Source organism: Cebidichthys violaceus, unplaced genomic scaffold (genome assembly GCF_023349555.1).
Source record: "Cebidichthys violaceus isolate CVI_PGR_0920_01 unplaced genomic scaffold, fCebVio1.0.p SCAF_7, whole genome shotgun sequence".
Taxonomy (NCBI): Eukaryota; Metazoa; Chordata; class Actinopteri; order Perciformes; family Stichaeidae; genus Cebidichthys; species Cebidichthys violaceus.
The window spans coordinates 7,790,198-8,008,901 of NW_027176927.1; the positions used below are offsets into that span (position 1 = coordinate 7,790,198).

General features: G+C 42.2%; 5 protein-coding genes across 10 annotated transcripts; 3 read left to right on the plus strand and 2 right to left on the minus strand.

The window, feature by feature from the left end:
• The first annotated feature begins 5,362 nt into the window (after positions 1–5,362).
• Positions 5,363–29,567, plus strand: gask1a (golgi associated kinase 1A). The gene is made up of 5 exons (XM_068736396.1): positions 5,363–6,225; positions 7,060–7,491; positions 20,260–20,382; positions 24,096–24,199; positions 25,400–29,567. The coding sequence occupies exons 1-5, from the start codon at positions 5,698–5,700 to the stop codon at positions 25,602–25,604; spliced, it is 1,392 nt and encodes a 463-aa protein (XP_068592497.1). The 5' UTR covers positions 5,363–5,697; the 3' UTR covers positions 25,605–29,567.
• Positions 29,568–51,539: 21,972 nt separating this feature from the next.
• pomgnt2 (protein O-linked mannose N-acetylglucosaminyltransferase 2 (beta 1,4-)) lies at positions 51,540–72,808 on the minus strand. Its single transcript, XM_068736218.1, has 2 exons — positions 72,568–72,808; positions 51,540–56,271 (listed from the first exon to the last, which is right to left on the minus strand). The coding sequence occupies exon 2, from the start codon at positions 56,184–56,186 to the stop codon at positions 54,381–54,383; it is 1,806 nt and encodes a 601-aa protein (XP_068592319.1). The 5' UTR covers positions 56,187–56,271; positions 72,568–72,808; the 3' UTR covers positions 51,540–54,380.
• Positions 72,809–78,473: 5,665 nt separating this feature from the next.
• On the plus strand, positions 78,474–126,033 carry snrka (SNF related kinase a). Its single transcript, XM_068735947.1, is given in 9 exon segments — positions 78,474–78,685; positions 79,436–80,149; positions 103,541–103,682; positions 113,161–113,373; positions 117,432–117,566; positions 122,016–122,211; positions 122,364–122,467; positions 122,779–123,559; positions 123,561–126,033. Coding segments are annotated over 8 exon segments (2,550 nt in total). The 5' UTR covers positions 78,474–78,685; positions 79,436–79,560; the 3' UTR covers positions 123,951–126,033.
• Positions 126,034–130,408: 4,375 nt separating this feature from the next.
• On the minus strand, positions 130,409–166,896 carry ano10a (anoctamin 10a). 6 transcript variants are annotated; one of them, XM_068735274.1, is made up of 16 exons: positions 166,844–166,896; positions 166,011–166,064; positions 165,748–165,866; positions 165,231–165,399; positions 163,957–164,154; positions 161,694–161,828; positions 157,808–157,927; positions 157,436–157,620; positions 156,870–157,254; positions 155,100–155,155; positions 154,932–155,006; positions 154,329–154,517; positions 154,020–154,211; positions 153,563–153,691; positions 141,042–141,158; positions 130,409–131,797 (listed from the first exon to the last, which is right to left on the minus strand). In XM_068735274.1, the coding sequence occupies exons 4-16, from the start codon at positions 165,364–165,366 to the stop codon at positions 131,756–131,758; spliced, it is 1,959 nt and encodes a 652-aa protein (XP_068591375.1). In that variant the 5' UTR covers positions 165,367–165,399; positions 165,748–165,866; positions 166,011–166,064; positions 166,844–166,896; the 3' UTR covers positions 130,409–131,755. The 6 variants fall into 6 exon arrangements, with proteins under 6 accessions (XP_068591375.1, XP_068591372.1, XP_068591370.1 ...); XM_068735271.1 differs by having other exon boundaries at positions 165,748–165,889; positions 166,844–166,888; XM_068735269.1 differs by lacking the exon at positions 165,748–165,866.
• Positions 166,897–167,104: 208 nt separating this feature from the next.
• Positions 167,105–178,465, plus strand: abhd5a (abhydrolase domain containing 5a). Its single transcript, XM_068735984.1, has 8 exons — positions 167,105–167,163; positions 167,606–167,686; positions 169,062–169,147; positions 170,187–170,562; positions 173,093–173,247; positions 173,726–173,837; positions 173,962–174,148; positions 176,394–178,465. Exons 1-8 carry the CDS (start codon positions 167,129–167,131, stop codon positions 176,481–176,483), a joined length of 1,122 nt encoding a protein of 373 aa, XP_068592085.1. The 5' UTR covers positions 167,105–167,128; the 3' UTR covers positions 176,484–178,465.
• The last annotated feature ends 40,239 nt before the right edge of the window (positions 178,466–218,704 follow it).

Here is a 218,704-nt window from a genome sequence, read left to right on the forward strand (position 1 = left end):
GTGTTGAAATGGAACTTGGATTGCTTGACAGAGACATTGCTTTATGAAGACTGAAGCTAATAGCAGTAAAACTATATTCAAACATCCTTTATCAGTAGGGTAGGTTATTATAAAGTCACGGACAAGTATCAACACATTCATAACACATTTTCAATACTTCATTACTCTGATCCAATTATGTGGCGTACGCTGTAACCAGGAGACAACCTCCAGTTCTGACATGTGAAGCCAATGCTGGAGTGTCTTAAACTTGCATTCTCTCTACTGGCCATCAGGGGGCGACTCCTCTGGTTGCAAAAGTCAGACTGTATAGAAGTCTATGAGAAAATGACTCTACTTCTCACTTGATTTATTTCCTCAGTAAACATGAGTTTGTGGCCTGTAAGGAATGTTTTTGTACTGAGCTCCATCCTCCCGTGTCACTTCTGGTTGCAAAAACTAAAGATGGCGACACTTCTAACGGCCAAAAACCAAGATGGCAACGGCCAAAATGCTGAACTCGAGGCTACCCACAAACCAAAAGGTGGCGTCACGGTGACTATGTATTTCTTACATGCAGTCTATGGCTGTACCCTTTCAGCTGTCGAGGTTCTCCTGCATTCAACCTGTTCACTGCCCAAGGGGTCCCCACTCCCAACAGCCCTTGTCTGACATGGTTTCTCCTATGGTTGTTTGTCCTGCCTCTTTAAGCAGGCCGATAAAAAGTCTCAAATATGAGATGGTGTAAAGAGATGGTGTTCCTCCTTTTTCTCCCGAGGCTAGCTAGCTACCTGCAGCACCTGTTGCATGTCTCAACCCAATGCTGCATACCTCAACCTGCAGCCCTCAGCTGGGAGAGAAGGAAAGGGATGAAAAAAGAGAAAGGAAAGACAGAGCTGTCAGACAGATGTCGGAGTGTGCAGGGGGTTATCAGGGGAAGATGTGTGCCGTGTGTGTGTGTGTGTGTGTGTGTGTGTGTGTGTGTATGTGTGTGTGTGTGTGTCTGTGTGTGTGGAGGGGTTGAGCTGTTGTCAAAGCTGCACAGTGGAGCCAGACAAAGAGGGAGGAACAAATATACTGTCAGGAAGAAAAAGAACTTGGAGAGATAGCAAGTGGAAAATGTCTTTAGCTAGCCAGTAATAGTGTCATTTTTCTTTTTGAAGGAACAGAGAAAAATGTTCAAATAACTTAAAAGCAACTGAAAGCCGTGTGTGTGTGTGTGTGTGTGTGTGTGTGCGTGTGCGTGTGTGTACATTTTCCCACAGATCTCTGCTGTTTGCGGTTCCACAGTGTTTTCTTTCAAAGTATTTACTCTGCAGGTCAAAGTGCACGGCGACAGAGTCTAAACAGCCAACCACATCACATGAAAACATATAGAGCGTATCCTCCTGTGCGAGTGCGTCTCCAGCTGCGTGCGTCCATGACGTCTCTGCGTTGACTCTGGCCCCGGCTGCGTGCGCGTGTTAACTGCAGAGAGGTGTTGAAGGCGACGGGGGGGGGGGGGGGGGGTGAGAGTTGTTGCAGCAGCTTTAAAGGGGACATTTTCAGATGCATACTTGCATTTTGTGTTTCTACTAGAAAATGCTCACAAAACCCGTTATCTTTCCCAGACTGTCTGCCTCTATGTACCTGTATGCACTGTCAGTCCGAAAGGCTTCCTTTTAAGCGTTTAAGGCCCCCTCCAGAGAAAGCCCAGTCTGCTCCGATTGGTCAGTGCTTCCGGTCATTCACATTTATGCTGGAGTTTAAAGAGTTTTGCTGCACTTTTATTGTGAGTATCACCACAATAACAACTTCTAAACCAAAAACATCACCACCGCACACGTTCTAGAAGGAATCTGATCCTACAAAACCGCACCGCAAAGATTAAAGGGTTCCCCACCAACCCCACCGATGAGCACAAAAATAATAAAACTAATATAAAATACAGACAGATTTATCTACACAGACTTATATATGCATACAGACCTTCGGGTCTGAATTGTGAAGCTAATGCTGAAGTGTCTTAAACTTGCATTCTTCCTAATGGTCATCAGCAGCAACTCCTCTGGTTGCAAAAAAGAATTCAGATTGTATAGAAGTCTATGAGAAAATGACCCTACTTCTTTAGTTTATGGTCTCAATCTCTAGTTTCAAGTCTTCTTCAATACAGCATGATGTTCATTTAGTAAATTACGGTCCATCTAGAGTCAAATAGACCAGAAAGTAGAGTATGCTTTGGGGCGGGGCTACCTTGTAATTGACAGGTCGCAACCAGAGTCGTATACGGCATCCCTACGTCACTCTTCCTCTGTCCAAATATGGTCACTTCTGTTCACTGGTTGCAATAACCCAAGTGGCGATGGCAAAAATGCCAAACTCGATACTCCCAGTCCACCCCAGTACACAAACCAATGGGTGACATCACATCCACTTATTATATATATTATATTTCTTCTTATATACTTCTTATATTATATATACATCGCCACAATAACGCCATCTAAACTGAAAAATGTATCTACACACGCACACGCATACAGACATGCATGTGCCACGAAGTGCTGTGATATGCAGCCGTTCACACCACATTTCTCTACGCCGATCAACAAGCTCCTCTGCCCCGCTCTCCTTTTCTGTGTGTGTTCATTCCAAAGATAATGCGAACAAGTGTGCTCAAATATTCGTAAAGTCAATTCTGTCCTCCCAGAAAATTGGTAGGGGAATGTCCATAAGCAAATCCACACCCTTTTTGTTTGACTGTCTACAACCTTGAGATCTTGAGTCTATTAAATGTCATGTATAACAAAAAATGACAAATTTACATTACATTACGGTCATTTAGCAGACGCTTTTATCCAAAGCAACTTACAATTCAGTATCTATCTACACACTGTAGACGCAGCTACAAGAGCAATGTTTTGGGGTTAAGTGTCTTGCTCAAGGACACATTGACATGAGACTAGTAGAGCAGGAGCCGGGGATCGAACCGCCGACCCTCGGATTGAAAGGCAGCCCTGCTCTCCACCCCAAATCACCACATTTGAGAAGCTTGAACCTGCAAAGATTTGGCCTTTTTTGTTCGAAGCAATGATTTGATTATCAAAATAGCTGCCGATTAATTTTCTGTCCACCAACTAACTGAGCAATTGACTAATCGATCTTAAGTAGCAGGAGTGAGGCAGAGGCAGAGGCGGGCGGTCGTGCAGATCTGCTGTGAAACCCCGAAGTAAATAAATGGATAAGAAGCCTCTTGGAGGTCAGCAGAGGCTGCTAACCCTCCTCGGCGATGATCCCTCTCATTCAGTGTAATGCTCCAAAGCCCCGCACTAAACGCAGCAGTGATTCAGTGACGTCCAATTGCTCCGCGCAGCCCCTTTGATCGATCGCGGGCTGATTAGTATTCATTGTGATCCCTCACACAAAGCACTGCTAGCAGATGTCCGCCTTGTGCCATCCTTCGCCAGCACTGCGGCGCCATTTGCTGCAGCGTATATTAAAACTCGGTTAAATATATATACTTGACAGTGACACACATTGGGAACGTATAAGTGTTTGCGTGTCAGGCTCTCTCGGTGATTGAGCTGCCAGCTCAGGGAGCCTCCCGGTCCATGGGAGGAATAATGGGATCCTTTCACAGGTGGAGGAATCTGGGAATGTAGTTAAGATGGGGAAGACGTCTCAAGGGCCCGAAACATTCTTCCGCTCGGCGTTTGCCTAAATGGGGGAGGACAGAGAAGGTGAAGGGGGGGGGCAGTGAGTTATCTGGGTCCTCCTGGTGGGAAAAGAAGAACTTTTCACCTATGTGGCTTTTACTCATACGTGGCTTTAACACAGTGCTCTGTTCAGGGCCGCTCGTGTCATTTGGGCACCATTCAAAGTCGTCGGAATGAAAGGAAGCTTCTTTGTGAGGGCTGGGCGCTCTACGCCTCTTCTGTTACTGTTTATCTTTCCACTGAACATGAAGCGAGGGCCACCCTGTCTGCAGGGGAGCCGCCGGCCTTCCTCTGACAATTTGATGGGTGGTTTCTGCTCAGACGGTTGTCGTCACGTGGGACAAGTGTCGCCATAGACGCAAACACAAACCCTGGAACACCCCGACAATTAATCTTAGCGTTTTATTCTTTGGTCTCACAGAGCTGCAATGTTTGCTGCCTCTGTTCGAAGACGTACTACACAGCCTGACTCCACAGTAAATAAAAGGCCGGCGTTTTCAATTTCTGTAGCAAAAATCACTTTCATACAGCCTCCAGTGAGTGTACAGTAAGCAATATTAAGGTTGGTGACAGGCTTCTTTTTTTTCTCCTCTTGCTGCTGCAGCACTGAATTACGAGCATGCCACAATCGCATTGGTCTCAGCCGGATGAGTTCAATACTGCCACGAGCTACTGGAAACACAGAGCCGGCCGACACACGCTTAGTATTTCTACCGCTCCTGTATTCATATTTGCTGTTGTTGTTTTTATTTTATTTTATTCACCCTTCCCATCGCACATTTGCCTCCCACATGCCTCCCAGTCAAGAGATCTCAGTGCAGCCTCGGGTTAGTGTGGTGGAAAAAAAATCCTATACCCGCTTTGCATGAGTCTTCCAATGCTGAAATACATAATACCAAAAACCAGGTTGTCTTTTAAGTATTTATTCTCTGCGCAGAGAAGGTTCAATCATCACAACAGAATGCGTACAGTCTCAGTGAGGAAGAACCTCGAAAAAAGTGAACCAGCTTTCTTTATACAGAATGAGCAAAGGTGGGGGCCGATGGCCAATGTTACAGACGTTTCAGTCTCAAACTTTTGGTCTCAGACTGATAGGAACAACAAGTGAAAACAAACGGCCATCAACCAAAACAAGCAGCCCAAAGGCCTTGGCATGGAACATTCTCATACAACACTGTTGGTTATCTATGTGAACAGAGAGGGAGAATCCTTCTTCTGCACAAAGAGACACGGTGAAGTTCAACAAAGTTCAGAGCAAAATTACTTATGCATGAATACAATATACTGAGTAGAAATATATACTACGTAAAAAATTACCATTACATTAGTTAACCCCACAGGAATCTGAGCATTCCCATTCTGTTTAGCATCAAATGCTATCTTTGCAATTCATGGTACCACTCCATCATGATCATGGCTCTGTTGCTCTGTTTTTTCTTCCTCCCAGGCCTGGCGAGTGTGGTCGAAACTCTGCTGCGGTCAAAAGTGGCTGCTCCTCCTCTCCCCCCTCATCCTCCTCTTCCTCGCCATCTCCGTGATGACAACGACTCTCCCCCTCCCCTTGCACGACATCGATTGGCGGTCCTCAAGAGCCCTGAGCTCGGCCGGGGAATTCCGGCCCAGGCGCAGAGTCGCGGAGCCCCCTCCGGCCGCCGCCGCCGCCACCTTCAAGCGGCCGCTCGCTCATGTCCACAGCGGGGCCTGGAAATCTGGAGATCTGGGAGAGACATCTAAACGTTTGCCGCCACAAGAAGCTCTCGGGGAGGTCGCTGGCAATGAGAAAAACTTCATAAAAGAAAGGAGAAATAAACACAAAAACAAAGGCATCGCCTCAAAAAGAAAGGAAAAGGCGGGCGCCGTCCAGCACCCAACCAGTCATCAGCGTCTGCGTCTCCTGGAGATTACAGTCAACAACACCGGGCCAAAGCATAGAATCAAGCCAAGCAACACTGCACAGACCTACATTCATCTTGAAAGGGGCAAATCCACAGCAGCACGTGTTCCTGCTCCGGCACATGGCCTAATGAATGGCAGACGAGCTGCAGACAGACAGGCGGACAGACGGGACAAGAATGCGCACATGCAAATACATGGCGGCCCTGTAAGTACAAATCTAGCTGAGCACCGGGCTTTGGGAAAACACAGACAAGCAGCAAAGCCCTTTGGGAAATCTGACAAAGTGGGTAAGGAGCAGCGGGCTGTGAAAAAGCACTCCAGAGATCTAAAAAAACATCTTAATCTCTCAGAGGATCACCTCAAAGAGAGGGGGAATCCCGGGTCGTCGGACCGCAGGAAGGCTTTGTCTGAACCGGAGGCAGCTGCGAAGGAAGACGGTGGCGGCTGGTGTCGGAGCTTCAGAGACCAGGACTTCCCAGACGGCGACCGCAGAGGGATCAGGATTAGTCCTGATCTCCATCCTCTCCCCTGGCTCAGCCAGGACGACGTCCAGAAGATGGAGCTTCTAGCTGAGGGAGAGGTGATCAGCAAGGCCAGGGTGCCCGCACACGGACAGGTGCTCCGAGTGACCCTGGATCCTCCTGCACACCAACAGGTACGCACATTTTAATTACACGGACGAGAGGTGACTTTTAAATGTCACACAATTTAGATGAACTTTGTCCAATTTAGTGTCTTTTTTTAAACAATTTATCTCCATACCACATACATTGACCATATGTACTCAGTATCATATAGACCGCAAAACTGTGATGACACCGTCTGACTTCCGTTGATCCTTATGAGGGATTTTTATGGTAAGGATAGCCTCTGAGCGAGGTGAACGGTGTCACCGCGGAGTAGATTCTCGTAGCATCAAACATATTAGGTTCCTACCACTCCTGATGACAAACTTTTACAAGATATCACGTAAATGTGAGGACCTTAAAAGATAAACCTGGTGATATCCTATATTTTTTTTTATTAGATTATATTATAATCTAATAAAAAATAAAGTTATTTGTGATTGATTAGCAACTACTATTTGTGTGTCCAAAGCCTGATTCATGTTGTTCCTCTGTGTCAGTGAGCCATACTGTTGCACTGGGGGGTGACATGTTTCATTGCTGCGATCAACATGGGCTCTGTCGTTCATTATGACTCAATCCCACGTATACCGTCCTGCTGGCAGCAATTAATCTGCCAAACAGCTACCATGGTGTCAACATTGCAGCTATTTGGCGCCCGCGCAAGGTTGAGGGCAGACCAGGTGTTATGAATTGAACAGCTGGCTGAAAAGTTGTATCATTTGATTGTTTTATATACATTCATTTTATCATAAGTGGAGTCATTTTAACAATTATTCATGGCTGTAGCCTTTGGCACTAGATATTGGGTGATTTTATAGACTAAATGGAAACCATGATATAACTTTATTTCTCCATGACAGCAGCCTAATAGGGGTTCCCCTGAGCCTGGACCCGACCACAGAAATCCAGAAACCCACGGTGAGCGCTGCCAGCAGGGGCACTGCTCCCTGATCAAACGCACTGACGACTGGTTTGAAGTGTTGGCCTTCCACCTGGACAGGGTGCTGGGACTCAACAGGAGTCTCCCTGCAGTGCTGAGGACGTTCCGCAGTGAGATTCTGCCGTACCGATACACCAGCGGTACTCCCCGACCCGTGGTGTGGTGGGATCCGGATATTCAGCACCTCGCCGACAAGGACAACGACCAGAACTCGGTGCCGCTCAGCTGGGTCCAGTACCAGAAGCTGCTGCGGCTCCGCTGTGGGAGGGAGGCAGACCTGAGGTCAGCGCCGTGCGTGGGAGTTCACCACTCAGAGTGGGGGAGACTGGCTCTCTTTGACTTCTTATTGCAGGTAAGACGACTGCTTTTTATAATAAGCTGTGGCCAGAGGCATTGTGTTTTCAGGCTGTCCGTCCGTCCGTCCGATCCATTCTCTCAGACACAATACCTCAGGAATGCCGGGAGGCAATTTCTTAAAATTTGGCACAAACGTCCACTTTGGACTTAGATTTTTGAGGTCAAAGGTCAAGGCCACTGTGACCTCGCATTCTGTCCCATTCTCAGCAACGTCTTGAGGGAGTTCCTTTGAATTTGGGTACAAACATCCACCTGACCTTAAGGATGAAATGATTCGATTTTTGGAGTTCAAAGATCAAGGACACTGTGACCTCACATTCGGTCCATTCTCATGAAAGCAATGTCTCAGCAAAGCCTGGAGGGAAAGTCCTCAAATGTGGCACAAACGTCCACCTGGACTGAAGGATGAACTTTTTGGATGTCAGAGGTCAAAGTTCCCTGTGACCTCACAAAACACATGTTTGGTCCATAACTCAAGAATTCATATGCGAATTGTGACAATTTCCGACATTCATCTCATGGGATAAAATTATGAATTTTGGACTTACACTGCAACATGCTGGGCAGACTGAGGCACACAACCACTGCGTCGTCTTCCTGAGGAGACGACGCAGCGGTCGTAGTGGTCCGTGTTGTGTGTTGAGTGGGAAATTAATGTTTTCCATCCTAGAGAGGAGTCAGGACTGGTGAGATGGACGAACCCTACATGAAACAGGAAAGAGTGTGACACAGGCTGTTTTGTTCATTATAACGTTCTGTAAAATTGCATCACAGACGTTTTCCAGGCCGTTCACTCAGAGGTCCACGCAACAGCACAGCAGCAGTGCACCAGGTAAATATGGCGTTATAGTGGGAGTGGGAGTCTATAAAAGCCTGGTCAAACCATATAGGGAAACAGCAAAGTTAATCCCTGCAAAGCAGTGGGTGCTTGTTAATCGGTAACGTGGGGACTACATGCAGGGCTAGTTGGTGAGCTAACCCCTGACATGCTAGCCAGACAGGAACTTGCTAGTGCTGACAATTACTCTCCAACTTAGCCGGGAGACTTTTGACAGACCACTACGACCTGCAAGGCGAGGGTCATGTGACCAAACATGGTAGTTAAGCTATCGCTATCGCTGGCGATATCCCTATCTCCCGGCATGTTGCTGTGCTCTGACTACCATAGCTGTGTGGGCTGTTACTACACTGTTCTAATTAACTACACTGACAGAGTTTTAATGATGTTTTTGATGAGTTTTTATTTGGCACATTTTAGTGATACAATTGATTATAAAATATAAAATTTGCTGTCATCAAAAAAGCACACGGTTGGATAAACCTGTGTTTTGATTTGGTCAGTGATTTGGAAGAGAAGACACAGACTAAATGGAAATGACTCATGTCTGGTGTCACACACACACACACACACACACCAGATGTCCTCGCCGGCGGAGCCGTTAGATTTAGGGTGTGATGAAAGAATGAGCTTTAACTGTAATTGAGATAAGATGCCATCTGATCTCACACATCAGAAGCATAACGCTGTTTGTGGCAATCCTCCTTAAGAGTTACACAAGAGAGCAGCAACAGTTCAGCAGTAGATTACTATGCTGCTGCTACAGTCGGAAAAGCATCTAGTCGTTGTGACCGAACATATGATCAAATGTGTTTAATGGGCCATGCGGGGGTGTGGTGGTGCTCATGTAAAACATTGATTAGACCTGTGCACTGAAGCCTTCTTGCGAGTAGAAACGAGGTCTCCACTGGACAGGAGATTATGCGCCATGTGGTTTATTCTGACTTTACTGAATTTTTCCGAGTGTGGATTTCCTTCTTCTTGCTTAATTCCTCTCCTCTGATTACTCAGATGGCAGTCCAAGTATGCAACTCAGGTCAATACGAATGCCTCCACTAGTCTGATGAGACTATCAATGATCACAGGGTTTTCTACGGTTGCCCCGGTAAACCAATATTTGATGTAATTTTGTTGACTGGTGCGTCGTTGCATCCGTCAGTCCAAGTTCATGTGTTCTTGCTCAGCACACTTTGGGCCTCACAGCCCACTGTAGTGTAGTCTAGTGTATCCCATGTGATACACACAAGCAGCAGCCTAGGGTGAGTTACTATGGTTACGGGCATCGGTGTCGCCAGGCCATTTTGTCAGCGCTTGACCTAGAGCTTCTGAGTGCATGGCCGGGACTATTTTTAAGCCAATGTGAAGCTCGACAAAAAACATAATGTGTGTGAGATATGCTACTCCTGTTGACTCGAAAAAGATGCAGGTCTCTAACTCTTTATGTGTGTGTGTGTGTGTGTGTGTGTGTGTGTGTGTGGTCAGCACTGAGTGACTGTTGTGTTTCAATGAAGAACTCCCAGAGGAACAAAGGACGTCTTGGATCAAAAGTTATAATAAAGTGTATTTAATAAAGTAAACAAAAGCGTTGTGAATAGAGAGTACAAAAATCTCAGCTGAGGATCCGCTGGCTTCCGCAATCCACAAGCAGTGAGCAGTTAGACTGTCTCTTGCTCCACCGATGAATGTCGAACAAAGTATCAAACACAGGTATCCCATTGGAGCTCTTCTTGATGATGATAGGATAAAGTTGGTGCGGTGAGCAGTGTCCACGCCCCTGGGCACGTGACGTCTTCGGTGCGTTCAATGTAACTGGATATTTGGAGTTTTCCCTTAAACCATATGGCGGTACCATCAAGTACTACACTGCATGCATTTCTTTATTAATTACATAGTTTTAAATTCCTGGTGGTACAATGGAGTATTATACTGAATGCATTTCTTTATTAATTACATAGTTTCAAAATCATAGCGGTACACTGGTATTACACTAAATGCATTTTATTAATAGTAAGATTAATGAGCCGGGTTATAAGTTTGTTTATAAAATCCAACATGACACAAGTTACAGTAGAGCAAAAATGGCAGAGTGTACATAGAATTCAAATCGCAATTCCTAATCAATCTGAAAAGTAAACATTAGTTTTTGAGGTAGGCTACAGTTCTATTTATCTGTGATTAAGACGTGTGCTTTACATGTAAATATGGTGCCAGAGTGAATAAAAAAGCTGTTGGATGTTACAGTCACTGTTGTACTAAACTTAGTTGAAGAGGTGAATATAGTATAGAGAAATGTGGATTAACTACAAAAACTACAAAGTGCTGGTTCTATTATTTCAGACAAAGTTAGACAAACTCCCAAAACTGGAGCCAGCGTTTGATGCTCCAACATGGCCCCTTGCATTCAACTACAGTGTAAGGCCGGTCCAGAGGGCTCTTAACATTTATCATGCGCTGAAATGTAGGAAGAGCACATAAATGGTCAATCACATAGTTGACAATTTCAATGAACAAGCAAGAGGTGTAGCAGCCCAGTCACCTTCGGTCAAGGCGAAGTGACGTAGTGCAACGAGCAACGTGTTTTGGTTGTTCTCTCCGCAGCTTCCGGGGGGGGGGGCTGCTTTGCCAGGAGGACAGAGGGTGTAGCTCTCAAAGACAGACCTTCAGTTAGCAGTTAGCTCGAATTCAAACCCTAGCGTTCTGATTACAGTGAACCCGCCCCGTCTCCCTGCCGGATCACAATATTTTTTGTTGCTGCCGTTGTACAGGATGCACCCAGCAGGTCACCAGCCCGCTGTGACTCCTGAAGCTAGGGCTTTCAAGTTGCTCCGGCAGCTAACTGAAGGTCCGAGATTTCTTATTTCTGCCACTTTGGATTAAGTCTTGTAAACAAACCTTCAAAGCCTACATGAACGTACATGAACAGCTCTTTGTTTGGTTGAATTTTGCATGTTCTTACCTCGCTGTTACTTAGTAGTTAGCTTTTTTTTTTTTTTTTTGGTTCAACTGCAAATTCAGACTGTAGATGATATTACATTCAGATTGCATGGACTCAGTCGTAGAAGTGAAATGCTACCCTTTATTTCTTTGCATGTGGCCAGACATCACACACTGCCATGATTGTGGGTTTTACGGTGAATTGTGTGCTGGACTAATTCTTTGTCTGGGTGCAATGACATCTTGCTGTTTCCATGAGGTTGCCGGTGAACCAGTGAAGACTTCAGGAAGTCACTAGGCTACACCAATAAATCAACCGCTATAACCCCTCACTTAAATTCACAAACTCACTTTTACAGTTTGTTTTTTTGCATGAAACAAACTGTTTTTTTCTACCATATGACACCTTTATACATTCATGTTCCCCAGAGGATAAACCCTTTGATTTAAACAAGCCCACATTATTAGAATCAAACTATACTTTCTGCCCCATCCGGTGAAAATTATTTTGACGTATGTTCCGTCCAATACGATATGCTGAGTGTGCAGCACTGTGGTCAATTTTCCCCTCACAGCTGTAGCATTAGCTGCTAGGTAACAGTCTGCAGCTGTGCAAAATTTAATTTCTGGAAACCTGCACTGAAATTGTCACCTTATCCTGAGTTCCCCTATCCTCCCCAGGGTGTCCTCCACTTCCTGTGTGTATGTGTGTGTGTGTGTGTGTGTCACTGAGCGAAGGTATGTCCTTCACGCTGCTCTTCCTGCGCCTTCGGTGTCTGGTTCCCTGCTATCAGAGCCCAGGGAGGTGTTAAGGGAGCAGGTAGGAACAAGTGTTCAGAGGCGCGCTCATCTGCTCTCAGCAGATCAATACGAGGCTATTAGAGCTTGGCCCTGTTACAGGGATTGACTTCTAGCAGCGAGGGGGAGAGAGCTGCCTCATGGGTTATTCATATTCAACCCCCCACACACACACACACACACTGCAGACGGGTGTTAGAAACACATTCCATCTTAGTGTGCGGACAGAACAAAGCAGGACAGAATTACTTCTGCAGGTTGTAAAATCAGTGACAGGGTGCAGTGTGAGCGTGTCGGAGCAAACTCAACACTGAGGAGGCAAAATGTGAAAAAAAGAGTGAACTGTTCAACGGCACGCTGCATCTGAGAGACTGAGCCTAACAGAAATACATTTACAGTGTGTTCTCATACATGACAGCGGCACTGACTTCATGTTACTGACAGGCGGCGACCTCCGATTCTGAGAAGTACAGCCAATGCTGAAGTGCTTTGAACTTGCACTCTTTGTAATGGCCATTGGCTCCTCTCAGAGTAAAATTTGTTGTCAGATTGTGTAGAAGTCTATGAGAAAATGACTCTACTTCTCTCTTGATTTATTACCTCAGTAAACATTGTAAACATGAGTTTATGGTCTCAATTTCTAGTTTCAAGTCTTCTTCAATACAGCATGATGTTCAGTGAGTAAATTATGGTCCATTTAGAGTCAAATAGACCATAAAGCAGAGTATGCTTTAGGGCGGGGCTACAGGTTGCCACCAGAGCGGTATACGGCGTCCCTATGTCACTCCTCCACACTCCAAATATGGTCACTTCTCGTTTCCTGGTCGCAAAAATCAAAGATGGCGACAACCGTAATCTAAGATGGGGGTGGCGAAAATGCCAAACTCAATGCTTCTAAACAGCAGTCGCGATGACGACGTCCACTTATATACAGTCTACGGGTACTATGCAAAGTCACAGAAATAGAGTTAGCTGTTCAGAGAAGCAAGACAGTATCGGTATATTATCATTTAAGACACACAAAAATCTGCAAATCCTTAACTATCTAAATAATTCCAGATTCAGTTGCTGTCACCTTAATCAATCCAGTAATATAATGATCGTTTGGCTTGTTTTATAACACTATGAACAAAAGGCTTGGATTCTTTGTGCCATTCATCAGAGAAGACGTTTGGTATCATCGACTGACACTCATCACAGTTATCTTTTCTCCATTAGCACACATTGTAGCCATAGTGATAAAGATGGTAACGTTAGTCATCTTATTGTCACGTTTGTCACATGTTCCATACTAACCCCACATCATATACTACCAGGACCAGACCAGACTTTACATGCACCACTGCTCAGCACTGCTGGTACACACTACTGCCTGCTGAGCAATTTTCCAGGAAACAATAATGTTATATTGCCTTATTTTTCCTTTCCAGCAAGCACACACAAACACTAATACATACACAGAGAGCACTCTAACTCTTGGCATCTTTCTAACAAGCAGCTCAAAGTGGACTTTTGAATACCAAAAACAAGAGCGGTCTCTGTGTACGGGATAATGAGAGAACACAAAGCCAACAATGTTAGTCTGTCAATGCTTGTTTGTTTACATTCTTATTCCTGGAAGTTCAGGTCGCTAGCCCCTCCTTCCCGATGACATCACGCACGTCGTGAAAGACGGCACACGATGATTGGTCGGGGACCAACGCGTCGACTGTCAAGTCTCTCGGCCAAGTCCCTCCATAAGACTAAATTGCCTAAACAGTGACCACCATAACAGTATAGTGTAGTCTGAACTAGTCTGACTAAACAGAAACAAGAGGCTCTCTCAGACAATGTAGCGATCATATAGGTTTATGTTATGACCACAAGTTTCGATTATTCCAACTTTGTTTCTAAAAAATTCAAGTTGTGTGTACAACATTATGTTTCCTTACAACTAAACATCATTCTCAATCTCGAGGGAAACACATTTTCCCCATGGATTACGGCCGCATTGGTAGCGAATTCCGAATGCTTCAATGTTGAATTGACAAAACCAAATGTGGTGCCATATTTGATCCGGAAAAGAGTTGCAAACTGCATTGTCAGTTTAAAAAAAAAAATCTTTAGCTTCCACCTGCCGCTAGCGGTGCAGGTTTAAAGCTCGGTGATTGGACGATTCTTGACGAAACACACTTCGGGATCTGTCAAGAACTTCTCCACCAAAGTTTTTATGTCCACAGTTGCACCCATGACTTCATTTTGGAACAAAAGCCTGCAGCTGGAATCACATTGGCAGTGATTCGAATCACATTGGCAGTGATTCGAATCACATTGGCAGTGATTCGCAGTTGTGTGCTGTAACCATTTGGCTACCGAGGCACTCTAACCTTTTTCCTTTTCATCAAAGAACCAGATGCTCTCCAACACTGGTGTTCCTTGTTTTGTTCTGATGACTCAACCAGGAGAATTTCATGCCGATCCAAGCCGCAGAAGAAGGTGTCCAACTGTGAGGCACATAACATTGTCTGTGGGAAAAATGAAAGGGGACTTCTGCTTCTGCGGCCAGGGATGCCAGAAATAGCTCCTCCCATTTTGCATCATTGAACCCCTTTCATAAATGTTGATTTGTTTTGTGTCTTAATCTAGCACAGATACTGTATATAAATAAGTACTACGCCAATGATGTTATTCACGACTGCTTATAAAAAGGTGAAGATCCTTCCCTTCCAATTAATACAGAATTAACGTGTGTGTGTGTGTGTGTGTGTGTGTGTGTGTGTGTGTGTGTGTGTGTGTGTGTGTGTGTGTGTGTGTGTGCATACAGTCATTAATCTTCAGACATGGCACCACCAGGGTCTAACAAGCTGCTGCACGCATACAGATAACTGTCTGCTTTAAAACACATCAGACTGGGGAATAACTAAACACAGTTTCCACATTTATACAGTGAAATAATTTGAGTTCTGAGCTTCATTAAAGCTGCTGTAACTTTATTTTTTAATTTTTAAAAATACTTTTAGCAGAACTCAAACACCATTTTCCTCTGGATAATCACAGCAATATTTCCAGTGGAGTAAACAGGATTAGAGCGGGAAGCTTTGAGTTTACGCTCTAATGTAAGCCGCCCACCAGACTGGCTTTCCTCACTGTATTTGGGGCTCCGTAGCATGCGAGTAAACACAGCCAAATATGATTAACTGAACCTCTTTAATCCTGAGTAAACAAACATAAATATAGGCAACACATTGTAATAATGGAACGCAGCATACTGTGAGTTACTATATTTGAAGCCCAAAGATATCACTAAGTAGGCCTGCAGTGAGGATGCTCATTTGGTTTTGTTCTGAGCGGCCTCCCAATCGTTTTTTGTTCCTCTGCCGTGATCGTGTCACGTGATGCAGGGAAGGGCCTGGTTGTTCTGCAGTGTTGTCATGGCACTGTGCCTCTGTAGAGAGGTGCTAAATCATAGTGTAAGTGTGTGTTTGTGTGTGTGTGGGGGGGGGCATGTGAGACAAAGTCTGCCACTCAACCTCCCTGAAACTACCTGATTACAATCCATGGGCGGGATATTTCTTCTCAAATATAAAGTAGTCCCTAAATTCTACTACACACCTTCAGGGCTTAATGTTAGTCCGTCCTCAAGGCGCCTGAATCGCTCCAAACTGCTTAATCTCCACTCCAATGTTGTGAATCTTTTGCTCTGCTGTGTGTTCAGGAGATCATATATCGGCGGTGAATAAACAAATACATGTTATTATTGTAATGAACGGTTAAAACCTTGATGGGAGGGTCCTGCCTGAACTGCTGTTTAACGGCATGCCCGGTTATTGGCTCCTCGATTGATTTTGAACGCCACATGGCAACTGTGAATGATGAGAAACAAAATTCTCCTTGATGTCTTAGAATGTGGCATTAGGGGAGATTTGCCCGTTGTGGGGCGCAGTTCTGATGTTCTTGATGACCAGTGGGCGTCATCATCCAAAATATCACCTGGTAAGCTGATTCTCTCTTCATTTGTCTACCGGCACAAAGCACTTTACGACCAATGTATAATATATGAACTCAGAGAGAGATTGTGGCAGGTGATTACAGAACAGCTTGGGATCTGGGGCGGTCGCGAAACAGAGGATGCAGTAAAGACTAGACGGTAGTGATTGGGCTCTGGGCAGCTAAACGATAGCTTCTTGCTAATGTCATTCTTTTATTAGGGACTAGAGCTATCCATTGCACCCACGTCATCAATTCAGTTTTGTCTCCTTACATTACATTACATTACAGTCATTTAGCAGACGCTTTTATCCAAAGCGACTTACAATAAGTGCATTCAACATTGGTAATCAAAAGAACTACTAGTCACCAGAAGTCATAAGTACATTTCCTTTTCCAAACAAGCATCTAAGAGCATGAAGCAGAGCAAAACTCAGAGTCTCGCGTTGCGAATTTTCTGCAACGCATGAAAGAATGAAACGCTTTTGTACTCAGAGTGCGAAGTTTATCTGCGCAAAGGTTTTTATCAGATGATGGGTTTAAAAAATATGTCATTCTCTCAATAGCACTGTGCTGTTTTGTTTGTGTGTTCTTTTCAGGGCTTTTTTCAAGAGCTGACATAATTTACACCTGTCCTTCTCCTTTTATCTATCCATCCATCTACAGTGGATAGATGGCAGAATCATTAGGCGTTGATACCATTTGAACGACTCCACTCAAAATGTAAATCCAAATACACGCACACACATACACACACACTAATATCCAGACCAAGAGCTGTATTGGATTAATTGAAGGGACTGCTGAATCCATATCCACAGACACAGAGACATCAATACACTGGTCACACACAAAAACACACATATACACACCTTTAGTCTGTAGGTATTGCTCATGAAGTTGAACCATTGTGTAGAAATATGCCTGGTAATTTTGGCCTGCTGTGATCCCGGTACCTTTCATCAGTCAGAAGTGAATTGTCTGATATCTAATTACACTCTGAAAAGTCAGGCTTTCATTTCCACTGCACTCTGCACACTCTAGTTAACTCTTGTAGACAGTAGGAATATATATATATATATATATACAGTGCTATGAAAAAGTATTTGCCCCCTTCCTGGTTTCTTATTTTTTTGCATATTCGTCACACTTAAATGTTTCAGATCATCAAACAAATTTTAATATTAGACAAAGATAACCTGAGTAAATACAAAATGCAGTTTTCAAATGATGATTTCTTTTATTAAGGGAGAAAAGCTAAAAAAGCTAAAATATCTCTAAAAGCAACACATCATGCCGCGATGTAAAGAAATTCAAGAACAGATGAGAAACAAAGTAACTGACATGAATCAGTCTGGAAAGACCCCAGAACAACATCTAAAGAACTGCAGGCCTCACTCGCCTCAGTTAAGGTCAGTGTTCATGATTCAACAATAAGAAAGAGACTGGGCACAAATAGCACCCATGGGAGAGTTCCAAGGCGAAAGCCACTGCTGACCAAAAAGAACACAAAGGCTCGTCTCACATTTGCCAAAAAACATCTTGATGATCCCCGAGACTTTTGGGCAAATATTCTGGGGACTGACGAGACAAAAGTTGAACTTTTTGGAAGGTGTGCGTCCCGTTACATCTGGCGTAAAACTGACACAGCATTTCATAAAAACAACATCATACCAACAGTCACACATGGTGGTGGTGGTGTGATGGTCTGGGGCTGCTTTGCAGCTTCAGGACCTGGACAACATGCCATAATTTATGGAACCATGAATTCTGCTCTCTACCAGAAAATCCTGAAAGAGAACGTCGAGCTATCAGTTCGTGACCTCAAACTCAAGCGCACTTTGGTTATGCAGCAAGACAATGATCCGAAACACACCAGCAAGTCCACCTCTGAATGGCTCAAAAAAAGCAAAAAGAGGGTTTTGGAGTGGCCTAGTCAAAGTCTGGACTTAAATCTGATTGAGATGCTGTGGCATGACCTTCAACGAGCCGTTTCTGATCGAAAACCATCCAATGTGGCTGAATTAAAACAATTCTGCAAAGAAGAGTGGGCCAAAATTCTTCCACAGCGATGTGAAAGACTCATTGTCAGTTATCGCAAATGCTGGATTGCAATTGTTGCCGCCAAGGGTGACAAAACCAGTTATCAGGTTTAGGGGGCAATTACTTTTTCACACAGGGCCAAGTCGGTTTGGATAGCTTTTCTCCCTTAATAGATTAAATCATCATTTAAAAACAGCATTTTGTATTTACTCGGGTTATCTTTGTCTAATATAAAAATTTGTTTGATGATCTGAAACATTTAAGTGTGACAAATATGCAAAAAAATAAGAAACCAGGAAGGGGGCAAATACTTTTTCACAGCACTGTATATATATATATATATATATATATATCAATTTCTGCAATCCACAGGATACATTTAATAGATATGTTTCATATCAGCCAGTATCACGCTACCAAAAATGTGCAATGCCACGTGGCTAGGTTTAGGCAAAAACAACAAACTAATGTGAGAAAAAAATGTGTTCAAATGACAAACTAACATCGCAGCCTTACATCGCGGCCTAACCACCCTTAGAGGACTTTCTTACGTCACATAACAAGGGTAAAGTCTAGGTTTACTTTTGGTTTCACACGAGATACGAAGAGCTGTCTCCTGGGTGAGAGTCCTTTGTTCGTTTGAACCCTCCCACCTGCCCTTTGTGGACTTTCTCACTTGTCATACTGGTTATTGTACCACGTACCTTTCAATAAAGATCGCTCAATATTGTACAACATCACTTGTTGTGACCAAATGCAAAACAGTCTTTATTCAACGTATTCGTGGTTTGCAGAAACGTACAATTTTCTTTCTCACCGACTATGCTGAGAAAAAACAGCACCTACCCAAAGTCAAATTTCAAAGGAATAAAACCTCAAGAAGTAAAAGGCAGCATGTAGTCCACTGCCCATGTTGTTTGACTGACAAGCGAACACAGAGAAGTGGAATAAAGAAACAGCACGGTTCACAGCCACTTAAATATGGTGTCGACTCTGACCACAGCAGAGCACCGCATCTCGTCTTTCCCCGAGGCCTGCCGGTGGTTCAGTGGCAGTGTAAGTCAATATTGGCTCGGTCTCCACAAGGCCGTTAGACCGAACTCAGAATTAGTATTCAAGTGTGGGATGGAAATTTGGCGGCAGGGTGAGAAGGCTCCTAAAAGCACCAGACAAGTGAGACGAACCAGTGGAGGAGCAGCTTTACTGCGCAGTAAAAACACAAACCCCTTCTCTATCACACACTCACACACACACACACACACACACACACACACACACACACACACACACACACACACATTGCATGTACACAGAGGGAGAGCAAACACACAGACCCTCACAAAGAGCTGGACCCCGCAGGAGACCTGAGGGCAGATCTCATCAAGGTTGTGTCTATTTGCTTCTCGCTGTGTCGATCACTTTCAAAACTTTAATCACATGGATCTCACACTAACCGTGTTTCTGTACTTATAACTTTATGCGCATTTTGAATTATCGTATTAGAAAAATTCAATAAAACATCCTGAACTGGATCTATCTATCTATCTATCTATCTATCTATCTATCTATCTATCTATCTATCTATCTATCTATCTATCTATCTATCTATCTATCTATCTATCTGTCTATCTGTCTATACAGATAAATCTATACATCTATCGATCTCTCTCTCAGACTGGGAGAATCCCATCACACTGGCTGTTTATATCAAGATTCCGCTGTGAATCACTCACAGCGGACATCAGTGCAGATTAATCAAAAGCTGAAAGTCCAACGACACCTCATAACCTTTTTTTTTTTTTTCTCTGATCTTTGTTCCAAATCAAAGCGTCGCTTTGGTTTGATGGTGCCCAATGAACATCGCGGCCTAACATTCATTTCTACATTTCTATCACACCAACAAGTAACAGAATGTGATTGAACTGGTTATCGTGCTTCTTATAATAACTAATAAGTATTTTGTTACTGACCCGGCTTTAAAATACAGTTATCTCACTCGTACATAATGTATTTGCATCTTTACCAAGAAATACATCTTATTAATGTTCAATTCTAGTGTTTATTTCTGACGATATTAACTGTCAATAAAAACTATAGAAAAATAACAGACTAGCTTTTCATGAGACACCTCACAGCGTCACAGCTGAAGACCTTTTTGTCGTGTTCTGTGTCTGTTGGGTGCAGGTGAACGACCGGCTGGACCGGTACTGCTGCGGTTTCTCTCCCGATCCAGCAGAGCTCTGTGTGGAGAACCTGCTCCACACCAGGTGTGGCAACACCCAGGACCTGCTGCTGGTCCACATCCTGGTATGTGTCTCACAAACACCATGTTATTTTATCTCCCTGTGCCATTATTAAAAGTGGATTTATGTCCTGAAACATTACACGGTTTTCTCTTCATTCGCAGTAATTAATTATTTCTCAGTCAAGAGGATAAATTCGCCGCTCTTTGCTCTGATTGATGCGTTGGTACAAAATACAAAAACATAATTTATTTTTTTTCTCCCGCCTCGCCAAATGGTTGTGTGATTTCAGAGCGGGTTTCTGTTCATCACTCGTCGTGTCTGAAGAGAATGAAATCCAGCGCGGCTGCCCTGTTTGTTTCCCGCCGCTGCCATTCTTCCATGGCAACGCAGCAGAACGCACACAACAGTAACATCTATTAAACTCCCAGCAAGCTGATGAATGTGTTTTTCACAGCTACAGCCAACGAGTCTGGCAGATGTTTTTCTGCAGAGGAGCTTGTTAAGTCACATATGGTTTTGTATTGTTCGCTACCATATGTAAAAATAGATGAAGCTGTTTGTGTGATGGTTGTTTTTGTCACAGGGTGTTTTTTTTCATTTTGTAGCGACCTTTATGTTCAAACCACAGGGGAGCAGACGAAAATCACAGGTGTTCCTAATAACACTAACGAGATTCTATTCAATTGCTCCCGTAGCTGTGCCTATGGTGTATAGATAGATACTGAATTGTAAGTCGCTTTGGATAAAAGCGTCTGCTAAATGACTGTAATGTAATGTAATGTAAGTGTCCCAGAAAGCTGTGACAGAGCATTGACTACGTCTACAAGCACATAATATTCTGCTTTTTGCTCTCATTCTGAAAAAAGACAATAGGACCTCTCTCAAGAACCACCCAAACGAACAGATTCGTTCTCAACCCTCTGAAGCCCAAAAACCCGCCGGCGGGATGGAAAAGCATGTTTCCTTTAACCAATCCGGCCCGAGCGCCCCACCGGCGGGGGCGGAGCATGCATCCGAAAATTAATCCACTAATAACGTGCACTCATCAGTAACAAATATAATGATGCCGCATACCTGCTCAAACTGCAGCTCCTGCGCTACAAAGTCATCTCAGCTGTTTGTACACACTCCAAACACAACATATGACAAAGCTACGTATAATACCAAGTAACACAATCGATATAGCGCCCCCTAGGCCTCACTCGCCACATTTATGCCAATAACGTTTTGAAAAATGTATTCAATGCTAACACCCGTTAGCAGCCATTTTTTCACATTCCGCTACGACACAGCCTCGCAGTTTTACTTACAAAACAAAGCCATCCTCATAATCCGCATAATCGATCACATCATAAACCAGCTCCTTACTTTGAGATAAGCAAATCGGATTTGAGAAATTTGACACTCGGGTAGTTTTTATTTTATGATTGGCTAACGGATTCTGTCATTCAAAGTCACATTAGGTTGTTTCAACAGAGCAGGCTGTGACGCGTCTATGGAACGTTCATTGGGTCAAATCGGCCCTTCACACTGGCTTTAAGGCTCTGGAGGATAAAAAAACTGGAATTCAGACGATAAAATCCCATGGATGACAAACATTAACAGTCTCAGAGAGGATCCAGGCTCTCAAAATGATGCCAAACTGCTGCATATGGATAGATTGAACACTATTAGTGATAAAAGAAGTGAAATATATAATTATATAAAATTACAATGAAACAGCTGGAACAAAATTACATTTTGGTTGATCTCGTTTGACCTCTCCGTACTAGATCAAGATGTACTAGATAAAGCTTCACTTTATCAAAGTAAAAATTTGTTTAGAGACCCTCAACATATAGTTCTATGATCTGGGACAGCTGGAAAGATTGTAGCTACATGCTTTCTAATAAAGAAATATCCAGAAATTGCTTTTAATTCCATTCGAAAATTTAAATTTTCAATTTATGCTGTGTGCCATCTTAATCTACTCTTAACCAGTAACATATATACTGATATTTACACATATCAACACATCTCACAAGTGTTAGGGTTATTTTACTACCAAAAGTATTAAAATAGCCCTTACAGTTGCAACGCTACACTCATTATCGTATGGGTATGCTATTTTCGAGCTGAGGGCCTAAAAATCGGTCTAGGGTCCAAAAGGTTTTAAACAATAGACAAAACAACACCTTTTATCACAGCCAGAAGCTGTAAAAACTGCCATTATCGTCAGATTGTCATCTTTCCGACGGCCCTTGAACACGTCGTGTTAGGAACGCTTCCGTCAGAGAACGCAACTGGAACTAAGCTTACAATTGTGATAATACATGTTAGTATACATGTCTCATTTAAAATTGTATCCCAAATGAACCGTTTACTCGAAACAGATCCTGTAAAAAAATATAAAATTCACAGAGCATTGAGGAGAAGACAGGAGAGGCTGTAAGTAGAGGTTGTAAAAATGTGAATCAATGTATATAAAATGTGGAGCCTCCATTTCTTTTTCCAACACTTGTGGCCTATTTTTTGGTATAATAAATTATCAAAGGAATTCCTGTTCTTCTTTTTTTATGATTTATGGCATTGTAACTGTGTTCTACTGCACTAAAGACATTTTTGAGTTTTCTCTACTTCTAGCCATGGTCGTTCTGGTTCCATAGAGGTGCAGGACTTTTATATCACATTAAAAAATCAAGGCCACAGAGAGAAAAATGTGACCAGAGCAAAAAATGCCACAAATCAGCTTGAGGTTCAGAGGCTGAACAGACGAGTGATTCAGGAGGACTTGCCTCGTTCATCAGTTTTCCGACATTTAGTACAAACACAATGTACTCGTCAGAGGAGTCATGTGCAATACATCTGCTATCCAAGTTTTTCACTAATGGATTGTATATTTCATTACGATGTTGCATTAGAGATTATTTATTTGAGGCAACAAGATGCAAACACAAAGTTGATGAACGACCAGTTATGAAGTTGATGTGGGAAACAACAGTGAGGGCTGGGCTTCGACGCTCAATTTCAAGTTACTGTAGCTAGTACGTAGCTCTTGATACTCTGCTCAGTTGAAGAATGTTAGCGGCAAGCTAGGTTCTGTGTTTAGTAATCAGGTGTTATAACTGAGTCATTCTTTTCATATCACTACGGCTCTCTCTCTGTTGTGTCAGCAGTGCTGGAAAGTTAAAACACAAAACACAGCAAGGCAGCGGCAAAGTGCAGCTCGCCATAATAATCTGTTTTCTGCAGCCATGCAGTTCATGTGTTTTTGTCACATGACACATATCACAGGAGTCACAGGACTCTGTTTAGGGATTGGCTGCGGGTACCTCGCTAGCTGCAATTCCCCGCCAAAAGGTATACCATCCCCAACTTGTAGGTCAGCCGCACATTAATTCTGCAGTTAACAGTTAACTGAACATTTATCACGAGTCAATAAATACCGTTCAAAGTAAACAGAGAGATGCTTGGATTTAATGTGATTATTTTGTTGTGAGGTTGGACTGAAACACAAAGATATACTTCCAAATTTAGTGTATCCTGTTTAGCCTGTTGAACAACGCTGTGTTCATTTGACATCCTTTAAATATGTTCTATGTTGTTTTTGTAACTGCATGTTGCCCATAACGGGGAAACATGAGTGACAAAAAAAAATTCTCTTTATTCTTTAGAAACTAAAACTCACCCTTAAACCACATTTTTGAACAGTGCTGATGTGTCACCTGTGTTTCCTCCTGACAGTCAGTGTGTGTGTGTGTGTGTGTGTGTGTGTGTGTGTGTGTGTGCATTCAGGTGAGGAAGGCGGATCCCTCCAGACTGGTGTTCATAGACAACGCCGGCCGACCACAGCAGTCCACCAACAACCTCAACTTCCGGCTGGTTGAGGGCATTGATGAGTGAGTACAAAACGCTGCTTCAAAGCAGGAAAGATGCAATATATTTATATATTTTTTTGCTTTATTCCGTGCTCGATGTCCCACAGAGTCAGAAGCTCTTTTTGGGGCTCACAGCAGGCACAATCACTGACGGGAGGAAATTTGTTCAGGAGAAAAATAAAACACATCTAAACAACATATTTCCCCTGTGAACAGCTTTCAACTCAGCAGCGCAGAAATGTCCTCTGGAAGCTCGTTACAGTTTGTTCCAGTGTCTGTCTGATTAGATTAGTGAGCATTCAATTAGCCTGGTATTCAACATGCTGAAAGAATGGGGTCTGATACAATTTCCCCCTTTGTCTGTCACTTAGGATTACTGAGCCGCTCCATAAAATGCTCTTAGATATCTTAAGCCTGGACGTGAGACGGAATGGATATAGATTATTCAGGTCTTGTATTGTTTCCCCATCACTGCAAAATAAAAGGAAAAATTGGTTATTTTCCAGAGGTGGAGAGTGACTCATTTTCAAATGTACTTTTATCAAATTTGTTCAAGTATTTGTTTTAGATTTGATACGTTGCTGGCAATCCAGCCCTGGTCTCATTTCCATATTACAAAACTGGATCGTTAGCTAGGTTTTGATGGAGAACATAAATCTCCCAATTTACGTTTGGATGTGATGTATCACAAATTGTTTAATTAATCAAGGTCCGTGAAGGGAGGAGGAAGGGGTAAATAGTTGGGTCCAACATGGGACTTTCACCCAGGAGATGCTGTTCATGTCCTGTGTGAAACCAGTAGTGATGTATTTTTACTTATTTTACCTTATTATGACACAAAACATGAGCTTTTACTGAAACGCATTTTTTGATTAAAAAACATTCACTTTCTTTTTTTTGGAAACTTACGATGCCAAACAGTTTTTTCTGGAGACATGGTTGTGCATTCCCAGTCTCAGTGATACTCAACTTGCAGCAAGGTTACAGGGTGGGCACCGACCATTTTTTAATTCACAATGAAAAGTTAGTTGTGTGGGAATTTAATTTAGTAGGAAACAGGGTTGACTGGACATTGGATAAGGTTGCAAGAAAAACAATCGGTGCAATACTCTTATATTGAGGTGTAGAGAGAACATTACCGCCTCTAGAAACTTCCAGGAAGGGTTTACGCATTTGTGTTGAAGTTACAACACATCAGATACGATGCTGTTCTGTCGTCAGGTTTCCAGAGAGAGCGGTGTCGGTGCTCCAGTCAGGCTGTCTGGAGAGTCTTCTTCTACGCTCCCTTTACACGGACAGGGAATTCTGGGACAGCCAGGGCGGGGCCAGTGGTCTCAGGCCTCTCATCCGCACTCTGGAGCACAGAGGGAAGATTGTCCTCCGGCACATCAGAGACATGAAACTACAGCTCAAGAGGGACCTGTGACTGAGCTAGCTGAACCCAACAAGTTGATCACAAAATTCAGGTTAATAAGAGCTGCAATGGCTCAGCTAGTCTGGCAGCACTGCAGACACGCTGGATGTTCAAAACAAACACCCTTTTTTTTTTAACCCTCCTGTCGTGTTCGTTTCTCCCCCTTGCTTTAGTGTTCCCGGTCAAATTTGACCGGTCTGTTTTAACTGCTCTTACATTAACACAAAAACCATTAATCATCACCAAATTTTATTTAACATCTTTTTAAGCTGTAAACAATGTCTCAGACTAGTGGTTTACATGAATAACTGCTGGGAATATCCAAAGAATAGACACTGAAAATGTATCGCTAAATTAAATGAAACTGTTGTAAGGACATTGTTGACCAGAATATAGGCCTCCCGGACTCCGCATCCCACTGACTTTTTGTAGCCTCATTGTTTGACCGATATACTCCTGCTAGAATCAACAGACCCATGTAGGCTTGGAGGTCTACCTGGTCCAATGCTCTCCACGTGTTCAAAAATTAGGTCCAGAGCCTCTCTGACAGAAAATCTCCTCATCAGTCACCTATTCATTGTGCTCACAGTGTAAAATGAGAGCAAGGCACAAATAACAGTTTATATTGGGGGAAAGTGAGAAGGTATGAAACATTGTTTAGTCTGGAAGGTGTGGTTCGCGTGGGGGGATGGGCACATAAGCGCGGGATAGAGATGGGTTCATAACAAACACCTGATTTTTTTAATTTGAAGTTTGAAGTGTGTACAACTTTATATATGGGGCTGTGAACAGGTGTTCACACGTGTGTGTGTGTGTGTGTGTGTGTGTGTGTGTGTGTGTGTGTGTGGGAAGGAGGGGTTGTGGATGTGTGGGTGTGTATGGGGCTGTTTTCCATCTGATGAATGGACATAATCTAGTGTTTCCCATTCATTTCCTATGGCGGTCACTTTTGACTGGGAACACCATGGGTGTTACAAAGTTGACTAAATCACAAAAATTTCAATGAAAGTGGTCATCAGCAATTTTATATGTTCAAATGCCTAGTGTGGAGCATATCATAAGGCCTTGAGGCAATCAGATGTAAAACACAATATTTATGATTGATTAAAGTTGTAAATTGGTCAGATTTGACCCGAACACAACAGGAGGAGGGGTTACAATGAATACAACATCCACAACGGCATTCGGCATCCTCAGGGTCCATGGACCAATCTATTGAAACCAAACAGTGGGGATATTATATGTGAAAGTTCAACTTAAATCAAAAAAGTAATTCAGTTTGCAGTCAAACTTCACGTTACATGTGATTTTCAAAATAATTCTTAATATTTGGTTTACTTAAAAGTGATCAATTGGAAATTCCAAGCGGGTCCATGATTGAGAGATTGCTTCCACACCGCCCTCAACATGACGACAGCCGAGCCGACGGCTAGGAGCTAACGGTGCTTGAAGCTAACGGTGCTTACAGCGCGAACAGTGCGAACAAGGGCAACAGTGCATACAGAGCTAACAGTGTTTACCTGAGGGGGAGTTATACACAGTGTTCTGTTAGCAGAATGAGGACCAAACAGGCTGCTGTCAACTTGTGATGATTACTGTTCTATGCAAATATGTTTAAAATGAAGTGATTGTAATGAATATTCGCAAAGAATTCCAAGTTGACAGCAAAACCAAACGCCGTCATAAAACAAAAAAGATTTATATATTTATTCATATTAATCCTTTTGGGATGATTTTTTTCATTTTGTTCAAAAGAGAGAACAGGACTTAAAGACGTTCCACTGAGGTGCTCGTTATTACAAGTTTCTAAGTTGTAACATATGACTTTATTAACCATTCATTAATGATTTTATAGATCACTTCTAAGCCATTAATAATGGGTTGGAAAAAATCTCTCTGCTTGGTGTCATCAAGAGTCAAATAATTAATAAATGTTCATTTACCTCTGCAGTTGCTTTTATTATAGTCAAAGTTAAGTTATTAATAAGCAGCTTTAACAACAATGAAGATGCAGCTCTTTGGTCCATCACAGATGTCTTCATCATGAACCAGAGCGAGACAGAGACAAAGCAACTGTCCAATTGCAACCCAAACACTGTCCTTATTAAGGGCTCATATCTGATTTATGAGGCATTAATTAACCATTAATAAAGCATTTACTAACAACGTAATAAACTCCTCACAAAGGATGCTTTTAATAGAAAGCGATCTGATCCGTACTACCATCAAAGCGCACACAGAGGACAAAATGATTCTGCTCCTGGAGAAGAGTCAAACAAACCTTGAGGTAATCGCTGTGTCGATGCACAAAGCAACGGCAAACACACGCAGGCTCTCATGTCCAAAGTGTCTTACTCGTGCTAATTGTTTGATTATCAGCAGCACACAAATATGTCCCCGAAGCTCTGTCTGTTGACAGGGGATGCTTGTCACTCCAAATATATTCATGTTTTTTCATCCAGTCCGTCTGCGCTCTCTAATGTCTCTCCAAGTGTCCCCTCACGGGAGGTAAATGTGAGACAAATTATTCCCCCGCTCCTCCTCGCAGCCAAGTGAGATGATTTTTTTTCCCAAACAATTTAGTGGAAAGAAGCATAGTCTATATTTTTTTTCTATTTAAATATTTTACAGAGAGCAAGCGGCATATCAAGTGATTGATTCGGATGTCTGTTATTATGAGATAAGTTTCTCTGCTTCTAATCGAGGGATTAAAAATGTCTGTCAGCAAATAGCTTCTGGACTGGATCCTGGAAGCCTTTTGATGAAAATGGACCAAATATAGATGCATTATTTTTTATGGGTTTTTTCTAATTTTTTTCAAGTGCCTGTCGTTGCACATTGTTGAAATGCACAGCGGCGTACTGAAGCAAAAGATGAAAGAAAAGGGTACAATTTTTGGGATAAAAATCAAGTGTCATTAAGGAAGGACGAGAGCTGAGGCTCTTCACTCTGAGCGCCACGTTTCTAAAGCTAAGCTGTCATAAAACTGTCTTCTGGTATTTGGGTCTTGTGAAAAGCACAGATGATATCACTTGAAACTGTTTTATGCCTTACCCACTCTGAATTAAAATTCCAGTCGTAACTTTGTGGATTAATGCCATTTTCTATGGCTCGCTCTTTTCATCACTGAATAAATGTCTCTAATGAGAAATGGCTCAAATGTGTGATCCCGTCTTTATCCCCACTTGATCTCTCTTACATTGAATGTTTTGCTTTTTTTTCCCTCCATGCGTCAAACCACCAAAAGTGAGCTGGCTGCCATTGGTTTTTAGACAACATTCATTTCTTAACCATATTTTTTGGTCCAGCTCATTAAACCCCCATCTGGATTACAGTGGATTAAATGACAGCCATTCAAAGCCTGCATACTGCACTGCTACAGGATAGGGGTTCAAAACAGCAGGATTGTGTTTGGAACTCTAGAAAAGAAAGCAACCGAAGTCGGAGGGATTGATTGCAGCGTGGATGAGACGATGACAAATTACAAAGAAACACATGGATTCGCTGATTTGAAACATGACGCTGGACCTCAGGAAACCCATTCACAACCAGCGTGAACATAAATGATGACAGACACAGGATGGCAGCCAGGACGGTGCAATAACAAAAGGTCATAAATCATAGTTCCCCTACTGCAACTTCACCCTCCTCTCAAATATTTGTAATGATAACAAAATGCAACATGTAGTTCATTAAAAAAATTACGTCATTTCGATTCACCATCTTTGTTTTTGGCAAAAAAACAGCATTATTTGCAAGTCATACTTAAAATATTACTTTTAACGATTGGTCACTGGTCAAGATGGTTGCAAAATTATTTTTCTGTCAAATGACAAAGCAATTAGTCGGCTAATCATTGCAGCTCTATTGTAGGATGAGTGAAAAGTTGAATGTTATGGCCGTTACATCCCGGCTGCAATCAGTCTGTTTTTTTATTATTCTTTAATGCTTTGCTGTCTTTTGAATTTCTCTGTTGAATGTCTGTTTTGTATCATTTCAGAAAATGTGCAATAAAACTTAATTGAAAAATAAATATTTTGTATAGGATAATTTACAGTGGGTAAAAAACCTCTGTCTCTGCTACCGGTTACATCCAATGCTATCAATGAAATGAACTACATGCTGCAGGTTACTGTTATTCACCTTCAGGTATAGAAAGTAGAATGTAGCTCAAAATCAAATAAATGGTTTACAATGTAATGCCATTAAAGTTTAGCTAAAGAACATGGTTTATTGGCCCACACTTAAAAAGGCTGACGTTTCTCTGAATCCACGTTGGTTTTGACATGTTTGATCAGTGGTGGTCCTCCATTAACCATTTTCTGTGGTTGCCATGATCACACAGTAAGCCAGGGTGGCAAGTAAAAAAAAAGTCTATTGTTAACTCAGACAGCTGCAGAAAAATAATTGTGCACATGCACACCAGCTAACTGACAGAGTTAGGAGAAGAAGAAAAAAACACAAAACAAAAAAGAATGGGCTGTCATTCATTTGTATTTGATATTTTTGTGTAAAAATGAATGGAGATCCCTGAGCCACCAGGGAGGAAGAGGAGGAGAAAGAGGAAGAGGAGGATTAGAGCATTTCCAATGCAATTCAATTCTTCTACGAGCAATCAGGGATGCAAAAAGCTAAAGCATCAGCTGTTTATTTCCATATGGCCCAGGAGCTCAGAGCTAATTCCAAAAACAGCAATGAGAACGAACAAGAAAAGAACATGTGTCTGAGGGGGCTTAGAGATATTCTAAAAACCCCATATTCTCCCACCAATCACTGTCGGCTTCATTCCAAGCTGGATGGCGCCAGAACACCATGCAGAAGACAAGATAAGATTATATATCTTATATATATTATATATTATAAAACCCGATAAAAGCCTCCTCAGCGGGAGATGTAGCTGTTTTAAGATGACTGATTTTTCCGTGATAATTGCCATATAGTAGAAAACGGTTTGATCTGCAGAGATCATATGTGGGGGACGGGTCAGGTTGGCGAGCCAGAGTTTTAATAAGTGGTTAAACATAGCTGTTGAGTAAACTATCTGTCCTCCAGGTGCACTATTTTTGGTTCATTTTAATTTCAGTTATAGAGAATTAGTTACCTGCGTTAAGGGATTACAGAGGGAGCCATATTGCATTGAACCTAAGTGATCAGAAAATGTGTCTGAAGCCAGCACAAGGGCACATCGAGGCCTTCTTTACCTTTGGAAAAGATTTGGGTGTGTGCAAGGTGTGCACTTATTGCGAATGGTGGCGCAGATGTCATGATCTTGATTTTTGTGTAGTTTGTTTCCTGTTTTATTTTTGAAGTTCTCTGCTCTTGTGTCCTGTGTTTGTTTGACTTCCTGTCTTTGTGTTTTTTTCCCTCCTTTTTTCTGTGGATCACCTGCGTTGGATTAGTCTCGTCAGCCTCGCTCTGTTCCCTTTTCTTTCTTCCACCAATCAGCTTTCAGCCTGCCCTCGTGTCCCACCTGTGTCTTGTTGTCTGATTAGTTTCTTGTGTATTTATAGTCCCATCTTTTAACTGTGACTTGTCGGTTTGTCTGCTGTGTCTCCTGGCTATATTCCCCTTTGCCTTTGTTCTACTTATCCCGGTGTACCTGATCCTGTTTTATTTCATTTTGCAAATTTTTGGACTTTGGATTTTCTCTTAATTCACTTTTGCATTTTGGCAGCTTATGGCCTTTTTGTTTGATTGGTTCACTTGTGGTTCTTCTGACCTGTTGTGTAAGTTTCAATCTTAAAGTGGTCGACTGAGCAGACCCTGGCGTGCGTTCAATTTACTACATTGATCAACCAGGAGTCCCGGTTATGTCACAGCCCTCTTTTACTAAACCTAACCACATCGCTTCAATGCCGAAACCTAAGTGACGGCAAGTGGTTCTGACCAAGTGTCCGTATGTGATGAATTGGAATTGAGAGCGGGTTGGAAGTCCACAACCATCAGAATCTATTCAACCTTTGTTTCATGAACATGTTTGCATGTAATACTTGAATTATTTCTTTACAGGGCTTGTATAAAGACAATAAAGTAGTCCAGGAATATAAGATATGAGTTTACAGTTAACTACAATTCCTTCTCACTATTGTGGAGGTTGGTTTATGGCGTTTTTGTCCTTCACAGGATATTCTGTTTGTACGCCCTTGAAAACCGCAATGAACAGATAGAGCACCACTCACGAGCATAACGACATGCATTATGCTTGTGAGTGGTGCTCTACCTATCTTTTTATCTATCTGATAAACAACGCTTGAGAAGTCATACCCTGGGCTTTTGCCCTGTGTGTTAGTAAATAGTCTTTAAATTCTGTTTACATTGTGCTACTAGCGCTGCTACTGATGGCCAGTTGTTTGTTATTAGTGAAGCCAATACGGAAGTGTTTTAAAACATGCATTCTCTCTACTGACCAGCAGGGGGCGACTCTTCTGATTGCAAAAAGAAGTCTGATTGTATAGAAGTCTATGAGAAAATGACTCTACTTCTCTCGATTTATTCCCTCAGTAAACATTGTAAACATGAGTTTATGGTCTCAATCAAAGGTCATATGAGCGTGGAGGGCAGCACAGTCCTGTTGGTTTGATACATATACACAAAAACTATTAGTGAACTTTACACTGTATGCGACATAGAGACATAAATTAAGTCTATTTAAGTGTTCTTACAGAGAAATTGATGCACCTCAAATAAAATGATCCTCGTATTTACATACATTTCTCTATACATCCATGGCAACAAACTCATTGGTGTTTTCAGCCCAAAATGGCGGCAAACACTACCGCAGCACCATCTAGCAGTGGCTATCACAACAAGCACCAGAGTTTCTGTCTCTTTGTCCCTATACTCTGTGGTTCAAGTTCACCAAATAGTTAAAAATAGAAAGGGTGCATTTGATGGGTGACAGAGAGTGGGACATGTCATACCTGTGCGAATGTTGCGGTGCAGCTGGAGTTGGCTGGCTTGCAGACTTTGCTCTGTTTGTAGAACGTAGACCGGCCATTTCCTCTTTTTGTCTCCTCTAGGATTACACAAACTCAATATTGATATACAGGGACGGGCACATCATGCAATGGGTAAATCAATGGAAGTGCATGTAAAGCAGCTCCATTTTATATTACGTGGATTGTACACACACTCAACCAAGCGTGTACCGCTGTCGTAAATTTCAACTGAAGCGTCTCAGAGGGAAACGGTGTCTGATGTGCAGCACTGCGTCTACTGCTGAAAGAACACACTAGCCTTGTTCCTGTTTGCTCCCATTCAGGCTCAAAACACAATTTAATGTGTGTGTGTGTGTGTGTGTGTGTGTGTGTGTGTGTGTGTGAGAGAAGGACCGTCAGAGCGATGTGAACGTAAAAATGGCCGGTCATCCATGACTCATCAGTAATGGCTATCATCATGCAGCAGTATGGTGAAGGTCATTATCGGAGCAATGAAGATGGACAATAACAAGATGTATACCGGTCTGCTGTTGCTACCTTGAGGCCCATGACGTGGATATGTGAGTCACAGTCCTGCTCTCTGGGAGAAATAGGACAAACAGGAAACAAGTACATTTATTCCTCCTTTATTAGGGATATATCAGATTTTACATTAGCTTAATTATCTGCTGACTGTCTACAAGAAATGGACATGGTTTGTGGACTGCCGTTTTGAAGCCTTGAGTTTGACGCTTTCGTCGTCACCATCTTGGATTACGACTGTCCCAATGTTGTTTTTTTGCCGCCATTGAACAGAAGTGACCATATTTAGAATGCGGAGGAGTGACGTAGAGACGCCGTATATGTCTCTGGTAGCGGCAGCAACCTGTCAAACACAGTAAGCCCGCCCTAAAGCATACTCTGCGTTATGGTCTATTTGACTCTAAATCAGGGGTATTCAATTAACATTCCAAAAGGTCCAGATTGAGAAAACCTCCTCGGGCAAAGGTCCGGAACATTACAATAATATCTAACTTGCGCTATTTAGTGCCATATATATATATATATATATATATATATATTCAAGAAGCCTAGTATTAGTAACAATGTCTCTGTGTAGCCAACAACTTTCAAATCAAATAAAGAAAGTACACATCAATTATATTTTAACAATTATTATTCTCAGTTTTCAAATTTAAGTGGATGGACTATAAATAATACATAGAAATACATAAATAAATGTTCTTCTCATTTCAAGTAAAATAAGGGCTGGATAAAAGAATAACTAACATAACAGCAAGCTTTTGAAAAATGTGCATCATAAAATAAAGTACTTTAGTGACCCCTGCTCTAAATGGACCATCATTTACTAAATGAACATCATGCTGTATTGAATAAGACTTGAAACTAGAGATTGAGACCATAAACTCATGTTTACAATGTTTACTGAGGTAATAAATCAAGTGAGAAGTAGAGTCATTTTCTCATAGACTTCTATACAATCAGACTTATTTTTGCAACCGTAGGAGTCGCCCCCTGCTGGTCAGTAGAGAGAATGCAAGTTTTAAGAACCCGTGGTTGCTGCCTGATGCTATCACAGGACACACATTTATCTATAGTTCATGAGTGCTCAAGGCCCCATGTTTAAATCAAACAATGGTTGAAAGTAAATATTGTAATTGTTGTTGTATTATTATAATTGTATTACTCCTGTGTGATTACAGTTCCTGGGCGCCATCAGCTTGCTATCAGGGCTATGAGACAATTTTTTAATTGAATGGGCGAAAAATCTGAAAATGTGATTGCAATGGGAAATGCATTGGTTCTTGTACACGGTAGTTCCACAGTATGACACTATTACCACACTTTTATCATGTAAAAGAATGGAGTGGCTCAGTCCTCCTCTCCCTGATTGTTGCTGCAAGCCGCCGGCGATTAAAAGAATATTTACACATTCTCTGCTTGTGCCCATCAGCTAATAATGATGTTTTCACAGCAGGCGACGGCGAGCCATAAATAAAAGCTGTAAGCAGGGAGCTCAGCTGCTCTCCATATTTCTCACTATGGAGCAGGGAAAGTGGATCAGAGATAGGTCAAAGCCTCGAGCCTGTGCTGTTCTCTTTTTTTCTTTTACACACTGATTTCTGCTCCCTTTTTCTTCCCTTATCTGTTTCCCTTTCAGTCGTTCTGAGCTCGACATTTGCAGTGCTAAGCCCTGATTTTGAATGCGACAGCTCCTCTGTGATTTGATAGAACACTTGCTAACAAGTTTTGATTAACAGGCTTAAACAGGATGTGTCCTTATCTGTCTGTTCCAGTGCTATCAATGAAGAGGCTGATGAAGCCCTGTCGCCAGGAATCTTTTTTGCCATTGTACGTTTCTGGAAACCACGGAAACGTTGAGTTTTCTTCATTGTTATGTGCACATTTCTGCATTCGGCAGAGCAAAGTGATACATTACAATGAGCAATGTGAAGTAGTATATTTTTAGCAGCCATTATAGGAAGTTTTGTGGTAAAAAAACGAGTACAAAGAGCTAGACAGTCCACTCAGGGCAGGTGGATGGGTCAAACATCAAAAGTAAACATTGAGTTTACACTTGTGACATAATGTTACGTAAGAGAGTCTGCTCAGGGCGTATGTTGATTATTTATAATTGTTCTGCCCTGAATGTAGTATTTTGGATACTTCCGGTTCAGATAACCGTCATGTGGTGATGATGTCAGCAATGTGCGCCAAGGGAGTGTAGCATACGATAGGAATAAAGATGGACGCCCACCGCGCCATATGAAACAAACTGGTATCATTCTTTTTACTCAGACACTTACATGTCAGTAAAACACATAATATTACACTGAATATGTGTATAAGTGTTTAAGTTAACTGTTGAAATGTGTTTTTATTGTTTCATCTATAAATGGGTGTGGCGCTTTTATTTTGACACCTGTAATGAAGCATGAAGTGAGAAGCAGGAAGTAGGAAGTTGAGAGCTGTAAACTGCAGAGAGCATGGTCGCAGCTGTGTGGGATCCCAGGTTTAATCCACAGTAATCCTTTGTCTGTATTCCTCAGAAAGCAATGGCTGTAAGTGTTTTATGTTCTTCATGTGTTGAATGATTATGAATGGTGACTTTTGTTAGGTAAATGTGAACATAAGGTTGTTTATATTTATCAGTTATTCATATTGCAGTCAATTAAGATGTTTTGTATTTTCTTTTCTAATTTCACCCCGATTCAACGTTGTCAACCTGATTTAACCTGTATGAAATCAATAAAGGAGCAAGCACGCTCGCATTCCTGGCTCTTGAAAAGGAGTTTGGCTGGCTGTTTATCTATGTTAACACTTAGGAAGTAAAACACATAGAGAGAACAGTACAATAATATATTTATTGATTGTTGCATTACATTGCTTCGTTATGTTGTTTGGTTACGTCGTCTCGTTACGTCGTTGTAACACGTGAACCACGTTTAACCAATCTTTTTACAAAGTTATCCACGTGATGTTCGGTGTATCTTTAAGCGTGATACGAGACTCATATGAAACGTATTCATGAACATATTTTTGGCTCGGAAACACTGACATTCAAAGCATCCGCTGGTTTGCAAAAACATACGATGCCAACATTTTCTAAGTCAAATGGGTTGATGAAGCATGCTGAGATGTTGACAGATGTTGCTTGTATCTACTGACAATTCCTTTTTCATGTTCAAAACTGGTACACTTACAGTTTTGGCCTTCCATTATTTCAGCATAATTACATTAGCACATAGCTCAAAGACACACACACACACACACACACACACACACACACACACACACACACACACACACACACAGAGCCGCTAGTATGGCTGTTTACCAGTGTTTCGTGAACTCTCTTTCTGGCGACCCACTTTTAAAAAATGACAAACCATCGGGACCCAATTCACAATAGGCCTTATTTATAAATCCTGAGAGCGAATTTGAGCAGAATATGAGGCTCATATTGATCTAAATGGTTGTGATTTATGAGGGGGAGATTGTTCATGATCACTGTTGTTTTTTTGTGCATAGGTAACTTTTGGTATGGATCACACCCACATGTTTTATAAATGACAACCCTGATCATGACCATTATTCACGTCTTTATAGATTATAGCCGCCCGTATAGTAAGCCCTGACTAATGTCTACTAAAACAGATCCTCTGGCCTACACAGTCCAGTGGCCCCCTGGAGGTCAAGGACAAGTTCTATTGAAACCTCTCACTGGGAGGAAAACAGAACCCAATGGAGAAACATAGTCTTTGAAGGGGTCACACTTCATGAAGAGGATCTCCAACCCACAGCCTGTAACCTCTGCTCTTGAATCCCTCTGAAGAAAAGAGCAAATCTTTTTTCGCTCGGTATTCAATTTCCCAATAAAAGCATCGTATTAATAAAAGCATCGTATTAATAACAGCGTTAGTGCTTGGAAGGAGAATATAAGCACAGAGAGGACACAGAGTGTGTTAGAAAATGTTTCTCAGCCCAGACTCACTGCAAAGTATTAACTAATTGTAGTGGAGTTGCAGGCTGGTAGCCAGAGTTGATAGAAACCAGTTGGAGAAGTCTGCTGTTTCCTGTTCCAAAATTAGTAAGCCTCCACACAGGAGACTCTGTGAACCGTCTGCACCGTTGCCACATTTACAGTTAGAGCTATAAAAAGAATAGTGGTTCAAAAATGATGGCTACAAAAAAAAATGCTTGTGGTCATTGTTCTGTATATTTAACAAAAACAAAAACAATACACACTCCATTATTAATTCATGCAGCCTGCGTTCCCTCAGTAACAGCTTGAGTTCAACATAATGTTCTCCAACATTCATGTGAGCGCACCGTGTGGTCCTTTTGATATGACGCAGCTGCTGTGAAGATTTGCGTGGAGGGGGCTGCTGCTCTCTCTCTGCAGCGCTCTGTCAGATCTTTGCAGGTGAGCGATGTGACGGGAGTGCCTGCGGGGCAGACAGCCTGGATACCGGAGCTGCAGTGGCTGCTAATGGCGGTTTGCGTATGTCCAAAAGTCTGCCCTGAAAAATAATGTGATGTCATAGTTTAAATATGTGTTATGAATAAATACAACAATCTGGATCTCATTGGTTGTTCAGGCTTCAATTGAGGTGAAAATCAAGACCAAGACCAAGTCATGACCGAGACCAGAATGTATCAAGACCGAGACAAGACCAAGACTTTGAGGGGTTGAGACTGAGTCAAGTCCAACACATGACACATTTACGATACATTGTGGAACATGCAATCCAGAGGCACTTCTCAAACTGATCTGAAACACTAGTCTGGTCTTGGTCTTAACTGTGTGTGTATAAGTTTACCATGTGAAATATCAGAGGTAAATTTAAAAATTTTCCTTTGTTTTCAATGAGCCATCACAGTAATGACGCTAACAAATAAATCAGATAATGATAAAAGATAAATGAGAAATGGTAAAACAGTCGTCCGCATTTTTTGAATATGTTAGATAATGTTAGTCTGTGTTCTGAGCAGATCGGAGGGCATGAAGCCGATGATAAAACGCTCATTACAACCAGAAGAAACTGGGACTCTAGTTTAAAGACTTGAGACTTGACTTGGACGCTAGCTCAAAGACCTGAGACTTGACCTGGACTCTAGTTTAAAGACTTGAGTCTTGACTTGAAGACCTGAGACTTCACTTGGACTTGTGAGCATCTGTGCTTCAAGCCTGTGGATGTGCCATTTGCTCCCGCTACAAGATACTTTGATGGAAAGAGATCACAGGACTGAGTGGTATGAATAATGAAAATAAGCCTGTCTCTTCTCATGGAAAGCAGACTGCTGGGTGACATGAGATCGCCCTGGCCTGTCTGGTTTGGTCTCAGAGTCCTGGCTATTGTTGCCTGAAGAGCTGCCAACCAGGCTGGCACAGCTGATGCTCCTGACTCCTGCAATGATCCTGTGTCTCTAGCACGGCAGCATGGCAGCCGCTGACCTCACTGTTTCCTTTAAGATGCTAAACCCCGCCAAGGCAGCTGGTCATTATGCCAACTCCACCTTCAGTGCAGTTTAAATATTCCAAACGCTACGGTCGGCAAACATTGTCCTCATTCATGTGTTCCAGTACATTCGGTTGGGTCAACCTCTCATGGGATCAAGCAGGTTTCAAAATATGTGTTCAGTCAGGTGCTCACCTAAGAAGATTTAAAAACAATCTACCAGGAAGGGGTTCAAATCAAATCCTTCCATAGCCTTTTATTTAACATTTAAACCAGCAGTACAGCATTTGTTCTGATAATTGTAGGCTACTTTATAATACTGAACTCAGAAAAAAAGTTGTTACGGACAATATCTCTGTGTATTTATGAAAAAGAAAGGATCTCCAGCTTTGTTTGCTTGTACTTTGTGGTGGAACAAATCCTATACCCACTTTGTGTGAGTCTTTTAATGCTGAAATACATAATACCAAAAACCAGGTTGTCTTTTAAGTATTTATTCTCTGCACAGAGAAGGTTCAATCATCACAACAGAATGCGTACAGTCTCAGTGAGGAAGAACCAAGAAAAAAGTGAACCAGCTTTCTTTATACAGAATAAGCAAAGATGGGGGCCGATGGCCAATGTTAGACATTTTGGTCTCAGATATTTTGGTCTCAGACTGATAGGAACAACAGAGTAAAAACAAACGGCCAGCAGCCAAAACAAGCAGCCCAAAGGCCTTGGCGGTGGAACATTCTCATACAACACTGTTCATTATCTTTGTGAAAAGGCAAGAGAGAATTCTTCTTTAGCACAAAGAGACACGGTAAAGTTCAACAAAGTTCAGAGCAAAATTACTTATGAATGAATACAATATACTGAGTAGAAATGTTTACTAAGTAAGTAGAAATATATACTATGTAAAAACTTACCATTACAACTTCCATTAATATAAGTACACATATTTACACAACGGCATCTTAATGCTAATCCACAGTGATTGATAGTGACACTGGCTGCTAGGTAACACTCTTTATAAACAGGGATAGCCTTGTCCTTACAGAAGACAATGGATGGTTCAGCCTGTCTTAATAAAGGTCCATAAGTTTCAGCTTGGAAGATACAGCGTCAATAAAGACATTGGATGTTTACACGTTTCACTGTGCCACTCTCTAGCTACATTTCTAATTCCTCACCCTAGGACTTTCCCTCCTTTCCCCACCCATCACCTGACATTGCCCCGCCCACCTGCTCACCTGTCCCCACTCTCCTCGTCAGTCCTCCAGATGTTTAACTAGACCATTTTCCTTCCTGTCAGTTTGTCCTTGCTGCTTTGTTGCCATCTTGTTCTGCTATTTGAATGCTACTTGGAACCTAATTACAAATATAAACTAAGTAATAAGGAGATGCACCTTTGGCAGCAGTTACAGCTTTGAATCTGTGTGGACTGGTCTCTAATTAGCTTTGCACATCTGAACACTGCATTTGTCTTTCCTCCAATTCTTGTTAGTTTTTAGTAAGATACTTACTAGCGGTGAACTAGATTCCTTTTGCTTTAAACAGACAGGTTTTCCTGTGGGGGAAGCAAACTCATTGTTACAATGTCATGATAGCTTATATACAGACAGCATATAAACTGTATTTAGACATAAGACAACTTTATGGAAACCAATTATTGTTTAGAGGTAAATATGTTTGCAGTGCTCATTCATGGCATCTGCAATACTTTAACTCTGAACACCTGCTTGAAAGACAAAAAGTGAAACAACCTGGTGTTTTCTCTCATACTCAAACTCTAAAACACATGTCAGACTGATCAGCAAAGCACTGATCACAGAGCCTGACCGATGTTTGCACTCTTTGTCAAACAGCCGTAAAACACGGTAACAGCTGTCTCCCTTCCACAGACTTCATAAAATCTGAGCTAAACACGCCATCCATTATCTATAACTGCTTAGCCTCTCCAGGGTAGCAGGGGGACTGGAGCCGATCTCAGCAGACATTGGACAAACAACCATTCACACTCACATTCACATCTACGGGACATTTAGAGTCATTAATTAACCTAAGCTGTATGTCTTTGGACTGTGGGAGGAACCGGAGAACCCGGAGGGAATTCATAAATATTATAACATACATATATAATATAAAAGAGTGAAAGTGCACTGACCTGTCCTAAATGTCAGCATCATAGATAACGTAATTTGTGTCTCCCACTCCTCCCTATAGTGCTGACCAGGATATGAGCCAATTATATTTTAGAATGAATCAATTAATAAAATAAAATTCACTGGGGAGAAAAGAATCCTGCTTGACTCTGTGTTCTACTCCTGACTGAACAGGAACGAGACAGGAGGGCTGTGTGCTGCCGGGCGCACAATAGGATGCGTAAAAACACAACGGCAGCGGGGGTTTTTACTCCGACAACCTGCCACTGCAAGAGAGAAACCACTTCTTCTAGCAGCTCAACACCTGACTGAGATCTGTTGCTCTTACTGACTGAAGGACTGAGTAAAGGGTGAGAAGTTTCTCTCTCTCCCCGTGTGTGTGTAAGCACATATACGTGTGCATTATGAGTGCAACAGATGGATGTTGGCCTACAGTGAGTCCCTTTTGGTGACCTTGAAAAAGTCGTAGCCACAGGCCCAATGGTGTTTTATTGCGGCCTTGCTCGTGAGGATGCTTTTCCGCTGGCGCATACTGCCATTATGTTGCTGGTTTTGGGACTAATTTAACGTTATACAACAGTGCCATCACTACAGCAACGCCATTAGTCCGGCTAAAATGTCACAGCTACAATACATGAAAAAAAAAAAAAAGACATGCATCATTTGCAGATGATCAAGTGATTTATGCATGATTTATGAGGTAATAATGCTCTGGCCACCCAGGGGTGTGTGTGTGTGTACTCGGCAGTGTGATTCCTCCCTTTCTTTTATTCCCTTCTGCAGGTCATTTCAAACAAGCAATGACCTGCAGTGATAATCTGCAATGATATTCAATGGAGGTATTCAATCTTTCAGAGAATTACAACTGAGAGTGGTTAAAATCCACATCGTAAAATATTCACACAGAGCAGGCCATACTCATCCAGGGGTGAAATATTCATGGCTGCCTCACAGCTGGGCCAACAGTAAGCCATTGTAAATCCTGTATTTATTCCAATATTAATACCCAGACCACTAATTGTCCTATACATTTTTCAGCGGTCATCACTAGGAGTAGTTTCTGCAATATTGTTTCTCATTTATAGCCAGGGGTTTAAATATTTATTAACCATCATTGTGTTCTATTCATAAGTGTGTTTATATAGTTCTTCCCAGCCTCGCTAAATTCATTCCCCGTCTTCTCAATTGTTTTTCTGGGCTTCTTGGCGTCTCCCTCCTTCAAGGAAAACATGAACATCCTCCCCAGGGAACCCTTACCCTGCGCTCCCCTACTCCTGATGGAAGAGTGTGGAGATGCCAATGGTGTGTGTGTGTGTGTGTGTGTGTGTGTGTGTATGTGTTTGGGTATGTGGTAATGGTACACCACCTCATACCTTATTTATGCTGATGTCTCTGTACTGGCTCCCATGGGTCAGGGGGTAAGACGTACAGATGGATGGAGATGGCTCAGACCGGATGGATGAGGGGAAAGAAAGAGCTGAGAAAAGAAACAATGGGAAGAGGTGAAGATCGGAGTAGCCATCCGTTGCCATGACGAGGGGATGCTGAAGCTCGTTGAAAAGCTGTCTCGTTTACCACACTGAACACACGGACCCTCCCTCATGTGCACCACTATAACAATGATGAGCAGTGCATCACCGTAATAAGTCACTCTCGCGCGCACGCACACGCGCACACGCACGCACGCACGCACGCACGCACGCACACGCACACACACACACACACACACACACACACACAGGTGTACGCTGCCACAGTAGTAATGAGCACGGGGATCTGTGACTTCTCTAATTCCCACGCAGGAATTTGTGCGGAAACGATCAGTGGGGAAATGATACTAATGACAAACTCTCTCCATCTGCCATGCGCCAAGACTGACGTCTCAAAAACAGCGTGAGCTTCCGATCAGATTCCAACTGAAAATGTTCTTTGTGTTTTCTTGTGACATTTAGCAAAGCAGCTGAAGTTTGCTCAAAGCAGCAGGGTGCCACAGCATCCTGTTGAGCCCAAACAGCCCTCATATGCTGTTTGGGCCTCATCTGAAGGGGGAAAGCGCTCGCCTGAGAAATCTAGTGACATTCCTGTCTTTTACATCCACGTAAAGTTTCTCTGCTGGTGGTGGGGGAAATAAATCTGGATCCATGTTCTGAATAAAATGTAGATGTGCTTATTTCTGCAGGAGAATTGCAACGTGAAACAGCTTAAATGTCTTTAAATGTTGAGCTTTAGACATTTTTTGAACGAAAGTAGTGGCTCTGATTGAAGAACTAACACTACAGGTAACAGCAACAATATCATTTTTTTTTTATTTGGGGATGAACATTCCATTTAAATACCATCACTAAAATGAGCTGTGTTGTCAGTATATATAATGTGGAAGTCCCAGATATCCCGGGAAACTAAACGCCGTCATGTCTGGGTACATAACATAGTCCGGAGGAGCTCCGTGAATTGTATCGAGCTGTATTCACTGTGTCTAGCAAGCCACACGTCGGCTGGTTTACTACAGCTGTATGAACCCCAAATAAACAGATTTTGCTGTGAGTTAACTGCAATAAACGGACAAAAAGGGATTCCCAAATAACTACGTAATGATGCCGATTTGAAAAAAGTCTGAATTCATGTTTTGTTAGTTCTCTCCGCAAGACGGCAAGCAAATAACTCAATGGAGCTCAGATCGATTGGTACTAGGCTATGCTAACATTGTAGCAGCTCCATCAACACTAAAAAAAATGTCATATAGACGTAAATACGGCAGTGTCTTTTTCATTGTTTGTACCATATGGTTTACACACACACATTTATACACATAGTTTGCTCCGGTCTCTACTAATATGAGGTATCGTAGAGCTCTGGGTGAACACAGACGGTTTCAGTATTTGTTTCCTGATTCGGCAGGACGTCAGTGATGACGGGAGGAGCATCTCAACGCTGAAAGGCTATCGCGCCGCAGCGTCACACCATTTTTTAGCCGGAGTTGAAAAATTTCAACTCATGCCCTTGGCAATTGATGATTTGCGCCAAAAGGCGTCGCGGCATCGCAAATTTGCGTCACTCCAGTCTTATTGTGTCTGTGCATAAACTTTGTATGTATTCGCGCAAATAATACACGCCGTGTTTGGTGTGAACACACCTTAAGGCATTAAACAGATTTTACCTTTCCTGTTCCGTAGTGCAAAGTCTGTGTAATCTCTTATTGAGCCCATATGTGAGCGCATTCCCAGCGAGTGAGTGGGCATGGTGGTGACGTCTGCATCGGGGCTGGGGCAAAACCTGAAAAACACTAAATCTGAGATTGAATGGAAGAAGGGTAATTTACAGGAAGGCGGCAGCATAAAATGTCTAAATGGACAGATGACAAAATTTGGGAACTTGTCGATGAAGGCCGATGTGGAGCACCAAGAGACTCAGCTGTTTGTGACCAAAAGATGATCTGATGACGTGACAGCGGCGTAATTAGCATCATGTCCTGCCTCCAGGCACCAACCCTCGCTTAAACCTAACAGAGCATTTCCAGCAGATGACAACACGTTAGCCACAAACAATCTTCTGTTGTGTGCTACATGTGTGAAAGGGAAACTCCAGACAACGTCCAAACCTAATATCTACCAGACATTGCATTCTAATGTAGCTCTGTAGAGAGCAAGGTTGTCCTTCAATCAGAGGATCGGTGGTTCAATCCCCGGCTCCGCTAGTCGCATGTCGATGTGTCCTTGGGCAAGACACTTAACCCTACAATGTGTGAATGATGACATGTAGTGTTAAAGCTTTGAGTGGGTGGAAAGACTTGAAAAGAAATGTACAAGTATTTACCAATGTAACCTCTCCCAATAAACTGCACATTCTATCTTTTTTTAGCTTCATATTATGATCTTGTCTCTGCAGAGGCGCTCACCTGTGTCATGTGATCACCTGTAATGTGAGAAATATTGGTGTGGGACTTCTTCGTTATAAAACCAGTCATGTACTAGTGCAGGAGTATTCAATTAACATTCCAAAAGGTCCAGATTGAGAAAATCTCCTCGGGCAAAGGACCGGAACATTACAACAATATCTAACTTGCGCTATTTAGTGCCATATATATTAGTACATATTAGTAATATTAATGTATTAGTAACAATGTCTCTGTGTAGCCAACAACTGTCAAATCAAATAAAGAAAGTACACATCAATTATATTTTAACAATTATTATTCTCAGTTTTCATATTTAAGTGGATGGACTATAAATAATACATAGAAATACATTAATAAATGTTCTTCTCATTTCAAGTAAAATAAGGGCTGGATAAAAGAATAACTGACATAACAGCAAGCTTTTGAAAAATGTGCATCATAAAATAAAGTACTTAATTTTAGAAAAATGTATTTCACTGAATTGCCCTGCAGCTTTAAATTCAGTTCATTCAGGTGTGAAGTGAATCAAAAAAGTCTCATCTTCTAACAAGAGAAATGTGTGTGCATGGACTTTATCTGTGGTTATTAAACTACTTGTTTCAGCTCTATTCTCTCAGTTAACATCATTGTTGGTCAGTGAATTAATGTGTTAGGATTCTGATCATATTGGGCTCTTAGGTTTATTTTCTGTCTTCATTTCAGATGTGAGTGGGTACGTTTGCTCAGAAGAGTTGTGCTTTGTCTCATAGTGGCACTACACATTACCGCTTTTAATAATCATCACGGTCTCTGAACATATGAGACACACTGGTTTTAAACTGTCCGTGGGAAGAATTAACATATAAGAGTCTGGTCATTATTGGTTAAAGACTCTGGTCTCTGGTCTCTCTGACCACTTTTCTCTTTTTGGAGAACGTCAAGTGAAATACCTTCTCTGACTCACGTAATAATTATTCTACTCTTCATTCTCTTTCCTCGTCTCCCCCGTGTGTGTACATCTCACTCCAGTCAGGAAACTTGTCAGAATACTCATATTTGATTGGCTGAGCTGCATCACGTGATGTGATTTACGCCACTGAACAAGTGCCGTAAAGGCTAAAAAAGCTGCGCTGGTTAAAATAAAAGCGCTCCGTCAAAATGTAATAATTCTCAATTATCTATCGGTTTTAGGTCCTGGGTCCGGATACAACGGCGTCTGGGTCCGGATCCGGACCGCGGTCCGCCGATTAGTGACCCCTGTACTAGTGAAAGTGTTTGTGCTCTGTGCTAACGAGGTGAAAACTTTGATTAAACTAACATAAACTTTACGCACTCCCTACCCTGCCCAATCCCCCACAGTCACCTTAACCTTTTAACACGGATCAAAGAGGGGCAAAGAAAAAATACAGAGATAGAAGCAGAGAAATCTTTAGTCACAGTTCAAAGCGCTATGTGCAAAAGAGATAGAGTGAAGGAGTGATGAAGAGAGTCAATGAGGCACAGCCCTGACTTCAAACACAGACAGATTAACCTTACCCCCTCGCTCACAGCAGCACGTTGTTTCTGCGGAGAAAAAAAAGCCAGAAACCCATTAGTGAGTCCAAGCTCTCAATCGAAATCGGCACGGCGGCATCGTCAGAATACGAAGCTCGCTGGAATAATCCACCTGAAAGCTCATTCCGCATACAGTAGGCCGTCGCTGTCAGCAGGCTCGACTTGCACTGATGTGGTTTAAGTAAAGAGAGAGGGCAAGATCATCAGCAGTGTCATCAAGAGGTGAATACGGGAGCTGTTCTGTTGTTGGTGAAAGGTCAACTGACAAAACTGTGAATTCTCTTAAGGCTTCTTAAGGATCTTCCATTACAGTTACTATCCTGAATAGAAACAGAACAACACATGAACGTTTGACCTCTGACACAAGGCCGCTGGAAGACCCTCCTGCTGGTTCCCGGTCAGCTACAAAACAGAGAGTTGTGTAAAAGAAGAGGACGGCGTGTCGGCGTTGCTCCGTCGGTTGGAGGGGACGTGAATGGAAACACATGCAACATGCTAGCACACATTTGAATTGACAGCATCACCCAGATGTACTGATTTCAAGCAGCCTTAAGACCAGACGGCAACCTACGGTTCTGACAAGTGAAGCCAATGAAGAAGAGTTTTAAAACTTGTATGTTCCCTACTGGCCAGCAGTGGGCGAAAAAGAAGTCTGATTAAATTACTCTATTCTCACGTTTTCACATGATTCTCAGTAAACATTATAAACATGAGTTTATGGTCTCAATCTCTAGTTTCAAGTCTTCTTCAATACAGCATGATGTTCATTTAGTAAATGATGGTCCATTTAGAGTCAAATGGACCATAAAGCAGAGTATGCTTTAGGGCGGGCTTACTGTGATTGACAGGTCACTGCCGCTACCGGAGACTTAAACAGCTTCTCTAAGTCCCTCTTCTGCAGTCCAAATATGGACTTTCATTGGTTGCAAAAAGCCAAGATGGTGACTGCCAAATCGTCGAATTCGAGGCTTCAAAACAGCAGTCCACAAACCAATAGGTGACGTCACCATGACTACGTCCACTTCTGGTATACAGTCTATGCTTTAGACTCAAAAGCAAAACGAGATTAAACAATTAAAGAAGTAATTGACATTTACATAGCACAGAGCCAAGGTGGACAGTCTTTTGCACACATGGATTTAGTAGTATTCTATTTATTTTCTGTTTTGTATTTCATAGCATAGGAGATGTTTCAGTTTTACAGCCTATGTGAGCTGTTGCCTTTTGGGAAAGTGTTTGTTTAGCATTCGTACAGTGAAATACGAAAGTGTTTCCTTATTTTCATAAAAGAGTTTACCAAAGTTTACAGAGAAAATATTACCTCAGTCTCCAGCAGGTGGACTGTGTCCATCTTTGACAATTGAAAGAAACATGAAAGTGACAATAATTTAAACTTTTTTCTTAAACTGACTGATGTAGATTCTGCTTGACTTTAAAGTTAATAAAGATAGTAAGTAGTCCCTGCTCTTATGTATCACATGAGCTCATGGCAGAGAGGATGTTTGCATCTAATCAACTCGATATTGGGCTGTGGGGGGGAAACAGGACATAGCAGAAGGAATGGTTAAACAGTGAGAGGGGCTTTAAGTGTGGCTTTAAATCTTTGTGGTATTGTTAGATTCATCACTCGACTTACAAATTTAAAGAAAGTTAAACACGCGTCACATGTTTCTCCACACAATGTTTTTCTCCGTTTCGATTCTTTATCTGCCAGCAGCCCGCAGGAAGCCTGCAGGGTCAGATGTCTGCCGTTATAAGCTGTCTAGAATCCACTCATGCTCCATAAAAGCCGGATGAAAAGAGATTTGATTTAGTGACTCAGCAACCTCATTCAGAAAATGCACAGATATTCAATGAAAAGAAACAAGAAGGAAATCTTTGCACAACCCCTGGGGGATTAAAAGAGTCTTTGTGAATTACACACTATGTTGTACATTAAAATATGATCCTTTTGTTGGCACATAGCTGTTCCCCGTAGTGTGCACTGTACTCAGTGTATATAATCTCTGTAATTTTCTGTTTGTTTCCGTGTAGTATGATATTGGAAAATGCCAAAGAATTCACAGCCTGTCACAGCTCCTCTTGTGTTAATACCGGAGCTAATAAATCACCGATGGAGGGTGGTTGATTTCATGTAATGATGATGAATCTACTCTGGGGAGTTGTTCAAATATTCAACGTCCGCAAAGGAATTGAAGAACATTTTCTGTTCTAGGCATCGTTATTCTTGTTGGGTGTCAGAGGAGATCGATTTAACCTCTTATCCACCACACACAATATGTGGCTGTTTTATGACCCTCATCACACACACACACACACACACACACACACACACACACACACACACACACACACACACACACACACTGTATGAGTCCATTACACAACAGTCCATCTCCCGGGTGCTGCTGTGGGCTCCCTCTACTCTTGCTCCGGGGGAAAGCCACTGTCACTTAGCCTAGCGCTGTCCATCTGCACCTGTCAGGCGCCATCGTGTCTCTGCGGTTAAACTGGCGGAAAATAGCCCTGAGAACAGAGAGCACCATGGGAACTGAAGAGAGGAGCCAGCCCGAATCTCAGCTCTGACCGGGGGCCAATCATTCCCGAGAGCCGATGGCTCGCTGTGCTGCTGTAATTACTTCTGGGCAGTGTGCTCGTTGACTAAATGTTGACCCGTAAGTTATATTGAGTTCCCTATTAGTAGTTCTGGTACTTTACACTCCCATCAGTGGTACTTGTACTTTACATCCTTTTCAGTGGTACTTGTACTTTACAACCCCATCAGTGGTACTTGTACTTTACACCCTTATCAGTGGTACTTGTACTTTACACCCCCATCAGTGGTACTTGTACTTTACATCATTTTCAGTGGTACTTGTACTTTACACCCCCATCAGTGGAACTTGTACTTTACATCCTTTTCAGTGGTACTTGTACTTTACAACCCCATCAGTGGTACTTGTACTTTACAACCCCATCAGTGGTACTTGTACTTTACACCCTTATCAGTGGTACTTGTACTTTACACTTGGGTATTTCCATTTTAAGTAACTTCTACATCTTAGAGGTAAATATTGTACTTATTACTCCAATACATTTGCCTGACAGCTTTAGTTACTTTACATATTACAGTTTTTCATGCCCTTCCTGTCCATTGAAAACCACGGAACTCCAAATGTCCATTTTGTTCGTGATAAACTGAAGTGTTGCTTTATGTGTTGAGAAAATTCTAAATTCTAAAATATCTTTAAAAATTTGAAAGCAGAGTATCTTCACAGTATAGTTTTGCTACTCAAATAAAGGATCTGAATACTTCTACAAAAGTGAGATTAAAGTTGTAATAAACCAGAACAACACATCAACAGCAAAAATAAATTTGATTCCTGGCTCAACGTTTGCATGTCATCCATACATAAGTGTGTGATTCTGTTATGTAAGCAGGAGAAAATGCTGGGATTGGCTCCAGCCCACAGTGAACAATAATAAGTAGTTAAGCAGAATTAATGATAATAAATGATGATGGTGACTTAAACTGTTAAGCTCACACTACAGTTTCACATCTCTTTCCTTAACTGTCCTGTAATAAGACAACACATGAGTGTTTCGTAGGGTAACTTTCTTTAGAGACCTGACAATGCCTCAATGAGGCTCATCTCCTTCTGCGTGGGCTGTGGACAAGAGGAAAGATCATTTCCTATATGGTGTGATTATGGATGTTGCACCTAGTTGGCTGGTAGTATTCAGTTTAGACTTACAGCGAAACTTTGCTGATTTTCAACCATAATGTGGGTAGTATATGCAAATGATTCATGTTGAACTTCAGCACCCAAAGCCCAGCGCTTATTTAAGAGGAAAAGTCCACCAGCTCTAGAGCTTTGTTCAAACTACAGATTGTACTGTTTTGTATGCCTGCACTGGAAGAGCATAGCAGAAGGTAATGTTCCTTTTGAAAGTTGTATTAGTTTTAGTTTCAGGAATGTCACAGTAAAACAGTGAATGTAAAAGGTAACATTGGGTTTTATTACTGAAAATAGTGTCCTAATTTGTTTACTCAGTGCAGGGCAACGAGCCCAGTGCATTCTGGGTCTTGTAGGTTTTCTACCTTTTGCTTGGTTCCTGTTCTTCCAAATATTTTCCCACAGTTTCTTTTTTTCTATGCTGCAATAACACCTGGTCCCAGATTTGCTTTGTGGCCGTTTGATAAAACACATAAAATTATAAAACTGCAATATGATCATAAATCTGAAATAGCTACAGATGTTAAAAATAGATATTGACTCAACCTAAAGGCCCATTTTATGTTGGTTGATATTGTCAAATTCTCGATTCAATTAGCACAAATCATGTTGGGAACCATGAACCTTAAGCTGCCAGGGCCCCTGGAGTTTCACATTTGTATACCTCTCTCATGTCTTTGTGGTAAATATGAGGCCCCAGCAAACTGCTGGTTAGCTTAGCATAAAGGCAGACAGCAGGGGAAACAGATAGCTTGGCTCTGTCCAAGTGTAATACAACATCCAGAAAAGTTTTTTGTACGGATTTAAGAAACAAGATATAGAGAGACAAGTCATTTTTTAATCACGTTTGAATTGTGCCATGAATTACACTAGATGTTTGTCAATTAAAACAGTAATTTAGCATGTCAAGAAAGTCGCATTTTGTCGTAAAACTGTTGAAGTATAGGACTGTGAAAATACCTGACTGTGCCTGTGTTTCGTACCAGGATGTAACTCACACCAACGGGTCTCGCTGGTTCTTTTGCTTCCCGGCAGATAAAATGGTCGCTGGATAAAACACATCAGGGAAGACAACGTTACATTTGCACGTGGAACTCAGACATACAAGACGAGAGATGTAGTTTACTGATCGGTTTCACACAAAACTAAATGATATGACAAATCTGACAAACTTTTTCGACTTTCTAAATTATATTTTAAATTGACAGAAGCTCTATGTATAATTCATGGAACAATTCAAACCAAATCAAAGAAATGTTTGTCTTTCGCCGTTTACTATCTTATTACATTTTTTTTCCAGAATAAGGTCCCATGGGGGACAGTGAAAGGGGAGGGACTTTGCCTCTCTATACATGTTAATTTGTGAGCTTTCAAGGTGGTGTTAGATCGATTTGGTTTACTTTAGGACAGAACCAGGCCTTGCTGTTCTTCCCTGCATTCACTAGCTGCTGTCTCCACTTCATACCTATGAGTGGTATGAATCTTCTCATCTAACTGTCTGCAAGAAAACAAATAAGTGCATTTCGCAAAAGGAATCCTTTAGTCATACAATTTTGAAACTATAGTTAGTTATAGATAGTCCTGTGCGGTTTTTAATTGGGCTGTTGTCTTAAGAGGGACCTTTTAACTCATTTTCTCCTTCAGACTGGTTTGTTATTTAGCTCTTATTGATCAATATATGGTCTTGGGTAAAGCATTGTTAAAATTATAGTATTGCTAAAAACAAAACAGATACTGTAGGAAATGAGCTTCTTTATTCAATCACAGTTACTGAAAAAGAAACTCCAACTATTTGCTTAAGTAGAAAACAGAGACTTGTACTCTCTCATTTCACTTAGCACATACAGTACGATGTCTCCACTGAGGTGGGACAGGGCCACACACAAATCTAACTAACAATACAAAAACATACATGTCTAATCCGTCACATCCTGCAAACACAACAATGACTCAAAATAATCTCTTAAAACATGCATTGGCAAACAGAACTGCATTTGAGAACTTCAGAAAAAAATATATCAGGGAAGTGAAAAACTGAGAAAAAACGATTTAAGATCTCAGGAAAAGGAAATCTTCATAGTGGCCAGCAGTCAAATAAAGAGGGCAATGTGATGTTTAGAGGATTGCTTCATAGCAACACATTCTCACTCCCAACTCGTCAACTACTGAAGCTTGGTCAGGACCACTTCACGAAAGTTTGAATCACACTGGGTACCCAGTAAGTGTCAGTTTTCAGCGTGAAGGGTAGTCCGATAGACTTCAACAAGTGGTTAACGTGGTGAATGCAAACAAAAGTACTTGGCTAGGAATAAAACTCATGGTTTGGGTTTAAATAAGTATGTAATGTATAAGTAAGTTAAAATAAGTCAACACTGACTTTTGGTTTCATGCAGGACACAAACAGTGGTCTCCTGGGAGAAAGTCCTGCATTTGTTTTACATATTCATTCATAAGGAGGACAACTAGACTTTTTGTCCCCCCACTTTTAGCTGTTATGGTAATTTAGAGGCAATTTATATTTCTTCTAACAGGTTGGACCTTTATCCAATCCTTTTCCACCATTGGGTAGCCAAATTCAAATAAAATCAAATTGATCCAACTTTCAGCCCGCGACAGCCTAGGTAGGCCTGCCACAGTTTCATAATGAACGGAACATATTTTTACACTTATCAAGGTTTGGGCCGGCATGGGGAGGATCCCCTCGCATGACCTTTCCCATGCTCTGGCTGACTCTCGCAGGGCGCATTTCCTCCTTTGGAAAGGCCCATGGGTGAAGGTCCTTCGCCAGGACCTCACCACTTCCCGGAACTGTGGACTTAGTGCTCGCACCCCATCTTGTTTACCATGCATGGTGGTTGTGATTTACTGTAGCAAAGAGTTCTTCAAAGATCTAGTTTCTTACAGGTTAGCATGCCCCCGTAACAAACTAGAGGATCTGAGGTGCACCCACCACAGTCTCACAAAATCCTGTGGGGAAACACAGTATTAGACCCTCAAAACTCAATAAGCTGCCACTGATGCTCAGTCATCTGACCTAGAGGGGTACGTGGAGCGCCGTAGTTGGACGCGTAGGGCCAATGAACAAGTTGCCATATTTGACGAGTTGGGAGTGAGAACACGCTGGCTATTAAGTCCAGGAAAAAGTACACAACATCTCCGTAACAATGGCACAATATCACACAATATGTTGGTGGCAGTGTTTCGTTTAACTTTCAATTCCATATACCATCTCTTGCTACAGCTCTTCTACCACAATCTAACACCTCCAATTCAAGTGTCTAAAAAAATCAACACATTTTTGCAGTCTAGCTACCAACAAGCAGCACTTCATTACAAACATAGTACAAAAAACAACTTCAACAGCCACCTTTGGATGTCGGTTGTTTCAATCTAAAATGCAACATTCTTCTTAACAGCTACAAAAACCTTTAAGGAAAGTAAAGAGAAACTCAGCTGGGAATTTCCTTTTAATTAATGGAGTTTCACACATGGTACGCAGCAACATACCTTGTTATCTTATTGAAACTGCCGTGTTATCCAACTGTCCAGCAGCAGCTGCTATACTAATTAATTATTAATTCACTATCCACAGAAATTATAATTATTACAGTTGTAATTAGTGCCAATTAGAGAAAAATAATTTATATATGCAGTAAATTATTTGTGGCTGGGCACTGTGGAAAATAAACACTTGTGTGCTGTTATATTTATGACATGTACGGGAACAATTTAAAGACAGCATTGTTTAAAAACAGGGTCTTTTTTGTCACAAACTCCATAAAATGAAATGACACGTCTCTTTGCTTTCAGGGTCAAAAACATTGATTACAGTGGCATTAATGAGAACTCTTGCTTGACACTTGTTTTACTCAAATCCTTCACAATGTCTTTAGAGACGAGTTTTACAACTGTATAAATCTTAGCAAACATTAGAAGTATGAGCAATCTAGAACAGGACAAAGTAATATGGCAAGAATGACGGAACAATGTTGCTTTGGTTTTGGCTAGGTTCTGCAAATAGCGGTGTATTAAACAACTGGTAGGTGAACTCAGCCACACAGGTATCACACACAGTCGACATTGGACAAGTCAGAGAAATTCCTGCTATTCTAAAATCTCTCTTGCTCTCCACAGAAAAGCTATATTGCATACTGTAAAAGGTAAAGAACCAGTGTTTCGACTAATACTAAAAAAACAAAAACATGTTATATATCATTTGCACATAAATAATTCTGCTGATTTGTTTTTCGGTAGAGACGTGGTTTAGCACTTTCTTTCTTTCATAGGTACAATAAACTTTCCATTCATTAAGGGCTGTTGCCGTTGAGTTCTGACCCTGTGGTTCAAGTCTTTTGCAGTTCGACTCTATGTTGTCTGTGCTGGCCAATGAACATTACTGTGCAAGAGCTCAGCAGCCTGCTCAAGGATTGTAAAAGTATGCCATATCACATTTGCCAACTCCCACTGGACAAACTGTAATCAAACACTCCACTGTTCCAATTTGATTGTCTGGAACAAGCATGACTCAACCTTTTGTGTAAAACTGCACCGCAACAAACTGGCAAGGTGTTTGCACTAGGTCCTGCACATAAGAACGTCTGCAAAAGGGCCCAAGAGGTTCTTGTTGAAGATACACCTGACCCACACCAGGTAGGTGGTGAAGGGCTTAATGTTCTCTGAAAACGTATAGTTCTGCTGAGGGAGGATATAAGGCATGTAGGTGTTCTCTCCCTGCTCCTGGATCCACACTTCGTACTTCACCTCTCTCACCTTCAAGTATTTCAGATTCCAAGGGATCTGCCAAGAGACTGTGAGTTTAGCCTCGTTGGTGGTTTGTACCGAGGTCTGACACTGGGGTTGTCTGACCCGGCCCGGGTGGACTGTACTGGCCGGCTTTGACTTCTTCACACTGGGCTTTGTCTTCATGCCCTCTTTAAGGGCTTCCAGGAAGGAAGGGATGTCCACCAAAGTGTCCTGGTAGATTCGGAAGAGCCACTCTGGGTTGCGGCAGCACAGGTGCCTGGGGACATCTCTGCTCGCCAGTATACGCTCCTGCTCCTCCTTCTCCAAGTGAGCGATGCCCCCTTGCTCCCAGGGTCTGTCTGGGTGGGTGATGGTGTTCTCCTCCTCAGTGTTCCTCCAGGAGATATAGTGAAGGTCCATTCCTGGAAGGGTGGCGAGGGTTTTATACGGGGTGTACTGCTCTGGGTTTACAGCAAAGGGGAACAGCTCCACCACAGCAGCTCCTCTGGGGAGGAAGAGTGAGGTAATGAGCTGAGCGCCATGCATACTGACCAACACGGAAGCGCCGCTGATCACCTGGACGATACTGGGGAAAGACTGTTCCTCTAGGGACACTGTGACCACTCTCATCTGGAACTCCTGGGCCAGTGCCATGATTAGCTCCGCCTCATTCAGAATCAGCCTTGTTGTTGAGCGACTGAACACGACAACGTAATCATCCTTTCTCTCCTTCTCATCTTCGGCACTCCCTCCCTCCTTCTCCACCTCCTCCACACTTGTTGTGATGTTCATTTTCTCCATCAGAGCCCTCGCAAACTGTCTGATCTCATTTCCTGAGACCAACATGTTGGCCTTGGGCCCCTGTGGTTGAACAAAACCGTACTGGTACCAGGTGGTCATCTTGGACAGGCCAACATAAGATTTAGTGAAACACATGAGCTTGCCAAAGTTCCTAAGCTGCTCTTTGAGCAGTGGCTGCTTGCTGCTGAGAAGTCGGTAGAGGTCAAAGTGTGGGCCTTCGCTCCAGCCCTCCATAAAAACCAAGCGTGCCTCATCATCTAAATCCGAATACTGTTTCATAGTGTAGAAGGCTGGGATCAGGTCATCATGGAACACGTGCATTAGATTGTCTGGATTAAACCGGTTTAGGATCAGAGTCACATCCGGTACGAACACAGGCTTAGGCATAAACTTTAAAGCAGCAGCCGGGAGCTCTAAAAAGTTGAAGTACTGGGTGTTGTGATCCTCTACTGACGACAAGTCCAACAGAGCAGGTTGGAAGCGCCTCGACCCCAGGTTTGGCAGCATGACAGAGGAATTGGAGTGGAAAAACACAAACTCCTCTGCCTCGGAGCAGTAGCAGAGGTAGTCAAAGCGGCAGACGCGGTCAGTGTGCATCTTGCCGGTGCAGACCATGCGGGTGCCGTGTTCCTGAAGGGCCTGCAGGGCGACATGGTAGTCGATGCGGGCCTGCGAGAGCTCCTGGGACTGCCGTGTCATGTGCAGCTCTTCCTCCAGCAGGGCGGCGTGCTCACTCAGCTTGGAATACTTCCAAAGCAGTGCTGCGACCACGGAGACCAGCAGCCCGTTAAGGAGCGCACCCACGCTCATCCTGCAGCCTGCCAGCGAAGCCCGCATCACTGCTGCCGCGGACCCACCTCCCGTCTCCAGCTGGCCTCCGACCTCAGTGGGAGGGGACGAGACATCCGCCACTGGACAACAACTTAGGAAAGGAAGAAAGAGGAGGCAGAAGAGGGGTGACCACAGATGGAAAGGGGAAGGATAGAGCAGAGTAGGTAAGGAGAAGGCAAGGACGAGAAAAGAAGAAATGACAAAAGGTTAAGAACAAACTAATCATAAATCAAATCTAAAAAAAAATAAACAAAAAGTCATGATTACTGCAAGTAATTACCTGATTAACAGTGCAATTGACAGCAAAGAGCGCTGATATAATTAACAAATCAATAGTCAAGCCTATAATCCTGAAGTGCTCTTGTCACATAGACGAAACAATGCAGCAGTGCATGAGAGCAGGTTTCAGCTCTCACCTTTGGGAATAGTGGTTGTTTACCTTGGTGAACAAATGAGACATTTTCCTAACCTTACATCCCCTGTCACCCTCCCTGGATATGTCAAGACAAATTACACTGTGAGGAGGCACAGGGAAAAGAACAAGGGCATTGCTCTCAACTCAGCTCATCTGCATACTGAGGGAACAAGCGAGTCATTGAGGGACTCTAAATCAAACCGGAAACAGTTAACTGCCAACAGCTGCCTGCAAACACGAGGCAAGTGGCATGCTAAACACCCGTCTGAGGGCCAGCTTAACCAACCTGCAGAAAGTAATTACTTTGACATTTCCGATACCTGAATTTGCACATCGGCCGATACCGAGTACTGATCCGATACAAGTGGGTTAAAGACAGATAAAGTTAAAGACTTCATAATTCCATCTATTCTAGATTCTATGATTTCAACACGGATCTGTTGTTCAGTGTAGCATTATCAGGGAGAAAATAGGGTGCACAGGAGTGTTAAACTACAGATGTTTGGTATTAGTTTTGCACATGTGCAGTACCGATCGGGCAGGACATACGGATCGGGTAGAGAGTGACACATGTTGTTGTTTCTGTTTAGCGTAAAGTAGTTGATAAATTATATGATAACGTGATATCAGATAGGTGCAGGCTCCAGCGTTTTAGGCATTTCCGATACTGGTATTGGTATCAGGAAAAACTCTAATATCCACACCTAAGAGGAGAGAAAGGGACAACCTCAAGTCCGTACTTTGGTATGATATCCAATACGTGACGAAATGAGATTCAGAGAGCGACTCTTTCCCTCTCTGAAGCTGGCCTTATGGCAGAGTAAACTAAATCAGGTCAAAAGTAAACCAAGACAGGTGTCTAGGTGACACACATAGACATGAACAACAGGCTGACGCAAGCTTAAACCGGCAACACGTCGACCAGCTCGTTTTCATCAGTATGGCTTGGGTAAGTAGTATTCTATAACTCACTCAACTGACTTTTTCCTAATGCTCCCTTTTATCGTGTAAACTGTTTCCCAGTTACTGTCCAACTAGATTTACTCTTGCTTTATTTGCCCCCCAGTTGTCGCGTTCTTCCCCTTCTTTTTCTCTTTCCGCTCCTCCTCCAGTTTTGTTGCGTGCTGCTGACTCTGTTCTGCAGGAGCAGAGTGGAGTCCCTGGGCGATTTCTAACATCCCAACAAGTACAATACGTCACTGGCAACAGGGTCACTCTTTGTGATGAAACGCAGCAAATGCACACAGGCACAATATGCCCAATTCATAATGCAGTCGATTGAAAAGACACAATCTTAAAGCACATTAAAAGATAGGAAGTCTTACTGCTGAACACTGGAATATCCAACTACCGATTGTCTACTTTAGGTTGAAAACATTGTGACGGTTATCAAATCCTGCACTTTACATCTCAAGTGACATTTTCGTCATGAAGGTCACGGAGACTGCCAGGAAAAGATTTGTCGACTCTTCCACTAAAAATCACATACTGAGCCGGAGAAAGCTCTGCGTTATTTCCCTTGACAAAATGTCATGGACAGTGGATGTGAATATACTGCAGTGTCGCCTTGATGCTGACTCGGCAGCCGAAATAAGGTGAAAGGAAGTGTGAAGAGGAGGCTGCTAGTGAGGCTGACATTAGGCAGGCTTTCCTGCACGCTCCTTCTCGTTCACGAGGACACAATGGCAGCATGAGGCTCACGGCGCCGGCAGTGCACGGCAGGCTCCCGCAGGGACGTGCGCCGATGCCCTCTGCAATTTGCCCTCCCTGAGCCGAGCAACCGAAAGCCTCTAAAATGTCAAAAGCTCCCGCAAGACGCTCATTTGCATCGGCACGTTACAAACGAGAGACCTGTTCTCCAGTTCTAGTTTGGGTTATTCAAAACGAGCCGAAGGAAGCTTAAAAAACGAGAGCGCTTCCCTGAATCTGCTGTCTGTGTAGCAATTTAAAGTGACCTTGAAAACAAGCAGCATCCCATTGGCAGTGTGAGGGAGCGAGCCGAGGCACTGCCCGGGAAGAAAACATTTTCAAATTAGGAAAAGGTCACAGCAGTTCCAAATATAATCAAATGTTAGATGAGATCCATCTCCTGAGCGACGCTAACACTGGGGAGCGGTCTCATATCCATATTCTATTTCAGTGAGTGTGTGTGTGTGTGTGTGTGTGTGTGTGCGCTATTAAGTAAGCCACTGCTTCTGTGTCTATATCCCTCCAGTCTTATGCCTCCTCCATCGGAACGAGGCAAACTCCCCTCTGAGGAGGCACCAACTGCCGGTATTCTCATGAGATTGCTGCTACAGGTTCGTCTCTTCTTATTATCACCATCCAGACAACTGTGGTTCCACACAAGTTACTTCAAAACCCAACCGAATCAAACAGAACTTCATTGTTGTACCAAACTTTTTTTCACTGCAGAGCAATATGGTTGAAATCAATAACCTGATATTTAGAGATGCAACAATCGGAATTTTCTCGGCTGATTACTAATTTTTTTTTTTAAGTCTGACCTGACAATTTCAATTTACTTTCTAAGAATTATGATTGATTGCAAGGCTCAGGGCCTACCACCGTCCCGAATAAAATAATTTCAAACGTTAGTGAAAACTCTTACAAATTTTAGATATGATCCTTTTAATTTTTTTAAATTTTATTGTCATCTTGTGATTATTTGCAAAAAACACACAATTCAAATGATAAGGAGATAAATGATTGTATTTCTATTCAAACGTTATTGTGTGCTGCTGTGTGCCAACGTACTATCATGTGGCACATGTCTGTAAATATTAAACGGGAATATGTACACAGTCGAGGCGGATGGGGAAAGTTCAATGATTTAATGCGACTGCCGTCAAAAACTGCGCAGCAACGACGACAACCGACAAACCGACAACGACGATGAACCAACAAAGGAGCCGAGGAGATGGATAGGTCTGGGGGCTGAAGAACGGAGCCGGGGACCTCAAGCGAGACGGCCTAAGGTCAGGGCAGAGGCGGAACAGGAAACCCAGTCAGTAATGTGCTGCAGGTAATGCGTCTCATCCCCCCAAAAAATACAATGATACTTTTAATTTTGATGGCAACCGTTGTCACTCATAGCAACGGGATCAAATCTCTCAGTTCTGCAATGAAAGTGTCCCTCAGCAGCTTAGCGAAGAGTTCCTGTGAGAAGTCTATGACATAACTTTTCAATTCCCCATCTGCAAGAAAATGCCTCAATCCAAAAACCTGAGGGTGCCAAACAGTAATCAGCCCCCAGCTGAGATTTAGCGAAGACCGTACAGCGAACTAAAAATGTAATTTCTGTTCACTGCATGTTTTAGGGTTACAATATAGTTCTGCAGCCGTAGATAGTTTTTACACTCCTACAAAAAAGGAGCTCTGTAGAGCTGCAGAATTGCCTACAATCACTTAACATCAATGTAAAACACACTGTAGAGCTTTAAAGGTATCGATGATTAAAGCACTAAAATCTTAAGCTTAAAGATTTGCTCTTCTGCACTACAATAAATATCTCAAGTCAGGATCCAGATCTGCTATTTCTGAAGACACAGAACAGCAACGGCTGTGTGAGCCAGTAACACAGGGCCCTGTTAGCCTAGTTACATCAACATTTGACTTTGTACTGACTATCATCTTCAAACAGGCAACTCATTACAATAGATTTAACTAAATTAAAATTAAATTTTTGCCCTAGTTTTGACACAATTTTTTTTAAACATTCAAACTAAAATTCGGAAGCAGAGCTGCATACCGTCGTGCTCACACACTGGTTAATTGGAGGACCGCCATGGGCTGCCAGGCAAGTTCGAAAACACACCTTTTTTTTTTTTCTCTCTTTTTTTCTACATCACCACTTGGATTTCTCTGCCCGCTAAACCTCGAAGGCAGTCCGCCTACACGTAGAACACTTTGCATGAAATAGCATACATGCAGTACTGTACATGCAGCAATGTAGAAAACTTCTGAGTTGGACATAAAAGTGCATCCGTCTGGAGCCTTGACCCCAAAGTAAAATGAGTGTGATACAGGTCTTTTTGGTCTGAAATGTAAAACTGATGAAAACCACACAGATGGATTCATGAAGTCTGGCAAATGGATTCTCGAAATATGCCAAAACAGGTCAGCTATGAAGTCAATGACCTTGTCCTCTGAATAAAACCTACCTCGTATTGGTTTGAAACCGAGTTACAGGCTGACACAATTGCATCAATGGACCAATACTGAAAGAATATTGCTTTCATTAGACATCTGCTCCTGACAGCCAAGTCTGTCCTGCATCCACTTCCACATCACCGCGGAAACCAGTGCAGCCTAGTTGTCCTTACTCAAGAGCAGACCGAGCACTGTTGCTTTTAAGCAAACACAAACCTATAGCAAAACTCAATCTTGATAACTCTGCTGGGCTCATTAAATCCTCCGCGGATGCAAGGACATACTATACTGTATGTCCTTGTGTCTATAAATGAACCACCGTCCTCCAGTCATTATTGTCAGAGCAGTGCATGCCAACACTTGAACCTGCTTTCAGATACGGTAGCAAATGTTTAACGCTGCCACCGCCGTTGTGCGACCCTGTTCGTTTTTTTTTTATAGGTCTTGAGCAAAGGACTGTCAAAGCATTGTGAGATGCGAGCCAGCAACCATAAACTGTGTAAAATATAGCCATCGTGAAGCTCAAAGTTGGCCATCTTGGCAGTGGCGACACCTGACGCTTAACTCTAAACATGGGAGAAGAGGTGGATCGTCGGTGGAGCCGAGGCCCCGGGTGAAGCCACAAAGGAGACGGCAAGCGACTTGAGACGGTACTCACCTGTCACTCAAAGCTGCAATGCCCTCAATTATGCATGGCTTTAAGCCTTGATATAATTTAAACAGATGAGTTGTATAAAAATTCACCCCATGTACAGTTGTCGTGAACAGAGAATTTACCTGAAACCACAACTGTTTTCTTGTACCAGGCTGTAAACATGGTTATTTTGGCTGTAAAGTTTGACATTTTAATATGGGGGTCCATGGGGACTGACTACCGTTTTTGAAACTTCCGCCTTGGCTTCATTCCTAAGCACCGGAGGTTGACGCTTGCTAGAAATACATAAAAAAAGAGAAGGGTTGAAAATATTTGACTTTATGTAAAAACTAAGACAAATCGGCCTGTAAGCTCCGTAGTGATTTGCCAAAAAACTGACAAAGAAAAAGGAATGCAGAAGCGGAAGTTCAGAAAGTTGATTAAGTTTAGTCTTTGCCAGGTGCGGATACCAAAACCCTTTTCCTACCAAAATTAGTGCATATATGCAGGTTGTCTGGTGTTTCCCGTTTGGTTTCACAAACACGTCACGTTCTTTTTTAAAAAATCCTTTACTTATTCATTCTTGCTTCAAACTTGGTGGCGAATGATTTGGAAGCACGTTCGAGCACTGCTTGGACGGAGACGGACCAAAACGGCGGAGTCCATTCATTGCGAGTAGCGCTGCCTTCGAGGCTGGCTCTGAAGCTCCAGCTTCCCCAATGTTACTGGTTAGCATATCCAGTTTGCTCTGGAGACGATAAGCGGCCCAGTGATGTGGTGGATGGTGGGTAGACTGGAGACTCTAATGCATTTTAATGAGACTCCTGGAAAGCTGAGAGGGCTGTGGGAGGGAGGAGTGGCGGCGGTAGCTCCTGTGCAGTGGCAGCTCATTCGGGTGCCCTGGTGTTCAATCACTCCTTGCAACTCACCGTTGTTCCCCTTTGGAGTTAATCTTCCCTCCTTCTCTGCATTTCTTCCCTTTTCAAATCAAGGAGCGCCCTGACATGCCTCTTCAAAAGAGGAATCTTTTTTAAAACAGTGATGTTGACCGCATCACTTTTTTTTCTCTTTCCTCCCTCCACCTGCTTTTCTTCCCTTCAGCCGCTTGATTGCTGATCTCCTCTGGACCGCGGTGAGGCGTCCATATTCGTTTGTGGTCTGTATTCCTGGACCAAATGTGGTCTGTCAGGTTGGATCAGGAGGCTCGGAGCTCAGTGTGGCACTAGGGGAGAATTAATGGCCCGGCAGCCATAATCTGGCTGTACAAAGACAAGTCTCATACCCTTTCCCTCACTTTGCATCTTTTTCTCAAACATGTTTGGACAGACAGGCACACACACACACACACACACACACACACACACACACACACACACACACACACACACACATTACATAAAAGCAGCGCAAGGCCATCCGGTCTATTGGTTGAAAATAGCCTAGCTGGCTTCATGACTGGCAGTGAGTGTCAGAAAATTCCCCTGGACACACGGCATGTCTGTCTACTCGCCTTTTCAAAACCGAGGCCGATTACTCGCCTGATTGATGGCCTGCTACTAAATAACGTCACCGTCCTTGTCTATATCGTCTGCTAACAGCGCCCCACGATGCCTTGTGAATTACAGCAGATAGGAGGCCGAGACTGTGCCCACATTGTGCTCAGTCTTCACCCAAGGGAAAGAAGAAAAAGCAGAGGCTGCTGTGGACAATCTGTGTGTGTTTTGTGTGAGACCGACAAAGGGAAACAACGTGAGAAGGACATCCTCTATGGCACTTCTGGTCTGGCCTCTGGACAAGAGGCAGTATTCCAGAAGGAGACAGAAATAGAATACAGAGTTCTGGATGGACGCTTGAAGATTTCTGCAAGTGCTCAAGCTCTTGAGTCGCTGCTCCTGTATATATTTTGGAAACTTTGGGTAAGCTGAGAATTCAGAAAGATTTCCATCTGGTTCAAATTTGCATAGGACACGGAAATTTGACATGCGACAAATGCAGCGCTTCCGGCTGGCTACCGCAAGGCCTAAAACGTGCATGCACAGAAACACTTGCCTCACTGTTGGTCTTTAATGAAAGATACAGCCGACCCTCGAGGCCAGGTGGATGTGGAAAGCATAATTTGGTTTTACAGATACTGAGGTAATCTGGAGCTGGGTACAAGGTTGAATAAATGACTACTAAGGTTGTTCCCAAGACACCACAAACCCAAGAAAGTACCCCAGGCTAATATAAAGGGCTTGAAGTCAACGGACAGGCAAGTTCTAATGGAAGTTTTGAAACTAGAACCAACGCTTTTCTTGTCAGTTAACCCAGTGGCAGTCTGCCCTTTGGTGGCTTTAGGCAGAAAATGGAAATACTCCAAATGTTGTGTGCATCGATTAATACGCGTTCACCTGAAACTGATCAATTTAGTATCTTTGGAAGTTTCGGGAACAAACTGGATAACCACAATGAATTACCACAAAATATCATTGCCACATTTACAGGTGAATCAGAATAGAACGTTTCGTTATCTGGATAAAGCTTCTGGCAATTGTGTTCTCCTTGTTCCTGACACCTCAGGGAGGGCCAAATGAAACATTGAGCCAGTAAGAAACCTGAACCTTTAGACCAGTGATTTTCAACCGGTGTGCACACCAGTGTGCCGTGAGAGATCGTCAGGTGTGCCGTGGGAAAATGTCCAATTTCACTTAATCAGTTGCTGCAAATAATTTGCCATTGTTGAGCATCTGAGCCTGCAAAATAGTGGCTGGCTAAGTAATAAATACTCTTCCATGCCAGTGGGTGGCAGTAGGTAGCGCAATAATGACCTTGTTCATTTAAGACAGTAGAATTAAATCAGTAAGGCCGAGATCCTCTTTGTGGCACTGGCACCTCAGTGGCTAGTCTGTGGCAAGTGTCAGTCAGACGTCAGTCAGGCGTCAGGACTGTGGCACCTCAGTGACTAGTCTGTGGCACCTTGCGGCACCTGAGCGGCAACTCAGCGGCAAGCGTCAGTCAGATGTCACAACAGCGGCACTCGTTCGGCACCCGTCATGAAGCTGCCGGACTGAGTGGGTGGAGCCACATTTCCTGAGAACACCCATTGTTGTTACGACAGGTCAGCTGCCGTAAATCAGTTTTATGATTTTAGTTGAGTCACCTGAGCCACCCGTTCTCTGTATACGTCCATAACCACGTTGTTTTGTTTCTCATTCATTTTATTTAAGTATGATTTTGCTGGTTTTGCAACAAAAGGGAACATAATACACTCTTTCCTAAATCTTTATAAATTTACTAATTATTTCATTTACCACAATTTGATAAAGTAATGAAAATAAAGCATCCGTTTTATTATCATTTAAAAGTATATATATATATATATATATATATATATATATATATATATATATATATATATATATGTATTTATATATATGTATGTATATGTAAAACGTTTTAAAATAAAAACCCATATACAGAATACAAGTCTGAAAATAGCTTCACTCTTCCTCTGCTTATATGTAGGTGCCACAAGCTGCCAGTGACAACAGTTGTCACAGGAGTGCCACTAGGCGTCAGACGATTGCCACTACTAGTCAGAGGAGTGCCGCTAGTAGTCAGAGGAGTGCCGCCAGACGCCGCTAATAGTCGGAGGAGTGCCGCTAGACGCCGCTAATAGTCGGAGGAGTGCCGCTAGACGTCAGAGGAGTGCCGCTAGACGCCGCTAATAGTCGGAGGAGTGCCGCTAGACGTCAGAGGAGTGCCGCTAGGCGCCAGAGGAGTGCCGCTAGACGTCAGAGGAGTGCCGCTAGGCGCCAGAGGAGTGCCGCTAGGCGCCAGAGGAGTGCCGCTAGGCGCCAGAGGAGTGCGGCGCCAGAGGAGTGCCACTAGGCGTCAGATGATTGTCGCTAGTAGTCAGAGGAGTGTGCCCCCATGGACTGTGTACGTTTTGATAGTCAGTTTTATCGTTTATTTGTTTTTTCTTTTGAAGAGCGACTGCTATTTATTCTTTCACCGTTTTGTGCTGTTGCTTGAGTGAACGCAGAGCTGTAAAAGAAGACGCAGATTAAAAGTGTTTACCATCTCTACCACTAGATGGCAGTATAAGTGTATTTAAACCATAGATTTGTTATATTTACCTGTCTTTCTTAATTGTCTAGGTTATTGATACAGATGTAATAAATGCAGGTTATTTCATCTGTTATTTGATGTTGATGGTTAATTTGCAACCTAGTTGTATACATCATGTATTTACTTGTTATTTTTATGTAATAGAAGAGTGAGCATGTGTAGTTCATGAAGCAATAAATAATGACAATTGAAAAATAAAGAGACGTTTGGTTCATTCTTTTCAAACACTAAGCCTAATTTACCTACGTCATTGATTTAATTGTCACACTTGAATCCTGAATTGACTGGTGAAACAGAAGAGGTTTTAAAGGCCAATATGAGAAGATATAATGTTGGTCAAATACTGTGGTCCAAATACAATTACTTCAGCTTTGTTGCCATTGAAATATAGAAAGTTTGACTCTAAAATATATAAAAAAAAGTATTATGTTCCCTTTTGTTGCAAAACCAGCAAAATCATACTTAAATAAAATGAATGAGAAACACAACAACGTGGTTACGGACGTATACAGAGAACGGGTGGCTCAGGTGACTCAACTAAAATCATAAAACTGATTTACGGCAGCTGACCTGTCGTAACAAGAATGGGTGTTCTCAGGAAATGTGGCTCCGCCCACTCAGTCCGGCAGCTTCATGACGGGTGCCGAACGAGTGCCGCTGTTGTGACATCTGACTAACGCTTGCCGCTGTGTTGCCGCTCAGGTGCCGCAAGGTGCCGCAAGGTGCCACAGACTAGCCACTGAGGTGCCAGTGCCACAAAGAGGATCTCGCTGTCTCTCAATTAAATGACGCGTGGGAGAGGTTGCGGTGACAAGAGGAACAGCGATGGGCCCTGAACAACATTGTAACCCAGATGAAAAGCCTAGTAAGGATCAACAAATTGAGAGACTTGTCATTAAATTGTCAGCATATACCAGACATGTTAAACTCAAATATTCCCACCCTCGGTACAATTATATCCGGCCCGCGAGAATCATATGTCTATCATAACTGGCCCGCCACACCACAGAGCTCCGGGACGAAAAGTGGCGATGTGAGCTGGCCTTTTTGTGCGACATAACAAAGCATCTCACTGCGCTAAACCTCCAGCTTCAGGGACGGGGACATATGATCACAGACATGTGTGATGCAGTGAGAGCTTTCCAAGCCAAGCTGCGTCTGTGGGAGACTCAGATGCAGCAAGGAAACTTGGGTCTCCGCCGCTCCCGACTGCGCATTTTGCTGATAAACTGGGCACAGAGTTCAGTCTGCGATTTGCCGACTTTGCAGCTCAGAAATTTAAATTTGAACTGCTCAACACTCCGTTTGCAGTTGACGTAGAAAGAGCACCTGTGCACATCCAAATGGAGATGATAGACCTCCAGTATAATGACACTCTCAAGGCAAAGTTTGACTCTGTGGGCGCTGCACAGTTTCCAAGCTTCATCCCCGAAACGATGCCTCAACTCGGCCTACTGTACATGCTGCTCAAATGCTCTACATGTTTGGACGCACATACCTGTGTGAGCAGATATTTTCTGTGATGAAGATGAACAAAAACCCACATAGGTCATTTCACTAACCCTAACCTTCACATTCATTTTGAGGGTTTCCACTAGGGCTGCAACTAACGATTATTTTAATAATCGATTAATCTGTCGATTATTTTTTCAATTAATCGATGAATCGGCGGGGAAAAGGCGAGTGAAAAAAAACGTGTCCTTAGTCTTGCAAACTATACCACCCCTGCTTTACTACCGTTATTAACGAGCTAACGCTAATTGTCATGCTTGTCAAGTTGGATAACGAGTAAACAGCAGCACCAGGAGAGCTACTGGAGGGACGTTACGTTCCTCACTTCAAAACGGAACAACAGTAGGATTCTGTAGTGACTAACCTGCTGTTGAACTCCCTTCCTCCTCATCAAGGACTCCAACATGTTTACGTTTTAGATGCTGAATCATCACCGTGGTGCTCCCGTGTCGTGCCATGTCGCTTTTGCATATCTTGCAATTAACACACTTTTTCGATGTATTTAGTGTGAAATGCTCCCACACCTTGGATGACTTAGGTCGTACTGATTTCTCTGCCTCCGCCGTGTGTTTCAGAACAACGTCACGGGTCTCTCCGATGGTCTTTCCTCTACCTCCGCTCTGCTCCGCGCTCAACTCAACTTTTTTTTTTATATACTCAAACATCTCCGCGACTTATTGAGTGCCGTAATAATAGCGCGACACAACGAATCGATAATGAAATTTGTTGCCAACGCTTTTAATAATCGATTTTAATCGATTTTATCGATTCGATGTTGCAGCCCTAGTTTCCGCACCACAGAACCTAACCCCAGATATTAATGAACTGTCAGTCAAGAGAAGATGCCAGACATCTGGCTCTGATACGTATGCATAAAAGAATGTAGCCTACCTAAACATGTATTCTTCTTGCACTTTGTCCAATATCCCTTCTATCCTGTTTATTAAATGTTGACCCTATTTGGCCCTCAACGTAGTTCCAATTTTTTATTTTGGCCCTCTCTGTGATTGAGTTTGACACGCCTGGCATACGCCTGCTGTATTATGCTTAAAGGTGTCATTTTACAACTTTTTTGGTTGTTGGTGTGCCGCGGGATCTTTTTAATATAAAAAATGTGCCGCGGCTCAGAAAAGGTTGAAAAACACTGCTTTAGACGCTGCCTAAAAGCTTGCAAACCATTTCACTGGATCATTACTTTCAAAAACACTCTAAATTAAAGCTGCAAGCAGCATTGATCGGGCCCTCGAATCTTCACGCACGTCAAGGGTACTGGCAGGACTCTGGGTGGGCCATGGATTTCCAGTGTTTCCCCTACCATTATATTAGGGGGGCGCCCCGCCCCCCAAACGGCACCCTCCGCCCTTGAAGGTTGAGTTAATTTTGTTTATTTTCTATATAGCGCCAGATCACAACAGAAGTCATGGAGAGAGCGCGTTGGAAAATATGTTGTGTCAACCAGCTGAAAAGCAGACAACAATATCTGCGTTTCTTAAACGCTCCCATGTGGTGAAGATGGCAACACTTGCTCTCCTGCGAGTAGCAGCGAGCTTCTATGGGTCCAAGTACAGAAAAGAGCCTAAGTGCTGCCCCCCCCCACAAGCAGCTAAAGTCCAGTCACCACCGGATGACAGGTTTTGACCCAGCTTGGCTGTAAAAAGCTGTAAACCTAGGGGAAGCACTGATTTCTGTGACCATCATACACTGCGTGCACGAGTTAAAGGGTATTTCCTGTCGACAATGGCGTTGCCATGTCATTTTGCATGACAAATGTTTGAGTGTACCTCCGTAACATAACAGACTTTCAAAGTAAATGCAGGTCTCAAAACCGACTGTTTGTTTGTGCAGGCAGCTCTGACAATCACTGCTGAGAGACTCAAAGCTGGAAGACTTGAGGAAAAATAGGAGAGTGTATAGTTCCATGTGGGAAAAAAAACATCTTTTTGTAAAGAAATAAGTTGAAGCCAAAAAGGTGATTTTTGGTTTAGGGCATACTTCCAAGAGGATCTTTTGTACGTCCCATCAAGTTACACATACCTACAAAATTCCATACAGCTAGGTGAAACCCAATGTTGGGGCTACTTAAAAGGGGGCTCTATCAAGCCAATTTTTCATACACTAGACACCCCAATCAGACTGCAATTTTCGCCACAACTGCCCTGCGTGCCAAATTTCAAAATCTTACCAGTATCCCAAGCACCTCCCTTTTGCGATGAAACACGTACGGTAATAATAAACATTAGAAGAACAATAGGTCCTCTGCTCCGACTACTTATTATAGCTGACATAATTCATAACTGACATGGGTTTGGCTTTCTTTGAAAAACTGATATTTTTTTGGAAGAGCCTCGACTAGTTTTAAAGGTAGTCTGCATGGACCTCATGCTGCGTAGGAGACAGTCCCGGATAGTTCTCATGGACAAGCTTAGAAAAGGGGATGTGCACCGGTCTGAATTGGAGGTGGGGAAGTTAACTGGACATACATTTGCCAAACTGTCCATGTCATCCTTGAATTTCTTTTCCTTGTTAAGTCAAAATATACAATTTGAAAAGATGCGACTTGGGATGAGGACTGGGCATCCGGCTAGCTTACTCCAGTGAAAGAGCAGAGTGCAGCCGCTTCCCACAGCTTCTATGGGAACCACGCTGTGGATGAGACGGTCCCCAAACGAGGCATATAGACGGCCAACACACCAAAGCACTCACGTGTGCATGTACCAACCAAAATGTAGAGAAAAATTAAACAAAGAAAAGTGGAACTGGGACATCAGTTTCAAATGCGGAAAACAAAACAAAAAGTCACAAGTCGCATTGTCAACTTTTAAGTAGAACAGAATGACAACAGCCACTAAACACTTTTAGAAATCTTGCTGCAATGTATTTGTCTGTCACACAGGACTGAAGATTTGAGGTACATGCACATCACCTCCTTCACAAGCCTCTTGAGCTATGATCGCCAAAATTGACCTTCTACAGCGTAAATCTCTGCAGAGACGTTTATGTGCACCTCTGCAGAGGTACATTAACCCTAATGCATTATCTGTTTTCTAACCAAGTACTAACAAAGTGTGTGAGCGCATCCGCTGTGACACATTTGAAAAGTCATGCAAGTCTGCTCAGCAGTTAGGGCATGTGGAAATACATGAGCATCAGAAGAGACTGCAAGCGTATTTTCACCATGAAAACAGTGATCCAAACGCTTCGTTTTCTGCACAAGTCAGCGTTTCAGTTGTGTGAACGGCTTTTGAATTATTTCCAAAGACAAGAGTAGAAATTAGGGCTACACAATTAATCGAAAAACGCAACATGGCCTCCTGCAATTTTCAAATCGCAGGAGGCACAATATTTATTAAAGGGCAAAATGAGTGTCAAAATACCATATTGTGGTGCAGCAGAGATGTCCTGGCCTACATATGATGTTCTGCAGACAAAAGAAAACATCTCTGTTTGGTACAAAACTGAGCCAGTGCCTGTCAATCAATATGCTGAATCCAGAGAATTCCATACAGCAAAATACAGATGCAATGTGCAACAACCTGCAAAACATATTCAATTTTGTTCGATTTTAAATAAACCACATCAGTATAAACTGAAATATTGTGAATTTGGCAGATGTTCCATAACTGTAGATCTTAGATGAATCAGAGATCCATCTGAAGAATACAACAAACTCCAGAGACATGAAACAGCATCTTGTCTGGGAGGTGATGGACCATAAATATCACACAAGCAGCATTGTGTTGTATTGTTTTTTTTACATTTTCACAGCACTGGTGGCATGCTGGAACAGAGAAGAAGAACTAAAGATAAACCCCTCAGCCTGTTTCCCCAAACTGCTCAGTTACAATGAGAGCTATTCTTCTTCCATATGTGCCCCTAAACCTTACCATTACATGTTACTGATGCACACTAGGGAGCTGGGTACAGATGCACCGAGGCAGATGCATCCACTGCAACTCAATTTTCTCCTCTTATTATTTGTGTATAGGAGTTTAACCACATTGGTAAAAGCAAAGATCCACAGACTACAGAGAAGTTGCAACATTATCAAATTGAGGATGGGGTCATCGTGGGATAAGCGATGGATTGCTTCTTTTAAAAAAAAAAAAATAGAACTGTTCATATCAATGACTTTTACCTTATATGATCACTGACTAGAGGTCAGCTTTAACACCATCAGCACAAAAACACATTGTATGGTGGTTACATGCTAAGTTATAGCTTGGTGGAAGGGAGGAACCAACCCAACTTTTTCAATCCTAATACCGGTTCCGATATGTGGGCTTTGGGTATCGGCTGATATCGAGTACTTATCTGAATCCGATTGAGTTTATTGCCAAAAATTACCGTTACAAGATTATATTTGAACACATTAAGATAATGTTACAATTTTCCTTCACCCAATACAAATTTTTACTGAATAGAGCCTGAACACATCATGTAACTCTGTTAAAGTTAGCTGTTTTTTAGCCTAGCAGGTCTGTACTGCATGCCGGCTGCTAACAGCTAACATTAACTAGCTCTTCTGCCGATTTCAACCTGGATTTGTTGTTCACGATGTAGCATTATCAGGGAGAAAATAGGGTGTAGTACTAGTTTGCACATGGGTAGCGAGTGACACGCGTTGTTGTTGTTCTTGTGTAGCATATATGATATTATAACGCAATATCGGATGGACGCCCAGACTCACGTACTTGCCGATACCCAATCCATTTCAGGCTCTGTCGGAGGCATTTCCGATTCTGGAATCGGTATCAGGAGCAGCTCTAGTGACAGGGATCATTCTTTAATGTGTGAGGTAGCATCAGACTTGACAGAAACATTTCTTTCACTAACTTTGTAAAACAAAATGAAACAAATAATTACAAAGATATAAATGTATTGAAGTGTCATTCATTGTTGAAATTAAAAAAAATAATAATAATTGTACAACAGAAACAAACAAAAGTCTTAAAAATGAACAGAAATTACAATTCCAGTTTAAACATAGCATTTAATTGGAGAGAGCGACCCCATTGCCACAGATACCCAATCCAGCTACTTGAGTCAGTAATGGACCGGTACCGGTATCGGTATCTGCGCATCCCTCGTAGGTAGGTTCTACGTATAAAATTAGAAAACAATGTATTCATATCCATTCAAAATAGATGTGTGGACACTATGAATACAGGTTCCTCCTGGCTGCACTCACATAAATGAATTAATATCATCAATTCCATTTCGGCGTTTGTTTTTTTTAGAAGTGAATAATATTAACGGCACTAAATACTTCTACGGCTATTTGCATGTATTATATACTTCATTTGGTATATCTACACACACACACACACACACACACACACACACACACACACACACACACACACACACACACACACACACACACATCTATGAGCGTATCTTTAACTATAACTGTGCATCAGCTGAAGCTCCTCTCTTGCGCGGTAGTAGCGGGACACGCTCATTTGTGAGCCATCGAACACCTGCAAAAGGCAGTTCGGCTAACAGCATTGTGTCGATACAAACGGTGACACAAAACGAGCCATTATCTGCACAACGGTTCTTACCTTCGGTCTCAGTGAAAAAAAATGCTTTTTGTCTTTGAAGTCAGTTGAGGGGCTAGCTCAGTGCCTCCCCGCAGAGACGACTCGTGAGCACAAGACGCGTGGAATGAAAAAGAAGAACGGAGGCGGACACCGGCGCTACGAGTCCAAAAACACCGCGGCGCCGTTCGGTCCTTCGCTTTTCCGAGGTGTTGTTTACAAGCTAGCCTAGCTGTCAGAGAGGCAGAGAGAGACGGGCAGAGCAGCTGCCTGGATACCGACTCCACTCTGCTGCGTCCAGTCTCCGCCTACCGCCGAAAGGGAAGTCCCGCGCTCAAATATCGCGATGACACACGGGCCTCTGTAATTGTCACATGTGGGCCACTGGTAATTATTGCATGCTGTGCATATTGATCTGCTGCAAGGGGGAAAGATCCTTTAATTTGGCAAAAACATCGTTTTTTCTTGCACTGGTCAATTTAGAAATGTTGGTCTGTTTTGCTTCCATAACATGTCTTCTTTCAGACTACGAAAAAACATCCAAAATGATTATATTCAAAAACCTAATTCCATAAGATATTTACAACAAATACCTTATTTACCTGTTGTGTCTTCAAAATGTATGTCATTTTACAATACATTTAAATGCTGTTTTCTCAAAATGATTTAAAAAAAGAAATCAGACTCAGAAATCTCCACTTTAGTGGCACTCACACACAACCAAACATTACAGTTTCACTCCTATCTATATTCTGAAAGTCATTACAGAAGGGTTTATTCATATATCATTCAAAGCCTGATTTATACAACATTGTATCACTAAAAACATGAATGAATGAATTAAACAGATTTTTTTTTAGATATTTAGATATTTCCGATATTCCCTCTGTAAAAACCTTTGACTCCTTATTTGTCAACAAAATGAAACAATCATTTTGAGCCTGGATTAATCCAATAGTCAGATATCTATTCTGGAAATGAATGCAAATTAGCACATATTTGATAAGAGTATTTTCATCTCCATCCTGGTTAGCAAAGCTCATAAACGGCTGTATTTCTTAAGGAAACTTATGGAGGCAAAATTCCTGTGCTAAGTTAAGTTTTAAGATATTAAAAGACAATACCCACCCAGCCACAACCTGTTCACCCTGTTGTTCACCTGTACCACCAGATTCAGAGCAGCTTCTTACCTCTGGCTGTGTGACTCCTAAATTCATCCTCCAACCTCCACCATATAATGTAGGTTTTTTTTTCTTATGTAGCAAAATAAGACAACAACTGTGTTTTTTCACAGTATTTTCAAATATGACATATAGGCTTGTTATTCAAAAATAATTGTCTAATCAACTCGGGAAATTTCATGGTGATATCTATTAGTTACATTTTCTCCCCTATTAACTTGTGTCACCCCTTATCTCATGTAAAAAATAAAAAATTGTCCTTTACAATTATTTGTAAGTAAGCGTTTGTATTACCAGCAAAATAGGCTATACTTAAAAGTATAGCAAACCCAAGGAAGGTCTCTGCAGGCTTGGCATGTTTGCAGAGTGCAATATGAAATTAAATGAGAAAGCGAAAGCGACTGCCTATCTGGACGTAGGCTGATTGACCTTAATAAGCGGAGGGCGAGTTGGAGGAGCAAGGAGCGGGGGATATGGATGTCGAGAATTTTGAATTTAGAAGCAGAGGGCAACCTCAGAGAAGAAAAAGAAAAAAAATATTAAGTGGATTCATCGAGTTAATGCGAGAGTGAACAGGAGAAAGAAAACCTGCATGGGTGGAATGAAGATTCGGGGGTCTGATAGACAGGGCTGGATGTGGAGCTTTGTCTGTAGAGGCCCACTGTGGGAAGATAGGTTCAGAAGGAAGAGGGAGAAGTTAAACTGATCGATATATAAAACAATCCAGCTTGATTGTCTTCAAGTGCAAGTCAAAGAGTCAGACGGAATAAGTTGAGAAAATCTAAAAACAATTGGGGGAGGGGGGGTGTTATGCATATGTGCACAGTGGCCAATAAAACGTGTCGGGGATGGAGTCTAAAGTCAAATGTATCAATCTGAGGCACTTCGAGAGCAACATTAATAAGAGACTTTGTGCTCTAAGAAACAATATGATTACAAACACATTGGCTGTATAGATATGAATGGCGATGGCGCGTCAAGAAAAATCCCACCAACAAAGCATGGGAAACAAGACAGGGGTACATGTTTCAAGACGGGTAAGGTATCGCGGAACCCCTGAACAGTCGGTACCGGTTCACTGTTCCATTCCAGCAGGGAGAGAGGGCGCAGCCATCGGCAAGATCCAGGCGGGACAGGGGGCCTCTAAGGCTGCCACCTCGGGTCGTTTCAAGTTGACCAGAGCTGGTGTAAATGCTCCTGGCCCCATCTGCTGCACTCAATGTATGCACCGAGGGCCCTGGTGGCCCTAGTGGTCAACTCACACTGAGGCATGATGGCCCTGGTGGCCAGCTCATGCTTGGAGCCCTTTAGGTGCTGAGGAGCTAGTGGTCTGCTCACCCTTTAGAGGGTCTTAGTGGATGGCTCACACTATAAGGACACTATAAGGACAAAAAGTCCTAGTAGTCAGCCTATGCTCACTGAGGGCCATGGCGCTCAACTTCCTCCAGACGTCTTACGTTTGAGGCTTGGACTCCATCTGGCAGTCCGAGGCCCTGGAGCACTGGCCCGTGGCCCGGTCCATAATCCAGTCGTGCTCTAGAACATATGGCAGTATGTTCCAGAACCGCTACAACGTCAGAGCTGTTGGAAGTTTGGGAAGATTGACCTCTGCATTTATACATCCTAAGCATTTTAGTTAGAAAAAAACATGCTACCAAGTGTCTTGCTCAATAATTATTCATCAAGTGGACTGTGAGCAGTAGGGGCCAGGAATCAAACCACCAACCTTGTGGTCAAAAGTCAACCCACTCTACCCACTAGCCACAGCCAGCCCATATTTTTGTCACATGTGGTAAATGTGGGGGAAATGAACGTGAAGTAGACTGTGAGAAAGAAGCAGAGTGCCATCTTTGCAAAGGAAATCATGCAGCATGGGAGCTAACTGTCCAAAGAGAGTATGGACAAAGAAAGAATCAGGGTTGGAGCTAAGAAAAGACGGACGCATGAGGAAGTCGGCAAAGGCCTTGTATGGTGTGAGACAGGAAGCCAAGGAGGACAAGTCAGTCAGTAAGCTTGAGGAATTTTGCTTTTGTACGGGTAAAGTTTTTGGCCTTGTGGCAATGGTAATTATCTGTTCTGCTGGAGCAGAAGGAAAATCTGAGAAAACTGACATAATTATAGACGCAGCAAGGAGATTTCTGGGTGTTGTGGGAGTTTCTGTTGAAGGTGTAGAGCAGTAGCTGAGAGAAGCTTTTATGCTGGGAAATAAATACTTTGTAGCAGAGTGGGAAATGGGTGGGAGGGAGTTATTATTGTTTTATTTAGTAAGTGGAGAGTTAATTTAAATCCAGCAGTTAAAGGTATAAGGTTCAAGGTTGATCTATTGCCATTGTTCAACAGGGTTGGGCAATGAAACACAGTTGTTGTCTTATTTTGCTACATAAGAAAAAAAAAACTACATTATATGGTGGAGGGTGGAGGATGAAATCAGCCAGAGGAAAGAAGCTACTCTGAATCTGGTGGTACGGGTGAACAACAGGGTGAACAGGTTGTGGCTGGGTGGGTATTGTCTTTTAATATCTTAAAACTTGGCACAGGAATTTTGCCTCCATAGGTTTCCTTAAGAAATACAGCCGTTTATGAGCTTTGCTAACCAGGATGGAGATGTGTGACGACCATGTCAGGTTCTCTGTGATGCTGATTTCAAGGAAGTTAGTTGGCGGTAATGCAATATATTGAATTTGAAGAAGACTGTATATCCATGGTGTCATAGTACTTACACTGTGACATACTGTATACTCTAGGTTCATTACGACAGCTTTAAATTAAGAATTGGGACTCTCTTTTAGTTTTGAATAGCTCATTTTTCTGAAGTTATTAGTGGGCTCAATGAAGAGAAAAGTTAAAAAACAAATGTTTTAGTCCCAGAATTGAATGGGCCGTGCTGCAATGTGATCAAGATATATTAAGCGGATCATTTAGCACACAAAAAACAACATCCAAAAACATTTTCAGCATATTTTAATTTTTTTCTTTAAAACAAACTCCTGAGAAACAAACTGATATTTTGAGAGCAGCGTATCAGTGGCCATACTACACTGTGTCATGACGAGTCAAATACAAGGCAACACTTCCATCTTGAGTTTAAAAAGCAACACTGCCAGCATTGTTTTTATTGCTGCGAGTATGAAATCATAACCAAATCAATAGATACTTTGACAAATGTAGATAAGTAAATATATGGTCAGTTATAAATAAATATTATATTAAATAGATAAATTAAAAAAATACATATTTAGCTCAGGTCACCTTGTCCTTGTCTTTCACACTGTGGTTAAAACCAAAATTATCTACAAATTAATGAAAAATTGAAGGCTAAAAATAACATTGTGTAGGCTATGTTAATAAGGTATTGCATACTGCTTGAACACCTTTAGTGCAAGTCTCTGAACGCTACTGGAGGGATGAACGCTATTCTTCCCAGCAGATCAGGATAGAGCATGTTGCATCATTGGATAAAGTCCTAATTTGATGTGACCCTTTCCTATTTGACTCAAGCATTCACACTGTAATGCCACACATGCACTTGCTGACATCTGAGCATATCACTTTTTGTTTGGACTGAAGCTCCTTACTTTTTTACATTTTAAACTAATAGATATCACCATGACACTTCCCCAGTTGATTGCTTGTATTAAGACAATTCTTTTTTGTATTACTAAGTTTTGGAACTGTTATGTTAAAATATACAAATGAGGCATTATCCAATGCTAACTTTTGATGAATTCAGGAGAAATTTACAGATTTGAATAGACAAAGTAGTAAAATGAACAACTTCATGTGTATTTTGGATGTTTTTTTTCTTGTATTACTAGTCTGAAAGAAGACATGTTATGGATGCAAAAATAGCCAAAATATTTCAAAATTGACCAGTGCATGAAAAACATTGTTTTTGCCTGGGGTGTCTGGCCTTAATTGCATCGGACAGTATGACTGGATGGATGCCTACAACTACATTCTCATTTATTTGGGTTTTCTACTGGAAAAGCACAGAAGGGACTAACAACATGACTCATGGCTTCATTGCAATTATGTGTGAAAGAAAGTTGATAGATGCATGATATTCAAGGCAAATTAATTGTCCGTCACTAGATGTCACTGCACACCATGTATTGGGAGGACCAGTTGTTACAGAAGGATATGTAAACCATGTACTATGATACACAAATACACTATAATCACTATATCAAGTGTTGTCGCCTAGTATTAAATGATACGCTATTTGGGCAACATGTTGGACGTACTGATTATCTCAAAACACACCAATTTAAAACCGTCCCTTTCATTAGGAACCAACTGCCATGCCTTTATCAATGAGCTACAAATAATATACCGCCATTCATTGTTGTGTAAATAGAATAATGTTTCAGTCACCTTTCCCAATCAAAAGACTTCGTTTGACGTCAGAGCTGAATGCGGTTGGCGATGCTCTTGTGCTGCCTTTCCGGGGTCCTCGTAAGGACCAAACTCTGAAGCTTCCAAATAGTGAATGCAACTTGTCAAACTTGTCCCGCAGGAAAGCCAACAATGATAACAACAATATCGAAAACGTGAAATGAAAACAACTTTTTTTTCTTCATTTGACAATCGAACAAGATGCATATCTTTTGAAAAGTGGACATAATTTACGAACAGGTGTACAATGATTCCCCCATGGTAATCCTTGCGAAATCTGATGGTTTTGAAAATCTCGACATTTTGTTTCAGCACGTGAAGGCAGCATCACAGCCCCACTGCCGCGGCTGGGAGGATACAACGATTCCGATCAGGGTTGCCGTTGCCAACGATGCAATGCCTCGTTTTACAGATGAACCCCGGGCATAGGCACCCTCTGAGTGCCGCGGTCACCTCCTCGTCTTCCCCGACAGTTTGCGAGAAGCTTCAGTAGAGAGCACCCGTAGGAGCCAAGGCACCCGGTAGAGACCGGACTCGGGGGCTTTATGTTTACCGAAGCTGGAGAGGTGAGCCGAGCCGTAGAGTAACTTTAGCTTGCTACATGCTAACCAGGGCTAGCCGTGTGATATGTGAACCTTTATACCTGTGTGGCCAGCGCTTTGTTTCACCGCTAAATGTATTTGTTGAGAGATTGTTGCCGAGTTGGGTTCGTGAATTAGCGGGCGACATTTTAACGTGGGACAACGGGAGCGGTTCGCGTCAGTCGGCTTGGGAGCTAACGTGTGTTTAATCAATGAACAACGAGCTAGCCCCTGGTAGCGTGAGGCTAACGTGAGTTGATGGTGCTACCGCTGGGCCTGTTGTACGGCGGACTTCTGGGCTAGTCTGTCAAACTCCGCCGTGGTAGCCAAACAGCAGCCTATGCGTGCAACTATAGGAAGCCTTTTATTACAGTTTAGGAAACTTGGTTTATTGTTGCAGTACGCCAGGGTACATTAACGCTAGCTAACGTTAGGGCAGCAGCCATCCTCTCAAAACAAGTCCAACCTGCCTCCTCTGAATATGCAGCAAGCAGGGGATTCAAGTATAACGTACATATATAATAATAATAACATATCCAAATATTATTCTGCCCAATGCTTCACTGTGAGTAAGGGAGTGCATGGGTATATTATTCATTCAAATATTACATTGAGGTGAACTAGAGAAATGTTTTACATTGTATTTGCATATGTTTAGTTTCAGTTTAATGGTCAACTTGTGTAATGTAATAAGTGTTGAAATTGTGGTAAATGGGTGTGTTTCCTATCCTCTAGGAAGCTGGAGCCATGGGTTTCTCCCTCAGCCTTCGATGAACTGAACTAAGCTGGACCCGCACGACTCAGCCAACCCGCCCCGGCCTGCAGTGGGGGCCCCCCTCACCCCGTCGCCCTCTCCAGCTATGGCAGGCTTCAAGCGGGGCTACGACGGCAAGATTGCCGGCCTGTATGACCTGGACAAGACGCTGGGCCGCGGCCACTTTGCTGTGGTCAAGCTGGCGCGCCACGTCTTCACCGGGGAGAAAGTGGCGGTGAAGGTGATCGACAAGACCAAGCTCGACACCGTGGCCACGGGCCACCTGTTCCAGGAGGTCCGCTGCATGAAGCTGGTCCAGCACCCCAACATTGTGCGCCTGTATGAAGTGATAGACACCCAGACCAAGCTGTACCTCATCCTGGAGCTAGGCGACGGAGGGGATATGTTCGACTACATCATGAAACACGAGGAGGGTCTGAATGAGGAGCTGGCGAAGAAATATTTCGCCCAGATCGTCCACGCCATCTCCTACTGCCATCGGCTTCATGTGGTGCACAGGGACCTCAAGCCGGAGAACGTGGTGTTCTTCGAGAAGCAAGGGCTCGTCAAGCTCACCGACTTTGGATTCAGCAACAAGTTTCAGCCGGGGAAAAAGCTAACGACCAGCTGTGGCTCTCTGGCATATTCGGCACCGGAAATCCTGCTGGGCGATGAGTATGATGCTCCAGCCGTAGGTATGTAAAACATGTAGGCTGATGAATGATGCTAAAGCAATGAAATGAGTCACGCTGTTCATTAGAAAATGGCAGAGGGATACAGCGCAGCAGCTCTTTGATTCAGCCCATTTCTGAAAGTCTGGTGCCTTCAAGCTTTATGATCCATCGATTGTTTTAAGTTTGATGCACCAGGCTTGTTGCCCGTGGCACTAACTCAGTGTCCGGTCCACCTATTTAATCCCTCACCCCCTGAAAAAGCACGTCCTTTGTCAGAACACAGGCTTTTGGCATCCAACTACACAGGACATCTTTATCAAAGTCCTATTAAAATCCATCTTTTGGTACAGTGGTGTAATGAGGTCGGCAGTGTGGCTAACACCTGTTTCACACATTTTTTTTCGTCACACCTTGCTGTAACACCATGGCTGTTAGTTTGCTCACATAGCCCAAGCATAGCTCGTTTTTGCGTTTAGAGCACCCCAATCCCACGCCAGGGCTCCGTGCAATGGAACAATGTAATGGGAAAAAATATATTCTTATATCATGAAATGTTTTAAAAGATGTAAAACTGAAAGGTAAGGTGAGGAACACAAATACTGACATAACACAGCAGTCCTATAGAAGTAGTTAATCAGTTTTAATGAACACAGTGTCTTGTTTCTCAAGGCTGGTCACACACTCCCACTTCAGAAAGAGAAAGTGAAGACACAGTGTCTTCTTTGATTGTATGGCAAGTTTGAGACGGACCGTAGAACAATCACTGACTCCCAGTTAACGCACCTGGCATGTATTTAGATAAGAACGATAGCCAGGGTACGAAAACATCCACTCCCTGTCTATGATTTATCCCAGAGCGTGAACTCATGTGTGCATAAAATGGTTTGGTATCTTGTACGATGTTGAACTTTTCATCACAGACACTGGCTGAGGTGGCTGTGGTGCATCTTTCCCTTGCAAGCAAAATAAAGTAGAAGGGGACAACTTTGAATCATTTGAAGACTTCATTATTTTCTTTGGATTTGTGAACAAAACTCTTCTCCCGATTTATAATTAGAAGTTTTTCCAAAACAACAATCAGAGCTGGACTTGTTGTGAATACCAAGCTGTGTGTTCCATTAGCATTATGCTGCTAACAGTACTTGACACTGATCATTTTGCTGGCCGCTGTGGGCCATGTGCTACAAGGTCAGCTCTTCTAGCACTGATGTCAGTGAGTGTCCCATTGCACTGAATTAACTGGCTCATTGATTTTCTACGAGGCTTGACAGAGCGCAGACAAACGGATCGCGTGTCCGTCCATTGCTGATATGATATCTCTCACATCGGGTAGCTCAAACGACGGCAGGAACACGGGACTAAGTCCAGCTCTTGAATTGGATAATGAGATGTGCTCAGTTAAGCTTGTTTTTCGTCCGGTGTGGTTGCTCATGTGGTGTTAATCCTGGAGGGAGCCTGAAATCAGTCTCATGATTTGTTTGTGTGTGTAGAAAACGCTTTCAGAGGCAGTAAATTTGGCATTATTTGTTTCCCCTGTTTCAGTTAAGGTTCTCACCAACATAGGTGCAGCACAGGCAATGAGGAAACTGTGGTAACTTTTCTCATTGACCTTTACACACACGCACTCACAGACACAGACTCTCGATATTGTATGTTTGACCCTAGCCAGTGAAGGAGGTCTATTGCTTTGCAGTATTGCTCTGTTGTTCTCACACACACTGACCCCTCAGAAGTGACTGGAAGGATCTTAGAGCTCCTTGATGGATTAATCAGGAAACATGCAGACGGTCTGAATGAACAGCTGGCTAAGTGCCAAATTGCTGCATGTGGCGCACAGGGACCCGAGGGTCAGGGCATGTGGGCTTCTTACAGAACATTGCTGACCTGTAGTACGAGCTGTGATATGTAGAACGGGATTATTCAGTTGTATCGTTCTTGAATGAGATGTTCAGGTTTTTAATTAACAGGTTGAGGGAGCAAGACTAGTGTTTAGTTTTGTTGATGAGCGTCTCAGACTCTTGAGGGCTGTATCAGCATTTCTATCGCTTGCTCTGACAGTCACTATTTTATCTGACTGCTGAACTCTTGATAATCTCTCAAGCAGTAAAAGCGTGTTGTGTTACTGTGACAGCCAGCAAACGTGAGTTGTTTGAAAACAGGACCTAAAATGTAGTTAATGTAAATGCTGAACAGCAAATGGCAAAACGTGCAAATAAATATTTTTTTTAATATTTTTTCCTTTAGGGATGTTTAAATATTGCTGTTAGGGTCAGAACCTGAACCAGACAATGCAGCATGTGTGTTGGTGGTTTAACTGTGCGCACGGGCATCTGGCAAATGAAGATGTTTGATTGTGGAGTAAAAAGTTCAATTAACCCTTCATCACAAAATTGATTCATCTGACAAAGAACCAGATGAACATGAAAAACAAAAAAATATTATTTGTGAAGTCCAGGGAGACAAACCATTAAGGCAAAGACTGTTGTTTAATGAAGAAATAACACAGATATTTGCCATATTTAAGTGTTTTATCCACAATTTTGGCGCTGAGAGGTCGTTTGATAGCCCAACTACTCAGTATTATTGATGGGCACTGGATGTATGCAGCTCACTATGCTTTATTGTGCAGAGCCGCACTGTTTATGGGACAAACAAGCTGCGCTCTCTGCCAGGTAGCTGCTGTGTATGTGATACACTTAGGCACCATGTTCTACTTCTGGCCGTGCTGTACAGCCACAGCCCTCTGCAGTTGTTGTAGTGTTGAGAGTAGTTGGAGCCACTGATGGCCGCTCTCTGGTGCTGTGTTGTCTGTGCTTCTCTGTGCAGCAGTTTAGTTTAGTGTTGCTGAAGCCGTGGTGGTGCCCGGCATGCTGTGGTCAGAGCCATTAGCCTCGTGGGTCTGTGGCTCTGAAAAATAGTGTAATAAGATAAAAGGGCTTGTTGTTTGCACTTGTCTAAGTTCGATGCAATACCTTGAAAAATACAGATACCACAGGACAAAGTTGGCACAACATCGAGGGCATAACATTTTAGATTTTTATTAAAAGATTATAACAAGCCCAGTGTTTCCTACAGGATTCTGTGGGACTGTGGTGGGTGTAGGGCTGCAACCATCGATAATTTTTAGTAATCAAGTATTCTACCGATTATTCCATCAAGTAATCGGATCATAAGTACTTCTTCCTTATTACTAAAGAGCAATAGTTTATAAACAAAGAAAAAAGATCAGTCTCACTAATTGGTTTCCTTAGAAAAATAAAAAAATGTCTTGCTTGATTTTCAGACAATAATATTATGTCAACATTAAACTTATCTAGTGCATTTAAGTTCCATACTACATTCTGAGTTTTAAATGAAACATTTTCTGAATTGACGATTCAGAAAAAGAAGATTGTGTACATTTTTAGATGCACTTTGACTGCAGAATTAAGAGGTTAGCTCTTTGAAGAGCTATCTGCTCTTGTAGACAATGTAATCACAAACACATTGGTTGTATATGAGTGGTGATGACACGGGGTGTGTGTGTGTGTGTGTGTGTGTGTGTGTGTGTGTGTGTGTGTGTGTGTGTGTGTGTGTGTGTGTGTGTGTGTGTGTGTGTGTGTGTGTACCATAGACTGTACATATGAAATTTACGTCACCCATTGGTCTGTGGACTGCCATTTTGAAGCCAGTTCAGATGTTTTTGGCCATCGCCATCTTTTTTTTTTGCAACCAGTGAACGGAAGTGACCACATTTGAGCTGCGGAGGAGTGATGTAGAGACGTCGTATACGGCTCTTACAGCTGTAGCGACCTGTCAATGTCATAGTAGCCCCTCCGTTTTGCATACCCTGCTTTATGGTCTATTTGACTCTAAATGGACCATAATTTACAAAATGAACATCATGCTGTATTGAAGAAGACTTGAATCTAGAGATCTACCACTGTATTGAAAGTGCATAAAATGAATGTTTAAATATTCAGAATCCATATGTATCAAACGTTTTTGAACTACACTCACATTTGCAGACCAGGCCTCAGAAAGGTGTACTTTTGGTTTTCTAGCAAAGCCCTTCTTATCTCGTCTTACTTGGCTTGTGTTTTCAGGTATGTTTGGGAAATAAAAGTAAAGATCATCAGAACAGCGTAATCGAGAACCGCATTCCTTGACCGTGTATTTCTTTTTGTTATAAATCGCAATGGAGGCGGGATAAAGTGCAGTGCAATCAATTAGATTCATTTCAGAGGGCGATGTCTTACTTTCACCTTCCAACTGATAGCGGAGATGGGTCAAAGATTGCATTAAGGGGTTCAAAATGTTCACACACTCCATAGCTGACGGAAAGCCCTACCCTCACAAAAGCCTTCCTGTCTACGTTGATGGCCTGTCTCACCCTCCCCACTGCGGATGTGTGCCTGCGCCCTGCAGGGCTGTTTCGCCGGCCCTGTTGTCTGCACCACGGATCATCAGGAGTCCGTCTCTGGAGAGCGGCCTCCTAATTGCAGCCGTGGTTTCTGTTGCCCGCTGCCAATAAGATGGGAAGAACAGTTAATCCACGCTATTGTTTGGACTGGGCCGGGAGAGGGGGAAGGATGCAGCGATTACACCGTCCTGTGTTGACACAGACTGGTTCGCTTTGATTAGAACTCATTCGTTTGGTTCCCACCGCTGGGCCCAAGACCAGCTTCCTCATTGTCTGAACCGTTCTCCTCCCTAAACAAAATGTTGGTGAATGTTTTTACTAATAGTTTGCATGATTGTTCCTTGGGTTAATGTGTGTTGTCTTGAATCACATGTGTGAGCTCAGAATGAAACCCTTACTGATGACGGAGTAACTTTGGTGTCGAGAGACTTGTTGTGTATGATGAATCAATTGTAATTTTCTTTGCAGATTTAAAATTTTGTACATATCTGCACTGCCGATTCAGTTTTTGTTTTGCATATTTTTTTGCAGATTCTGATTTTCTTTCCAAGAACTAGAATTGACACTGGGCTAATTTCTTTCACCACCACCATCCCAAATATAATATGAACCATCCCAAAGTCAGTGTTAACTGTAAAAAAAAATAACTTTCAGAGATCCCTGATCACGAGAGAGTCGTTCCTGTGCCAGCTATCATTACTAATCGTGACTGAACCCCATAATGTTACCACTTGATGTGTGAAGAAATGTAAATGTCCTCGTTCCTGGCGTGCCTAACATATAAAGCTCTGGTACTTTTGACTCACATGTGTTACATGGTAAGGGTCACAGAAAGCCTTGTATGGCCCTGCTGGCTTTGGTTTCACTGCCATTAGAGAATATCCAGTGGAAACAAAAAGAGACAGAGTATAACACTTGTATGAATGTTATCTGGCTAAGCGTCAATGTTTACACTTGTATTTCTGTCCCAGTGAGTCTGTCTTAGCTCCTCGTTTAGTTGCGTTTCATGGACCCTGGTGTGGGTTCAGTAATACAGCCGCTGTGAATAGGAGGCTATGTGATGCAGAATGAACTATGGTGTCCTTCTTATGCATTTGTAGGTTAGATTGTGAGTGCAGCACATCGGCGCACCCACACCTCCGGCTGCCTTTATTTATCTTCGAGCTGCATTTCGCTCTGTGCCCGAGGCTTTTTATTGTGGCCGACCAGGATGGAAAGATGTGCATGCTCAGACACACGCACGCACGCACTCTAGTCACGTACAGGTGTCAAAGAGGCATGTGTTGCACAAGTCAGCATGTCAGACTGACTGAAGGTTTGTAGGAATTGTGCACGGACAAACTGGTCCGTCAGGATTTTGCTAAAAGCATTTAACGACGTCTCTGTTTTGTCCCGGTACACGGCACTGTAACAGCGAACCAGTGTGCACGAAAGCAACTAAATGCAATTCAACCGTCATTCATTTTCATAACGTGCACCAGTGCCTTTCATACTTATTGAAATGTCAAAAGGCCTTTTGCCGCTCGTTTCCAAGTAATTCGCCAATTATTTTTAATTTGTTTTTATCTTTATTAGCTAATGCTAGGGGTGTAACAGTACACAAAATTCACTCTTTCACATGTACCTCGGTTTTGGGTTTATGGTTCGGTATGTTTTCGGTGCAGCAGGGGAAAAAAAATTGAATAAATACATTTTGTGTAGGAATGAGCTTCCTGATCCTTAGTGGTTGATCAATGAAACCGTGGTCACTGTGAGCGCTCTCCACTGTATTTATTTTGAGCTTTATGAATTCAAACTTTTCTGTGAAGAAAGTTTTGACAACAGAAGAATATCTAAAATCAGATGTTATTAGTATATCTCTACCCCTTTAAATCCACTTTTGACGGTACTCCATTTTCCAAATATTGTTCAGAAATTTTTACTTTGACCAGTACTTCCCCTTATTGAGCTCGGCCTGTTCTGCTGTTGGACCTTCTCAATGTCCTCTCACCTTCACAGGAGCTAAGCATGTCTGCAGCCACAGTGCAATACACAGTTTAGTTGCTGCAATTCCCTTCATTGGCCACAATGGAAGTGGTATGAAAATGTGATTAGAACTATTACTGAATAGATGGCCCAGTCTTAATTAAGTGGCTGAGAGATGGTGGGCCTATAAAGCGGGTTAAGCTGCCCGAGGGACATGAAAGTCTGTCTGTGTGTGTCCCACTTCATCTTTTCGGTGTACGAGCTTAAACCGGTTTGATTTCATGCAAAAGGACGGCATTGTGGTGCTAAATCCAACTTGTTTTGCATTAGTAATGTAACCGGGTCTTCATAGGTTCGCCTTACTGGGTTTTTATAAGAAAAGAATAAACACACAAGGAGTATCCAGTTGAACATCAGCCAAAACCACCAGTCGTCGTGACGTCTCCCGTTGGTTTGTGGACTGCCATTTTGAATCCTCGAGTTTTGGCCGTTGCCATCTTTACTTTTTGCAATCGATGAACGAAAGTTACCATATACGGCTCTAAACGGTAGCAACCTGTCAATCACGAGGTAGCCCCGCCCTGACTCTTTGACTCTAAATGGATCATAATTTACTAAATGAACATCATGCTGTATTGAAGAAGACTTGAAACTAGAGATTGAGACCATAAACTCATGTTTACAATGTTTTACTGTTTCGAGGTGACGAGGCCAGCGGCCAGACATGGCAAAATTTGTGTCGAAAAAACAAACTAAGCCAATATGGCAACGTTTTGGATTTAAAAATGTGTCGAAATAAAAGGCAAAGTGTCAATACTGCAGGAGTGGCCACACTAGATCATTCATGGGGTCTCTCAGTCAGCGGCTGCTGAGTCAAGTGCGAGTTACGAATGGAAAAAACAAACAAACCAGAAGAAATACCAGATGACATCCGAAGCGTGGACTTGGAGAATTGTTACATCCTTAGCAGACCCATGAACCTCTTGCATGAATTTCAAAGCATAAGAATGCACAGTGGGTAACGTGTGTGTGTGTGTGTGTGTGTGTGTGTGTGTGTGTGTGTGAGTGAGAGTGAGAGTGAGAGTGAGATTTCTAGAGCCAAGGAAGGATTGAGGCCTACTTAGGCACGGCGGCTGAGAGAGCAAATGGTCAGCTGTCAGTCAGTTTGTTGGGGATTAGTCAAAGCTCGCCGTGCTCCCGAGAGAGACAGACAGACAGACAGAGAGAGAGAGAGAGAGAGAGAGAGACTGGTAGGAATGAATGGGGTGACAGGTGGCGAAGGTTGGGAACTAACTGCACTCTGGGTTTGAGACACAAGGACATGGTCTGAGTCAAAGCTGCTGGATTTAATTTCAGGATGAGTGCCCACATTGCTAACAGGCCAATTAGTCGCAATATTTCATGAATTGGAGTAAAAAACGTTTTTTGTTTTGTTTTTTGCACTTTTGGATTTTTCTCGTCTTTTTGAGGGAGACATTTTTCTATATTGACTATATCTCTACTGACTTATTCTCCTGCCATCATTATACATCGTCTGAAAATGAACAATAAAACCTGGTCCCGACTGTCACTTTTCTAAGTTTTGTTGTGACTTTACAAAAATCACAATGTATAAAATAATCATCCTTAATTGGCCTAAAAACCAAATGATTAATTTGATTAAAAACATTCAAGTTCAGAGAATTACTTGATTTTACAATCACATGACTGATACACATACTGTTGTATCGCTGCTTTCCACTGACTGACACTGCAGCGGTAAGCCATGGACCGGTTGGACAGGCCTGCTCTCCTTTATTCTGGAGCACACTTCCAGTGAATTCCAAAGGCACACAAGGAACAGTGCAATAAATGCGATGCAATCTATTTATTTTTTGTTGCCTGTAGCCGCTGCACTCTAAACTGCTTTAAACCTCTTTCAGACTCTGCCTTGGAAACCTTAGAGTGCACTTCAAAGTCATTAACATGTGGGGGTGGGAAAGGCCCTTCATGCTGCGAGGGAGCTATAAGTGATTGTGATGGGCAAGACATTTGCATTGCTTTATACTATAGTCAGGATTAACTTGTGACCCGGCTTCGTCTCAGGATACTAGTGTCCGTTTAAGGTGAGCTTGAATGCTGGTCAACTGGTTTTGAATCCAGGTCGAATATAAAGTCTTGCTCCTTGCAAGTATCAAATGCTGCTGTGTGTGGAAAGTTAGCGCAGGTAACGTATACATTAATAAGATATTGACGGATTTAAATGATCATTTTGTTCTGTTTGTTTTAACAGTAGTAACCCTGCTGACTTTGAGAAGCTAGTACTAGTCAGTCAGAGGCAGAGTAGGGCTGGTTAGGCCTTTACCGTAGCAGGATTTGTAAGTTAGCGGAGCAGCTAGCTCGCAGCAATGCGTGCGGGACAGTGTTTCCACTGGTAACGTCTGTCCCAGCCGGCTGACATTTATAAATGCTGTTGAAAATGTAAGCGGGTGTTTGTGAAAGTCGCTCCGTGTCCATCTACATGTGTGCCTGAAGTAAAACGCCAGTGTGCATCTGTTTACTCTGATGAAATGAAAAGTAGTTTTTTTTTATCTAATGCAAAAGCAGACGTCTGTAAAAACTGATATTAATTAATTACAATAGCACACTTCTGCGAACATGACACATTTACTAATGAAAAAAGTAAATAATGTAGATGAGGAAGTAAATTAGAAAAAAAGAGGAGCTGTCTTATAAAGTGTGTTTTAAAAGTGTGAAAGAGGTTTACTTTATTATTAACTTTTTATGATAAATGCTTCTCAAACAGAAGGAGATCGTTCATCAAAATCAATCTGTGTTCATATGTCGTATATCAAACCAAACTCCTGCACCGGTATCTGTTTTCAACTTTAGAGCAACACGTTTCTCACTGTGGGTTGCCGTTTCCTGTACTCCTTCTGTCATCCCCCCCCCCAGCCACACACACGCACTTCCCTGACAACGGCGCAGGTTTATCGTCTGCTATTAATACACACATCGAGGGGGACTCGATGTGTGTATTCTCCTGGCTGACTTATCCAAAAGGTTCACATCGTAGATGAAGCAGCCGGCTCTGTCCAGCACACGGTGAAGCAGTCAGATGTGTTCTCATTCTGTCTCTTTCTGCCGCCTGTTGACATGGAAGCAGGGAGGAATATTTGATCACAGCAGCATTCTATTAATTCTTTTCTTGATCACAGACTAAATTAGGACTTGTGTGTCCCCTTTTGAGGAAGAAGAGCAATAAAGGACAGGAGTTGAAACGAAAGGCCTCGGTTCTAACAAAAGACAGAGCTGCTGGATTAACTATTATCCGCTGTAGACAAAGGACAGCGACGAGCGAGTGAGCAGGGAGACACTGGAGATTTGGTGTAATTGTTCCTCTCAGTGATTGCTGTGTGCGATGAGGCCTCATCACAGGCCATTGGGCTTAGCCGACTGACTGACCGGTCGATATACAGACTTAACATGTTTGTTAACGCTCGACTGACTTTACAGTCTTTATGTATTATGGTCAATAAGGTGGTTTCTGAGCGGTTTCCAGAACAGACATGCTCGCCATACAATCGCAAAAAAAAGGCAATTCTTGCAGAAATCTCCAATTGTCAAAAGCTTTTGATACCAAATCACAACATGGATGATTTCTCAACGTCTTAGCATTTAGGAGGTATTTTTGATCGTTTATCAATTCTTAAGTGGTAAATAAAAATATGAAAAGTTTTTCAAGCTGTAAAGTAAATTATATGACTATACTTTGATGAAACACAATCAACGCTGTTGGTAATGTTGCCAAGTCTTTACAAATTGTGACACAAGTGCGTGGATGAAGCATTTTGTCATTTTTATTCTTCTCATTTAGCGGTTCGCTAGTCAGCTAGCTAACATTAGCTCACCATGTTGTCATGCTAACGTTACGCTGGTTACGTTAAAAGCTGGTGGACAGTGGCAGAGTTGTTTCCCTGCTCCTCGCCGCTAGGAGCCTGTAGCCAGGAGGGGAGCAGATGGGAAAGGGTTAACTTACAGGCCGGCTAGATGGCTCAGATTCTGTTGTTGCTCCAAAGATGAATGTCTGCTCGTTCTGATGACTGCAGTACTGACTAGCCTTGAAGTCGATCCCCTCCTTAAAATACTTTGACAGGTTGTGCCTAGTTGGGACTTGTAGGCAAATCATTCAGCTGAGAAAAGTGGCGAATGGAGGGGGTAAGGAGGCGAGAGAGAATCAAAGTCTTCATCCTGATCAGACCACATCAGAGTCTGATTGGTTGATAAGTGAGCTTCAGCAGCACTATGAGTGGTTTGTAGCTTTTGTGTTGTCCTCTGTGCTGTCTGAGAAAGCTTGCTAAACTATGACATTCTGGCAAGAAATGCAGTTTCTGTTGCACATGCAGGTCTTAAAAATACACATTTGAAACATATTTTTCTCTTTTTGCTTTTGAGAAAAATAATCATGAATCATCCATTTGCTTAAAAAAAAATATATTTTGTGGACAAATACCCCAGCCTTTCTTAGTAAAATATTGAGTGTGTATTTTATAGAGAATAGTGAATGAGTTAAAGAAGCATTGATTTTACACTGAATTAACTGTTTTATTCGGATCGAAAGCGTTTCACAACTAAATGAACCTTGAGCTGAAATAGTTCTGTCAGCACTGTAACACCATTTAGAGACACAGGGGCTTTGATAAATTCCAGTGTTTGTCAGTGTTGATCTGGTCCAGGTCTCGTTTTATTGGCCCTGTGCGGCTGCTGTCACTTGAAGCTGCTCGCTGGTTTATCAGAGCGAAGCGCCTGAATGCAGAGCAGGAGAGGAAGAGATGCCGGGAGACAAACCCCACGGCCGCTAATGAAAGCATCACGGTGCAGGATGCCAGGATGATAGCTAGTGAAGAAGGTGAACTCCTGTTTGTAAATCACATGAGAACGTTGCCCTTAAAATGTAAACGTAAAATATAATTTCAGACCAACACGCTGGACTCGACGGAATGATTATAGACGAATATCGACGTGCAGAGCTGCCATGTTATTGTTTAGCCAGAGGGCCCGACACGTTTCTGTCTTCAAATTGAGACGGGGGAGCGTTGGGATGCTGCGGCGAGCGAGCCAGATGTGAGGTGTTCACCGGTGGTCTCTGGGGGGGTCTCTGTCCCGTCCCGTCTCTGGCTCAGGTCCAAACTTGGGCACATGCCTACAAATACAGACTCGTGCAAGTAGGTTTAGAAGTAGATTGTTTTCACACCACACCCGGGATGATGTGGTTTCATCTATTTATTTTTTAATGCCAACAAAAGACAAATTCAATATTTAAATGAGTTTTGTTTTTATTTTGACAATAAAAATGATATACGAAAACAAACTGAAGATGAATTCCCATGTTGGGATAAATATAAAGACAAACCTTATTTTCAATAAACTTAAATTATATAAATATATAAAGATGCTTCTTGAAAACACACAGACACTAAAGCTCTCTCTGACGGGGCTCTTGTAGTAGGGAGAAGTGTCTGTTGGCCAGAGAACAGCGAGTGTGCTTCAACATGTTGGACGTGTTTCCTTTCCATCGCCGACACTCCTCCCTCGTCCAACACACCACTTAACACAAGTCCATCTCTATCTGTCGATGTCGTGGTTGACGGGGAGCCAGCAGGCGGCTCTTCCAGCTGCCGCCTTTCTTTTTGTGCTCGCCTTCTCTCATGTGGGATACTATGAGAGAAGGTATCATTCCGCTCATGTTATTCTTTTTTGCCACTCGCAACTTTTTTATGGGATGCTAGAACAATGTAGTTTTGCTGCTGCTTTTAGTTGCCACAGACTTTAGACAAACTGAACAGAGGACAGTGTTTGTTTTTTTTGCTTGTGGAAAACTCAAGTGTAGAATTTTTAAGAATTACAGTAGTGATGGCGGTTACCCAAGTTAAAGTGAATTCTTTTACATTTTGTTTAACACCCTTCAAAACCATTAATTACATTTATCATCAAGCTCTAAGTGCAAGAGACATTGTTGAACACACAAATAAATTGACAGCACAAATAAAAAGGTAAACAACACCTGAGTAGTACTAACAGCAGCTTTAATGCTACCCCTTGAGATTTTTATCTGGGCTTGTGTGTACGTGCTGCAGGACCAAGTGAAACCTGTTCATCAGAGCAGATCTAGAGCACTGGTGGTTGGGGGAAACTGCAGCAGGAGCATGAACTAAAGATCATCTCTTTCGTAACTAAACGCCCTGAGAATACAATCGAGTGTGTGGAACCTCTTGTCAGACGTTTTTTAAATGCCAGTAAGCGTGGACCATACAAGCTGTCACACACCCAGAACAGGGTTGGTTTCCTGCTGTCAGACAGGATTCAAGGACAAACGCATGAGTAATTATGTGCTGTTCGGTTAATTAGATGTGCAAAGGAGGAATGATGGATGATCACTCTGCTTGGAATCATTTTCATGATGGTGTGCCCTAGTTTACTGTTATCACAATGCTAGTGGAAATAGAGCTTATATCCAAATGGTGCTTTATAAAAAAAAAAATCCACCACTTGCGTCTATGAAATACCTCAACTATGAGATGAACAACCATGATACTAGCTGCACACATTCTTGATTGTAATCAAACTGGACAACACTGATCAAATATGGATCAAGATTCTGTTGCTGTGTTTCTTGATTTTAAATGTTTTCAGAAAGATGTTTTAGTTACCGTTTAGCTGTAAAACGAGAGAGTTGGCTCTGGTCGGTGGGCGGTGCTTGGTTTTTGGCTTGACTGTTCTCAACAAGTAGGCCGGGTCACAAACTCTGTCATCTGTGGATCATCTTGAGTAACCGGAGTCATCATTTCTGGAAAGACACACTGATGTCAATTGCCATCTAGTTCTATTATATTGAAGAGAAGGAAGACATCTTTACGGCCGATATCTCCAAAACTACTAGTACATCAACCCCAAATATTCTCCGGTTTACATAAATTGTTGCCATTTGTGTATTTTTTTTTTTATGTATACTGTCTGAGTGCTTCGAACTGTCCCTCTAAATACTTGACTAAATGTTCTTACTTACTCAATTTGAATATGTCCCCTTGGGCAGTTGTTACATTGTATAACCCAATCGATTCATGTAGAAAATATTGGCATATTAACTAAACTATTTGTTCCTGCACTCGTGCGTCTGGTTTTAGGTCAGCCCGGTCTTTACCAGCATTCTATTTTTAGGACGTCAGCCACTTATTGTCTCTGAGATGTCCACCTGATTACTTTGGTCCATTTACTACAATCTGTTGGCTAACGGCTCAACAAGAAGCAGTAAAAGGAGAGAGTTTTTAAAAAAAACACGAAAAAAGCGAGTTGTTAAATGAGAATGCAGAGTGATTCAAACGTGCTGAATGTGCGCTCTGAACAGGATGTAGGCTGAAGAATGACTTCAGAATGCTGAATGCTTTTCTTTGAAATTCAAATGTAAAGCGAGTATATTGTAGATTTCAAGGTTTTTGTAACACACTGACAATCCCAGATGATTTTTGAGCTGTATATGCATGTGTGTCTATGTGCATCTTTTTACAATTTGCTGCAGGCTGTAGCAGAATCATTATCACATTGAGCCACGTCAGGAGGAGGTATGCGAGGATGCTTTGTGAAACTAGCATCATGGGAGCTTTTCATCTTCTTTTTCTTTTCCTGAGGACCCGACTGCGGTTGCTTTCCTCTTTCGCCTTCTTGGGTTATTTGTAGTTGCTGCCATCACAAACTGAAGATGGGTAAATTTGGAAACCTTAAAGATAGAGATCCTGGACTCTATATCATGCTTATAAGATGTTTATTTAAAAAAAACATAAATTTCACGTGGAACAAAACCCTCTTTTATGCTGAAGAACACATTTCCTTTTGTCACAATTTCAACCATTGATTATACCCTATACAAGCAGAGCTGTGCTTGATGAAGACAAGCCAGCAGAGGAAAGCAAAGGGCAGTGATGGCTCTTTACACTGAGAGCATTCACTAACAAAGGCTTTAGAGCTACAAACCAAGATGAGATTCACACCTTCTGTAATTCAGACGCTGGAAGAAAAGCACTTTCAAAGAGAAACCATGTATGTGATGTGGCATGTGTGTTGTACCTAGACTTGGGTCGATAAACTGGTTTGATTTCATCCCAACCGGTTGAACCAACATCTGTCATTATGACACGTTCTGGCAAATAAAAGTAGCCTGCATCAGCAACCTGTATCGACGGCATCACGTCATATATATATATAAAATGCAGAAAAGAGAGAAGCATTATCTCAACCTCAACGATACTACCGGTAACATTGGCGTGTGTATGTATGTGTATATATATAGAGAGAGAGAGAGAGAGAGAGAGAGAGAGAGAGAGAGAGAGAGAGAGAGAGAGAGAGAGAGAGAGAGAGAGAGAGAGAGATATATATAGATATATATATATATATATATATATATATATATCAGAATACCAAAATATAAAATGTATTATGTACCCAATGAACGAATGTTGGTTTTATTCCTATGGGTTTTATGATTCTTGGACAAAAAAAATATTTTTACAATGTCAGCAAGGATTTCTGTGGAATTGTGGTAAGCAATTTAATAAAAAAATAAATATAAAAAACAGCCTGCAGATTAACTGATAATGAAAATGGTCTTGGTTGCAGACTTGGTAGACACCACCACCAACAAGTACTGGATGTGAGTTCTGAAACTGAAAGCTTGGAGCAGCGTGTTGATAACACAGATGTAATTGACTAACTCGTCTTAAGACTTTTACCATGGAGCGATTACATGTGCAGCAGTAGACCTGCAGTCTCCTGCATGTGGAGCCTCAGCAGGTCTGTCTGTGACAGCAGCTCTAACAGCTGTCACCCAGAGTGCTCTCCACTCTTATCCGCCTGCCAGTGACACCACCATTCATGTTGATGTGGCGTGCGTGCCTGTGCGTGTGTGTGTGTGTGTGTGTGTGTGTGTGTGTGTGTGTGTGTGTGTGTGTGAGAGCTCTTCAGGATGACGGCTCCGTGTGTGTTGGTGACAGCCTCTAGAACTGCTGTCCATTAATAGGAGTACAGGTGTGTTCTCCTTCAGCATTACTTCTAATCTTACATCTGTTTATTTCATATGGAGATACCTTGAAAACAATCTTTTTGCATACTTGAACTGATGGATTTGCTTTTATACAACGGTCATCAAGTATGGCAATATGAAAGCTCTAGACACATTCCAATTTTCATAAATAAGTAACAATGTTCACAATAAAGTAGGCCCTCCTGGGCTGGGTGTCTGCACATACCGATGCGGTTGCTATGGAGCATAGCAGCTAGCATGTTTCTTTTTTCATCACAGGCTAGCTTGATTTCTTTATTTGGCTTTTTATTTCCATTTTGTGTATGTTGCCATTTATTGTGCAACCACTGAGAAAGTGTCCCGCATCAGTAGGCTGACTTTGATAGCTGCTTGTACCAGGCTTGCCTTTATCGGTCAGGTGGAGGTGTAGATGCTGCGGGGCCAGTGCTTAGTGTATTTCTGCTGCTTTAAAATTGTGGGCAACACTGTGGAACCTCCTCTTTACGTAGCGCTGCATGTTGTATTGCAGGTGGATTTTCTTTTTTCTGGAAATGGGCTCCGCTCAATCCTCTCCTCCGTAGACGTTAACCTTAAATGTTTCCATTTCAGAGCAGGTTTTAGCAGCTAACTTGCTCCGTGTTGGCAGAAGCGATTCCCCCGCAAAGGAATTAGCATTGGTATGTGGTTGTTAAATCACATCTACAAACCAAGCGGCAACCTCTGGGTGTTGAGCAATTAACGTGAAAGTGCTAAAAACTGCAGTTCTTATAAAGTCCTCTTGAGGCTGGCTCCAAAAAGCGGGTCAATGTCCATAGAGCCCCATGTCAAACAGAAATAAACATGCTTACAACCTGGTACAAAAAACAGTTTTGGTCTATTCATTTTCCTGTTCATCACAATCGTACGGGAGGTGATTTTCTATATAACTCACCCGTTTAATTGTATTAAGGCTTAAAGTTAATCGTAATTAAGGGCGGGGCCGCTTTGAGTGAGTGAAACCCATGGTTGACGTCACAGACTACGTCCATGTTTTACACAGTTTACACAGTTGGTTCACAGTGTTATGAACCAATCAGATGGCTTGACCTGAGCTACCCGTTTTATCAGTCACTCTGCTGGTTAGTTTCTACTAACCAGTCCCTCTGCGGGGTCTAAACTATGAACATGGCTGCTTTGCTTTAAATACATTTAGGTTTTGATCCCTTTGGTTGTGCTTCTGTGTGAGCCACCACACAGCGCTGGGAGCTGTGTGGCATTATCTGCTGCTTTTTTTTCCTGTTTACACTTGTTTTCTATTTTTGCCAGAACCACTCAAGTCTCTGTGGGAATACACTTCTTTGAGTTATGAGCGTGCCAACGCACAATAAAGACGTAGAAAAACACAAGATTATATCACTTTATTTATTGTGCCAAGCCCTGTTACCAAGTTTAAACTACATTTCAACTACAGTGCATGATAGACACACAGTCTACAATGAAGATGTAGGAGAAGTCTAGCTGTATTTAGTCTGTGGTTATCTCTGCTGTTTCCTTCCCTCTTCATCTGTATGACAGTATAGAGGCACTGTGATGTAACTATGATGTCAGCCTCTATTAAATATCTCTTTGATAAACCCAGATGTAAAGGCTTGAATGACAACTTTATCACACCATTAAAATCTGCTCCAAGCTAAATATTCTCTTTCACAGTTTATAGTTCTTTGATAGTCTGTCCAGCTGAAACGATTAGCTGATTGATTGTTCAATCTATTAAACAACATTCAAAGTTAAGTTGAGAATTGTTTAATAATTTGATTAATTTGCTAGTTCCAGCTTCTGAAATGGGAGGATTTGCTGCTTTTATTTGACCAATTGTCTTTGGACTGTTATGATGAGCATTCTTCACAGTTTTGAGACTATTTAAAGACAAAACAGTCAGTTAATAGCAATAACTCAATTAATCAAACAATAAAAAAAATCTGCAGATTGATAACGGTTCCCAATCGTCCTGGAAAACCGTCATTGAAATGCATGGGAATCGAGAGAAAAAGTAAAATGTCCTGCAATATTATTTTGACATTCTCCTATTTTCTTTAATCTGAGAATTAACTACTAGTCCATCTATCAGAGCTCCTCAAAATTGATTATATTGCAATCTGAAAAGGCTACGTTATGATCAGGATCATATTAACGTCCAAATGGTATTCTTTGGATGAGTGTATTTTTGGTTTCGTAGTCGAAACGCTGTTAATACCACAGGTTGGGTAACATTACATAACACTGCTTTCCTCCCAATCTGTTTTTATGGACGGTTTGCCTCATTAATGGTTGAATGATGTTAAATTGGTCAGCTGGGTTGGTTCAGTTCTCAAAAGTTGACCTGCTTGCTTGTTTGTTTTGCCCACAAAAGGTTTACGGTTAGTGATTTAACTCTTGCTAGGAGCAATGGTTTTAAATGTGTGTTGGGCATGAATAGGAGGCTGGAGTCAAAACGGTGAATGGGAGCTCAAAACTACGGCTAAATAACGACCAACGGTACATTTTTACTTGGCTAGCATTGTCTTTCAAGTTATTTCAAGTTACAGCCGTGGACTGCACTTCTTTTAAATCAGACCCCCACAGAGGGGAACATGGCGAGTTCCCTGTCTGTCATACTAGCTAGATTAGATACTATACTAGATTATCACTGATCTCCTGGAATATGATCTCTAGAAAAGATTGGGGACTGTGTTCATCGGTTATGAAAATGATCTGCTGGCCTAAATGACCGCAGCAGTCATTCTGTCCTCCCATCAATCCTCTGGATGAAGGAAGCAAGCGATTATAACAATGTTCCACGCTACGGGGTTTGTGAATATGTAGATGATGCTCCACAGAACGGGTAGAAAGTGAGGTGAGACGGTGCTATTGCTGCTGTGAAATAGTCCTCTGTTCTGTGTTGCGCACACATTTTTAAGTGACCACTCTGAAGGCAGGAGGAGGATTGCAATAATGTGTCCAAAGCAGGCAGCAGCACATCAAATGGTTCTGCTATGACCCAGATCCTTTTTAGGTATGGCTCTCTTTCATGCTGCCCTCACTGGTGTTCAGCGTAGCCAGACAGCCAGGCATCAGTAACATAACAAAGGTACAAAGTAGGCAGCTGACAGCGGGAGATTAGAAGTGTACTGATTTACACTCCTACTTAATTCGATATCCAGGCTTAAATTGGGATATTCAGAGGCAGGGAAAATTAATAAATGTATTTTTAGCAGCCTAGCAACAACAAATAATGTATGAGAAAATCCACCTTCATTAAACATGCTCTTAAAGCAAATGTTTAAAGCACTCTTCCAAACAACTTTAACTGGCTGTGAAGGGCGGTTTATTTCTTAGCCAATCAACCTGTCCATCAGATCAGACGCTCAGCACTTCCACAGTGTTCCTCGGCTTCAGGCCTGAGGTTGCCGTGTCTGCACACTGTAAGGGTAATAGGACAGAGAGCCCACGTGGAAATACAGCAATCATTTCATTTTCAACATGAATTGATTGCTTGACATGCTGGGAGAGTTAATCATCACATCTGAGTCAAACTGTAGCTTGATTAACGTCTCTGAGAATTGTTGTGGATATATATTGTGTGTCCTCCTCGCTACAGTTGTTTCATAGTAGCTTTGTGAGTTCCGTGTTTCATGTTACCTCCACTGAAGCATTTTTCTAGAAATGCGCCAGACGGCATCCTACGGTTCTGAACAGTAAAACAAATATTGTCATTAATAGTTTTAATGATGTATAATAAGCTGTTCAGGGGTATTGTAAACAGCTCATTATTCCCTCTCTAATATCTATTTATGTTGTTGTGAAAACGTCTCCTTCAAACAACTGTATTTATTCCAGTTTCTCGCCAACACTACATTTTACTAGATACATGTGAACACATCATGATAACATTATAATTTACCTTTGCCCAGCACTCATTTTCACTAAATGAAGCCTTCATTCGACTAGAAAAGCATGAATGCCATTTTCCTGATCACATATTTTACTGAATAGTGACGGATATCCATCATCAGTAAAACTTTATTTCACACTCAACATTAAACTGTGTAATTAATCCGGGGTTCACTGGCATGCCAGACCACGAGGGGGGATCCATCCAGATCACGGATCGACAATGGTCTGTTACACCACTACTAAACAATGATATATAGGGGTACTGTAGTAGAGTTGTAGACTAGTGCCAACCTGCTGGAGGGAATACAACATACAGGGCTAAGCAAGCTTCTCACTGTGAGAGAACGAGCCCACATTTAAACCTGAAGGACGGTTCAAGAGCAATCATTTGAGGGCCAGTTAGTACCTAGCTGTCCAGCCACAACATCTCTAGGTTTTTTTTTATTGGCTGCGCCGAGTCAAACGATGCCGCACTGATTTTTATTACCAGTTTAAACGTTGTGCTGAGTCGCACCCAAGATGGACCAGCGCCTGATCCGCCTCCCAAGTGGGTTGCGGTGATGTCTCGCCAACCGTGCCAACGCATAACAACCCCCTTTCTCCCCCTCAAACACGGGTGTGTGACCGTGGAGGAGACGAGAGAAAGACGTTGTGTGTCCTCAACTCTCAGTGCATTCGTAGCTTCCTGCTGAATCTCTGTGGTTAGAAGTTTAGTTTCTCTCCTGCGTACCTGTTTGTACTTTCAGATATCTGCTTAATTTTGATGACTCGCTTTCAGCAGTGTAGGAGTCGTGTTAAGTTGCTGCAAATGCAAATTTGACATTTCCTCAGGGCATGCAGTTATTGACATTATAGTAGACATTAGTCCATTATAAAGTAGCTCTGACAGCTTGACAGAGTGGCAGCATTGGGCGAGGCCAAGCGAAGGGTCAACGGGGCAGCGAGACGATCATGCTGAGCTGACCCTTCTCTATAACTGCGTCTGTTCATATTGCAACAGGAGAGCACACATCGGTACAGGCTGGAGGAGAGTTGTCGTAGGTTGACGGGGTGATGCCGAGCACAGGGATCTCTTGGAAATGCGTACCAGGTGTTAGCTTTGGACATGCGTTACACCAGTTGTTCCATCAACATGCATTCAGGTGACTTTAGGGTCCATTAACTTGCCTAAAAGGAAGATGAGGTTGACTAATAGCTATGACACAAACTTTGGTCGAATCAAACCGTTGCATGCGCTTCTTTTTAAACGTATTTCTTCTTTTTACATGTATTTAGACAAAGTCATCAACTTGCTTCTGTTGTCCCCGCCGCATACCATTTGTTGAGCTTAAGCAGCGGCTCACTGTGGCTATTGCCTTTTTAACTTTTGCCCACCCTTCAGAACAAAATGCCATCTGGAAGTCGGACAGAGGACAGGAATTATGCTCTAAACCGCTCCACAGCCTGCGTTGTGCTTGTGGGGCCTCTGCTCTCACAAGACAAGCTAGACCACCGTCGGCCCTCAGCCGCTTCCTCATGCACGCCATGTTTGTACTGCCTCGTTATTTCACCGCTGCTGCGGGATCATGGGTGAATGGGATAAACACACCTCAGGGACAACTCCTCTTCTGGAGAGATTTTGACCCCGGTGGCTGTGACAGACAAGACGGAGGACAGCTCCATAGAGTGGTCAACCGTGCTGGTGGAGCACAGGTGTGTCTTGAGATTGAATTTTGTATGAACGGGTTTAAAATCCAAACCAAGCGAATCACATCAAACGTCAGTGGGCCGGGGCTTTTCGCTAAAAACAAATGCTCTTAAAAGTCCTGTGAGCTCGAGTCCAGCTCATTCCGCTTTGCTCTCTTGAGGGATCACTTTAATTAAACACAGCACCGCATAGCCTGAGGCCAAGGCCTGCAACGATGACTCAAAGCCGAGTCTAAACTTAGGGCCAGCACAACTCAGATAGCCGAGCCTGTGGCTATAAGCATTTCACAATCCGCGTGACGAGACTTGATCGTGCGTTTCGACCAAAACCAAAAGTTTCATATGTGTATGTCCATTTCTACCAACCCCATTAAGTGTTGAGGGCATCTGAGCATTTGAGCTTAATTGGAAAGTTACTTACAAATCCTCATCATGGTAATTAGCTCAGAGCTTCCAACATTTGACTGGGGCTGCTGCTGATGTCTTTTTTTTCTTTTTTTTTCCTCCCTGCCAGAGTGATTTGGCTCTGCTTCACTGCTGTAACAAGGGGAAATGAATTCACAGATGTTTGCATGTGATTGTATGGGTATGCGAGTACTTATACCGGGGCTGTTTGTTTAGAAGTAGTACTTGAATATGTGCTCACTGAACTTGCTCAAATATCTGTGTGTGTGTGTGTGTGTGTGTGTGTGTGTGTGTGTGTGTGTGTGTGTGTAAAAGACACTGCATACTATAAGTAGTGACAGGAAGGTGTTTGCAATCCTATGCCAGAGGCTCTTCCTCACCCTCTTGCTTTTAGCTCCGTTAGCACTGTTCACACTGCTGAACAAGGTGTGTGTGTGTGTGTGTGTGTGTGTGTGTGTGTGTGTGTGTGTGTGTGTGTGTGTGTGTGTGTGTGTGTGTGTGTGTGTGTGTGTGTGTGTGTGTGTGTGTGTGTGTGTGTCTGTGTGTGTGTGTCTGTGTCTGTCTGTGTCTGTCTGTTTCTGGTTGCATAAAGTCTGTATGGCCCAGTGCTTCTTCATGTTGACAGTTTGCTTTCCCAGGGTGCAACTAGCCCTGCGTATACACTCACTTGGATAAGCCCACATATGCGCAGGGGAATTGATTTGACATTCATTACACTGTTGGCACTCCCGCGTTAGCGTGACAACGTCGGGCACGAGAGCCTAGTTTTGGGTTTCGATGAAATGGACCGAATGTGCTCGCGACCCCTTCTTTGTTCCAGCTGTGAGGAGACGGGATTGGTTAAAATGCCACGGGAGAAAGAAAGAGTTGACATTTACTTGTAGGACTCTCACACTTCCCTCCATCCCTAAGACTCATCCCACTTCCCCTTAATTGTCTCCTGGTTTCCATTCTGTGGTGTCTTTTCCACTGGAGTCGACCTTTCTTAAGACAGAAGGAAGAGAGGAAAGAGGTATGGAGGGAAAACATCAGCTGTCCGTGGGCTTTAACTTATCTGTAGAGTTTGTCAGTGCCTTAAGGGTTTATATTTGATGATATAATCCACAGCCCAAAGAATAAGCGCCTACAGTTACTAATATTACCTCCCACAAAGTCTCGCAGCCCATCGGTTATCAGTCTGACCAAATTTTACACAGTGACCAAACCATAGAATTACAACTTCCTGGTCCGTCACATAATGCCATTGGGCCCAACTTGACCAAACATTGGGATAGAGAACAGTTGTCCGTTCCATTCTCATGAACACAATATCTCAGAAACACCTGGAGGGAGTTGTTGCACAAGCAGATTGCATTTCTTCAAATGCTTTACGCTTCTTTTGCTGCTCGAACATGATTGGTCAATACTTCTTGGACTACGAACTGAAACCAGAGCGCTTCCAGTATCAAAATCGCGTCCCTTTGCCTACAGATTCCACATATGAATCCATAATCTGTTTATAGAGATTACTTCCCACATGACTAAACCTCATTCAGAAGGAAATCTCCATTTAGACTTTGTGAAGATTCAGAAGTGTGTTTCATCTCAACTCAACTTTTCCAGTTGCTTGTTTTGTTGAAGTTTGAGTGGCTTCTTTTGTAGATTCCACAGGGTGTGTTTAGAATGGGCTTCAATGACTATATGTCACACAATATAATATTAAAAAAGTAAAAAAATGTGAGTTTGAGAGAAGTGTCTGACTGGAGATATTACTAGCAGCAAGCCCTTGTCTAATTTTCTGATTTTCTATATATTTTTTTTAACATTTAATCCATATTAAGTCGCCAGTGTTTCATATGGTCCAGAAAGAAGTTAGTATTCTATCCATTTTTAAATGTTTGTGATATGTGTACGGTTTGATCTTGTAATAGGAAAAAAATACAAATAAAAACAACACCCCGGCAGCACACGTGGATTCAGATCGTCTTCTGTTTGGTTCCCTCTGCCTCAGATATCTGGAGTCTCGGTGTGATCCTGTTCATGTTGGTATGTGGCCAGCCGCCGTTCCAGGAAGCTAACGACAGCGAGACTCTCACCATGATCATGGACTGCAAATACACCGTGCCGGCCCACGTCTCCAGCGCCTGCAAAGAGTGAGTGATACACACACAACGGGGCTTGGTCTACCCCGTTTCTGATAGAAACCATTGACAAATATATCTCTCTGTGTCAGGTCTTTACTGTAGTATGGAGGACAGCAAATCACATAAAGCTGACATGGCCTGTTGACCTGTAACCACGCTGCAGTTACCGCAGCTTGCACACCTGATCCCAGGTTAGCTCACACTGTGCTGGGGCCGTCTGTAAAACATGTCTTATATACTAAATGTTACAATACAATCGTTTCACTTTGTAGTAAAGCTCAACTACCGTACGGGGCCAATCATCTCAAGGTTTGTTGAGTCCCATGATTTACGCCATGCCCTTTAGGTGAATTGAAACCATGACTCGCTGTGTTTTATTCAACATTCAGTGTTTCACATCTCCAAAAAAAACTGCAACCTGTACACAGCAGGAGAAATATTTAATATTATCACTGTACAGTAATTATGTTTCCATTAGCAACCTTCTCTCAGTCATTGTTTTATTACATTACTGATTCAGTTTACACCAAATATTAGAATATTAATGAGGTCAACTCAACCGGCAACCTCTGGCTTTGAAAAGTGAGGCCATGTCTTAAACTTGCATTCTCTTTACTGACCAGCAGTATTCTGGTTGTATAAAGTCTATGAGAAAATTACTCTACTTCTGACTTGATTAATTACCTCAGTAAACATGAGTTTATGGTCTCAATCTCTAGTTTCTAACCCTTTCATGGCACATTTTATTTTCATAAAACAACATGGTGGTCTCCAAAAAATGTCTTAATCAACATTTGGTTCTACTTAGCTCCACCCTCTCGTGTCACTATTGTTTGTAAAAAAACAAGATGGCGACAGCCAAAATGCCAAAATCGAGGCTTCAAAATTGTAGTCCACAAACCAATGGGTAATGTCACAATGACTACGCCCACTCCTTTGTCCATGGTTTAACTAGAGCAAAGTCAGTATCAACACAGTGTGTTCAACCACACTGGAACATCTTTTTGTGTGCCTTGTATCTGTGTATATATACTGTACAGATAAATACTGTATATACCGTAGGCTGCGAATCCTCAGTATTTCAAAATATTAAATGTCAATCAACTCTGTTATTTGTAGTTTTCTGGCATACCTCTCCTGACTATGACTACTGCATTTAAAATGATAAGCCCACCTGTGGAGCTCGACCCGGGCACTGGCACGCGGCGGCAGCTGGCTCGTTTGTTCCGAGCCCCGCAGACCACTTTGCTCCAGTAGCTGGCAGAGACTAAATGCCTTCAAGCAGCTGCAGAGCAGCACAGTCCAGCTACACACAAAACAAGCACATGTCCAACCCCCAAAGTGAGTGAGGCAGTTAGGCAGATAGATTAGTAGTCGCGTAATTCCCCATGTGTTTGTAAATCACTAATTTTGTACTAATTAATTCTCTCCAGATGCACGGGGGGGGGGGGGGGGAATCGATTCCAACAACATGTGGCCAGAATTAATCAAGAAAATGTTCTGCTCTCCACACAGAACATAATCTGAGACCAGACCCGTGTGTATCCACAATTTACCTTATAAATAAGGTAAATAATGAAAGACACACAGTCGCTCACATCCTGTGTGAAAGTGGATCGGCTTAGACAAACTTTGTAAAGACAAGAGAAGCTCCTGTTATTTCAGCTCAACGCCCGCACGTTTTCTGGATTGACGCAATGGGGAAATGAGTGGATGTCGTGGGCATGAGCAATGGCATCGGAGCCTGTCTGCTCAGCATGTTGTGAAGGCAACTTCTTCTTTTTTTTTCCCCCACATTGTCACTGCTGCACATCGGAGTATTTTTAGACACAGGAAATAAACGCTTATCTCCTTCGAGTCCAAGGAGAGATGCCGCTAGATTGAAGTGCTAAGCTGAAGCAGCTGTGATAAATCTGATGGGCTTTGGCTTCACAAGCAGAAGAGCTATTTGTCAAATGCTGTGTCCGGAGCTTTAGTTTTTTTTTTTCTCGCCACGTCACTCACGAATGAATTAGCCACATATATCACAGGTTTGGGGATTTCCAGCCGGCCTCCGCTGATGCTTTAGCCCGGCTTCGTCGTTTCTAAAGGGAAACGGGCGTAATCAACCATGTTTAGTTCCTAGGTGTGGATTTCATACGTTACCAAGCGATGATAGTACTGCAAAATAAGAAGACAAATCAAGTGTGTGCATCTTAAAATGAACAATGCAGTATGTTAACGTAGTTAGCACTTAAACCTGGTCTTGGTTAGGGATGGGTATCGGTAGGATTTTATCGATACTAGTACTCTTAACGATACTGTTTATCGGTTCTTTTTGATTATTTTGTGAAAAAAAAAAAAAGACAATAACTTAATTGTTCTTGTATGTAACAAATACTATTTCTTAAGCAGCAATACAGGAAGTTCTAAAATCTTAAAGTACCGATAGCAGAACCATTAACTCCGGACCCTATTCATTATTATTATTTATTATCAATAATTTACTCATTTGGAACCGGTCTCCATTTAGAAGGGTTAGGGTTAGAACTAACAAAAAAGATCTACATCAGCTGATATTATCAAGCATCATCAGCTGCCAGGATTGTTCCTCTGCTTGATTTGTGTTTCAACGATGGAAAGCCCACATATTAACAGGTCGGGGTCTGGATTTGACTCGGAGATAATTGCGGGCTGATGGGTCGGTTTTGGCGCCGAGCTTCGTGGGTGTGGATTTGCAGAACTGGACTCGTACTGGACTCTGGCGTAGGGCAGCTTGTGTGTGCACGTGAAACCCACGGGGTCAGGTTTTTCTGACCCCTCTGGCTGGTTAGATTAAATAGCATTAGAAAATATATTTTTAATTGCAGCTTTTGCGATTTGAACATTGCGTTCCATTACATCGCAACGTCCGCTGTAATTCAATGAATCATTCTGCTCTGCTGAACAACACGCGTGTTGCATCACCGATGCTCCAGGATACATCTGGAGAAGAGTACTACACCATAGGACGTGTCCGTACCTGTTTACTGTGGTTTATCTAGAAGGATCAGCAGCATGAATGTGTGTGTGTGTGTGTGTCTTTGCTGGTCATTGTGGGAATTCTAGCAAGAAATGCACTTCTACGTAGAGCCGAACAAGTGAAAAGAAACTGCCTTGTTCAAATACCAACATGTTTAATGAAGAGAGGGCGTTGTGTCAACACCGTGGCCACCTGGAGGAACACCTGTTGTTTCTGCACCGTCTGCTCTCTGATTGGGAGAGCGGAGCTTGTCCGACAACCTCATGTTTTAGGGGCTGTAAAATAGAGATGAAGGTAGACGGACACAGAGGAGGGGGTGGGAGGCACGAACCGATGCATTGTGTGTATCTCGTAGATGAAAACAAAGTATTGGTTTGTGTAGGGGAGTGAAATGTACAGGTGGACGCTGAGAGACAGTGAGAGAACGAAAAGTGAAAATGATTCAGAAGTTCAAACCTTTCCATCTCCTCTCCTCGCTGTTGGATCACTTATTGGTGACACAGCCTCTATTGTCTGTCCGTCTTAAGTTTAGCAAGCCCCTTTTCAGACTTAGTTGCAAACTCAGCAACTTGGTACAAAGGTGTGTGATTTTCACAGACAGTGTTTTTTCTTTTTTTTAACTCCTTTTTTCAACAAGCCGATACTAAGTTACTAAATCATGACAAATGAGAAATGTATTGACGTTTACAAATATTTTTTTGAATTACAAGTTTTCCGAAAATGTATGTTAAACTATGCAGAGGAGGCTTTGTTAATGCTGATATCTGGTAAATTTAGGAGAAATCTACAGAAGCAAATAGACAAAGTAGTAAAATAAACAGCTACATGTGTATTTTGGATGTGGAGACATGTTATGGAAGCTAAATAGCCCAAAATCCCAAGATTGATTAGTGCATTGAAACCTTTTTTCAAGCACAGAGTTGTTGTAAGTTACGAGGTTAGAGGGACTCAGTTTTAGACATCAGCGTCACAAAGGTCAAGGTTTGTTGCGAGCATCCTCTTGGCTTTTTTTTTTTTGATGCACTCGTCCTCTAAATAAGAATTCCCATGAGGTCCGCATTCCTGTTTCCTGCCTGCCAGTTTTCCTCTACATGTCGCTCGTCTCTATGTGAGCAGATGCCTTTCTACTCTCTGGTCCCCGTCGACTCACCAAAATGCATTTACGCGCCTCAATTAATTAATTATTCACCGGCTCACTCTCGCAATCCCACACTTTCCTCCTTCTGAGCTTTGTTTGGTTTTTGTCATCCTTGATTTTGTTCTCTGGGGATTCGACCAAACAGAACACGGCGTTCCTTCGTTTCCTGTCATCACTGTACGAACCACACACAAACACTCGGCCCTCCCTCTTCTTTTATTTGTCTCACGCACATCATTGACAGAGATTGAGTCAGTTCATTGCCCGCTGATATCCATTGTTCAGATGCAATTTCCATTATTCGATCAGAGAGTTTAATATCCACGCTTTGTTTTGATGCACATTTCTCTCTCGCATGTCCGTTTCACACATCATTTGTGGACCTAAACGGAAACGTGATCCGGTGTCTTTGGTGAGAATCCCAGATTAAAGCAGGACATTGTCTCTCATCTTCTCGGACACCAGAACGGCAGCGGGAAGAAGCCGAGCCGAGGTCTGTGTGTCGGGTTAGCGAGAGACATAGGCAAGTGTGCGTATTCTGGTGCAGGCCATGGTTGTTGCGTAGTGTGAGCGGCCTTATTGTTTGTGATAAAAGCCTTTGTGATGTATGTACAAAGCCTGTACAGTTACCTTGGTTTGCATCCATGAAATCTTGTGTATAGTGTATCAAGTCTGTGTAGGGCTTCAGCATATTCCAATACCTGAACTTGCAAATCGGCTGAGACAGAACGATCCGATACCAGTACTAGTGCTGGGCGGTATGACCAAAAATTTGTATCACGGTATTTTTTAAGATTCTGACGGTTTCACGGTATATCACGGTATTTTTTTCTCTCCCTTGACTGTGTTTTTATATAGGTTTATAGTGGCTTACTCTACTGTCAGGAGTACATAGAATATAAAAACATTTAATGTCATCATGTATAAAGGCTTTGATTACTGTAGGATTTGCTTGGCCTATAATATATGAAGGAATCAGAATGTATGAAGAAGTTGTAGAATGTAAACAATTTTTATTGTGCAATCTGCAACGTAGTAAAAACAGAACTTAAAGTTTTATAATTTTGTCCCTCTCAATACGCAAGTAGCGTTAGCTCCGACCGTAGCGCCCTTTGTGCGAACAATATATTATGCTGCCTGTTGAAGAGTTACAGCAGTTGTTTCGGCTATGGCGAAACATTGCGGTGTATGAAAAATGAATATCATATGGGAAATTAAAACCCAGAAAAAAAGCCCAGCACTAACCATTACGTTAAAACAATAAAAGCAGACGGTAGGCTATTGTACAGATTTGTTGTTCACACTGTGGCATTGAACGGCTGCAGCTCGCCGAGCTCGGGAGCGACCGCCGCTTTTCCAAAAACATTAAATGGCAGCTTGTTGCAGGCCGCACTTCACCGCTACTCTGGTGCCTCTTCGATGTGCTTTGATTTTTTTTTTTGACAACTTCAAAAGTCGATGGCACATTTACAGTATGTGAATCTGGCGCTTCACAGGCCATGCAAGTTAGAAAAAATCCATCCAAATATGACCGATAAAAACGAGCTTTCTGGTTTTAACTCAAGCTGATGAGCATTGACTCAATCACCACCATTAATCCTTAATTTGTCTACAGATATATCCTTGCTCACATATTCTACAGTGAACCTCTACATACTGTGTCACTTTGAGTGTGATTGTGGAAACAACTTGGTAGTACTGCAGTGTTTGTCATCAGTGCTCAGATAGTGGGGCTTCCACCTCTATCTCCCCTCCACTGCTGCTGCTGCTGCTGGCTGTAGTCCTCAGGGAGCCCGGCTAATCCGCAGCATGACTGACAGACCGTTCTGCCCAGCCTGTTATCCTCCAGCATCCATCCCATGGTCTGCTCCCACTGTAGCACAAATATACTCGAGGACTGGATAGAGTTGGGGGGAGAAATGGATTCAGTAAAGCCCAAAATGAGTTGGGAGAGGCACCGGCTTGGTTGCACAGGTTTCTTAGCTTTAGTATATACGTGTCAACATGTAGGTGGATGGGTTTGTTCCACACCCCTCGTCAATAAAACCAGTCACGTCCCGTACTATATGTGGGGTTCAAGTCAACCTACGGTATCGTGGGTCCTGTAGTTCAATGGCGAGAGCACCTACTGCACAAGGCCTTGGCAGTCCAGGTTATGTTACTCCAAATAGATTTGTTCACGTTAAGTTCCCTCATGAAGATCTTCTCCATTTGGAAAAAGTTATGCTTTGTTGTCACACGTTTCTGTTTCCCCTTTGTTAGTCCGTCATCTGTCCGCCTTATTATGCAGATGATAAAGATGGCTTATCTCTGGATGCATGATTTTTTTGTCCCTATATTAATATTAGTCTTCCCACTAGACTCCATATCCCATCTAATCCTATTAAATTGCAATCTCGGCTTTCAACGGTGTCATTTGTGTTGAATTTAAGCTCCCAGCCGACCAGCTGTAGTTCCACATCCTCGGCTCTGTCAAGGCCAATGTCTCGTACGGTCTGTCACCGTACATTATAGCCCGCTCCATACATCCTCCATCTGCTCCATACGGTGTGTCACAGCGACAAAATGGGTCGGATTGAACTTGAACACCAAGTTTCAGCGGAAACGTTACATAACTGCGATTAGTAGAGCTGACCTCGATCATTTAGCATAATCGTTAGATTCTACAATCGAGGGAATTTAAAGCCAGTGATACAAATGTGGCAACAAATAGAAGGGGAATTGGTTGCTTTCCATCGGCTGGATTGAGTGTACTATACTTGGGAGCAAGGTTCTAATGTCAGGAGAAAATAGCAGCTCTCTTGATGCTAGAATGCTAGAGTTGTTGTGTAGCTTTTCTAGTTGGACAATTCACATAAACGTGTTTAGATTGAAACATGGTGTTGTAAGAGCAGTAGAGCAGAGATTAAAGGAACATTAAAGTTGTTTAGTGGTAGTAAATCTACAGCGTAGGTTTCAGGTTGTCTCTGAATAAATGCTGCCACTCCTCAAGACCCAACTGCTGTGTTTTACAAAGTGAAGGTGGTTCCTGATCCCGACCAATTAAAGCTTTGTTTATACTCACGCTGTAGCGCGAACCTCCGCAGACGACGCACCAGCTCTGAGCATGAACGGAGGCGTTTATACTCTATGCGCTGCATTATTCTCCAAAAGACCAGAGGGCGTACAAACAAAATGAACTGTGAAGAATCAAAAGACAACGAGTGTAACTCAGAGATATGCACATAGACTGTAGGTGTAACCGGCATAAAGCCATAAACCAACCTCCAATAATACGAGGAGTGATTGTAGTTATCTGTAAACTCGCATATCATATTCATGGACTACTTTATTGTCCTTATACAAGCCCTGTAAAGAAAAAAAGTAAAGTATGACATGCATTATAAAGAAACAAAGGTTAAATGTTTGATGTTTAATTTAATTTGGCTGCAAAATATTTAATTAAATGAAGATTTTTAAGATATCCTGTCTCTAAAGCACCTCAAAGCGAATTGGCCTTCCTTGTATAATCCCTAGACATGTAAATAGTGTTTTTATGAACTATTTGTGACGGTCATGTGAACTAGTTACAACAATTGTGAGGTGCACGCGCCGGCCGTGATTACGCCGGCTTCACTACGGCGAGTATAAACTAAGCTCAACACTAGCTTTGTGTTTCCCGTCGCATTTTAACTTTTGAAAATACAAACAAAGCCTCGTTCTACATGAATATCTGTCTTGAACCACGTTTTCTGAACATTAGTTTGGCCTACGCAACAGTTTCACAACAAGCTATTTAAAATACATCTGTGTGCAGCAGAGCTAGAGACAAACTATTTGAAGATTAGTTGACCTCTTTTGCCAACGATCGCATCATTTCGATGAGCAGATATTGAAATTAACGACATGGTTTTATGTGTAGTTACAAACACAATACATCGCTGCGTGGCATAAAATGAAACTGAACAGAAAAATTCAATCTTTAATCACCAAGTCATAAAAAGCGGACTGTAATGGACATAAATTATGTGACTAACTCTGTTTATGTGATAAAAGAAGCATCACTCTGGAACACCTATTGACCTTTTCACTGCCTTTCTGTGGTTGTAGGGCAACAGCTCTGGTCCAACATGATTTTCAATGGAAGAGGCCCATTTAAGATGCTTATGTTGTCAAGTTTGAAAAGGTCTACAGCAGAGAGTGGTTTTCTGTAGTTCCCACGACTCCAAGAGAGTGATACATCTTCTCTCTAGAGAAGATGTATCACTTCTGAATGTATGTATCACTTCTGAAACTCAGTTTCAGGAGTCGCATCCTCCCACTTAATTCATATCAAGTTGATAATTTAAGTGTATTAACTTTATAGTTCTGAATCAGAACCTGCTTTATTTTAGCTGCATAAAAATGGTTCATCTCCGCCACAGATACAAAAGAAAAACGAGCCCCCCAAAATAATCTGATCAGACAAACTAAAGGAACAGATCAGCACTGTTAGGGCAAGAGTGGTGGGACGGTGTTAACACAGTGAGAAGCAGAGCGCTGGAGTCACACCAGTCAGCTGTCAATCATTCTGACAACACGTTCCTGATGGGTCTCTTCCCTCAGGTGGAAGAGACAGCCAGCGGTGCAGGTGGTGAAGTTCAAGCACCTGAGAAGCAGTCAGTAAGCTTCTTCACAAGCATGCACCTGGGGTCCTCAAGACCCAGGAGCCTCTATCTCTCAGCTAATATGCTCTCACTGTCGGCATCAACCACAACGGGTCTGTCGTTTTGTTAAACCCACTTAAGACTGAACCATGCCCACTTCCGTGTGACGAAAGCCTCACTGCAGTGTTGCTTGTGCTGTGATTGTCTAGTACCGGTCACCTCAACGTGACCTTTTAATTGGATGCCATGTGGAATTACGTGTGACAACTTTGTTCAGCTCATTTTCCATAACAGCACAGCACATGACCCTTCACTTCTTTCCATGGACTTGAAAGCGTGTAGATGAAGCATTACGTACTCATTTAGCACCTGGCTAGTTAGCTAGCCGGCTTGCTAATTCCACCATGCTTTCATGCAACACTGGGTACAGAAAATAAGCCAGATAGTGGGCTGGTTTCACTCCGTCGAGCCTTTCATCATAGAGAAGTGTGTGTGGTGTAATCTAAAGTGGGTTAGAAAAACAATAGACTCAACCAGAACCGAATGTCCAGTTGGTGTTATTGAGACCACGTCCCTCACAACACTCACATAAATATGATGGGGTGTAATCATTTCACAGGATTTCTGTGTCTCTTGAATTCAGATACATTTTAAGCATGTGCTCTTTCTCTTTTATCCTCCCTCTCTTCCTACCCCTTCACTCTCGTCTCCTTGCGGCTCCAGTCTGATAGACCGCATGCTCCAGAGGGATCCCAAGCGACGGGCCTCCCTGGAGGAGATTGAGAGCCATGCCTGGCTGCAGGGGGTCGACCCGTCCCCGGCCACCAAGTACAACACTCCCCTGGTCTCCCACAAGAACCTGTCGGAGGAAGAACACAACAGCATCATCCAGCGCATGGTGCTCGGAGACATCGCCGACCGAGAGGCCATAGTGGAGTAAGTTGTGTGATGTCTGTCTCTCTGGTGTTCAAACAGCAGTATAGAGCTCAAATGCGTGCTTTCATGCTCGTAACATTATCACCCTTGGTTTGCAATGCTCTGGAACATTGCTTGCATATAGTCTTGGTGATACGCCCTGCCTTTCCTTTGGCCATTTGCCAAGTATATTAAAATGTGACGAGCACAAACAGAACTGCAGCCGTTTTCTTCGTCAGTAGGAACTGCTCATGAAAATTCTTTCATTTGCTAATAAAATGACCAAAACTACTTTCAATAGCAACAAAGGAGATGAGCGGGCGGTGATGGGTAATGATGGTCCTTGAGTTTTTTAAGGCATCAACACTCCACAGCCATTTATTGGACATGATTTATTAAACTTCATTTATGTCATTTTATGCATTTCTGCTTCAGTGATCACTAAGTATCGTAACCCGGGCCGTGGGTCGTGACAATAACGGGAACGGACATATAGACAGCAGATATCAGACATTTATTGTAATATAGAAGATAAACTGAGAGTTATACCCAGATGTGACCTGTGTTAGTCAGTTACATCTGTAGCGTCCATGTGGATGTGTGTGTATAATGTGTACCGTGTAACAAAACAAAAAGCCAAAAAATGAATATACAATCTATATACTGTATATTTATATGTCCTTTGGAGCACTGGGCCCAGGTGTTTCAGATGTGGCAGGACACAGCTCAGGCTCCTACAGCACCTTAAAGACAGCATAGGTAGACACAGTAACCGACACAAACTGACTAAGCAGGGACCATCACACTGAGTAGAAATATGCTGTTGACATTACAAAGCCAATCTACTTTGATTACGCTCTTGTGTGTCTTTGATTGGCCAATTGAGGGGCATGTACGTCATCAAGGGCTCTAAAAGGCTATCTGTCTATTTATTGAAATACAACACTGTCATCAGGGTATAATCAAACACCAGCATCATCAACAACTCCCTCCTGCACTAACACAAGTGTATTTAAAAGCCTTGTACAAAACCACTGAACACCAGATTAACTGGTAATTCAGCGGATTTTCTCACACACACACACACACACACACACACACACACACAGGTCAATGAAAACCAGACCCCCAGCCCGCACACAGCCACATGTGATTACTTTGATTTAGTGCTGCACAATATACCGATACTAGAAAGGTTTCACAATTCAGTTCAGGCTTTTCAAAAACAAACTGTTTGCTCTTCCATCTTATCTTATCAAAGTCATAGTTTGATGGCAGTCACACTGTTCCACTTTTTGCCTCCATAAAATGTGAGTGAACCCATTTTCTGTTTCACTTCACCATAAAACACAGCACACGCGTTAACTCTTTACCCTGCAGCTATAAGAGAAACCTGGTGTGCTGCTACACGCTGAGAAAGAGTTGCACGAGAGAAAATAAAAGAGAACAGCTGTTGATTACAGAGTCACAATTTCAAGTTGACACTTGCTCCTGTCAGCCTAGTTTAACAGCTCATCTCAGCCCTCCTTTATGGGGCTACCTGTGGTGCGATGGAGAGAAAACACACACCACTTTGAGTATCGACTGCGGTAGCGAAGGTTATGAATAGTTATGAATATTCAAAGTGGAAACCTTTTACAGGAACTAACTGCAATAAAATGTAAATAGCGGGTGAATTATTTGATCAGGTTGTATTTACAGTGTTATATGCAGATAGAAAAACAACTTTTGCCATCATAAGCAGACATCGTTGTAAACCCTCATAATAGAAATGGGGAAAAAAACATCAACAATTTATTTGAGTTGAACAACAACAACAAAAAACTTTCGTATGACCCCTCTCCAAAAATACAATGTCCCTCTCAGGCCTCCGTCTCCTGTCCATGGACTTCCTCCATGTCTGCATCGGTCAGCCTGTGGCATGCGTTAGTGTGAGTGTTCCCAAAAGCAAGGACCAGTTGCACTCTGGGGCGGCTAATGTTGGTGGGATCTGGAGGATGATGACTGCTGAATGAAGTGCTCGTTTACAATTCAATGAAATGGGCAGACATTCAACATGACATAAAACGTATTGCTTATTTTAATGCAGTTGGAATTTTATTTGTAAAGCCTAGAGTCACAAATAACAAATTTGCCCCAAATTTGAACCGTTTCCTTGTCTTTCCTCTCTTGCCTTCAGAGCTACAACACCATCACAAATACACATCATATATCTGTTTACGTGTGTGCTCACGGATGAGCATTCTAGTGTCTCTCTTGTATAGATGCTTTGTGGATAAGCTCAAAAGAGACAAACCGTGCATCTATAGCTCACAGGCTTCCCCCCCACTGAGCATCACTGAGAGAGAGAGAGAGAGAGAGAGAGAGAGAGAGAGAGAGAGAGAGAGAGAGAGAGAGAGAGAGAGAGAGAGAGAGAGAGAGAGAGAGAGAGAGAGACCCTACGTTCTCTCCTTCTGTCTGATACAGTAGCTCTTTCATAAGCTGAAAGTGTCACAGCAGAGACCTTGACTGGCTGCCACACACTGCGTACCTCAAAAAGTCTGTGAGGTTTTCATTCCCTACAGTCGGCTTCAGAGAGGTAGGAGTATTGAGTGGGTCTCATACCACAGCACACAGTGCCCTCAACCTGCCAGTCAGTTAGCTGTGCCCACACTTGATTAAAAGAAGCGGTTCACACTGACGGCCCTTTGAGCTGCTCGAAGGCTTTTGTCAAGACAACAGGTGAACTTGGAAGTGTGGAATTCACGCTCACGGCAAACTACATCAGCAGCAAATTGAAAATGGATTCAGATTTCTTTTTTGAAAAAACAAGGATTTATATCACTATTGTAAAGACAATTCTTTTTTTGTGTGTCCAAGATAGACGTGTTAGAAGCAAAGGCCTGCTTCTCTTTGCAGTTATGGTATTTAAAGGCCATTAGTCTACAATTTATGGTATTTCTTCCATTTTTAAAAATATTTGACACTCTGGAACAGTGTCAGCAGCACAACACAATATTTAATACTATAAATATAGTATAATAGACCAAAAGCACATGGTGTGGTGAACAAGAGACCGCATCACTGCACTGTTCAGCATTAGGCATTGTGAACTGGTCACCACATGTGTGAATCAACAGAAATATGTTGAGTGATTTATTAGATATATAACATGTTATGACTCCTCAAAAGGGTATCTAAGGCACCGAGTTATTTACTGTAACGTTGCAGAACAGAAATGCTCTTGCTCCTCCAGGCTGTACAGCTGTTGGCAGCATCAGTTTCATAAATATGCAGAGGTGAAGCATTGATGCTTACTGGAGGAATGTGCTTCTCTTTACACCGACTTCACACGTTCCATCTGGGTCACAGAGGTCACCCTTCACAGTGATATGTACTGTTGTATTGGGAACAGGCGGCAACCTCCGGTTCTGCCGTGTGAAGCCGATGCTGAAGTGTCTTAAAGCTTTTGTTGGAGTTGCTGTCAACGAGTCTAATAGCTACTTTGTCAGCACTTTTTTAGGTTCAATTTCACAGCGCTTTCCTCATGACGTTACATCGTACATGGCGATAGCTTGTACTCACGCTCATCCCTACTCCTGACATGCTGACGCGGTGTTGTGTCTGGTGTAAGCTCAACCACAGAACCCGTCCACCGCCGCGATGTTTGGATTGCTGCACAGTCATCCACATCAAATCTCCTGTGTTGATGCTGCGGAAATTCAGTTTTGACATATGTTGAGCTGCAACAGTTAGTTACTTAATCTATGGACAGAAAATGTATCTGCGCATTTTTTAAAACTTTTTTTTAATTGTCATTTTTTAAGTAAAAATGCCAAATGTGTTTTGTAAACTATAACTAAATATTGTATTTTTTGACTGTTGGTCAGACAAAACAAGACATATAAAGAGGTCACATTGGACTGTGGGAATGCTTCTTTCTTCACTGTTATCTTCTAGACAAAACAATTGATTAATTGACAAAATAATCTTCCGATTAATCGATAATAAAAATAGTCCTTGCAGTCCTAGGAAGATGCCCTTCGGCCACATCTAGTCTTCCATTTGTAATAGTTGACAATGTGACTGTGTTGTTTCAGAGCCCTGGAGACCAACAAGTACAACCATATCACAGCCACATACTACCTGCTAGCAGAGAGGATCCTGAGGGAGAAGCAGGAGAAGGAGGTCCAGACCCGCTCCTCCAGTCCCAGCAACATCAAGGCCCACTTCAGGTAAAGGAACAAGCTTATATTTGAGCTGAAGGGTGACCTTCCTCATGATGTGGCCCGTGTGCACCATTCCAGATTTTTTCTTCTTCTAGTAAAGCAGAAATATCACTGCTCATCATCATAATCTGAGTCACGGTACGAGCTGTAAAGAGGGTAATTGACCTATCTCGCTCCACTGCCTGTCTGGCTCCCCTTGGCAGAGCCCTGCCACATTTGCTTAAGACTAGGTTAGATCTCCAAAGGTTTCATTTCCATTTCTGGGGTCACTAGGCCTCCACCTGCTGGGCTCAGGGGAGGAGGTGGAACGGAAGGGAAATTAGTCAACAGATACTCCATCATGTCCTGACCGAAATGTGATTAATCCAAAATTCTGATCAAATGTATTGCCTCCACACAGCTCTCAACGTGGATAAGTGGATAGTAAATATATGGATGGAACCTGAGGGTGGGTGCTACGTTTCTGCGTCAAGGCACTGGGTTGGGACAGTGTTATCACCAGGCAACAACCTCCTGTTCTGAAGAGTGATGCCAGTGCACAAGTGTCTTAAACTTGCATTCTTTCTAATACTCCTCAAAAAGAAGTCTGGTTGTATAGAAGTCTAAGAGAAAATGACTCTACTTCTCTCTTGAGTTATTACCTCAGTAAACATTGTAAACATGAGTTTATGGTCTCAATCTCTAGTTTCTAGTGTTCAAGTTTCAGCATGATGATCATTTAGTAAATTGTTGTCCATATAGAGTCAAATAGACCATAAAGCAGAGTATGCTTTTGGTGCTACCATATTATTGACAGGTCGCTACCACTAGCAGAGCCATATTCGGTGTCAATAGTCCTCCGCAGTCGAAATATGGTCACTATTGTTCACTGTTTGCAAAAAGTCAAGATGGCGATGGCCCAAACCACGAACTAAGTCAAGATGGCGATGGCCCAAACCACGAACTCGAGGCTTCAAAACGGCAGTCCACAAACCAATAGGTGATGTCACCATGACTACGTCCACATATATTTAGTCTATGGTAATAACATGTTTCCGCTGTATCTGTGATGAGCAGCCTTTAACGTTTCACAATCTTCCCGTTCACTGGTGAGGTTAAGGGATGAAAGTCTTCATGAATGTATAAACTGAGAAAATACATCTTAGTTTATAACTTAAGCTTTCCAAGTATTCCACTCTTTGCTTCCTTGCCAACATTGTTCCTCTTAAAAGGAAGGGAGAGCTGGATGGCGTACAGTTATAAAAGGAACAGGAACAAATAAGGAAGTGAGGAGGCTTCAGTGGGACAGCTGTGGTGGTGAAACAAGTCTAAGAATAATACCTTTGTTTTTTTTCTTTTTTTTACATCCGGTTTATTATTTACTCGATTCTGTTCTTGGAATCGTTGAAGATTTAAAGGGTAAATACAGGTAAAGAGGAGACATGAGTCAGTCATCCCATTTTCCAGCGCTGCCCACAGACAGACAGTGAGTACATAGCAACAGTGACCTGCACAAACAGTGTAAGTGACAACGTTGGGATGGCCTCTGCTGCGGGACACTGCATCAGAAAGTCTGTACCTCTCTGAGGTCTAAAAAAAAAATGGTGTTTATGATTATGGCCACCTCTTTCTCACGCTCGACAAAGTGCTGCATATCAGGGGGCTTCTCCTCCTTTCCTCAGTAGTGGAGAAGCAGCATGGGCCTTTAGCATCCTGTGCTGTGATCCCTGTGCAGAGGATTGAGACTAAAGTGTTTAAGGGAGACCTGCTAATTGGCTCAGTCTGACCCACAGTGTGGGTAAGGCCCCTATCGGATAGATTTGTGTGTGTGTGTGTGTGTGTGTGTGTGTGTGTGTGTGTGTGTGTGTGTGTGTGTGTGTGTGTGTGTGTGTGTGTGTGTGTGTGTGTGTGTGTGTGTGTGTGTGTGTGTGTGTGTGTGTGTGTGAGTGAGTGAGTGAGTGAGTGAGTGAGGGAGGGAGGGAGGGAGAGAGAGAGAGAGAGAGAGAGAGAGAGAGAGAGAGAGAGAGAGAGAGAGAGAGAGAGAGAGAGAGAGAGAGAGAGAGAGAGAGAGAGAGAGAGAGAGAGAGAGAGAGAGAGAGAGAGAGAGAGAGAGAGAGAGAGAGAGAGAGAGAGAGAGAGAGAGAGAAGCAGGCTGAATTTTAACTTTCTATTTCGGCCTCCAGTCCACACAGAACAAAACATTAGACAACCGGTGAGCAGGCGTAACACTTGAGATCATATTTGTCAATGTCGGTACTGCCAATCACACACTGCACTGTTTTTTTTATTCATGTATTTCTGATTGGTGCAAGTCATCAGCCTGGCACGACTTCTGTTTCACTGCTCACCAGGTAATTGCTGTAGCACTTAACTTTATTATTAGATGACTGACGGACGAAGCATAGATTTTGCCTACTGAACTGGTAGGTTTTGGTATTTTCAGTAGAAAATAAATAAGTCTACTAGGATATCTCAGATGTTCGGCTGTGTTTGTATACGTGAGATGTGCTTCCCTTGGAAATGTGCGCTGGAGTCAGCGCGGGTGCGTTGGCGGGGTCGGGGGCCTCACTCTCAGCCAGAGCGGCCTCCGGCTGTTCCTGGGGCCGCATCCTATTGGGAACTTAGTGCAGATAGGTCAGTGCTGATGTATATAAGCAACTGCAGAGCAGATGTGCATAAAGATACGTGAACAGTATCTCCAATTTCCTCCAACTATAAAATGTCCTGCTGAGCACATGTATCGCTTTATGTGCTTATTAGACAGATATTGATACATTTCAGATTCTTTAATGTCAAATAAATAAATAAATATAATTTCTGGTGTGGAAGGTTCTATAATATTTGGGCTCTAATCTAAACAAAGAATAAGTAAACAAGGTTATCATTCAAAATGGAATAAGTGTAATATCTGAGGTAAGGTAGGCAGGTGTTGTACTGTAAACACCTTGTATCCAGTCAGCGTCTGATATACAGCCTAGTCTCCCTAAAAACTGTGTTTCCAGACAGTAAAACTCAGTTGTCAGCTACTTTTTTGAGAATACAACTTAAGGCTCCTCACAATGGAGTTGAAATAACAACGTCCACGTAAATTAGCCAAATACATATTTGGTTTCTTTTTTTTCAGGCAACGGTAGGGGAAACAATTTAAGTTTATTCTTAAACTGTAAAATATCCTGTCTCCATAACATGTCTGTCACACGGGTTTGAGGGATTTAAAACGCTTATCTACGATATCATATGGACATGACCTCGATATTCCCCGTTGTGTTTATTTACACGAGAATGTCACCAACATTTTAGCCAACATGACGTGAGAGTAAACAGCAGGGTTCCCCTACCATTATAGAACTTGGACATTGTACAATTTGTTTTTAACAGAGCTTGAGAGTCCTTTTTATTTATTGTTTTAGTTGTGTGGTTTTATTTAATATATGTTTCATTGCCAGATCTAATGTCTGAATATTCTCAAGAATTAAAAGTCCAATGCTCTTTGGAATGGTGTACTAGTGTCATCAAACGGTCTTAAAACGACTAATATTGTTTATCTCAATCGTCCAACAAAAGTAGTTATAGTGACAGACCTATGTTGACTTAACATGAGGTACGTAACTTCAGTTAAACCGTGATCATTTACTTGATGTGAACAAAAGTTTTGTTGCATAAACATGAACAAAATGTTTTGTTACAATTTAGTTTAGTTTTTTAATTCACGTGTTTAAAATCTTAAGACTGTAGTCCGGTACGAAACAGGGTTTCCTCTAAACGTCTGTGAACGTGCGGCTTACTTTTATGGGAACGTAATTTTTTTGGAGACAGTGTTTGATCTGCTGTGTACATGGTGACTTAATAATGAGTGATGACAAGTGATGATTCTGCTACAAGCTGACACACTTTCAGTAGTGTTTTGAGAAAAGCTATCCGTCACTTACTTTACACAGGAGGACACTTATCTCCTGCATTAGTATAATGTTATGACATCTCTCTCTCTCCATTGTGACGCTGACTAACCGGCTGGATGAACTCTCTTCCGGGTCTAGAGACCGGAGGCACACTGTGTTCCATCGGGGGGGCCTTACTCACTGTGAGTGAACGAAGGAGCCGTGGTTTAGCTAACAAAGTGTGACCTTTTGTGCGACAGCTCTTTCAGACGATGATGGACTCTGAATAAAAACACAGCGTGGACATAATTGACCTGTAATCAGATTCACATCTGGTGGGCTTGTTGTGTAAAACGAGTCCTGATCCCCATTAAACAAAGCAGAGTGGAGCGAGGACGTGGATTTATTCGTCCCACTTGGGTCAGATAGCATATCGTTTGACATTTCCATAATCTCAGTGGATTTCTATGCAGCATCTTTGATTTCCTCTCTGCTCCGTTTATATTGGTCTGTATAATTACTGATCAAGAGTTTTATTTTATTATTTGAATGTATGAAATATGAAACTCATAGTGGGATCCTCCTGTCATAACCACAGGCAGTCGTGGCCCACCAGAGTGGACATGCACCAGGACATAGAGGACAGCCTGGCGGCGTCCTCCATCTCCCACGCCGGCGGCCCCCAGTCCCCGGCCCGCAGTGCAGAGAACCTGCTCAACGGACACCGCTCTAAGGGCCTGATGGAGCTGGGCCGACGCGGAGAGGACACCTCTGTGACCGACTCTCCGGGACAGGTACGCCCCCCCCGTCCCGTCCCGTCCTCATCGCTGGGGATGTTTGGTTCAGTTTGTTTCTGCACTGGATACTTCACCTCCTGTTTTGATGTATTCTAAAGCATGTAGCTGTTTTATTTTATTATGTTTTTAAAATTTCCGTCTCATTCCAGGGAGCCTGTGCCGCTGCCTCGGGCCCCTCTCCTGGGACTGGTTCCACCAGGGCCCCCACTCCATCCACCTCAGCAGCAGCCAAGCAGCGAACCTGCCTGTTCAGGTGGGATTCAGTTTCAGTGGTGTTGTTGTTTACATCCATTTATCAATGAAAAAGATAAAAGAAGTGAATTGCCTATTTTGATAATAATCAGTAGTGATTCTAGAAAAAAGTTCTCCAGCTTCTCAAGTCTTTTGATGGTACATTTCCAGTGTTTTCTTCATAGACCGGTCATTCGATTGATGCAGAAAATAATAGGAATATTATTTGATCGAGTAAATAATCGTTAGCTGCAGCCCTTCTAAATTGTCTGGCATGGCGTTGCTTCGTGATCCTCTTCTTATCTAATAAATAAAGTCTTGTGCTTTTCTCAGGGTGGTGGAGGATGAAGAGGAGGAAGAGCGGGACCCGTCCCCCCTCCCGACCCAGGTGATCCTGAGGCGCAAGCCCCCCTCCATCACCAACCGCCTCACCTCCAGGAAGAGCGCCCCCGTGCTCAACCAGATCTTCGAGGAGGAGGGGGAGTCGGACGATGACTTCGACATGGACGAGGGCCTGCCGCCCAAGCTCAGCCGCCTCAAGATGAACATGGCCGGGAACGCCGCCGGCGTTGGCTCCGGAGCCGCCGCCTCCTCCTCGTCCCCGGGGCCCACGCAGAAGCGCTACCACCGGCGCAAGAGCCAGGGCCGGGGGTCGTCATGCTCCAGCTCCGAGACGAGTGACGACGACTCGGAGAGCCACCGGCGGCGTCTGGATAAGGACTCGGGCTTCGGCTATGGCTGGAACAGGAGGGACAGCAGCGAGGGGCCGCCCGGCAGCTCGGGGGGCAACGGGGGAGGCAGCAGCTCTGGGCAGAGCAAGCCTCCCGGAGAGGGAGGGGGGGCCTCTGGTCCGGACAGGGGGAGTCCTCCAGGAGGGGGTGGTAATGGGGGAGATGGAGGAGGTGGAGGAGGGAGTGGTGGGGGAGGAGGAGGAGGAGGAGGGGGCAGCAAAGGACAGGACAGCCCCTCCAGTTGTTGTAACAACAGTAGCACCACTAGCCCCTCCCTCAGCTCTTTGGCCCGCTCGTCCCGCACGGCGAGCCGTGGCTCCGAGCTGGTGGAGAGCCTGAAGCTGATGAGTTTGTGCCTCAGCTCCCAGCTGCAGCATCACCGCGGGGGGGCGGGGGGGTCGAGGAGGCGGAGGGGGGAAGTTCATCATAGACCCTCGCGGCCTCTCAGGAGGGAGCGTGAAAATCCAGGAGAAATCCGCCTGGAGGATGTGCATCGGCTCCACCGGGAGCCTGGACACCATCACCCTCCCCACCACCGCCGCCCTGCCTCGCACCCACCACCACCATCACCCCCCCCATCACCACCACCACCACCACCGCAAAACGGCGCCGCACGGCAGGGACGCTCAGAGCAACCTGAGCGCTCTGAAAAGCGGCGTGCTTCAACTACCTCTGTGCGAGAAGACCATCTCCGTGAACATCCAGCGGGGCGGGGGCTCCAGGGACGGCCTGCTCTGTACCTCGGCTCCGGCCAGCTGCTGCCAGGTCATCTGAAGCCCCGCCCCCTCTCAGTCCCTCTGCACATCGGATCACTCGCTGTGTTCAGCTGGAGCAGATCGCTGAGCTAGAAAACACCCACCCGCCTTCTGATGTCGTCCTCACCTTCCTGTTAACACTTGTTTTTAACTTTTATCAGTGTGTTTACGACTCTTTTCTTTTGTTTCACGCCCCCACCACATCAGTGGATGTAACTAGTATGCTGGTTTTAGAACGTATTGAAATGACTGATGGTAACTGGATGTGTGATGGAAAATATAAAGGTAGAAGTACACATCTTTTAAAAAAGTTTTTTTATGAGTTTAAATCAATCATTTGGAGAAAAGGTCAATATCATGAGTAGTAATTTTAGGAGACAAAAGTCGAAATAATTTAGGAATAGTCGTAATTTCACCAAACATTTTTAATATTTAGAGAGACTAAATGTCATTTAAAAAAAAAAAAAAAATCTGGTAAAGTTGTAATTTTGAGGAAAAAGTCAAAATATTTCAAGAATAAAGTCGTACAAGAACTTATTCTCATAATATATATGACTTTTTTCTTACATTTATAATTACAACTTTATCCCCAAAACACTGCTGTGTTTTTTCTCAAAATAGTACATTTTTATTGTTAAAATTAATTTTTTCCCCTTGTGACAACAGCCCTAATGCTCAGTGGTACTTGTACTGTTCTCTTAACTACTGGTAGAGTTTCAGTGCTGTACAGAAACACTCCCCTCCCCTCTCCCTCTGAATGTTGGCCGGCAGCCGGATTATAAAGTGGATTGCATTTCTATGAATCCACGCAGGAAGAGAAGTTTTTTCGATTTTTATTTTTAACTCCAGTCTGGACTCCATATTGCACTCAGACAATCCGTTTTATGTTGTTTAAAAAAAGAAAGAGTGAGTTCAGCTCATCCGTTAAACCACTGTCAAATTTGGACAGTGGCTCTTTATTTAAAGAGACAAGACACTTGATAAGTGAGTGTGTTTATAGTGCACTCCTCTGTAGCGAGATGATGCTGAAATATTACTGCTGACCATAAATGTAAAATGAGGTGTTCCTACTTGTTTTATTCATATTTGAACTGTGTTGCTGTAGTCGCTGATAAAGAACGTTAGCCGTGTCTGACTCTCACTATCAACATCACCCCTCCTTCCCCCCGCTGGTTTCTCTCAGTCCCACCTGCACCCACGTGTCACCCAAAGCTTACTGTTCACGTGGGCGCAGCGCGTGTGGAGTATGTATATATAAAGTATGTTGAAAAGTAAAGTTTATTTTTAAAAACTTGTACATTTTTGTTCGGAAGCGATCTGCTGTTTGAAAAATGTACAGGTGTGTGAAGTGTCATCGGTTAGAATGAGAGCTCACCTGGAGGGAAAAAAAATCATATAAAAGATAAGCTCAAGACTTCCAGCTTCTTAAAGGAGCTGGCCAAGAGACAAAGATGGGATGTGAGGAGATTCTCTAAGGGCATTGGCAATAAGCTATAGGGTGTGTTGCAGCTATCTGTACAGAAACAATTTTATTAGTTTACTTTTTTTTTTTTTTTTATTCCAAACTTGTGCAGCCTCACTGGACTGAACAGAAAAGAAAAAAAAGAAAAAGGAAAGCTGAAATATTTCTTTCTCTCTCGGTTTGTCGTCTCTTGAGTTCTCTTTTTCAAACCAAATGTAAATAGAGTTGTAAATACGGTGCTCTTTCTCTTCATCTAGAACAGCCGAGTGAACCCTCTGGTGCATAGCTGTACAGTGATCTAGCCTTATGATAATTAGTACTACTGTATGGGTGTCTCAGCTAAAAAAAAAAAAAAACGCCTATTCATACTGTCGGGTCCATTCGACTGTCGTCTTACTCGACTGTATCCGGGTGAGTGACGTGCATGTGTTTCAATGTTTGACATTCAGTGACACACACAATCAGCCACCAGAACATGTTACTGGACCAAAAAGCAGCAGGAAAGAAGAAAAAAAAACTAAAAAAAGAATTGGAACCGACAGAAATATTCAGTGTATTATTCTGTAGTTGATACCTGTCGTCAGAAGTTACATATAGCTATGGTAATATCCAAAAATAAAATGTGGAATACTGTCTCATACATGTGGTCTTCTGAGTCTTTCTTGCTTGATTTTTGTTTTCTTTTTTTTTTCTTTAAACCGGCCGAGACCGGTGATGCTCGAGTCATGGAAAATAACTTCCAGCACTAAAGTGACACATAAAGTTGATACGGTAACATGTTAGCATCGAGTCGCCTATCTCCACATCCAGTAAACACGGAGCAGTAGGCGTCGTGTTTGTGTCCACCTGATGGTTGTGATTGAACTCTTTCAATGTGATCCAGGTCATCGAAAGAGTTGAAAAGCAGTCTGTTGTGATCATCGCGCTACACTGAGGAGGTTTTTACCCTCAGCCTCTCCACAAGTAACCCAAACCAGACGGCACGCTCCCAGTTTTTATTTAGAGTTGATCTTGTTATGAACTCTAATGACAAAGATTATTTAATATTCGAAGGGGTTACAATCAGACATGGGCAGTGTTTCTGTCACTTGTGTTTGAAATAATAGTACATTGTGATATAATTGTATGACCAATATATCTATCTGTGTTGTTAATCTGTCATCCGTGAACTGTGAGTTTTATGACTTTATTCTTTGTCTTTTTCAGTGTGGCTTTGTGTGCACAAGGCAGTAATACTGCCTTGTGCCACTGGCAGTAATCCTGCAGGCTTATTGTTGGAATGCTGATTCAGCATTCCAAGTATTGTTCTTCAAATCTTTATTCCGCGATTTCTTCCGTCGCGCTTTTGTTGAAACTCTTCTTCTTCTTCTTCAGTTTTTAAGCTACAGAAACCGTTCAACTATGTAAATGTTCAGCACTTTCAGCTCATGTGGGCTATGTCTCTTCATATTTCTAATCTTTCAACTTTTTGAATTATTAAGCTTTTTGCAACCTATTTTTTGAATGGGATGTCTATGGAGAATATTTTTAAATCTTCTTAAACTTGTTCAACTTTCAAATCCTTCTACTTCCTCATACTTTCAGCTACAGACACCATTTAAACTTTCAAATGTTGAGAAAACCCTGATCAATGATTGTATGTTATCATTTTGATATCTTTTACACTTTTTGAACTGCAGCAATTTTGCTTTTATGTGTTTTTCAGTCCTTTTCTGCTTTTATAATGGGTGTGTATTGCGCAGCTTAGAGTGCGTGATGTCACCGCTAAAGTGAAGAGGAGCTTGAGATTCCTGTGAAAAAAATATTTGTCTTTTGCGACTGACTCCTCAATTTTCACTCTTCATGCATAATTTTTGGATGGAAACGTAGCTAATCTTGTCCTTGTCGTAGACATATGACTGTGGAATCCCACAGATTTACACATTTGGCACAAAAGCCTTTACTTGAGAGGAAAACCAACTTTCTCCTCCATAGACCCCAATGTTAAAACGTACTTCAAAAAAGTCTTGCACAGACAACCGTACCCCATTTCTAAATCGCCATTGAAGCCACTTTTATTGACACTACAGTCACAATTTTCGCATGATCTGTTCTTCAAGTCATCCTCCCTCTCGAGTATTAATATTGGAGCAATAGGGGCTATGGTTATGGGGTTTTGTTTGACAGGTGTTTTCCAGTCTTTTCTTATGAAAAGGCTGGCAGGCTCACAGGTGTTCGTGCTTGAGCTAATTACTGATGTTTATAAACACAGACTCACAGACTCTCCAACTGCTGCGTCGTCACCATGGGAACCAGTGACACACAGGCTCTCTGTCTGTCTGTCTGTCTGTCTGTCTGTCTGTCTGTCCCACACACTCAGTCCATCTGTCTGTCTCTCTCTCTCTCCCTTTCTGTGAATGAATCCTGTCATTTAATAACCTGTTTGTGTGTTTCATACATTCCGATTCTGTCTCCTCTCCTCCTCTCTCCCCCACCCAGCCCCACTCTTTCAAAATAAAAGCCTCATGGATTAACTGTATTTAAACAGTAAGCTCAAAATGAGGCTTTTTTTGTTGAAATAAACAATGCTCTTACTAATACTGCAACAACTACTACTACTGCTGCTAATATTTCTAGTATTACTACTACTACTACTACTGCTAATACTACTACTACGCTGTGTCGTCACCATGGGAATCAGTGACACACACACGCACGCGCTCTCTCTCTCTGTCTCTCTCTCTCTCTCTCTGTCTCTCTCTCTCTCTCTCTCTCTGTCTCTCTCTGTCTGTCTGTCTGTCTGTCTGTCTGTCTGTCTGTCTGTCTGTCTGTCTCTACACACTCAGTCAATCTATCTGTCTGCCTGTCTGTCTCTCTCTCCCAATCACTCAATCCATCTAACTAGCTCACATTGTTAACACCACAAACATAAAAAACACATCAGAGCGTTCGGTCTTGTCTCTCTCATGGTACCCATATTTTATTGATTGGACTCATGGTTTTGGTATAAAGTGCATATGTTTGAATAGTGGTTTTGTTGAAAATCCCTGTTTACTCTAATCTCTCATAATTAGCCTCTAACGTATGGGGTCAGATCAGTCTCAATAATTGCAAATGCAAACAAAAAGATTCACAAATGCAAACAGAAAGATTCACAAACGTGCACAGAACAGTTCACAAATATATTCGATTTACAAATGCACACAGAAGGATTTACAAATAAATGTGACTCACAAATGCACGCAAAACAAATATATTCCTGCATTTGTATGTATTTGTGTGTGGATGTTTTCTATTTGTTTGTGGATTTGTGTGTATTTGTTTGTGGATCTCTTCACATTTGTTTGTGGGTTTTTTGAGACTCCCCTGCCTGGCCGGATTCAAAAATACGTTTTTTTCAACATGGACCTATCTGTAGCCAATCAGATGTCAGCCTCATTTTCAACCAATCACATGAGCGCAGCTCCCCCCTCCCCTCCCCTCCCCACGAGGCTGCCAGCTGTGTTGACACCAAACGCAGCTTGAATTATTCGCGTGACGAGATTACATGCAAAGTCTTTGCACAGACGCGATGAGACTGCAGTGACGCGAATTTGGCCAATCGCCAAACGCCAATCGGCGCGTTTGGGGCGGCGCATTTGGCGCGATGTTCCTCCTGTCATCACTGACGTCCTGTTGTTGTTGAATCAGGAAGTACAAACTGTAGCCGTCTGTGTTCACCCAGAGCTCTACGCAGGGACGTGCGGTCAGGGTGTGATGATGAAATGTAAAAAACAAATAATGCTAAAATAAATATTAATATTTCTCTACTGATCTGCGCTATAAATGTAATTTCTGTATTATTCCAAGCATTTTTATAATCAAAATCTCTAAATTAGCGCATGTCCTGTTCAAACAAAGAGGAGACAGTGAGATGAGGCAGTGACCAGCTGTTCCTCACCTCAGACTGTGAATCCTCACTAACTGGGTTGAGATCGTGTCTTTTTCTGTCTCATTGTTTGTCACCACTGTAATATCTGTAGACACTTTTATTATATGTCCTTTATTTCCATAGAATAGTTACTGTATTTCACGTCTGTGTATAACATATTTAGTGTTGCTGATCTGACGTTAAACCGCAGTGAAAAAGCACAGAGGAGCAAACACTACTCTGCCTCAATGAAGGGGCCGTGCGAGAGCCCACGGGTCGGGTTTATCGCATCAATTAACACAGAGCAGATCGACCCAGGCAGGAAGTCAGACACCGATAAGGGATAGAGCATCCGGTAAGTTTTCAAAATAAAAGCGTCAGCTTTAACTTGGTTGAACTTTTTCAAGAGTATGAATCTAAAATGCAGAAAAGAGAGAAGCATTATCTCAACCTCAACGATACTACCGGTAACATTGGCGCGTATATATATATATATATATATATATATATATATATATATATATATATATATATATATATACACAATGTACATATATACAGTACTGTGCAAAAGTTTTAGGCAGGTGTGAAAAAATGCTGTCAACTGCTTTGAAAAATGGAAGTGTTAACAGTTTATTTTTTTAGCAATTTACAAAATGCAAAGTGAGTGAACAAAAAAAAAATCTAAATCAAATCAATATTTGGTATTGCTACCCTTTGCCTTCAAACCAGCATCAATTCTTCTAGCTACACTTGCACAGTTTTTGAAGGCTGGTAGGTCCAACTCCATTTGCTGAAATGCAGCCCCAAACTTGCAAGGAACCTCCACCATGCTTCTCTGTTGCCTGCAGACACTCATTATTGTACTGCTCTCCAGCCCTTCGGCGAAAAACTGCCTTCTTCTACAGCCAAATATTTAAAATTTTGACTCATCAGTCCAGAGCACCTGCTGCCATTTTTCTGCACCCCAGTTCCTATGTTTTCTGTATATATCATAAATACATATTTTGATAGTCACGTTTTTGAGGCGTAGGGATATCGGGGCACTTTTAGCATTCATTTCATTTGAACTAACTCCAAAAAAAATAGGTGTAACATTACAGGAGATTAATCACTGAAAACCAACAAGGAAACAAACCCATTTTATTTCCTCCTTTATAAGCTTTCAATACACTTTATTCTCCACATCAGTTTCAATACATCAGGTAACGTAAATACCAGAGCATAGAACAAACTAATATTCAGATTGAGATTCAAGGCACCACAGGTGTTACAAGAGTTCATGGACACTGGAAGTAACAGACTGATGATACCCTGGTCACTATTCATGCCAACATAAGACAGGCCAAAAAACAACATTAGAACATGATCTCTTAACTGCATACCTCATTGTGGGATTTAAGCACTACCATATACTTAATGTTGAAATATAAATACCACTAAATGTATTGCATTAAACATTTGATTGCTTCATCTTGGGATCCACACATTCATTCATTTGAATTTCTAAATCGTATTTTGGTAACAGTAATTTTTTTAAAGATTTTAATTACAATCATATATCCAAAAGGTTTTAGCAACATGTTTATAGCTTTTTATTTCCAATAGACAATTTAATTTTCTTTCTGAATTTGTTAGCATTTAAACATTTCTGTTAATTAATTACGTTTTTTGAAGTTTCACCATTTGAAATGACCTCATGAAAAGTTCAAAGAGCAGAAATCAGACCACATAAATGAAGATGCTTTTCAAAGTAAAATAGTGTTTAACATTTCAACACCACTGACGTATTCAGTAGTGATTTCACAATAAGGTGTACGCTTGCATATGAGATTGAAACTTTACGGCTTTATTTGCTTCTTTACCTGGAGTGCAGAATTCAAGATGATCATATGTTGTCAATTACAAGCAGCTTTAATAGTTTAGCCAGTAGGCTATTAACTGGAGGCTTTGGTTTACTGTGTATACACCATCAACCTGACGCTTCAGCACGCATTAGTACTCATAATCCGTCTGTAATCAGTCAAAACGTCAGTAATGATTCAACTCAACCCAAAGAAGAGAACACACACATAACCGAAAAAATGTCTTTTCATCATCACTTCATATTAGCTACAGTACGTCATAATACAGCATTTATCTGTGATTTCACCACCTGTTTATCCCACTGTTTATCTCATGTGTACACCCCCCCCCCCGACATAAAACCTCATTACAGTACATCTCCTTCAGAGATCAACATAACGCACCAGCTATGTGTCTACAACCGTCTGCCGCCCTGTTCGGTCTTCATGCTGTAAAGATATTGCAGATAAGCAGCATGACCCCGCGTGAAAAAAAAAAAAAAAATTTGCCCCATGAGCTCCAAAGGGGTGTGGTCTTGATACGTACATGTGACCCTGTATAAACAGTGTAAAGCTGCGTGAAGCGGGTGCCGGCGGTCCGTCACCGTCTGCAGGTCCTCCTCTCCTCCTCACTGGACAGTCTTGCTGAGCTCTGAGGCCTCCAGCATTTTCTGAAACACAGGGACAGGTTCATGTGGATTGGTTTTGCTGCAGTATAACGTGCGTGTGCAGGTCAGCGTGTAATTTATTTAAAAGGAGTTGGCATCCATCCTGCTTCGTTACAGTAGCCGTGCAGTTTATTGGAATGATAAGCAAAAAGCAGCTTCCCACCAGCCCTCTGGATGACTGTGATAATGTGCAAGTAGCCGAGGAGGAGCTTTGTGGGCCTTGGTGCCGTTTACAGGACGTCTCCACCCGTTTGTCTCATTGGTCGCCGTAATAGATTGTTCCCATTTATTACGATCTGAGTTGACTTTACTTCTATAGTTTTGTATCATTTATAAGAACACTGCGTCAAGCTAACTGTTGAGACCAGGCAGGTCGGAAACAAACGGACTAATTAGGAGGAGAAAACGAAACCCGACAGTAAAATCTGTGCATCGTAAACATCCGTCAGTTCACTCTGTACTTTCTCTCTGCTATGACCTTCATGAGAACAATGGAGAGGCCTCAGTATGCTTCAAAGACTCAGTGCCCCACATTCATTTTTCTGAGAGCACAATCAGCGGGCCCAACAACAATCTGCCAATCAAGTCAGACTAATGAGTCGGTGTTCTTTACACTTTGGCAAAAACCAAGTGAAGCACCATGAATTCCTTCCAGGAGAGAGAGTCTGAGTCATTTCATCGAGACAACAAACGCATGCAAAAGACCAGCGCAAAGTAGCTTACGCTAGCTAGAGCCAACATCAGTTACTCTCAACTTAAAAATGAAAAACATTCAGGTGTTTGGGGAATACACTACCTCATCATTGTGAGAAATACAGTTGCAATACAAGGGTGCTGCATGAACTGTCCACTGTCAGGCAGGTGGTGGTCATGGAGCAGATTTTAGCCTTTATCACTAATAGTGTAAATGTACTAATGGGTCCATAAAATCTAAATTTACTGTCATCAGTTGCATATATAAAAAAAAGCCAACTACTAAGTAACAGCAGGATAAGAATACGCTAAATTCAACCAAACTGCTGAAAGTCTGAGAGACGGTCAAAATGACACCGCTGTCTTATAATGTTCTCGTGTGTCGGCTGATAGTTCACGTTACGCCCTCTGTGTGGGGCAGTACGGGAATCAGACCCACGGTGCTGGGGTTTGCACTGGCTGAATTACACATCGTCCCTTGTCCTCATGAACAAATGTATATATTTTTTTTAAAAAGACTCATCCAACTAATTGCTAAGACAGGAAAGCAGGCAGCAGGATAGTTGTATTCATGTATGTTTTGTATGGAGAGCAATACATGGTGGTCATACAGTAAATGATTGGAGAGCGTATGGAACACACCTGAACCAGAACAGGCTCCATGAATGTGAGGACCACAATCAGAAGCTTCTCGGCACAATCTCTTTCTGTTCTCACAATGTGATTAAGTTCTGAGCAGTGTTTTTAAAACCAGCGTTACACGTGAGCGAGAGGGACGTGGAGTCTGTCCTGAGGACTGAGGACGAGCTCTCTGGATCACACACATCTCTGGAGACCTGCAGGAGCGGCACGCGGGTTTTGTTTGTGGCGCTCTGCTGACAGCGCACAGCTTTAGCAAGGGAAAGGGAAAGCGGAGCCGGAGCTGCACCGTGAGCCAAAACCTGATCCTGAAACACAGGTTGGATCTTTTCGCAGCTGTCCAAACACCGCTGGGGTTTTTTCCACGAGGTTACACGGGAGTGGAAAAGAGCATGATAGTGTGTGTGTGTGTGTGTGTGTGTGTGTGTGTGTGTGTGTGTGTGTGTAGAATAAGGATCGTACTGTACAGACGGTTGGCCCCGATGCTCTCCAACGCCTCCCGGTTGCTCTCTAATAACTCGTGCCCCGCGGCTTTGACGACGCTCCACTTCCCTGGAGCCTGATCTTGGCAGAGTTACGTTTTAATCAATTTATTCTTTCATGCTTCTGGCGAGATGAGAAGCGGCCGGTTCTTCTGTCCCACAGACTGTTTCCATAGAGGGGTTTGTGCTGAGGCAGCCGTTTAGCCCTCTGAGCTGATTCTTCAAGGGGGTTAAACACCAAAAGGGGCAATTAAAGCCTTTTTAATAACAAACTGAAAGACCGGAGAATCCAGAGAACGAATCCGTTTTAATGAACAGGATGTCCACAGCTTTTTAGGGATTTTTGGGGGATGGGTTTGCAAAGTAAAAAGATAATAACTGCTCTAACTGGATACGTCTAAACTCTTACTAGTGATATCAAAAGATACTTTAGGGTTTGTTTCAACACTGAACTGAAAAGTCACTATTGCAGCAGGACACGTTAGCAGAGTGGTGGCTTTGTCCCACTATAATGCAGTTTATTACGGCGTGCCACAGAGGGAGGTTCCTATTGGCGTAAGGGGGGATTACTTTTTTTCAGATGGCTTCGTTCTAAACTAGTTCTTAGAGCTGAAGGTTTACTGGTGAGTTGTAGCTTCTGCTTATTGGCCAAGCATGAGAGTAGAGTTCATTTCAAACTTAAGTTTACATTTTTAAAAGATTGGATTGTTTAATAAAGAGAATACACATTACTGGTTTTTGGATTACTAACAAATAATGCTGAAACAATTTATTGATTAATTGATCCATCTATTTTTGAGCAATTAAGTCAATGTAAACTAAAAATATTTGTGTTTTGGACTGTTTGTTGAATAAAACAAACAATTTAAAGTCAAGAATTTGTAACGCTTTTAGATCAAATCAGCGGCGATATGTGCACCTACATAACAAAATCTCACTATATGTGGAGTTATATCAAAATCCAATCATCTTTTCATTCTGTAAAACTAAATATGACGTGTGCTCACGTAAGCTAGCACCAACAATATCACGACATCCATCTATCAATAAATAAATCTGCAACTCTGCGAACAGTGCTCCGTAGCGCACTACATTCTAAGCCCGCCCACTTTTTAGCGGTCCAATCAAAAGCGAAGGATATGATTTCAACCCCTCTTGTATCCGCATGCCGCTCAAATATTCTGTTTCACTGGAGAATACATCACAGTACAGAAGCTAAAGACACTCTAACTTCCGTTTCTCACATTTTATAGGACTAAATCAATCGGTAACTAAAACAAAGATAAAGGTGGGATCATCTCCGTGCCATTGCCTTCTCTTTGAGTGGTAGTTTTTTAATAACCTCACAGCTCTACCTCATTCACCCTGCTGTGTTTGGAGCCAGAGCTCCTGTCTGCTCGACATGGCCGGCTATAATAGAGGAAGCGGCTACCGCAGATCTGGTTGGATGTGACCCTCTGAGGTGTGGGGGGGGCCACTCGCCGGGATTACAGCACTCTGCATGTAGCATGAAGGGTGAGAGTTGTTATCCCTGCGTGACTGTCTGATAGAGCCCTCTGGCCTCAATGGATTGTTCCTTAAACACTGCTGCACCAAAGGCCTAGCTTGGAATTCTAGCAGCAAATGTTCACTTTACCCGCAGCATTAACAACTGCTTCACCCACCACTTGCAAACACAACCACTTGTAGTAATCCATGACATAATATACTGCAACTACAACGTACTCTTCACCTTTGACACTGTGGCAACACTCAACCAACCCTGCTAGAGCAACTCACACAAACTTCACTGTCACTTGACACACCTTTCCCTGCTCACTTCAGCAACAACTTTATTCCCTCTGCCATAAATGAAACTTTCGCTCCTACAGCACTAATGTCTGTGTCTGTACAGTTTGTTTTGACTATAGACCGTTTATAAAAGGTGGTCGACATGGCAGCTTCCCAAAAGTGAGGCCAAAATATCTCAATCGCCCCATGGTGGCTGGCTGCAGTATAGGTAACAAAACCCGCCCCCTACATGTTAGATATATAAGACATGGGCCAAAATAAAAAGTCACATTTTTCCCAACAATCGTTTGTCATTTTTGGTAGTTTATATCCCGCTGATGTTATTTAGGCTTCATTTTTGTACAGTGGGAGGAAGGGGAGACGCATCGTCCAACTTTACGTATATACAGTTCAAGGTTTGGACATGTAGGCATGTGTACAATACAGGTATGTTTTCAGGAAGTGCTGTGGGCATCTTTTCATATGTATTCACTGGGATGACATCACATGGAAAGTTCTCAGCTGTATCTACTCTGTCTAATGAAGTCAGGGTTGAGGTATGAAGTGTTCTTTCTGCTGTGATTGATCTGCTCAGATGGCGGCGCGGAGGAAGGTGACTTGTAGCTGTAAAAGTGCAGCCAAGAAAGTCACTTGTCCATCTGATCAAGTGTCTCCTGTGGGAATGTGAGATCTCCCTCACCACTTTATGCTACATGCACCCCTGTGACTGTCGGTGTGCGTGTTGGCACACAGAGCCAATGAGCAGCTACATTAATATCATAGCCTGCAGTCGGAGCTGTCAGCAACTGTCGCCAGCAACTACTGATCTGTAGAAGTTGATGTGCTGACATCCTGAGAAAAATTATAAAGTCTAAAAAGCTTCTCTAAGCTAGTATGATGATAATATGGTGAACAGAATATTAATTTAGTTAATTTCTGTCATCATATTTAAATTCAAAATTCATTCAGATTAAGGCATTGTGATAAGAAGTCAAACATGCGTTTGCACCAGGCAGCAACCTCCGGTTCTGAAAAGTGAAACCAATGCAGAAGTGCTTTAAACCGGAATTCTGTATAATGTCCATCAGGGGGCGACTCGGTTGTATAGAAGTCTATGAGAAAATGACTACTTCTCTCTTGATTTATTACCTCAGTAAACATTGTAAACATGAGTTTATGGTCTCAATCTCTAGTTTCAAGTCTTCTTCAATACAGCATGATGTTAATTTAGTAAATGATGGTCCATTTAGAGTCAAATAGACCATAAAGCAGGGGATGCTTTAGGGCGGGGCTATCTTGTGATTGACAAGTCTGGAAGTTGTCCGTGTATCTAAGAACTGTAATTATTTTACAGTGTGTTTGCAGTTCATGGAGGATAAGTGCAACATTTTTGTAACTTAAAAATATATTTAGCATTAAGTTTCACTTAGCTCCACCCTCTCTTTGTCCTTGTCCACTTTAGAATGAATCTCTTCGTAGCAGGGCTTCTTGCATGAGGGCCAATGGATGCTGATGAAAGTAAAGAATCTGTGAGTGTAGTTCTTCCCTCCTACTGTAATATGTGCACACCAACTCTGGCGTCACTAGTTTGAACGCCACAAAAAGAAAATTACATAATCAAAAAACAAATATAAATGTTTCTGCAACATGTGTGTTAATTTGGTTTCTTCTACCTACGCAGTCTAATTTTGTTCCACAACCATATCGACTGTGTTTCTGTCTGCTTCAGTCAATACATTGTAATGATTTGCATCGTCTAGCAGTCTAGCTACCTTTATCTGGCTCTAACTCAGTCACAATGGTTTTCTGTCTGTCTGCCTGTGTTTCTGAGGTCAAACAGACTGTCATCCACTGCAAACAGAGCTTTTCAACAAACTACGGAGAAAAAAGGAAAACATTTATGCACCAGTACAAACATTTAACTTGAGGGAATTACCTGTGATGAGGTTAAGTATTATGCCATGCGGACTGTTAAATCGACTGGTTTAAATCACGGTTATATCCGGGGGAAAAGGGGATTCTGCTAAATATCCAAACTCAGTCATGTTATATCACAGACTCACAAACAAACCATTGGAGTTAGGAGATTAGATGAGCATCCAAGTGCTCAACAGAGAAAACACAAAACCCTTTTATAATGTCACTCCAGTCTCCAAACCAATATCACCCAAACTCGCATAGCCAGAGCTACTCACCCTCCACGGAGCGATCTCTGCAGAACCAAGAGACCACAGAGCAACACTGATCAAACCAAAGGAAACAAAAGAATACACCCGGCCATGGCAAGCATGTCACCACGTCAGGAAATAAACTAACATTGTACATAACTTGCAGTTTTATCCAACAGACTAATATAACAATGTGAATTGTGACCTTTCAGTGGAAAGGACTCACCTAAAACCTGTGTGTAACCTGTATTAGAATGACCGGATTATGTAAATTGGGGATGGGGAAACTGTATGTCAAGAGTCAAACATGTATAAATGGCTGCGTACTGTGCAGCAGCAGAAGTATGACAAAAAAAATGCATGAGAGAAATGATGAACCAAGAGCCAAACAGCTCATCAGAGAAGCACTCAGCCTCCGTCAGCCCACATCAAACAAATGGCTGCGGTGCCGAGCAAGCTAATGCTTTACCGCGGAGCCGTGTCAATACTATTAACATAGGGCACGCCATTTGTCTTCGGCAAAGTGCTCTGGGACAGGCATCAAGAGCTCATACTTAATGCTAAATGGGAAGCTATGGGCGAGCATGTTGTAATGGACACAAGCATAACATAACTGTGTGTACGTGGTGTGGGGAGAATGGTAGCATGACGAGGGAGTCATTACAGCCTCAACGGGGCCACCACATGTGCGTGCGTTTGTCCTAATGTATGTTGGAGTAAATAACCATATGATAAATACCTAATCAAGAAGGTACACTAGGGCTGGACAAAATATTCTATCAGCAATAACATTGCAATGTATGCAGATGCGATATTTATATCCGAACAAATAAAACTACTTATACAGCGATTAGAGGAGTGTACTACAACTTGACTACATAGGTCACACATGGAGAACTCGGTTAACATGGTCACCAGTTGTGCTGTGTATTGGCAAGATGCTGACAATACGATATGTATCATGATACACGTGTAGGATTCAATATATTGCCATATTTTGTGATACTGTAAGAAGGCAATATATATTGCAATTCTTTTCATTTTAAGGCTGTAACAATTTTATATTTTCACTACACGATTATTGTGGCCAAAAGAATTCCCGATAACGATATTATTGCGTTATCTATAGAAAATTTGAAAAATTAAATGCTATCAGTCAAATTCATCCTTTAACTTTGTTTATTGTGCTTTTTTACTCTTTTTTTGTCAAATGAATTACGCTTAAAATATGAGTATAGGGAGGTGGAGAATCTGTAACCATAGCTGTAGAAAAACGTGACTTAAGAGGATATTTACACAATATTATCGCAATTATTCTTTATACTGGTTTATCATGACACCCCTATGTAAAAGTATTAAGAACGCGGCGCCATATGCATAAAAGTTCAGAATTGTAAACAGAATAGTGGGATCTGCATTTGCATTCATCACAGTCCTTGTAACATCCAACATCATGTACTGCATGTACACTATTACTGGAAAATTGCTTAAAATGTTTTTAGGAATTGATACACAAACAAATTGAAGTGTATATTCTTAGACCCCTAATCGCTAGTCACTCACAATGGACTAATGCTCACACACCCATTATTTCGATTCTAGTTGTGCTTTCAATACAAAGCAGACACACGTTCTTCTCCAGCAGCATCTGAACTAAAGACCAGAGGCCCTGGTGATGTGTTTCATCACAATATCATTTTGGATTTAGAGCAATGAATTTCCACATGCATGCATGCAGGTCAGTAACGTTAAGCTGTTCAAGTAGTGCTGATGATTGTGGCTCTACATGGTTGGTTCCATAAAAGTGTAAACTGAATATTTTGCTCAGGTATCCAAAATGGGAGAATTTTGAGAATGTGTGAATTTCGCTTCCTGCTGATTGAGGTTGAGAAAACAAAGGAAGTCATTTGAAACCACGCAGGTCCATTGCCATCTGTTTCCCTATGTGATCAGTCTGTGGGAGTTTTTAGTATCTGGGAATATACTTAAGTTCACAGACACTGTTGATGCCATGTGTGAAAAAAATCCAGTCATCGTCCTACCAAGGAAGCGTCCTCGACTTTGATATGAAGATCCAGCCTTTTGGTCATTAAGCGTTTGAACTGGATAATGTGCTGATGAGGACAAACTCTCACACACTGTTAATACTGAAGTTTTTTTTTTTAAGTCTGCATCAACACAACACATTCCAGTAATTAATGCAGTCTACTGCTGTCCATCGGAGGCTGAAACCCTGTCAGCTCTGAAAGACAGCGTCTCCGGGATCAGATTCCCTTTCTGTGTGTGCTGCTCCTTTTTAAGAAGGACACACAAATGTGAAACATCTAGAGCTGAGAAATCTGTTCATGGTCTTCTTTCATTAATAAAAGTCAGGGTATGTGTCTATGTATTAATGTGGGGGTTTAATTGGAAGTCGTATCACATGCCCAGAGTTCCCACTGCTTCTCAAACATAAAATTCAAGGATTTTCCAAGCCCAGGTCCCTCAAATGCAAAAACCCAACACGGCATAGTTTGAGACATGGATGGAGGTTAATTACTGCGACAACACGGAGAACTAGCAGGCTTTACAGAAGAATTAAACAAAGAGAGAGCCTTGAATGTGTGAGCACTGCTCAATTGTGCCGTTACATTGTGAGTAAAAAATATCAGAACAACTTTAATTTATATTCTTGCACAAAATATAGATATAACTTTAAGCACTTTTAGAGACCCATGTATATTTTTAAACACTTTCAAGGTCTTGATTTATTCACTCAAATTCACAAACTTTCTTCCTTTTATTTATTTTTTAAAAATGTTGCTTTTTTGGCAACAGCAAACAAGCACAGAACTCTCGTCTCTCTAACTAAAGATCTGTTTGCATCCGTTTCTTTGCCTTTCTGTGGACAATGCAGCATAAATTAGGAACGCTTTGACATTTTGTCCTCTATTTACTCAGTTGCTTCTGTCAAACAGCAACTCACAAACTTTTTGCCTAAGGCTTGTTGTTTTCTTGTTAGCGCTGTGATTAAGCCTTTTTAAGTCCTCCCTCTTTTATACATTGGATCAAGGAGGTCATGATGTGGCTTCATATTAAAAAACCGAGGTTACCTCTAAATGGATGATTTAAAAAAATATAACACTATTGGTTATGCAGAGAATAGATCGTTTCCAGCATCTTGATAGCTAATGTCATTCATAAGAAGACATTCTGACCTTTGAATGCTAATAACATGTATATTTTTATTTTATTGTATCATTATTTCAATTTGATTTATTTTTGCTTGAGGATACTGCTTCAGTTATACTTTAGTACACTATATAGTTGTAATATAAAGGGCCCACTACAATATGACAGGCTTGTTCTTTCATTCAAATATATGAATTGGTTCTGATATTCTAAACATGAGAAGCCTACAATAGTCCAATTGTGCCGCATTTTTTCTTTTATTAGTCGTCGCTGCACGGTTAACTGTTGGCTTTACGTTGACGCGACTGTGTTGTCAGGTTTTACCTTTTTCTTGAGAGCCTCCAGGGATTCAAACTCCAGGCGGGCCAGATTGATCTGGATGTGTTTGGGAACATCTGGGATGAGGAAGGTCAGGATGAACTTGAAGGCCAGCAGCCCATGCTGAAATCACACAATAAAAGACACATCACAGTAAAAAATACTTTAGACTCTGTTGTTTTTTATGTGCATCCTTTAAAAAAAAAAATGTAGTAAGGAGAGCATGCTTTGAAAGAGAGATCGATATAACATGATTATGTTTTTTATGGGATATGGGACACATTGGTATCAATTGTTCCCTGGTGATGCTCTGTGTCTGAACTACAGGCATCTTAACTTCTTGCTTCTATGGGAGGCTTTTTGTATTCTGTCTGGTTATCAACAAGTGAGACACATGACCATTATCTCGCCGAACTGTCCTAGACTTGGGAAGCAATACATAAAAGGGCTGTGACTCTAGACCCACAATATCTACTTGTGTACAAATAAAGCTAATAAAATAAAATAAAATAAAATAAAAAGGCATCCTAGAGGTTCTATGCATCCGCCATCCAGTCAAGTCAAAGTTTACATCCACGTCCGTCCAACATGTCAGCACCTCACCCTTTTATCTTATTAGACATTTGTGTGAAATTGTCATAATTGGCATGTGAATTCTTGAGTTATGGCCCAAAGCGTGTTTTCGTGAGGTCACAGGGACCTTAGTCTTGCATAGTCATCGCTAAAGAAAGGGCTGACTCAACAGGTTATCATTCTGGTATAGGGGGGAAAAAAAACATATTTGTATTTCTTTAAACCAATCACAATTGTCTTGGGCGGCGTTGAGCACAGGAAGCCGCAACATGATCTTGCCACAGCGCAGATAGCAGCTAGTGAAGGACAATGCTGCTACGTGTGATGCTCTGCTAATGGCAAGCTTATACCCACAGTCTACATCTGGTGAGTCAGACTACAGTGAGCTGACCTTTGACCTCGAACGACCAAATTTGTTAAGTTCAAGTGGATATTTGTGATGAAATTAAAGTCCCTCCCGTCGTTTCCTGGGACGTTCACGAAAATGGGACGAATGTGAAGTCTCAGTGACCTTGACCGTTGACCACCAAAATCTAAAACTTACTACGTAATACTTACGTATGTATGGACGGCCAGAAAACCCCAAAACATAATGCCTCCGGCCACGGGTGTTGCTGGCACAGTGGCATTAAAAGCCATTAATAGTCATTGTTTCATTTCAAATCCAATGTGCTGGACTACAAAGCCAAAACAATAGCAAACATATCACCGTCCTATTGCAAATGACTTCTTTGAACCAAAATATCACAATAAACCATCCTCTATATTCTATTGCAACCTGGTGTTTCAACAATCTATGGTTTATCCATATACAGAAAGTACATGTGCTATATGAGGGTACGTGTGAAGACTGCTTATACAGTACGAACATTACCCAGCAGATTGTGTGATGATACACGTCTTCTCTCAGCACGTCTCAGCTGCTCTGGTTATCAGACACAAGTGACCTGCACACACCTGAGTCAGCAGGACGTGTGGTTTCCCATGAAGATGACAGTACACATTCACGTCCATTAATGCTGAGCAAACAGCTCTCAACTGCCACCGTACACACACACACACACACACACACACACACACACACACACACACACACACACCTGTGCCATCTGGAGGACAGCCAACTGCCATCAGTTCCTTTGATTCAGGACCCTTTTTCCTCATCATAGTAATGGAGTGATGCGTGCTACAGTAGACAGGGAGCGGAGCGGAGGGCAGACTGCTTCACAGAAATGGGTTTCTGGCTTGTGGATCGAAGTGATTTGGGTGAGACAAATGATTATGAGCTTCCAGTGGTAATATGCTTCCAGGATGCTTTAATGTTAACTTTACAGTGCTCACCCACACAATGTTGATATGAGCTTTAACCAAGGTTGTTAACCTACGTTTTTGAAACCATTCCTTGTAGACTTTTTCATTTGCCGAAATACTCCTCACCAACAGTCCAATGATCGTTCTCAGGGGTCTTTAGCCAGGATGTTACCGATTATTTGTGCACAGGTAACACAAGGTGAGGTTTTTGGAAAATTTGTAGATGAACTGCGTCGCCTCAATATACTTCCACGATGAGCTGTTAGACAGAAATGGTAATTATGAGCCCTGGTAGTGAGTAGAGGTCTGTCTGTAAATTTTTTTTTTTTACATTTCTGGCTTAAAGAAGTTCAGATTTAGTTTGGTCATTCCAGTCAGCACAGCAGCTCCGCTAATTAACAACGGAACGAGAGAAGAAACCCCTGACCCGGATGACTTGTCACATTGATTGAAAGTGCACAATAAACACGCCGGCTCTTAGTTGATTGCTAATGCTATTCGAGGCTAATTTATATTTCTGAGTGATTCAGCGGCGCAAGGTTAAGCTGAGACTGAGAGGACGGCGCCTGAGACCGGGAAGAGAATGTGACTTCTGAAATGTTGTTCTTTTCAAGGTCTGACAATAAATTCTGTTTTGCCTGACACTAAAGGATGTGATGGAACTTCAAATGCAGTTTTAAAGGTGATTTCATTGTCATCGCTAAATGGAACTTGACTCGACTGGTCTTCTCCTTCACCTACATGATCCCCCATGTCTCGTCCTGCGCATTCTCAGTGGGCGACTCCTTTTCCAGTTAAAACCCAGTGGGGGTCCTAATCCAAAGACTATAATCTTTAACCATGAGAGCAAACATGTCTTTGAGAGCATGTGGCTGCATCGCTGACTAGACTGCTTTTTCGGGCACTTAAAGCTGTTACCATGGCACCCCTTTACTGTTAATTGGGATACTAACATTTCAATCCAACTGATGAGGAACTACTAATTCTGCAGTTTCATGTGTAATCTGACATTATCAGAATATAATATTCAAACTCAGACTCTCTGGCACGTGATATGGAGTTATCACTATAGTCTTCACTGGATTTCCTTTTCCTGGATCAGCCCAGTCGCCAGGAAGGGAGGATACGTTGACAGTTGATGCTTTTGTATTACTACTGAGCGTTTTATTACTTCATGTCTAGGGATGGGTATCGTTAGGATTTTATCAATACTAGTACTCTAATAGATTCTGCTTATCGGTTCGTTTTGATTATATTGTGAGAAAAAAGACATTTAATTAAGAAAATAATCAACAATACTTTATTATTCTTGTATGTATACAAACAGTCTTTCTTGAGCAGCAATAAAAGAAGTTCAAAAATCTTTAAAATACATTTGCAGCTAAACAATTAGCTAAGTGATTAGCTTTCATTGATTATCCTGTTCTTATGATCAAACTCTGTATGGCATCGCTAATTATACCTGCAGTGGACGAGGATGGACGACTGCTCGACAAACTGTGCATTTCTGCAGATTTATGATCTGCTTGTTTGCCAAATGTTTTGATAAATTACTGAGGTTACCTCCATTACTTGTAAGGGTAATATTGCATTTGATACAACTAGAGTTCTCAGTATCTACTTGAGTAAAATGTACACACATGTATACACTTTGGATCTTTTTGTTCTCTTTACCATAATGAGCTGGTGTGTGTGTCAGAGTAAAGCACGACTCCGCCCCTCATGTAGAGACAGGCATAGAGACAGAGAGACGTGGTTTGAGATGAGATCTCACTCTGTAACTTCTAAAGAACCAACAGCAGAACCGTTAACTCCGGATCTTATCAATATTCAGGGTTTTTACTCATTTGGAACAATTCTCATTTAGAATCGAGTTTCAGGCGGCAACCCTATTCATATCCCGTGTGAAACCAAAACTAAACGCTGACTTTACGCTTGTAACGTAACGTTACGTGAGAAAGTCCACCAAGGGCGGTTGCTATTTATTCACGCTTGTTACTTTGACATTGTTTTTAACGTTACGTTGTTACGTTACGTTGTTACGTTACGTTGTTACGTTGTTACATTATTATGTTACATTGTAAAGTTATGATTTTAATTAAATTTTTCTAACCTTAACCAAGTAGTTTTGTAGCCTAAACCCAACCAATCGTTTCACAACGTTAACCAGGTTGCATTGTGCATTAATGTAAGCCTGATATGAGGCTGATATGAGACATGTTTTTGGTTCAGAAAGGTCGATATTCAAAGTATTTTGAGGTTTGCAGAAACGTACAATGCCAACATTTATTCTGGCTCCTGGGTTGCCTGGATACACTGCTGCTTATGGAACAGATCAGAGTACCTACAAACATGTGTTTGAAGAAAGCATCCAAGAGGACCTAGCAAAACAACGATCAGGCTTTGTCTTGTCTGCTTTTTATGTTGTCATTTCTTGTGTTTGTTGAGCCGAAGACAGAGGGTTGTAAAAAACATTTTAAACCTTTAAATACATTACTATGAAATTCTCAGAGGCTGCATTAAATGTATGGAACAAAACCTAAAGGTGCGCAAACACTCTATATACCTGAGGGTATCCAAGCCGTAATTTGACAATGTGGGTTCGTCACTATGAGTGACACCTTTGACATGACACGTAGCTATTTGACCCATTGTAATTACAAAAACATTGGTTGGTGTAGCTTTAATGGCAGTTCTAAATTATGACTGTAAAACAGAACACATTATTTTAGAGTCCAAAGGGAAATTATATATAATATAAATTAATAATCACGTCATAACAAGAGGTTCCTCTGAGTTCTACCAAACATTGTTAATCTAGCCTCAGATATTTACAAAAAAAAACAGTCCACATGCATGTTTTCTCTACAGATGAATACCTGAGGGCATCCCATTATATAAAGGTAAGGTTGGAAGATTAAGTTGCCTGGATCACTGCGTTCCAAGTCCACTCAGTACATGCAAAGCCCAGGCACACAGTAAGATGCTATGCTAGGCTAGATTACTGGTGAGTTGATGAGTCCTGGTCTAATGCTTTTGCAGTTGCCAGTGTCAAAACCTAATTTGATTATCTAAAAACACAGTGTAAGGAGATTACTGTGTGATGGGCTGCTGAAAATAACTGTGGAGAAACCGACAAACTGGCAAAACCCACATGGAAGTGGCACACAATAACCCCTTTATTACCAAACTCAGCTACTATAATGACAACGTGTTTCTCTTTGTTGAAATGAAACTGTGGGACACCAGTCTAGACTTCATTAAACAGAATTATGATTGAACCTTTTACACTAACGCTAGTAAAATCAACCTACTGAACCTTTAATGAATAAAGTCTTACCGAAATAGAATACTGTTTCTTTAAAACTGGTCAGTCTTTACAGTGTTTTAGCATCTTTCGGCTAATTTTCTTTTGCTGCTAGGTTCAGTCTCATCACTCTCATCAACCTCCAACTGACACGCACAGTAAGAAACTAGCTGGTGAACATAGTGGAGCAGCATTTTCTTAATGGGTTGGTGAGACCAAACCAGAGCTAAAAGGAGAGTGAATATTGGAGTTTGATTCATCAGGTGGCCAGAAACACAACAACATATTAGCCATAACAACCAGTCAGCAATTATCAAGCTGCAAAGTGTTAAAAGCATATTCTGCCAAATAATGAGCTAATCCGGCTTTAACTCATATTGCCTGAACACTGTATAATAAATATATATGAATAAGTACGAATATAGAAAATATTGTTAAACTTGAGTAACGCGCTATTACGTTTTGTGATACTTTAATGATGTTGGATGTTACAGGGACTCAAACTGCAAATGTAGATCCCACTGACACAGTTTCAATTGCACAAAAAAATATATATATTTTTTTACTCAAATTTGATGCATATGGTAATGTGTTCTTTAACTATGACAGTTTTCCTTAAATTTAATTAAACAATTCTCAGTATATTGCCTCGCACAGTATCGCAATACATCGACTCGTAACCCCTGTATCACGATACATATTGAATCGCCAGATTCCTGCCAATTGACCTATTAATGAATACAACCTTTACAAATACTGCTCAATATGCAGATCCAAGATGTTACATTTTTTTAGCATGGATTGGACAAAGACTGAAGGGAAAACCTGCGCTGTTAGTTCAGGACGGTCCAGGAGGTCAACAAATCATCTCTGCAAGCCACAATTACACCACAGAGGCCACAAATCCATCATACAATTCTGATCTCTTGTGCGTACGGTTTTGTCAAATAAAAAAATGTAAACTGCTTATTGTACTTTAATTCACAATATTAGTGGGGTACTGGTTCCCACTAGGCCCCCCTTAGAACCGTCATTGTTTGTGGGCAGACAGATCCGAGACGCTGAGGGAAAGTCTCTGTTTCTGTAGCCGGCCGTCCGGTTGCCTGGTTACTGCTCACTGATGTGTGTAAGCCCTGTATAGTAATTACTCAGGTATCATGGCACCGCTGCAGGAAAGAGACGAGGCGCTGCTCTCCCTCCTGCCAGCCCTCGCCCTATAACCAAGATAAGAGGGGCTGACTGATTTGATTTTAACCCCTTCTTTAAAAAAGAAGAGGAGGTTCAAAGATAATGACTAACCTAACAAGTGAAATCTGAAACTGTTAGATGAAAAACATACACTTAAAATGCATGCACCCTCTGGCCTGTTAACGGCTTTAGATAAAAAAAAAAAAAAAAGTACGTTATGTTGTGTCAATAAGCGACATCTGTGTCTGCCTGTAGCTCCCACTTGGAACACTGAACATTATACAACCTTACAACCTAGCTATCATTATTCTTGTCGTCCCATCTCTTTAATAGCCTGCTTGCTCTATTCTGGGAAATGTGCTGGGATGGTGACAGGGAGGAACGTGCTCGGATGTACAATCAGCCAGTGAATCGGGTTGATCAGAAAACACGTGCGTCTCTCTCTCTCTCTCTCTCTCTCTCTCTCTCTCTCTCTCTCTCTCTCTCTCTCTCTCTCTCTCTCTCTCTCTCTCTCTCTCTCTCTCTCTCTCTCTCAACCCTCCTCTCCTCCCAGACTGCTTCTCCATCTCCATCGTCTGCTTCATTTGTTCACTCTACTTCACTCCTCCTACCTCTACTGAGCCTGTCTGTCACAGGTCCGAGGCATTATATTGTTATTAGAGAGGAGCGTGCACAGACGTATGCGTGCGCGCGCGCACACACACACACACACACACACACACACACACACAACAACACAGCACATGCTGGGAGCTGCCATCTTTTTCTTTTTTTTTTCTCAATCAATTTTTTTTTGAGCAGCGCCTCATCTCCTCTCCTTATTCAGGTGTCGGGGGCAGAGTATAAGTCAAACAGGGAACATCGCCCTGGGGGGTTGCTATAAAAAGTCATGATCGGGAGACGGTGTGAGGGAGGCGGGGATGGACAAGAGGCGCCATGCTCCCTGTCAGCGCGAGAAGGGCTCACTAAAATCCAAACCAAGCAGCAGTGAGATTGAAGCGGTTGAAGGGTATTTTTCAACCTGAACCCTATGTTCCCATGTTTTTGTGTCCAAGTGGCTAATGGGAACACCATTTTCTAAAATTGGTGCAGTATTGAAGGAGAATAAAACGGGCTGTGATGTCATCCCTCAGCCTCAGATTGTTACTATAAGAGTCTGACAACATTATGGAAAGAACCCTACAGAGAAAAATTATATTTTCTCTCAATCTGGTCTGTTTGTTATTGTGTCACGTGACTTGTTGCCGCGAGACAACGGTGAAAACGTGAGTGAGAGTTGGAGAGAGGAGTGCCGGCGTCGGAGTTTGTTGTGTTGGAGTACAGAGAGCGTACCTTAGTGTTATCTGTACAATTTTCAATGGCATGGCTGAATAATTAGATGATTTCCACTATGCGGATGTGACGCAACATTTCTCCTAACGAGACACACAATAACAAACAGACCGGATCAAGTGAAAGGTAAAGAGTCACCGCTAACCCCTAACCCAGAGTCGCCTGAGCGAATACATTACAGCCTGTTTAGTGGCTGCTGTCTGCAGCGTTCTCCTTCAATAGTGAACCAATTACAAAACATGTTGTCCCCCATTAGTCAGTCTGACATAAAAACACAGGAACATAGGGGGTTGAAAAGGTTGAAAATAACAACGTTACCTTTAAGTTTGTCCTGAAGTAGACATTAAAGGTTATGATTAAAAAAACAAAAACGTAGTAAAAAAACTAGTCAAAGTTGACATTACCTGCCTTCATAAATTAGCTGCCTTTTACATCTATAATATGTCTTGTGTACAAGTTGATACTTTGGCTTAACAGTGGCTCTGGGGATAAAGGCCAGCAGGTCACTGAAAACATCAGCGTTCATGTTCTGTGTTCAGTGAAAAGCTCTGGAAAGGGTTGGATGGATGAGACATTCTGAGCTCTGCTGCTGTCAAGCATGAACAGATTTGCACCATGTTTGACAGACTCTTCACCATGTCACCTGAAATATTTTGCCACTATCTGTATTTGTTTAACAAAAAAGTGATGTGAGAGACCACTCAGCATCATCAAAAGCTCCAAAGCGTGTGGTGAGGAAATATGACCCTAAATACATTACATTTTGATTCATTATGGCAGTGTTTTTCAACCTTTTCTGAGCCGCGGCACATTTTTTACATTAAAAACACCAACTACCAAAAAAGTTGCAAAATGACACCTTTAAGCATAATACAGCATATATGCCAGGGGTGTCAAACTCAATCACCGAGAGGGCCAACATTGAGACATCGTTTCGGGGATGAAGCTTGGAAACTGTGCAGCGCACACAGAGTCACACTTTGCCTTGAGAAACACTGGAGGTCTATCATCTCCATTTGGATGTGCATGGGTGCTCTTTCCAGGTCAACTGCAAACAGATTGCTGAGCAGTTCAAATTTAAATTTCTGAGCTGCAAAGTTGGCAAATCGCCGAGTGAACTCTGTGCCAAGTTGCCCAGTTTATCAGCAAAATGCGCAGTCGGGAACACAGCGGTGGAGACACGGTTTGGCAACACGGAAAGTGACCCAAGTTTCCTTGCTGCATCTGAGTCTCCCACAGACGCAGCTTGGCTTGGAAAGTTCTCACTGCATCACACATGTCTGTGATCATATGTCCCCGTCCCTGAAGCTGGAGGTTTAGCGCAGTGAGATAGAACAATCAGAGGTGGGCCCTAAAAACCCTGCAATAGTGCACACGTACGCTGTCATCAGACCTGAGGTTCTCACACTGGAGCTTGTCGACTTCACTTCATAAGGCCTCTGGGGAGTCTGCAGGAAAATTAGGATCTGCTTAATGTTGGTTGTTCCTAATTAATACATAAGAAATAGGTATCACTCATCTCTCTGACTTACACTGTCAACAGTCACTACTACAACCATATGACTGACAAAAGTCTGTCCAGATGCAGTTTCCTGGGATAAAGTCAGAGCTCTAAACCTGCAGAGTGAGGCTGAAACAACTCAATCTATCTCTGACCAAAGGGAAGGCTTAATTAAACACAGGGTTATCCAGACAGCTGCCAACGGAGAAAAAAAAAAAATCACTCACGGCGAACAACTTTTCCACCAACAGTGGAGTTTATTATCCGGCTGCGCGGACCGCACATTCAATCAAACGTGCAGACAATCAATATGACCCAGTTTCTGCCTCAGCGTCAGCACAGTGAGCTACAGTGTGACTTTATGGAACGTTTTACAGTCTGCTGGACGGTTACAACAATCGTCCTCCTCTGGAGCTTTTTAAAGTGGCGCAAAAACATACTAATGATTTCTCTATGAATGTCCTGATCCTGAGTGTCATCCCCCATATTCACTATATCCTCGCTATTTCTCTGCTTGTGCAGTTGTTTTGAGCTTTCTCTCCGGAGGCATGAGGTGCATACAGTATGTGTGTGTGTGTGTGTGTACTGTCTGAATAGAACACAGAGAAAAAAGAGGAGGGAACAATGATGAGTAGAATACACACACTCAATGCACATGAAATCTCTCTCCCCCTCCCTCTGTGTCTCTCCTACTCCTTCTCTCTCAACCTGTATGGATTTAGTCTGGACTCTGCCTCCATCTAGTGAGCAAAAATCTCCATCAACTCAACCTTGTTGAAGATATCTACAGGCACAGAGCAAGGCTGCACCTCCATGTTTACCTTAAATATATACGGTGTTACATGCGTGTGGCCTTAAATATATACGGTGTTACATGTGTTTGGCCTTTCAATATATACGGTGTTACACGTGTGTGGCCTTAAATATATACGGTGTTACACGTGTGTGGCCTTAAATATATACGGTGTTACACGTGTGTGGCCTTAAATATATACGGTGTTACATGCGTGTGGCCTTAAATATATACGGTGTTACATGTGTTTGGCCTTTCAATATATACGGTGTTACATGCGCGTGGCCTTAAATATATACGGTGTTACACGTGTGTGGCCTTAAATATATACGGTGTTACATGCGCGTGGCCTTAAATATATACGGTGTTACACGTGTGTGGCCTTAAATATATACGGTGTTACATGCGTGTGGCCTTAAATATATACGGTGTTACATGCGCGTGGCCTTAAATATATACGGTGTTACATGTGTTTGGCCTTTCAATATATACGGTGTTACACGTGTGTGGCCTTAAATATATACGGTGTTACACGTGTGTGGCCTTAAATATATACGGTGTTACACGTGTGTGGCCTTAAATATATACGGTGTTACACGTGTGTGGCCTTAAATATATACGGTGTTACATGTGTGTGGCCTTCACTCTCATGTTGCAACTGTTCAAACACAGCGTTTGAAGACATTTTTAAGTTATATGAAACTACTTTTTGTTTTTGTTGGTACGTTGAGACAGAACAACTCAGCGCTCAATGCTCTGAAGACAGTTGAGGTGGTTGTGGATTTCAGGAAGAACTGGAAGCAGTCCCTCTGCTTCCTGGGCTTCGTAATCGCCCAGGATCCCTCACCAAGAAAGCACAACAGAGGATGTACTTCTTGAAGAAGTTCAACCTGCCAGAGACAACGATGGTGCACTTCTACCCTGCCAACATCGAGTCCATCCTCGCCTCCTACATCACCGTCTGATACTCGCTCTGCTGAGAAGGTTGATTAACTGCAATCTGCCGGCCCTCCCAGGAGCTTGTATGCCTCCAGGACCCTGAAGCTGACCCCTCCCACTATGGACACAGACTCTTTGAACCACTTACCCTCTGAGAAGAGGCTGCGGTCCATCGGGACCAAAACCTCACACCACTAAAACAGTCTTATCCCATCTGCAGCTGGCTTCATCAACAAAGCCCGGGGACCTCCACTGACACCAACTCTGCTCCCCGCCCAATAGCCACTACACATTAATGTACATCTTTGCACAATTATCTTACATAGTTTCCTTTTGTGTTGGTTATAGCTGTTATTCTCAACCACTGGTGGGCCTCAGAGCGCCATCTAGAGGGCCAACAGACATACTGCCAAATGGTTAGACTAAATTAAAAAGAATAACTGGGTAATTTACAAACACAAATGTGCTCAACAATTCCCATGAATAAGAAAACATCAACCTAAAATTCGTTATTTCAATGGGCAGTGCGTTTCAATATCACCACGCCAATCATTTTCCCCTTTTTTGTCATGCGCCCCCCCCCCCCCCCAAATTTATTTGGAAGGTGGAGAACTGTAATGTCTACATAATATCTGTGGAGAGGACAGAGTCAGTGTGGAACAGTTGTGTAGTCGTGGAGCCTTGGACATAAATTGAGTTCCCGGACATTTTGCCCCCTGTCTTTGACCATCTTTGACTGTGGACAATATATTTGCCCTTTTGAGCTGTTACCATTTCTCTCTCTAACGGACTGATTCAGCTTCGCTGTCACAAGGACCGACATAGGATATATTTTCCTGGCCAAAGCAATAACCCTCTACAACACTCCAGTTTCTGTCTCAACCAAACTCCACTCTTAACGCCCCTTCAATAACCTTACACATGATTACATGTGCATGTATTGCAAAATTAGCACATAATTATACTCAGTCAGCCTCATTGCATTAAAAAAAACTAAACTACAACAAATTTGCACACTATAACTAGTATATTACATGTTTATATTTTTGTTGTAATAGTTTGGTATATCTATAGCGTATTCTAATATATTATGTATATTATGTATTCTATAGAGATATATTTCTCTTCCAGTGTAGATATGTTTATTTATTTACTGAGTATTTACTGTTGTGTATTGCCTGGATAAGCTGCTGCTGTAACAAAATAATTTCCCCATTAGGGATCAGTAAAGTCCATCCATCCATTACAATCTTGTAGGTTCCAGTAGTTGTAATGCAGCACACTGCAGGATTTTAGTACGAAGTGTAGCCAAAGCACAGTGAGTTGCAATTAACAGTAAATGAGAAGAAGATCATTATTTATATATATCCAATAGTGATCAAATAAAAAAAAATCCTTTTTTACCTTATTTTGAAAAAATAGACTTGTCCCTGCTTCTTAGACACTGGCTGTGCTTTTGGTGTTCTGATATGAGACAAGCCGAGCCTCGCTTTATAACGAGTCACACCAAAACAATCAGCTCCTTTATGGGATCACGCACTTCAGGGGTGTCTCTGTGTGTGAGTGTGAGTGTGTGAATTTACCTCAACAGCCACCGTCCACAGTATGAGCTGCGTGTCCGAGTCGGAGAAGTAAGCCTTGACTTGTGGAGACATGCCTATCAGCGAGCAGTTGGTCACGACGGCGATCACGCTCATGGCCTCGAAGGCGAGCTGGACACAGACGGAGAGACGGCAGCAGTCAGAGGCTTAGTTCCACAAATGGAAAACCTTCTTTTTTTTTGCCAGCTGGGCCATAGTGCCGACGACATGGTATCTTGTTCTTAATCAACTTGGCACTGTTCGGAATATAAACAATATTTTGTCCCGGGGGGGGAGTGTAATATTGTCACGGGTCAACATCAGGTTATGTGTTTTCAGTTCCTAAAAATAATATCAACTGCCTCCTTTTGTTTCGAGACAGATCGGATAAATGCTTAAAAGCTGCACAAGCGGTCTGACGAGGTGGTTCACAAACGAGCCGGCGGTCCGTGAGTCTCACCTGCCAGACTCCTATGTTCGCTGCCGGGTCCGAGAAGGGTCGTTTGAACACACGACACATCTTGAAGGCGTCGGAGTAAACCTCCGTGATGTTGTTCAACACCACCAGGACGGCAGCCAGAGGGTAGACGCAGGAAAACAGACTGACGTAGCCAAACAGCAGGAAGAGCTCCAGGTAGTCGTCGAAGGTTCCCTAAGAAAGAGGGGGGCACATAGAGGGGGGCACATATTGACCTCGCACACACACATTAGTCTGAGGGACGTGTGAGAACAAAATCATGTAAAGGCCTCGTAGTCTGCGTTCACCTACCAAGTAGGTGCTCATGTCGGCCTCCAGCCGGACTTGATCGGCCAGAGGAAGCTCTTTGTCCTCCAGGGTTTTTCTCTTCTGGACTTTGCGGATCATCTTCTTGTTGCGTCTCCTCTGGAGCCAGTAGGGCAGAAAGGCCTCCATGAACTGATTCAATATCTGACTGGTGATCAACAACGTGGCCAGACTCTGGATACAGATGGAAACATGAAAACCAGGTGGGGTGAGGAGAGGCAGGGATGTGTAAGGGAAGGTTGATGGAATAGGAAAGTAAATAAAAGTGGGGAAACAGGGAGAAAAAAAAGCTGCAAAGAAAGTGAAGTTAGGAATGAAAGAGGGAAAGAGTGGAGAAAGGGAAGATAAATTAAAGGTGAGAAGACAAAAAATGTTGGAGGAAAGAAAAAGAAAAGGCAAGAGGGAAGAAAGAACACAGGTAGGAAAGACGTAAGAAGGGAGATATTAAAGGAACCAAGGAAGGGAGAGAGGAAACAGAAGTAAATTAAAACAAAAACAAAACACGGGCACAAAGAAGGAAGATAATAATACAAAAAAAGGAAGAAACCTTAAAGGAATAAAGGAAGGACTGGAGGAAAGTAGGCCTACCTGTCTGAGCAGCACCATGTCCTGCATGACAAAGGCGATGTAGAACAGCGAGGCGAAACAGTTGAAGAAGTTGAACTGCGGGGAAAAGAGTCGAGACGGTGTTAGCTGCACTCTGACTGATGAAATTGGTGACATCATGTGTTATATGAATATATGATTAATACTCACTACTAATACTTTGAGGACCAAGTGATTCTGATATGAAGACTCCAGCCTGTGGTTTTCTAAAGACGCAGAGGGGAAAACACAAATGTTAGCACGTCAGAGACACAAATGCAGTGCAGAAATCATCAGCTCTTTCCATTTCACCCACAACATATTTCCTCGCTCGTCCTACGGAAATATATAGAAACACATCACGGGCAATCCCATCTGATAACTCCAACTGAATTTTAGTTCACGTCGCCCGCCAACCAAAAGGAAACAGGAAATCATCAAAATGTTTCCTTCTGAATGTGCTCAATGTCGTTTGAGTCCAGTGACTGAAATAGGGGAGGACTTTTTCTGCCATCTCCAAGCCCGAGCGCAGAAACCCCTGGGGATCTTTTCCTCAGGATGAAGAGTTCTCCCTGTGTCTGTTACTACCCTAACAGGTACGACCAAACAATAGATCCTCCTAAATGCTACACACTGGACCTTTAAGTCATGAGTCCCAGAAAATTCCTATTGCAGCTGATGAAAATAGTCATACTTGTCTAAATGTACGTCACTTTGGACAAATGTGCCTGCTGCTAAATTAATGTAACATAATCTAGTTGATATATTGCTTTGATCTAGGATTGCAACTTAACTTTTGCTTTAGTTCAATTTATCACCAAACAAATTCTACATACAATGCCAATCAAATATTCACAGAGCTTGTTTTGTTTTTCAAAGCCCATAATAATGACTTTGGTATGATGATGCTCACATTTAAAGGGGAACACCCCTAAATAAAGAGTTCTACTATGTTATGGAACCTGTTAAAAGCTATAAGCGCCTGGCTCAAGGACAAACCTTTTGAGCTTTTTCACATCTGGGACCCCTTTCTGACGGGGCCCCGGCCTTTCGGAGTGGTCTCTATGGACTAGAATGGACTGAGATCTGGAGGTGTGCAGAATGCGTTCTGTGCTGAGGTCGGAAGTCGGAAAAGAGGGTCTATATTTATATCATGCTCCTTCATCCTCGTTTGGTTGACCCTTTACAGATCAATAAATATACTCTTAAATTATTAAATTATTCCAATATGTTATATGGCCGACGAGAGTTCAATCAATATATGGGAACATGAGCTCCTCGCTCTCAAACCAGAAAAGTAAGTTTCATCATGTTCAAAGTCTTGAGCTGCTCCATAGACATTGAGTGGGACTGATTTTTTTTTTTTTTAATCTATTTTTATACCTAAATGAGCTTTATACTATTGTAGCATTCTCAGTTGTGAAACAGTAAATGTACCATATACTCAGGAAGTTGTCATGGGTGCTCATCTATAACATCTTCCAATTCATTATTTATAGAGCAGCTCCTCACTTTATACTTGATGATATCACAAATTTGAGTTTTAGCATACTAACTTCTGTATTTTGGAGAGAGTTGTTAATGTCTACTAATATTTTTGAACTGTATCAAAATGGGTGTAGTAGCCTTTTAAGAAGGTGGGATCGGGATTATCAATTATCAAAATGGATGCTAATTGATATTGTGCTGAATAATAGAATAGAATTGTTTCTATAGTAACAGTCTTCATAAAACAAACAATATCACTGTAAAATCAGACAAGTTGATCCGACTTTAAAAAAGATCTAGGAATATAATTTGTATATATTTGTTAACTTTACTTACATTTAGTTGTATTTACTTAATTTTGTGAAGTTATTCCGATTTAAAAATAGCAAGTGAAATAAATGTGTTCTTTCTGCGTGTGGATTTTGTGCATTCAAAATAATCAGGACTACTGACCCCACTCAGTGAGGAACTCGGCAGCATATCTGTAGATGAGGTTCATAATCTCTATGACCACAGCATAGATAATACTGGGGATGAAACACAGTATTCCTGTCCAGAACGTAGGCTCTGCGTCGTGGACCGACAGCGCCCATCCCTCCATCAGGAAGTAGATCATCATGATGTAGAGGGACAAGTAGAGGCAGAGCAGGACGAAGGGCAGGGACACGAGGTAGATGCGCAGCTGCCTCTTGGTGTTGGGGTAGAGCGGCTCCTCACGGCCCGTCACAGGGTTGAACCCGAGGACGCCGTGGAAGCCGGGCCGAGGTTCCTCGAAGGCTTTCTTCCTGCTCAGCGTGCCCCAGCGGTAGGCTAGCGAGGCGCTTCCACGCTTCCATAACTGGTTGGGGGGGAAAGAGTTCGGGCTCTTCGGTTACTCAGCTTTCACTGGAATGTTATTCATTCAAACTACAATGTATCATACTCTATTCATACATTTTTTTTAGGATTTCTTTAATAGTCCCTGAGATTGTTAATTCCACTTCAAGTGACTTGTAATTAGACGCAATTACTGTCCGTACCTCCAGAATAACGGTGCACCAGACCAAGTTGAAGGCAGCAAAGATGACATATTTGTCATAGTCCTCCCAGTCAAACAGGTAGTAAGGCACCCCGATGAGAGCCATGGGCACCAGGGCGAAGGTGAAGTACTCCAGGAAGCCAAAGTAGAGAGCCTGACCCTCGCCATAGTAGTGTCGGATGTCATCTGGGGTTAGAGAATGGAGAAGAAAGTAGCGGGCAAGTCATTTAAAAATATGACAGGAAAAATAAACTGAAGAGAAATAAAAAGAGGAAAAAATATTCGTAAAGGTTGAGAACAACTCTGAGCTGGAAGGCAAATGGGGCTTCATGTAGTAGTCATCATGTAGAGTAACATTCTCTCGTCTACTTACCGAGAGGCTGAAAGGACAGCTTCACTTTTTGGTACCAAGAAAACGACAGCCTCTTTAGCTCCTCCTTTTCGTGGAGAGGAAAGACTTGGATCAGGATTCCCTTGGACAGCAGTCTGCGAACTAGGATGCAAATGAGAAAACAGTCGGCTACTTCCTGTGTTGTCATTTTTTCGTTCAATTTTGCTGCAACCGACTGACTTCAGTGCCATCATTAGGCCTGTCTCAATAATTACGTTATCGACTTATCGTACGCTATCGGGTCAGGACCTTGATAATTGTTTACGTTATCAACTTATTGTACACTACATGGTCACGACCTCCATAATTTTTACGATAACGACTTATAGTAGAATATATGGTCACGACCGCCATCATTTTTTACGTTATCAACTTTGTGTACAATATATGGTCACAACCTTGATCATTTTTACGTTATCGACTTATCCAACGATATATGGACTTGACCTCAATCATTTTTGCTGACCTGGATATTGCCCGTTGGTTTCAAAGCCGCATTGGGATCATTTTGTGTTAAAGCTAAATAACAGTTGGACTTATAAGTAGAATGTTGTTGGAGCAACGCAGGGTGCGCTAGCTAGCTAATGCTAAGTCTTACTTTAAATCGTTAATCAGCACATCCATGTACAGTGCGCACTTCATCGTAACGATGCACTAGAAATGACAGCAGAAGACAAATTATGTGTATAGGTTGTTGGGTGAATCTTTCTTTGCTCAAAGTTTGAATTCTTTGGAGGATGTTTCACTGACTTTTGAGTGACATGAAAACAGCCTCGCTGCATTTTTATCCCTGACTTTTGTTTGTCAGAACTCACTTTCCCAACCACATAAACATGCAGCTTCATTTTCTAAAACAAGGACAGGCAAACAATAGCTGTGAGCCAGCCGATTGTGCACAATGCACTGTCTATACCAATCATTTCCATTGTCTAATACACAACGACTAAATATGAGTACATGAAAGCTCTATCGTGCTATCTGCCATTTCTTGAGTGCATCATTTGTCGAGAATGATTACATTCTGCTTTAACACCATTTGTCAAATAAAAGGCGCTGAATAGAGGCACCCTATCTCCACTGCAAGTTCATTGCTTCCTTATCTCGCTTTGGGATATTTCACGGCATTTGCATATTTATTGTTTCCATACTGCAGTCGCAGGGAGAGTGAGAGAGACAAAGCGAGTGAGGTAGGGAGGCAGCAGTGGAGAGACCGGCTGTGTTCAATCTGCTCTAAAAGGAGAGGCGGAGGCAAAGTAGTGCTGCCTTCTTTTATTGCAACTTCGACATTTCACTACTACTAAGAAACTCTACGTTATACTGGAGGAAAGATGGAGATGGGCCACGATAGCTGCTGAGATAGTAAAAACAGAAGCAAAACAAAAAAAAAACATCCATCTGCCACAGGAAGAAGGAAAAACACAGTTTATGGTAATAAGTATGATTCACTATTCAGAGGCTATTGTTTGTTAATGGTTACCATTAGGGCTGTGTACAACATGTATAATGATTACAATACAATATATTGTGATACTGTTAATAAGGCAGGAAATGAGTCAGCATTTTTGCACTTCCAGTTCCCTCATCTTGAGGTCAACAGGTTTTTTTTGTGTTTTTGGTTAGATGTCTGAAATAAAGTCTGTGGTTAACACAAGCTGAGGAGATTTTAACGTTTTGTTCTACGATATAAAATACGTCAGTAAATACCATACTCTTAACATTTTGAAGCTTTTACGTGTCTTGCGGTTGGCTAACAAGTGGCTAAATGAGACGACTGAACGCCATGTGACCACGGTGTAGGTCGTTAGCTTTTTACTTCTGCCAATAGCATTCATGCTTAAAAAAAAAAAAAATCATAAAAGGGGTGTTCATTTTTTTATTTGATTCATTTCTTAAGACAAAAGGTGTACGTATCACACTTTTGCTGGTCAGAGAGATTATTTTCTTATATTTTGTCAAGGGAACCAGTGAGTTGCTAACTTGTGGGGTTGGCCTACAAAAACACATCATCCCTGCAGCACTCTATACATTTAGAGTGAAGATACTGGTATCATATGAAACTAGAGGACCAAAGGCAACTGGTGCTACCATGTCATGATAGATTGTCAGGAGGAATAAATACTCCTATGTGGGTTTCTGTTCATCTTCATCACAGAAAAAAAGCTGCTCACACAGGTATGTGCTTCCAAACATGTAGAGCATTTGAGCAGCATGTAGGACTTGAGGCACTGTTTTCGGGGATGAAGCTTGGAAACTGTGCAGCGCCCACAGAGTCATACTTTGCCTTTGCGAGTGTCATTATACTGGAGGTCTATCAGCTCCATTTGGAAGTGCACAGGTGCTCTTTCTACGTCAACTACAAACGGATCACTGAGCAGTTCAAATTTAGTTTCCTGAGCTGCAAAGTCGGCGAATCGCCGTGTGCGCCCAGTTTATCAGCAAAATGCGCAGTCAACTTAAATAATTTCTTAAAAATAAATTCTGAAAAATTACGTCACGCTTGTAAGTCGTCTATGTTGAAAATTCTAAGTTGTACTACTGTCATGTTTAATATTTGAATGTCTAAAAAAAAAAAAATTGTCGATGTATGAATTCAGGGACAATCACTGATGTTTTCTTATTTGCACCCAACAGCCTGAAAATATAGAGTAAGTTGGCTCAACTGATTTGACATGTTGGTCCAAATATAGTGTCTGTAGTCTGGAGTTACATGTTGGTCATTAAAAAAACCTGAACATTACTTTCTGCAACATTTTGCTGGTTTAGTACGAGTCTAAAGTGGCTTAAGAACTTAAGGCAAGAAGGTCTGAAACCTGACTGAAACCTAAACGCAGCACCTTGGACCGCTTTGCCATCCTGAACCAATATAGTTATCTTTCTGAGACAGAAGCCTGTCACCTGCAACCCTGCTTTAAATCAGGTTCTATTGAGAATTGAACTGAGTTTTGTCAATTTTGGTAAGAACAAATATTCAGAACTCCTGTTTATTTTAAGGAAAACTCCACACTGTAATTTGAGTACTTCTTACTGGACAGTATCAGGACCAAGTGACCACAGGCTGTAATGCTAATGCTGTATTCACACAGACAAGAAAAGTAGCTAACGCGTAAGACTGAGTATTTTAGAAACTCAAACTAAAGTGTTTACTGTCTCGGTCTTGGGTGTAAACTAAGCGATTTTCCAACAATTACATCATGTTACTGTCTTTAACATGAAGAAGGTGGAAAGGTTGCGTTCTTTAACCGTATTAAAGCTTAAAATAAGGTCCCACCAAGATGTGAACATGTATCACTGGATATATATATATATATACACACACACACACTATATACGGGGTTTAGCAGCATTTTCCAGAACAGAAGCGCGCACCATCCAATCCCCCCAAAAAAATGCAATTCTTGCAGAAATCTCCAAATGTCAAAAGTTTAACTTCTAGATAACAAATAACAGCATGGCTTTTTCTATGGTGTTCCTCAGGGTCTTGGTGTCTTAGTGTGGTATTTTGGAGGGATATTTTATCATTTTTATCAATTCTATGGTTGGTAAAAAAAAAAGAAAAAAAAAAAGTTATATTTAGCACCAAATCTGCAACAAACAAAAGATTGCACCAACAATTTATGAGAAATAAGTAAATACAGAAATGGCCATCAAATACTTCAATCATAATGTTCAAATACTTTTTACACTTTCACAATTTATTAGAGGAAATATCAAGAGGTTAACAGATTATTAAAATGGACAACTTACTTTCTGTCAATCGACTAACCGACTAGAGGTGGGCGATAAGGATGCTATCATTTAAATTGTATGTCTGTCTTTGTCTCGTCCAATCAGCCTATTTTGACAGGGTGAGAGGTGAGTGGACACTCACTGATGGATTTCCCGGGGTAGAGCTTGACCTGGTTGTGTCCTGGTACATGAGTCTCGTCTTTGGCCCGTAATGTGTCCAGCTCGTGTTTGATGATGTACTGACACTCGGCCATGCTGAGGAAGGAGTCTCCGTCCCCTGGGGAGACACGGAAGATCATATCAGACACAAGCAGCAAACACGGAGACGGACACCGCGACATTCACAGCGGAAGGCATGTTCAAACAGCTCAGAGGCTTTCATTGTGAGGCCATTGATTTCAACCTGTGACCAGAGTGTGTCAATCACACTACGTTTCACTTTCCAGCTCTTTTGATAGTGGAGCACTTTGCAAGACTTTAAGAGCTGTGACGATTACAAATCAGCTGCATGCTGGAACACCAGTTGAAATGCAGCAATAATACTGTAATATCAAACAGCCTTTACCTTCACTACTTCAGGGCTGACACAAAGAATTAACTGCATTATTGATTTCTCTGCCGGTTATTTACGGTTTATCACTTCATCAGAGATTGTAAAAAAAAAAAAAAAAAGTCAGTTCACAATGTTTTAAAACAGAGACAACCAGCAAATGGTCAAGTAGGAGATGCCGAAACTGCTGTAGCTACAAACGATGCTAAGAGTGGCAACTGTGAAAACAGTGAAAAAGCTGTGGGCCAGCTCAACAATGTGTTGAAACTCTATAAATCTCTGTAAAGCTGAAAGGAGCTGCAAGTGATAATTCTCTGTATCTGTAAGTTGGAATTTCCCAATTGACCGTTGCCCTTTAAAAATAAATAGAAACTGTGGTAACATCTTTGCCTCCGTGATTAACTAATCCGATCCACTTACTCATTACGTGTGCGGTTGTTGTTGCTACACAACACGTTCATTACAACAACCCAGAAAGCATCTTTTGAGAAATTTAGGGGGAACTCTGAAATGTCGCAATGTTTTGTGCCACTTCTTTTTTGTATACATTTGTATTTTCCTGTAAATGTGTTTCAAACTTGATGTCTCAATGCTAGTGTTTGACTCCTAGTTTTTCATTATGGTAAATGATAAATTCATCCATCCACTGATGTCAGGGGCTACCATGCAAGTAGCCCATTTATACCCCAACGGCAATTTGGGGTTAAGTGTCTTGCCCAAGGACACATTGACATGGACTAGCAGAGCCGGGGATCAAACCACTGATCCTTTGATTGAAGGACAACCCTGCTCCACCAAACAGCCACAGTCTATGTTTTAAGAGCAGCACAGCTGCTTTAAGGAATAAATTCCTGACCGCTGAGCAGGAAATTTGCTACGTTGCTATGTTTTCGGTAAGACCAACATTTGAGAATGGGGGCATGTTCACAATCGTCATGGGACGCAACCAAGCTCTGGTGTGTTTAACACAGTAGCCAATGTTCAAAAGGTCAGTATTAGGGCATATAAATAATCCTTGACCACCCCCTTGTGGACAAATAAAATGGCCTGTAGAGAGGTTTTAGAACATTACTGTTCTTATTTCCTGCCTTTTGAAAAAGTAATTAGCTCCGTGTACAATCCATACAGATGGATATTTTATATCCAGAAATTTCGCATTACTAGTGCAGTGCCCATTTGTGGCATGGATTTTCGGAAGGCGTGCCTGCACGGAGCGACCAATTGCTTGGCTCCCGCTATTGCTGCTTGCAGCGGTGTTGGGTGGTGTGCCCATTCATAGCGCGTGGCCGTTTCAAAGCGGGGCCTTGCTTGGCCTCCGAAAGAGCTGCTTGTCAAGAACCGCTCCTTGCTCCAGGGAAGCGAAGAAGAGTTTGGTTGTGAGGATAGTATATCCAGTACCCAGCAACAAAAGTGAACTGCAGTCAGTTGAAGCAGCTGCAGACTACATGTTGAACTCAGTCCACAGAGCCCTGAAGCCCCGCCCCCGCACAGAGCACTGGCCCTTGTTTATTCAACATTTATTAAAATTGAACGTGTCGGGCGCCCTTGGGTCCCCAACAATAGGGGACGGATGAGCTGTTCTCGAGATATTAGAAGGACACACACACACACACACATATATATGTACAGACAGAGATTCCTTGCTTTATAGTTAGATAGACACTACAGCGGACTATCCCTGAAACAATTTGGCAACAATTTGGCAGTCAAGCCATCTTCTTGGTTTCAAACCTCTTGTGGCATCGTCATTTGATTGTTATTATAAAAATATCAATTACAGCTGCTTTAAGTAAGACTTTATTCCAGAGCAGAAACACTCCCAAGAAAAAAACAACAGCCTCCTCCTGGACTTTACCTTTAAAGTCTTTGAAGTTGTGTTTGTTGGCGCAGGTGAAGCCTCTCATGGATCCATCGTGGAACTCCTTGAAGAGGCCCACATCCTCAGCGCCGGAGAGCAGCCTCTGCCATGTGGCTCCCACCAGGAACATGTTGGGGTTTTCCTTCTCTTGAGCATCGACCCCAGGGCCCAGCTGCTCGACCAGTAGCTCAGCGCCTGGGACAAATGGCAGGGTTATCAGCACTGAATGTGATGGACAACCGGAGAAAAACAAATGAATGTGAACTTCAACACCTCCATTTAGGGCCTGTCACGATCACTTCTTTTTGTCAGATCATAAATTGTTCCAGAGATAATTGCAATAAACGATAATATTGTCATTTAAGACCCTTTAATGCTACTGATGTGATATTAGAACATTAATCATTGGAACTGGAATGTGAAAAGAATATAAGTTGTGTGTAAGTGCATTTTGTTATTTTCTCCAAGCTATCAAGCTGATCGGTAGTCGCGCACGTAAACACAAGCAATATCAAAGTCAGCAAAAAATAGTGGCGGTCATGTCCGTATATCGTACGATAAGTTACAAGCGATTTATATACTGCGATCTGGAACCTCAAGACCCTTACGGGGTCATGACAGCAAAGCTGCTTGGGAAGAAGACAATGGTGAAGAAACTATTGGAGGAGATTTGGAAAGATAGTATAGAACGCATCCATACCTCTTTTCTCTGTATATTAGTACAGTTTCAAGTCCTTCACCGACTGCATTTTTTAAATGCTAGACTAGCTAAGATATCCCTTACAGTAAATCCCAAAAGGTCCTAGTTGCCGCCAAACCCACCTTGGACAACATGTTTTGGACATGTCAGTACCTAAAATGTTTTCTAGAACCCCATTTTTAGTGTGGCAAAGATAGAGGAGTATTAAACTGCCCCCAAGAAAAACACTATTGCTATTGGTCTTGGACCGCCATATCATTCTTCTTAAATGGCAATCACTACAGCCCCCTTCATTCATACGATAGACCAGAGAGAATATGACCTCTCTGAAATCAAGAAAAAAAAAAAAAAAAAAAAAAAGAGTCAGGTATTCAGTCCGTGGGTCCCGAAAAAAAGTTCTATACAACTTGGTCTCCTTTTATAAGACACTTAGAAATGTTGTCTTTTGATTGAGTCAAGCCTTTTATTGCAATAGAAAACTATGGTAACCCGGCGTCTGTCTTCTACCACAAATAGAACGATAAGTTACTAAACATATATACAGTATATACCGTATATGCGACAGGCATACCTCCATTCTGCTGTGTGTCCCGTATCCGGCTCAGCAACCACGCGATGGCCTCCTCCTTGGTGTTCGAGGCGAGCTCCACCACCACCAGAGGAGTGAACCTGGAGCCCACGCCGTCTGTTGACAGCCCCCGCAGCATCTTCCCCTTCTCCCAGGACACCTGATACGCGATCTGGACAAAATGTCCAGTCAGAGAGGGTTTTATACATCGTTTATAAATATTTAAGTATAAAATGTATGATTCATTATCTTAATTAAACTTATAATATAAAATAAAACAATATAAATGCTAAATTATAGAAATTGAAATTGTTGCTTAAGATCAATAAAAACCTGACAAACTAGATCATCAAATGTCCTCCCACATTTCCAGCTTTGAAACTCTTGTTTCAACGTTTTCTGGGACAAGGGGGCGCTAATGTTGCAATTCCCTCATGTTAATAGCCGACAGAGAAAGAAAAGAAAAAAGAAAAAATAACAGAACAGAGCAAAGTCAAAGTAAACATGCTGTACATCTCACCTCTACTTTACACAAGGTGGGCCAAGAGCTGCACCAATACTATGATCTACTGCACGGAGTGACTGGATTTACTCCACACCCAGACACTGTGAAGGGAGGCACCTCACTGACAGAAACAGCTGAGGCAGAAAAAGAGAGGGGGCTGGTGTGGGAGCGACACGACATTAGTGTGGAAAAGCAGCGTTGGAAAGCGCAGACTGCTCCAGTAGAAGTCAGCGTTAGTAACGCTGACTGCTCCAGAGCTAAAACATCTCGGTACTCACCCGGATCTGTGTGTCTGCGAAGGAAATGAGCTCTGTTCCAGCCTCGGGGCTGATCTGTGAACAGTCAGATTAGATTTAGAAACAACATATGACTGTGTGTAGTTTGTTTTTTGGAGTCAGAAGGCTGCTGCGCCCGGTGGACTGGAGTAAGTTAAGAAGTTCCACGTCACAAGCGGCGCTACAGACTTCAGCTGTCGCGCCCACCGACGTGACAGCAGCTCTCGTATCGATGTGGACGTGATGTCGAAATCAATCACGACACGCGCTCACATTTTACTTAAGAAACTGATTTTACAGAGAGATACATTAGCTTTCCCGTGATGCCAATTTTTTTTTTTTACCCTTACACACAGTTGGAAGTAATACTCACATTCATTGTGCCACTCTTCAGTGAGCCGGATAACTATATATACAATGGAGCCATCGGTCATTTATGGAATTTAAATCTAAATTTAAATTACACCCGTGCTTTTTCATGCTATGATAAATCCAATCAACATGATTTACCTTGACTTTGCAAAGTAAGATTTATGTTCACATATGCTAATTATATCATAACCTCCTGTAGCCTATATGGTTTATAGTGAAATAAATAGAAAGCCTGCGTCAGTACATTAGAATATAATAAAAAACGTTGGTGAACTTATTTGTGTTTGTAAAGCCATCAATGACATTGAAACGTTAGCCTAGTACATAATTGAAGTGCTTTATTGAAGAAGACGTACGTACGGTAACGGTTTCACACATCACATGTTAGTGAACCAAAAGCTGTCAGCTCATCCTAAATAATCAGTTAGGTTGTAGATTCTTTTTGCGTTTAGCTCGAAACTTACCAGGTCCTCTCCTCTGCTGAGCAGCAGCAGTGTTTAGGAAATGTTTAGAAAAGCCCCTTCCGGAGTGTCTCACGCTCTGAAGCCGGGTGCACTCGTTTTTAGTTACAGTGTGAGAAAAGAAGCGCCACGATGAGCGGGGACAGAAGAGTCACGAAGGAGGCGTCGAGGAATTGAGCCGTGGAAGGCACCGCTCGGCGGAGTTATCCCGACCAACGAAGCAAACGTCTTAAATCATATCGAGGCTACGTCAGAGTCGCTGGCGCCACGTGACCGCGAGAGAAAAGTATGGCCGAGCAAGCGGTGACAGCAGCGAACAGCGGGTGAGTGTTTTCCTCCGATCCAACTCGCGTCAGTGTTTGTAAAATAGTTAATGTAAGCCATATTCAACGAGTCATATTTAATATGTCGCATACGTGTCTGTGTGACACAGGAAAATACCAGCATGTTGTTGTCATACACCTTCAAAGTTGAATACGTTGTCAAAAGTCAGGCTGAAGTTCAGGTAAACAAACATAAAGGTACATGGTGCCCCGAGGTGTATCCATGCCGTTGGCAGTACTTTGTAGCAGAGACCTCGAAGTTACCAGAGTAACGTCACCACTGATGGTTTAGAAAATATGGCAAGGTTTGAATGTCGTCCCTACAGCGCATTGAATAACGTTACACGCGTCACCGTACTGAAAGCCATCATCAGCTGTGCTGTGACCAGCTATCTCATCGCGGGCACCAAACACTTTTTGTTTCATTTCGTTCTGGCTTCAGGGTTGTCCAGAGAATGATGTCTGTTGTTGGTGCCAACAGTCTGGTCAGCAGCGTGTGGGGCTACGTGGACACCACAATAAAGTAAGTCTGTTGTTGTTTTTGTTGTTGTTTTTTTACCCATCCACATAACGAAGCAGTCATGTGGTGTGGCCCTCTTAATTAAATCACAAGACTGTTTAAGATGCAACATTGTTTCAGATAAGTACCCTCCACTTAGAAATGTGTTTTTGTTGTTGTTGTTGTTGTTGTTGTTGTTGTTGTTGTTGTTGTTAAATATATATCAGACACATGTAAACATTCTTACATTTCTGAAATCATGTCTGCATGGGGTGTGTTACCACACTTACAGTGTCTATCACTCGCTCCTGTAACATTGTTTTAATTAACTAGTTGGTTTATCACGCAATTAGTCTTACTACAGCACTCGCATGATGGACTTTCCAGCAATTGGCAAACAATTTCAGCTATTACAATGTAATAGCTGAAATTAGATCAATTTAATACAACATCCCTGCATTAAATCCTAAGTTTCATAAAGGTTTTAAATAATGCACAGTTTTTTATTATCTCCGCCAGGGCGTAAGGCGGTAGGGAGATCATGCGTTCGCTCAGGTGACAGGTGTTTTCTAATATTTTGGACCATCCCAGTATTTTTAATGAGGGTAGACCAAAAAAAAAAGCCTCTCAACTAACAACTGTAGTGGTCGTGGTGTTACGGCACAATATAAACTACAGACACAATTCTGCACATAAAGAACAATCATCTCACAACATCAAACAAGCCAATACACAATAAAAAATGTACGTGGCGTGTGGACCACTTAAACCTGAAAGTCAAATTTTAAATCGGGATGCAAAATCTCTCAAAAACAACATGAGAAAACCAGCCCGTTCTCACTCCCAACTCATCAAATAAGTCAGCTAGACTGACTGGAGAAAATGGAGTCCCGTATGAGAAGTGTCTGGATCTGGTTGAACTTCTGCTATTTTCTTCATTTGTTTCCTCTGCAGAGACTTTATTTTGAGATCTCCACACATTGTCACACAGGGGTTTCCAAACTCTGTAGCGAGATGACCTAACATGTAAAAAGAACTACTTCATGAAATAGATAATCATCAGTGTTTTTGTCACAGCCTTGCTCTCTCTAATGTCCTGTCCCCTAAACCACACTGCGTAAACAGAGCCTGCCTATGAAGTTAGGGAAGTACCCTCTGTTTACTCACCGAGCAGCTGATGCAGAGATCATCTGACGACAGCTGACCAGAGCAGATTGCTCCTAAACATAATACATGCTCACATTCAGTCCTCATGGATGCTCTTTTTCATAAACTTATGAACTTATTGCCTTATGATGTTATATATCTCGGCTTCGGTCTGAATCCTTTAAGTGTAGTCACCGACTACAGTGACACCATGATGATTGAAGTTGATTTTAATTTTTTTCTGTCCGTGTAGGTGGTGCTGGATCCCCAGCTGGCTGCCGTCATGGTGTCCCACCTCTCAGATCCAGCTGCAAACTGCAGAGGACATGATGCTGCGGTGTAAGGATCAGCTTTTCTAACTTTTAGTTTCCACGGGTGCCTGTCAAAACGTGGGAGCTTTATTCATTGAAAGAGTAAAGATTGCATGGTTCAGCTTAATTTCTACGGTAAACTTTTTTTGTACATACTGGACATCATTTCGGCAGAGACGAGGGCGTGTCACGCATAGCAGTTTGTTGTGTAAGACAAAATATACATTTTCCACTATAAAATACTGTGTGAACAAAATGTTTGTTATAATCACCTAGTTTGTGTAATGTATTCTTTTATTTATTTTTGCTTGGATAAGAAAAATAGGTTTCTTTAGCCATTTTCAAAGTACAAACAAATAGTGAATATTCATTGTTTATCTTAAACAGCACACTTTTAGCCATATTGCCCAGTCCTACCGTCATGCAAAGGTGCTAACTAGAACCATACAGGCTTCTTCAGCTTATAGGTGAGCCCTTTTTGGTTCCTAGAAGAACCTCTTGTAAAGGTTCACAGCGGGTTCTACCGAGAACCCAACTCTTATATAGGCCAAGGGTTTCCCTCAAAAACCCACCTAGGGTTCCTCATTTGGCTCCTAAAGGGGTGGGGCTGATGTGGGGCAGCGCGACCCCCAACATTCATGGTTCACAATCACAGTTTTTGGGAGTGTTTGGGTCTGGAGGGTCTATTAACATCCATGTTTTAAACAATCCTTGAAGGAATCTTTCTTCCAAAAAGGGTTCTTTGGATGAAGCAGGAGGTCAGCCCTTCAGAACGAACCCTTTTGGAACCCTTTTTTCTCTCATGGGCTTAAAAGTACACCAATGCACTGTGGTCTGGGATGGGTCCTGGGTGTAACCAGCATACTCAAACAAGATGCCACAAGACGGTCAAATCGACCAACTAGCGTAAAAAAACACAAATGACATAAGAGTGAGTGAAACAGTGAAACTGTATCTTTGACCTATTTCATTTCTTCCCTTTCAGTTAAAAGAAGAAATCCCACCATTCTTTTGCCGTTCTGTTTTAGCTCTACAACCCTCTCTTTCCCTATTTGCTTTCTTTTCAGGTGTAGAAAGCCCTTTCTCCAAACAGCACGTCCCCGTCTCCAATGGCAACCTGCTGTGGACCCTGACCTTCAGCGGCGACCGCATCAAAGACAAAACCCCCATGGTCCTGCTCCATGGGTTCGGAGGTGGCGTGGGCCTTTGGGCTCAGAACCTGGACGCGCTCTCCCAGCGTCGGCCCGTCTTCGCCGTGGACCTGCTGGGCTTCGGACAGAGCAGCAGGCCCCTGTTCTCCGCGGACGCCCACGAGGCAGAGGACCAGTTTGTGGAGTCTATAGAGCAGTGGAGGGCTAAAGTGGGTCTTGAGTCCATGATACTGCTGGGACACAACCTGGGAGGATTCCTGGCTGTGTCGTACTCTATCAAATACCCTGGCAGGTGGGTTCAGATTATGGGATCCCTCTTATCGTAACGTTGGCTTGTTTTTCATTGAAAAGAGATCTTTTATTCTTCGGTGCTGATCTTGTTGATATGAGACGCATTTGGTGTGATAAGAGTTACACCGTGGGCAAAGCAACGCCGTAGTTCATTTTGAAACATTTATGAGCGACACTGAGTGGTGGAGGACGGAATGTTTTTGTAATATTTCAAATTATGATCAGAATCTCGACCGGAACTTGAGCTTGGCTGTTTTATTAGATTCATCTTACAGGTGAGAGCATTATGGACAAATAAAACCATTGGAATTGTTGCTCCTTAAATTCATTGTTAGATGCACGGGTGGGTGATGGAGACAAAATTATTATAACGGAATTTATGAACATGCATATGACAGAATAAAAGGTCTTGCTAATAGCGAAGAAGCTACAGATAATTTTCCCCTCCAGCTCCGCTCGGCTTTGGCTCATTGTCCGGCACAAAGTTAACGCAGGTTTAATCAGCTAAAGAGGGCCGTGTGAAACGGTCGAAAGTCCACAATAAGTGAGTAAGTGGACCTTGAGTGGAGATTGTTTTGACCAAAGATCCAAGTCGTAATACAGCAGAATTATCCTTTAATCATCACTTAAAGAACAAAAAAGCAGACCCAGCCCAGAAGGAGAAACACGACTCTTAGCTTGAATAATGGTTCTGCCCTCTTAGTGTTAACATGACTGTAGCCGTATAGCCAGCATGTGATTAGGATATAGTTGTAGCGGTGTGCCTGGAAGTGCTGGCGGCCTGCGATAACAGCGGTGTCCTCCGAGCCTCTCTCCTCCCACTAGACTGTATCTCTCCTGAATCATCTCGCCTCGTCGCTTCTCCAGCTCTAAACTTCCAGCAGGCACCCTGGCTCTCCTCTAGGGACGACTGATAAAATGTCCTCAATCTCTTATCACCGCCCTTCATCAGTAATGCTTAAAAAAAAAAAATCCCTCTTCCTGTCCCCTTTTTGTTATCTCAGTGTTTAGCCTTTACGTTCAACTGGGGACATACTGTGTGTCCCTATTAAGGCAGAACTGTGCTCATTGTTCATGCTATGGCTGTTTACTTAAAGGACAACATGATAGCTTACAAATTGAGGGCCTTCAGATCATTTGTGCTGTGTGTATTGTTAAACCATGTGATGCAGTTGTGATCATGGATTTTGGATTGTTTCTTATGAATGGGCAGTGTGTCCCATAGCCTGTATCTAAGAAGTGGACGTAGTCAATGTGACGTCACCCATCGGTCTTTTTGCAACCAGAAGTGACACGAAATGGTGGCGCTAAGTACAATGCTGAAAAATAAATTTTTAGGAGACCAAAAACGTTTACAATTAACTTTCATTCACTGAAAACACGCTGTGAAAGGGTTTTAAGTTCTAAGACAAAACACCGCCGTGACTGCAAATAACTGCTGTTCATTCATTCTTAAAATATACAGTATTTCTGGTTTATGACAACTTATTTTCATAGCTATTGGTTTTGATAGCATTGTATTCACCAAAGTAAATGCTTAGATTTAAGAGCATGACGACATTGCTACAGCAAAGTCAGACAGGCCGAGAAACAGAAGTCTGCTGATGAGACAACCTGTAAACAAACCATGAGTTTAGCTGAATGATCCAAACCACTTTACCTGGAAGTAAAACTGCAAATGGGGATACAAAGTGTCTCGAAAACAACATGAGAAAACCGGCCTGTTCACACTCCCAGTTTGTCAAATTCAGCCGCTTGGTTAGTGGCCCACTTAAACCTATGACACTTGACATGGCCATAGTGATGGTGGGGGTAAAGGAGGTTGTCAGGTGACATAGTATAAAGAGCGAGGAAGTCCCATAGGGTGGACGTATGGGTCAAAAGGACTTTGCTCTTCTCCTGGTTTGCTAAAGAATTTTTACTTCTGTCTGCTCTCTTGCTGTTGTTTGCAATGTTGATGCTGCTAGCCGCCGGCTCAGCCGTCGCCATGTTGAGAGCTGTGTGGAGGATTTCCCTCGATCATATATGTGCTCTGAATTCCTATAGTGTTCATTTAAAAGCTTTAAAATTCAGAAAATTAATGAATATTTGGTAGTTATCATCATGACTGATGTTGGTGAAAAAAACACTTTGGAGGTGAAAAATAATACTAAAATAAACATTAAAATCAATGTTGTTGCTACTCATTGACATATCCCAGACCGTGAAAAAAAAATCCTCTAGCATTTAGTATACAGAAAATAATTACATTTTTGTATTTTTTTTGTTGTTGTTTATAACAATGACATTATGTAAACAACCTACATTTTAAGGGTTATCATTCTGTAAATTAATGCATATTTGGTAGTCATGATCAGGACTGATGTTGGTTAAAACATTTAACTCATTGAAAGTGGAACTTAAAATTAAAGTGTAATTTGGCAGTCAGTCATGTTAAGATATACTTATATGAGGGTCTGTAAAAACAAAACATGAAATAGACCCAAATAGCAGGGGAAGGTGTGTTTAATGTCTTTGTCTCCGGCCTACAGAGTAAAGCACATAGTGCTGGTGGAGCCCTGGGGTTTCCCTGAGATCCCGGACACAGTAGAGGCAGACCGTCCCATCCCGGTGTGGATCAAAGCCCTCGGGGCCATGTTCAGTCCCTTCAACCCGCTGGCTGGCCTGAGACTGGTTGGACCACTCGGTAAATCAATGAGATTAGAGGGAACCCTTAATGATGAAAATTAGAAGAATATGAATACAGGGTTTGTTAAAGAGTAGCAGAGCATCTGTAGCATACAGAGAAGAAATATGAAAATGTATGCAGTACGAATGCATTAAATTAATGAATAATAATGTAATTATGCGGTTGAATCGAGGCTCCGTAAAGAGAAAAGAGGGCATTGTTAATATGGTTTGCTAATGTTATTGTAGCTGTGAGCATCTTCGAGTATTTTTTATACATTTATTTTCTTAGTATAAAGAAAACTACTAATTAAAAACTAGTCACATGATGAGCACATGATGTCTTTGTCCAGACTTTGAGGAGCAGTCAAGTGAAAGCGTTGTTCCGTTTGTGCCCTCTGATCCTCCTCATGTTAGATGTAATGAAGCAGCCCTACTTTCTTAATGGCTACATGCTTGGTTTTGACGCTTGGGCGTGCCCTCTGTGCCCCCTGCAGGGCCTTCTCTGGTCCAGACTCTGAGGCCCGACTTCAAGAGGAAGTTCTCCTCCATGTTTGCTGACAACACGGTGGCAGAGTACATCTACCACCTGAACGTGCAAACCCCCAGGTCAGTCGTCGCCACGGCCGCTCTTCTTGATAACCGCGATGAAAGCAATTTGTTCTTTACCCTCGTCATCTGTTAACGTCATGCCTGAGTTGCTTCTTCTTCTTCTTCTTCTTCGTCGTTACAGTGGGGAAACAGCCTTTAAGAATATGACCGTTAACTACGGCTGGGCTGCGAGGCCAATGCTGCAACGGATGGACCAGCTTCAGCCCAAGATCCCCATCACCATCATCTACGGATCCCGATCCAGCATAGACAGCAACTCGGGCAGAACCATCAAAGAGATGAGGCCACACTCTCGTGTGGAGAGCATAGTAAGTTCAGAGAGAGAGGGGGAGGGGAGTGAATTCATGCACTTTTACCTATTTTTTTTTTTTTAAATTCAGCGTATTTATTTGTACTCTCTTGATGGACTTTATCTGCAAGGATATTATTGAGGGGGAAGCGACTGGAATTTATCAGACTACATAGAAGGTAAATGAGTTTCCCAGTGTTTCCAGGGAAACCAAAACATTTCCTGGGGGAAATACCTGTGCCTGAGTGTTTGATCCTAAGAATATCATATGTGCTGAAACAAAGACGCCTTCAGAAAACCTCACTCAATCTCCCACGTAACTGCCACAGATCTACTGTACTGCTGTGAGACTGTAAATTGCTATTTTTGCTGCTTTCAGCTTTGTACTTTCATGTTTCATGTCATCTTCATGGAAGTTTAAGGGGAGCTAGGCCAATTTTATTTCATTTTTTTTATTTGTATTCATCTGTGTTATACCTATGGTCTAAGACAGTTAAAAAAAATACTTCACCTAACCAACTCTCCCAAATCAAACCAAACTATGGCTAAAATTCAAATTAGAACTGTTCCATAGACAATCAATTGGGACAGATGTTAAAATCAATCTCCCATTTATTGTCTATGGAACAGCTCCATAATTTATACTTGATGAGAGAGAGTAGCTCATGTTCACACATATCGATTGAACTTTCCTTTTCCATTGACTTAAAATATTGGAATTCTTAAAAAGACATATTTTTCATCTTACCTGCAACTACAGTGAAATAGCTCCTACATGAAACTGCTCACAACATGGTCTGTCTTATCTTGGATAACCAGGTCATGAGTTCTGGAAAGGGAAACCGCTGTTTTTTGGCACCTCGAGCGCCACAAGCCGAGTGCCATCTAGTCCCATTATATTGGGGAGAAGGCAGACATCTTTATGGCCGAAATTTGCAAAACTAGGCAAATCACACCAACACAATCTAGATTGTTAAAAATAGCATGACAGGTAAGAGGAAAATTAGGTTTAATTCAGGTGGTGTTCCCCTTTAAATCCTAGAAATAACACTCTAAAATGGCTGCATGCAGTGGTTATTCCTTACTGAACCCACTGACTCAGCACTATTGAGAGGGGGTGAAAAAAACAAGTCGGGGCCTTATGAATAAATAACAGAGAGGGATGCCCAACCATAGCATACAGCTCTTAATGATAAGTATTCTAATTATCACCTATAATAACCTGGAACGTAGAGCGATAAACAGCATCCAAGGGCTTCAGAAGCATTCATGTATAAAATGTCATTCCTATAGAGGAAACCTTGAGCTAAGATTATGTCACCACACGACTATTACCCAGATACAAAAGGAACCTCCATGCTCATAGTAACAATTATCATAGTAACCCCCCCCCCCCCCGCAAGAAAACATATACATTTTTAAAAAGAAGAAGGAGCATTGCTAAGATGTACAAAATAATGTATTTAGAATAAAATAATAATAATCCTAATTCCTTACATTTTCTAAGACCCCCGTTCCCTCCTTCAACTACATGTAATTAAGAATTTGGTTTACAATTGTTTTTCCCCACAAACATGTTTCCAATCTCTTGTGATTTATACTACTGCATAAGAAATCTCCGTACTGTCCTCAGGCAATCAATGGTGATCATATAGGCTTATAAAGCTAACTCTAGCGTCTGTTCTAATAGAGTGCTGCAGTCCTAAAACCCAGAAATGAGTCAGCATTTTCACACTTCGGGCTCCAAATGAGGCTTAATAAAAGATAGACTAAATGTCATCACTAGAACACTAGTCCTCCTTTAGCTTAGTGGTGGCATTGTGAAATGTGAGTTGGGGTGTAGTCTATAGACTAACGTTAGCATTTTACTTCTGCCGATTGCAAATCATAAAAATGGTGTTCATTTGTGAAGATTATTTTGCTGAATAAAACATGTATTATAAACTTATTTTCTACAATAATGCAAAATCAAATGGAAAAATCCCATTTGCTTTTAGTCGGGGGAACCAGTGTGATGCTAACGTCCTGGTCGGCCTACAAAAAACACATTATCCCTGCAGCACTCTATTGGTTGAGACATGTTGAAATCATGCTGTTTAGCAACTACATTGTTGAGTTATTCCTGAACGTTCTATTATTGACGTCCTGTTCTGGATGTTCATGATAGTTTTTACTAAAAATGTTTTAAAATGTCTATCCATCTTCTGTTTTGTAATATCAGTTAAAACTCCTGTCTTTGTATGTTTCCTCCTGTCTTGAATCAGACGATCCGTGGAGCCGGACACTACGTGTACGCCGACCAGCCGGAGGACTTCAACCACAGAGTCTTGCAAGCGTGTGACGAAGTGGACTGAAGCCGAGACGAGCCTTGGATACTGAACTCTGGAGAAAAAGGGGAGCACCAATAACAGACTTAACTGGAAACACAGGATTCCACTTCCTTAAAGCAGGAATATTTTTATATCGTGTAAAAACAAATGTGAATAGACACCAGTTTTTCTGCATGTTTTTGTGAGGAAGCACAATGAGCCTTTCTAATATGATATAATGATATTGTATTTAGTCGCATCTTAAATGATATCGATCTGAAACTGGAAAAAAAGCTCAGTTACAGTGTCAGGTATTTCCTGTATAGAGCTTGTATAGGGCTTGTGGTTTCTCCATACGAGTCTGACGCAGACAGGAAGAGCCCTCTTTAGTACATCACTGCATCAGCACTAGGAAGCAGCTATAGATTTATCTGCAGCCAACAATATTCTCATTTATAGCAGCTGTCCTCTGTGCTTGTTTTTTGGCTTTTTTTTTTATTCCACTACAAAATGTAATTTTAATTGCATTAGTTATGAATGGGAACCTGGATGGTTGTTTTTAAACCTACAAGATTGTTTCACACTCTGAAGCTGGTGCACAGCCCTGTAGGGCCTTTTAGACTGCTGTCTACAAAAAACATCTAAAAACAAACTTTCCCAGATACAGATTAAGCCTGAAAATAATCATTTGATGCATTTTAGAGAAGTGCCAGTTAAAGTTGCTTCTTAATGCTAAACTCAACTGGAGCCTTACATATATGACGCCCCAATGCCTAATATCTACTTACATTGCAGCCTTAAACTTGCATTCTCTCTAATGGCCAGCAGGGGGCGACTCCTCTGGAAGTGTTATTGTATCGAAGTCTATGAAAAAATGACTCTACTTCTCACTTGATTTATTATAGTAAACATTCAGTAAACATTGTAAACATGAGTTTATGGTCTCAATCTCTAGTTTCAAGTCTTTTTCAATACAGCTTGATGTTCATCTAGTAAATTATAGTCCATTTACAGTCAAATAGACATGTGTCTAACAACATTTATATATATATATACACATCCACAAATATTTCAAAGTTTGATATTAGTCATTTGTGTTGTTAATAAATGTTTTGTTTTTTTCTAAAACGAAAGCTAAAAGTTTGAGATGTCCTTTGTCGCTGTGGAGCAACTTTCTAAAGTCTGGACAAATATTGCTTGTTAATGTCATCAGGGTAATCTCAGTTTGCGCATGACAAATTTACAGCAGTTTAGTCAAGATGCATTATGGGAAGTGTAAGACACAGTGATTTTAGTCCCATAATGTGGACTAGAAGTCAGGATTCTTGACCTCTGGTGCATTGGATTTGACCCCTTTTTTGTTCTTTCTCTCTCTCTCTCTCTCTCTCTCTCTCTCTCTCTCTCTCTCTCTCAAGTCACCTAATTTAATAAAAGTGCAATAACAGTAATTGCAGTGTTCCGTTGCATTAAAAAAATCGACGTATGAAAGAAACCAGTGGAAAGTGTGCTCAGCCTCTATATAGGTTCAAAAGAATCTCATACCTGTCTACCTCTTCTGGTGCTACTGTGAGGAATTTTAAGTTTTAAAGCATTCCTAGTGCTGGATATTATGTGTCACAGTGTGGTTACTTGGGAAGTGTTAAACCAAGGAGTGTGGTCATTGAATGTATATTGAGTCTGTGATGGGGGTTTGAGGAATGCCAGGAGGTGTCAATCTGCGGGGGAAGAGGGTAGTTCACTGAGGTGTCTGCCCAGGACAATGGGTCAGGATCCAAGGAGGAGCTCATTGGACTTCAGCCAATTGTGGAGCTGATCGATAGGTTGAGGAATGTAACTCTGGGGGGGCAAAGGAGCTGTTTGTCCCCTGAGAGAATCAGACTTCCTTCGTACCATGGGGCAGATACATCTATCTGTCCTGTGGTATGAACGGGGTCTCATATTTCTTGAAATATTTTACTATCGATAGTGTAATTTGGTTTGTGATTGTTTTGGCTTCTGTTAACAATATTAAATACTTTTGATTTTGACCTGGACCTGCTGACTCCTGCCCTGCTTGCTGATGGAACAAAGAGTGCAAAGGGGGGGGCTGCTGCTTCTTCTCCTCAGTGGCCTTCTTCTCCACTATGGCCTTCTTCCTCTGTTTGAGAAATTTCTGAACATTACAATTTGGTGATCCCGACGTGATTTCTTGGAAGAACTGGGAGAGGGCTGAGGGGACGTGGATCGGTGGACACTTTTCGCGGAGGTGTCCGACAGTCTGCGTCTCTGAGAGATGGCTGCTGGGAGAAGCTGCAGGAGGCCGGTGAAGTATAATAACTTGAAATCTATTGTGATGAGACTAGTTACGGCTAAAGCCGCATTGTGATATTTTATTGTAGTCCAGCAAGAGTACAGCTTAGCTGTGTTAATGGCTTATTGTGTATGGACATAGGTAGCGTGTTGTTGTGTTGTTGAAATTGCGTTGTAAAGGAGATTATTGTGATAAGTAAGGCGTGAATTAATTGGTTGAACTGGAGGCTGCAGGCTCTGGTGTCTAACCTTGTATATTTAGATAATAGAGGAGATTATGAGAAATAACTGGTACAGTTGATAGCGTGATTAATTGGAGGGGGTTGACATAGCCTTTTGTGTGAGCTGCAGGCTCATGGTCGTGGTAGCATGGCCTGTTGTGTTTGCACAAATTCATGCTCGTGGCAGCATGGCCTCTTGGGATAGCCCAGAGGAGGTTTGTTTAGCCTAGCTTTTGTGCTAGCTGCAGCCATGTGGTCGCCGCTAGCCTAGCCTGTTGTGTAAGCTACAAAGCACATGTCTTTCTAAAAACGTAGAAGAAGAAAAGAAACAACTCCGCCAACTAGCGGACAGGAGGAGTAATTGCTTGATAGTTACAGAAAACTCCATTACCCAGAAACCCTAGGGGTAATTACATAGAACTACAAAAAGTATGTTATCCAGTGGATCAGAAAGGAAATTACAATAGAGTGATTCTAGAGTGATTTTTTATTTTTTAATTTTCATTGTTTTATGATTTCATTTTTAATTCTATAATCTATCATTTTTCAGTTTTTTTGATTTATCAATTTTAAGTTTTGGCCTACGAAAAATTGGATCAACTTGGAGTGTGCTTGGAGCAGAGAAAAAGGTGAAGCAGATAAAAATGAAATGATGTCCAAGAGGGAAAGAAAGAAATGTTTAAAGTGGACTGGAAAGCATATGATATGTGGAGAGAAAGGAATGCAGGAGCAGAAAGGAGGGTGTCACACACACACACACACACACACACACACACACACACACACACACACACACACACATCTAAGAATTGGATTGTAAATTTTATCTTTACATGAGACAACGTTGTACTCAACTATAGATTAGCGAAGATGTATTCTAACGTTTACTGCTGATCTTTGGGAAGTTTTTGTTTTGTTTTGTTTGTTTTTTAGTTGAGGTACATGGTCGGGGGGATCCTGATCTGGGGACTCCGCTTTGCTGCCATACGCCCCCCAGGCACAAACATCATGAACGACACCCACCACTCAACACTCGAGGATGAAGAAGACAAACGAGACTCATTCAAGATCTACAGTGTCTGCCCTGACTGAAGGCTTTCCGCCATCTATGAGCCTGGAAAACATCACACAAGAAAGTTGTGTGAGATGGACAGAGAAGTTTAGTCAGCACAGGCACTAGGATGCCCAGCTGATAATGTATCAGGTCATGAGAGAGGAAGCTGAAAGAGGGGCAGAGACTTTGAGACTTTGACACACACCAACTGGAGACTTTGGTTGCCATAAATGTGGCCGCTTGGACATTGGAGAAGAGGCTGCTCATTCTCCATGGAGCAAGAAGTGGTGGGAGGGATCGACAATCAGCCATCAGACTGGGGAGGGGCAGCAGGCAAGCGGAGTGGACCCTGGTGATGGACCAACGACGAGCACACATTACAACACAGAGGGTGAGTTAACTTTAGATTCTTTAGATGACAAACTTGTACATGCAATACACACATTGGAAATTAGACAAACACCACTCACGCCCACATAGCACATGTATTCAAATGAAATTGAAGGATTTAGGAAGTTGAAGGTTAGAGGAAGTATGATTTAGAGAAGGGATAGAAGTGGAAATGTTCTAATGGTAGAATGAGAGTTTATTGGAAGAAATACTGCTGTTGTCTCTGTTTCTGTCTCCCACACAATCTGAGTTGTTTAAGACATTCTGGTACGAGGCCCAGGAATGGTGTGGAAGGACATGTCGGACCGGCAGCAAGTCAGACTCAATTCACCACCATTGGATGACGATGAAACACCGAGAACTATGTGGCCTCAGAGGCACAATGTGTTGTCTACTGTTTTTAACATGTCAATTGTAACACCTATTCTGCTTACACATCATGATGACACCTATGTGTAAGGAATGATCCTTTTCCCTCGATAGCTTGTACTTATTTCAGAAATGCTACACTATAACTGTTAGAAATGCTTTTAAATGTATTTGTCTCATGTATTGTTGATGCAGATGTTCAAGTGGACCCCTGCAGAGATACAGGGCAACCAGTTATGAGTAGATGATGCATGATAGATACAACTGTTTAATAAACTCACTCTGAAGAGTGAGTTAGGGGGGAATTGTGAGGAATTTTAAGTTTTAAAGCATTCCTAGTGCTGGATATTATGTGTCACAGTGTGGTTACTTGGGAAGTGTTAAACCAAGGAGTGTGGTCATTGAATGTATATTGAGTCTGTGATGGGGGTTTGAGGAATGCCAGGAGGTGTCAATCTGCGGGGGAAGAGGGTAGTTCACTGAGGTTTCTGCCCAGGACAATGGGTCAGGATCCAAGGAGGAGCTCATTGGACTTCAGCCAATCGTGGAACTGATCGATAGGTTGAGGAATGCAACTCTGGGGGGGCAAAGGAGCTGTTTGTCCCCTGAGAGAATCAGACTTCCTTCGTACCATGGGGCAGATACATCTATCTGTCTTGTGGTATGAACGGGGTCTCATATTTCTTGAAATATTTTACTATCGATAGTGTAATTTGGTTTGTGATTGTTTTGGCTTCTGTTAACAATATTAAATACTTTTGATTTTGACCTGGACCTGCTGACTCCTGCCCTGCTTGCTGATGGAACAAAGAGTGCAAAGGGGGGGGGGGGGGGGGGGGCTGCTGCTTCTTCTCCTCAGTGGCCTTCTTCTCCACTATGGCCTTCTTCCTCTCTGTTTGAGAAATTTCTGAACATTACACTACTTTAGAAAGAATCCATTCAGTTGAACACAGTTGATGTCGTAATCAAAATGCTGTCACATAATCTGACAGCATTATGAAAGGCAGGAACTCGTAGAGTTTAAAGAGGCGATTGGAAGAAATTCATGATGCAAACATGTTACAGAGAAATAGTTTCTTGAATTAGTTGCTTAACAGTCGTAAAAATAAAATTGCGTAAATTATATTGCTAAAAACAAAGTTTCCTCCTGTGATCTTTCTAAATGTGAACACAAATAAAATGTTGGCTATGATCATTGTTCACCTGCTGCTCTGCCTTCTGTTGCATGGTGAATAATAAAGGTCTCATTTGAATCCATATTTTTCTATCATTAAGTCCCTTCTTAGCAGTGAAGAGGTGATTCCTAAGCATTTGTGTTCTCTGTAGTTTCCCCTCACGGCCACTAGAGAGCGCTCATATGTAAATGAGGAGACGTGGAGCTTGTGTAAAAATGTCACACAGTCTCCTCTCTGTTGCGCTAATATCTCAGCTCATTTCCACCTTTTTTTATCTCATTAGCAGAGAGAAAGAGAGCGGTCTGAAACTAACATGAGGTATGTTTTCCACATTGATAGTTACCAAAAGGGTGTTTGAGGACAGAGGAGGAGGATACAGAAGTAAATGGGCCGAGGGTCCTTCTCCCTTTCCATCCCTTGGATCCAAACTCAACATTAACACAGACACTGACTGTAAAAAGACTATCTGCTTTGATTCTCTCTGCTCTTTGATCGATGCAGGGGAAATATGCAAGCTCATGTAAAAGCCACATGGCCGAAAGGCAGATTGTCCCACTCAGCTGTTAGGGGAAGTTTCCTCTCTGTGGTTCAGTAGCTGGGTGATTAACCTTGAAAACAGAAGGGAATATCGTTCCCTTCATTAAGGAACTTCCTCAGGACTTTATGCATTTGTATAACAATAGTATATCATGCAATTAACTCAGGTGTGCACTGGAAAAGCAACAGCAATGCCACCATTCCTCTGACATGAGACCATTAAACACAATGTGGCGGGGGTGGGGCCACCGTGAGTCACTCCGCTGACCAAGAGCGTCCCACTGAAATGAATCACAGGATTAATTACGGGAGCTTTCAAACACTCATCCAGTCAAATCAGATGGGAAGGTGCTGCGTCATCGGAAAATCAAGGTCCAAATGGAGGCCGCTGATCTTCCGAGGTCGCAAGGGATTTGGTATACGGAGGCACAGCAGCACCTATATGTGAATAATGGAAGCTGCAGTTCCAGTCTGGTTTTGTTGTGTCATGCCTAAAGAAGCTTGTCCGGCAGACAGCAGTCAAACAGTTTCTGTATCATGCAGTTTTCTATCGTGTCGAGACTTTTCTCCACCCTACATATACGGGGGCTGGCCAAGCCCCCAGGAAGAGTGGTGGGAAAATTGTACATTAATATCGGCTCTGTCAGAGGATGCTATTGGGCACAAAAATACTTTTTCCCATAGACTTCTGTGAATCAACGGATCATTTTTCTTTGCGGTAATTCAACCTTGCAATATGAACACTTAAATAGGGCTTATTTTATTCTGCTATCAATGTCAAGATATGGCAAATATACATAATAATAATAATTATTAATTCATATAATAAAAATTGTATGTAATGTGTGTGTGACATGTACAAGACATACACTCTAAATTATTTCACAGTAATTTAACGGTAACTTACTGGCAGCAGGGATGCCAGTAATTTACTGTTTTTTTATGGTACACTACCATAATTTACTTTTACGGTATCTTACCGTAAACTTGCTTGATAGGAGTGTTCGGCCAATAGTCGAACCTCGGATTGAAGAGGAACAATACGGATTCCGTCCTGGCACAACGGACCAGCTCTTCACTCTCGCAAAGATCCTGGAGGGGGCTTGGGAATACGCCCATCCGGTCCACATGTGTTTTGTGGACCTGGAGAAGGCGTATGACCGGGTCCCCCGGGAGATACTGTGGGAGGTGCTGCGGGAGTATTGGGTGAGGGGGCCACTTCTGGGGGCCATCCAATCCCTGTACGCCCAAAGCGAGAGCTGTGTCCGGGTTCTTGGCAATAAGTCGGACTCGTTTCCGGTGAGGGTTGGCCCGCCAGGGCTGCGCTTTGTCACCAATCCTGTTTGTGGTATTCATGGGCAGAATATCAAGACGTAGTCGTGGGGAGGAGTGTTTACAGTTCGGTGGGCTGAGGATTGCATCGCTGCTTTTTGCAAATGATGTGGTCCTGATGTCTTCATCGGGCTGTGACCTCCAGCACTCACTGGATCAGTTCGCAGCCGAGTGTGAAGTGGTTGGGATGAGGATCAGCACCTCTAAATCTGAGGCCATGGTTCTCAACAGGAAACCGGTGGATTGCCGACTCCGGTTAGGGAATGAGTCCTTACCCCAAGTGAAGGAGTTCAAGTACCTCGGGGTCTTGTTCTTGCACAGGGGAACCACCACCCCGGTCTGCCACTCCCTAGGCACCGTCCCAGATCTCCACACAATGTTGAAGAGACGTGTCATCCAAGACAGCCCCTCCACACCCAGTGCCTTCAGCATTTCTGGACGGATCTCATCAATCCCTGGGGCTTTGCCACTGTAGAGTTGTTTGACTACCTCAGTGACTTCCACCAGGAAAATTGATGATGCTCCCCCATCAGCCTCCAGCTCTGCCTCTACAATAGAGGGCGTATTAGTCGGATTCAGGAGTTCCTCAAAGTGCTCCTTCCACCGCCCGATTACCCCCTCAGTTGAAGTCAACAGAGTCCCATCCTTACTGTATACAGCTTGGATGTTTCCCCGTTTCCCCCTCCTGAGGTTCCGGATGGTTTTCCAGAAACACCTTGGTGCCGACCGAAAGTCCTTCTCCATGGCTACTCCGAACTCCTCCCACACCCACTGCTTTGCCTCCTTCACGGCAGCGGCTGTAGCCCTTCGGGTCTGTCGGTACCTTGCAACTGCCTCAGGAGTCCTCCGGGATAACATATCCCGGAAGGCCTCTTTCTTCAGTCGGATGGCTTCCTCTGGACAGACCTGGTAAGCCCAAACGGGTAGTGCGGGCAAACTGGGAACGTCTGGAGGAGGCTCCTGTCCGGGAGATCTTCAACTCACACCTCCGGCGGAGCTTTTCTAGCATCCCTGTGGAGGTTGGGGGCATCGAACAGGAATGGACAATGTTCAAAGCTTCTATTGCCAAAGCTACGGTGGTGAGCTGTGGTCTCAAGGTCTTAGGTGCCTCAAGGGGTGGTAAACCTCGAACACCGTGGTGGACACCGGTGGTCAGGGAAGCCGTCTTATTTCATGGTGGACAGACAAATTAAATGCATCCACAACACTAAGCAACAGTAAAAGTAAGTGACGTAGCTTTTAATATCCAAAAAGACCACTTTTGGTAGGCAGTAATGGGAGGTGAATGGGTCCAACAAACACAGGACTTTCAACCACGAGACGTTGATTAACACCGTGTTGTGGTTTAATGGATGGTTTTGTTGCCTAAACCAAACGTTCGTGACAGTTTTCCTAAACCTAATTATGTGGTTGTGTTGCCTCAACATAATTCATTTTGTCGCCTAAAACTAACTATACGTAGTTATCTTAAGCCGAACCATGATGTTTTTTTTTATCTAACTTAGAGGTTATTGTAGTTTAACTCTTACTTATTTTTATTTTTTTTTACGAAATATCCCAAAAAGGAAGTGTAGAAAATGGGCATTTCACGTCACTGTACACAAATCCATCAGATTGCATTTCGGGAATAGTCCACGAACTGCAATGAGACTGTGTTGCTATTGCAAATGACTTAAGGCCTTTACACACAAATAAAAATGTGAAATACTTGCCTGCAAATATTTTGCATCAAAACTATCCACACTGGCAATGGTGCAGTTTGCAGCAGTTGCAACACTTTCTCAATTAAAGGTTTCATTAGATTCACTCAAGCAGAGACACAGAGCAGCGTCTGGCTGTCTGTCTGAAATAAACTTCGTCGTATAGATAAGTTTTCTTTTAGCCAAATGCTCTACGTGAATTTCCCTCCGGTGAACAGTTACGCAGTGTTCTATGTCTAGGGCTTTTATTTTGAAAGGTAAAAACAGAAGGAGTAGATCTGGTCCACGCTGCATTTGTCAACGTTGAAAGGAGTAATAAAGTTGTCCCTCTTGGTTTGGACTACAGAGCCTCCCTGTTGTTATACACTATACACTATAATATTCGCATTTTGTGTGAAAGTAGTCATGGTTCATAGTTCAAAGATTATATTGCCGTGCAAATGAATGCATGACAAAAAGAAAAAAAGGCAAAGTGGTTGTTGGTCATAACAGTAGCATATTTTCTCATAGTGACATCCATTTTGAGGTGTATGTTCAAATTATAAGGGAAGTATATCAAATGCTCATAATAATGAGTATTTATATTTTTTTAAAAGACGTAACGAACACAGAGGGACTTTTGGAGTAAATAAACAGCCCTGCTGCTTCACTGAGGTAGAAGTATTGGCTCCCTTTTACCTCAGGACATGATACACTTGTCATTAACGACGACTGATATGAGCTGATATGAGTGAGCGGAGGAGGAGGAAGAGGAAGAAGAAAGGCAGAGGGAGACTGGAGGAGGAGGCGGAGGAGAGAGACCTTTACTCTGGAGCACAGACCCGGCCAGACCTGGCTCGTCTCGTCTGGGTTGCTAGGAAACCGGCGAGGCGCCTGATCTAATTTATTAAATTCCGCCTCTCGCCTCCTCTGTAGCTCTCTCTTTTCTCTTACTGTGTCTGTCTCGCTCGCTCACTCTCGGCCGCCGTGCTGCTTTCCCCTATCTGCCGTTATCTTTCCCACCCTCTAAGGCGCTTATCTCCCTCCCTTCCTACCCTTGTCCTCACTCTTTCTCTCTTCCCTCCCTCCCTCCCTCTCTCTCTCTCTCTCTCTCTCTCTCTCTCTCTCTCTCTCCAGCTGCATGTGTGGATATATCTTTCTCTCTCTCTTTCACCATCCTCCCTCCATCCCAGACCTCAGACAGCGTATCCTCTCGGGCTGTGCGGCAGTGCCACCCCCGTATCTTTCACACCGAGCCGTGAGTACCGCCCTCAGGCAGGCCAGACCTTCTGTGACTTACCAAGCACACAAAACACAAAACATACACACACACACACACACACACACACACACACACACACACACACACACACACACACACACAAAACTGCATTACCATTTAGACTGTGACTTTGTCTCGCTTTGCTGTTGGGAGTCTAGATTCATAAATGCTGATGTATTAGTCGTTCACTGCGAGGCACTCTGCTATGCTCGTCGCCTGAATTATTCAACATCACCATCGTTATCTTCAACCTGATCAATGATCATTCGCGTTCAGGATAATCGATAAAGGAGTAGGTACATGTAGGGAATGCTTCAGAGTGCCTCTGCCAAGGAATAGAGTTGAAGCACAAAAAAAGTGTGTACGTGTTCTCCAGTGTTTGAACAGCGACACCGAAACACTGGAGAACACATACACACTTTTTTTGCAGACAGAAGTAACAGTGTGCTGCAACAGCTGAGGACTGACACCATACACACAACATATACATATATACATATATATATACATATATACACATATATACATATATATATACATATATACACATATATGTATATATATATATGTATATATATATATATGTATATATATATATATATATATATATATATATATATATATATATGTATATATACATATATATATGTATATATATATATATATATATATATATATATATATATGTATATATACATATATATATACATATATATATATATATATATATATATACACATATGTGTATATATACATATATATATATATATGTGATTGTTCTGATGGGCTGAGATGTACCAGTTATCTGTAAATGTGATTTTTGGTTTGTCTGTCAAGCCTTCTCATGCTTTTAGGAACTACTAACAGCAGCCACTGTCTGGCAATGATAGGATAATGGAGAATGCTGAAAAAAAGTTTAAAGCTACTACGAGGAACTTTCCTTTTGTGTTGATTTTGGCAGTTGTAGTAGTGTTTTCTATGAGCACCGCTGTCCTTTTAGACAACCTCTCAGAGACCGGCGGAGCACCGAGGCAAAGCTAAAGGTGCCTCTGCCGCCAGGTGTGCAGCTCTCCACCTCTTACCTAAGCTCCGACTGCAGGTCGAAGGCGGAAGCGAAGCCGGATCTGGGTCTGTCTGTCACCACCAAGGTGACATCATTTATCTGTTTGTAAGACGGGCAAATAACGTAAACAACGTTGGGCGCTTTTCTGCTCGGCTTAAGATTTTTCAACCCTGCAGAACGGTGAAATGAAAAAAAAAAAGTGAGGCATCCAGCAACGCAAAAGCAGTCGAAAACAATTACAAAACGGTTGCTAAAAGGCGCTAGGTCTGATTTATTTTTAGTTCCTCAAGATGTACTGTATTTAAGCATCAGTGGAATAATCTGTACCTCTATCTCTCTCTCTCTCTCTCTCACACACACACACACACACACACACACACACACACACACATACATACGGTACCTGTCTGTGCCCCCTCCACACAGAGCCCGACATGCACATTATAATTGGAATCTACAGTCATAAAAATGGAAAAGCTGTACCAGGCATCACGCAGAAGACAGAAGCCACAGTTACCCTCCACATCCAGCTGCCAGGAAAGGAGACAGCTGGCCCCCTGGGAGACATGGTTCTTCTCATCATCAAGGGTGTAGTCGATCGTGACCTCAGCAGAATGAGATCAGTGGCACCGCCACACGTGTCCGGGCCTCAGTCTTCATTTTGTCATCCACTGTGACACAGCAAACTTGGGAAAGGGGAGGCAGGTTGCCCCGGAGGTGCCGTTGCCAGATCCCAGCCCCCAGATGTGAAGCCTCAAAGCATAAAACGCTCACTAATAAAAGGCCATTATAACGCTTGTTAAACCAGAATCTTTAGCTGTCCCCTTATTCGTTTCATCCCACCCTGACTCTGGTCTCTGACTCATCACCACCCTTAGGTGCTCCTGTGTATGACACAATCAGAGGGTGATGAAAAAGAGAAATAATACCCACCCACTGCTGTGATGCCCCCAGGGAACTGAAGGCTTGAGCACAATTTAAATAAGACGATGTAGTAGCTTCTGTGGGTGTGCTTCTATCTGTGTGTGTATTTGCGTATGCTATTATATGCGTATGCATGCGAGTGCTGGGAGATCTGAAAGCCGTAACGTGGGAACTTAGCTGCCACAGACTAAACGGACGTGGAATCTAGTTTACAGATCATAGATGGGGAAAACGCTGTGTCTCCTCTTCAGTTTCCAACCTCTTTGACATCCTTTTGCATATCTCATATCCAGGTTGCATCTCAGTATGATTACATTCACACCCAGTGTCTCCAGTGTCCACATTAATACCTGATCCAGCTCAATCAACCAAACGGGTCGAGTGAAACATCAGCTATCTCTGCCCACAAAGTCGTTGTATGTGGATTAAAAACTTGAATTGACCCTGTGCTAAGTCCTGCGCCCCTTGAACACAGACTGGCCAAACGTAGCGCAACGTGGTTTAGCTCCGACAAGGGTTCTATCTGTTGGTGGTTATCAGGTGGTTTGGTCGATCGAGCCTGCGATCCGTCTTCAATGCGTTTGTGGGTGCGTTGATGCCTGTACTTTCATGTGGTCAAGCTGTATCTATTGCAATCCGATCACCTGAAACACGTTTTAATGCAAATCCTCCCGACATCAACCAACCCAGGCACCAGAGTAAAATGTGGCCACTACAGGTTCCTACAAACCAAGGATCTCACTGAATGTCAAAGTTTCTGAACCAAAAATACAGTTCGTAAATACTTTTCATATCAGCCTCGCATCACACTTGCAGAAACATAAAATGCCACGTGGTTAACGTTAGGTTTAGGCTACAAAATTACTCGGTCAAGGTTAGAAAAAACATCATGGTTTGTGTTCAAATTATAAGGTAACGTAACTACCCCAGCAATCTCTCAAACTCAGCAGACTTCATGCGTAAAGTTACATAACTTTTGGTTTTACATGAGACACACACATCTGTCTCCCGGGTGAAAGTCCTGAGGTATTTTGACCCATGGAGAACCTCTTCCACCTGCCCTTAGTGGACGTTTCGGCTATACCAAGTAACTTTCAATAACGATTGCGCAATATACCATGTCACTTGCTCCGACCAAATGCAAAAACATCGACATTCAACGTGTGCATGATTTGCAGAAACGTACAATGCCAACATTTTTCCCTGGCGACTGGGCTGCATCTACATGGGGTCTCACTATTGACTGTATAAAAGAAGTGGACTGGGTTGTGAACTGCCATTATGAAAGCTTGAGTTCGGTGATTTTGCTGTCGCCATCTTGGAATACGGCCGTCGCCATGTTCTTTTTTTTGCAGCTGGTGTACAGAAATTACCATATTGAGAATGCGGAGGAGTGACGTAGAGACACCGTATACGGCTCTGGTAGCGGCAGTGAGCTGTGAATCACAGTAAGCCTGCCCTAAAGCATACCCTGCTTTATGGTCTGTTTGACTCTAAATTGACCATAATTTACTAAATGAACATCATGCTGTATTGAAGAAGACTTGAAACTAGCGATTGAGACCATAAACACATGTTTACAATGTTTACTGAGGTAATAAATCAAGAGAGAAGTAGAGTCATTTTCTCATAGACTTCTATACAATCTGTATAAAGACTGTCAGTTGTCAGACACTTCCGCTTCACTCGGCAGAGTGGGAGGTTGCCGCCTGGGTCTCACACTTCTATATTTCTACAGATGGAGCTCTACATACATTCTACATACAACTCTACAAAATCACAAAATAAATTTCAGATTTCTTTGGTATTTCTTCCTCTCTCTTTGAGCTGAAACTGACAGATGAACAATTATCTGGGTTGATGATTGGCAGCTTTCTTAATGGCACTTAAACAGGGAGGACCAGCTGTTTAAGTGCCATGCAGACCTGATGTAAATGGCATTTAGAAGTACTAAAAAAAGTCCACAAGTTTCTTTTGCATTTAGTGGAGGAAGTTATTGTCTGGGAATACCCTCTGGCGTTCTGTGACATTTGTGCTCAAGATGTAGTTTTACAGTCAGGCCGATATGAAAGGTGGATCAGTCACACTAGCTCTCGTGATCAGTCAGTAGGTCAGTCCACCAATTCGGTCGAGACTGAAATATCCTGGCAACTGATGATGGATTGCCTTGCCTGTATACAGACATTCATGGTTCCAAGAGGATGAATCCTGCTGAGTGATCCCTTAAGTTTTTCTGTGGTGCTACCAACAAACACTGGTTTGTTGTGATATGTCTTGGCATCTATTGGATGTATTTACACAAACATTCATGTTCTCCACAAGATGAATTGTAAGAATTCTGGTAATTCTCAAATACTGTCTAAAGCCATATTTGCGTGAGACAAGGATTACCTGGGGACCTCTAGTAATTTGTAACAATTGCAGAAGTCATCTGTTATCTTAACCCGTAATTTGTCAAGTAAAGAATTGCACAGCAAATTACCTAGCATATTGTGCAAAACATAGAAGTCATGTGATAATATTAGTCCCGTGTGAATTGGCATCCCAGCTAGTTGGGGACGATTTTAATTTATATATTTTTTGCTTTTTTTTGGTTTTCTCCTCTTTTTTTGTTTTTTTCTGGGCGAGAATTACAGAAGATGCATTGGCAATTATAAATGAAAGTTTTGGGAGCTTAAAAATATGATATAATTATTTATGTAATATTCACCTCTTGTTCCAATGCGAATGGGTCTCCTTGCTGTGTAATGAGAGGAACCTCCTGAAATTGCACCCAAAATGCTGTCGGAACATTCATTTTTAATTGCCAACACTGTTGCAGCTCATAGACATCAGAGTTTAAAATGAGAAGATGTTTGCAAAAAAAAAAAATAGTTGCCTCAAAAGAAGCTGGGGGATTACATTTTTCTCCATAGGCTTAGTTTGACAGTTATGAAAAGTTACAGTAGCTCTTGTTTCCGCTGGAGTGAGGGAAGTCTGTCCCAAAGCCTGCCACTGTATTTATACCCTACCTCTTACAGAAGGGCGCTTCATTCAGCTTGTGACTGTGACTAAAACAGAGTTTACGCCATCACAGAGTTGGAGGGTGTAGATTGATATTGAGCACACAGTGACAGGAGGGTGATATCGAGGGGCAGGTAGCAGCAGGACTAACCAGGGGCAGGTGAAAACACAGAGATGGGAAACACACAAGGCCAGGAAGTGAAGCGAGACACACAGGTGAGTAAACTAAAACAGGAGATAACTGGTTACGGGAGACGATAAACATAACCTTTGAGGAGAGAGGGATGCGACACCTTGAGCAACTACTCTGACAGAAATGCAACAGAAGAAGAGCAACTAGTTTATCTGTTTATTTTTCAGTCAAACACAACATAAATCATCACATGATGTTTTAATAAAGAGGTATAATGATGATATTCGACTCTTTGTTTTGTAAAAACCCCTTGGTGATGTGGGTTTGCAATTTGAGTCCTGGCAAGAACGTAGCACTGAGCAGCATTAAATAGAGAAGCATGGGCAGGATGCACACACATTGCATTGGTATTGCCGAAAGAAATACAGAGCGAAATTGTATTTAAAAAATGTTATATAGTTAAATTCTTGAGGATATAACTTGAAAGATGATTTTATCCTTTCTTTGTCCAAACAGCTCTCACATATTTGACACACAGTAGTATTGTCTACTATGGCTGATTTGAGACATTGCCTCTGTCATTTGGGTTGGGTTTACCAGAGCTTTCTCCTGTGGCTTCAAACGGTGTAAATTAAACTAAACCACAAACTAACACTTATTAGTAGTACTTAAAGGGCAGGGTGCGTTTGATTCAGTGTAATCTTTCCAAGACTGTGGTAGTGCAAAATCTTTCCGGACCTTCGCCTCATCTACTTAGTAGTGATGAAATTCAGAGGGTGGCTGGTGTTATCATGGTTTTGCACTCGACTGCTCTTTTACCGCAGTTTCACAAGAGAACTACGGTGGCCTGCAGGGAACTTGAAAACCAAAAAGGCTCCTTTTTGAGCCAGTGTTTGGCTGCTGTACAAACATGGCTGTGCAACAAGGCGGACTCTGGAGAGGACCTGCTCTCTATGACGGGCTACGTACACACTTGTGGAAATAGTCATTATTATTTAATATCCCTGAAATCCTACACACTTTCCCGTTAAGGGGAAAATTCAGGCTAGGTTATATTTGAGAGAGCAGATGTGTTTTTGGACAAAAACTCCTTGTAAAATGTTTTTTTTATTTCTCATTGTTTGAATTAAGATTTGTCCAGTCTTCTCAGTTGTTTTGTCTCTACCGTATTCTTCACTGTTCTTGTAGTTTGCCTTTCCTCGCTTCCTCCAAAACACAATCTTGCCATTCCGAAAGCCTTTACGGTGCCGGGGATGTCAGGGGAGCATCACCGCTCCGCCGAACAACGCCTAGTTTGTCTCATTGTAATTCCTCACCACAGACAGTACTGCAGAGTTCACAGAGAACTGTCAACCAGATTAATGAATTAGCTCACTGGCCGCACACGCGCACACACGCACACAACAACACAAACCCATCTCTTGTCTTAAGCTTTGACTTTGTGGAAAAGCTACTTTCATTTCTGTTTGAAAGCATTTAAATTCACATCCAGGAGTTTCTCATCTCCGCTCTGCATTGACCTGCAGAGGGAAACAGCAGGATGGCTGGCGAGCCACAGTGTCACTTCGTATCAGGTTTCATCCACTTCATGCAGATGGGCTCAGAGTCTGTGGATGGTGTGTGCTGTCACTGCCTAATTGTCACACAGCATCGCTTCTCATACTGATATGCAATCATTATGAGTAATGTAACAATACACTGCAACTTGAGTTGCAATTAGCTAATGTTGCATGAGTTTTGGATTGATGCATCATGATTTCTCATTCTGATCTTGTCATCTTTGGTCTTAATCCCCTGCAAATCTGCCAAATACGCTACTTCCTGCAAATGACCTACCATAATTTGCATAAACACAGAGGTCATGTGATAACATTAGTCCCGTTCTAATTGGCATGTCTGTGATTCGGGGTTAGGGGTTTTGCATGGTTTTCTGTTTACTCTGTGCCTTTCTTTTTTTTTTACTGCATCTATCCCGAATTATAGAAGCTGTGTGGGAAATTATAAATGTATTTTTTGACAGCACTATGGTTGTAAAATCAGGAGGCTCATCTCACCCATTCGCACAGGCACCAGAGCATGAGAAGTGTACGTAGTCACTGGGACATGACTTTTTTTTAAGACTATGGTTTTGAAGCTTTGAGTTTGGCATTTTGGCCATCTCCATACTGTTTTTCTTCTTTGGAACCAAAAGTGACACAAGAGGGTGGAGCGAAGTACAACCGAACTCTGACTTAGACATTTTTAGGGGACCAAACTGCTGAAAACACACTGTGAAAGAGTTAAAGTTGTAAGACAAAAACACGGACAACTCTCAGACCACTTGTGGTAGTGACCTTTCAATCACAAGGTAGCCACGCCCTGAAGCATACTCTGCTTTATGGTCTATTTGACTCTAAATGGACCATAATTTATATAATTATATTTAGATCATGCTGTAGTGAATAATACTTAAAACTAGAGATTGAGACCATAAACTCATGTTTACAATGTTTACTGAGGAAATAAATCAAGTGACAAGTAGAGTCATTTTCTCATAGACTTCTATACAATCACACTTCTTTTTGCAACCTGAGGAGTTGCCCCCTGCTGGTCATTAGGGAAAATGCAAGTTTAAGGTCAATTCTGCATTGGCTTCCCAACCCAGAGGTTTCTGGCTGCATGAAATGCACCGGCCTTCATGTATTTTATTATTTGATGCTCACTCCGGAAGTCAGGTGACGTAATATGAAGAGTGACAAAGGACACATAAGGAGGAGGTCGGGGTGGATGGATGGGTGGAAAAAACAAAACAGGATTTTGAACCAGAAGACTGTCAACAGTCCACTTTGATTTATTTTAAGTTGCATAAAGAACTTTAACTCACGTCACATCAAGTTACGTAGCTAGCCTACGTTAGATACTTATTTCAACCCAAATCACTACCTTTTTTATTAAACCTAGCTAAGTAGTTTTGTTGTCTAATGCCAGTTTGTTAAAAAAGTGAAGCCAAGGGGTCCTGACCAAACGGGTGAAAATATACCACTGAACAACAAAAATGACCCAAAAATATCTTTTCTTTCAGTTTTTCCTGTGACTACAACAGAAGCCTTTAAAAAAAAAAAAAAAACTCTGAGCAAAAACAGGCAACAGAATTATTCAGAGAGGCATTGGAAGCTTCTGAAACAGAGATGTATTTTTACACCACTCCCTTTCTCTCTCCATCTACTTTTCACTGTCTTACCTTTTTGTCTCTGACATCCACCCCCACCCCTCCAAACCATCCTTTCTCCGTCTAACGGCGATGTGTTTTAGCATCGGTGGGGGAAAAAAAACACTGTTTGTTGCCCTGCGGATGTTGTTTGAGCCTCCCCACTCCAACAGGACTGCCGGGCCTATTGTACATACTCACATACACATACATAGTCAGACACCCGCTGCCTCTGCTCATGGCAGGGCCTTGGCTGCTGCTGTTGTGACATGGCATAGGGAATATGAAATGCAGAGGAAGCTGTGAGAAAAGGCAGAGATGAATAGAAAGGGAAAAGGAAGCGCTGGAAAGACTGCAAAGTGCCAGAAGCGGAGCGAATGTACGGCAAGGATGTGGGGGGGCGGCCGAGCAAAAACAGATGGGAGGGAAATCTAAGGAGGAGAAGTGGAGGGAGGGGGGGGGGGGGGGGGGGGGGGCAGAAGAAGACAGAGAAGAGCAGGAGAGATCTTACACGCCAAAATCAATGCCAAGCTGGCTGTGTCGGGTTTTATGTGCAAGCGGAGAGAAAACAGAAATACCCGCCCTAAAAATACCCTGCGACTACGATCGACAGCAGGGAGGCAGCAAACGGGGAGGGGGGGGGGGGGGGGGGGGGGGTTGGTTGGAGATCCATAATATATGATGGCGATCATATTGTATAGGTGAAGAGGTGTGTAGTCACCCACTCCGGCAGCGCATGCGCCTCTCCATGGTGATGTTGTTGGAGATAATGATCATGGTGATGATACACACCTGCCATCTGTCTGTCTGTGTGTGTCTCTGTCAGTCAGCAACCAGGGGAGTCCCAGCTGAAAGCAGCAATGTTGGCTGGTGACTGGAAGACAGGCAGGTGTGTAGGATTGGTGACAGGTGAAATGAAGGCATTCTGCTGGGTAGATGCCAAGAGCAGGACACTGGTCATGAAGTATCCGGATTGTTTCACTTACAAAGATGATTGTGCAGCAGTTGCTCAGATGTGCCCGGCAACCAGATGGCTTCTTGGCTGCCATCGAGGATACCAGGTCATGTGACGTCGTAGTTGTACATTTTACAATCAGTGTTGTGAACGGTGAACTGACCGAATCCGTTTCGCAACTAACGAACGTAAACATGAACAAACTGTTGTTCTACGATAACCCGGCCACTGTTTATTGCATTCCAGCCTCTTAAGTCTCAAAAAGTCAACTTGCTGAGTGTTGAGCAGTTATGAGCGCATACAGAGGGTCGAGATCGCTGTCGTCAGAGCCTCGGAATTTGCAGCAGAAATGGTCCCTCGCGAGGATGCTTTTCAGCTCGTGGATGCTGTTCTGTACTCTCGTATAGCATGCACTCGCCTGTTTTTAACGCCAATGAAACGCCATAGCGTCCCACCAGTTTAAAAAAAAACTACAGCAACGGAAAAAAATCAATGTCAACTAGTTAATTTTTGAGACATTGAGCTACGTTCAAAATTCATAATTATGAACTATGAATTAAAGCTATGTTAAAAATTCATAATTGTAACTCTCATACATGTAAGTCTGTCTATAATTACAAACAAATGACACATGCTTTTTTAGGGCTGATTTAGATCCAGTCAGTATAATAAGTCAATGACTATGGTATAGCTAGTTCTTACATTTTTAAAAACATGCTTATTATTCCAAAGGTCAATACCACTCTTACGTGCGCCAAATGGTGATTAGCTTAGCTTAGCATACACTGTATTGCTGTATCTTGTTTGTTTTATCGTTACATTTACATACACATTTTATGATGATCTGGTGAACGTGTTAGCAAATAACTATTTACATATGAAGCACAAACAGAGCAGCGTTAGCATTCATTTTGAGTTGTGTTACTGGCCACCTGACAAATGTAATTCCAATATTTATTTATTTGTTATAACTGGTGTGTGAATGGCTTAGATCATTCTGATGGGCAGGTAGCACCTTGCATGGTAGCCTGCCATCAGTGTATGAAAGGGTGCGAATGGGTGTAGTATAAAAAGCACTTTGAGTGGGCGAGAGACTAGAAAGGCGCTTTACAAGTACAAGTCCATTTACCATTCATTCTCTTTAACTCTGTTTTTGGTCTCTACCAACTCCTGAGGAAAAAATCTGTCTTTATAGCTGCTGAATACTCCACTATGGTCATCAAATAGTGTATAACTGGGACTGTCTGCAAAGCAAAACAGTGAGCTGAAAGTCATTGGATCCATTGTTAGATAAGAATATTGATTAAATGCAGGCAAATAACTAAATTTGTACAAAACGTACTTTACTCATGAACTCAAAGACTGAATCTAGGGTAATACAGTGCGCTTCAAAGAAAATAGTCTAACACCGGTAAAAGTGTTCATGCATAGATTCAAACAATCAAAACAAAGTTAAAAACACAACCACAAAGCTAATTAAGTGGGCAGGGGAATAGGTTCTTAATCTGCTTTAAATGATGTTACATTACATTACAGTCATTTAGCAGACACTTTTATCCAAAGCGACTTACAATTCAGTATCTATCTATATACTGTAGACACAGCTACGGGAGCAATTTTTGGGGTTAAGTGTCTTGCTCAAGGACACATTGACAACCTAGTGGAGCAGGAGCCGGGGATCGACCCGCCGACCCGCTGATTGAAGGGCGGCCCTGCTCTCCACTTAGCCACGGTCACCCCGTGGGGGTCACCCCATGTTGATGTTGGAGCTTATCGGATGCAATATGGGAGCCAGTATTTCAGCAGCCAAGACCATAAAAACAAAAAAAATCTCATATAAAACTTAACTCATTTAGAGAAAAACAGATCAAAACTGTAAAGAGGCTCAAAATGCAACCAGCAGACACAGCCCTTCAGTATGTAGAGAAAGTTAATCTATCCTGTCAAAACTTAGTGCTAACTCAACATGATCTCATGGGAAGGCGTATAAATAGCACATCATGACACATTTTAGACTTTTTACGTGTCATATTATGCTCAACGTTTCCGTGAAACGGCCGCAGTTAAGTTTAGGCAACAAAACCACTTATTTAGGCTTAGAAAAAACATCACGGATGGGCTTAAAATAACTACTTACACTAACTAACACTTAAACAACGTAACAAACCTCACTAACATAACTGAGACCACGAATGTCGGTTTCCTGGTTGAAAGTCCTTTGTTTGTTTGACCCGCCCACCATAAGTTGTCTTTTTATACTACGTCACAACTAGCTCTGAGCGTAGCATATTCACACATATGCATTTACATTGCAGTCCGTACAGAATACAGGGCATGAAATGACACGCAAAATATGAGCTTTTAACGGAAATGTGTGTTGTATGCAGAATGCAGCATTTTCATTGATGTTAGGACTTCATCATGTGGTTGGAACAAAGGGAGTTGGGGCCTACCTTGCAGTTCAACAGCCTGATTTGGGTTAAATCACACCAAAGCCCACCAGACGTTGAATCTCACCTAGGTGATGTCACTGAGACTATAAACAGCAGCGTTACTTCCAGCTCCAGGCCAGGCCGTCCCATCCGACTCGATTTGGATGAAAGGAGGTATAACAACAAACTCTAGGTAACTTGTCGGTTTTTGGCTCACAAAGGAGAAAACGGATAACTTGCCCCGTACTCTGCCAACAATATTTGTTAATAATCTTATTGATATTAAGAATTTTGTTATTGTCAATAATTTAGTTTACCACACAAGCTCCTACCAGATCCCAACATTGACGAGTACTTTACGAATGAAGGAATAAGCCTTCTGGAGCTAGCTCTTCAGAAAACACAGACTTTCTCTTTGGCATGAGAGCTAAACGTTAGCATAATGACTGAAAGAGCTGCAAGTGACCACAGCAACAACAAACCGAGACGTATGGTCACTATATGTATGCGTGTGTTCAGTGGAATTTGACACATCCAACAGTTGCACCTAGAGCGTCATAGTTTGAAGTGTAGGGCCACTGATCAAGCTGACGGGTCATTTAACGGGTCGGGATAGAGAACGTGTTGAAATACATATATACAAAGCAAAGCATAAGACAACTTGAAACCGAAGTACAAAGCTTCAAGTTGTCACGGGTCAAAGAGATCTTTGATGTCAGGATAAGCCTGATGGAAGCAGAGGGGTCTGGGCTGACGACATCCACTGTAACTCCTGACAACAGAACAGAGCGTCCAGCCCTCTGCAGCTCCCCGCTGACTCCACAGCAGGTGAACCGCAAGTCCAACAAGGAAATGTTTTTTTTTTTTATATTAGAATGCACAGTAATGAAATGATGTGGCAGGTTTACCATGATGTACCCATGAGGCCAGACATTATGCATTGCACCTTAAAGTATTGAGATACAGACATATTCCATATTCACCACTGTGGGTCTGGCATGTGTAACCATGATTTTACAATACGTGTCAGTCATTAGCGAGTGCAGATGGAACACATACCTGCCTCCTTGGGATGGTTGAACAGATTTTCAATCTGCTGAAAAGGAGAGTCCGTATATGGATGCCACATGCTGGAAAGAATCAGACATTAATCTTCCCTCTGGCCTCCTGGCACAACTGTCAAAATCAGAGAGAATTGCCTAATGGCTGAGGAGGGTGTGTTGAAAAGTTAAAGAGACAAGCAAAACAGTCTTTGCACTAAATTGCACTAAACCGTTGGATTGGTGCTCCCACCACAATGCACAGGCAAGAAAAAAGTCTCAGGCTCTAGTTGGACAGAGCACGTTTTGCAGGTTGAAAAAGTTGTTGAAGACGCATGTAATAAACCTTACGCTATGGTACCCGATAGTTGATTGTAGCTTACTGTTTAAATTAATAAACAGAAGGCTAAACACTCGGCAGAACCAGAGGTTGCCGCTTGCCCATGCGTCGATATCAGACGACAAGGGCTACTGACCAAATGTTGGTATTTGACGCCGTGGGAGGGAGACCAGGCTGCTTTTGTACTGAATGCATCATGGAAGCAAAGTTGGACTGTCCTTCATCATGAAGCTGTACTCTCCTTGTCCAGGGCAGGTTTGCCTCTGAGACACTAAAATTCCAGTCTGCTGATTGTGCTATCAGCAGGTGTGAATGCATGTGACTATTCATATGTGCGGCAAGGCGATGCTGAGGCGTCTCTCTGGTATTAACCTTACCAGAGAGACGTACAGAAAGACAACGGACCTGTTGACAGAGTTTCTTTAAAGCTAAAACCTGGAAATAGCGGCAGTCAGACAGCAGCCCTAGACATCAATGTCTGAGCACTCACCTCAGCTGTGTGTGTGTGTCTGTGTGTTCTAGACTTTATTCATTTGCTGTGCCAGTGAGTCAGTGTCCATATTTAATAGATGTGTGGTGTTCTATGTCGCAACCCTGACACTGAAAGTATTGAGCTGTGATTCAGACAAGGGGTGACAAACCACCGACAGAGAGAGAAACACCCACACACACACACACACCCACACGTTCAGACACTAAGGCTCACACACTGGTTATACACACCAGCTCAGAAACACATGAGTCACTCCTTAAACTGCAGGCAGTAGCCTGGTATCTGGGGAGATGCTTACTGGACTGTGAGAATTTCCAGTCAAAACAAACAATGAGACGTGACGATGCTGCTCGACACTGGTACTGTCAAGTACCCGACGGGCGGTCGGAGCCCCTCTTCGAACGATACTGATAGACCACTCCTTCAATTAACTCCGATGTAAACAAACCTGCATCTTTATTAGATGGTCGGAGCAACTGACGTAGTATCAGGGGCGTGTTTTGGCATGTCCAAAACCGACGGCAAGCTCCGATTCTGCCGAGTGAGGTGTCTTAAAACTTGCATTCTCTCTACTGACCAACAGGGGGCAACTCCCTGGTTTCAAAAATAAGTCTTCTTCAATACAGCATGATGTTCATTTAGTAAATTATGGTCCATTTAGAGTCAAATAGACCATAAAGCAGAGTATGCTTTAGGGCGAGCTTACTGTGATTGACAGGTAGCTGCCGGTACCAGAGCCATATATGGCGTCTCTACATCACTCCTCCGCATTCCAAATAAGGTAAATTCCGTTCACCAGGTGCAAAAAAAACGACATGGCAATGGCTGTATTCCAAGATGGCAACAGCGATATTGTCGAACTCGAGGCTTCAAAACGGCAGTCCACAAACCAATGGGTGACGTCACTATGACAATGTCCACTTCTAATATACAGTATATGGTCCAAAAGTGAGTCTAGATGGGTACATAGAGCATCATAGTTTGAAGCTTAGGACCACTGACCAAGTGAAAATTACAACCGACTTTTACTGTAAGTTTAAAACACTATTATCTAGAGTCTTTGTTGCATGCTGTAAAAATGTGAACACAAATGTGAACACAAACTCAACGTGTTTATTCTCAATATTCATCACATCAGACACCGTAACTTGAACTGAAGATGACATGAACAAAGTTACTGTATTGTTCTGTAAATAAAATATAGTATATTGATATTACAGTCCTCTAATTGATCTCTTTGATCACACCAAAGAGCAAACCTGAATCCTATCTATTAAGGGTAAATGGACTGTACTTGCGCAATTCTAGTCTTCTGACCACTCAAAGTTTTTTAACACTACATGTTATCATTCATCCATTCATACACTGATGACAGGGGATACCATGCAAGGTTCCACCTGCCCATTCAGGACTCTATCTAACATTCATACAGCCGGGGATCGAACCGTCGATCCTCTGATTGAATGGCGACCCTGCTCTACCACTGAGCCACAGTCGCCCCAACTACAGTCCCCACTATAGTGTTCAAGTTCGGATTTCTAAGTGATCTAATCGGTTACAGGGGTTTTCACAGGTGCATTCTGGGTCCAGGTGATTGCCAATGGAGTGTGTTTTTTCAGTGACAGCGATTTAGCATGAAACACACATACAGGCTTTTAGTTTTGAATGTGTAGTGTTGATGCTCTATCCTAACTGATCAATAGATTAGCCACAGTCAGTGATTTTAATAATTGTGCCATAAGTACCAGCTTTTATGTGTCTGGCAATTGCAAATAGTGTTCACTATCCTAAAATATGTCCATTTGTACAATTTATTTTAACAGTCTAATCTGTTTTCTAAAAAGCCAGAAGAGATTAAATAATCACATTTGGAGTCCTCACAGTGGTCAGAGAAATATAATATAATCTCCGACGTTATGTTTGCATGTTGATTTAATGTTGTTTCCAAGCTGGAAATATCCGATTTTGCTCTTTAGGTAGTTTTTGCAAAACATGCAAACACATCATCTACAGCAGAAGTGCACTTTGGAAATCGAACGGACTAAAACACCGGCCTGTGTTGAGCTCAGCACACGCATCCCCCACACACAGCATCTGCTGTCAAGCAAACGTTAATTGCCATGTGGGAGAAGACTGGAGTTAGCTGTTTTCTTTTTCCTTCTTCTTCCTGAAAACACAGACACTGGGCCTCATGCAGCAACATTCTCTTAAATTCCTCAGAATTTTCTGTTAAGAGAAAAAAAAAATAAGAAAAGTCAACTCCAGATGCACCAAACTCTTAAAAGTCCAAATGTGCTCTTACCCAGGTGTGCTGGATGAGGAATCCCACCTGATCATAAATCGGAGGCATGTGGCTGATTGGTTATTATCAGCATAGGTAACGCCCCTCTGAACACCAAATAAGGGCAGGTGTTGTGCCGTGTGCAAATACTCGGGCACATGCCCAAGCATTTGAGAGCTACAACCAAAAAACAATACTGTTAGAAGAAGATCTTCAGCAGTAGTGAGATTTAAGTACTATTAAAATAACTTAAACAAGGTAAACATGCACGTTACAGGAAAATACAAAATAAAATCCTCTGAGCGCAGCATGTAAGCTATTCAGAACCTGAAGTAACGTCTCTCCTAGTGAAGAGAAAATAGGGAGCGCTGCACTGGGTCAACAATCTCAATGGTGGTGATGATATGGGATGAGGATACACTTATAAGACATGACAGTGGAAAACAATTAAATCAAACAAATAAACAACTACGGTCAATAACTGTGAAAATAAAAAATATGTTTTAACATAAGCTAATACTCACAAATATTATTTGCCAATAAGGAGAGCAATGTAAAGCAAATATATAGTTTAAGGACAAATTTTTACTTTTGTTGTTTTTGTTGTACTCTCGTGCCGTGTGACCCATTGATGAGAATGTAAATTGAAATGCCCGTCATCATCACACTTCATGCTCTGATCCTTTATTGTTAAGTCCAATAAAGGATTAATAAAGGATTTTAAACTTACAATCAGAGTGCCTCAGATGTTTTGTTAAGCTGGACGGTTATTGTTTTTTCATTCGTAATCATCAAATTTTGATTACATGGTATTTATGCTGTTTTTTTATTTTCCTTAAATTTTCCTTGCGTTTGAAAAACAATTTGTAGACTGTGAAAACAAAACATATTTTTTGTTATCTTGGTAAGAGTGCTCCCGAACCACTTGTAAAATTTGCTCTTACTTAGGAGAAGAGCAACAATAAGAAAACATTGGTGAAATGCAGAAAATGGTAATTTATTTTCTTATGCTTCTGGGCACGCAGACAAAAACTATACGCACACAGGAGCAGATAGACAAAATACCTGCAATATGTGCATGCACACACACACACATGAACACAATTACACCACTCACTCCCTGCTGTGAGTGTTGACCCTACAGATGTAAGTCTAGTCTGGTGTGCTGAGCTTTGGCCTCATTGCCTTGTCTGCAGTTCACACACACACACACACACACACACACACACACACACACACACACACACACACACACACTAATGCAACACAAGAACAAGCATGAACACATGTTGCATTTAGGACTGACATTCAAATTGCTTCAGCTCCTCTGCATCCTCAAATAATGTCAATGTGTGTGCATCACAGATAGGCGAAGAGTGTGTGTGTGTGTGTTCCTGCCAGGCCTGCACTAATAGTCTTAATGCTTCCTGAGGAGTTGCCCAGAGCTGCATTAGCCTAGGATGGGCCATTGATTTGATGCAAAGAGCCTCAGCCCTCCCCATCCCAACACACACACACACACACACACACACACACACACACACACACACACACACACACACACACACACACTCCACCCATCCAGCCCCTTAGAGCTCTATATGGCCAAGGCTTCCTGTCTCGCGTGCACAGGGTTATCTCCCCAATGCAATTAAGGTGCTTTAAAAGTGCATTTTCAGGAAGAAGCAGCACAGGGGTAATGAGGGAGAGTGCTGGCTGGACAGCTCTGCCGCTGAGTGCGATGGGAGGCCCCCGCTCCTCGCCAAGAGCCCCGGCCAGACGCTGAGATGGACGGACACACCCTGACTAAGAGGAGAGTGAAGTGGGCGGGGGGGGGGAAGGATGGATACATTACTAGAGCGAGGAATCGCGTGTGTGTGTGTAATATTAGAAGGGCGGGGGGGCTTATAGTGCAATAATACTTAAAGGAAAAGAGGTTTTACTACAATCTTTTCCTGCTACAGTAGGCGCACCTTGATCGTCGTTGATGTGACGATCGATATTGCAATTCAAAGTTGATTATATGATTCAACTAAAAGGGTTTATTTGGTTGGATTACTCCATCCGATGTCACGTTCCATCTATTTCAGGCCAAAGCTTGTCAATTTCTCTAAAGGGACATAGCCTTGTCTTCTTTTTTTTCAGCCGATAACTTTTACAACAGGCCCCTGCAGCATCAGATGCAGCATCCAAATGAGAGAACACATTGAGTTTCCACTGATAAGGTAGATGAAGTTTTTATCTCACGAATAAGTGACGACTACAGCAGCAACTTGATTATTTTCATTATCAGTAAATCCGTCAATATAATTATTAGCATTAAATGATTTATAAAATATCAGGAAATTGGGGAAAAATATCATACACATTCCAAAACCCTGAGATTTTAATTTTGCTAAGAAGCAAATCCTCACATTTGAGAAGGAGAAACTAGCTTATGTTTGACATTTTTGATCGATAGATGACTTTTTATTCTCTTGGTCCCAGACAAAAATGTATTTGCATGGTTAAGTTATTAGCTTTAAATATGAATGTATTGTCTATTTTATTTGGGGTTTGTTTGAAGATAAAGAAACTATACATGTGAATGGTTTCATCCAAGAATTATGATGTTGGTTCACTTCGAAAAATCCAGTTACAAAATGCATCACAAGTTATTACTACATACAGTATATGGTAATACAAGTGCAGTTCACAGGTATTAGTGATAAATTGAATGATGGCTGAATTCCATTTAGCTGCGTGTCCGTTACACCACTATTCTACACATTGTAGCCTCTTTCAATCACTGATTAATCAATAATTACATTTATTGTCGGCTACTTTTTAGTAAATAACGAATCAATTACTCAACTAAATAACTGGTAAATACGGAGGAATAATCGGAATTGAAATTTACACGATACAAAGATGGGTTTATGTTTGTTATGAAGTAGGTCTTCAGGTTGAAGCCCAGTAAAGAGGTGCGCCTGCTTGTCCTCTACAGTGAGCCATTTCCCTGTCGAGATGATTAAGGCACATTAGGGTTAATGGGCTAATTACTGCGGCTTGTCCAGCTCTCTCTGTCTTGCTGCGTGTATGCAACATCTGGGAGGATACAGACAATTGGGTTTCAGCATCTGACACTGAAGGAGATTGTCTGTCTTGACTGCTTTTTCCCTGCTGCCGGAAGCAGTCCTCCAGCGGAAAAACACCACACACCATGATTGGGTTGAAGTGCTCTTAGAAAAAAAATATAGGAGCAATAAACTTTGGAGTTTGGCTTGGTGTGAGGGTCTTCATCAGTGTGTGTGTGTGTGTGTGTGTGTGTGCCTTTGCAACGTAGCGTTCCTTTAAGGCACAGCAGAAGAAAATTGTGTTCCTCGACAAAAAAGGAAGAAAGAGAATGTGAAAAGAGGCAGAGTTTAATAAGATAATCTTTTTAGAATGATGCACAAATTACAGTTTTTGAAGTTTCAAGTAAAAGAGGAGATAAAAAGGGAAGGAGGGAGAAGGTGAGAGTGATGGAGAGGGAGAAATGAGACAGACACATGTGATGGCCCCGGGCTCAAATAAATCATAATGGCTTTTCAAGGGGATGAAAAAAAAAGAGAGAAAAAAAGGAGATGTTTTAGCAAATGAAGGCAGGAATAATGCTAGCGTGAAACTTTACGTGAGGTCGGGGAAAAATGAGAGGCATAGGAGAGAGGAGACGAAAACAAATTGCATGTGAAAAAGAACCGAAAGGGAGGCTGCAGATGATGATGAGGAGGAGGAAGAGTAGAGCTAACACACTGTAAGCTAATAAAGTGGGAGTACTCTCCTCTCCCAGGCTGCCTCTGGTCCTGCTCTGCTGCTCTCAGTAAAACTGCTCTCCGTCTGCAATCAATAGCCCCATAATTTCACCCAAATAGCCTCCCCGGCTGCTGTGAAATGGCGACAAATCACGGGGGCGCAGCAGCAGCGGCGGCGGCGGCAGCACCACATGGCCCCACACTGCTTAGACGAAGGGGCCAAATATTCTATTTATCTTCCCTCGCATCACCGAATGCAAACTGCGGATGAGATTTGTGGGAAGGACAAAAAGAAAAGAGAGCGAGAGAACTCGCATGAAGGCAATGACGCATTTTATACCAGCTGGCTTTGAAGCAAGCAATGGTGTTTTCATTGTATTCTTAGAGCTGTGTTTGAGATCCAGGAGACATGTCGCTCCGGAGAGGAGCGGTGACGTTGTAGCCTATATTTTTAAGACGCATATGCACAGCGATGATAATGAACAAAGAGAAGGAGGGGAGAGGATTTCTCCTCATCTACATCGAGATGTTGGCCGCGGACAGCTGGCTCTTAATGGGAGCCCAAGAAGAATCAATCCTCTGGTATTTTTTTCCCCCTCTTAAGTGGGGCCTGTAACGTCAAGTTTTTTCGTCTCTACCCCCGGGAATGCTTAACCCATCTTAATGGCATCAAGATCACATTTAGAGCTGTTACGGTGGCCATAATGCGAAGCAGGAAACAGGCCAATAAGTCAGCAGGGGTGCTGGCGCTTTAAAGAGGAGAGGAAGTGCTGGTCTGGGGGGGGGGGTCATTACGGAGCGTAACACCAATGTGGCGGGTGGAAGGTGGACACACCTCGTAGGCTCAGATATAAAAGGTTTTTGCACACGCACATATGCAGACATGCAAGTAACCAGCGCAAAGATGTGATTGATGATAAATAATGTAGGATTCACTGCGTCTGACAGACTGACTATTCTCCAAACCAAGCCTCTCTGCACCCTCTCTGTCCCCAGATATTACAGAGATGATTACAGTCTTTCATATCAAACTAGACAACCCAACTCATGAAATACCGACGCTTGGTCAGTGACCCTCGGCGCCTTGACACTGACACAACAAGGTACCCTTTAGCGTCTGTATGAGACGCACAAGGCGTTCAACTAACTCCGATGAAAACCCATCTGCGTCGTGATTAGATGGTCAGAGCAACTGACGTAGTATAAAAGGTGCCGTGCCATTGTTTCAAAACCCCAAAAGTCCGAAAAAAATGTTCCAATGGAGCGAAAGCCCATTTTTACAACAGCCTGTTATCCTGAAAACAAGCCGCCATTGCTCCGAAGAATTGTTCCGAAAATACACACCCTCTCTGCAACAACCAAAGGCACATCGCTAATAATTATGCAGATCGTCATTATCAGAACTTCCTAGTCACAATATTTATTTTGCCTACAATGGCGAAGGGAGGACCCACCCTACTCTGCCTCTGATTGCCTTACCCTAACCCTATCTCAGAATCAGAACTGTTTACATAAATATGTTACACATACAAGGAATGCATAACAATAAACACAGTGCAATAGTATGATACATCATTTTAAAATATAAAAATGTACAATAAAATATAAACAAACAAATCTTACTCCTGTGCTTGTGTTTGCAACAGGTATAGTGACCAAGTAATGCAATGGGTGTTTGTTTATGGGCAAATGGGCTTTCAGTGCAATGGGACATTTTTCAGATTATTGCGGTTTTAGAAAAATGGGCTGTAAAGAGCAAGAACATACTCATTTTAACTCAAACCACAATATTTACCTAATCCTAACCAAATTAACCTAAAAACTAGAGCTGGGCAAGTTAACGCGTTAATTCATTAACACCGACAATTATTTTATCGCATGCTTTTTAATTATTATTTTTGCTCACTGGCAACGGTGGAGGGATACAAACTGCAGGCCGATGAGTATTGTGGAAGATGTCAGTCTGAGAAACGTTCTCAAGGTGCGTTCGCGTTTGGTGTGAACGCACCTTTAGGATCGCAACGAATGACGGCACGTATGAACCTCCCTCAAGACGCACCATACATACACCATACCATCAAGAATACACAAGTTGTATGAAAAGAATAGGACTACAAAGGCGACGGCGTTACAACGTGCACCAACTGTTGCTCTCACTGGAGACTACTGGACATCGCTGGGTAACCATAAATATCTCGGAGTTACAGTGCATTATATTAATGAACAGTGGGAGTTGCATTCACATGCTCTGACTGTAATGAAAACAGAAGACAGTCATTTTGCTGAAACATGCGCGGAACATTTTATTCATGTTGCACAGCAGTGGATTGTTTCAAATAAAGTCAGCATACTAGTGCAAGAAATATAACTGCTACTGTGTAAATGGAATACTGCTGTTAAAAAGCACCTTATTTGTTTAAAGTGTTTGCAAACCAAATGTTATTGCACTTTTGTTCATATAGCAGTAATTTTAAAATATAAGTGCGCAATACACTACTTTTGAATTCATTATTGAACTTTGCACATAACAATCACGATTAATTTCAGAAATTCATGCGATTATCACGATTAATAGTGTTAATTGTTGCCCAGCACTACTAAAATCTAAGCAACCCTTCAGTGGAAGTTTCATTTGAAAAGAGACTGTATGCACGTAATTAACAAAAAACTTACATTTCTTGGGAACATGGAAGTTTATTTTGAAAAGACACGATTCATGTAACAAACTAAAACACTTCATACCTGCCATGCCCAAAACTGATGCTAGAGGGTTACATGAAGCGTCATAGTTTGAACCGTAGGGCCATTAATCAAGCGTTTGCATTCGAAGAGTTGGGAGTGAGATCGTGTTGAACGAGACGACCATTATCGAGTTGGGAAAAGAGCAGAGAAAATTTGTATTTGCACCATCACCTAAGCTTGACAGCCATTCAACTGTGCTGTTCGTAGCGCTGAGCAGATTAGATATACCACAACAAACCTTCAAAAGTAATGTGATTACAAAAGAAGACGCTGTCTACTTTAAAAGACAACATAAGATTATTTCATATGTATTTTAATCTCTGATACGACCCATCATATTAGAAAGGGATTGCAATTTGAAATCCAGCAATGACGTTTCAGTTACTAAGAAAGGCTTGTGAAACAAGTGAAACCTCTAATCTTTATAGTTTGCTAGCCTAGCTGGCTAGTGTGCTAATTGCAATTTAGCAAGATGATTCGGAAACAATTATCTCAAAATATGAACAAATAAAACCAAAAACATCTTAACGGTTGGATTTTTTACTTTGTAGTTGTTAAATTTGGGACAATTGACCTTTTAAAAAAATGTCTCTCCCAGCTTCCTGTCTATTGGGGAGATGTTACTGAATCCACAACACCCTGATTCATCCCTTCCCCCTTTCACCTTACCGGCTTTCATCCTCTCTGTCTTTGTGCATTCCAAAAGGTAAGAAAAAAAATGCATTGACATATTCACATACACAAGCGGGCCTTGCCTGCTACATTCTACAACCACACACAGCATCGTGACTGTCTGCCCTACACAATGAGAGAACCTTCTCCCCGGAGAGGTCCACTAAAGACGCGAGTTAAATACGAAAGGAAGGCTTGTTTTTGTTACAGCTGCAGATGAGGAGAAAGTGATTGAAGGCTGCAGAGAGGAGGGGATGATGGGAGTGAGGGGAGAGGAGAGGAGGGAATGAAGGGTTGGAGGATGATGAGTACAACAAAGGCGCCGTGGTTTAGGTTATGATGAAGTGTCACAAGCGGGACAATAACGGGAGGATTATTCACTGTCGCCAGGATACGCCGCGCAGCGTCAGCCGAGGAATTTTAGGTCATCAGTCTTGAAAATTCTCCTGCTCTTATTTTTTTTATAAAACAGCATCTGATCGGAGTGCAGTGGTGTTGAGGTGGGACCTGGGCTAACACAGCTCTTAATATATATGAATATATGTGTGAATGTGTGGAGTGTGCGCAGCATAGTACCCAGCTAACCCTGGAGATTTCTTGGGTTTATGCTGACAATTTTTGCTTTAAAAAGAAATAGTAAATTAATGAACCTGCTATTTAAGATCTTAAAATAAAGTTAAAACACATAGATATTTTTTATTGTAAACACTCTTTACATTATTAATCATAGAGAATAAAGAATCTGTAGTAACTAGTCGGCATTTGAGAAAAGCGTCATGAAATCAGAGGCACAGGTAATGTGAAGTGAGGCATCGTGATTGAAAACGTATTATGAAACCATGTGAACTCTATGATGTCTGTGGTTACAGTATCACCTCCAAATGACATGGACATCTGCACAGCAGACTGAGGGAAAGACAACAGTTGGACTATCCAGGCTCACATGGGGCATTAAATATTAAGCGCTGCAATAATGTACCTGCCGGCTCTAACGTTGGAAGAGTAAAATGAGGGTATTTGGTTGAGGAGGCAGAGGCAGCAAGAAGGTTTTGGGGGCTGGTTTTTACAGTTTATTGTGCTCACATGGTGCATATTATTCTAAAACTTTGACACAATACATTGACAAAGGGTGCCCCTACTCATTTTTTTGCTTCGGGGGCCCCTAAAGTGGGTAAATCCGGCCATGACGATGAGTGTTTCACAGCTTAGTTTGCTCTGGTCTGGATCAGGGACTGATTTGTTTTACAATGTTGCATATTGACTCAAGGTTGTTTTTTGTTCATAAGGCAGCATTAACAAGCAGACCAAAACCGCTGTCCAGTCGGTCAGAATTCCCATGCGAGACTCCCAGAAGTAAACAAAGAGTAAAAGAACAGCAGACCACATTTTTTGTTCCAGAATTAACTTTACCTGCCACTTTACAATTTCACAATGGCGGGACAACTATGCTGGTTTAATCTGGGCCCTCTTATTACTTTGTGTGCATTTATCACAGGGTAAACGCTCCAGGGATCTATTCCACCGAACTAAACAAGGCGGGTGTGAAAACGTGTCCTCTTTTCTACTGTTCAAAAAAGTGCAGCACGGTAATATCTGAAAGGGACCTGAAAGGGACTCCAGGGAGTCTGGAGGCATGACGATTTCTCCTCCTGGAAGAACTTTTTTTTGTGCACTTTCTACATATTAGTTTTTCAAGGTTTTTGTGAAATGTAGGGCCATTTCAATGGAGGAAAATGTTGAATTCTTTAATTTCCGAACCTCTCACTGTTACTGAAATATAATCCACAAGAAGGGAGGGGGCAGCTAGGTGCCCTACCATGTCTGCTAGAAATTATTTTTGTACTTTTGCAATATGTTTTGGAAAAGACAAGGGCCTCTTGTGATTGCGAAGACTCACACTTTCTAAAACCATTTTTTTATTGCCTGTTTAAAATTGCCATTAATTGACTGCTGACACCTCAGTCAGTACTTATAACCGTCCCCGGCCGGTAGGGTCGCAGGTGATAAATGAAGCCTAAATAAAGGTTTAGGCAGGAAGAGCTTCCCGTGAGACTGAGCTACCTGCACAAAGCAGACATATGCAAAGATTAAAATGACACCCTATCTGTTGTGTGAGAAACGCGAGCGAAAACCACATCTGATACACTGCAAGATTCGGTATTCAGTCACTCAAACATAACAGCAGTGGTCATTGCAAACTCACCTGGCGGGGATCTGTCCTCTACTGAGTGCACCTCTCTAGTAGCTGCCTGGATTATGATCACTGGGAACATTTATCCCGGTCCACAAAGTGCCACGTTCTTGTTGTGGTTGGACGGTGTCAGGACTTTGACACCGACAACCGGGGTCGTGTCCTCTCCACACGTCCTCTCTTGACATTGATTTGTTTTTTTCAAAATGTAAGTGCTGTTCCTGAGTGTAAGATCCAGGAGACAGGGTTAAAGAGACAGAACAGAAGTGAAAAGGAAAACAATCCCTGTGAAAGGAAAAACAATGACAGTTGCTGAAAGTACGGAGCCGTTGCCACAATCTCTATAAATAGTTTTGTGTGCTATTTAAAAACTAGGACCCACTTTACAAACAACGGATGATGCACCATGATTTCTTTTAACGCAGTTTGGCATATTTACATTTTCCCTTGAGATTTGGATTAAAGTTTGATGACTTCCATCATGTTGTACGCAATATATAATGTTGATACACGGTGAGATATGTGGACCAGATTTGAATAGTCAGCAGGTGATAAAATATGTGTTAACTGTCTGTTGGATGCATGGACATTTACAGCTCCGGCCTCCTCAGGTTGTCAATGGGGATGTGCCGTCTATTTGAAAATCTGGTTGAAAACGTTTTGGTGCAGAGAAATGAAGGATTAAAAAGAAAAAAACCCGCCCAAAATTCAAACGGGAACTCAGGCGACTACGGCAGCAGACCAGACAAGATGATGGAAAGCGATCTCCACCACAGAGCCCCCTATGCTCTTGTGGTGCCGCCTTGATTAATGCCTTCAGCGTCCACCGGCTTGGTTAACATGCAGGGGAGTGGGGAGCGAGGGAAGGATGATAGGGGAGGAAACCTGAGGAGGAGACAAGAGACAGAGGGAAAAATATCTGCATGCGTGTGTTTGTGTGTGTGTGATGAGAGTTACGAGAATGAAGGGGGAGACATCTAAAGAAGACCTCAGGTGGATGCAGACAGGAGAGGAAGCGACCAGTGTTTGTTGTGTAATGGGCTGCTCTCAGCTCCTCGCTGAGCAGCACCAACTTGTCAGAGCTCCTCAACCCCCCCCAGCAGCTTAATGTTGCGTCCACACACACTGTATGTGCATGGAACGCCAAAAGCCTGAGCGAGTTAATATGACCCTTTTGTACACATCAACCTGTGTTCCAAGTGTGTCGATGCTACTGTGTGTGAGTGTGTGTGTGTCGGGGGACTGGTGGTGAGGAGGGGGAGGAGGAGAGGCTAACAGCATATTAACAACACTAAGAGTAGGTGGGCAGAGAAACCTACTGCCTATTTCACGGCAATTAAACACCGCAGTCGGTTTTTAGCCTATAGTCTGCTGCACCTCCCCCATCTCTCTTTGTGTCTCCCTTTTCTTTATCTCCTTGTCTTCATCCTCACCCATCTCTCTTCTGTGTCTCCCTGTTTCTTTAGCTCTATCTTCCACCTCTCCCATGTCTTTTTGTCTCTATCTTTCTTTATCTCTATGTCTTCGACCTCCCCCTTCTCTCTCTTTGTGTCCCTCTTTCTTCATTTCTGTGTCTTCCACCTCCCATCTCTATTTGTTATCTCCCTCTGTCTCTATCTCTTTGCCTTCCAACTATCCATTTGCTCCTTTCGTCTCTCTCTCTTTCTTTAGGTCTTCTACCTCTTCCTCTTTCCGTCGCCCTGTCTTTATCTTTGCGTCTTCTACCGCTCTCGGCTCCCTCTTTCTTTGTCTGTGTCTTCCACATTCCTTCTCTCTTTGTGTCTCCCTGTTTCTTTAAGTTTGTGTCTTCCACCTCCCTTGTCTCTCCTTCTGTCTCCGTTTCTTTATCGCTCTGTCTTCAACCTCCCCCATCTCTTCCCATGTGTCTCCCTATTTCTATATCTTTGTGTCCCGTCTCTCTGTCTTCACCGTCTCTGAATTTTTCTATCCATGAATCCACCCTTGTATCCTCTCTCTCTCTCTCTCTCTCTCTCTCTCTCTCTCTCTCCGTAAACGCCTCCCTGATCCTCCTCTCTCTGGCTTTCACCAATGATTACACTTTTGATTTCCTGCAATATGATGATGGCAGGGGATGATTTTTATTTAATTTTTTTAGCACGTTGCTTCCATAAACATCTGTCACATTTATGATCGTGACTGCAGCTCATCCAGGATCCAACACATTTTATTTCTATAATTTATGTGAGGAAAAAAAGATTGGCTTTTGTTTGCTGACACGTTGGTTTATTGATCAGTGATATATTTAAAAAAAATCATCTATAATAATACATTTCTTTTATTGTCAATGTTTAGTCATTGCAACCTAATCGAAGTATCTTCAGAATGTCTCTTGGACATTTTTCATTATGTATCTTGCCTTGGTGTTCAAAAGATTGTATTATTTTATATTTTATCACTACAGCACTATATTGCTGCCACTGTGACAATATACTGTATATAAGACAAACTACTGGTAATGTGAGTGTTAATGGTTGTGTATATGTGCAGGATGGCTTCCCTCTGGGACCCTGCATGGATAAATGAAGATAGATAACTGATGGGTGAATGGACGACACTTTTTGCTGTATCTTGAAAAAGAAAGTTGAAGTTTGACATTTTCTAAAGTCTCAACTCGTGTTGAATGAGAAGATTGATATTACCTTCAAATCTGTACATAAGGATCTGTACATATCTGTACAGTGGTGGGCCATCAGGGCCAGCAAAGCCCTCTCTGCTGGCCTAAACAGAATCACAAAGTTATAGCTAATTTATAATTTAATCATTTTTCAAAAATACACTATTCTAATTATTTTTCTGGCTGGAACTGAATCGCACCGATGTACTGTACAACCGCTGTATTAAACTCTTTGTTAACAAAGAAAGGAGGATGGACTTTGTCTTTAAGTGAACAGCAGCTTTCGTAAGTGAACTGCTTTTGTGTTTTTACTACTGTGTTCATTTTTCTATCGTGTCGTTTTTATGATATGGTTAATATTATTCCCTCTGATGTGAGTAATATTTGAATGGCCTGTGCTCTTCAGTGTGTGGCGGAATACGTGTTTTAGCACCGCAGTTTTGCTGGATTGATTTGTCATGTTTTGTTGTCATACACATCCATGTGACTGGTTCTTGTGAGTTTGTTCTTGTCATTGTGTTAATTACATTGATTTTGACTATATGCATTGTCCGTTAATGACGAAACATCCCGTCATGCACGTATTCATGTACCTGTTTTCTTTTACAAAGTAAGAATTATGGTCTGGAGAAATGGGGATTGTGTGGCAATTGCTTTAGCCCTGTTTGAATCGGTAGGCAACAGCTGCCTAAACGCAGCGGGGAGAGTTTTCAGTGTGTGTGCAGCTGTTGGTTTTCCTGCTAAGCTAATTTACCATAGTGTGTCTCTCAGAACAAACGTGCATCAGCAGAGTACAATGTTTTTCTCAGACAGCACGTTGGGTGGTTTGCCAGGTTGAGCGCAGTGGCTCCACCGAAAGAACATTATATTTCCCACAATTTAAGCTTCTGCATTTTTCAAATGCACTAATATTATTCAAACGTATTGTTTGGTTCATAAGCCTCATACCGAACGGTTTAATAAGAATATATGTATTGCTACACCCTTAGAAACAAATAATAACCCGTAGCTGTGGCGTCATAATGAGGTTATTAGGAGGTGGTTCAACTGTAGTAGGACAGCACTGAAGGCCCAGGTATAAAATGCACAGCCCGCCACTGGTACATACACAGCTTAAGTTGGCAGTCGTTTGTCTTAGCTTAGCATAAAGAGTGAAAGATAATCAGGGGGATAACACCTCTACATCTCACAATTTTTTGGTTCATTGGGGGTTTTGGTGTTGGACGATTTCTTTCTTGCATAACTCCACCAAAAAAACAACTTTGTCTTTTTTATACTTTGGCTTTAGTCCGCCTGTTTCCAGTCTTTGATGCTAAACTAAGCTAACAAGCTACTTGTTGCAGCCTCATATTTAGTGGACAGATATGAGAGTGGTATCAACCTTGGTATTCATTTTTGTTGCCAAATTAGGCAACAATGTCCCCCACTTTAAGCACCGACAAGGGTTGACTAATTAAAAAATGAATAGTATAGAAGTCTATGAGAAAATGACTCTACTTCTCACTTAATTTATTACATCAGTAAACATTGTAAACATGAGTTTATGGTCTCAATCTCTTGTTTCAATTCTTCTTCAATACAACATGATGTTCATTTAGTAAATTATGGTCCATTTAGAGTCAAATAGACCACAGAGCGGAGTATGCTTTAGGGCGAGGCTCCCTTGTGATTGACAGGTCGCCACCAGAGCCGTATCCAGCATCTCTATTTCACTCCTCTGCAGTCCAATTATGGTCACTTCCATTCACTGGTTGCAAAAAATCAAGATGGCATTGGCTGTAATCCAAGATGGCGACGGTCGGAACGCCGAGCTCGATGCTTTGCACAATACAAAGGTAAGTATTAAGCATTTTTGTGTCGTTTATCTGCCACGTCCCCATTGTGTAAAGGCCTTCATGCCTGGCGGATATAAAATCAAGAATTGGATTTTCAAAGGTAAAAATGACTTGATAATAATATGCATAAAATGTATGTGTGAGCGAGAGAGGGAAGGAGAGAGGGTGCACGTGTTTTGCCCACCGACATTCTCCAGTGATTCAGCCATGTCTCTATGCCAGCCAGTCAGACCTGCACTGATCCAACGTTCTTGTCCCTCAAAATCACACCGAAGTCGCACTTAAAAACAGACAAAGCACGGCATCGAGGGAAATACCTCAATAAAAATGTGCATGTGCCATTTCCTTCTCATACGGTATATCATATTACAGAACAAGAGAGATTTAATCTGTGCAGTGACTCTGCGGATGAACCCTGTGCTCTCTGTCGAGTCAGTTTCCTGTGTGCCGTGAAGTGAGGCAGTTCCCAACGAACAAATGAGTAATTTAACGGATTACAGTACAGTCCAACGTTAACGTTAAAAGGCAAATAAAATAAATGTGCCTTGTAGTGAAATCTGACAGACAGATTCATTGTGTTTCTTATCTTTTTGCAAAGCCCAAGACATAATTGAGCACCAACAAAAGCTCCGGTGAAATAAGCTGAAATGATGGAACCGGCAGTTTGGATCATGAAGAATACAGATGCAGTCGAAACACAACGTGCTTCACAGTGGGGTCATTTGCAGCCCTGCATGTTGCCAGACTTGATTGATTGTTTCCATGGTGTTTCTGGTGAGGCATCCTCCAGGCATGAAACAGCAAAATGCAAAATAAACGTCTCTGAATGGCATTGATTGCCGCGACTGTTTAATGCTGCAAATCAAGAGAAAAACAACGAGTCAAGTAATGGCACAGGGCTCCCACTTTATGTTGACTTTTTAGGAAAAGCTAGAATATTTTTTATTTCATTGTTATATGTAACTATTTGATTGAATTGATTATGCACACAGGCATTACAGCAATACAAGGAGTGTGACTGGTGGAATTAATGAGCACCTTCTTATACTTTAATATGTATTCAGCATCTTACAGTGCATCACTAAAAGCCTTTACTTTACTAAATGGATTTGCTCAGTAATTGCTAATTGAAAATATGTTTCCATTAGGTTCAATTATTTCTCTGTAATAACCAGTTGTAATATTTGAATAATAGTAGTAATAACTAGGCATGTCACGAGAACTGATACTTTGGTACCAAGTTGATGCCAAAATTCAGAAAATGGGACAGTACTTTTTTTTCTACATTATCAAGACTCAAGCTCAAGACTTGGTGTTTAAAATCCAAAAAGTAGGCGTTAAACTCACTGTCGACATATCCAGGTGATGCACCCTTTTTTTTCTCTGATAATGATACAATGTGAACAACAAATCCATGTTGAAATCGGCAGGAGGAGAGCTACTTATTGCTAGTTTCATTGTGATGCGCTCAAGCTCTATTGAGTTAAGATATACATTGGGCGAAGGTAAATTATATAACATTATCATGATGTATTAAAATGTATTCTTTTAAACTGTAGCTTCTGGCAGGAAATGCATATAAATACAATTGTTTGAAGGAAATGTTTTCATAGCAATAGAATAGATGCAAGCATGTCTATTTTCAGCTAATCGGGCAGGTGTTTGTAGAACATTGAAGTTACAGTGAAGCGGATGTTAAAGCGTCTTTACCTCCTGTAATGTGACTTATTTCTGAGTGAAAGACTGTATGTGGATGAGGTTTAGATACGGAATGACTATTTGATGAAATCCTTCTGATGTGATTAGATATCTCAAAAGCAGGCATGGTTTAGCAAATTGAGTGTGGTGTTGGCCTTCGTGTGTTCACCTTCGTCACCTGTGCTGTTCGATCAGGAGTGATCTCTGTAAACGGAACGGGACAAAATTTTGGTATCGGAGGTGTTCTGATTACCGTTTGCAGTCTGAGTAGTAGTCGACCCGCAACTCCAACCTCACATCTCAAGTTGCTAATCGGACTGTGGTCATTAATATATCACAATGGTCCAACCGGCAATGCAAAGAAATAGATACCTTCGTTTAAGCGATTGATAAAAGTATACTGTAGTGATATTGTTACATTTGCTTTCAATTTTAATTTATTTAAAGTAGTGCTGGGCAACTTAACGCGTTATTATTGCGTTAACGCATTAATTAATTAACGCCGACAATTCTTTTTTTATCGCGCATTAACGCAGTTTTT

Excerpts from the sequence above, each read along its gene's own strand:
- ano10a (XM_068735275.1), bottom strand. The coding sequence starts at position 165,366 with ATGCTGCGGGGGCTGTCAACAGACGGCGTGGGCTCCAGGTTCACTCCT. Across the intron at positions 157,621-157,807 it reads GCTGTCCTTTCAGCCTCTCG|ATGACATCCGACACTACTAT; the intron begins GTAAGTAGACGA and ends CTCTAACCCCAG. Across the intron at positions 153,692-154,019 it reads CGAACATAGGAGTCTGGCAG|CTCGCCTTCGAGGCCATGAG; the intron begins GTGAGACTCACG and ends GTCTGTGTCCAG.
- pomgnt2 (XM_068736218.1), bottom strand. The coding sequence starts at position 56,186 with ATGCGGGCTTCGCTGGCAGGCTGCAGGATGAGCGTGGGTGCGCTCCTT.
- gask1a (XM_068736396.1), top strand. The coding sequence starts at position 5,698 with ATGAATGGCAGACGAGCTGCAGACAGACAGGCGGACAGACGGGACAAG. Across the intron at positions 6,226-7,059 it reads ATCCTCCTGCACACCAACAG|CAGCCTAATAGGGGTTCCCC; the intron begins GTACGCACATTT and ends TCTCCATGACAG. Across the intron at positions 24,200-25,399 it reads CTGGTTGAGGGCATTGATGA|GTTTCCAGAGAGAGCGGTGT; the intron begins GTGAGTACAAAA and ends TTCTGTCGTCAG.
- abhd5a (XM_068735984.1), top strand. The coding sequence starts at position 167,129 with ATGGCCGAGCAAGCGGTGACAGCAGCGAACAGCGG. Across the intron at positions 167,164-167,605 it reads GTGACAGCAGCGAACAGCGG|GGTTGTCCAGAGAATGATGT; the intron begins GTGAGTGTTTTC and ends TTCTGGCTTCAG. Across the intron at positions 173,838-173,961 it reads CTGAACGTGCAAACCCCCAG|TGGGGAAACAGCCTTTAAGA; the intron begins GTCAGTCGTCGC and ends TCGTCGTTACAG.